Source organism: Thermobia domestica, chromosome 2, assembly GCF_964235325.1.
Source record: "Thermobia domestica chromosome 2, izTheDome1.hap1.1, whole genome shotgun sequence".
NCBI classification, from domain to species: domain Eukaryota; kingdom Metazoa; phylum Arthropoda; class Insecta; order Zygentoma; family Lepismatidae; genus Thermobia; species Thermobia domestica.
Genome location: NC_137455.1, coordinates 172,480,365 through 172,768,722, shown reverse-complemented (window position 1 = coordinate 172,768,722; position 288,358 = coordinate 172,480,365). Strand labels below are relative to the sequence as shown.

The following is a 288,358-nucleotide window of genomic DNA, read 5'->3' as shown; positions in this document are numbered from 1 at the left end:
GGGAGTGTGAGAAAGAGCTGTTGTTGAAGTACATTATACAAGTTCATTTCAGAATGTTTCCAAATATACAAATAATATTTATTACCGTCTCATGAATACAAAAAACTGGAACATAACTCAAATCTTACCAGGCCACTATTATCATGTTGATGATATTCTATCTCAAATTAATCATAAAAGTGATATATTAAATTTACAATTAAAAGTCAAAGCATCAGTGAAACGAATTGTGGTTAATAGAGTAATAAAAGATCAAGAGAAGCATATACAAGTACGCCTATCTCCTGAACTAGCCAGAATACTAGGCTTTGATCATATTCAACAAGAAGATATTGCAGTTGTTCATCATGCTCGTTATCCACCTGATTTACAAAAAGCGCTACCTACACTTATGTATATTTACAGTGATATTGTAGAATCACAAATGGTGGGTGACACCGTAGCTCCATTGTTACGTATTATAAATACAAATATTACAGAGCATGGTATTAATAATGTACACTTTTTTGATAATCCTCATTATGTCACCGTGCAACGTAAACAATTTGATCAAATTATTATTGATTTAAGAGATAGTACAGGTAATCCACTTCCTTTCCAATATGGCAGTGTATGTGTAAAATTACATTTTCGTAGACGTAATATGGTATTGTAAATTTTACCATGTGTGAATATTAATAGTAAGAAAAGAGAAAAATGCAGTGTGAGTGTATGAAATCAGAATTAGATTTATTTGCTGGTTTACCCACTCAAACCAGTATTATAGATAATAAAATAGTTCCATATAAGCCTGTGGCTTCAATAGCTGATAATGCATCAATAGAATTTGTAGTCCCCGGTCATGGGGATGACTATATTGACTTACCGCACACAATGTTATATGTTAAAGGTAAAATTACTAAATCAGATGGTTCTAATTTAACTTCTGCCGATAAGAAAATCGGCCCTGTAAATGATTTTCTCAATGCAATGTTCAGTGAAGTGCAATTATATTTAAATAATCAACTTATTTCCTACTCTTCACATACATATCCATATCGATCGTATATTGAAAAACTACTAAATTATAATGCTGAAGCTAAAACAACGCATCTTCAAACATCAATGTGGTTTAAAGATACTGCAGGTCATATGGACAGTGTGGCCGATGCTAATGTAGGATTTAAACAACGTTTTCTTCTCACTGCTTTAAGTCAGTCATTTGAATTATTGGGTTATATTCATGCTGATATTTTCAATCAGGAGAAATTTTTACTGAATGGTGTACAATTGCGTAGTAAACTAATTCCAGCTAAACCTACATTTTGTCTAATGGGTGACGCAGATGCTGATGGAAAAGTTGTAATTACAGATGCAACATTGCTTGTGAAAAAGGTTGATGTATCACCAGCAGTTAAAATAGCACAAAATAAAGTATTACAAAATCCTAAATTTAGAATAAAATATCCTATAACAAAAGTGCAGGTGAAGACAGAAACTCTGCCACAAGGAATTATGGATAGTACACTTCCAGATCTGTTTTCAGGCCTAGTGCCTGAACGTATTATTATTGGTTTTGTTACTAATACTGCTTTCAATGGTACTTATCAAACAAATCCATTCAATTTTCAACATTTTAGTATGTCATTTTTTACACTGTATGTTGATGGAACTCCAATGCCATTCAAACCTTTACAACCAGATTTTGATAATAAGCTATATGTACAAGCATATTCTACGTTATTTACAGGTTCAGGTATTTATTATTCTAATCAAGGTAATAATATTTCACTCGCTGAATATCCTAATGGTTATACTCTACTGGTGTTTGATTTAACTCCTGATTCAAGCGCAAGTGCTGCATTTCACACTAGTCCACAACGGCAAGGAAGTGTACGTTTAGAGGTTCATTTTAAAGAAGCACTGCCATCTCCTGTAACAACAATTATTTATGGTGAATTCTCTTCAGAATTAGAAATTGATTTCCAGAGAAAAATATATATTAATTAAAGATGTTAAATACAATTGAACTTTATGAAGCATTACAACAAAATTTGCCTAAAGATCATTTTATTGGTGTATATGCTGCTGATGAGTTACCTTTGTTTATTCATACATTTCCAGCCGCCATAATTATAAACACTGATTCTAGTGATAAGCCTGGTGAACATTGGGTTGCTGTTTATATATCTAATATGTGTGTGGGAGAGTATTTCGATAGCTATGGTATACCTCCCTATATACAACATCATATAAGGTTTTTAAAACGAAACTGTTTGTATTATACATGGAATAATAGACATATTCAAGGTGATTTATCTCAATTTTGTGGACATTACTGTTTCCTATATCTAGCATGTCATGCATCTGGGTATTCACTGCACGATTTTTTAAACAAATTCTCACTCACTACTATTGATTCTAATGATATTATGCTTTATTCATTTATGAGAGTATGATGATGTTATTTTTTTAAACTCCGCCATTGCCGGTCCCAAGCCCTGGATGAGAAAGGAGGAGGGTTGGGGCTGTTGCTACCCCCGTAAAAGAAAATAATCTCTGTTAGTTATGTGTTCGTAAAAACAAGTTCACCCCTGTTATGTTTCGTAGTCTCTGTCTGATGCGCTATGTTCAAATAGGGGTTGGAAAATATACCATACTCTTTTACTAGTTCTGTTATGTTATGTAGTCTGATGCTAAAGGGTTGAAAACAAATACACCTCTGCTATGTGTTCGTAGGGGTTGGGGAATATGTTCATAAAAGAGAACGAGTTCACCCTTAAAATGGAGGTCGTAAAAGACCATGGGTTCACGTAAGCCATGCTATGTTCAAATAGGGGTTGGAAAATATACCATACTCTTTTATTAGTTCTGCTATGTTAAAATAAGGGTTGAAAACGAATACACCCTTGCTGTGTGTTCGTAATCGAGTCCACCCCTATTCTCTGCTATGTTCGTTATGTTCACCCCTGCTATGTTTCGTAGTCTCTGTCTGATGCGCTATGTAGTCTGATGCTAAGGGGTTGAAAAATGTGCTCATAAAAGAGAACGAGTTCACCCCTGAAAAGGTGTTCATAAAAAGGAACAAGTCTTATGTGTTATCTGCTCTTCTGTTATGTGTTCGTAGGGGTTGGAAAATATGCTCATAAAAGGGAACGAGTTCACCCCCTAAAAATTTGCTCGTAAAAGAGAGCGAATACACCCCCTAAAAAGTGCTCATAAAAGGGAATAAATTCACCCCTAAAATGGAGGTCGTAAAAGACCGTGGGCTCACGGTGTACGATGCTCAATTTCCCAGGGGCTCCTGAGTTGGCCTAGGTTGTCCTAGGTTCGCCCAGATCGATCCATCTTCTACTACTTATGACTCAAAATTTGACCCTCATAATTTGGTAAATAAAAGCCTGCCTATTTCACACGCTTCTTATATAGCAGATCAAACTCAATCAAGATGTCAACTTTCACCCTGATCGGATGAATTTTGTAAACATTTCTTTTTTTCTTTCTGAAAATCTGTCTCAAAATTTGAAAGCCCACAACTCGGAAACTGAAATTCTGCACAACATAATTTTCCAAATGATTATACAACAGATTAAATTCTATTACCATGCCAAGCTTGATCTCGAATGGATGATTTCCTCGGTATTTTTTTTCTTTAAATGCGACTCAAAATTTGACCACCCATAATTCGAGAGCCAGAAGTCTGTACATAACATTTCACAAGCGTATATAGCAGGTCAAAGTCTACCATTATGCCAAGTTTGATCCCAATCGAGTGAATTCTGTTGAACTCGTACGATGCACAATGCCCTTCCTTTTCCACGGAAAGATCAAATGAAGAACGAAAAATAAGTTAATTTTAAATTAAGTTTTCCACGTTCGTCATTGATTGATGAATGTTTTAATCCTTACAAGCCTATCCAATATTAGATTTTACCCTTATTAAAGTATAGGTAACTAGTCTAGTCACATTTATTAAAATTAAAAAAAAAGAACAGATATATCTCAAATATTTTGGTTTTTCAGCATATTAATTTGAAACTAGAATAATCATATATAGGTAGTGCATTCGTATTAAAATATCTTCTGTGAACCGTGGGGTCACGATGGCTCAGTGATAGAGTGTTTATCTTTGTGTGTAGGGTCTCTGGCTCGATCTCAGCTCGCGTCAAGTGGGCTTTGTGTGAACAAATACAATCTACATGAATTTTGTTAGAGTTCTCCCGTTTCCTCCCACTTTCCTTAAGTTTAACGTCCCACGATTATGCACGAAGGCTGAAGGAGACAGTGATGATGAGATAGATGATAATGGTGCAATGATGAAAATAAGAGGAAGCGGAAGAAAAACCGAGAAAATCCACGAACATGATGTATGTTCAGCACAAAGCTCATTGCACGAGAACTGAGATCGAACCAGAGACTCCATACGCCAGAAGCGAGAGCTCTACCACGACCTCACACTCACAATCTCATTTTGACCTTTATTTCATTATTTTTTTTACAGTATTAAGTATTCTCCAGAAAAGGAGATTTTTTAAATTTATTACTTTCATAATAATTATTCATCAATTCAACAAATTAAAGATGGCAACCAACGCGTTTTCGAATTTTCACATTAACAGACTACTCCTTTGTACTTTCAATCAAATGATATTTATAAGTTTCATAGCTGTGTTCCTCCAGCAAATCGGCATCGCCCGAAACCCATAATCTCAAGGTCGATCATCGCCCATTGCACATAATCTTATACAAGCTGTAAATTAAAGTCAAATGATAAATTATTTTGTTCTTGGGATATATATTTTAGAATAAATTTTGGTTCATTAGAATCTTATATATTTTTAAGGTTATCTTCTAAAACAATTTCTTTTAATAAAAGAAAAACACAAAAAAATAATTTTGGAGATAAAATGAGAGAAATAAGAGATATAAAATGCGATAGATCCATTTCTAGATGATTATGAAAACAATTGCATAATACGTACTTAAAGAACTTGAATACAGACAATATCAATAATAAAAGTAATTAAGTACGAAAAATTTTAATAATTATAATAATAGAGGTGACATTAACACTCTTAATATCTTAATATCGATATTATTTTTATTCCAGATAATGAATTTGTGTTAGTCGGAGAGCTTGTACGTTTATAATGAGATTTGCGTCCATATAATAAAATTTATTCTTATTACCGAAACGATTTTACACCCTGCCCATTTGTGTTATCAACTCTATTGTAAACATAATTTAACGAGACAATGATATTCATTTAAAAGTTTGTCAGATTCTCATTATTAATACACAAAACTTATCTTTATTCCATGAGGATGTTTGATATTCCTCACGATAAAAATATGATTGACTTTTCCAAGGGGCACCCGGGTTTGAACCGGGGACCTCTCGATCTGCAGTCGAATGCTCCTCCACTGAGCTGTACACCCCTACATCCCATCTTTCATTCAATACAGTTTTGAAGTCGGTTTGCAGGATTTTTTTCCCCTTTAGAAAAATAAAGACGACCGTGAATCGAAGTCAGAATATGCATAAATATACACTTTTTGATCTTTTGCAGATATGAGTACGAAATGCATCCGTTTAGATAATTATGCTCTACTATTTTCAGATCGAGAGAACTGAGGGCAACAGTGAAAATTTGGCTTAGTCGAATTAAATTATTACTAAGAGTGTTTACAATACCAAATTGGTCTAAAATGAAAGTAACTAACCGACGTGTATACTGGAAGAAGTAAGTATTATTTTGGTAATCCTGTTGATGGAATTCATATTGATTAGTACGGCAACTTTGACATTAATCCTGAACGACTGCATGGCCTTCCTTTTTATGTTCAATAAGCATAATTCTGTCCTGTATGGGAGAACTACACAGGGAGAAGCAAAGAGTAAGAGAGATAATATATTTGTCAGGAAATTAAATGTACTATATGACTAAAGGCTATATGAGACATGGACCTACAGTTTAATGTCGAATGCGAACTACATGAGCACCTGCTAGGAATCGAATCCGGCTCTCCCACACTCAAGGTGCGTACTCTAACCGCTTAGCCACGAGGGAACTCTACTATATGACTAAAATCATATATTTTTCATAAAGCTGGATTGTTCATTCTGCAGATAGAGTTGGGACACTCCCCTTCCACACACCCTGATGGTCCTGGAAGAGGGTTACGCATACTGAGTTGGTCTCTAAATGGAGTAAGCAGATAAAATATGTCCTGGAAAGAAGCAATACATATTTCAGTAATTTGATTGGTAGAATTATACCAAACAAATTTGACACTAGTTCTGAGCAATCTCAGAGTGATCTAAATGACTGGAATACTACGGTGAAAAGACAGCAACGAGAAACTACCACTACTACGGTGAAAAGACAGCAACGAGAAACTACCACCTTACTTAGTAATTACTTTACTTGAAAAAAAAAACATGTGAGTAGTACATATAAAATATTTGATTTTGTTTTCTAGCCATGAAAATGGAGGACTTATTTATACTTATCTTAGAATTTAAACAAAATCCCTTTAATTTTATAATCTAAAACAAAATCCCTTTAATTTTAGAAACTAATGTCATTTCTATCTCATCGATATATAACGGATATATAACGCTCAATTTTCTCTCGAAGCAGTGACAGAAAAATAGTTAGAGCCAAAGAGGGAAGGAGAAAGGAGGGAGAAAAGTGCAGAGAAATGTTGTCAGTGTACGAATAGTCGTGGATTCATGAATAGTGTACCTGCAAAACATTGAATCCATCATCGATGTTTCTGTTCACCTATTACCACTGACCTTTGTTAAGTCATTGCTCGGTATGACCTTTACGACTGTCAAGTCTAACGAAGTTAAGTATGACGTCATAAATAATCAAGTTATAAATGACTGTGCTTAAGGATTTTATATATACAGGGTGTTCGGAAACAGCACCAGAAACTTAGGGCTGTGAGTGTTCACACGAGAACACGTAAGTAGTCCTGTCGCTGAAAGTCGTAGACAATAGGGCTATTGTTTGCTTAATTGCTTTATTACCTAACGACTTTTGATGTCAGTATGGCCGTGCCGTCCTTGGGGAGGCTGCCCCTGCCTTGGGGGAGGTTTCTGGGGGAAGTGGTTTTATTAGTTGTGCAATAGAGGTTGTTTGGAAAAGTGGAATGACCTCTTTTCTTTTAGAAACATGCTCCTATACGATTCTTGAATCCAAATTTTAAAATTATAATTAAATTATAATTAAATTAAAATTAAAACTACGATTTAGATAATTAGAACTTTAGTATATGGGTTTGAACGCGATCCCTAGCTTTAAACATGAACCTATACGATTTTTGAATCGAAATTTTAAAAATTAATCAAATTAAAATTAAAACTACGATTTAGATAATTAGAACTTCGGTATACGGCTTAAAACGCGGTCTTTAGCTCCCACAAGCTTTTTCCCCATTAATTTAATTATGATCTGACTTGTAAAGCTCGTAACTAATTGAACAGTTTATTTGAACTAGAAAATTATGAATAATGAATATGATTACACCGTTGAAGGAGTCCCTGAAACATTACCCTTTACGCTCTTATGTTTAGTAATGATTTTTAATGGTGCTTTCTTTTACTACGTAAAGTATTAAGATGGAACTTTGGAAATAAGGAAATGGAAAAGGAAAGGGAAGGAAGAAATATTTATTTATTTATTTATTTTCATTTATTTTTGTTGCGAACTGCACTCCATTCGTTTAGCTTGCTTGGTTCTTAAATGACAGACTTAACTTTGCTATTTTTCGGCGCTGCTCAGTACAAAATTCGCAGATACGCAGACCGCTGTGTTTTCTGCAACTTCCATTGCATGACTGAGGGTGGAAGAATGAAACTCAGTTCTCTCACACTTTACGCAAACAACCTTGCGATATGATCGGCCAAAAAAGATCAGTTTATTTCACCTCCAATGTTTAACCAAGGCGAGATAGTTACCTGTCAATCATTGCCTCTAGTTTTGAGCGAGTGGGAAATTCCACCCCCTTCCTTTGCCTCATCAATGTTCAGAGTTTCTTGTGTGAACACGCTCATACCCTCTTTCCCCACCCCGCGACAAGTGACATACATTCCTTGTCACAAAGGATGTTTAGTTCTTTTTTCCCCCTCAACTTTCTAACCACTTTTGATGGTTGGTTCCGGGCGCGACCTTTCCCCTCCATTACGCTGTTCGGACAAACAAACAAGGTGGTGGTTGGCAGACTTTGTCCTTGGATTAAATTCCAATAACCTGATGAATAAACGGATTGCCAACGTATTGAGTTCTGCAAAACAACAAACAAAGACCTGTAGAATGGTTTCTGTGTATTGACACATAAAATAATTGTGCTATTCTTTTCGGCAAAAATACAAGTTATTGAAACAGATGTTGAAAATTATAACTATATAGTTTCACTGAATAAAGCCGACATTGGCCTTCATTTTACGTTTACAATCTAGGAACATTGCCTCTTGAACCCAGCTTAACGAACTTTATTTCTTTATTGTTTGGTAAACAACTATATGACGTGAAAATACGACAATTTGGCGCCTTTGAGACATGAATTCAGACATACTGACGACTTTTTTTCAAACTTTAGGCATTGTGTGAAAATTCCCATGTATTAGTTATTACCTCTATAGAAAAAGAAAGAAAGAAATATTTCCTTCGATTCGGGAAGATACCGACAAACGAAATACCCCAATTCTTTTTTTCTTCTTTTGTAGAGTGATGCAATGCTGTATTACAAGGCAAATTCATTTACTTTATTTTTTCTCCCCTATTCCATTCCCCTTATGTTAATAAATAAATAAAAAATTATATTATATAAATGCAGTACACATTCACTATATTGAGAATCTTTGTTGCGAGGACCTTGCGTTTGTTTCTTTAAAGTGTTTCTTTCTGGATTTTTGTGTCTTGTTCAAAGAAGATATCATATTCAAGTAAGTTTTATATTATTATAATTGATTCGATGTATTTGCATAATGATCGAATGGGGGACCCACCCTAAAAATTGACACATATTGTTTTTCTTATGAAAATAATTAACACAGTGTAGAAACGAAGCAAGAGCTTTTTGCCAATATGTTTCAAACTTGCGGGGGACCATAGCGAACCCCAAACCGGGGGGAACCGCGTTTGACTTATATCACCTTCCGTGTTTGCCAAAATCGGGGGAACCATGCATGGGCCATAGCGACCACCGTGTTTGCCAAAATTGGGGGAACCTCCCATGACTTATAACACCTTCCGTGTTTACCAAAATCGGGGGGAACTACGCATGGGCCATAACGCCCACCGTTTGCCAAAATCGGGGGAACCACCCATGACTTATAACGCCTTCCGTGTTTGCCAACACCGGGAAAAGCTAGCTTCCTGAACAGGCTGGCCCGCCCCCACGAAGGAACGAAATATTTGCTTTTAAAAGAGATTAGTTGAGGGTGTTAGCGTCCCATGAATTGTTTTACGATTAATTAAACTATTGTTTGAAGACTAAGCATTATTTTTTTCCTGTCTTGTGGTGAACTTATGCACCAAATCAATGTTTGAAGACTGTTTTTTTCACTTACGTTTTATTTCATAGGTAGTCCATACTTTATATTGTTTGAAGACTATGTTTGAGTTTCGATTCCGTTTCGGTTGCGTTTCTTGGACAACTTAACCAAAGGAAAGAGTGAAGGATGGAACTAGCATTATTATTATAGTTAAGAATATGTGGGGGAACTTTACACGAGAAAATATCTTGGCAGTGTTAATCTTTTTAGAGAAAAATGCGTGGTGACATCCCTTAAGAACCGTCAATAACGGACGGACTTATAGTTTACTGCAGAATTTTTGGAGTTTTTAGAAATGCGTGGCGACGTCCCTTAAGAGGCACCAATGACAGACTATAGTTTAATACATAATAGTTGGTGTTTTAGAAATGTTTGGCAATGTGACTTAAGAACCACCACTGATGGACTTTACGGCAAAAATCAAGTGTGCAATTTGTTTGAATCTTTATAACTGAAATTGCGATTAAACAGAATTACGTATTGATCAATATCTTTTGATTGTAGATACTACATTGTTTTAATATATTGTAGGCTTTATATAAATACATTGTGTTTGAATGATTTGTCGAGAATCTGTATTCATATTGGATTGTCTTTTCGGGAAATAAGCAATTTACACATAAAGAACACTTTTAGAACAGATACATATTCAATATTTACTACAGATAATGTTCAAAATATATTGTTTAGTGTAAAATAATTAAGTTCAACAGAAAGATAGACTTTTGTCTTGCTTGTATGACAAGAAGATTTAAAAGATTCCCTAATATTTAGAAAATCAGTCAATATTAAGTGTTTTATAGTGAAAAATGTACTTATATAAAGAGTTCTCAGTTGTAGTGGATGCAATTTAACGAGATACATGCGAATATTGCAATTTTACGTAAATGTGTAGGCTTTTCCTTTAAATGTATGACACTTTCCCACAGTTAGACTCGAAAGAAAAGAACTACGTTCATTTATTCATTTTTGATCATAGAACTGTACGGTGGACTTCCCCCTTTGAATTTGCGCTAGAATATTATGTCCATCGCAAATCTTGCGAAACGTAGTGAATACTCAAATGTTTCTTTTTCCAAGACATGACGAATAAAAGAATGTAATTGAGTGAGAGAAATTTAAGTTAGATGTTCTTTATTTCTGAATAAGTGTTGGGAATATAATTGAAAAACGTAAGAAATATGAAGTTGCGTATTTTAAACATGTGTTGCAGTATTCAGAATCTTAATCATATGCTAGCTACATGCTTTTTGTACATACAAACTCTATATTAAGCAAGGTAATGAGTGAGAAAAATAAATATTGGAAGTACAGAAAACTAAATGATCGCAACGTGCTTTGTAAAATGAAATACAAAATATCTTGTTAGGGGTGCAAAAAGAGAATCCATTGCAATGTGAACGCTCTCTTTTGCGTGGAGAAGAGAAGACTGAATTCCCGCATAACTTTTCAATTAGCGAACCCTCTCTTTTGCATGGAGAAGAGGAGACTATACCCGTGTTTAAGAGTAGTGCCCCCCATTACTGAACGTTACTTGTTTTATACATGGATTTTGCAGTGAGAGATGGCGGGTTTACCCCGTCTTTTTGGTATTAGGATTTCAAAGTAAACGTATGCCGCAATACTGGTAGAGGGGTCATCCCCCTGAAATGAGGAGGTAGGGGGCTCCTAACGAAATATGCATTCCATTACTGAAAGACTGGGATTCATGCCACAGAAATGATGCGGTACGGCACCACTTAACTAAATACTCGTTCTGTTACTGAAAGACTTGGGTTTATATTCCTTATTTAACGCAATAGTTTTACTTATACTTGCTTGATCTTCAATACTTTCATAGAATATTAAGACCAACAGAATATAAAAGCATATGTATTTGAGTGAAGTGAATATGTGCTATGGTTTATTGCACAATGAAAACATATATACTATACTCACCTTAAAATATATAGAAATATACGGAACTCAGTCACACACACGCGTCAGCAGTGCTGAACTTTCAACGCACAACTAATCTTTAATTTTGAATTTTGCCGATAGGTGTCACTAGTAGTTTTATTAAAATAGTATTAAATCACTATTGCTAGTGTACTGTTTCTGAATTTTTTCTTGGAAACATATTGGTAGTATTAGTATTAAAAAAGTATAAGGAATCCGCAGACATAGTGCTTGTTCAGTTGGCATGACCTAGGATTGAACTACAGATCCCCCCAAACATATGAAATGAACACCTTACCACTTTTTAAATAAATAAATAATTTTGTATGAATTCCGTTTTATAGCATCAAAATTTTGTTTGTTATGTTGTTGGAGTGGACCCATATAAGTTTTTATTGGGATTGAGACATAGGATTTTACAAGTGCAAGAGTTTTTGTGGGCGAATTAGATTTATCTTTTATACTTTGGTGAAAGATTGACTTGATTTTATATTTCCGCCCTCTAAACATTTTAACCTGTGACGTTATGAGGGCTGACAACTCTCAGCGAGCACACTATTCGGGAAAAGAGGGAAATTAGGTATCACGTAAGGCATTTGTTTGGTGTAAATGAGAAAAACATTATTCAGAATATCCTAAAAATTATATTTTTTGACTGAATGCCCCGCCGGTAATTGGACCAGAACCGTTTGCTTCGCATGCCTTTTCGGGTACGTCCGCGTCGCGACACATTTCTACCGGGAATCGGTCCCGGGACCGCTTACGCTGAACGCAAAAGCGAGAGCGAGTACGCTACGCGGAACCACCCGCATTAAAGCCAAACGCGTTAGCGAGTACGCTGTGAGGGAACACTAGTTCCCCCTACCGGGAATTGAACCCGGGGGTGCTCGCACTGAATGCAGGAACGTTACCGATTACATTGTGAAGGAACACTAGATTTGATCTTAAGTTTAACGACACGTTTAGCTTTGGATCTTACACAGCACAAATAGTTTGCTTGTACAGATTTATTGAGAATTCGAAAAATGTATGAAGTACTGTCCCAGAATCATACATAGCTCTTGCAAACTAAAGATAGTTTTTATAGGTTTTGTACGCTAAAAGAAACTGATTTTCGTACGTGGATAGAATAACAGAATTTTTATTTCTATTTCTATTAAGTATATATTGTGCACTATTTTGGTGAAATTATGTTATACTAATAACATTTTTATTTTTTTTATTTTGCAGAAAAGATGGAAGGGTACCCACAATCATCATCATCCTCCCTTAACCACATCGATTGGTTTGAAAAAATACACAATTTATTAGATGTAGCAGAGCAAAAGAAAAGGAGAAGAGATGAGGAGACATTACAAACGAAGAAAAAAAGCGTTACTCACCAGTGGTAGAAGTAGTTCAAAAAAGAAAAGAAGCTACAACAGTGGAAGAAGTAGCAGTGCCACTAGCTCAAGAAAGAAAAGAACTTCGGCCAGTGGAAGAAGTAGCAGTGGAAATAGTGGGGGAGCGGGGTAATAGCGGGAGAGCAGATGAACTTCAAATATTCTTGAACGATGGGGAAGATTGGGCTATAGTGAAGGCAGGGGAAAAATGGAATAGATTAGAGAAGGCGAGAAAATTAAAATAAAAATTTTTGAAATAAAATAAGTTGTGTATATTTTGTAAATAAATCGTGTGTTGTTGGATGGGTGCTGAGAAATTTGTTTTCTTTCCTCTGAATTTTTAAAACCTTTCTAACTTTTTTTAACAGTGCTGAGGTATTTTGATAATAGTCTCAATAACTAATGTGTAATGAAAATTCATTTTGTGCAAACATAAAAGGTTTCTTCTTTTATATATACTTGAAATTAATGCAGGTTCTATTTTCTTGATGAATGGTTGACTTTTGAGTTTATTCTTTTCAGCAAGAAGTCTCCATTTTTTCTAAATTCTTAGGATAACATTTCCTGTAAGATTTAATCTGTTGCCATATGACCTATTTCCGGGAATCGAAGCCTCAATGAGTGTGAACAATAGGAAGTGATATTAGAAAATGTTTTCGTACAAATCAAAAATATTAAATGTCCAACACTGATGTACTATTCAGTTAGCCAAGACGATCATACTAACCACTTAGCCATGAAACAATTTTAATTGGTACTTACATGATTTTTTCAGTAAAAAACAAACTATACACGGAACTATACTGTACAAACTTTGAAGATTTCAAAACAATTGAAAAGAGAGAGAGAATTGAAGTAGTATTTTCTTATTGGTAATTGCTTATTTGATTTTTTCACCAGTAATATTTCTCTTTGTCTTGTGGTAAACTAATCAAAGTTTAAACTTGGTTAGGCTAAAGGAGACAGTAATTATGAGAAATGAATGATTTAATGTTGTTTCGTCTTGAAAAAGTGAGTGGAAAACTCCAAGAAAGTTCACGGACACGATGTTGTTCACTACAAGTCTAACTGGTGGTACTCCCACCGACGGGAAAAACTACCACTGACCCACTGCTGTCTTATATTGAAATTTGAAATCAGATTCTTTACTAGTTAAATAAATAATTAGTGGTCTCTCTTCGCTATGTATTGAAATGATTTCTCTTGACTGGCACCCCACAATTATTTTGGTTAGGATAAAGCAAATGGTGAAATGAAGAAACTGTGAGAGGAACGCTTGGAAATGTTCAAGAAAAAAAGTTACGGACACAATATGTTCAGCCATAATTTTCGTTGGTCAAAGATTGAATCCGGGATCTCAAACATCTAAGGTGAAGTTTGGTTCAACAATTAGTTTGAAAATATGTATTCGTGAGGACAGAACAGTAAGCTACAAGTTGCATGTCAAGTGTCATTCTAACATTTAATTATGTAAACCTCCCTTGGTTTTGAATTTGTGAGCGTAATGTGAAAACAATCTTATTTTATTTGACATCACATTTGCGTGGCAGGATTAAGGAAAACTTCACGTAATATAGTCATTGATATGTATGAATTTGTTTGGAGTTCACCACCATCAAAGCTATTTTCTTTGTAGTCCTTACACAGTAAACTGATAGACTTTGAAATTCTTTTAAACATTCCACTTGGGAATCGAATCCTCTTATTACTTATTTCTTCTTCTTTTTGAGTATTTTTTATTGGATTATCTGCTTTTGAAGCACGTATTTTCACTTACCGATTTCAGTTTTTAAGAGTTCAAGCTCTGCTTTTGTGTTATTTCGTTTTTATTAAAACTCAGCTTTTGAATTTTTTCATGTTATTTATTTTAAATTGGATCATTTGCTTTTTGCAAATTCAGAACACTCTTTGAGTGTGAACGTTTAAAAAATAGTTGTTAAATGTTTCGAACCACTAAAGTCTATGAACATATTAAGAGCTACTTGTGAAATAAATGGAAAATTATATTAGAAAATATAAGTACGAATAAAATTTAGATGTCAAAGACATGTACGCTATCCGCTTAACCATACATACTTTTGTTTCATCTCGTCTCGACACGTCTCATAGGCAAGCTTGACATTAGAGAGAAACTATTCTTATTACTTTTAGTAGTGAGGTTATATGAGACGTGAAATCTCATATTTTACCAGGAACTAAGCCAGGTTTATCATGGTTCGCTAAGCGGTTAGCTATAGAGTTTGGAATTATTTTGACTGCCTTATCATTTAAGTTACATGGATCATTTAGTTTAATCTCCTTTCCTTATGCTCTGTAAGCTAAGAGAAATTAATAATGCTGACAATCAAAACAAACCAAATTGTACATTTAGAGGAAGAGAGAGATGTACAGAGAGAGATAGATGGATAGAGAGAGGTACATAGAGAGAGGGATATAGAGAGGTACAGAGAGAGAGGGATAGAGAGGGGTACAGAGAGAGAGGGAGAGAGAGAGGTACACTACCACTGAGCCAATGCAGTCTACAAAAAGTTTGTATTCAATAATCTTCATGGTTTGGCGAAATATGTTCCTATCTTTCTCTACAACAATTTGATAGTTCACATCATTTTATTTCTTCCCAACATTACGATCTTCAGATTCAATTGGATTCCTCATAAGCTATACGAAGCTATAGCAAACCTAATGATAGATTTCTCAAGAATTTCATAGTTCTCACTGTAATTTTTCGTATTATTTTAGAGTGCATATGCGTAGCAGACTCCTTGTTAAAATTGTTTGAACACTAAATAATGATAAGTAAGCATTTCAAAGTTAGACCTGATACACAATATACATTATATATAGCTAAAGCTATTAAATACCAACAAGCTGAATGGGCTGAAAAACTTGAGGTCAGAAAGTATACTTGAACTGAAATCTATGTTTCTAGGGAGTATGAAGAACTCCACTTAAGACAAGTGGGTGAATAAATGAAGGAAAACATGAGTGTTGGGAATCGAATCACAAACTAGCACATCGGAGATGTGTACCCTATTACTAGACTTCGGATTTTTGCATATTTGCATGTTTTTTTCCTGACGTGATATTGATATGCTCTTTACACAGAAATCCGTTTCAGGTGTTTTCGGGTAAAATAGCAGAGTTTTATAGTGCATATATTTGCATATTTCGGAGGTTAGTGCATGTTTATGTCGTTACTGCATATAAATGCATATCTAAAGAACGGTCAAATTGATAATTTTTAACGTCCAACAACTTTCCTCATAAATGGAATTTCAAGTTTCTAATATAAATTAGACTCAAGGGCCCTTATGCAGAGTCGTTCTGATATATGATTAGCGTCATACTAAAGGCCTGACTACTGCAGGAAGCATATGTTAGTACAACTCTTTAGTATGGCACTAATCACGCGTCAGAACGACTCTGCATAAGGCCTAAGATCTTAAAATGGTTGATTGTTGTCGGTTAAGAATATCTTTCAAGATCGTGTGAATGGAGAATAACAGAAGGGTGAGCATTGATGCGTGACTGTCACCTTTTTGGATGAAGATATAAATAACAGTGTCAAATCACCTACAACAAAATTTCCACGTCATCATCCATCTCAGAAGTTAAAGTTGCTATTGTTGTGTGTGTGTGTGGATTTGAAATTGTGTGGTCTTGTGGCAGTATAAGAATGCCGAAAGAAAAATCTAGGTCCATTTAGTTGTAGTGCTACATCTTCAAATTCGAATTTTAACTAGCTCAGAATTTTGTCCAATTTTTGTTCACCCACGAAAGAAATTTGTACCATTCAAATAAACGAGGGATTGCCATTTCAAAATTTGTCCTCATCGATCACCTGTAGTGCGGCATCTTAAAACTTGAATTTTAACTACCTCAGAATTTTGTCCAATTTTTTATTCATCCAAGAAAAATAATTGTACCATTCAAATAAACGAGGGAGGACCATTTCAAAATTTCGGCCACTTCAATCACCTGTAGTGCGACATCTTAAAATTCGAATTATTATTAGCTCAGACTTATGTCGAATTTTTAAACATTTTTGTACCACCAAGAATAAATTCTGTACCATTGAAATAAACCAGGACCGGTCATTTAAAATTTGGCCACTGAAATTACCTGTAGTGAGACATTTTCAAATTCGAATCTTGATGCTATCGATGGAATCTTGATGGTACAAAAATCTACAAAAAATAGGGAAAAGTCTAAACTAGTTAGAATTCGAATTTAAAGATCACACTACTGGTAATTGAAGTAGCCAAAGTTTTGAAATGGTCCTCTTTTGTTAATTTGAATGGTACATTTTTTTATGGTACAAAAATGTAAGGAAATTGGGCAAAATTCTGAGGTAATTAACATTAAAATTTGAAAATGTCGCACTACGGGTGATCGAAGTAGCTGAAATTTTGAAATGGCCCTCCCTCGTTTATTTGAATGGTACTATTTTTTTTTTCTTGGGTGGACAAACATGGAAAAAGTTCTGAGCTAGTTAAAGTTTAAATTTGAAAATGTCGCACTTCATGTGATCGAAGTATACAGGTATAACAATACACACTTCTTCTTCATATCTATTCAGTCTATCAATACAAAACTTTGTACATACATTTCTTATCCCCTATACTATTTTTCGAGATACATGTCGATTGTCTACTTTTACCGGGGCCACTCCAGAGGTCCAAAGTTGATGGGATGGATTTCTGGAGGGAATTTTCCTAACATTCTCTCACATGTTCAAATGCATTATGGGCCCCAATACATAACACCTCTGGAAAGCTTGTTTCATGCTGAAGAGAATGAACTATACACCATGGTTTTCCAATGAACAGTGTTGATGCAATACCTATTTCACTGCGATTTTCTTTATACCAACAGTGTTAATGGGCCACAGGGACTTACTCCGTTGTCCATGGCACCTAATTTTTTGTGCAAGAACATATCTTTATGTTTATAGAATAGACTAGGTTTGATTAGGATATCCGGATGGCACGTTCATGTCCGTTCCTTGTTAGCTAGTTAAAATTCAATTTTGAAGATGTCTCACTACAGGTGATCGAAACTTTTAAATGTCCTTCCTTTGTTAATTTAAATGGTACAATTGTTTTCTTGGGTGGACAAAATTTCTGAGCTAGTTAAAATTCAAATTTGATGATGTCGCAGTACCAGTGATCGAAATTTGTAAATGACCCTCCTTTAATAATTTGAATGGTATATTTTTTTTTCTTGGGTGGACAAAAATTGACAAAAATTGAACAAAGGTGTCGCACTGCAACTAAATCGGCAGGAAAAATTTTCTAGAAGTTATCTTCTGAAGCAATGGATTGAAGTTGAGAAACGTTAACAATTCAAGATGAAAATATATTTTGTAAAGTGTATGCTAAACAAGTAATACTTTCTAAGTAAGAAGCTTTTCAAAAAGAACATTTCTATTTTGTTCGACAGCAAAAGCACAAACTTCAGCAACACATTTTTTTCTTTCTTTTTCTTTTTCTTTTCTTTTTCTTTTTCTTTTTTTGGCCTTCTTATATTTTCATAACAGTTTCAAGTCTACAACAGCTTAGATGTAGCTTTCTTTTTGCGTACTTGACAGAGTTCATCCCAAAGAAACCGTTGAAAAATATATTTCGAGAAGAAATGAACAACATTTTTAAAAATGAGTTCTAATTATGAGAGTATTTAAATATAAGTTTATGTTGCTTTCATATACCTCTATCTCTCGAAACGTAAATTCTTTACTAAATCTTCAGTTATGTTTTCGATAACTTTACCTTCTTCCCATTTATTCTTTGCTTAAATCACTTGATTCCATTTAAAGTATCAATATTATACATTGTAAATTATGGCTGTTTAAGATGGATAATGTTGCGGTAGAAGAAAATTGAATACAAAAAGTAATTTCAAGTGGATTTATTTTCTTTTAAACAAGAACATAAGGGTTTTTAATATAGGCTTTTAATACAGTAAAAATTCCCTTCAACAGGCCCCGTATTAAACGGAAATTTATTTTAAACGGAAATATTTCACGATCCCATGAATTTAAAGGTAAATAAAATGTGTTAAATTCTCTTGATTAGGCGGAACCTGTATTGCGAACAACGGATGTTAAAATACACTTTTTAACGGAAATTTTCAAGTTCCGTAATGCAGTGTTTAAAAATTTTTTAGACATCCTGTGAGAGGTTAGGTATATGAACTACATTGTTTGTAAAGGTCTTCGTTTACTTGTTACCCTACACATTTACTCTTTAGTCCACCACCATGTAAGGCCCTACATACCGTGCGAGTTTTTGAATGAAGTGCAATTTACATAGTTATCTCCAAATACAAATAACGCGTTCTCTAGCTGCTCTAGAGACAGGAACAAGGAGCATAATATACACAATAGATCTGAAGGGAGCCAAAAGTAGAGGGAGGAGCTCTGAAAAAGGCATAGCATCTACTTTTTGTCTTGGCCTTTGAAACCGTATGTAGGCTTTTTTTTGTTTATTGTAAGTTTTATGTGTATTAATTCGTAACTAGCATAAATAAATAATATAATTGAATACGTTAGGCCTATATAAAACATTTTATTTTATCTCACTATGTCCATTATGTGACGCACTATCTCTCTATGTATCTTTTATTTATTTTTCTACGCATAGAGCTATCTTGGTTAACTTTGACACCTTTAACGGAAATATTTGGGAGTCCTGTTCAATTTCGCTAGGCAGTTTTTATTATGTGCTTATGCCATAAATGTTTATTTACTTCTCTGAGTATATTTATTCTTTATTCAAAGATACTTGGCGCATTATTTGTAAAACAATTGCGGATCCAGGATATGATCAAAAGAGGGGCTAAACCATAGTTTCAGCTTTATCCGGTGTAAAGCAGGATTGAAATACATTTTATCCAGTTTATACCTGAGCGCCAAGAGGGGGCCCGCCTGTGCATATATATATATATATATATATATATATATATATATATATATATATATATATATATATATATATAGAGAGAGAGAGAGAGAGAGAGAGAGAGAGAGAGAGAGTTTCGAAGCAACACCGACAACGTTTGGGAGGTGATTCCTGACACCAAGATAAGCCAAAAAGTATAGACCAACCTGGGTACACAAATGCTTCCTTTCGGAGTTATAAGCTGCCGAAAACGTGAAAAAATGAACTTTAAAGGTCCATAGCTCCAAAATTATGGGGCCTACCGTAGTCGGGTCAAGACTTTACTAAGGAACTAATATGTGCTCTATCCAAAAAATAACATGCTTCAGAATCCTGCAGTACTTCCGCAACAATTTTTATAGAGGTAGTTAGTGAGTACTTCAGATTATATGCCCGTAACCAAACTGCCTGTACAAAAATGGTTGCGTGAATACCTTAGGATTCTGAAACATGTATTTTTGAATAGCACACATATTAGTTCCTAAACAAAGTCTTGACCCGACTACGATAGGTACCATAGTTTTGGAGCTATGGACCTTTAAAGTTCACTTTTTCATGTTTTCGGCAATCTATAATTCCGAAAGGAAGCATTTGTGCACCCAGGTTGGTCTATACTTTTCGCCTTATTTTGGTGTCAGGAATAACCTCCGAAACGTTGTCGGTGTTATTTTGAAACACCTGTATAAGTAGATGTATTTTAATTTCACATGCCGACTGTGAGCTGGAGCTCCCTCGTGGCTAAGCGGTTAGCGTACGCGCCTTTGGCGTGGGAGACCTGGGTTCGATTCCCGGCGGGAGCTCATGTGGTTCGGATTCCACGTTAATCAGTAGGTCCACGTCTCATATAGCCTCGCTGCTGAACGGGACGCTAAACTAAAATCAACTCAACTCAACCGACTGTGAGCTGTTTGAACCCGAAGAAACCAAAATTATTTAAGAAGCCTTGGACGCTTGCGGAGCTGAAAATATTAAAAGCGACCTTGCGTTTATCAATACTCATTTCAGTTCATAACGAGATTAGTAGAAGAGCGATGATTAGGACTTTGCAGTGCATTTGAGCTGTTTGATTCAATAACGAAGCAGACGCCCCCAAGACCAATCGGACAGGCATTTCTTCGAAACGCACATTCAATAGACGCAAAAAATTCTGGCATAAAATTCTTTTATAATGTGAATAAAGTGTTCCTGGGAACAACGACGCACGAACTTCAGATTTGACAGCAAGTAACATTGCTTCTTTGAAATACTGTCTCTTAATGACCCGTGACACGGAAGGAACATTTTCAATGTACAGTAATGCAAGTTTTCGCTAGAATATACCGAAAACTACATAATTGTATATTGTAGCATGAATGCATCATAGTTATAGACAAATATATGTAGTTCAAGTAATACAGCTTTCTTCTCTAAAGATAAAATTCCTCATTTAACTTTAGCTTTTGATTGTTGCATATTTACAATTTTAGTGCATATTTGCATATTTTCAGTGCATATTTTCGTGTTTTTTAGCGCATATTTGCATGCATATTTTGCCGGTTTTTAGTGCATATCGATCCGAAGTCTACCTATTACATATAAAGCTATTTGATTGTACAACATATATGTTTGAGAAAACAGATAAATAGGCGATATACTACACTTTACCCGTAAAAATAAATTCCAATTTCATGAAACAAATATTTGGACGTAAGAAGGATAGGGAGCAGAGGGTGATGTTGGAAACTTTTATAATTTGCTCAGTTTACTATAAATATTATTAGGAATTAGATTTTTTCTTTCCTTGTTTGAGCTTATCAGTATTTATGGACATGTTAGCTATGAAAGTCTCAGTAGCTATTTATCTATAAAAAGTGTACTGCAACGTGATCAATATCAGCATTCGGAGATTTATCAACTGAATATGAGAATTTGTATAAGTTTGTAGCAGAATAGCTGATTTGGACAGCAAGTACAACTGCAACATATATTCGCAACCTACACTAACCAATGCGGACAAACATTCTCGTTCTCCTTAAACAATGAAATAAATGAAATCTTTGAGTATTACGTCCCACATTTATGTCGGTTAGGCTAAAGGAAATGGTGAAATGAAGAAAACTATGAGGGAAAGCGGGGAAAATTCCCAAGAAAAGTTACGAACACAATATTGTCCGGCACAAAGTTCACTTCTCAGATCCTTAAACAATTTATTATTCCCATTCGATCTTGCCTATGACCAGTATTATTTTCAGGTATTGTTTGTTGTGGTTATCTGTACACATACTTTTCTGCATTAGTAGAACAACTACCCCCATCCGGTTGACAACTCTGTTGAATTTTACGCGGGAACCAAATAAAAGCAATACCAAAAGCAAATAGAAAGGGGAGTAAACCGCTAAGGCTTAAATGGCTATTAGGATGGGACGAGTGTGGACAAAGTAGGAAACTCAGCATGAGAGAAAGACTTAAATATGGTCAAAAGTAAGAAAAAGATAATTAGGTACAGCTTAAGATAATCAATATTGGAAAATGACAAGAGCAAAGACTACTTAAGAATAGGAGAATCTAGTAGATATTGTTAAAATCTCTCCTTTAACTTTTTAAAAGGATTATTTATCGATCAAGTCAAACTGTCACAATGCGTTGGAATCCAATAGTCTAATTTAAACAAACAAATGCAAAGGACCTATTGATGTTCAGGTATCGTGATTTCTAATTATTAATCTAAATGTCAGTATATAGAAATACAAGCAAGCGCGGGTAAACGGTATGGGTGACGACAAGGGACAACTTGCATTTTTAATTTTGAAAGTTACATTTTCATTTTCGTAAGTTACATTATTATTTTGACAACTTGCATTTTTAATTTTGAAAGTTGCATTTTTAATTTGACAAGTTGTATTTTCATTTTTGACAAGTTACATTTTATTTTTGACAACTTGCATTTTTTAATTTTGAAAGTTGCATTTTCATTTTGACAACTTGCATTTTTAATTTTAAAAGTTGCATTTTCATTTTGACAAGTTGCATTTTTAATTTTGAAAGTTACATTTTCATTTTTGACAAGTTACATTTTAGTTTTGACAACTTGCATTTTTTAATTTTGAAAATTACATTTTCATTTTTGACAACTGGCATGTTTAATTTTGAAAGTTGCATTTTCATTTTGACAAGTTGCATTTTTAATTTTGAAAGTTACATTTTCATTTTTGACAAGTTGCATTTTCATTTTTGACAAGTTACATTTTAGTTTTGACAAATTGCATTTTTTAATTTTGAAAGTGGCATTTTCATTTTGACAACTTACATTTTTAATTTTGAAAGTTGCATTCATTTTGACAACTTGCATTTTTAATTTTGAAAGTTGCATTTTTAATTTTGAAAGTTGCATTTTCATTTTGACAAGTTGCATTTTTAATTTTGAAAGTTACATTTTCATTTTTGACAAGTTGCATTTTCATTTTCGTAAGTTGCATTTTGTTTTAAACTTGCATTTTTAATTTTGAAAATTACATTTTCATTTTGACAACTTGCATTTTTAATTTTGAAAGTTACATTTTTATTTTCGTAAGTTACATTTTTATTTTGACAACTTGCATTTTTTAATTTTGAAAATTGCATTTTTAATTTGACAAGTTGCATTTTCATTTTTGACAAGTTACATTTTATTTTTGACAACTTGCATTTTTTAATATTGAAAGTTGCATTTTCATTTTGACAACTTGCATTTTTAATTTTGAAAGTTGCATTTTCATTTTGACAAGTTGCATTTCTAATTTTGAAAGTTACATTTTCATTTTTGACAAGTTACATTTTAGTTTTGACAACTTGCATTTTTTAATTTTGAAAGTTACATTTTCATTTTTGACAACTTGCATTTTTAATTTTGAAAGTTGCATTTTCGTTTTAACAAGTTGCATTTTTAATTTTGAAAGTTACATTTTCATTTTTGACAACTTGCATTTTTATTTTCGTAAGTTGCATTTTGTTTTAACTTGCATTTTTAATTTTGAAAATTACATTTTCATTTTGACAACTTGCATTTTTAATTTTGAAAACTGCATTTTTCATTTGACAGGTTGCATTTTTAATTTTGAAAGTTACATTTTTAATTTGACAAGTTGCATTTTAATTTTGAAATTTACATTTTTAATTTCGTAAGTTGCAGTTTGTTTTTAAACTCGCATTTAAGTTTACGTTTCTGTATTTTGTTTTTGAAAAAACTTTTCGACATTTATACCACATGTATGTGAAAACCTTTCTGCATATTATGATGCTTGTATGTAAAACACTTTCTACATGTTATGATTCGCGTTTGTAAAAACAGTTTCTGCATGTTATGATGGTTGTATGTAAAACACTTTCTGCATGTTATGATACTTGTATGTAAAACACTTTCTGCATTTTATATTGCATGCCTGTGAAAACTTTCTGCATGTTATGATTCGCGTTTGTAAAACAGTTTCTGCATGTTATATTACATGTATGTGAAAACTTTCTTCATGTTATGATTCGCGTTTGTAAAATCAGTCTCTGCATGTTATATTACATGTAGGTAAAACTTGTTGCATTTTGTAAGGTAAGTATATAAATCACACTATAATATTACTGAGTTTTTTAAATTCATTATTAGATCAGTTTCTGTTTATATATATATTCTCCTTTGCCATTGCAAAGTCGGTGTTAATTTTTTTGTTGTTGTGAATATTTTATTCTCTTGTAAAATTTACTCGATGAACAATCTTCTTATTTTATTATTTCGTTTTAATTACCGTAATACTCTTACATCAATATAGTAATGTAGTGTTAAATAATTACTATGTAAAATACTAAAGAAACTTAAGTGTGAACTTAGAAAATCCTTTCTCATTACAAAGTCGGTGTTAATTTTTTATTGCGAATATATATTAAAAAAGTTTCTGTGGAACTCTGAACAATCTATGATTGTGAATATAATAAAAATTCTTGCAGAAACTTTGCTTACTTTTCTTAACAAAATACTCATAGAGTGTAATCCATCAAATAATTGTTGCACAAATTCTTTCTTATTTATTTATGTGGATCTTTCGTTACATAAACTCTTCTTATTCAACGTGTTTGTTTGTTACACAAACTTTGAGGAACTATGTTTCGAAAATCGCAAACTTGTAAATAATTCAATGTAAAATACTCATCAAACTTTTAAATACTTCAATGTATTAGTAAAAATATAAAACAATCATCAAATACCAATTTTAAACGAGTTTCCAAAAGTAAACAATAGAAAGCATAAATGAGTTTTACCTTGTAAAATGCCAATGATACATTTTATTTAGGAAAGTTTTTTATTAAATAAAAATCAAGAAATGAAATTCGTATATATTTATTTGGATATAAAGATATATACAAGCAAACAAGTATAGAAAATAATATATATATATATATATATATATATATATATATATATATATATATGTACAAACACAATAACTCACACACACAACTATAGAAAATAATATATACAGATTATATTACATACAAAAAGAAATCACTTTGCAGCCTTTCTATCTTTTTCTAATAAAATGTTCACTAGTCCTTCTATATAATTTGGGTTCTTTAATAAGTTGTCATAGTTTTCATTAAATAAATGTTCATTTCTTTTGTTAGCAGAATGGGATTTGACATAATTTTCACTTTGTCTCTCACATTTTTGCTCACCATAATTTTCCATGCTTCTGCTTCAAGAGTTAATATATTCACAAGAAGGCACCTGTGCCCGAACTGATTGAAATAATTTAGGGTACAATCCACGGAAAGTAAAACTGTATTCGGTTCCCACTTTAAAATACTATCTTTAACACATGCTTCACTTACAAAGTCACTACTACAGTTGCACTGGCACTCTTTCGTTTGCACACGCAAGTCCAGTGGGTCCTTTTAGAGTGAAGATGGACAGTCCAACGGTGAAACACTTGGTGATGGCGTGCTGGGTTTGCACACTTCTATCTCACTGAATAACTTACAAATTTCTTCCTCCTCTTCATCATTAAATAAATCAGGAGATGTTGATCTTTCTTCTTCTTCTTCTTCTTCAGCAAGTGTCCACTTTATCGATGGAATTTGAAACTTTTGCTCCGGTGTTCCTGCTACTGGTACTGGTGAAGTTGTTCTTGATCCAACAGGCGAAGTTGGAATTAGTATTGGGTCTTCTCTTAAATCAATGATTTCTTCCTCTATAATAACATCTGGGGAAGCCGGAGAAAAATAGCAAGTTTCTTCCTCTATAATAACATCTGGAGAAGCCGGAGAAAAATAGCAAGTTCCTTCATCAATAAACAAGTCCGGAGATTCTCTATTCGATTTGAACTTTTTGTTGGGAGATTCAACATAGTCAAATGAAGAATCCCAATCTACTTCGTTGCAAAGTTGAATTTCTTGTTGTACTATACTGGGAGACGAGTCCATGATGATACTATGCCAGTCTTCTCATCATACCTCATATATAAGGAAAACTTATGTCGACGTCATATCACGTGGTACTTTAAAACACTCCCCTTACATCATTTAAAATATTTTCAGATGTACTTTCCCAACTCTCTATACAACTTTCAATAGGTATAAGGGACGGAGAAAACATATACTTACATTTCATTTATGTTCTCATGTATCATTTATTGATCAAACATTCTTTTGAAACAACATCATCAATTATTATTTATATTGTGCCACGATCATTCACATCTTACAACGGTATTCCCTCAATAATGTTATTGATATCCTGTACTAATCAATTAGATGATATCTACGTACAAAGAAAAGTGTTAACACAGTTCATACTGCAAAACTTCTTTTGTATTTTCATTCGGTATCATATCAATGTGACAATCTTCTATTGTATTCGCATTCAGTACCGCTTCATGTTTCAACAGGATCAACAGTTCTTTTGTATTTCCGTTCAGTGTCACGTCATGTACCACCATTCGTGGTGTCAAACTTCTTTTGTATTCTTCGTCAACAATGTTTTATTTTCATTTCCCATACCATTAAACTTGTTTTTATTACTCTGTCGGCATTCTGTGATGTTTATCTACCGCAACCTTAATCTTCTTTGTATTTACCATCGACAATGTGTTGTGTTCCCCTAACGCGGCGCCAAATTTCTTTTCCATTACCAATTAGCATAGGGGCATGATTCAACATGTTTACCTGCCACGACCTCAATCTTCTTTGTATTCTTTGCTGACAATGACTTGTGTTCACCTACCCTGACGCCAAACTTGTTTTTATTACTCTGTCGGCACTCTGTGATGTATACTCGACGCGGCGTCGGTTTTCCTTTGTATTTGTCTTCATGTTTTAACATGCACCTGTTACCCGACAACGCCATCTTTCACTCTCGCCCAACCAGTTTCCAAAAAGCGCGCGAAAAGTTCAGTTCATGTCTTGAGTTCACCAGCGAAAGACGTACGAGAACCACGCTCTGTATATGTACCAATATGGCGTATCGTACCGGAGTATACATATTCCGTACACGACGTCTTTCAGACGGAAAATCCACAATGTGTACCGCATGAATAAAGTTTATTCCCTCCAATTTATAACAACGAGTTTGCACAGCAAACAATTCATCAAAATACAAGTTGCTATGCAAATGATCAAATTAAATAATACGAAATAATTAATATGATCACAATCAAATTTAACAACGAGCTTTTCTTTAGTACACTCACATTCTTCATAGGATCGCAAATACAATTTGCTCCTACTAGTTTATAAGGAGAATACAAATAAGAATGAGCTTCTAATAAAGCGAAAGAATGAAAGAAACAATCCATGAAAATACAAGTTGCTATGCAAATGATCGAATTAATTAATATGATCACAATCAAATTTAACAACGAGCTTTTCTTTAGTACACTCACATATTGTTCGAACATAATATTTTTACAATGATCTTCTAATGAAGCGAAAAAATGAAAAAAGATACAATCCAATAAATAAGGAGTTTGCACGGCAAGCGATCCAATACAATTTGCTCCGAGTAATTTATTAGTAAAATACAAATAAAAATGAGCTTCTAATGAAGCGAAAAAATGACAAAAAATAATAAAAAAGATAAGAAAAAAGATCCAATAAATAAGAATAAAAATAATTAATTTGATCATAGCATAGCTGTTAGAAACAACCCTATCAAAATCAAGTAATACAGGTCATTCAACCTTTTTCTAGAAACTACTCCATCCCTCCTAACACTCAACCTTTTCCAGGAACCCATCTAACCACCTAACAAACAGGGTAATAAAACCACTTCCCCCAAAAACCTCCCCCAAGGCCGGGGCAGCCTCCCCAAGGACGGCACGGCCATACTGACATGAAAAGTCGTTAGGTAATAAAGCAATTAAGCAAACAATAGCCCTATTGTCTACGACTTTCAGCGACAGGACTACTCACGTAAAACTAATATATAGGTCAAAATGGGTGCAGAAATGCATCATTTCCGAGCTATATCCCCTTGAAAATTAGTAGGAAGGATAGTTATAGTAAAGGGTTCTAACTTGAGAACAGTATGTCGGATCAAGGTCGGGTAAAATAACATAGCCTAGTGGTTATTTTGAACGTAAATTCAAGTAACGCAACAGTATATTTAGAACAGTGGCGATGATAAGAGTTAGGCTCGAAATTTATGAAGTCATCTGGAAACGAAAAGTGATAGATCAGGAAATGAATATTTACCCACATTTTATATCTACTGGTATAAAAATGGATTTTAAGTTTGAAATAATCACAATACTCTTTTACTGCAAGTTAATCCGACATTTTGCTCAAGAGTTACGACCCTTTTCCATATCGTTCCGATCATCTTTAGCGGACTAAAACTCTGAAATGTTATATTTGTGCACCCATGTTTGTATATAATAGTTTTCGTGTTAGCATTCATTGGTTGCACGATTTTTTAAAAGAAAAATGTGTATGTTGAAAATTATCTAGTATTCGCTTTAGAAAGTAATAATAATAATAATAATAATAATAATAATAATAATAATAATAATAATAATAATAATAATAATAATAATAAATACATTGTGAAGATCAACCTTCTTCACTGTGTCATAGTAAATTAAACAATCAGAAAGATTATATATTCATTTTTTTATATATAAAGCCAGATTTTTTTTGTTTAATGCATAGCGTATAGATAATGTTCTCAGTAAATTTCGCTTTAAGATTGCACAAAGAGAGGGGCTAATGTAATAAAAGAAATGTTCTGTTCGAAAGCACTGAAGTAACATACACAAAACTTTGTAACAAAACAAGGAGATTAAATAACTTCAGTTGCTAAAGTTTCCAAACGGAAACATTGATGGCACAAGATTTTTCAAAGTTTTTTTTTCTTTTCAAAAAAGTATCTGATGTTTTTCAGAGCATGAATAAAAGCGACTATTAGGTATAATATCTTTCACCATAATTTGATGCAGTGTCAACCTCTGTTACAAGAAAAGGAAAATATTTCAAGAGTGGCTTTTTTTTTTCTATTCTTTTCTTTCTGTCCCTACCTCGTATTCCCCCCTCTTTCTGCTAAGTAACAAAAATAATATTAATGTTCAAACTTGCTCTCAGAAGAAGCTATTTGTAAAACGCAAAGTTAGACTTCGTATGTTATGTTTCCGACTAAAACCCTCTTCTCTATGAAACTCATCAACTGTAAAATAGTGTTGCCAACCAATAGACTTCAATGTTCTACTGTCGTAGTAAACCGTTTCTTTTTACATCAAAACACAAGATCAGCTTTAGACATCATATATGCAAATGAGTCAGTAATATTTTATGTATTTTCGCGAATAAAGTATCAAGAAATTGTATTTGTTTCTTTCATTTCAGCTCCATCGAGTAGGGGCAAACGTAAATTGTTAATACCGTACTTGTCTTGCATTCATGTTTCACGGCTGCAAGGACAACTTCATTAAAGTTTTCTTATAGTTTATTCTCAGAATAATCAGATGACTGTTGGGATAACGCTGTCGGAATATAGGCATATATATAAAGGACGTGATCAAATTCCCTTCAAAATTCTTTCTCACTCCTCGCTTGGGTATAAAATTATCTTATACCGGCTGTGTCTGAAACTTCATTAACACAAAAATAAAGGAAAAAGAGAATTCCACCATCCGTTAATTATTTTCGTTCATGACAGGCTTATGTCTAATAATAATGATTTTGAATAAAAAGCTTTTACATATTTCGAGCGAGTGTCCCCGCATGCCTGTTGTATGGTTGCAAAAATGGTCGCTTACTCTGAGGGAAGAACGCAGACTGAAAGTATTTGACAACATTATCCTGAGACGAATATTCAGACCCAAGAGGAACTGGAATGAGGAATGGCGGAAAACGAGTAACGAATTCATAACGAGGGACTGAATCATTTAAACCGTTCACCAAACATTGTTAGGGTGGTCATCAAGTCTAGGAGGGGGCAGGTCATGTACCCACAATGGAAGAAAGTAGGAACACTTTCGAAGTATTTACTGGAAATCCAATCGGAAAACTACCATTAGGAAAACTTAGACCGAGATGGGAGGACAATATTAAGATGGATCTCGCTGAAATAGGAGTACAAAGTAGAAACTGGATGTAGTTGGTTAAGGACAGAAGTCAATGGAGAGCTTTTTTCTTTTTGTGTGTGAACGTAGGGCGCAAGACCCGGACTATAGGCAGGATGAGACAGAATGTCAACAACACTTTGCCAGCAGATGGGACAACTTTGAATTTTTTTGATGGAGGAGAGGGAGTGTGGCAGTACTCCATCGACTGACGCCGGATAATAATGGGTATTCGACCCGTCGCCTTGGGGGCACGTTCTTGGGCGCTCAACCTACAGAAATTCAGTTGCAGTCCGCTGTTCCAACCGGACGTCACCAGTGGATGAAATGGATTGCTCCATTACTCTGGAAGAGATAGGAAAGTGAAACAAATGACATTATATAGCTTAAATATCACTGCATTAATGATAAACAGTTCAGAATGTTTGCAGTTCTATTGGGCAAGTATAGTGCTACCAAGATGTCTTGATCCGTGGCAAAAATTCGAACTAAGACTTACACCCTCTACATACCCATGCGTTCAGCCAATAAGGGTTCAGCTGTTGCTAAGCGAGAGAGCCTTAGCGAAACAGAGTGGAATTCCTTCAGCCGATGGCAGCGCTTGGAACAGAAGACTAGGTGTCAAGTCAATGTGGTATATCTATATTAAGATTGGAGGCATTTCTTTTTTTAATCATCCTCGTATTTCTACTGGAAGTAGCCATCGCCCCATTTTATAGCGCTGAGAGTACATGTTTGAGGGGACTTGGTATAGTATGGTTACCCTGTCTGTACCAATGTTGAAAATGAGACGAGAATTTCTCGTCTCGTTTCCCAGAGAACATTTTTAAATTCTAGACGAGACGAGAAATTTCAAGAGTCTCGTAATCAAGACTAATACACTGAAGTCTTACATCTCAAATAGTGCTTTGGTGTCTCATGATTATCACAGTATAAAAACTATAAAGTGATAAAGTGGCTGTACGAACACAATAAAGGATAGTTATCAACGTTTTAACATACGCAACTCATTACACAATAAACTCCAATAATTATGGTTTAAATGTTCTTGTATTACACCCTTCGTAGGCTTTTCGTGACGCAGAAGAGTTATGATCATGTCTAAATAAATTTAAAGAACGGAAACATGGAATAAGTTTACAAAACGAGGCGAGACGATAAAAGTTTCTCGAGAATCGAGACGAGACAAGACTTCTCGCAACATCTACAAGACAAGGCAAGGATGTTACTTATCGTTTCGTCTCATCACGTGGGTAACACTAGTGTTATTACCAGGAAATGTCTGCTAAATGTTTATGCTAAATGTTTATTCACAGTAAGAAGCCGCATCTCTATGTAGATTTCTTCCATTTGGTATCACTGCAATTTGATGTAAAAGATTATTTGTATCTTAACTTAATAATGTTCCAATCTCCTTTATTCTCAGGACTCGTTACCCGTTTTTATTTTGACAGTTAACAAACCTAGGAAGGGGAGGGAAGCGAGAGAAATATAAAAATGAGAAGAGTTCGTATTACATCCCACATCTTTACTTCCCAAAAAAGAAATCCCCAAGCCCTGGCTCTAAAAATCTTTTGTTCTGATTTTCTTTACTAGTTTTGTATATGTGACGTTATTGGGAGGGGAGATCCAAAAGGCAAAGAAATTTATATGTAGAAGAAAGCGAATGAATCACAGTTGCATATTTGTCCCCCAATTTTCTCTCTTCTTTTTCTGATTCTAATAATCTTCATTTAGAAAAAAAAAAGTTTCCCCTTTTTCTTTGTAGTTGTTTTGAAAAATAAAGAGGGTAAGAAAAATAGGATTAAAAAACATTTTTAGTGTTATTCACTGTCTCCTTAGTGCACGGAACATTGACCGAGTTAGTATGATAAACGGTACAGTTTCACTGACGTACTCTATATATATATGCTTTTTCACCTTTTTTTGGTGATTTTTTCTGAACTACAGTATAACTGAGAGGGAAGGAGGAGGGAAAAGAAATCACCGCGAATAATGGGACCACACGAGAAGATTTCAAAAAGCAGACAAGAAGTTTTTATTTTATTTTTTATTTAATAATAATAATAAAATAACGAATGAACAATAATATTTTAAGAACTTGTTATTGCCTTTATAAGACTTCCTTTCTTGAACAAAAAGGGACAATATAAATCGTGTTGCCTGCTGAAACAAGGAAAAAAGGGTAATTTCTTTTTCCTCTTTATATTTCAGCCCCTGCACTTTGCTTCTTCTTCTTCGTTTTTGTCTTCTTTTCTACTGTTAGGAATATATCTAATAAAATATTACATAATACTTTTGGAAGAATCAAGCGAAGAGAAACTTTTTTTATTAAAAAAACTTCTTTTAAGGATTCATGAAATTCTACATTATTAGCGTAAAACAAAAATGTCCTGAAGTTATATATATATATATATATATATATATATATATATATATATATATATATATATATATATATATATATATATATATATATATATATATATGTAATAGAGAGAGAGAGAGTCCGGCGAAAAGACCTCCCGTATTTGGAGAGGGCGTTGTGTGAGTTGTGGTGGAAATACGGCGGCAGTCGGCAGAGGGGATATTAATTGATAGCTGTATACGCACCAATTTCTGTAGTCGCAATGGCATGGCGCGGTGAGCATCGTACGTTTGTTGTGAAGGAGTAGGCCTATATTCGCAATGGTAGTTCCATGATTGCGGGCATTTCGCAATTGGTTCATACTTGGTCGACATGATTCTGTTCCATATAGTAAAACTATTGAAGCTTGGATATCAAAGTTTAGAGGAAGAGGTTATGCATTCAGAAAAAAAATCGCCTGGCCGACCTCGGACTGTAGCAACGTCGGAATATGTGACACGTGTGAGAGTGTCCTCCAATAATCTCCAAAGCCGTAAAAATGCTGAAAATGGCACGCATATCACTATCGATCGATACACCCTCCGCCGCCGTATCCCCACCACAACTCACAAAGTGCCCTCTCCAAACACTGGAGGTCTTTTTGCCGGACCCTGTATATTCCTATACCGATCGATAAATCACATTAAGTTAAACAAAATGCTATAGGTGAGTGTAAATTCTGATGCGTAGTTTCCGAGAAAATCAACAAAAAATCTAGATTTTATGGTGCAAAACAAAAGTATGTCCTTCGTCGCGAACAATAATATCATTAACTAGCAGATTGAAGTATATATACATTGTTTCACTTCTCTTAACAGTGGCACGCATATATTTTACAGTGATGCATATACTCATAATAGAGACAAATATACTCCAAAAATGGCGCCCATACTACTTGTAATTTTTAAATATAAATTTAGGGTGATTCAATAGGAAAAGCAAACATTATGAGACGATGATAGAATTTAGATCATGTTAAGCAAAGATATTCCAACACGTCGTAGCAATCTGAAATTGGTATGTGAAAAACTGATCCAAAAGTATGAGTTTATTGTCTCTGCGCATTGAATGCTTGAATTATGGAAAGAACAAATAATTCACAAATATATCATTTTTAACAGATTAAAAAAAAAACGAGGAGGCCGCGGTAGCTCAGTGGTAGAGCATTCACCTATGGTGTTTGGGGTCCCGAATTCGATCCCGGTGGTGGACAAATACCGTGTGCGTGGGTTTCCTCGGGGTACTCCCGTTTCCTCCCACTTTCTTCATTCCACCATTTCATTCATTTCTCATCATCGTCTTCTCCTCTAGCCTAGCCAGCATAAACGTGGGACGTAAAACTCAAAGATATACTGTATATAAAAAAGAGGATTTCAGTTCTATCTGTTTGTGTATGTGTGTGTGTGTGTGTGTGTGTGTTTGTATATATGTATGTTTGTATGAATGTGTGCTATTATATCGAAATCCGTTCGTCATATTTCGATGCGGTTTTCACTAATTGAATAAATTATTAGTAAGAAAGATTTATACGAATACAAAATTGAGGGAAAAAAACAATTATTTTTTTTTTTTTATTTCATGCAACACCTTATGAATTTCTAGCCTAAAATATGCTGCAAACAGAAATTCAAGACGGTAAGGTGGGTTGCATACAATCAATGGCTAAGCGTAATTTTTAGTCAGTTTTCTTCAAGTTAATTAACACTGTTGATTGATGTTTAGGTCATTGGTGATATTTACTTATGACCGTTTATGTGCCAATCTTTCTCGGCTTTTGCTAGAATATGATTCACTTTTTCTGTGATTGGTGGTCCACTGAGAAGAACCTCTTTTACGTTGAAATTTTCAGAACGAAAATGGCTGTTTTACTGAATTTTATGTCTATGTTTCCTGTTTGAAGTGTCCAAATATCCGCAGCCTACTAACAACAAGCCCTTAGGGAGTCACGATGGCCCATTGGTAGTACGCTTACATCTGGTTACAAGAATCACATCTTTGATCCTAGGCCATGTGAGTTCAGACGGATGACATTGAGAGAGAGAGAAAGAAAGAAGAGAGAGAGAGATTCAAATGTGGAGACAGAGAGAGATACATTCACATACGCAAGGTTAGAATTAAAGGAGCAAGTGATGAGATAGGATTCATATTGAGAAAAATTAGTGATTTTGTTAAGCGTAAGGACTAACATTTCTCAATTAAACCTACGACTATAACATCCGCATCTGTCGAATAAAGGTGGAGAACTCTCTTTGAAGCATTAGATTATTACGCAGGTGGAGAAAGATATGTACATTTGAAGAATGAAAAATTTTAAAAAGGTTCACAGCTTTCGGAGACAGATATTGAACCAAGAACCTCTCGGTTGTGAAGCCGCAATGATAACCACCTACCTACCGAAAACGCTCCTTGACAAAACATACTGTTCTCCCATATCCCAAGAATGCCAATACTTTCGAGGCATGAAAATTGAAAATATACTCTTATTTCTATTAGGAATAACTATTTATTACAAATAATAATAACGGTCATTGCAATGTATCGAACAAACAATGTTTAAGAGTCTTCATCCCGGCGAAATTAAAATACTGCTAATTTTACAGTAATTATGTGATATCTTCAAATAGATAAAAGATAATCGAAATGTGGAACAAGAGCGCCCTAGACAATATTATTTTACATGGGAAACCGTTATCACGACTCACTTATCTGCTTTCGATTTCGAGCCATTTTGAAAATCGACATTTATTTTCACGTTTCTAGCTGAAAACGGAAAGCCACTAGGTGACTTGTGATAACGGAAAGCCACTAGGTGTATGCTAGGCAAGAAAGTTCAACATCAGAAGTACTGCAAGGTATCACAAGGAAACGTTCTCACATAACAATCTAGACATGGTTCGTAATGTACTAACTGAGGTTAGTAAAAATACGAAGTCTAAGAGGCAGACATCAAGTGGTATAGGAGTCAGAAGGGTCTAAACTTAACATTGTAATATACGGAGAACATTATTTGACTTTAGTGTCGAACTGCTACAAATTCTGATCACTAGTCTAGTGGCTATCCGCGTGTCTTTGTCCCACAAGGTATCCGGTTCGATTTCCTTTGAGAAAGCACCAAAAATTAATTTCACAATCACTCACTTTTATTGAACATCCATCTCGTTTAGCATATAAGGCATAACTATGGGAAGAAAAACTAAAAACTTTCATTTTTTCGAACTTTTACTATATAAAATGTTTATATGCAGACATATTGCATAGAAATAAGAGTAGCTTATATTTTCAATTCTCACCCCTCAAAAGTGCTAACACTCTTGAGATATGCGAGCACAGTATACTTTGTCAAGAAGCATTCTCGGTAAGTGAGTGGTTAACACTGTAGCTTCATAACAGAGAGGTTCTTGGTTTGATATGTGTCTCCAAAAGCTGTGATTTTTTTTTTTTAAATCTTCATTCTCCAAATGTTAAGGTCTTTCTCCTCCTGGTAATTATGTGATACTTCAAAGAGTTTTCCATCTTTATTCGACAACAGCGGGTGTGATGCTTGTAGGTTCGACTGGGAAATTTTAATTCTTGGCTTCACAAAATCACAATCATTTTTCAGAATATGGATGCTGTCCGATCCTTTGTTTCTCAAATTCCAACTTTGTATACAGGAATGTGTCCCTCTCTGTCCACATATTAGAATCTCTCTCCCTCTCACTCTCTGAATGTCATCAGTCACGAACCCACATGGTCTGGAATCAAAGCTCTGATTCTTGAAACCAAATGTAAGCGCTCTATCAATGGGCCATAGTGACTCCCTAAGGATTTGTTGTTAGTAATTGTGTACGTGTGTGTATATTTAGGCCCTTCAAACAGGAAGCATAAATACAAAAATCTGTAAAACAGGAACTAAAAATAAGCTTAAAAAATAGTCAAAATAGAATCAATATGCATTAAAAGTACTCAAGAACTATATGAACATTTGCATGTAGTTACTGAGAAAGAAACGAAATTAATCACTAATTTCTTTCAGCAGTTTGTAGGTAAATGAGTCCAGATCAATTTCTCGCTGAATGGAAAGAGTATATTACGTAACAGCAGCAATGAAATGACAAATACCGTTTTAGACAAGGGAAGAGGGCGGAAGAAATTGAAAACCAGAATTAACTAATAACTCGAGGATGTGAGTTGGGTTGCCTATACATTTGCAAAATTGGAGGGGGTTGTCACAGTGGCTCAGTGGTAGAGCGCTTACCTCTGATACGTGTAATTCCTGGTTCGATCCCCGGCCAAGTAAGTCTATAGTGCCCTTGAATTTTCTCGGGGGTACTTCCGTTTCCTTTCACTTTCTCATTCCACCAAGTCTTCCATCATCATTCAACATGGGCCGTGGTATTATCGTACGATGTTCAACTCCGTTCAGATTTCATTTTTCCACCTGCAAAATTATATAGCAATTTCAACGGTAAAGTATTATATCAATTTCTTTTGAGAGGTCTGCATAAAATTTTTCAAAGATCTATGCGACATTTGCGCCTTTATTGAAATAAAATTATAAAATATAGTGCAGTTTTGTGGAAGGTTTACTGATCTTCATGACGCAATACCTTCCGTCTGATTTTAACATATTTACAAGCTTCAACTGTCATCTCTCAAACGACTTGAGGCTGGACTCACTGCGACTGATATACCTTGCGATTTGGGACACTTATCACCATTTCGTGTGCAAAAGACTAACTACGCTTTAGACTACGTAATATTTTGTTGCGGTTTTCACTAATGTAATTGGTTATTCCAAGAAAGGTTGTTACCTATATCTAGGCACGTAGCCAAGGAAGGGGGGTCCGGGGGGTCCGGACCACCCCTTCGAGACCAGAAATGAAAAAAATTAAAAAAGGATGAAACGAAATGAGAAAAAGGATCAGCGTTAAAAATTAAAAAAAAAAAAACTACAGGAAGTTTTTGATTACTCTTTCTTATGAGGAGATTTGTATTACTTGCAATACATGGTGGCGAGGTGAGCGAGATATCCTGGAAGAGTCAGGGAATTTGAAATTTCTAGAAAAGTTACAGAATTCTCAGAATTTCTGCTACTAGTCAGGGTGATTTCAAGCTTCCGAAAGCATAGTGCCGTTGAGTAACAGCGTGGACATTTTTTATCATAATTTTTCGTCATGGCATCCTTGCAGAATCAAACATGTTATTTCAAAAACAATTTTCTACTGCTCCTTTAACCTGTCATTTGGAACCGACAGTAGTTGACGGAATAATAAAAATAAAAATTTATATGGAAAAGGAGTTCTATTAGCATTTGATTCAACAGAAAAAGGAATGCAGATATTGTAAAATATTTTACAGTCAATATGTACTTTTCATAATAGTTGAGATCATAATGAAAGGAAAATTGTTATATTTGAATGAACAAAGAAAGGAACGTAAATATTGTAAAAATCTTTTTCAATACTTTTTTTATTCTTTTATTACTCGAGATTTCTTCGTAGTTTGTTATTAAAATACTTACCAACATATCCTCATTTTATTGTCATAACAAACCAATATATGTTGATAGTAAAGTAGTTTACATTGATCAAACTCCTGAGCCTTCAGAATTTCATATCACGCCCCCCTCCCCGTTGCGAAATCCTGGCTAAACGAACCAATATATGTTCCAGTAAAATAGTTTAGAATGATCGAGCCCCTGGTGTGATGATCACAGTAGGTCTATTTCATGTCACGGACCCCCACTTCACGAAATCCTGGCTACGTGCCTGCTATATCCAGAAAAATATTTCAATAATTTACTACGCATTTTTTTCAATCATGTTTCATAGAGAGACGCATTTTATAGGAATTAAATGTCCTATCTTTAATTTAAGTATATAACTAAATTACTGGGAAAGGAAAAAATTGTAAATTAAAAAAAAAAGAAAAGAAAAACAACTGATTTCGAAAACGCACTAAAGGCAGAAAATAAAAAAAAAAACTTTAAAAAATAACCGACTTCAAAAATACACTAAAAGGCAAAAAATAAAACATTTTTTAAAAGAATATGAACTTACTTCAAAAAAAGTCACTAAAAGCAGAAAATAAAAGCGCTAATATCCAGATAATAATAATAATAATAATAATAATAATAATAATAATAATAATAATAATAATAATAATAATAATAATAATAATAATAATAATAATAATGTGCTTAAAATCAGAAAATAATTTATTACTTATATATAAGCGAATATTGAAGTCGGGCCAAGCCGATCACATTAATATCTCATAAAATTACAGTTGAAATAATTTTATATTATGCATTAATTTGTATTGCCTAATAGATATAGCTCCACGTCTCATATAACCTCACTGCTAAAAAGGATGCTAAACTCAAAATCAAATCAATATTATTGAAACACGTGTTCCGCACTTCACCTACATGTAGCTATTTGGACTAATGTTACGGAAAGAAAATGTAGGATGATAAAGGTGATAGGCGATCACTTTTGGTGTCAGTCTTCAAATTCTGTTAAAAAGTTTATAATCATATTGCATTAAATTTGTTTGTACATAAAAGTTAATGCAATAAAATTCATGTGATAGTTGTATAAAACTCATTCTCACTGGTCTGGTTGCTAGTGCGTGCATCATTGGAACATCGGGTCCCGGGTTCGATTACCAGTGGAACAGCCTTGAAATTTGAACACATTATGTTCGGATTCCCCGTTAACCTCTAGCTCCACGTCTCACATAACCTCAGTGCTGGAAAGGAATGTTAAAGTCCGACTAAATAGTAAATTATAATGACAGTTAACATTATAAAATTCCTACGATAATTGTATAAAATACATTTATATTGAGAGCTTCTTCAGAAAATACCAGCGATAGAACAAAAAAAAAAAAAAAAAAAAAAAACTTTCTTATTCAGAGAAAAGCTTAAAGTTTCACAGCTGATATTTGTTTTGTGGTGAGAGAGAGAGAAAAAAAAATGCCATCCATCTAAATAGATGAAGAGGGGAGGAAAGAATCAGTGTAACTATTAAGTACTAAATAAACGAAAATCCATTTGGAGAACCACAGTGGTCACGGTCATGGCTGTGTTGCTGGGACAACCTCTCGTGCTGACAGAATACTATTGGACATGGGAAACTCCCTGTCACCCTGCTGGGACTCTCCCATGAACGCTAATCATCCCGCAAACAAAAGAGAGGGACTTCTTGATTGCCCAGCAGCTTGGAACACAAAAGAAATCGTGTCGCTTAAGAATTGAGAAGCACAGGGAGGGGGAAATAGCCACATTAATGCCTCGTCATCCCTTTTAAATCACTGAAATAAAAAAAAAAACTCAGATACTAAGAGTGTGAGAGAAAGTGTTGTAATATTTATGTCATAGTGTAATATAATGAACTTAATCGAAAGTAACAGCTGTGACGTTTTCAAATCAAAATTACAGGGAACTTGCTGTGTTCACAATATTTTTGACGAACAGTAGTCACTCTCACGAGGTTTAACTTCAATTTTACTCACTCTCACTACATGAGGTTGAAGGAATAGTATATATTTAAATCAAGAGTACCTAAAATAGGATTGTTAACGGTAAAGGACCGAAAATGTTTTGGGTTCCGATTTTGTAATCTAACTTAACTTTTTAATTAGGGATACTTCGGTTAGAAATGGGCACGAGCGAGTTTTCTTTGAAACTCGACTCGACCCGAAACAGACATCTTCGAGGTCGACTCGAAAAATTTCATCCAACTCGACTCGAATTCTCCTCGAGTTTCGAGTCGATTCGAGTTTTAGCTCGACTCGTATCCATCCCTAACTTCGGTAAGAAAACCAAAATACATTTTCACATCATAATTTAGAAATATCGTTGGCTGAACACCGTTATAAGCTTCAAATGAGGTTAATAATTTGAGGGAACCACCTACAGCAGTTTAGTTACAAAACCTAATTTCTCTTTCCTCTGTAATTTATATATCACTTTAATCTGGATTTAAATTCAGCGCTCGGAACATATTTTTTCGGAAAATCGGTTTCGGTACTGAGTGCGAAACTATTTTTTATCAGAAAATAATCACCCGGAATTCTTTTTCGGGAAAATCGATTCCGAAACCGAAACCCAGTAGAATGTATTTACATGTATCAGTCTCCTATTACCGTTAACAACGTTGCACCAATTTTCATTCTCAAGTACGATCAAAGTTCAACAACTATAATTTTATCTAGTATACTCGAACTCATAGGAGTTTATAACCCCTGCAGCACCCGTTTATACATGTGAAAATGAAATGAAGTGTCCTCAAGGATAACGATTATGATCAGAATTGATGGAATGAAATATGGGAGGAAACGGAAGAATCTCCACAAAGCTTACTGACCATGATCTTATCCATCACAAACTAACATTTGTGTGACCGAACCAGGGATTCCCCACATCAGAGGTGAGGGTTCCACGATGAATCACCGTGTTGTATGTGTATATAAAGTATACAATAGGTAAAAATTCTAGATAACGTGAGGTTAACTTGAGGGTTGTTTGTAACTATTCACCTTTAATCTCAATATCTAAAATATTACATTGTATACGAGGGGTGACTGGAAAGTTTTGAGCCTTGAGGAAACTATACAAAAGTACAGATTTGGTAATATCTTTATTTTTCAACATAATCCCCTTGGACAGCAACACACTTGCTAAAACGGTGCTGCAGTGCTCTTATCCCAGTAGAAAAAAATCCTTAGGTTGTGACCACAGAAACTGCTCCACGGCTGTCATGACGCCATTATCGCTTACAAAATGTCGTCCTGCTAGAGCTTTTTTCAGATTAGGGAACAAGTGGAAGTGTGGAGGGGGCAGATGTGGAGAATAGGTTGGATGAGAAACGAGTCCAAAGCCGCATTCAGGAATACTAGCCATGGCAACTGCTGATGTGTGGCCGGGAGCATTGTCATGATGGTAGAGAACGCCTCTGGATATCATTTGTGGCCTTTTTTCTTGAATTTGCACTCGAAGTTCTTCGAAAGATCGCTATAGTATTGTCCTGTGATGGTATGGCTCCTTTTGAGGTAACCAATGAATAGCACACCTTGGAAATCATAAAAACAAAGGCCATCAGTTTGTCAGCGGAGGGGATCCCCTTTACCTTCTCTGTGGTAGGGGAGGAGGGGTGTTTCCATTGTTTGGATTGTTGTTTTGTTTCTGGCTGGTAATGGTGCACCCAACGCTCATCCATAGTGATGAATTGACAGAAAAAATCGTCCACATCACCTTCTAACAGTTTAAAATTGTCCATGGATAGGAGGTACCGAGTGCGTTTTTGTTCGGGAGTCAGAAATCGTGGGACCCATCGAGAAGAAACTTTTGATAAACCAAGCTCATTCTTCAGAATATTATCTGCTCTCTCCTGCAATATGACCAGCCTGTCTGCTATCTGTCGAGTTGATAAACGGCGATCTTCTATGATCATGTCAAGTACCAGCTCAATATTTTCCGTTGTGGTAGCACTTGATGGTCTCCCAGCTCATCTTCAACACTCTGCTTACCACGCTTGAATTCCTGCACCCATCTTTTGATGGTGGCATATGAAGGGGCAGATTCACCTACTGTATTGACCATATCCTGGTGGATCTCAGATGTAGACATTCCTTTTAATTGAAGATACTTGATGACTGACCTGTACTCGATTTTTCCATTTTCCCAACTTCTGCCATCTCACTCATTTCAAAAGCCTGTAAAAGACAAAAGAAATTACTTAGAACCAAGAGCTTGATACACATTAATACCAAAAGTTGTACTATTCTAATACATATAATTATTCCATTCTAGATTCTCACTTTCTATGTCAGGCTCAAAAAGTTTTCAGTCAGCCCTCGTAAATGAGCGAATGTAGTAATCTAAAGAAATCATTGTAACGGTAGGAGCTCGAGAATTATCTCCTTCGGCTTCTTGTAGAATTTTCAAGTGAAACTGATTTTCACTACAATCTGTATCTTCTTCTTGTTGTTGTTCTTCTCCTTCTTTCTCTGTCTCTTCCGATTTATGTGGGATCGACGTTTCTGATGAGTCCTTTTTTCTACAAAGCCCTACCCCGGAATTCTTTCTCTGTTATACCTTTCTTTCTGAAGTCATTCTTAAACTTGTCCACGCACAGGGGTCGAACCCGCAACCATGCACTAGTCATTTAAGTACAAGTAGGTATTAGAAATGTTAATATTCATTTATCAAAAGATCCTAGTTTATTGATTAATTTTAAAAACTAATCATCTTCCAACATAAATCACACGCTTAGTACTACTGAAATTTAGATGAGAAATCCGATGGTAATTAGTTAATAAATCTCCTTAACCCTTTCGGATCCAGGTCATTTTTGGCGTTTTCCTACATTTTCAGTTAGTAACTTATTGCTCGAAAACTATTTACCCGATTGATATGGTTAAGGCCTTGCTTTTTAAAAGAGGGAAAACTTTTATGTGGCTACTTTTTTGTGTAAGTTACATTGCAGTGTTTACAACGGGAGGGAAATAATTGAGGGAAATGTAGGGATGAAAATTTACAAAAAAAATCTCTAACGGAATTTTAAGATTTTTTGTAGCTGGCACCACTGTAGCCACATAGATCCAAGTCACTTAAAAAATTCTTTGCGTGTTGGCAAGGGTACAGTGAAAACCTGGAGTTGCTGGCTGTCATACAAAGAGAGAAAGAAAAAAATCTCTGTCATCATACACATGAAATTTTGACACTTTTTACGCCTCAGAAGCAAAAATAAACAGATATACCGGGGTTACAGCTTCCCTAATTATCCTATTGAAACTTTTTATGGTGCGTTCTGTAGACCAAAGAGAAGATTTTCAGATAGGAGTACGTTTGTTCCAAAGTAGTCAGCAAGGAGGAAATAATAGAGAAGAACTAGGAATAGGGATGCGCACGAGACAAGATTTGTGGCTGCCTCGTTTCGAAAATGTGCTGTAAAAGTGATGTCTCGACTCGAGTAATGTCAGATAAATTCTGTCTCGACTCGTCTTGTTCGCATCCCTAACTAGGGAAATTTTCCGAATTTTTCACCTAAAATCGGGAATTATTTTTTGGCTGGAAACACTGCCATCAGACAGACACAATCTATATGAAAATAAACCTTGGTAATCTACTAATATATCTGACAAGTATCATGGCGATATCTAAGCATGAAATTAAAAAAAAAAAAAACATTTTATCTCAGAAATTCACCATTTTCTTACCATTTACAGAACATGCTTTATTATAAACCAACTGTACTTCTCCTAACTGTCCTACTGAAACTTTTTATGGTGCATTGTGTAGGTAAGGACGAGGCTTTTAGACAGTGATACATTTGTTCGAATCTAGCCAACAAGAGGGAAATAGAGACAAAAAGTGAATTTTTCGAAAATCTACCCCTAAAATCGGAAATTAAAATTTTCTGTAGCTGGCAACACTGCTACCAGACAGACGAAAACTATCTTAAGATAAACATTGGTACACCACTAATATATCCTACACGTATCATGCCGATATTCAAAGTTTCTAATTACAAAAGAAATAGATTACGCTAAACAGTAAAGTAAGGAAAAAACTAGAAAAATCTAGGGTTAGAACCTAAATACGAATTTTTCGTGCGCCCCTAATTATCCCATTGTAACGATATGTACCTGGTTTTGTTCAGTAATGACCAATGTTTGACTGGCGTAAGTTGACATGCACTCGGAACTGTAGGTACGGATTTATAAACAAAATTTCGAATTTTTGCCCAAATTTAGGGAAATTTTAATTTCCCTAGTTGGCAACACTGCGCGCGGGCCGGTTCAATTGATTGGTTAATTACGATCCATCCTAGGTATCTACCTGACAAGTCTTAAGGAGATCTCTCTACAGCGAAGGAAGCTACAGGAAAAAAGGAAAAAATCGAAAATTCTCGATTTTTTAATTTTGGACAGAAATTTGAGAAGGAAATTCGACACCCAGAAGAAAAAGAAATTAATATGATAAACTATGGTCCAACCATATTTTGCCAAAAAAAAATCCCGATGTCTTAATTAGTGTCCACACAGGAGTGGATTAAAAAAGGCGACACACCCGTGTATGCCACTTTGGCCACTTGGGTTCCGAAAGGGTTAATCAAAACTTTTAATGCAGGGATGCAAATAACCACTCGCCCACTTGGCCGGGGTGAGTGCTTCATCGGTGCGGGCGAGTACGCACCAAAGCTAAGTAAATGATTTCTATTGTGAGATGTGGGCTAGTAGCTCTTTTCTTGGGCTAGTAAAATTGTGTTGCTTATTTGCATTCCTGTTTTAATGTATTAATCATCTTAAAAATAGGAAAGAGTCAAATAAAATAAATCTTTTTGCTCAGAAAATTAAGTGAATGTTATTGTGAACTATTCCAATACAGGCAGTTACAACGTATCTGTTTTTATTCTTAATTATTCAAACTTGCAAAACAGGAATCTTGCGATATCCTTACAGACGTTTATCGATTGCCACCTCTGCTCACAAACAAACAAAACCAAAGCCAACAACATTAAGTTCCTACTTCAACAGTGGTCCCTAGTTTCACTGATTATAATAATTAACGTTAATTAATTAATGTTCATTAACAGCTATTATTAGATACGAACATCAAACTTCATAATATCTTTTCTCAAAACTTTGGAATATCAATGGAATACATTGCCATGTAACTGAAAGAAAACTAGAAAGGACGTACTTAAGCATGGGGTTCTCAGGTGAAAGCAGCTTCTTGTTCGATTCCGCTATCTAACACATTTTCATTCCACCAATATTTAAATAATTACTTTCATTAACACTTGTCTCTCGTAATTTAAAGGGTACAATCGACGTTAACAAGAGGGTTCTTTTCATTTCGTTTAGAGGAAGTTACAAAATTACGAGTTACAAAATTACGAGTTACAAAACAATATATAGAAAATCTTTAATGTTCATTTTGAAGACTTTATGGAAAGGAAAATACCCACTTCTGACGGCAATTGTCTTATTTTAATTTAAGTTAAAGTTTGCTAACCGTTCGTCAGACACTGCAAAATATAATTTACAAACACGATCACCTCAAAAGAAGTTGCAGATTTAAAATATCATGAATCACAACGTGTCAATATGTGTATATGCTTCAATACAGAACAACGCAACTGTATGTGAAGAACAACGCAACTTTAACTTTTGTAAGATAATTCATCTAAGGTATCAGGTATACACTTCTTTACGAAATATAAGAAAACATATCCTGAATATATTACAAGCAAAGTATGAACTTAATCATACTAAATCGCATTCGTTTAGCAAAACAGATAACAAACTACAGTATACTTTTACTATAGTCTTTTAATTAGTATTTAATTTCATTTCGAAATCAGTATACCCACTTAAAATAACAAAACTGTGAGCTTTTCTCAACAGAATGTGATATTTACCCAAGAAGACAAGACCTAATGTGGATTACTACTCTGCAAGCAGTGCCGGATTTACGTATAAGCTAAACAAGCTATAGCTTAGGGCCCCACTCTCTTGGGGGGGAGGGAGGACAAAAATTTTAAAGACAAAAACTGGCTGTAATCAAATAAGATAAAACACACATACAACAACGGTATTTTGTATTGTTATGTACTAGGCTCCTATAAAGCAAGTAATGAGGCCACCCTTATAGTGCGGCCCTATTTCCCAAACCTGCTTGTAATAGGGCCAGTGTTACCTAGCCTTGCTTATAATGTGGCCCCATTTCCCAGCACTGCTTGAAATGATGTCCTTGTTTCCCAGCCCCGCTTGTAATAGAGCCACTGTTTCAGAGCTCCGCTTGTGACGGGGGCCTTGTTTTCCAGTTCCGCTTATAATGAGACATCTGTTTCACAGCCCTACATGTAATGGGCCCTATTTTCAAGCCCTACTTGTAATGGAACTCCTGTTTCAAAGCTCTCTTTGTAATGGGTACCCTGTTTCCCAGCAATTACATTTAGCTACTTGAATAAAACTTCACAGTATACACTGTTAAAAATGGTTTCTTAAATTCGAGAAAAAAAATCCTCGTATTTGAGAACATCCGTTTCTTACCTGTGCACCGAGTAATACATTCTTAAAAGTGAGATTTCGATTTTCTCAAATCATTTTGAGAAATAATGACTCAAATGTGAGGAATTGTGTCTCATTTCTGAGGATGCAAATGCTTTCTCAAATTTGAGAAAAAATATATTCTTTCTTAAAATTGAGAAATGATCATCTGAGCAAATGAGGCACATAACACCCCTTTTGAGAAACACATTTCTCAAAAAAAAATTGAGACATGTCTTTCTCCAAAGCGAGAAACGGAGTTCTCAAATACGATAAGGGGAAAGGGCATAAACAAAATATAAACATGCAAAAAAAAAAAAAAATTAATTATTAGTACATACAGAATTTATATTAAATAAACATCTATATAGTTATATTATTTAAAATATAACATATTTAAACCTTCATTTCAAGGAAATTAGATTCCTTAATAACGAAATATTTGTTTTACAACAAACCAAAAAATTAAGCAGATAAATTCTCTAAAAACTGCCAAGCAACGAACGTCCACATTTTCACTACACCAGTATTATCCATTTCTATCACTGTCTTCCTTAGCCTTGGAGCACAATCTTGGGAGGTTATTTTTTTTAAAAAAATGAAATCTTTGATTTTTACGTCACACAGCTATGGCGGGTAGGCTAAAGGAGACGATGATGATGAGAATGAATGAGATAGTAGAATGAAGAAAATGGGAAGAAACGGAAGAATCTCGAGAAAACCCACGCACGCAAAGCCCACTTGCCTCGAGGTGGCATCGAACTAAGAACCTCATGCACCAGAAGTGAATGCTATACCACTTAGCTATCGCGGTCCCTACGTTAAATTAAGAACAAATGGGTATATTGCTCCATGCAGTGTGCGAATTGTCGGGGGATGCCAGGGATTTCCCCTCAAAAAAGTTACTCCCTTGGTGAAGAAAATTTTCATCCCTGGTAGGGATAAAATTTTCAAATTCTCTCTATGTAGATAGTGTATGTGTGTGACGACAGGATACGTATACGGGTGAAATTCATCCCTCCCCCCAGATAAAAATATTCGGTGCAGATTGATTGTACGAATCCACATATTTGTAAAATTTACAGAAAAATTTTGTAATAATATTTTAATGAACTAGTGTGTAAGTAATCAAAATGTGGTATGCTCTTACCTGTGAGATGCGTATTTACGTGAAAATATATTTATGAAGGTCGAACCTGGTATGCACGTATTCGCCCATAAGATATGTAGTGGTACATTAATAAAGGACGATATGACGAGCGTCGAATGTAACGAGCAAATAACATTAACAAAAACATATCTTTGTATCGTGAAAGCAGTGGTTTTCCATAATCGTTGTGTACGAGTATACCCAATATCGCTGACAAGCCTTCCACCTACGGACGCAACCCCTGCGCGTGTCCCCTTGGTGCACTCCCGCCGTGACCCCGTTAAATGGCATTCGTGCTATTTAGTGACTGCCTAGCCCAGGTTGGTTGGTGCTTTTAGCACAAGACCTCTTAAAGTGAATGTGCACCGGGGAATGCAAGTCCACACCTCAATGTAACAAGCAAATGACTTTAACAAAAACATATATTTGCATCGTAAAAACAGTGGTTTTCCAGAATCCCCCTTTTCTCGTATACCTACCATCGCTTACGCGCCTGCTTCCTACGGATGCACCTCCGCACAGGCCCCCTTGCTGCACTTCTGCTCTGACTCGGTTAGATAGCATTCGTACTTTTCAGTGGACACCCAGCACAGGTTGGTTGGTGTTTTAGCACGAGACCTCTTAAAGCGAACCGGTCCCGGGGAATGTAAGTGCACACCTCAATGTAACAAGCAAATGACTTTAACAAAAATACATTTTTGCATCGTAAAAACATTGGGTTTTCATAATACTCCTTTACGCGTATAACCATGGTTGTTGACGCGCCTGCTTCCTACGGACGCATCCCCACGCTAACGAGCGGCACCCTACTGCACTCCTGCCCTTACTCTGTTATATAGCATTCGTGATTTTCATTGGCCATCTAGCACAGGTTGATTGGTGTTTTTGAACAAAACCCCTTAAAGTAAACCTGCACATGGGAATGAAAGTACACACCTGAAAAATGATTGCCGAAGGCAGCGGCGCAAATCTGTCTTCAACATTGGGAGGGACAAGTAAGACAGTTGCCTTTTTTTTTTTTTTTTTCTTAAGCAATGCTCAAAATATTTGTGAATAACAATCCTGCGGGGAATCAGGGAACAGAGTTCTATTCAACAATGTGAGGCGGGCAGATTTGAGGCTTATTCTGGGGGATATCAGTTTCATCTCATTTTCCTTTGTGGCAATCGGACACAAATCATCACATTTCCCCCTCCCAAAAAGAAAAACACATTTCAAATCGGATTATTGGGGGACATTCCCCCCGGTTCCAAGATTGAAGGGGATATTTCCCCTTTATTCCCACCGGGATATGCACCAGTGGCTGAAGTTATAGAATTCAGAAAGAAGTATATATTTCATGAATTTTTGTATGGATTCGTATAATCAATCTGCACGAAATGTTAAATGCGCGCAGTGACTATATACCACAAATAACCTGCAAACGTATGTCATTTGAAAGATTATTGGTGAAGTAGAAAGAAGGCGCCAATCTATGCCCGGTGATCAGTACAAAGTATCTTTGCATTACAATTCCATAATAATAAATCACACTTTTTTGAACGCTGTTTCTAACTACACAGGTGACTTTGTGTTTTTTGTTTCTATATATAACTTATTTTGCACCTTACAACGAATGGGAAAGGGTGTAAAAAATTGGCATGCCTCCCCATTCTACTTATTGTTACATAACAAAAAGGGTATTTACAGTAATTGATCCATTAATTCTTTACCTTTGCTCTTACTGTAAACTTCGTTCAATTACTACAAGTGTTGCGCCATTAAACTACATGAACTTACATTACAATATTAATTTTAATAGAACACAGGTAAAACTTCCATGAATCTTGTCTTCAAATCAATGTTTACTTTCACATACTGTTTACTTTCTCGACTCTCGTAATGATATGATGTATTCATACGCCACCTCAACCGCATCATCGTATTGCGTACTCATATTCATTCGCACTCTGCTACAACTGAAATCTTTTATCTCGTTTCCTGTATAGTAATTAAGCACTAGCAATATTACACCCTAGTACAACATAGTAATATTATTTCGGTAAGATCGTTACCGTTATTTTTCAGTCATCTATTATATTACAAATCACCCACTATTTCATTCTCATTTTTAAGAAATGAGAATATCTCACAAATGGGAACCAGAAAATTTGCCTTGAGCTCACAAATGAAAACACGTTTGAAAATAATGAGACATTTTGCCTCAAATATGAGCAAAAATTACTTATTTTGTTTTGAACATGCATTTTTCTCATTACTGAGCAAGGAAATTTTTAAGAGTGTAAGTGTTACGGTACCTTGTACTTGTATGCAGATAGAACTCTAGTGCTACTTTTTCTCGTACTCTTTGAAATACGACATGAAATCGGAAATACGTAGTTGTCAGGTGGAAAGACATGACAAGCTCGCGAAATAATAGTAAAATATCAAGAAATTACAGCCGTAAGCGGCAATACTTTTTATATCGCGGAATTATAGATATTTCGCTGTACATATTAGAAGTAGAGTCAAGAAGTATTTTGATAATATTCAGAGTTACTATCCTTGCCACTCATTTTCATAGTGATCTATAGATATGTATACAGAGTATCAATAATGGTTCACTAAAGGAAAAAAGAGGAGCATGAATCATTTGTTTTAGGCATCTGAGTCGTTCATTTTTATATAATTGACAGCGCACTGTATTTTGTTGTGTATTGTGTTCAGAACTGCACAACTAAATTTGTCTTGTGTAAGTTAATATGCAGCAGTCTGAATGTGTTAGGCCTATCAGCACTAGTTACTACATAGCAAGGTAAAGTACCTAAATATTTTCACGTCGCAGTAAAAAATAAGCTACGTGTAATATTTACCTAGGTATAGGTCTTATAATCATTTTAGTCTAAAAATAACATTTTCAGCGACATTTTGATGATTTTCAGCGAGTTTACGTCTTACAACACCTCGTGTAATTACCTCCGGCAGCTGCATTCCATTTTGCCTGGAGTTACTCTAGTAACTTAACCTGAAGAAACTCACACGATTGGTTGAAAGTGGAGTTGAGATTCAGGCAATACTTACTAACCCTGTATAATATTCAGACTGTATTTATCTACATTGAATCTCTGGAAACCTTTGAAACTTTACCGAAAAACCTGAATAGAAACTACTAGAAATTAGAAATGGTGAGACCTCCATGTATAGAAGCATGGAGAGGAGCTTTGATCACAGTTGGCGCAGAAAAAAGCGGAGATCTGCAAGAGGCTTAATTGGGACGAAATTAATCTTCAGCTAATTTTACACTTTTCTTGTAATGTCTTCAACATAGACAAAAGTAATCGAAAAGTGGACGTGCAGTGGGCTAGACAATATTATCTTGCGTAATATACCGTTACTATGACTCACCAATCTGCTTTCGCTTTGCAACTATTCATAGATTCGGCATTTATTTGTGGCTCTATAAAAGTCTGCTGTCCCAATGAACAGTATGGACTACTATGATGATATTGATATTATGTAACTACATGCTATTAACTACAACTGTATTGTGAGTAGGTTATAACATAATGTCATATTAATAATGCTGTATACAAGGAAAGTCAAAATGATAGACCCGATTTCAGAAATTTATTGTATGAAATCTAAGAAACATATGTTATTATGAAACGTGTACTAAGAAAGGTAAACTGTCAAAGTTTTCTTGGAACATATTCACAAATGCTCTATGTGAGCACTTCGAGTAACACGGCACACATCAAGCCGATAGTCTATCTCCTGCCAAATCTTTTCCAGTATGATGCGGTCAACATCAGCAATGGCTGCTGTGATGCGGGGACACAGGTCATCCAATGTTCCTGGAAGCAGGGGTACGTAAACATGACCCTTTACAAAACCCCACATGAAGGAATTACATGGAGTCATGTCATGTGTACCAGAGGTAAAAGTGCAGGGAAACGCGGGGGGACGTCGTCTTCCCACTACCAGAAAATATCTGTAGCGTTCCCTCACTTTTTAATAAAATTACAATGGGCAATGCTAGGCAAGGAGGACGCTGTGACGTCATGCGTCCCCCCACCTTTCAAGATCTACTTTTACCCCTGATGTGTACACTAATCACAGATTTGTTTACATGATAATGAAGCACACAGAAAGATTTCCTTACCTTCCATTCAATGCCATTTTCCTTAACTGCTCGCTGCTGACTTCTAGCGGTAGAAAGTGGAAAGATTGGGTGGAAACTGAACTTTGCAAGTTAACCTTTCGGAACGCATGTCTCACAGTAACATTTGTTAAACAGATTTCACAGATAGGGATGCGCATGAGTCGAGTCGAGTCGAGATGTAGGTGTCGTCCCACTTGCGACATTCCTATTAGCGACAGGAACTATTAACCATTGTTGGGTAAGTTACTTGTAAAAATGTAACGCGTTACAAGTTACTTTACTTTCTCTTAAAATATAACGCGTTACTTGCCCCCAAAAAGTAACTGTTACTTTACTTCGAAAGTAACGCGTTACTAACACGTTACTAACACGTTACTTTTAGGTCCGATACTTTAAAAATGTGAAAAAAATTATGACTTCAAATTTCCGTACTACTATTGCTACCGTTATTATTATTATTATTATTATTATTATTATTATTATTATTATTATTATTATTATTATTATTATTATTATTATTATTGCACGTTTTGAATCGCTTTATGTAAATGCAAGGACAAATTTTTACTTGATATGTGAACATTTTCATATAATGCCATACTGCGTTACTCGTAGGGATGAGCACGAGCGAGTTGGAGCGGGTTTTCTTTGACAGTCGACTCGACTACAAACACATCTTTGAGCACGACCCGAGAACCCGACTCGAAAAATTTCCACCAACTCGACTCCAATTGGGGTCGAGTTCCGAGTCGACTCGAGCCAAATCCGGTGTGTAGTTTCGAGGATATTCTTCAAGTATATTACTAGACAGTATAATTATTATCAATGACACTACTACTACTACAACTTGTATTATTATTATTATTATTATTATTATTATTATTATTATTATTATTATTATTATTATTATTATTATTATTATTATTATTATAAGAACACTGTATATAAAAAGAAAGATACGCGTTTGTATTTGAATACTAAAAAACTAGTTGATTGTCAACCTCGGTACTCGTGAAGTCTAGGAGTCAAGGACATTGTTCACGAGCTTCTGAATTTAGGCTGGGGGTCTAGGTTGAGTATTCGAGCTCGATCCAAACACTGTTAAAAGTTATAGGGCACTGGCCAAATGTCTTCAAAACTGCTCGGCCCGGGTTTAGAATTGTCAACGACTCGAGTAGCTCGGCTCACAGCTCATTCACTATCGACCTGAACCGAGAAGTGAGCCGAGCCAACAGCTCACCAACCGACTCGGCTAGAGCCCTCGGCTCAGTTGAGCCGAACCGAGCAAATGGCTCATCCCTACCAAGCCAGCTAGAGCCGATGGTTCACCCGGGCTCGAACCATCTTCTCAGTTGAGCCAAGCCGAGCTGAGCTTGTTATTTAAAAATCTCTTTTGTTCTCGTTGTCGAGACGAGATGAGATGCGAGCAGTGTCCCCTCTCATGAGCAACACTAAAAGTATTCCATGGCTTTCGTTTTCCAGTGTAATCAGGCCATGATTTCAAGACGACTTAAAACGAACGAGTCATTTATCAAACTAGACTGGACTCGAAACTTGACGCGAAAAACTGAACCGGCTCGGAACTCGACTCGAGGATATTATCCTTGACTTGACTTGAAACTAGACTTGAATTCTAGTCGAGTCGAGTTTTAGCTTGACTCATGTTCATCCCTATGCGTTAGAAAAAACTGGTTGCTTATTATTATTCTGCTAAACTAATTAGGCCTATATAATAATAACAATGTTGTTATGTAAAATTAAAAATAAAGAATATAGAGAAGCATTACACTACTCTATAATCAACGGGACTCTAGGATAAGCAAACTGATCTGAAAGAACTCCAATATTACACACCATCAGCAAACCATTTTCTAGTAATAAATTAGCCCTGCTCATCAAAACACAGTTTATTCATATTAACCCCTTACTGTATATCGTAAATTATGGCACCCTAGTTGTTCAAAATATTTTCCGCGGGGCACCTCAGACACTTTACTTTTAAATTCTGTCTACCATCATCCTCAGCTCTTAAGAAAAAAGTATTCTTTCAAATGTTCGAAGGGTAAAATATTTTCGTTCTTCATCTTTATAAAAACAACACCAATCAAAGTAAAATAGACTACCGGTATCATTGCACTCCTAGTTCACTCACTGAATGTAGGCTATTTATTTGGAGCTATCAAAATTTACGACAAAATCTTCCAGGTGCTTGCAATCAGTACACGTGATTTTCTTAAGGCTGTCCTCATCTTCCAAAAACAGCAAGTGGCACTACGAACTTATCTGTTTCTCTGTGTGCTGTGACTGTCGGTCACTGAAATACGTAGTTCATGCTCGATTGTTTCATTCTGAGAAATTCACTTACAGGAAAGAAATGTTTCCGAAAAAAAAAAAATACATATATTGTAGTTACTCATCCGAAATGTAACGCGAAAAAAGTAACGCAAACTAGGTACGTTACTTAAAAATTTGTAACGCGTTACCGTTACAGTTACTTTGGAAAAAATGTAACGCGTTACTAGGAAACGTTACTTAAAAAGTAACGCGTTACTTGCGTTACGTTACTTCCCAACACTGCTATTAACTGTCCTATGAGCGACCGATTCGATCTGTTAACTGCTCTATGAGTCACCGATTCGTTCATACTAAGATAATGGAAGAAGACAAGGTTCTCTCTTCTTTAACTTGTTTCATGCTAATGCGATTTAGAACCTAACAAAATGTACTATGAAAAATTTCGCTCTACCTGAATTTAATACGTGAGACTACTCTCATTACACTAACAATATTTTATACGCTTTTCCTAATATTATATTTTTTAATTACTTTCTATGAATACACTGACTATATCAAGGGGAAAACTAACTAAATATTTAGAGTAGCTCCGCCTTTGTCTTTGAATCTAAATAATTAAAAATTTCATGTTAAAATGATGCGGAGCATAAGTTTAGATTGAATATGTTTATGGCATAAGAAAGAAATCAGAAAGAGGTAGGGGCGCCCGAAGAAAATTTTCTAGGGAGGGGCATCTTCATGGTTGCTGTACCATGTCTGGTATATCTGATATTTAATATACGTGGTTTGCTATATTACGTATACATTTTCGTGAGCCAGGGGGGTGATCCCTGCCTTCCCATCGGGAGCCCATGGAAAGAGGGTGTTCACCACTTGAGGATATCAAAGAAATCTAAAAAAAAAAAATGTATTCGAAGAAATTATTACACAAATTACAAATCTCTCGCAGGACTTAACAGTTCGTCTAGTTATAAGGGATTATTTCAGACAAGCTTTTATCTATAAATCAAAACAACGAAGGAAGGCAAATTAAGCAATTAGTTTGCGTTTTAGTAGCTTACAATAGGGAGGAAGGTAGTTTAAAGAGTTTGTTTACCTTTTGGATTGTTTAGAGTGAACTGCATTGTAATTGGTGAGATTGGTTGAGAATAGCCAATCAGATGTAAAGGATCTCAAAATCTGTCTTTTATCATTGACTTTTTTTTTCTTCATTTTATTCAGTGCCTTTGGAAGTCTAAAGAGTAGATAGTTGGCGAAACTATTACACGTTTAAGTTTTTCAAAATAAAATATATTACTGTGCTTAGTGAGTAATTAGATTTGAATCAAATTAAGTACAGAAAACAGAGCTTTTGAAGAAAGGGGATATTACAACTGGATTTTCAATAATTACATAAGAATATACTTTTCATGGAAATGTCCCTGTTGTCTCGCTATGTTTTGTGTCAAATGATATGTTTTATGTCAAATCTAACTCAAAATTAAAATAAGCTTTACGGTATTTGCACTCACTGTAGAGGGAAAATATATTTGATGAACTGTATTACTGGCACGTACATTTTTCGTAGCAAGGTTGTTCGGGCGCTAATAACGCCAGAGGCAAACATATTTCAGGAGAGGGAATCATATCATCTTCCATCATCTCAATGTAAATGAATCGGCCGCTCATAGGACAGATAACAGTTCCTGTCGCTAATAGGACTATCGCTTCTGGGACTAATTCGAGATGTAAGCCTGTCTCGACTCGTCTCGAGAAAATGTCTCGACTCGAAAATGTTTCTATCTCGACTAGACTCGAAAAAGTGGGAGGAAATGGGGAACCCCGAGGTAACCCACACAATTGGTGTTTGTCCACCACAAAATTCACTTGACGGGAGCTAGGATCGAATCCGGAACCCCATGCACCAGAGGTGAACGCTCTACTAAGTTTGCGTAATATATTGACATCTCTTATTATTTCATGGCAGAGGTGGATCCAGGACCGACTTCTGGGGGGGGGGGGCGGTGGGTTGTTATACTGCTACTTTTAAGGGCTCTAAACTTTGCGATGGGTTTTATTTATATATAAAAAATAAGAAAGTTTCCTCTTCTGTGAGAGCGATCGCCCCCCCCCCTGGATCCGCCCCTGTTTCATGGTATAGCAACCTTCCAGAGACTAGAATATGAGTCTGTAAGTTGTATTTCTAAAAAAAATTTGCAATGTGTTGTAAATGTTGTAAAATTATAAAATGTTGTAAATTGATCAATATTTACGTTAAGAAAATACATATTTTATGTGTAAACGCACGTATTTATATATATTAGGAAAATAAATTACAATATAGTGTACATTCAAACCCCAAAAGTGGCAACATTTTGTCGCTGAGAAAGAAAGCAAAACATATAAAGGACCTCATTACTTTCAATAGCTTAGGACGACATCAAACCTAAATCCGGCACTGTCCACAAGTTAAGGTATTTTCATATTTAACATTCTTAACTATTTTCCTTCTTTTCCTGACAAACCCTGAAATTCCTGAAACTTCCTGAAATCAATATCCTGGTTTTTCATCTCACGTAGAACTATAGTCTTCCACAAAGCTTCTAGTTGGGGAATACGTCCCCCACTTATCAGCTTCTATAGCTACTGTTTCTAGCTTTGCATATAGAATATTGCTACTTCTTAGTCCAAATGTAGCTCCCTAATGAAGTTAACCAGATACGAAATGAAACAATTAGAGCTACAACTTTTGATGTCATAACGTTACGTAGCAGGGTTTGTATTTCCAAGCTGAAAGTAAGTTTGCATTAGCTGAAAGTAACTATTTTATAGTAGATGACTAGCCTTTGCCTAGCTGGGAGCTCCGCCCCCAGACAGCCGCGTTTGCTCGGCCTACGGCCTCGCATCTTTTATGTATCAGCTTTTCCATCAGCAGTGAATATCGTGCATTTGCTCTTAATATTTCCTTAATTTGGTCAGCTGGGGGCTTCACCCCCGACACCCCATTTGCTCGGCCTACGACTTCACACCTTTTACACCAACAATTCTACCGAATTTCAAGTTTCTTTTCCTATTTCATCTATCTAAACGGTAAGATTTTGTGTCCCAAGAAAACGCCCATTTTAAATAACATGGGATATTCTTCATTCCCCCTTTAGACCCCTTAAAAACTAAAAATATTCACTTTTGGTAATTTTCCTGTGGATTAGTCCTAGAAGGCTATAATCACACCAAATTTCATCATTGTAATCCTGCCAGAAATGGCTATATATTTTGAAGTGTAGATATCATATATAACACGGGAAAGATTTTTCAGTTCCCTATAAAAGCACTCTAAAGTTGGAAATTTTTGTTTTTGGTGATTTACAAGATAACGCTTATGAAAATGTACTATACCGAAGTTTAAGTTTTTATTCCAATTCTGAGTACCTAAAACGAGATTATAGGTTTAAAAAAACGCTTAAATATACATGGGGAATTTCTTCGTCGCTCCTTTAGACCTCCTAAAGATTAAAAATATTCACCTTTGGCAATTTTTCTGTGGGTTAGTCCCGGAAAGCTACAATCATGCCAAATTTCAACTTTCCACATCAACCGGAAGTACCCCTTTATTTTATGTCATTCAGTTCACGTAGTTTTATATATAGTTAGAATTAGGACTAGGATAGGATATTCTGTAGAGTGCTACGTTCTCTAAATGTTAATATTGCGTGTTGTTCATTTTTTGAATGGGAAAATAGTAAGAATATTGAGATTTTTTTACACTTATAGGACAAGGTGTTAGTATTGAAAAAAAAAAAACTAACGACGGTTACCGTATATCTCCGGAAATCACGGTTTCATTAGACTAGTTGAAATAAATTAGTCAATCTGTTTCATCGTATTTCCCCGAAAGTGAGACCTAACCCGATTTTTCTTTTAATTGCTCGTAAGCCCTACCCTCAAAAGTTCTCTTATTATTTACTAGTAGACAGACGACATATGTAGAGCAATTTTTAAATTCTGATGTCTGTTTACAACAGGCGCGCATCCAGAAAGCTTTGTTCCAACCTTTTGGGGTAGCGGAGTCCAATATTATAAGTCACTTTGTCTATGTAGTATTAAATGGGTATTATTTTGCACCCGAAAAGATACGTAATTGTAAAATACTTCCACTTCCACCTATATTTTCAGAAATAGATTGATTTTATAAGAGAAAGAGTACAGATGAAATGTAAGCATATTTTCATGTAACATCAATAATTTCTCTGTTAAACAATTATAGTTTTATTGAAAGTGTACAAATGTATGTTGAGTTAGGAAGTTTGGGGGGTCTGGACGCAGTGGACACCCCGTGGGTAAGCCAATAGTCTACAATATTTCCTGAAAACAAACTCTAGGGCCTAGTACATCTATAAGACCCAATCTAATTTTCGAGGAAATGTGATAGTATTATTAACAAACTAACGCTGGAAATATACGTAATTCTGCAATAATCGGTACAGAAGTCAATAAATTCCATGTACCATGTTTGTCGTAGAAAACTTGAAACTTACAATTCTATTAATTGCCACTATAAAAATTTATATGCACTTCAGGCTAGACTTTGATTCCTCCTCAGAAAAGAAGAACGGAGTTTTTTGTAAAACGGTATTAATGTTAGAAAGGATACGAACATTATGTTGATTAGATGTAATTTCGCTAATGTAAGTTCATACTAATTAGTTCATTAATTAATTCATACATTTATCAATAGATTCAGTTAAATTCTAAATCCAAATCCCTGTTCTTGTTTCTCTGACCACGTAGTTCAAAGAACGTTTACCAGAGGGCAGCATCGTACATGCGAAAATTGGTGGAGAGTTTCAGCCAAATTGTGAGATGTTCGGAAATATTCCGTAACAGTTTGCGTCGGCGCAACGCAAATTTTACAATTTAATATGCAATATAATTGATACAGTGGTGTAACTAACAAACCTGAATGGCCCGCAATGCGAGGGACCTACGACAAAAAGGGTCCCATTTAAATTTCGAAGATTATGGTGCTACGATAATCCACTTTTCAGGTCTCATATTATTTCACAATTTTTCCTCTATTTTGTAGTCTTCTATATTTTTAGGTTAGTGCTTAGAAAGTCATTTAATTTACCGAGAACACTCTGAATAAAGAATGGAATAATAGACAGAAAGGACTTGGAAATCTATTATGTAAAAGCGAATGTGACTTTCTGTCTGATTGTATCGCGTAATAACTACTGAACCAATTAAGATAATACTTGGTATGCAGGGCCAGATCCAGGATTGTCTCCTCAACTAACACATATACTCAAGGAAACACTTTTCCTGTTCAGGTATATGTAATTATATAGCCGTGTTACTGAAATGAAATTAATTAGCTACACTGCAGATCACAAATATGATGGATATTTTGTCCGAAGGTCTCTGAGCAAGGCGAATCCATGGTGGTTTGCCATTATCTTACATGGGATAATGGAAGAGACCTACTGCAGTTTAATTTGGGATCCGAACCATTTGTATCCTCACCGGGAATCGAACCTGGGACGATGAGCGTATAACCACTCATATATCCACCGGGGACACTCAAAATATGAAGCAAAACTAAACGAGTACTGTACAGCATTACAGAAGCACCTGAAATGCATGGCAAAAGACCGAGAGGAGACGGGGTGGGTGAGTGTGAGGGGCATTTAATGATCGTTGGCCCATTGTAGTGTCCTGATTGTTGGCCAACTGTGCCTTGCGCATTGGCATATTGTTGGCGCTTTGTTTTGCAAACTGTTGGGCCATCATTGTAGTATAACAACGGTTGTCCAGCCGTGATTTTCACGTTGGCATTTCGTAGGTACTTCGTTGGGCCAACTTATTATATCGTTGTAGATTGTAGGATAATGATCGTTGGCCAACTATTTTTTCACGTTGGTGTTTTGTTGGCATTGCATTGGCCCAACCACACCATAGTTAGTAGATTGTAGGATAATGATCATTGGCCAACTGTGATTTTCTCGTTGGCATTTTGTTGGAATTTCGTTGGGCCAACTCCATGGTTGGCACACTGTCGTCTATTGGTTGGTTGGCCAACTGTACACAATCTACTGTTGGCCCAACGTTGCAAATAATTGTTGGCATAACAATTTGCAGTACCGCCAAAATCAACGTTGGCCAACCATGGTCGGTTGGCCCAACCATTTGCCAACCCAAAATGCTACTTGGGTAGTTAAAATGAAATTCAATCTTTTAGTTTTATGTCGCATAGTTACGTTGTATGGTCGAAACTAGGCGGTAACGATGAGAATGAATGAAATGGTGGGATAAAGAAAGTGCGAGGAAACAAGGAATGCCAAGAAAACCCAATTACACGCTGTTTATCAAGCTGCAATCTAACCAGGGACCCCACGCACTAAAGGTGAATGCTCTACCACTAAGGTTGTAATTAATTTCTTGATTTCACCACTGTCATCCAAAGTGTTTATTCTAAGAATAGCTTCAAAAGTTACACAAGTATTTTTCATTTCAGGAAACCACATCAAGAATCCGTCTGAGATACGATTTTGTGTACGATTCCTTCGGGGAAAAAAAATAACAATTTAAATTGTTTTTCTTCAGTTTCTTCTGGGAATGTTTCAGTATCAATAAGTTATATTTCCACTGTAACCTCTTACATTTATCTGGTCTAAAATTTCCCTAAAACATCCATGCGAATCAATGGTTCAAGCTTGGAGAAATATAATTTGCCCGTTTACTTCTGCTATCCCATCGCAGAACATTTGTAGACCTAATACACACAATCGCTTGAGGAGCAGCATGGTTATTGATAAATTGAACTGTTAATAAAATTTGGGCACTGTTAGAAAATGTGTCAATCAGAACGGGAGCAATTAGAATGCAACATTGAGGGAATATCGGCGTCTGAAAGGAATGAGAAGAGGATCATTATTAAGAAATGGCTTACAGAAGATGGTGCTGACATTCGAGACATCGGGCGGGTTGTGTATGGCTGCAGGAAGAGCAGCATGACCCATTCCAAAGAAGGTTGTTGACTAGGTTGCTGTGGTTGTTGCGGACCATGCAGCACGTGGTTAATATTCCACTACCAGTGCTCGGGGGTGTCACGGGATTTTCCATCCCATGGTCTATAGTGAGAAAAGTGCTTAGGGACATTTTACACTGGTATCCTTACAGGATTCACACAGTACAGCAACTGAAACCTCAAGATCTGGCTCAACGCTTTGAATTTGCCTTTCGGTTTTTGGCACTGATGGGAGTGGATGACATGACCGTGGTGTGTCCTATGGACAGATGAGACAATTTTTACACTAAAAGAAACAGTGAACACGCAAAACTGTCGGATATGGGGCTCGGATAATCCGCATGTTGTGCAGGAACAGCCATTACACTCTGCGTACGTAACTATGTGCTGTGGATTGACAGAAACGTTCATTACTGACCGCTTTTCTTTCAGAAGATGACACCCCAAGAAGATGTCACCTGTGCCGTGACTTCAGCACGTTATAGGGACCTTCTAGAGTGACATATGATTCCTATGTTAAGTCACGAAAATGTTTGGGGACGACTGTTTTCATGCAAGACAGGGCCCCGTGAAAGATCTGCTTCGTGAAACCTTCACTGCTGATTGCATCATTTCCCAAGGTTTTCCAGCTGTGTGGCCAGTAAGACCTCCCGATCGAAATCTGTGACTTCTAGCTGTGTGGATAACTGAAATCTCGGGTCTACCACGAAAATGTCCAGTTGCTGGCAGATCTCAAGGACTGTATAAGACAGGTTGCAACAATTCCGCCGGAACTACTGCGAGCAACAGTTGCGCACGACATTTTTCGGATTCAACATGTCGTCGATGTTTCTGGTGGTCATATGGAGCATGTTATGTAAATTGGTCACTGTAACCTCAAAAATTAGTAAAGTTATTTCCATTGCACCTTTTGTTCCATTAAATAGAAATAAAGTTTCACATTTTGTTACCCTCACTTTGTTCTTACGGTTATTCTCTTAGCACCACTTGTTACAACCACTTGCCCTTCACCATGTCTACATTTATTTAACATATTTGACTTCTTCAACCTAGATAATCGTCTTATCTATACATTCAGGACCATTTCTACATTCGTATTACCTGCACAGCGCCACATTTTCCCCTGGTGGCAGAAAGTGGAACTAATATTTGTTCCATCGTAATTCGCTTCCGCATGGTCTTATTAGCATATTTACAATATTTGAATGTAATACGTTGATTATAGCCCGCGCTGGACTGTCATGAATAGCGGCACTTTAATTGTAAATACCCTGTATGTTTAATAGTAAAGTTTCGATCTTTCTCCATAGTGAAATCATGTTAACAAAGAAGTTGAGTTGAGTTGATTTTGAGTTTAACGTTCCGTTCAGCAGCGAGGATATTTGAGACGTGGACCTACTGATTAACGTGGAAACCAAACCACATGAGCTCCTGCCGGGAGTACGCTAACCGCTTAGCCACGAATGAGTTCATGTTAACAAAGAAGTAAAAAGAAAAATATAGGCCTATAATTGAAATAGTATGAATGGAGGGCAGAAATACGAGGTAAGGAAGGTTAATTAGTAATTAATAAGTTATTATTATTATTATTATTATTATTATTATTATTATTATTAGAGGAGGAGGAAGTGCAAATATCGGCTATGGTGTAAATACTGTCAATCCAAATTAAAGCTGTGTTAAGTGCTGCACGCTTCTGAGAATGCGACAAGTTATTGGTACAAAGGCTACTCAGGTAGAGGATGCAGTTGTGAGTGAAACAGCCCGTGTAGAACAGATAGTGCGTTTTTGTTGTTTCTTGAGGGGACGAAAACTTTCGCAGGTATGTTTGTTTCATATTTTTACTTGAAAATGGGTGTATGGGGCGTCCTTTTCGCAGTGTGTCTGTTGAGTTCAAATATTAGAATTGTTGGTATTGTGTATGTTAGGTGCAGATAACACCAATAATGGTATATGGAGTATAAAATTCAGATGTGGCGTGGTGGTGTAAATATGGGCTACCGTGACTGGTGCAAATATTGGCTACCAGCCCATATTTGCACCATGTTGATCCAAGCTTCTAATTAATCTTTACGATTTATTTTACAGCATGCCAAGGAGCAAGCAGCGATATGTGCCACAGAATGAACGGAAACAATGGAACAAAGAAGACATGGCGAAAGCAATTGCTGCTGTCAGAGAAAAGAAAATGGGGACACTAAAAGCTGTACAAGTATTTAACGTTCCTTGGACAACTTTACAATCTCTTAGCAAGGACACATCTCTCTCTCCTGAAGTAGCAGCGTCGAAAACACCGGAAGACGGACTGTCTTAGGGGCGCAGCTTGAGAAGATGTTGGATGAATATTTACTGTTTATGGAGTCTCATTTTTTTGGTTTCACGGTGACAGATTTGAGACGTCTTGCGTATCAATTAGCAGTAGTAAATGGTTTGCCTCATCCTTTCACATCAGAAGAAGCCGATAGAGCATGGGCAGATTTATTTCTAAATCGACATAAAGAAGTTCTGTCTGTTTGCAAACCCACCGGGACCTCTTACGCGAGGGCTATGGAATTTACTAAAGACAATGTAGAAAAATTCTTTGATATTTTGGAAGCAGCATATGCGGAACATCACTACGTGGCTGACCGTGTCTTCAACGTAGACGAGACAGGCCTTCCTGCCGTGCAGAGCAAGATACCAAGTGTCATTGCGAGGAAAGGAAAGAAACAGATAGGAACGCTAACATCATCCGAAAGAGGAGCAACTATGACGGTGGTAGTTTGTATGAACGCTCAAGGAGAGTTTATCCCACCTATGTTCATATTTCCCAGGAAAAACATGACGGACCAACTTATGAAAGGTAAAGCAATCGGTTCTATTGGTAGAGCTCATCCGTCAGGGTTGATTCAATCACACCTCTGTAAAATGGCTACAGCACTTCATTGAGAAGACTCATCCGACAAAAGAATCACCAGTGTTGAAAATGAAATGAAATTTTTGAGTTTTACGTCCCACGGTTATGCCGGTTAGGCTAAAGGAGACGGTGATGATGAGAGATGAGTGAAATGGTGGAATGAAGAAAGTGGGAGGAAATGGGAGAACCCCGAGAAAACCCACGAGCACGGTGTTTGTCCACCACAAAGTTCACTTGGCGGGGGCTGGGATCGAACCCGGGACCCCAAGCACCAGAGGTGAACGCTCTACCACTGAGCCACCGCGCCCCCCGAATCACCAGTGTTGCTGATACTGGATGGCCATTACACTCGTGTTAGAAGTCTGGCCGTTATTGACCTGCGCGGGAAAACCATATCCAAATCATATCATTGCCGCCCCATTGTACTCACAAGTTACAACAGTTGGACAAAACTTTCATGGGTCCTCTCAAGCATCATTACAGTAATGAGATCAGATCTGCCCTTCTTCATTCCAATAGTCCTCTTAGTCCTTATGACATCATGGAGCCTTTCGGAATAGCCTATTTGAAAGTGCAGAGAGCAGACATAGCAATAAATGATTTTCGTGTTACAGGAATCATGTCGTTTGACAGGAGCATCTTCACTGACGACGATTTTGTTGTTGTGGAAACTGATGCAGGGACAACAAGCAGCGCGCCATCTACAGAAAGTCAATCCTCTTCACCAAGCAGTACTTCAGATTTACAGTCTCAAGCAGGTCCATCACAGCTCGTCAGTCCAGTTCATATTGCACCTCCTCCCACCATCAAGAAGACAAGCCAAAGAGGTCGCAAGAGTAGCGCTGCCTCACTCATAACTGGATCCCCCTATAGGCAGTCCCTGTATGAATACACGACATCAACTGCAAAACACGCAAAGAAAAGACAGGAAACAGTAATGATAGGCTCTGCAACAAAGCAATCAACTCCTGCTAGAAGACTGGACTATGGGGAATCATCCACAAAGTCTGAAGCAACTTTCTTCGACGACAGTGATAGTGACGTGGAGTTAGATCTACCTGTTGGCGTGCAGAAACCTACAGATGAAGGTGTGCCATGCATTTTCTGTCGCAGCAACTTTTCAGCGTATACACACGGGGAACTCTGGGTTCAGTGCATAAAGTGTCACATGTGGGCACATAATAAATGGGCAGGTGCTGAATACGACGAGTATGTGTGTGACTATTGTCACTAAGTGTATAGACTTATACTTGGTAGTATTGTGATATTCTGTACCACATTTTTTCATATTAGTATGTTTTTGTACTGGTAGGCCATATTTGCACCACCATTTCTTGAAACGTGATTTCGTAGAGTGTCAGAAAAATATAAATGTACAATACTAGTGATTTGTTATTTTCAATTTTCTTTATATCATGTGTAGGAAATGTCTCATAGTCTTTAATGCAGTAATTAAATTTTCTCGACTTCCATGTATCTACGAATTATTTGCTATCAAAAAGTGGTAGCCCATATTTGCACCTTTTCCTTTATTATTATTATTATTATTATTATTATTATTATTTGAAATTGTTGAGTTTCCTTTATGCAGTGAAGCATAATCTCTCATGATCTTAGTTGCATAAGAGTTGTCAGTTCTCATTCCCATTTACATCCCTTTTTTTTTTTTTTTTTTTTTTGAGTTATTTCGTGATAATTCGTAGTAATTTGTAAGTCAATTTCTAAGCTAATTGAACTGATGTACCACACCAATACAATAGAATTCCAAAATTGTTTTTAACGATAACAAACTGCAAGATTATTTATATTTCTCGAGATTCAACAATATATATTTAATTATTTTCACGTTAGTAACAAATTGACACTAATATATTGAATATTACTTTACTCAAAAAAACAATGAATAACAAAGCACTCAACTTTGTGAATAAGAAATTTTATGAGCATACAATTTATGAACAGTAATCTTATGAAAAGCAATGTTATGAATAAGCAATTTGGAAAATGAGAATGTCAGAGTAATACAATTTTAATATCTTTACGAATCTCCCAATTAGTAAATTTTTTATTTGGGAATTATAGTTTTAGAATTTGAGTATTTTCTTAACCACGAAGGAATATGGTTGCGGTTACTGCATAACACAAGCTAAAATTACCACTAATTAAACAATGTACTCACCAGATTTGCATAAATAGATGCTACAATCTTTGTGAATCTTTTTAATTGCATTGCTTGATCTTCTAACTGCTATCACCAGTGATGTAATGCAAAAATTTTTGGTAGGTATACGTTCGACCGTTTTTAAAAATATAACGTATACCCACCAGCGTACACGCTCATTCTTCGCAAATTTATGAGTGGACGCTGGGGTATAATCCCTGGCTAGTACCATTTCATGTGACCGAGCTCTTGTGTAAGTTATTATTTAAATCACTCTTTATTTCTATATTCTAATGCAGGGCCTGAACAATTAAAATAAAAGTGCAATTTTACGAATTATTTAAGTGACGTCTTATGTTAAGTTTAAACCAAGCTTAATCTTAGCCTCAATGGATCAATCAATGCTCGTCAAAGCCAATAAATTCGTCGAACGTATCAGTTTTCTCAAAGAAAGTTCTGCTACGTTTATGATTTTCAAAAAAAAAAAAAAAAAAAAAAAGGTTTAATGAAGTGAAATTCCATTGTGCTTGGATACTAGTAGCAGTTTGAATCTGGTGTCATTGTATTTGTTAGAAGATTAAGGTCTAGTGTTCTTTTGTGAAAAACATAGATGCTGTTGCACTTAACTGTATTCAGTATTCGAAAATTAACTGAGCCGTACAAAGACCAAGTGAACTTACAAGGAAATTTATGGAAGTGTCACTCAACGACTTGAATGAAACTTTGCACACTTGTAGAACATCGAAAATGAATCGACACGTATTTTTTTTTATTTCGGCAATGGTACGGGTTTAAGGATAGAAACCACTCTTTGAACGTTAGGGATGGTATCTAAGCATAGACAGAGAAAATCATTTAATGTAGAAGAAAACATACCACCATGGTTTTTTTAGGACAGTTGATTCAGAATCTGATATCAAAATTACAAAATTCAAAATGACGGATCCAATATGGCGATTGCAATTACAAAAAGTCTTCAAGTTTGAATTGCTGTACATTTAACCAAGAACAATCATAGTTGGCAGTGATTACTGCGAGGAGGTTGCACACCGATTTGAAACCCTTTCTGTACTTATTTTAACGAGATGTGTGTCTGCACTTTCACTATTCTGGGTGCACATTTAAAGTGAGTTCCCTTGCCTACCACTATTCGGGGTGGTTATTGAAAGAGAGTCCCCTCTCCTATCACTATTCAGGGTGCTTATATGGTTAGTCCCTCCTCCTCTTACTATTCCGGGTGCTTATTCCAGGGCCTAATGCTAAGTCGATTTTGTTATTAGATACATGATCACAATTCATCAACTTTTGAACCTATTTTAAGAACTAACGAGTACCTCAAAATAGAAATTATTCCTACAGGAATAACTAGTTCTTGAGACACTTTTCTGACATGGTCCTTTTCTACAACTATAGCATTAATTTACATCTCCGTAATAATATAACTAAGATACAATCACTGATTGATAAGCAGTATTCTTCTCCCAGGTTGCAAATCTTATTAGGTATGCGTAGTACAAACGCGGTTTTTTGGAAGACAAAACACCTGTATTTGAAAATTACATAACATTTTGTTTCAAAGATTGTGCAGCATTTGCGATTTGAGTACAGTTATTGCCGTAATAATGTGTGTGTGTGGTGTAAACAATGTTTTTTTTACCGGAATATCATTACTGCAAAACGTTTTCTCAATAAATTTATAATTATAACAATTGAGGATAGACTATAAAGTTCTGACAGTGACAGGCGAGGGGACTCACTATAATAAACACCCCGAATAGTGAGAGGTGCAGAGTTTCACTTCAATCAAGTATCATGTTAAAATAAGTACAGAAAGGAGTTTCAAATCGGTCTGCAACCTCCTCGCAGAAATCCCTGCCAACTATGATTGTTCTTGGCTAACTGCACAGTATTTCGAACCAGAAAACTTTTTGCAATTGTAATCGCCATATTGAATCCGCCATTTTGTATTTTGTAAATTTGACGTCAGATTGTGAATTAGCTGTTCTAACAACCCCTGGCATTATGTTTTCTTCTACACTAAATGATTGTTTTTTGTATATGCTTCGAGATGACCCCTAACGTTCAATGGATGGTTTCTACCCTTAAACCCGCACCATTGCCGAAATAAAAAAAAAAAAAAAAAAATGCGTGTCAATTATTTTTCGATGTTCCACAAGTTTCATTCAAATCGGTGAGTGACATTTCCGTGTGTCTTCTTGTTAGTTAATCGCTTCAACAGACGTGCCTGAAAATTATATTTCAAGAACTATAGAAAAGCTATACCTTTAATGATGATGATGCAAGGAGATGGAAATTGTGATCAAGTTGGAGTGAAGATTTCATCATCTTATAGAGAGTTAAGTGATTTACTTAATAGAACCTTATCGTTCTTACTGAATTCATCTTTCCTTTTAAGACACATTTTAATATAATTTAACCAGAACAAATAATCCAATTTACAGGCGATTTACGATTTATTTATATTTTGATTATATTTTTTTTTTACGTGATAAAAAGTATGACATATTTTCTTAAACATTAGTTATAGCATATTTGTTCCAAAATAAACATCGGACAGCTTGACAACAATATCTTTCGGGTCTTTAACGGTTTTGAGCAACAAAGTAAAATCTGTAGATAATGTTGCTACCACTCCCAAATTTACCGGTATTAGCCATGACTTCCAAGAATTTATATTTATCCAAACTGTATTCAAAACATTCTTCATGAACATAGTCAAAGTGGTTGTCAGCCTCCTAGGATGTCTCTACTTCCGTCTTATTGTGTGTTATAGAAGAAAAATCTCATCCAGTTCTTTACCAGGAGGTAATGTGCCTAAGATCGATGACACATTCCCGCGCTGGATGGCGATGCTGATACGTTGGAAAAGGAATACGATAAAATTTATTGTTATTAAAAGCCCATGAAAAGACCTGAGTTCGATCCTCAAGAAATTATTGTAATTAAATCCCTTTTAGAAAACTGGTCTACATATTAATAATTGATCACTCTATGGAATTAATTATTACTGTAACATACAAATTTACGTTCTTTTTTTTTCACTTTGTTATTACTAATTCATTCTAGTATTTATTAACCTTATTTTAACGACATTCATTGAACTTCCAAGCAAGTTCAATACATGTCTTTACAACAGCTTACGCTCTTCACTCTTACCAATCAATTTGTCGGAATGATGTTTTGGTTTAAAGCTAGGTGTTTCATTCGTAGATCACCATTTCTATCTCAATATGTATTTTAGAATTAGGATTAGGAACTACATTTCTGGGCTTTCGGCATCTATGGCCATATTAGCCCGTCACATACGAGGGATAACGTCCCTCGGCGATCACATTATACGAGGAAAGGGAAGGAAGTGGCCTGGTACTTGTATATTAGGTACTATCCCGGCATTTGCCTGGTGTGAATGAGGAAAATCCCGGAAAAACTCACTCAGGATGACTGGCCTGAAAAAGTTTTTACACTTTTTCGACCGAATGTTCCCACCGGAAATTGAACCCGGGACCGCTCGCAATATGTATTTTGTATTTGCCTGTTGTTACTGAGTAATTTCATTTAAGTAAAAAAAAAAAAAAAAAAATGTTTCTAGGCTAGTCCGAACTACCATTTCTGAAATTCTGAATATCCTAAAATAAATGTTTCAATGTATATAGACACAAATATTGGAATTCTGTAGGCAATATCTTTAATCAATTTCATGACAGAAAAGACTTGATGTTTTGTACGTATATTTAAAGTTTTGATTTCGGAGTGAAGTCAATGTTCAGCGATTAATAAATTTAGCAGGGCACTCCGTTTCCCAGTGTTTGCTGTAGGAGAAAATTTCATATATTTTTTTCTTGTAATTTCATTTTACGCTATGAAAAAAAAAAATAATGAATAGTAGTATTTTTTAAAAAATTTAACGGTAATATAAAGAATATAAGTAACTGACATTTTGAAATGTCTTTGATAAAACTTCAATTATACTCAATGTTGTTGTTATTATTATTATTTTTGGCACAGGCTGCATAGTTGATTTCACGAATGAAACAAGTATAACTTTTAGAAAGAACATTCACCTAATTACGCGTACTTTCAAAAGTATTATGGTAGACAAAAGGTGAGCTCGAATTCTTTGGCTTAAAATGTTACATTTTCTGCAGTGTATACGGCTGACAGAATGTGCTACCTTTACGTATTTCACTTACTTAGCCAAAAGGTGTACTGTTAGTTTGAGACTGTACATTAGATTAAAGAGGAATAATAATAAATAGAAGTTAAGAATCTCTTCGTTTAACAGCCAGAGGCAATAAACGAATCGCCAAAACTTATTCGAAAAGCTGTAGCCTGAAAACAAACGACTGGTTAATAGCGCTAAATGTAGGAAAATTGCATCTGTAGCAGTCGTTCGCTTAATGGGCACATCTGTTACAAATCTTGGTATTTTTCTCTTTTCTTACGAAGGGCTAATGACTCCGTCTCCTTTTATCAATCGGTAGCATAGTCCTATGAAAAATTTACCGTAACGACTGTACCGGCATATATGTAATATCCCTTCATATACACTGTGTCCGTACGAAAATATACCAATAAGAAATTTTGAATAACTACAGAACCAATAGTGATAGAATTGTCCGGTTTTGTTTCTCGGAAAGAGAAAAGAATATAATTTTATATCAAGCGCAAACTATCACTCAACTCACCTCCATACACCTTTACGTGTGCCTCTTTTGTTGCTCGGCAAACATCAAAGTGGTATTCAACCTCCATCCATGTCTTGCATAACATTTGAGGTATCACGGATCCACAAGCATCGATAATCCTGTCTTAGATCATCAAAAATTCTGAACTTGGGTCTAGTATATAAACGTCTTCACCGGGTGATCTCGAGGGTTATTGATGCTAGCCAAAATGTCTCCACTTCTGCATTTACGGTTTTTTTTTACCACTGCCTTTATTCTTCAACACAGAGTCAGTTTACAACAATTGTTTGTGTCTTCTAATACAGGGTTCCTACTGATCTGGAGAAATCTATTTCCCTGACTTTCCCTGACCTTTGGCAGGATGGCAGGTGTCGGATGACATTGACATATAAATAAGGAATAAATAAGGGTGAATATGTATATATATATTTGAGAACATTTATTCTATAGAGACAAATAATAATCAATTGCTCATACGTACATTTCACTTACCGCTCATAAGAATCTGATTAACGTTCCATTCTGTGATCGTTAATGGCTTGCTAAGCTGAAATTGGAGAACAAATAATGTTAGAAAAAATATATTTTATAAAATTTCCCTGATTTCCAGTCTTTTTCTCTGGATTTCCCTGACCTGCACCATATTCCCTGAGTTTCCCTGACTTCCCTGACCCGTAGGAGCCCTGTAATAATGCAATGACAGTCTGATAGTTCCTTTCCGTACTGTTGTCTAAATGTTGTCTTTACGGTTACAGAGGACTAGAATTCGGCAAACCAAACACAGCACTCCACTTTCTGCCGAACAGTAAAGAAACCATTTTACTCACAAGTAATACGCATGCGTGAAGTCTTCTTGCGTTCAATTGTCTGTTAAGCATACAATTCTATTCTTTCCTCTTTCCGAAAAACACAATCGGACGATTCTATCACTATTCGTTCTCCAGTTATTCAAATTTCTTATTAGTATATTTTCATCCGGATACACTGTACTTGTACGTTTAAACAAGTTTAGCACATCTATTTCACTGTTAGTTTTTCTACGCCATTAATTCTAAAACGAAGCGTTTGTGAACCATGTTAATTAGTACTTCTTTGATATGTCTAATACAGAATTATCTTCTAAAAGTAGCGGGTTGCACCGGTTCGAACGAAATCCATACTGAGAGAAAGTTATGTCTAGCGAACTCTGATGTAATGTCTGTAGAAGACAGGCTGGTTGTCACCGAACAAGACAAGCGTAACTGTGACTGAATCAGTCTCTGCGAGAGTCAAAGTCGTCCGCAGAACTGTCGTTCGCCTGACGTGTCAGTGGTCCGGTAGTGATATATATATAATGGGAGAACGAGGTTTTCCACAGCACACGTGACTTCTGTACCTCGCAACTTATGTAAGTGTGTAATGTGTTGGGATATCGGGAGAGAATGCAGATGAAATGGATGGAAGGCAGAGGTATTCAGCGATGAAAGTCGTTTCTGTCTCAAATAAGTGACAGTCGCATGATGCTCCTAGAGGTGCAAGTGAGTAGAAAAATCCCAGTGCATGTTCGCATTCATCAAACATAACTCCCATTTTGGTATGAGAAACAATAGGCTTCATACTCTGTTTACCTCTGGCCTTGATTTGGGGTAGCACGCCTGTCCTCAGGCTTTCCCTGGACACTTTGTGAGGACCCCATTTTCAAACAGAATAACATATTTTCCCATAACATCAAACCATCTGCTTGGTATATGCTTTTTACCTGGTTTGGTAGGTCTCTGAGGTCTCTGAGCTTAACTCTATAGAGTACATGTGGAATATGGTGAGACGGTGTTTGACCATCCATACCCCAGTTACGACAAGATCTACGAGTGTGGGATACCATCTCCCACCCCAACACATTCAGCGACTCTAAAACCACTACCTACTGTTTCTATGACAATTCAAGGAGAGACCTCCATGTTTTGAACACACTATATAACTCGTTTGGAACGTCCTACCAGCGTGATATTGGGATCACTATCAGATAGCCCTTCCTTCTTACACCAAGTTTGGGCTATATCCGTGAATTCTTACTGGGTGTTATTTTTAAATATAAATTCATATTCTTAATGTTTTTTCAATAAAACTTCGTTTATTAATTTTGTATTCATTTATTTTATATCTTTTTCAAGTGTTATGCCTTGGGCGGTTTCATAATTTACATGTTGTACTAACATTGTTGAAAATTAGTTAAATAAAGGATACCAAGATGAAAGACATTATTTATGTGTTGTAAAAAGACAAAGAGACAGTGTTGCAAGAAGTTACTTTAAGAACCATAAATACATTACAAAACTAACCAAACCTAACCACAGTGGATAAATTATTATTTTAATTAGAGGCTCACTACATAATATTCAATTACGGATTACAATTCCATCCTTTAACGTTACTTTCACATCTGTACAATGATTTTCACTGATTTGATTTGCTTAACCTCTGTCTTCTACCTTCCATTACATATACACTGTAAATATACCATTATATATTAATCTTGCCTTCTCTCTTTCATTATATATGAACTACAAATATATCACCATATATTAATCCATCTTTTCATATCTCAATATATATATAATATACTACAAAGTATAGCATTCTGATAAAATAACAGATAACACTCGGAAAATGTGAGCAATAAAATACGTAATAGAATGTGCTTACATTTCGTTTCTCACATATGAAGTGAAACAGATTGTTACATCTTTGAAAAGCATTGCACATGTTCGAATGCTTAAACCATAACAAAACCATACACAAAAAGAGGACTAATGGGTCCTGAAAGTTTTGATGTAAGTTAACTCATAACTGGCATTTGTATCACTGAAAGTAAATAATGAGTTAGCAATCAAACTAGCAATGCCCCCCCTCCAAAAAAAAAAAAAAAAAAAAGCTGTATAGATAGAGAATATATTAAGAAATGATAGCTGAACTTAGAAAAATAAATTATGAAGACAGTTTAGACAAAGATCATGACCAAGTTTTGAACTGAAATCTAGAAAACAAGCTTCTTTCGAGAGCCAGAAAGCTTCAATCATGAACTGACAGGTTGAATAAGAGGAAGTTTTAAAGAATTATCGAAACTGCATTGCACGACTGATTCAATAATGTCCGGTGTTATGGAATGATAACTGAAATTATCATGTTAGTTGAATGTTCTACACTTTGGAAGCTAACAGTGGCTTCAGGGAAATCTCTGGAAACCATTGAAAATCACATGTACAGAACAGTAAGCTAAATATTTGGTACTGGAGAGCCCAAACACTTAGTATATTGTGATGTGCCTTATAAATATTTGAAATCTGAAAATGTTGACACATACATTGCCACACATAAATTTAAATTTGTTTCGGAGTCGTGAAATCAATGACCTGGTCGACCATTAATTTCAGACAACTTGAATCTCGTTCAGAAGTACTAGTCATTTACACTAAAACATATAAGACAAATCCTTAGCTCACTGAGTGATTTGTGCAAGTGTAATATGTAAGATAAAGCGGAAAGTTTAGAACAAGTGTAATCGACTCCAGTAATACTGAAAGAGCTACGTTGTTCCAGGTGAACATAAAAAGCACTGATTGAATTTTCATACAATTTACTGAATTTAACTGAGTACTTTACAAAACACAACGGCAAAAATTCACTGTGTAAAAATATTCATTTATTTAGAAGTAAATATTTTTTGAACTGCACTCTACTATGAAACAAATCAATGAGTGATTTTTGGTTGTTACAGAAAAACAACCTGATCTGACAAATTACTTAATAGTAACCCACACCACACTTTTACAAAAAGTTGTAAAAAACTTATGTTCTTTATTTCTTCCGTTATTTTGAGAAGAAAGAAATTAAGGAAAGAAAGAAAAAAACAGCGAATCTTCTATTGCTATTTGCTTTTCTAATCAAGACCTTTTAAAAATCTACACTCAACTCAATCATATGCATTACTATGTTAGCAGATTAATCTTTCGATAGCGAATTGAAACAAACTATGCTGTAATTTTGGACAGTGCCAGCAACCTACTTATCACGTATGTATCAAAACTCTGATGAATTATACACTGTTACCAAATCCATTATCAGAGTTCAATCAGTTATGTCTTCTTTCCCAATGTTTCAGCATATTTAAATCCACCTTTGATTGCGAAGTCAATCGTGGGTTAAAGAACTTAAAATTAACAAAACACCAATAATTAGTGTGTGTGTGTCTGCACACAACGCTGATCTATAAACCCCAATGGGCATCTACGGTTTAAATAAAGAAACTTAAACTAGGCGGTAATGGAAACAAATGGAAGTACAGAACGGGCCAGGTACAGATTTATAGGTCTACAAAGGTGTAGAAGGTCTAATGGCCAATCCTCAACTCAACGGAAGAATTTATTCGCCGTGAAAAGCATATAACAAAAGTTATATTGCAAAATTCTGCCCACTTGATCTATTTCTAAGGTGTAAAATGATACAAATTCTTTGATATAAATTCACTACATTTCTTACAAAAAATCTCACTTAAAGCTGAAAATTTACGATTCGTTGCCATCTTTCAACACACTGACAATCTCTGTGGTCGAAGTCCTATCCTATCGATGACATACTGTGGCATACAAAATGTTGGGTTAATTGTTTTCACCGACGAATCTCCTAATAAGGAAAGTGCAGCTAAGCCAAACAAAGTATGGAATGGATCGGGTAAATCTCCAGGTCTATCACTAAAACCGCCATCCGGGTCTTGACATGCTAGAATAAATGTCACTAAATGATTCTTATCTATCCAGTGCAGACGTCCTAAAATACTAAGCGATGCAAGAACCCACCAAGAGTAACAAACATCTGGTAACTTTTCTGGTCGACCGTTCAAACCACCAGATGGAAGTTGTCTTTCACAAAGCCACCAACCTAAAAGGTCTGCGTTAACGTGATGCAAATGTCCTGAAAAAGAATAATAACATTTTATTATATCAAAGAATACAGCTCAGTTTATGCTGAACAATATTGTATATATAATTTTTCTTTTAAATTTTAATTTACATCGTTTTGGTTTCCACCAATGGGACATATGTCAGATTTACTGGATTGCCCGAGTCAGACAATAAATGGGAAATGTTGCAAAACTGAAATATCAGTATATTTATAAGTAGTGTCCATCAGTTTTGATGGCACGCTGCTAGCGTTCTGGAAGCATGCTGACTCCCTGAACTAGGACACGGAGAAGCCCATCACCACAGATGAGTTCAATACTAACTTTCAGCTCATCAAAGTTAGCAAAATTCATAACATGACAGGGCGTCTATCGGTCATGAAAGTCCTGGAAAGATCACGAAATTAGAAAACGGTCATGAAAGTCAAGAAAAAGTCACGAAATTTAGCTTTTGGGTCACGATTTTTTTAAATCTGTACAAATATAAGTCCAGACTGGAAAATTTTATTCTATAAAACATCAAAATTCACCACCAAATGTGTCTTTGGTCGGCTTTAGACGCTACCAAATGGAAGCAAAGCACGCTTCTATCGCATGCATGGGAATTCTGCCTAATTCGCACCCAAATTCACTCTTGAGAATGTAAAGAAATTTTATGGTTGGTAAAGAAAAGGTCACAAAAAAAAAGTCACGAAATTTTATTTTAGAAGCTTAGTAGACACCCTGCATGAAACCGTCGATGTACATGGCTATTGATCAACATTTTCTTCCACAGATGTCAGTCCTCCTACCCAAAGCACATCGAAATTTGGCATGGAATTTGGCTTAGATTGGGTGTACAGACTCACCTGACTTCCATCAACGATCAACATTCTGTTTACTAGTCGTGGATAATGATGGTAATGAGAGAGAATGTTGTGGAATGTCTTTTATAGGAATTTAATTCGATCTTCTGTAAGTTCACAAGGGACTCATTTGAGGAAAAATTTTCTTATTCTCAATTCTTTCTTCAGTATCTTTAGTGGTAACCTTTGGGAGTTCGCACTCCGGGGCAAGTTCAATAGTACCCCCAAACTTTTGATTGTAATGTTCCCATATGTCGTCATATTTTTCAGACCTATGATGGTCCATAGTGTGAGCACCTCCAAGACCATCTCCAATGTTCACTCTGTTTTCACTGGATTTCTTAACCCGATCTTGAATCGTCCACCGTATATAGGAACGGTCTCCCAAATGTTTTCTCAACTTCAACGATATTTACATCTTTTCCTTCCAAATTGTATATATATATATATATATATATATATATATATATATAAAAAAAAAAAAATCGGTACCTGTTACAGAGTTTAGAAGACACTGCCAGTTCGTTTTGCCTAAACTAACAACAACAATAGAGAGGTGGTGATTATGAGCGCGCCCACATGAAGTTTCATTTTGTTCTGTTGTGTAGTATTTATAAAACTCTGATAGAAGTCTGCGCATGTTTGACTCGGACACCTAGATAGGTTGAAGTGATATAGGAAATTTTCCATAAAGTGAAACTCTATTTTTATTTAACTTGATATATGATGGTTTTCTAAGATATGTTGCATACAGGCCCAAAGAACTAACAATGAGAGGAACCAAACAGGAAATATAAACAAGGTGTAAACTCTATTTCTCCTCATTTGAGCTATCAAGATGAAAAGAGAAGTTACAAAACATGCGACAACTTACCAGCATTCATCGACATCGCGACACAATTACTAGATATGTTATTAAAATAAATTGTAATATTGTAAAACTATGCTGGTAATATAAATTCTGTACAAGGTTATACGTTTCTATATAGTATTATCTACGTACCGGCAAGCAGAATTGAGAATTCATGCTGACGCTATTACAAAATTATTTAAGTCTTCATGCTAAAAATCAAATATGTCATATAAAGCCTAAACATCTGGATGGTATAAATTTATTTTTAAATTCTAAAATTCGCGACATACTTTATGAAGCTATGCGACGCATCAGTGGGTCATGACACACCGGTTGGGAAAGCCCGATCTAGGGTAGTGATGGTCAATGTATAATGCGCCGCGATTCCAGACAATACAGGACAACTATATTTGGAGGAGAATAAAATTAAAAATAGATAAATGAAAATTAACATAGAACGATGGTAATTTCAGAACATATTTTATTCCTATTTTACTCTGTAAATCTGTTCTATTTTGCGTATTCTCTTTCTTTGCCATATGTCTACATACATTAGGCCATGAACTATGAAAACATTCGAAATGAATTCTATGAAACCTGAGTTTTTTTTTTTTTTTTTTTTTTTTTTTTTTTTTTTTTTTTTTTTAAATTCGGCCTTATCTTGCAGGATGGGCTTGGTAGCCAAAAGATTAAAGAAAATATTTTCACAGTTAAAGACCACGTCTCGATTCATGTATAGCATGATGGCCATTTACAGTGTTCCTGCACCATCTTCTTTTCTTCATTGGCCTATCACGAAGCGAAGAAATGGAATAGGTGGAACAAAAAGGTTGTTTACGCAGTCAAATTACATTTAGGCCTTTAGTTCATCCCTAATTACAAACCTAAATTCAAACTCACACTTTCCTACCTCAGAGAACGGTATCAGTGACGAGAATTCAATTGAAATGAAATAAAATGAAATCTTTATAAAGTTTTAATAAATACTTAGTTTTTATGAAGTTTTACGTCCTACGTTATGCCGGCTAAAGGAGACGGTGGTGAGGAACGAATGAAAACTGTGGAATGAGGGAAGTGGGACGAAACGGGAGAACCCCGAGAAAACCCACGCACACGGTGTTTGTCCACCACAAAGCTCACTTGGCGTGAGCTGGGATCCAATCAAGGACCTCATGCAACACTGAGACAACGCGGTCCCACGAAAATTCAATTATAAAACGCAGGAATTAGGGGCTTAGAAGAGAAAAGGTAAATATACCGGGTGCACTATTTATAATGTCCAACATTGATAATGCAGAAACCAAAAGAGGGAGAGAAGCGAAACTTTGCACGAAGCAACTATAAGAACGGGGACATCTATTCACTTATTGGCTAACATCACCAGATGAACCATGTTGCCAACTTAATATAAAGTTGTTGTTTAAAAAAAATAGAATGATCTAAATTTGATTTCATAATTCGAATCAGCAATGAAAACAAATACAAAAGAGATGACACTCGCAGATCAGTGTTGCATACTTTTTGAGAACTAACGTTAAACATATATCAAATTAAAATGCCTTTTACACACACAAGAAATGTAGTAGTAACTACTATTTGTGCACATTAAATTAAATACTGATAAGAACTCTTTAAGATGACTTCAAGTTTAGAATGGTCAGTTAAACAGTGTTGTCACAAGAGAAGAGAGAAAAGTTCAGTTTGGAAATGGTGCAATAACTTGGAAAAGGTCACTAGTACAGTAGGTTTAAATTTTATAGAGCAAATCAGTATGTCATAAGGAGCATTGTCACGTTTATTTGAGAATGATAAGTCAAGTACTTACAGAGAAATTCGGGATCTTGTAAAAGGTGAGAATTTTGTGCTGTACAAGATGGCAAGGCTGTCTCAAACTTCCCTGTTTTCCCTCAGCGATGGAGAAATCATAATGAAATGGTTAAATCGAAATGAAACATTGATGAATAGATATACAACGAAATAAAACCCTTTTGAGTTTTTGAAAGGACTAATTAAGAGTAATGTGGATATAAATGGTTCTTCAGTAAGTAATACGAATTCACATTACAACAAGATGATACAAAGACTTTGGCGAGAGTTATCTAAGATCTGCATTTGTGCTGTGAATATACTTATTCTTTTGCAACTTGAGGGGAGCAATATCGAAACAATATTATCTGTAAATATTACCAACTTGTTACCAATTCTTGTTTAAAACACGAATGAATGAAATACAGATGGTGATCAGAAAAATGGAAACACCTGAACGAAATTGCAACTTACCAGATTAATATGGTGTCGAGCCACCTTTCGCCTTCAGAACAGCCTTGATGCGACGTGGGATGGAGGCATAGAGGTCGTGAATGGTAGCAAGTGGAATTTTACACCATTCCTCGTGCAGGGCATCGGCCATTTCTGTGAGAGTGGATGAAAGCGGAAATCGTCGCCGGAGTCGTGTTTCCAAGACGGACCACAGATGTTCAATTATGTTGAGATCTGGGGATTGGGCGAGCCAGGGGAGGTGTTGAACTTCATCCCGATGTTCCTCAAACCACGCTGCAACAACGCCAGCTGTATGAATGGGTGCATTATCATCCTGGAAGATGGCGTCATTGTCCGGAACAACATCCGGACCATAGGATGCAAGTGGTCTCCTAAAATCGTTGGCAGTGATTCGTCCACTAAGTGTGACCACAGGACCCAATAAAAACCATGATATTGCGGCCCACAGCATCACCGAGCCGCCGCCATGTTTCACAGTTGGGCGGAGACACTGCAGTTCATAAGCTTCTTTGGGCGTTCTCCACACATAAACACGGCCCGTGGTTGGGAATAGGGTGAAGGATGACTCATCCGACCATATTACACGTTTCCAGTTCTCAACGGTCCAAGTTGCATGGTCGCGGCACCATTTGCGGAGTGCGAAAGCGTTATGGTCCCTGATGAGCGGTTTGACCCGTGCAATACGACCCCGTAAGTTCATGTCATGTAATTCGCGGCGGACTGTGATTGTCGAAATAGGGTGGGGGAGGTGCTGATTGAGTTCCTCCGTCACTTGCTCCGCAGTGGCACGACGGTTCTGCGTGACAATGCGCTTTAATACCCGGCGTGACCTGTCACTCATGATTTTCTTCCGCCCACTGTTCCGCTTTCCCGATGTGGTTTTCCCGTGTATTGTGTAGGCCGTCATCACCTTCAACACTGTCCCACGCGACACACTTAACCAGTAGCCACTGCCGTCACACTCACTCCACATAACCGCGCACCAACAATTTGACCTCTTTGAAAATCTGAGGTCTCCCATTTTACACTACCTCCGTCTGCTGCAGTCACTGGACACTGCTGTTCCACTGCGCCTGACGTAGTATGGAGACCGACCTAACACACCACCACCAACGGTCCGGCGCTGCGGGCGCCACGTCACCCCTGCCAACCCATACATCTGACGTGTTGCCAACTACAGGTGATTCCATTTTTCTGATCACCATCTGTAAGTAAGAGTGAGTTGCAACAGAAGCAATACAAGAGGGTGGTTTACAAGCACAATTTGTTTGGCTGAGTGGTAGCTGTTGGGTATAGCCTAGAGGGGTGTAACCAAGAAAATTACTCACTTCCTTCGCTTTCTAACACACGTCTAAGTGGCGCATTCGGAAGTAATGTTCAAGAAATTCTACATAGAAGAAAGAACACAAAAAATGCAATAAGTGATTATAACTGCTATGCCGTTTATTGCTAACAAAATGGTAAATATTGCATTGCGTTGACGCAAACCATTACTCAATGTAACCACAAGTCTCTCGCATTAGCTGGTAGGTCAGGAAACATTTCTTTGTGTGACATACTTGGTACAGATGAACTCTCACTTAGGAACTTACGAATTTTAAAGTCATTGGCTCTAACTGAGTAATTTTTTTATTTCTTATCATTTTGCTACCATATTATAAATCTCTGCAAAGGTTAGGTGTGAGAGTTGTAAATGCACCAATGAAATGGGCACTATTCTGGAAATACATAATTATGTTCACCATAAAATAAAGTGCTTTGTACATTTCTACTTTGCCGCAGCTTGTCAAACCACACGTTACCTTCTTCTGTATTTGTCAGCTCATTTATTGAATGTGTAGTTACAATTTATAGAATAAATTTGAAATGTGCAGCTTGAAATAATGTTTCTTATGAATTCAAAGATAAATAAATTTACCAAAATGCAAGTAGTAATAAACAATTGTAAGACTGACGTAATGTACTATACACAGGCTTACGCACAACAACGCGTCATACGTTTAACTTATGTAATATAGTGTTGATAGGGTTCGGTAAAATTTTACTTTTTTATATTTTTTGTTGTTGTTGTTGTTGTACTTGAAAACAAAATATGTTTTTGTACTTGAAAATAAAATATATTTTAAGTTAGGATAGGTAAGTTGGGTTTAGTTAGCTTAGCAAAGTATAAATTTCGTAGACTCCTTCTATGATACAGTACTTCATCAAGCGTAAACAAAATACGTCAATTATGTATTAATATCACAATAGTCATAGGTTAAAGGTTTCTTTACATACGCAGTAGCTAAGTCGTAATTAATGAATGTCTTAAAATATTTTATAGGACTTCATTCTGCAGTGGACTGCGTTAACGAAATGTAAATTTTCACGTTTTAGTTTGCGATATTTGATACTCAATTATAATTATTTATTGCATTATTTGCGTTTCTCTGCGATTCGCAAATTTTACGAAGACTTTTACGAAATTTGGCCCATATACTGTTATTTAGCGAGGCTCATAGACTTATTTGTTATAGTACCAATAGATTTTAATGTTTGCATTTAGCGTTTACATGTGCCCTTACGTACAAAGTTGTATCCTTGTGACTGTTCGGAATATATTTTGCAATTTGTTGTCCTATATTCACTTCAAAAGTTCTGCACACTGAATGATATTATGGAAGTAAATAATTTATTGTAAAAAATACTTTTACAAACCTTCAATATAATCTCCACTCTTGCTTATGACAGCTTCTCAACGTTTTGGTAAATTCTGTGTTCCGGATAAGGCAACTTCATTTTTGAGCTGTCTGATTACACGGGTCACCTCCCTGGAAGCTTCGTCAATTGTATCGAAACGTTTTCCACGGAGCAATTCCTTCAATTTGGGAAACAAATCAAAGTCTGGTGTGCTCAAATCAGAAATATATGATGGGTGGGGAAGTATTTCCCATCCATACTTCTCGAGTGTTTCCCTCACTTGTGGGGCAATATGCGGTCTTGCATTATCGTGCAAAATGAGGACACCAGCTGCAAACATGTCAGGCCTTGTTTGACTAATTTTCGGACGCAAAACATTTTCCAGAAACAGCTTGTTCTATCCGCCTGTTACAGACGTCTCACTAGCACTCTACTTGTAGCTATCACTCCATTCATATCATACGCGATCATCATGAATTTTACCTTGGATTGTTGGCGGCGGAATTTCTTCGGACGTGGAGAGTCAGGACTTTTCTATTATGACGACTGAGATTTCAGTTCTCGTTCAAAATCTTGTATCCACGTTTCATCAACTGCAACAATCCTTCGTAGAAACTGATCTCATCCCCGATGAATACAAAGTTAAATCGGAAAATTAAAATTTTACAGGAGACTAGTTTGAAAGTTACAGAACATCAAATCAATGAGACATAACTGGTCATCATATGCTATAGCTATCTCAGTTATAAGAATTCATATCCTCTTCTATCAACGTAAAGGTCACCAGAAGCAGTGTATACCTGTGAAACATCAGATTTTAAGAAAAGTCCATTTATCTGGTTATTCACTGGAACCGGCCAGTTTATTCTAAGCAATATACTACATAAGGAATTTATCTTTATTCTTTATCAAGTGAAGAATATACTGAAAGTATGAAAAGTTTCAGATGAATGCTTTAGACCTGTGATAGTTTATGAGATATTTAAACGCAAATGAAACAGGACGGATGAAATGATGCAACAAAAAGTAGATGTGAAACAAATCATAGAATGATGGGAGGAATCAATTGATCTTCCACAGAAACTTATTCCTTATTTCTTTCTTTTTTTTTTTTTTTTAATCATCTTCTTTTGATCCTATAGTAACGAGATCGTTACAATGTGAAACAAATCATAAAATGATGGGAGGAATCAATTGATCTTCCATTGTATTCTCTACAAGTGCGGATTTAGTGAAAAACTGCAGTTCTGAGGCAGATAACAGCATTAGCTGGAAGAGTGAATGCTACGTGGTTGTTCAGGGAACAGACTGGTACCCACCGTGGTTCGAGTTCCAATGAAGACGGTGGGCGTTTCAAAATTTACTCTGTTTCAGTGTTCGTGGCCTTGTCGAGTTTAGTAGTAACTGAAAATGTACAAAAAAATTAAGAGGAGTCCAACAGAAACTGAAGATTTTCGTCGGTTCCGTTTTTAGTTTTAAAATGTAACAAGTAGTTAGGACCAGCACGGAAGTAGAAATCCGAGTGTAACCCCCGGCTCTGTTACTGAATTTTCACAGCAATAAAGAGCCTATATTTAGTTTTGATCTATTTCATTTTCTGCTATGTGATATATATGTGTGTGTAATTGTTGCAAGAAATTCGCTACTATGCAAGCAAAATAGTTTTAGTTACAAATGTATTTTTGATTCGAGAGCAATCCTAATTTCTGAGTTGAAGCATGTATATTACATCGTAGTTTAATATGCCAAGTGTTTCAGACAAAACGTTGAGTGATTATAAATTACAAAGCAAACTGTTGGATATAAAAGAAAAAAACAGACAGGAAATATAATTGCACATAATGGAATGGAGCCTGCAATCTGCACCATTGGGCTTTGGGTAGTTACCTAGAATTTTTTTTATTTGAAGGAGCCAAACACGAAAGACTATTTTCAATGATATATTAGATGGAACGCATTTTCATTTTAAAGTTCCGGGCGACGCCAGGGTTCTATGGGGTAAGAAGAACGTTCCATTTGATATGACTGGCATCTCGCTTTTATTTTGTCTTTTATAAGCACTAACATTTTATTTAAAATACTCGCTATATAAGTAACGAATCAGTAAATATTACTTGGAGAGCTCAGTTTTATTTTTCAGAATAATTATCCGATCTACCTAACAATAAGGAAGTCCCTCAAGTTTCCTAACGTAACACGTTTCAATCCCTTAGCAAGCTGTCTTAAGGTTTAACGGTTTTGCTGAAAGTTGGAATAATACTTTCAAAATAACCTCTTTCTCTTCAAAAAGTCTATTCAAATTTTCAATTGTTACAGTAATTGTTGCAGCGAACAACTAGGCAACGATGAAGAATATGGTCCGTGTATTTGCTATAATTACTGGAGATAGGTGTTGTATCCTAACAAAACAGCATTGCATAAGCAGCATGAGCGGAGTTAGGAATTGTCTGCTGGGAGCAAACCATTTGGTCGGTCTTGGATCTGCGGAGTATCTCCTAGACGAATGTAGAGTTTTTCAAAAAGTTGGCGGGCAATGCCCCCCCATAGCTCCGCCCATGATAAGCAGTTAACTTATGCAGTGACATACCTGTATGATAATTAATACTCAAGAAATAACATAAACGAAGAACTGTGCAATACAAACTTCCATAAGGAAAGCATTGTAGATTTTTTTTTACATCATTCTTTTCACATTTGTTTTAAATTTACAAGTACCAAGTACAGCATGACAATTAAAGGAAGAGTAATGTTGCCGGAGGTTGTTTATAAAGTAATATAACATGCTCATATATAAACATACAAATACTGTTAAAAAAGGGCAATTCTAACAAAAGAGACACTGACCAAAGCTTAAAACCCACTTTATTTTAAATTATAATTTGTAACTGTTTCGGATATCTAGCATATCCTTCTTCAGACACTGTTTCTGATATGTAACTGTTTCGATAGTGTCTGAAGAAGGATATGCTAGATATCCGAAACAGTTACAAATTATAATTTAGAATAAAGTGGGTTTTAAGCTTTGGTCAGTGTCTCTTTTGTTAAAACAATCAATCCAAAGCCATGAATAGTCTTACTATCGAAGGGCAATCCTACTACAAACCTAGATTTTAATGTTCACCTCCCGCTACTTATTGCGTATTTTCTCACTTCTCTCAATTTACACGCATACTCATCGTCCCTAACGTGCTTGCAGACGAAAAGGTCGACACCTTCACTTTGCCCCGAATCTGTATACAATAAAATAGTAACTGGTAGTAATTAGATAACAGGTATGAAGGGCGTTTCGCGAAATTACTTTCACATACATTCCATAATCATAATCGCTGACGCGTATGTTTCTTCCGGACGTAATCCCACGTTAGCTTATTCTGAACTACATGAATATATTACATCGTAGTGACCACGTAGCACAAGTTGGTTTCTCGCCCTTGTCTTCCTTCATGCGCATACACACTGTCGCTGACACTCCTCCTCCGTACAGACACAACCTCGTGTGAGCTTCCAACTTCGTTCTATTTAAATGGATGAAATGTTAGCTGGTAGTGACCACCTTGCAGAGGTTTATATGTATTCTTCCAACAATAATTGCTTTTGCGAAATATCATTTTTGCAGCATATCATAAATCTGTATTCAATTATTGTGAAGCATTGTAGAAAAAGCAAAAGATGTATAACAATTTTTTGGTGGTTTTGATTGAATTATAATAGGAAAATTCTGTGGTTATGCCTTCCTAAAGTTAAGCTGCAAGGGCATGGTGGCTCAGTGGTAGAGAGCTCACTTCTGGTGCGTGTGGTCCCTGGTACGATCCCTGGTCAAGTAAATTTGTGGCGGATAATATTGTGCCAGTGAATTTTTCGTGTTCTCTTGCTTCCACTCACATTCTCATTCCACCAATCCTTCCATAATTAGTCACATGCCTTAATCATTGTCCCCCTTTGGCTAAATGGCATAATCCTGGGACGTTATACCGAAAGTAAAGCTGCGCTAAGGAATACAATGTCGCATATAATGTACAGAAGAACTGTGGAATATTCTTTCACAAAGTATGTATATACTACTTGTTTACGAGTATACCCACCTTTGCTAAAGAGCTTGCTTCCTACAGACACCGAGGTTCCATTAGTTTCACCCTGCCCTGACTTGGTTAAATACTTTCTTGCTCTTTCTTGCCATTCAGCACAGATTTGACCGTGGTTTTAACACTATACTCAGTTACGCGCTAGCTCATTATGGATGCACCCCTTAATTGACCCATCAGGTTCCCCGTTCCTTGACCGTTCTTGCTTTTAAGGCCACCTAACACACGTTGTTTGGTGTTTGTTCCATTGTAGCTCTTATGGCATATATCTCCACGCTGTATTTATACCCACAATGTTTGAGTTCTCATAAGGGAATCTGCTCCTATGAATCTATGAATGCAACTCGCTTCTTAAAAAGCTTACTAATGCTTATGCTAAAAAGCTGATGGAGCTTACTTTGAGGGTGACCTTAGGAATTTCTAACAAAATCGAATAATATTTACGAAAGTATTAAATAATATCTGAGTTTTTACCTCCTTCGATTATGTCTTGTACGTTAAAGGAGACGTAGATGATCAGGATGAAGGAAATGATAGAATGAAGAAAGTGAGGAAGCGGGAATACCCTGAGAAAGCCCACGCACACGATATTTTGTATCATCTTCTTCTTTTATTATTATTATTATTATTATTATTATTATTATTATTATTATTATTTGTAATATGGAATTGCATATTAAGAAACATTGGGTAAATTTTAAGGAAAGGTTTTATTCTGCAAGGTTTTGTCCAAGCGAGATTTCGGGCCGCGAGGTTTGTGGACAGCGAGGTTTTGACCAGGCAAGATTTTGGTCACATGAGATTTTGGCGCGGTGGCTCAGTGGTAGAGCGTTCACCTCCGGTGCTTGGGATCCCTGGTTCGATCCCAGCTCGCGCCGTGTGGACTTTGTTGTAGACAAACACGTGCTCATGGGTTTTCTCGGGGTTCTCCCGTTTCCTACCACTTTCTTCATTTCATTCATTTCTCATCATCACCGTCTCCTTTAGCCTAACCGGCATAACCATGGGACGTAAAACTAACTAAAGATTTCATTTCATTTGTGGTATCCAGTAAAAAATTTGCTTTTGTCTACCTTGAATGGTTTGTTTCCTAAGAGAATTATATCTATTTATCTACCTATCCATCTACTCCTTCTCTCTCTCTCTACACACACACACACACACACACACACACACACACACACATATATATATATATATACGTTTACGTTTAAAATCAGGTTGAAAACTGTTCAAAATGTTTAAAACATGTTTTTTTTTTTCGTGTGTGTTTTAAAACATGTTTAAAACATTTTAAACACCTTTTTCAAGTTTTAAACACGTTTTGTTCTTTTTCAAGAAAAACTGCATTTTTTTCCAACCCTGATATATATATATATATATACATTTTACGTATCCAGAATGTATTTCTGGGGATACGGACAAAATCTCGCGGCCGAAACATCGCCGCCCAAAATCTCGCCGGCCAAAACCTCGCGGGACAAAATCTCGCCGGGCCAAAACTTCGCGTGGCCACAACCTCGCCGCCCAAAACCTCGCGGGACAAAAGTCTCGCCGGGCCAAAACCTCGCCGCCCAAAATCTCGCCACCCAAAACATCGCGTGGCCAAAACCTTTTCTTTAAAATTTACCCAATGGGTTTCTTAATATGCAATTCCACATTACAAATAATAATAATAATAAGAAGAAGAAGAAGAAGAAGAAGATACAAAACATCGTGTGCGTGGGCTTTCTCGGGTTATTCCCGTTTCCTCCCACTTTCTTTATTCGATCATTTCCTTCATCCTGGTCATCTACGTCTCCTTTAACCTACAGGACATAATCAAGGGACGTCGTAAAAACTCATATATTATTTCATACTTTCATAAATATTATTAGATTTTTGTTGAATATTAAGTTTTTGGATTTTCCGAAGTTCACGAAACCCCGTTAGTTATCATTACTTTCCTTATGCAGACTTTCTTTCTCTATAACCTGTTTAAAAGCATCCTATCGCCCTATCTTCACACTGAAATCCTCTAATACAGAAATAGAATTTTCATATGGTATCGCGGGACTTGGTCAAATACCCGTGATACTTTTTCTGAAACAGCTTTTTTTATACCGTCATCCTTATCATCTGTTGGAAATTTACATTTTTGTCAGGCGAGATTTTGGGTATGGCGATATTTTGGGGCGCGAGGTTTTGGCCCCGCGAGATTTTGGCCCGCGACGTTTTGGGCGGCGAGGTTTTTGCCAGGCGGGGTTTTGGCCCCGCGAGGTTTTGGGCGGCGAGGTTTTGGCCAGGCGAGGTTTCGGCCCGGCGAGATTTTGGGCCGCGAGGTTTTGGGAGGCGAGGTTTTGGCCAGGCGAGGTTTTGTACCCAAACCGTATTTCTGTACATGGAGCTGAAAACTGTCTTTAAATTGTCAATCAATTCCGAAGTTATTGACAAAACAACATGTAGAAGAAACGAATGGACCTTTGCTGCTGATTGTATAAGAATTTGTTTGTATGGAATTTAATGTACCTTTTCAGAACCCTGGATCGGAATGAAATATCTCGCACAAAAAGTGAGTGGGCTAACCATTTAGCCATGAGAAAGATGCCTTGATTTTACATATATATATATATATAAGCGTTTGTTAAACAAGTGGTGTTGTGCATTGAGGAAGCGATGAAATAGGGAAGAATGGCTCATTCCAACTTCAAGCAACTGAGATGGTTGAAAATCCTCAGAACGCTTTAATCAATCGAAATCGATTTCTTTTTACCAAAGTTATCACATAGCACTTATTTTGAATAATGGAGGAAGAATTAGTTGAGTACTAATATATTTGAATGACTCCAACTGCACCCAGTGAGGATTATATAAAAGCCTTAATAAATACATACATTATATTACATGTATATATCAAAATTGAACGTAAGTTATCAAACACACATTTTATTACACTCGGGGAGGGGAGGAAGATAAATTCACTAACGGAGGAGTAATGCAACCCACATTACGGGAATAAATTCACCGCTCATTTTTGATTGATTTTCATCCCAAGCACTGAGTAATATGGAAAATATTCAAGGAATATATATAAGCCACGTGAAAAAATATTCGATTATGACAAAACATGGTGAATAGTTTATTTAGGACATTATAATAATCATCTAAGAATGAAAGAGTTCTTACCCCCTCTCCTATTTTAAAAACGTGTTCCAAGATAACTTTGGTAAAACTCATTCGGTTTTTATAGTCATGTAATTATATATATATATACTGTAAAATGCACGAAAAGATTTATTGCGAGCCAAAATACGATATACCGAAGTGAATCAATTATACTGTTCTATCATACAAGCTACAACAACTCCAACAGTCAAGGCCATTTCGAAACATGAATTCCTCCGCATCGACTGGATATGTCGAGCAATATTCGTACTTAAATGGCACATTACAGTGTCAACTTCATGTAAATAAATGCACCATATTAATAATAGTATTATAATATGAGCAATGATCAGAAACCAAAAGAAAATCAAGATCTGACCAAACGCCCTAGAACTGAAATGAGCATATCTTACATTTCAATTAATAATTTCGACAATATTTCTATACATTAGAGGCAGACTTGATACGAATAATGTACCAAAATGGAAAGCTTTTCATCTTCAACACCTTGAAGGGTCACGTTGTTCATACAATTTTCTAATCCTGCCCAAATCAAACAAAAGCTGGACTTGTCAAGTTGTACTTAAAAAAGCTTTTAGCTATATTTTAATTGCTTGATTCCACTACTGAAGTTAATATTTTAAAACGTAATACAAAATTACCTGTAATAGACAACATTCCTACACAACAATATATCAGTCCTGCGTGACTCTCCGCGCCAGGCCGGGAACCAAAACCTCCATCAAAATTCATACACGATACAACGAATTTCACTGCTTTCTCTACATTAATCGCCTCAAGTTTTCCCTAAAAATAAAGAAAAGATTTTATTAAACACACAAGCTTGTCTTTAGAGAAAATAAAGAACTAGTTTTTCATTTGCTGAAGAAAATTTACTGGTCAAAATTACTATTAACTTTAGATAAAATATTTTCGTATTAAGATAAAAAAAAAGGGGGGGTTGTAAACACAGATTATTGCTTTAACGTGCAGTTTAACATCATGTTATCAGTTACTGAAATAAATTAACTATGAAAAAAACCCAATGACGTAATTTACTCACAAAAATTATACGCTAAGTCAGGGCGCAAAATTTCGAAGTCAGACGCACATGCCAATCCAAAAATGATGGTTACCAATATCTCACGTACAAACTATGAGAGCCCCTCCTCCACGGCGTTTGGTTTGACAAAGAAAAAAATTACATCAGATCATAAAAAATCAAAACCAGACAATTAGATTCAGGATAATCAATTTTAAATTGGACAATTCATATACATGTTAAAAAAATATCTTACCTTAAGACTTCATGCTTGTGTAACGCTCTCTCTCTCTCTGCACTGAAAATACCAGTTGTCGATTGCAAATTTCGGATAAAAGTCCTTAAGTCCTTAAGGAAAGGAGGGGCGAATTACAACGTTGTGAAGACTTCACTTTCCATGTTCGTTGTTCAGACTTCACATCCGTGTTTTCTCTCACTTAGTGACAATTATTTTCGTATAAAACAGACACTGCGCATCCCTGCGAGTTTCGCCAGAAAGCATTCCTACTGAACAGTCGTCGCCAGCTCTAAATTTCTAGTCGCCAATGGCGACCTGGCGACCGGAAATTTTGCGCCCTGCGCTAAGTGGTGGGGACTCAAATTAAGACCTTCCGTCTAGATTTCTCTGTGTAGTAGCATCGTTGAACTGTATTCAAAGTAAACAGCTATTCATATGTTTAGTATTTTCTATATTGTCTAAATAGAAACTAGACAAAATGAAACCTCACCAGCAGAGACAAGCACGCAACAGCACAAAAAGAGAACCTCGTATCCACCTCTCCCCATTTATCTCCGAAAAAACTGCCATCTTCTTGTTGCAAAGACTTCACATAATTTACCAATTTATCTACATTAATAACTTCTACGGCATCATACATTGTGAGAATCTGAAATTAAATCAAACTTCTTATGAAATACGCATTTTTCTAAAATTACAATATTCAAGGAAAATGTGTAGGGCACGTATTTTTTAAATTATTACATCCTTTCTTTCATCATATTCTCTATTTAATATGCAAATTACATAATACTTAATCAATATGTCTGTTGGAAAAATGCCTCACCGGAATGCTCTTGAGGTTTTCCATATTTCGATTTAGAAACCCACAGATGTATTAAAAACACAATAGCTTTTAAGTATATATGAGTCATTAAAAATAAATTAATGTAATGTATTAGTAATACTACATACCAGTAATTGAAGATATGGCTTTAACAAAGAAATTCCGCAGCGAGGACGAAAGGAAAATTATTTTAAAATACTATCACTAAACAGAAGGAAAATAAAACTCGAGCAAGCGATTTTACTGACATTGCATCAGAGAGGCACCAAAATAAATAAATAAATAAATTAATTAATTAATTAATTTAATTAAATAAAAAAGAAGTAACTGAGAAACGTTAAGTTCAGCATCCAGACTTACGCAAAGTAAAAATAGGTTAGTGGAAGAGAATAACCCACGGAATAGTTGATGAGTGAAAATAGAGGAGAAACAGGAATATCAAATACAGAAATTATACATAATACGTGTAAGTATTAAATAAGAATAGGAATGAACGAAACATACATAAAAATATAGAACATAAGGAACAGTTTTAAACACTAATAAATAATAGTAATAAAAATAAGAGACAAAATAAAAATACTAAAGTAGAAACTAAGACTATGGAGTCGTTACAGATGACAAGTACGCGGTCCACAGATACGATAGTAATAGAAATAACAGGATAGTGTCTTCCCATCTCCTTCTGAGGACATAGAAGAATTTGAAAAGAAGATTCTGAGAATATTTATGCGGAAGGTATGGTCGAATGTACTGTGGTGGTGGGCTGTGTGTTCTTGCACAGTCGGGGTAAACTAAGCATTGCAGGTATTCTGATGATTGTTGATGCAGATTGATAGACAGCTGGACAGTGAAGCATTTCAGAATGTAAGAAAGATTGGAAAATTGCAACTATCAGAATCGTGGAGTGGGTGTGTTATCTTTCTGGTGGGATATAGGAAAACCAGACTCATGTCGAAATACCTCTTACAACTTTTACATCTAAGTCCTGTGATTTCTTTAGTAAGGCGTACAGAGTGTCTCAAAGAATCAGTTTTTGCCATGAGCGGTAAACTTGAGAACCCTCTTTTTTCTATTATTTATTTATTTCCGTTGAGTTGGAGAGTACAGGATAGAAAAGATGCGTAAGCTTCTACGGAACGGACGCTGGGATGTACTGAGTAGGGACATTTGAAGTAGAGAATTTGTGGTACGGTACTCCTGGTTTCGGTGTTTTTTCTTCTTCTTCTTCCTTTTTCTCGTATGAGCGAGGGTACGCCCGGTTGGAGTGCACTGACGAAAGGATACTACGATAATTGAGAGACGATGTGGTGGAGCAAATATACGGGCTTCCCGTATAATCAGATCATTTGACAGAAAGTGTGTGTTATGGTAAGAGTAGAAGGCCTTGAAGAGAAGGTTGCATACTGTTGGTAGATTTAATGCAGAAAGTGGCCAAACTTTTTGATTAGCTGATCTACTCCAGTCTGTAAAAATAATTTAACTTTCTACCACAACTCTTTGGTGGCGATCTACCTATGTGGAAATGCTACTGGCACTGCACTTTCATTTTCCTTAATTCACTTTTAGAGGGAAGTCGGAGTTATATCACTTTTTCTTTTGCAAAGTGAAGAAAATGACTTTTCGAATTGCCGTTCTTTGTCAAAGCAACACAAGTGTTGCTCAACCAACATATGCATTTACCTTATGACACAAGGAAAGAAAATTAGTGTTCCTATTCTTCACGGAAATGGAAATTTTTTCTGCCATTTTTTTTTTTTTTCGAAATCATTTTACTTTGACTGAAACTCAGTATAAAAGAAAAAAGTATAAGATTTCTTTTCAGATAATACAAAAAAAAACTGCGATCTATGCGATACTTAGCAGTGATCGACTAGTCGATCACGATCGGTTGATTGGCAAGCCCTGATTAAATGTATTCCACAGTCTCAAGAAATTTGTCCTCGAGTATGACGCCTCCATCACAGAAAATGACGGTTTGTTTAAACAGGACTAGTTGAATTTAATAGAGATACAATATTTGGGAACTACTCAAATAATTATAGTGATGGTCGTTGGTCTTTTTTTTTCTTTCTTTCTTTAGGTTAAGGCTGGAAATGTTTTTTTCCCACATTTCTCGATCTTCAGTTTTTTTCTTTTAACTCCAAATATTTTCTTCTATTTTTCAAATTCCGATCAGCTGTGTTCTTCTTACTGCTCCTCGCTTTCCTTCCATTTTTCTCTCTATGATATTATGAAGACAATTTCTTCGCAAGATATAGCCATTCCAATTGGCCTTCTACGAAGGATGATTGCTAAAAGTGTCTTCTTTTCTCCCATCCCTTTTAAAACATCTTCGTTCGTTACTCTTTCCGTTCATTTTATTTTCATCTTCTTCCAACACCACATTTCGAAACTCTAAACATTTCTTCTCTAACTTCCTTAATGTCCAAGTCCCCAAATCATACAATCCATCAGTACTTGCCAGCTTCTTCCTTACAGTAATTCAATGTTAAGCTTGCTAGTTAGGAACGATCTTTTCTTGTTGAGTGCCTCTTTGGTTATGGTAGTTCTTAACCTAATCTCTTTCGGGTAGTGCGCGTCTTTCGTTAAAATACTTCGTAGATATTTGAAATAATCTATCTCTTCAAGCTCTCTCTGTCCTCCTCAGATTCGTAAGGGCGTATTTCCACGGAATATTCTCATAATTTTCTGCTTTCTATGCTGAAATGTTAACTCACTTGTCTGTTCGAATTAAAGGCATCATATCACATTTTTAAAAAGTTTTCAGATATCTCAAGTCTTACAAATGACTGACGTTAAATACTACTGTCTGAGAATAAGTGAAATTTTTCAATTTCGGAGAACACTGCACACACAATAATAAAAAAAACAGACATTTTTCAAAGCATACCCAAAGAAAAATTTTGTGTATGTTACTGCTGATGCCATTTCTATGCATACATATTAATCATTTTATTCTCCTTCTATATTTTGATCCTAACTATTTTCAACTCAACAAATATTTGTGTATATAACCAGCATAATCCTCAGTTTGTTATTTTGCTTACTCGCACGTTTACCAATTCACAATTACATCAATTGCTCAATTAGCACTTATTTGCATCTATAATAACCATCAAGAGTATACATTTCCATAAATTAAACGGTAAACGGGGAATGACATGTTATGAAGTGTGGTACAGTGAAACATAACAAACTATTAAATTTAGTTCCAAGATCCAGATTTGTAAATATGAGCATGATCTTCAAAATAAATACAGTTTCCGTACACATATATAACCACACCAATCACGACAAGACTATGTATATTTCTAAAAATCAGTAACACAAGAAATGTACAAAACTTTATTCAACTTAGAGGCATAACGAAATTATTACCTGCACAGCACTTAAAGTATACAGTAGATGTGGATCATGTCCAACACTCGCTGCAATACCTCCAGATTCGTCCTGGCATTCTTTAATGAAATTGATAATTTCCTGCTTGTTCATTCTGTCCAATTGACCCATCAAATCAATGGCGGTTAAACCCCAATAAATTCCAGACATTCTAAGATATTCTGTCATACAGTATTCCTGTGGAGAAAAAAATAATATACACTTTATTTTTCTTCGACAGTATAATCACTACCAAAAGAGAATACTCACCTATACACTTTTATTGTTAATTATTTTCCAAGCAGGAAACGGCTACTGTATTTAAGTATGTTCATCAGTATGCTATTCCCCATATTTTTCAAGATTTCACGGAAATACAGAAGATCAATTCACCTAAGGTGGACAATTTTATGGAGCTGATGACGAGCACAGCGTAGAAGGAACCAGAAGTCAGTAGCCCGTGAATCCAATAGTGAGTCACGTACAACGCTATGTGGAAGTTGAAATGAAATGAAATCTTTAAGTTTAACGTCCCACGGTTATGTCGGTTAGGCTAAAGGAGACGGTGATAATGAGAGATGAGTGAAATGGTGGAATGAAGAAAGTGGGAGGAAACGGGAGAACCCCGAGAAAACCCACGAGCACGGTGTTTGTCCACCACAAAGTCCACACGGCGCGAGCTGGGATCGAACCAGAGACCCCAAGCACCGGAAGTGAACGCACTACCACTGAGCCACCGCGCCCCCCGCTGTGTAGAAGTTGTTATGGTGAACAGCTATTATGTCTCTTAAAGTGACATCTTATTGAAAAGGATACATATACGCACTTTCCGATGCACAATTCAGTGCGTCAGTGATTGTGAAAATGTGTGCGGCAAGAGGCAACAATATCAACAGAAGTATTTATTATAAACAAAAAGGAACTAGAAACATTGCATATCAAGCACTTTCATTATTTGTTTAATTACTGGAACATACAGATTCTCAAAACTGATTCATTACCTTTGAAATACTATATCCTAGTATGTAATTAGCCAAACATCCAACACAATTTAAGCTTAAAAGCCACCCCGAAAAAAGGAGGTTTGAGTATACGAACAGTGGTAATAAGGAGTGCGATTTGAGTTAAGAGAACTTTGAATTTTTGTAGTAACTTTTTTTTACTTCTTGAGAAATCACAACAGATTGTATTATAATAAATAAATGATAACTGAAAAAAGAAGTAGTTTACTGTTTGACGCTGTAGACAACTTTGCTGCCGATTTCTGGAAGCTTGAACCGGAACTTCCTGAAAAGCGCTTGTTCACTATTTTTACCACTTCTTTTGATATTTCCGACCACTTTGTTTTTGCATATCTATCACGTCTTGATGAAAGTATGCTTTTTAGCCATTTTCCGATTAAGTAGAGACCAAAAATGCTCAATTGTTCTAGCCTGAGGAACTTTTGGCGAGTTCTCGTTTTTGCCGACAAACTCGATACCAGCGTCAGTAAGCGCGTCGCGCACTTTATTCACAAAATGGATGATGCCATATCAGACCGAAACACAATGCCATATCCCGTGCCATATCTTTAAGTTTACGAACTTGATAGGACTAACTTGACGTTTATCAATGTATGATAATACTTGGAAACAGGCGCGAACGCTAAGTTTTGGTAACAGTAAGTTTCATCATCAATGATCACAATCTTGTTCGAGAACTTCTTGTCGGAGAGTTTGCGGCAGTTGATCTTCGCGCGCTTCTTCTGTTCGTCTGTATAACATAGTGCACTTTTACATGTTTCAACCTTGAATCTGTGTTCTTTCTTGATTTTCCTTACACTGAATTTAAAAATTTGATATTTTCGTCCTAAAAAATTGTTTGATAGGTTAGGGTTCTTCAAGAATTCTCGTCTAATCGCACTTTTCACTTTTTGTGTAAATTTTTAAATTGGGCGACCAGATTTCTTCTCTATCTTGATGCTTCAGCAGGTCTCCAAATATTTTTCAACATTCTATGCACTGTAGTATAAGAACATTCACATTTAAAATAGTTTAAAGCAGCTGTAAAATCATGCGAGCACTGGTTCTTGAGAATTTGATAAACAGCTCGTGGAGAGCTTTGGCCTGTTCGGCTGTTATTCGCTTCCCGTTCATGTTTACTACCTCATACTCAGCCTACACCCGTGAGATACTACGACGAACAAAGAGTAAAACCGTTATTAAGATTGAACGAGTTGTTTTCATTTCATGCATCCTTTTTGCCAGTAACCTTACCTTAAATTGCACTCCTTAGAAGAACTGTTTCAGGTTATTACACTGTGACTTTTTCAACAAATGAATCATTCTGGTGCATTATTTCGGTGCTCCCTAACGCCTTCCTTAGCAGATTAAGAAACTCATTGGAAAAACATCTCACTATTATTTTTCCTAAAATATCGGTGAGCCTTTAAAGAAAAATATTGATCATCACAGAAACACATCCAGATTAGTATCGATTTCGATTTTTTTTTTAAACCTCTCTCTCTTTCCTTTCTGTTACTCTTTTGTATTATTTACTGATTTATTGCTCGATAAAGATTCTTGAAAACTGAAAACTTTATATTCCTTTTACAGATGAGCAAGAATATATTTTCGGAAAAACGACTCGCTCAGCCATACATACCGCCAGCCAACAATGAGGATGAGCAACTTCAGGTAAGCGATGATGATTTAGAAGGAGTTCTAGATTCAGAAGTCCTAAATCTGAAACTTCAAAAGGATCTGAAGATATGTTCAAAACTAATGTACTCGAGTACTTTGCTTTGATTTCATTGAAATCGATACTTTCAGATTAGTAAATTGATTGAATCGTTTGCTTTTTTTTTTTTTTTTTTTTTTTTTTTTCTTCATAGATGAAACAGTAAATGCCAATTCCAGTCATTCTACAGCTACTGCCAGTCATCAGCCCCAATGGAATAGGATAACAAGAGATGATCCACCTCTTCAGACACCACAATAGAAATCGCATTTGTCTTCTCCAAATGAAGTAAAATCTCCAATTCAATATTTTCGAATGTTTTTAGTGTTGATATTCTGGAGTTGATCGTTCATGAAAGCAATTTATATTCTAACCAGAAGGACCCCTATAAACCTTTGGAACTAACTAAGTTAGAATTAGAAATATTTATAGGAACTGTAATGGGGTTCATGTCCATTATTCGTATACCAAGAACAAGATTATATTGCAGTTCTTCCTGTAGAATTCGCCAAGTTGCTGATAACGTGTCACGGCATTGTGTTTCACTAAAACAAATGTTTCCTGTAATTCATACACAATAGGTGTGACTTCAATGTATCCATGAAAGGTATGTTAGCAAGTTCAGATTAAATGTACCGTGTTTCAGCATACATTAAAGTACGTATTGTTTACTAAAGCGTTATGAACATCTGCACAGTACTATATGTGTTAAGAAAGTTTATAACGTCTAGAAGAAATTTTATATTGTACATAAATGAAAAATTAAACAAATAAGGTTCATAATTGCGCAATGTTAATTCAAATACACAATACTCCTGACGTCATATTTTAAATATGTGAGTCAAAATTTGTTATTAGTTCGTTTTAGATTCGCGAATGCAGTAAGAAAAACATCAAAATATTTATATAATAAATAAATTGCGCAATATAGGGTTAACAAAATAAACGCACACAATCATAGTCAACGTCTTGCGAATAAAATCAGAAAAATAAACACACTGCTGAACAAGACTGCACTTATTTAATATAAAAACACATTTACACGTGACGTTTCGATCTTCTAGCCAAAATCCTCATCAGACGTACACTGAGTGATACAAAAAACTACTCAAGTATATATACACAATTCATCTCCCTATCCGCTCTCTCATTGGCCCGTTCACACAGCCAATCAGAAGCGTGGAAATCTATCTGAACTGACCAATGGGACAACATAACATTCGAACAGAAAGAAACAACAAGGAGCAAGCAATCATTGAAAACATTAATTCATATACATTTTTCTGTATTTGGCCTGTATGGAGACAATGGGGAGGACAATCAGGAGCTATGGAAAGGCATTGTAGGGTTAGAAGAAGATACCGAGATTTTAAAAAAGATGTTAAGAAAGCAAGGGGTCAAGGTGTATAGAAATAGTAGCAGAATGTTGTTGGACATGGTCAAAAGCAAAGGGAAGAAAAAAGAAAAGAGAGATCAGAAAGGTGTCATTTATTGTTGAGCTGAGCGAAGCGAAGCTCTTATACTCGGGTTAGCCGTTTGGTTGTCCGCGAACTCCTCCTAGACCGTTTGGCCGATCTCAACCAAACTTAGCACGCTGATAGAGTATGTCGTGCTGAGTGACAACATAGGTCGAAATCAAAAATCCGATGTACCATCGAGGAATAATCACCGAAAAAACGCTTCCTCCTAGACCGTTTGGCCGATCTCAACCAAACTTAGCACGCTGATAGAGTATGTCGTGCTGAGTGACAACATAGGTCGAAATCAAAAATCCGATGTACCATCGAGGAAAAACCGAAAAACCGAAAAACGCTTCCTGATTACGTAGTTTAAGCTCGCTCAGCTCATTTCATTGCAATCGGGTATATCCATTGCATTCCTAGTATAAATTGTAAGGATTGTGGTATGAAGTATATTGGTGAGACGGGGAAATTATTGAAAGAATTAAACATAAAAGTGATGTGAAATATGGCAGAGAAACTATAGCAATCTTTAAACATGTAAAAGAAAAGGCACATGATGTGAACTGGGAAGAAGTTATTGTACTGGAACGGAAAAAAAGAGAAAGTGGAAAGAGGCCTGGTGGATAGAAAAGGAAGGGGATGTAATCTTAATGAATTGGACCAAAGGTATCAGCATTAATAAAGAATGGAGAAATATTATTGATAAATACAGAAAAATGTATATGAATTAATGTATTCAATGGTTGCTTGCTCCTTGTTGTTTCTTTCTGTTAGAATGTTATGTTGTCCCATTGGTCAGTTCAGATAGATTTCCACGCTTCTGATTGGCTGTTTGAACGGGCCAATGAGAGAGCGGATAGGGAGATGAATTGTGTATATATACTTGAGTAGTTTTTTGTATCACTCAGTGTACGTCTAATGAGGATTTTGGCTAGAAGATCGAAACGTCACGTGTAAATGTGTTTTTATATTAAATAAATGCAGTCTTGTTCAGCAGTGTGTTTATTTTTTTTAAAAAATAAACGCAATTGATGCATTTTTAATTCTATTTAAGAAGTGGTAGTATCGATTTACATTGTTTATTGCGTTTTTAAGAATTTGTCTGAACGGTTTCAGTCTCTATCACATTGTGACTTTTCTCAACAGGTGAAATAATTCACATCAAGACCAAGTCACTTAGTGAAAACATCTAGCTCCTTAGGTGCAAGGATTCTCAAATTGAAAATAAAATAACTGATCTCTTGATAATTTTGTTGTTTCTGCAGAAAAGAATTATTGCAGAGATTGCTTGGTGAAAGACTGGAAATTTTATATATCTTCTAAAAACACGAGCTAAGCGTGAGTCTCACTTGAACAATACTGCTTCTATTCTTGAAGATAATTTTACAAATAACATATAACATATAACATCTACAAATTTAAGATAAAATAGTAATTCAATGTAACTGGCAGCATTACCAAATATTTTATACACTAAAAATCCATGCCAATTTCCTTTTGACGCTGACAAATATATATGTGTGTGCTATTTTGAACTTTTGATGTTAAATTTAGTACTGTGAAAATGGAAGGAAACATCTTATCGATTGTTAAAAGTTACTTCCTTCCTATTTTCTGAATTATATAATTTGTAGCCTTATTGTATCTTCACGCATCTGATAAAGGCAGTAATGTCCAAATTGTAGCAAAGATCAGTAATAACAAGAGTTTGCTTTAGTCAGATTTTATTTTCCTTTATATGTAATACCAAAGCTAGAATAGACAACATTAAGATTTTCAAGAGGCAGAAGCTAACTTAAGAGAGGAACTGAAGAAAACACGTAATATTGTAATAAACAAGGAAACGAAAATCCTCACATGAATGAAGAAAGAAGAAAAAAAAAGAAGCAAAAATTTCCGTGATGATTACACAATTGAAGTGCAAACTTTTTAAAATTTAGGTACCATGATATCTCTTGATAGGTGAAGAAACGAAAGAAAAAACGACGAAAAGCAAAAGAAAGATGTGAGAGTTAGAAGAGAAGCAAAGAACAAACAGGACTCCCGACATCGAAGAAAGTATCAACAGTGATGAGGAAAACATCATAAATTTCGTGTGGACACAAGGATAACCAATATCCATGGACAATTCGGAAATCGGTAAGATGAAAACTACAGAAATCAAAACGTGATGTTGGAGAAGAATGATGAATACATCTCATGGAGAGAAAAAAGAAATATTAAAAACGAAAGAAGACAAAATATAAATGCAGTTTGGCCAAAACACAAAACACGATTGGCCATTTAATTAGTTATAATGAATCAACTATCATACTGCTCGAAGAAAAAAAACTGAAGAAAAAACCGAATGTGTGTGACCAAGAATTAGGCACCTTGACACTAAGAAATGACTATCAATATAAGCAGAAAAAATAAATGACATTCAATAGACAGAAAAGTTAATTTCTCCATGCTGTCTGTGGTTGAAATGATATGTTAACGATTATAATCACTATTATTATAATTGTTCGTGTTGACTAGTTTTATCTCTGAGTGCAACTTTCTTCCTATATATCTTCGTAATAGTAATACATACGTTACTCTTACTACTTGACTTTGATTTTTAATCACAGCTTTGCGCGTAATAACGTATATTTCTTCGTAAAGCCATTGAATGTGTCATCGCTTAGATGTAAACTTGAAATTGTGACACTTAGGCTTCTTCCACATTCATGCAGCGATTTGCAGTCGCCGTTCGTGGCAGTTTGCCAGGTGAGAAGCAGGTTAAACCAGTTGTTTTTTTTTTTTTTTTCATAAAAACCAACTGGTTTAAACCAAAAACGAAAAATGTTCGTAAAAGTGTAAGGGTTCGTAAAATCTTGATGAACATACATTTGTTGGTTATCACGTATCACTCCCGTATATTATTCGTATTATATTCAGACCTAAATTCCCCATTCAGTACTCAAAGAGATTATGCTTCATAAGCAACTGCAAAAGCAACTTTTGTTCTTTTTATAAGTTTATGAATGTTTCTTTTGTGTTTTTTTATAGTTATTATTGTTATGCAATTGCAATCAAAGAAAAATTCTAAATATTGTTTCGTTTTGATAATGATTACTGTTGGTAAAATACATCGAAGTGCTGTACTTTTTTGGGGAGCGGGGAGGCACCACGACAGGCATTTAATCAGAAGTATCTTTGGCATCTATTTATGTATAAATGGGTCAGAACCAAAGTGGACTCAAATAATTAATATTTTTATTCACTTTCTTACTAATATGTATTTTTTTTTTTTTTTTTTTTTTTTTTTTTTTTTTTTTTACTTGGACTAATAAGAGTTGTAGTAAACTAACTTGGACTAAATTAGTTATTCTGTACTCTGCAGTATTTTGAAATTGTCTATATGTAATTCTGTATAATGGTTTCACTTGTGCAACTGTTTATCTTTTTGTCCTTCTGAAATGAGTCTTGACGATTATATTAACAAGTATGTAAAGATCAGTACAACGCATTTTTATCAAGAGTCCTTCGTGAGTGAGTCGGCAGACGTATCGCCAGTTAATCTCGGTTTCGAGTTCAGATGGAGGACAATTTCTCTCGGATGTAAGCCGATAAGCGGTTTGGGTTTTGCTTTGAGCTTATGTAACTCCTTCCGGGATAACCCGGTTGTTGTATAATAACATCAAGGCGAAACAAACTTATTTCTGTCCATATGTGATATAAACACATGGAGCAAATTATTTAAACCAAAAAACTTGGTTTAAACAAAAAAAAAAAAAAAAAAAAACTGGTTTAAACCATAAAACCTGGTTCTTTGGTTTTTTCAATAAAAACCATGGTTTTTGCCAACCCTGGTGAGAAGTGTACCCTTTCATATTACCCTACATTTTGCCGTGGATGAAAAATATGCGAGCAGGGTTGCTGTGCAACTGAAGAAACAAAACCTTGTGACTCTTGTTGTGTTGTGGTGGTTGCAATGGACAGATGCAAAAAGTGTCTTCTACTCGCCTTGTTAAGGCAAATAGAAGAAAAAAGTCAGAGACACATATGGGTTCACTCTTTTTATTATTATTATTATTATTATTATTATTATTATTATTATTATTATTATTATTATTATTATTATTATTATTATTATTATTATTATTATTATTATTATAGAGAAGTGGTATCTTGAATGAGATTTTTCTATACGTTTCACAATTGATAGACTTGAACAAAATATCGGCCAGGTTCTGGATATTTAAAATACCACCCCCGTATTCACCTGTTGTGACTGGGAAAACCAAGATAAAGTCCTTTCAGGATAGTCAGTGGTTAAGATCTATCCCAGAATCCCAAGTCAACACTTAACCACTGAGCCCAAGTCTGATCTGTAGGTATTATTATTATTATTATTATTATTATAGTATTTCGGTTTATTCTTTTGTTTCAAGCGTTCCGATTATTGCCTCAAGTCTCTTTAGAGCACTGCTCAAAGGATTATTCAAGAAATTACAACCATAGAAGTGTTAAAGATAATTATAAAATATATAAAATACGGTATTTATCAAATATCACATCATGAATTCTCTCTTGCTTTGCGAAAGTACATTAACGTATTATTACTAAATACAGGGTGCGGCACGTAAAACCGGCCCGTAAAGTTAACACATAAAATGAAATGTAATGTATTGAATATGACTACTCACCTTCACAGCAGCCTTCACAGCAGGTGCTGAAAGTGTCCTCCGCCCACTTCAACACACATGGAAGCACGATTGAGGAAATTCATATATACCCTTGTCAGTTCTTGTGTTGTAATGCTATTGGTGACATCCTGGATCCTGGTCTTGAGTTCTTCAATTGTGTGTGGATTTGTTTCGTATACTCTTCCCTTTAACAGTTCCCATAAGTAAAAGTCACACGTGGACAAGTCTGGTGACCGAGGAGGCCACAAGCCTTTGCTGATTGTCCTCTCTGGTGTAAACATCTCATACACAAGGGACAATGATGCAGCTGATATCTGCAACTTCTCTCACTCGCATGAACCTGTTGACTCAATCTCCTGGTTGACTTTCGAGGGCTTCTTGTCATTATCTCCTCCACCTGCATCTTTAATTCAGGTGTACAGACAGATGGTCGTCTGTTCCTGGGAGCATTTTGAACCGATCTTGTACGCCGCCATTTTTCAATCAATTCCTGAGTGGTGCTTTTTGCTGGCACAGAACGTCCTGGAAATTTCTCCCGAAACAAATTCTTTGTTTTCACAAAAGATCCAGTGAGAATGAACCCTTCAACAATGGCAACACGCTCGGGTATCGAATACGGCATTATCACACACTGACACTCACCCGGCTTAACACAACGAGGCCTTTTTCTCAACTGGTTTCGACAAGTTTCACTGGCTGCGGCTGCACGTGACTGCTGCAGGTCACGTAAGTCGACCCGACCTCGACACGCCATCTCTTGGTAGGAAGGTAGATTATTTAAGTGTTGCCAAAAACACAATATACCAGAATATTACGACGGGCCGGTTTTACGTGTCGCACCCTGTATATAATATTGCTGAAATATTTGATAGTGTATATTTCAATTATGGGGCACCACAAATATATAGAATTACAAGCTCATTTGTCCAATGCTACCCGGACATTTATTTCTTCCAATCTTCTATTGCATAGAAAAAAATAATTTATATTGATTTGGACTCTTTTTAATCAACGCCCTATGGATTCGACACTTCGGTAGTATCGGTCATTTTCGATAATTTTTACATGTCATCTTTTCCCATATATTGTATGTAACAAGTTTGGTTAAAATTACTCCAGGTGTCCTGGGCTACAACATAACCACATACACGAACACACTCTACACTCTACACACACATACACATATACATAGGGGAAAAGCACCAAAAGCGACATAGGTCCGTAAACCGACATACCGCCCTTTTTTGAGCTGGAACACGCTGTACTCTGGCGGAGACATTATCAGTAGTTTCTACTTTCACCCCTAGACGGAGCAAGTGAAGTTTAAAAGTTGTGAGGGTGAATTAGTGTGTGAGGAGCACTGTTTTGTTTTTCGTTGTGCTAAAATTTCTGTTGATATTTCATCATCATCAGAAATCGAGAATTATTTAGAGGTAGATGATTTACTCATTACACACTTTTATTCTTTAAGTTATTAAGTTTGCAAATGACCGTGGTTATTGTGCCAACTGATACTCTTTGGTAGTGAAACACGTACAAACATGTAGGAGTAAGGTGTTCTATAAACCGACTCTTTCGTTTACAAGTTTCCAAACCTATCAGAGGACGTAAAGCTACTCAAGCGGCAGTAATCATCTCGTCACCGTATAAGAAGGAACTATTACTACGATGAAAAAGAAGGTACAGAGAGAAACTAAACGGAACGCAGGTAGAAAAGGAGACTCAAAAAGAAATGCGAGTAGCATTATGTCCCAATCTACGTCCAGGTCAAGGAAAATGCTAAGGTATGAACAAGCAGAGAACGACTCATCAACAGATTAAGATTTAGTGACCAGTGTACCAGAGAATAATGATGCATTCTGTATCCCCCTTCCCCCCAAAGACTCTTTTCGGAAGACACTAGCTGAAAAGAATGGGTTCAGTGTGTATCCTGTGAGGTCTGGGCACTTACAGAATGTGTCGGAGTGGTAGGGGACCTTTACATCTGCGATTATTGTCAATGATTTAGGCTGAATGTGTAATTCCATAACGATATACCCTCTGGGTAGACTATTTAGAACTGTGAATTGTGCCTAATACCACGATAAGACTATTTCTATCAACACTTATTTCTACTTTTAATAAATGAAGTATGGTGCAGATCTAATAGTATCTTACAAGTAAATCTACTTTTGTGTGTAACAGAACTTAAACAAGGATATCAAAATACAAATTTAAAAAGATATCTTCTTTTCATTTTGCAACATCATAATTTTCTGAAGTTATGTCGGTTTTGGGGCCTGGTTTCTAAAAATATAATTTCGGAGACAATTAAATAAATCATCATAATCGTGGCAATATATGGCAATTTTTAAAACTGGTTACATAATTTAATTGAGTCTGGATGCTAGTTTAAAGAAATATATTTACTTCATAATCGCGGTCCTTCAGTTCAGCTTTGTGAGTCCAAAACAAAATGGTATGTCGGTTTTGGTGCTTTTACTCTACGTAAAACAAACATATCCATATTATCGCAGCTACTCTCTACTCTTTCCTGGCAATATTTGCTCCCTCCCCCAACACCCATCCGGCAGATCGCCGCGTATATGTGAAGAGCTCCATTGCTTGTAATGTCACGCTTGGCTATACACGGCAACCTGTCACGCCGGATTTTAGCACAGAGATCCGGCTTTTTTTGCTCGCCGTGTAGATGGACGGCGAATGCCGCGCATATGTGAACAGCTCCATTGCTTGCAATGTCTTTCTACCCTGTCCGGCAATTCGCCGTCGCTGTTCACGGCAGTTCGCCGCATAATGAGAAAGCTCTTATAACTAAAATATCTTTTCCATTTTGTTTTTCTTTTTCAAACTTCATACTGAATTTACTACTCACGCAAACACAATACTTACATAGCTATCTTTCTTGTTATCGTAGGCTGCAATATAATCTGCATGCTTCTGAAGCATTAATGTCTTGGGATGATCGTCTGACAAAACAACATCTTTCAACAAGGTTGTCTGAAAAGAAAGAAAAAAAAAACACTCGTTTATATTTAGGGAAAATAAAACTATGAATATCATATAATCACTAAATACGGATGACATGACTGCCTGAGATCTCTCGTAGCTATATGGTCAGCGTACGCGGCTTCAGTGGAAAAGTCGAGTTCGATTACCAGTTAAAACTCATCTGGTTCGGATTGCGCGTTCAGTTGTATGTCCACGTCTCATACAGCCTAGGTACTGACAGAAACACTAAACTCCTATTTAACCATAATTGATTGCTTGTGGCATATTGTGGAGACGGCAACGTGTTTAGTAAATGATTTACTTAACTAGCCAGTATCTTGTGTAGTAAAATGAATTGGTAATAATGAAAACAGCCATCGCCTTTTCTCCTAAATTTATAAATATCTCCTAACAATTTCAAGAACTTTATGGATACCGTTTAAAATTTTCTGAAGTCTGTCGATGTCAAAATATATGAATTTGTAGTTGGTGTTTAAATAATACTGTTGATGATGACAAAGAAGCCTGTCGAAAACATTTGGGTAATTAAATATGACATACAAGTATATAAGGAAAATTACAGTTAATGTTTAATCATGTATCAATTTATTTCCACAAGCAATTACAAACTGGCACTTTTTCGTCTTGAAATGTGATCTATATTTAATATTAGAATTTCAAAGCCGCCGAGAATAAGAGAACTTGCTGAAATACATGAGGAATTCAAATCTAAAAGGCATCCAAAGCGTTATTATTATTATTATTGAGTTGATTTTGAGTTTAACGTCCCTAAGGCTATATGAGACGTGGAATCCGAACCACATTAACTCCCACTGGGAATCGAACCCGGGTCTCCCGCGCCAAAGGCGCGTACTCTAACCGCTTAGCCACGGAGGAGCTATTATTATTATTATTATTATTATTATTATTATTATTATTATTATTATTATTATTATTATTATTATTATTATTATTAGCCACTTGTCTGGGACCATCACATAAGTTTTTACAAGAAAAGTCTCCTAACAATTTCTAAACTTATTCTGTTAGAGACTCGAAATTTCTGTTCATGAAAATCGGGAATATCCCAGCAAATGTATAATGGTTAATAAAAATAAAATTAATTCCACGTATTTTTACTTATTATAATTTTTAGAATTCTTATAATTTCAATATCTCATATAATCCTGGTATTTTCATCACAGCCAATGTTATCTTATGAGTAATAGATCGAGTGGATAATTACAGGTCATTTATTAATATCTTCATCACAAATATCAAATTTATCAACTTCATAGAGACATTACTAAATTTCCAAGAACTCATACATTATTAGAAAAATATTACAGCTAAACTGATCAAGAAAATAATAGACATGTTTTTCAACAAATCCCGTATATACAAAATCATCTCGTCATTATAATTCAAAGTAGCCACCCATTATATTAATACTAATACATTTCTTGGAATGATGAAAAGTTGCTGAAAAAGCATTCTCGAAGATTATGAAAAATTAAAGAGTATACTCAAGCTATTGCCTTGTGCAAAATCAAACTGTAAATACTTGTTAATTCTTTTCATTATTATTGTTACATTTTTCATGCTGATGTTTTGTTTTCCGTTGTTACACGTTTCACTGCAAAATGGGCAACATACTATACATGAAATTATACTTGAGGTATAAAATCCCCCGCAAAGGAGATGAATAGAATAGAATAGAATTATCCTTATAAATAAATAAACTTTGACGTTCATCTTTGGAAACGTTTGGCATTTATGTTTTTATTGTTGAAATCTAGTTCTGCTGATTAGACAAGATTATAAAGGTCCGATCGACTGTCTAAATGATATCCTGAATTACCTAATTATATTGCACTGAGATGACTCAACAAGATAAGTTCTCTCTTTGTCAGTTTACAGAGTGATTTACACCACATTTCCAAGACTTCGGTTAACAGAAACTGCTGAGGTGGGAAAAGATTTCGAATTCTAGCGGGTAGTCTGACCCTTATAGATACTGTGAAATTCAAGTTAGTTTTATATGATTATTTTAAAAAAAATACAAAATAGGCCTAGCTTCTTAAGAATAAGAAACCTCTCACAGACATTGTTATTCCAACGTTACTGCTAATTCAGAAACTGAGTATAGTGAAAAGTAAACGAAGGACAATATCACTGACGTAAGTTTTTCATTGAAACTTGATTCGGTCGTTAATCACACCAGACGAAACGAAGTGGGCACGGTAGCTCAGTGGTAGGGTCTGGAAAGGTAAAGTCTGGTTAAAGAAAAACAAATCATGTCATGTCCTGATCCTTAGTCTTGTAAAACTTTAAATTCTGAAACAGTAGAAAAAAATAAGTGGTCTGTATGAGAGTGAGGGAATAAGTCGAAGGATGTCTACAAAAATATATTTCATTTCTCTTAAGAAAAGATAACGAGAGCATGTTCAAAATAAATAAATAAATTTGTGTAACCTCCGTGAAGCTTTTGCATTGTTTAAACAGAGACACCCACTGCTTAAAGTATAATTTTCCAAGTTTATGAACTCAGACTTAAATACTGTATTCTTGTGGGTGCAAGTGAAACCCACACTGTCTGCGTATGTTCAATACACCAAAATGCAATACTTACGGTTATTCATTGTAGGATGAAAGAACTGATGGAAGGTGATAGACCAGTTTAAGTCTTACAAAGACATTACGATGTATGTAGTGTGTGCTAATCCAAATGAAGCTTGATACTTCGAAAACTGAAGAAATTATCTTGGGTTTGAATAAGTCAAGGGAAGGATTGAAGAAGCTTTAGAGATCAAGTCTATTGATAACATCACCTACAAACAATGGATACAAGTTGGGAAAAAAGATCTCTCGAGACAATAGTCAAATCAATTGAAGAATTGATTAGTATACTTTTTAAATAACTTCCGAAACTTTTCAACACTCATTTACTCTTAGTCAAGAGTCCAATTACCTTGGCCATCTGGAACGATCTCTCAAACAAGGTGAATATTCTGTAATCTGAAACTTCGCTGAGAAACATTCATTCATACTTCAGGATGCAGCCCAAGGTTTTCACTACACAATGCACAGAAAACAGTTAATACCTTCACAATCTACAAGGTCCATTCAATAAATAATCGGAAAAGTTGTATAAAAAATACAAAACTTCGACAAAGTTTCTGCTTCTTTTGTTATTTTTTGTGGTATCCTAGAATTATTATCAGACGGGCCTGGCACGCCTGCCTCGCAAATAGGATGCTGAGAATCAGTGAAACAAGATGGCGGCATTCTTGCCGGTTTGAAACAAAGTGAAGGAGCGGAGCGCCATTAGATTTCTGTAAGAGTAATGGTTGAAACCAATCTTGAACATCAGTATGTCATGAATAATATGGTGGGCTGATATGATACTAATGTTCACCTTTGTTGCAATATTACTCACCGTAATACGCTTTGTTTCCCATATCAACTCATCAATTCTCGCAATGTTCTTCTCCGTGACTGCGAAGATAGAGCGTCCTGGGCATGGCGAATCTTCAACACTTGTTACACCCTGTTTGACTGCCCACTCGTACGCTTGTGTTCGACTCAAACAACTTCCACCATATTGCACTATCATCTGACGGTTAATTTCGATAGGTTTCAACCCTTCAGATAACAGAAATCTAACGACACTCCGCTGTTTCAAATTTGGTGTAAACCTGCAAGGGTGCCGCCATCTTGTTTCACTGATTCCCAGCATCTCGTTCGCGAGGCAGGCGTGCCAGTCCCATCTGATAATAGTTCTAGGACACCACCAAAAAATAACAAAGAAGCACAAACTTTATCGAAGTCTTGTACTTTTTATACAAAATTTCCACTTATTTACTGAATGAGCCTCGTATTTCCAAGATTCAACAGTAAACACGTTGATGCATATATATCTTGTCATAATTTCTGACTGCCTCACACATGCACCTTTTCCAGAAATGCCTACTTGGTTTCATACAGTTTCATTTTACCACGAAACCAAGCCTGATTTATTACTACAGGGATGATGCTGCTTCTCAGTATAAAAACAGGCTAAATTTTCTAAATTTCTGTTACCATGAATCAGAGATTGGGATCAAAGCAGAGTGGCACTTTTTTCACATCACATGGCAAAAGTGCATATGATGGTGCGGGTGGAACTGTTGAAAGACTTGCAGCAACAGGTCTTCAAATAGCCTACGATGATCACATCATGACTCCACGACAGTTGTAGGACTGGGACAATGATGAGTAAATACATTTTCAATACAGCAACTAAACAGCAAGAAAAAGAAAAGGCTTTGAAATTCAGGACAATGCCTGCAACAACTACTCAAAGACTCCACTCACCTGTTCCACTTAACAAGAATAAGTTCTAAGTAACGACATTTTCATTTTCTAACTACCCAAGAGTAGAAAGCACAACGTGGGTGTTCTTGAATTCACAGAAATGGTTCAGTTCTTGAGCTGCAGATATGGTGGTCCTGGATTTAGATTATGTACTAGACTCAGATGAAGAAAATCAAACAGTAAAGATGAAGTTCTTTTATCCACATGAACCTTACGATCCTTTCGCTACTCAGACTTTGAAGATATTCTTAATGTACTTAAGAGTAATGTTCTTTCAAAATTACATCCCAGATTAAATCTAGTCTACAACCTTCCACAGCAAGAGGTGAACAATGATAACCGGAAGTTGTACAAGAAAATATGTAATCATTCTGTAAATATCTTGGAAAATGAAATGAAATCTTTGAGTTTTACGTCCCACGGTTATGCCGACTAGGCTAAAGGAGACGGTAATAATGAGTAATGAATGAAATGGTGGAATGAAGAAAGTGGGAGGAAACGGGAGAACCCCGAGAAAACCCACGCACACGGCATTTGTCCACCACAAAGTTCACTTGGCGGGGGCTGGGATCGAACCCGGGACCCCAAGCACCAGAGGTGAACGCTCTACCACTGAGCCACCGCGTCCCGTCTGTAAATATCTTGGGAAACAATTAAAATAAAGTGGTGAGTAAGTAAAACTTCATTATTTAACTTTACCATGACCCCATTGCAGTGGACCATATGAGTAACACACAGGGTTTGCCCAAGTGGGCCCAGCCCGAAAAAACCCGGTGGGTTTTTTCGGGTTGGACCCACCTGAAAAAACCCACTTTAAAACCCACCTGGGTTTTTGACCTATTTGTTAGTATATTATTGGTACAACTAAGGTGATCACATTGTAAGTGATTTTCATCAGATTTTAGACTTTCCTTGGGCGAATTAGAGGCTTTCACGTTAAGGTAGACAACAACATTCAACACACGACCTTTATAAAGTTCTAAATGCACTGAATGAATTAAAAAAAAAAAAAACCCTTAGCTTGAGATAGTTATGGAACAAATTAATGTATGGATTATGCTGATAGCCTATTTGAAGTAAAATAAACAATTTTGTACTTTAGAAAATATTTTCCGTTCCGTGAATAGCGTGCTCGTCGACTCGGCGACACCGAGGGACGTTATCACTCATACGTTTGACGGGTTTAAGGTCATAGGTGCCGGTACTAATAGTACATATATAAATTCATTAGTAAAAGTATTAGTATTATTTCTTACCTTTGACGTAAAACACAAGCTTCTTCAACTAAAATTTGGTTTTCCAACAATAACAGTTTAGTTCAGTCATTTGTAGCTACTTTTTAAATAATTATTCTGTAGAATCAACACCAGCAATAGCGTAAAAATTCTTGTCAAATTTACGAAGCTTAATGCTCGGGGTTCCGAAGACTATGTAACGCTTACTATTTCAAGTGCTGAGTTCAAATTTGTACTAGTGGAAGTTTTAATGTACATGCCGTGAAAGAAGTGCTCGGAAAATTAAAAGCAGAAGGATCGGAAATGAATACTTTAACAATAAAACTATTTATTTTACGCTTAAGCCTGCCATACGTCCCGTAAAAAAACGGGATAGTCCCGTGTTTGGGAACGAGTGTCCCGCGTCCCCGTAAATTTAGTCGGGATAGGGAAATGTCCCGTATTTTAACTCCGTTCCATTTCTGCTATCAATATCAGCTTATTCGAAAAGTGGAAAACAAAACAAACAAAAAATCTGATATTGGCTGGAAATCCTGTAAATAGTGAATGAACAGTACGCTGTTGCATGTAACAGTTTCGAGGAAGTTATTACACCACCCTGTTCGACTTGATAGCGAGCGAAATTTGCAATGCTACTTTTTCCATTGCACTTTATGGAAACTCGGATACTCTCCGGAATATATTTTTAAAAAACGGTTTTGAGTGTTTCTACATTTGCAGACACAGGGAAGATGACTGACCTCTTCTCCAGCAACACATTAGATAAGTTAACAAGAATTATAATCTCTTTCAGAGGCTAGGGCACAGAATTGTGCTTTGGTCAAGATCTTAGAAAAATGTAAATCTGGTCCTGACAATTACACACGACACAACGAGAAAAATCAGCTTTTCATCAGATTAAACTGACGAACGTAACAGGGACGTACGCAGGGGGGGGACCTGGGGTCCGTACCCCCCCCCCGACATTTCGACTTTTTTTAAAATTTAGCCTAATTTTAGGGGCAATTTTAGGAATTTTAATATAAAATATCTTCATATTTAGTTTGGACCCCCCCGAAATAAATTCCTGGGTACGCTACTGGAACGTAATTTTGGCAAATACAGTCATATAAATAAATATTGCTAAACGCGCAAAGAACATTGAAGGTAGATTGTACCACTGATTTAAATAATTTGCATATTGCTTTCCTGTAAAGCATTTTTATAGCACATCTTAAGTTTTTAGGCATCTTCAGTCTGTACAATTAATTGCAGGGTACGAAAAGAGAAAAGCAGCTGCTGCTTAGTGAACTTTCACCTATTATATTCTTGAAAAAAAAAAATAAATAAAATGAAATCTTTTAGTTTTAGTCTCACGGTTATGCCTGCTATGTTCAAGGTGACGGTGATAATGATAAATGAATGAAATGACGGAATGAAGAAAGTGGAAGGAAACGTAAGAATCCCGAGAAAACCCACGCACAAGGTGTTTGTCCACCACACAGCTCACGTGGCGCGAGCTGGGATCGAACTAAGGACCCCATGCACCGGAGGTGAACGCTCTACCACTGAGCCGCCGCGGCCTATTATACTTAATTGTTCATAACCAGACTACAGTTCATTGCATTGTGTTGGGAAGTTGAGGGGGGGATCTGAGGTGTCCCGTATTCTCATGGAGAAAATATGGGAGGTTTATTTACGCTGGAAGATGTTAATTTCATATAAGACATTTTGAAACATCTATTTATTTCATATAACATGAACTGTATCTTTGTTTTAAATTAATAGACCCGTTTTGGTATTCATATTTGGCGAACTTCAGTCAGGCTTCTGAATGACGATCTACATTTATTCGTTTGTCTGCCGAGCTCCTCCATGGCTAAGCGGTTAGTGTACGCGACTGCGGCGTGGGAGACCCGGGTCTTCTTCTCAGAAGGAGCTAATGTGTTTTGGATTCCAAGTTAATCAGTAGGTTCCGTCTCATATAGCCTCGCTGCTGAAAGGGACGTTAAACACAAAATCAACTCAATTCGTTTGTCTGCTTTTACCACTCTCACTACAGGGTACAACTTTCGGCCTTTTAAGTTAAAATTTTGAGAGTACAAGCACGAGACACACTAAATTTCCTGTATAGATTTTGACGGCATACCAACGTAAAATATCAAAATGGCGGCCATTTTTTCAAAACAGGGAGAATCCACGCTACGAAGCGCAATTTTCAGTCTTTTAAGTTGAAATTTCGACGGTGGATGCACGGGATATGCTAAATTTGCTGTATAGATTTTCTCGGCAATCGAATGTAAAATTTCAAAATGGCGGCCATTTTTTTGAAACAGCAGTGAGTAGAAAATTGTTGTAAGTTGTGACAATGACAATCTTGAAATATAAATCACATTTTAACACTTTTACCCCAAAGACATTGAAATATTTCGAAAAAAAAACGATTAAACCCGAAAAAAATCAATTAAACCCGAAAATACCCGAAGAAACCCATATGGGCCCAGGTGGTTGGGCTTTTTCAAACCCTGGTAACACATCAGTAAACAAAAAATATTTCTTCCTAATTAAAAAAGGCTAGACTTTTGAATATATTCCAAGGCAAAATAAAATTTTGGTGACTTTGAAATATTAATCTCTTGCCAAGTGACATATGATATGAAACCCAATTCCAAGACATTTAAAATGAAATAAAATTGAACACTTTAGTCCTTATACGAGCTGATAAAAATGATTTCTTGCAATTACTCGAACTTTTTTTTTTTTTTATTTTTCGACTTTTTACGGAATTCTGCACAAAAAACCCGACTAACTAAAAAAGGTCTAAGAAAAAAAATACTTTTTACATTACTTCACTTCTCAAACCCGTTGTTGAAATATGAGATGGTCAAGTTCTGACGCTTATTAACTTCACATGGACTGACCCAGGAGTAAGATACTGAAGAGACAGGATCGGGCACTATTTGAAGTAAATTGGGACATTAAATACCTCGAGAAAGTGTATGTAAGATGTTCAGAGTATCTATAGTGTCCAGCGCTTCTCTTATGGAGAATTACAAGATGGTTACACTTACATTACATATCATATTTATACCTCATGGCGTCAGTTAAAGACATAAGAATTTCATAGATAACATACTTGATATAACTTTAGTTTGTCAGGTAAAAGATTGTATACGTTATTTATTATTTTTCTGCTGGTATGTTCTCAATCTCTAAATCCTAGTACACATGTATGAGGTTTAAGGTTATTTTCTTTATGTAGTCATTAACATCTGACACTAAACTAAGGCAAGAAACGTAACATCGTTACGGTAACACGACCTTTTCATTTTCACCAATAATAATTATTGTTGTTGTTCTCTGGTAAAATACGTACTTTGCATGAACGGACATATTTATTAAGAACAAATTTCTCCAGGCGATATTATTATGTAGAAAGTAATACAGCTGTATTTTAGATTTACAGGTATACGGTTACTAATGTAAAATCGTTACAAGTGTTTTACGACGAATAAGTGAGTGCATATGAAAGATGACTGGGTAAGTCTTTACTTTCGCCATTGCATTCATTTTTTCGACTCTTCGATTCAGTGATTTGATCTTTCGGTTCCGGTTTTGAGACGTTACCTGTTCCGCTAACTTGATTGCTGGTATCAAGTCAGGTGGTACGTGACGCTGCTATGTTCATGCTCTTTTGTTTGAAGTGAGAATTATGGATATAATGTGATGTAATCTTGTGTCATTCTCTTGAGTTGAGTTGATTTTCAGTTTATCGTCCCGCTCAGCAGCGAGGCTATATGAGACGTGGACCTACTGATTAACGTGGAATCCGAACCACATGAGCTCCCACCGGGAATCGAACCCGGGTCTCCCGCGCCAAAGGCGCTGTGTCATTCACTGTAGTCTCACGTGGTACTGTGGTCTTCCCATGTCACATGCCACAGAGGTTCTATTCGATAAAACAGTGGTGCGAGGTGGTTTGTTGTATGGATTTTTCGTTTGTATCACTGTGGTTTTTGTGTCATGACAAATGCTATAGAGGTTTCTTTTGATGAAGATGTCATAGGAAATGTAAATTGTCAAAAGGAGCAGAAGGTATTGAGCACAGTTCGACATCAGCAGTTGAAAGTGTACTTTGCATGTTACAACCATTAGTGTCCATGTTACTTGAAGCAGTCCTGTGCGAACTGGCAGCTTGATTAGTAGATCTAGGTTGGAAGTACGTGAGTTTGATGTTGCAGTTTGGAATTTATGGAATAGAAAATTCTGTTCTGGTTACAGCATTGGGCAAAAATATTATTTATGAGGCATGCTATGGAATTGTACACGCAGCATTGAAATATCAGGTATTTACTTTTTTATTTCCGTAGTTGTAAAATATTTATTTTTGATTTCGTTTACTGTTGTTTCATTTTAAGTATATAGTTGTGTGAAATTTCCACTGTACGTTAATTGTAAGTTTTCTTTTTTTTTTTTTTTTTTTTAACTGTAACAGGGTTAGGAGGGCGTGCTCCTCTCGTATGTATAATTTATTTTCCCTTTCTAAGAGGGAGGCTTGCCCCCTCATGTGCTTTTTTATTATTATTATGAAAGTGTGGTGGTTCTTGCTGTAGTTTACTATACGGATCCATAGTATAAGTAGTAGTAGTAACGAGTTAGAAGCCCAGCAGGGTTTAGTTGGGTTCTGTTCTCGACAAAATGGGCATGCTGCTGAATCATCGAAACCTCCGCGTCTTGCAAATAGTACCCATTCCGACATATCTTTTCTCGTATTAAATATAAGTTCCCTACCAAACTTACAAACTTGAACACCACATAAGAACTCCAAATCATCATTTCTTCTGTAAATTTTCCTAATTTTTATAAAACACGGAGGAGCAACTTTTGAACTTAAACCGAAATTCGTATCTTTGTTAAAACCACTTGTTTTCACTATATTCACTTACGTGTACATCCATCGTCGCAGACGCGCCTGCCTCCTTCGGATGCACTCTAGCACACCCTCCTCAGCCTCAAATTGCCCTAACTCAGTTATATAACATTCATGTTGTTTAGTGGCCACCTAGCACAAATTGGTTTTTTTCTACTGTAGTTTTTGTCATACATTCGGGCGCCGTATTTATACGCAAATCGTAAAAGGATTGATTTTGTTAACAATTACTTCTGATGGCCCCTTCAATGTTACCTATACCAAGTAAAATTTTCATGTCGCCAAACGCAAATCATTTAGAAGACAATGGGAAGGAACTCGGTGAAAGAATCATATATTTTCATAAATTATTTCCAATGGGTGCCAAAAATAAAACTGAATGTAAGTCTGTACAGGTTTACTGGAACAGAATTTCGCTATTGAAAGTTTATTTGAAGTATCTAGTGCATGGTACTGCATTACAAGAAAGCGCTGAATTCCTATTCACCGATAATCATGTACTACAACTCATTTATTATACATTACGGTACCACAGCACAATTTAAGATTTTTAGTCACATTACACTAATAGACTTCTAATTACAACTATCTTTATGATTTGATAGAACCGAATATTTTCTCACCATTATTTCCAATCACTTTGTAGTCTCCTGTTAAAAAAAATTCTATGTTATATATACCCTCAATTCTCAGCTCATAAAATAGGCATAATTATGCAGGAAATAACTACAAAAACAAATAATTCATGTAACCTTCGATAGCCATAAATGAGTCTCTCGTTTTGCTACTTTTCCCTCTATAACGAAACGCTTGGCGATGTTCCATTATTAGAAAAACAATATAATAACGTATTTTCTATCATGTATGGAAACTATAGACAAATTATAGTCGATTCCTAAATTACCAGAGCAAATTTTGATTGGTGCTAAACGGACTTATTCCGTTACGGATTGCGTCAATGCAATGCATAATTTGCGATCTCAGCTTGCAATGATAGTCATAAAAGTTCTGTTAACATCTTTTTGCGTTTCGTGCTGCACACAGAATTTTGTGAAGACTGGAAAAGCGGATTATCGCAAAGAAAATGAAATTTTACGTTGCGTATATGCCAGTGGCGGCTAATGTTAGTGTTGCAGCGTTGCGCAACGACCAAAGTATTTCAAGAAAAAAATATTATTAGCAATAGTAGTAAAGAACAGAAAAAATGCTTTCTAATACTCCCATATATACTTTAAATAACATTTTTTTTTACTTCTGTAACTGTCCGTTTCGTTAATACGTTTTAAAAAGCGAAAAACAATCCGTCACAGAGTCTCTAATTTATATTGTGTTGCAGCGAGCATACAACGACCAGATTCTTTCAGCGCGGGAATTGCAGCGAATGTTAAGTCTCCTTTCCCCTATCTCAGAAGTTAAAGGCTCTGGTCGTTGCAGTGCTTCTGCAACACAGCACAGTTTCCAGTGAATGAGAAGGTTTTTCGCGCTGGAAATTGTTTTTATGCATTAATATTTTTAAATTACGGGACTATACTGAAGCAAATCAATATAATGATAATTAAAAAAGTGATTGCAGAATTACAAAATAAGAAAGAAAATATGTAGTAGAGCAGGAAACAAATGAAAGTAGATCCGCATTTACAAGTTAATTGTTAGCTTATATAGATAATGAAGGTTTCTTCTACAATAATTTGTGAACCAAATGTTAATAAGTCAATATGTAGAATCCCTCCCCCCTCTGTGAATAGTATTTTAGTATATACATATTTCTTTTATAAAATAAGTATATTTTATACTCTTGATAAAACTGTATGGTGAGGAACGCCACACTGAATTTGGGAGTAGTTAGCAATGCTCAGAGGCGTAGCCACGAGGAGGGTCCACCGGGTCCGGACCTCCCTAAAATTTTCGAAACTTGACTAACATTTGTAGACTTTCCTAACGAACGATATTTGTTTAGCAGAGAAATGATTGATTTACGCTAAATATTTTATTTGACGCCTCATCATGACCTCTTTCTTTTCTTATAAAAACAATCGTTTTATCATTTTTTCTAAAAATATAGGTGACAGTAATTAAGGATTAATTATCTTTTCGGGTACAGTATAAGACAGGTTCGATATTACTTAGACATATTGAACCTCCCTCAAATACTTTGGATCACTCCCAGCTAAGATGCTGTTCCTATGTCTGGCGGGTTTCAAGGTTGTTTCCAGAACGTATGACATTGATAAACATTGTTTCTCCTCATGTGGAAGTATATTGTGTTCATCGTGCATTGCGTAACAACCAAGACGGATGATTTGGAATGTAGTTTTTTTCTTTTACGCACATGTGTGTGTGTGTGGTGTGTTGATGTATGAATAGGGTTGCCAACTCTGTAAAATAAAAAAAGGCACTTCCTCAATATTCCCTATGATATAGGTCTCAGCGTGAAGTATCTCTGTTCGGACCTATCCATGGAAAGGAAATGCACTACCCTGAACAAAAGTGCATTAACACATATATTCTGTATGTCCTTAGAACATTCACTAATAAGCTTAATAGATACATTGTGCTATAAATGAGAAACTGAAATTGATCAATCGGCATTGATCAATTTATTGCATTTACCAGTAACTACCATTTCTTTAAAATTATCGAAGCAGATGAACAAAAGTATAATAATCTTTACGTGACAATTTTGGATTTGGAAAATTAAATTCTCTCTTTGAACATCTAAGACCTTATGCAGAGTTGTTTTAACGTATCATTAGCGTCACACAAAAGATCTTTCTACTGCAAGAACCATATGTAAGTCGAACTCTTTTGTATGGTACTAATCATGCGTCAAGTCTCTACTTCAACTATAGGAAATTGCTTTAAGAAGTCCTTTTCTACTCTTAACAAATGTATAAAATTCATTGAAAGTAAATTTCAAATCTTAACTGATACAGTCCCTGTCATCTCTCTAAAATTATCTAAACAGGTGAACAAACTATATTAATCGTTGATTGATGGTGAAAGGTAACAGTTTTGGGTTTACAGAATGACAGGTACTTTTCATTATCTATACTTCGAACTAGATACAAATTTGAAAAAAAAACGGTCGTAAAGGGGCTGGTGAGAAGTTTGTACCCGTCACCGGTTTTAATCAAAGTAATAGCAATTTTTCCAACCAGTTCGATGAAAAGCCGACCAGTTGGCAGCCCTATGTGTGAATATGTGACATTCGCAATTCATATACCAGTACCTCTTTTGTATCAGCTGTTTTGGTTATTAGTTATTAGATTTAATTTTATTGTGTGTACTTTAATTTTGTATATAACCTACAAATTTTGAATGAAGTGCATACCATGGCTTCTGTAAATAACTTGCAAAAAACTGAGGCTTTCAACTGAGGAAAAACTTGCAGTTAAGGCTTAGACAAAACAAGCAAAGTGCAATTCAGGAGATTGTTCGAAAAAAAAAACGATTTAAATTTACAGGACATCTTATTGCAGTAATGTTGTATGCACTAGATATATTCCCACAGTTTATTTTAAATTTTCCTAGATAAATTGTGAATAAAGCGTGTTCAATGTACATTTTATATAACACTAATCTCTGCTACGAACTCTCTTCAGTCTACACTGAAGAGGAATTCGGATCACTGTCAGGGACTGAGTTTGCTAGAATGAATTGTTCGCAATAATCTAGAAAAAATATTTAGTGAATCTACAAAGCTTCTGCAATTAATATTAACTGTACCTATAGCGTCAGCAAAAGAAGAACAGTTTTTTTTTTTTACATCAAAAAGAATTGACACTTTCAAGAAATTAAGGGCCTTATGCAGAGTCGTTTGAAGTGTGATTAGTGACATACTAAAGAGTTCGACTAACATATGTTTCCTGCAGTAGTCAGCCCTATAGTATGACTCTAATCATATGCCAAAACGACTCTGCATAAGGCGGAAAATGTCCAAAGAAAGTTTATCACCATTGGTTATGCTTTCCATCGAAAAAGACCTGACAATAAGAATACTAGAGTTCAACCAGCATGTATTAGGCAGATTTGTTCCAATCAAAGAGAGAAGAATGAACTTTCTAATTAAATTAGGTGATTAATCGGATTAAATGTTCTGCATTTTTTTATTTTTTAAAAACAGAATTTTATTTAATGTAACATGTCACATAGCATTTGCATCTAAAGTTATGCTGATTAGTCAATAAGTCCACTTTATATCTTCTGTCTCCGATCGTTCGTACTGCAGCACCCGAAACCACAATCCACCGGTCGCCACTGCTTTATGCAAGTCAGTTAGAAAGCCCCAAGAGGATCACCATCACAACTATTCTTCCATTATTGACAGGTTACTTGCTGCAGTACCTCGAACTCTCGTTCCATCTGCTTCATTCACAACTAACGTTTACTTTTTCCTGTTATATATTTAACCATCACCAAGTTATATAAGTAATTTTGTGGACGCTCTGTATAGTTTGAAAAAACAGAACCCATTGTTCAATTTATACTTTATTTTTACGACGCAAATAACTTCTTTTCTTCGATGAGAACTGCAAGTAATTAAATTTCTTTCCCACGGATCAAGAACAAAAGTGTCTTTCATCGTTCACTCATACATATATGTGAAACGCTATTTTGCCGTGAGAGAATTTTAGTGAATAACATAGATCACGTTCATTATCTGAACTACGTATATGATAATCGTCTTTTACTACTTGGTTACTCAGTGTTTCTTCCTTACTCATTAATATGCAAATACTACGTTCTATAGTTATTTGGAACTAAATTAAGTGCTTTCTTCAATTGTTTATGGAAATACTGCGGCAGGCGAGAGCAGACGAGCTGCAATCTCACCAGAGTGTCGCCTAGCAATATTGCTCAGCCAGTTTTATCTAGAAGTTTCCACAATAAGGTTATCGCAGTTTCCTTCTACATTGTGGCCAGTGAACTGTAAATTAACGCAAATTCTTTCTACATTTAATTTGCATATCCATACAGGTGGCTTAATCTAATTACATTTTAAAATGAACTGCCAACATTGACCAGTTGGTGACCCCAGCTCACAACCAGAACACCTGAACTCAGGGAGCTTTTCTGCATGTATCAAGATAGCGAACACGTTCGTTTAAGTCGATACAAAATTAAGAAAAAGTTCTGATTGTCTCATAGCCGATCACGGACTGGTATCACAACTAGCCCCCACTTAGTGAAGTCCCGAATTCACAGACCCTGTGCGTATAAGTAGAAACGGGTCCTCCAGTGTCCTAATTCTATACGACTGCCTATGTTTATCCTGTTGGATATGGATTTTTCTCGCACCAGCCAGGAACTTACATCGTGGGATTACTTCAGTGTTACCCCACAGTGTTAAACCCCACGTCCATTACTGAGCGGTGTGAGAAAAGTGTTTGTGGTGAACCCCCAAATATGTGATACAAAAGTAAAGGACTATTATCTTGCGAAATAGGAAGCGTAATTTTGTTTGTGAAAATAGTCAAGTGTCTATACCCATATCAGTGTTTAGTGTTGTGATTGTTTTCTTCTATACTTTTATTTTTTACACATATTGCTTTTAACAAATAAGCATAGTATTATTCTATTTAATGTGTTTTCGTTGTATGTGTGAATTATATTTTGTCTGTCGCGGTCTGAGCGATCATCTGGATGTCCGTTTATATTTCGAGACGAGACATCCGAACCTCTAGGTGCTTGATGCTCATTTCAGTGTTGAGACTTGAGGGCAATACGGGAAAAGTTCTGTAATTCCTTTTTGCAAATGTTCTTTGATGTCTTAACAAGGTAAGTTCAGATCTCCTGAAAGTACTCGTTGGTGGGTCAGTGGAGGGCAGATCCGGAAAGCGGTTACATCTCGATCATGTATTTCCAAATCCTTTTCTCTCATTACCACAATACTGTGCTCTCCATCTTACTATTTCCATCTCCTACTAACATTACTTCCACTCATCTATTCCTCATCTCCCACTGAACACTGTATACTTGTATTGCAATGATTCTAGTCAAAGCTTATATTCGAGTTCAACTTTCTATGACTTCTCTTTTCACCAATTTTTGAGCTTTAAATCACCCAGTTATGTTTCCGCTCTTCTCACTGAAATTCACACCATCTTTGAAACTCTTCTTCACTCTCTTCAACATCAGTATCCGTCCATCTGCATAGTGACGGATTTTAAATCTTTACTTCAATCCTTAAAATCTCCCCTTGGATTTCCTGGATCCTCTCTGAAATCTCCCAGTTCTTTATAGTCATATCTCCCTAAGTTGTAGTACTTATTTAATGTGGTCGAAAGAGCACGTAGCTATCCTTAGGAACTCTATCGCTGATGGCATTGCAGGATATAGAACCCTTCATAAAAATTACATTGATCTCTCAGTATCCCTAATATATTTTTCCCACTTCTCATTTCACTTCCTTTTCAAAGCTTGACTTTTCATAACGCAGCCTATATAATGGCGCGTTGATACTTGCACCACCCTTAAACTCTCCGTTTCCTATCTTGGATCAATCGACACGACTTCCCTCCTTCATACCTTTAATTTCTCATCCGTAATAGACTTCATGTTCTTTCTATCCCTAACTGTTTCTACTTAGGAAACGCGCTACTCCTATTTGTAATTGTGCTCAAAACGCTGGCATGGTCAACCATCTCATTTTCTCCTGTCGTCTTTACCGGAAACACTGCCTCCATTTTCACTCAATGTTCTTAAAAATTTTTGGTTCTGGTCCTTTTAATATAGATTCCCAGATTGTTTTCCTTACCTCTAACTATTCTTAAAGCTTACCGTCTATATTTACAACAGTCTGCTTTATTTCGCATCTTATAACATCTCTAAAATTTACCTCGTTCAGTCAATCTTCTTTTGAAATTACCCAAGGTCGTCTCCAAAAGATACAAGTGCGCATTCGAAGTACGCTTATTTGCGAAAGTGACGTCACCTAATGTGCGTTAAAAGGTTCAAGTTCGCAAGTCTGCGAGTGCATAGTGAATAGTATGCCAAGATGGAAATTACGTTAGTACACTTGTGTGCTTACGATAGCTGTTCCTCGTAGTAGGAACAACAATTCTGTCAAAATGACCTAATAACATTTTAATAGGCATAATTTCAATATTTTTGTTGAGGTCAATATTTTGGTAATTTAGTTTACAATACTTTACACATAGTTTGTACATTACACATAGTGCATTTAACAAATAAGCATAGTATTATTCTATTTAATAGGTTTTCGTTGTATGTGCCAATAATATTTTTGTGTGTCGTGGTCTGAGCGATCATCTGGATGTCCGCTTGGATTTCGAGACGAGACATCCGAACCTCTAGGTGCTTGATGCTCATCTCATTTTAAGACCTGAGGGCGATTCGGGAAAAGTTCTGTAATCCCTTTTTGGTAATGTTCTTTAATGTCTTAACCAGGTAAGTTCAGATCTCCTGAAAGTAGTCGTTGGTGTGACAGCAGGGGGGCAGATCCGGAAAGCGGTTACAGAATAACGAATACCTAGGTTATTCATTGCTCTATGGCTACAGCTACAAATGTTAATTCGTAGGTAGATAGGCCTAATTTTCTAGTCTCGATTCTAAACAAACAAATTCCTTTCTAAGCTACGATATTTCCTAGCGCTTGGTTTGTGTAAGGAACTAAAATGCCAATTAACATAAATTTTGCATTTTTAAAAGCTGACCAAAAGTGAAATACAGATCAAAAATGTCTTTCTAGATTTCAGTAATTCCTCTTAATTGATATAATCCCATCACAGTACGCACACTTATGAACAAATAATTATTTCTGTGTAATTGAACATTGAGAACCATTACATAACACACATATTGTAATTTTTATAATGCAGTCTCTTAATTTTCAAAAAATTCTTATTATATTTGTAGCGTTTTATGGTTATACGTGAACGAGAGGATTTGTTTCATAAGTGAGTAACTATTTTTGCAGTGGGAAGCATGTGGGGGAGAGAGCGGGTGCATATCAAGAGAGATGTAGGGCGCCAAAAGTTTAGTGAAGGGCATGCAACTGTTGGAGTGTATACAATGTACAGGACTTCATTTAAGCGTACTTATAATATAGTAATCTTACATTATTTGTTATTTTTACCACATTACTTTAATTAGAGTTATCTACCTTGAGTATAGGTGATTCTTATACATTGGTATTTCAAAGTGACATAATATCTTTCTCCTGTAAATTTTGATCCTCATGCTGTTCTACTGCACCACTTTCTTCTTTGTCATCCTTGTAAGTATTAACTTTTGGTGAAAATTAAGAACATAAAGACACTACTTCGAAGATTTACGGATAAAATCTATATTCACAAAGAAAGAGTACATCTAAGGAAATTAATTATTAATACACTATGGTAGAAATAATGCAATCAATATGCCTGTAACTGAAGCAATACGATAGAAATACCACAACTACAGTGCCATTGTTGTGTAATCTACCGTACAGAAAGCAATTATACACAATATGAACTCTCTCCCAAAGAAGTTTTCCGCCATATTATCGTAAATAGCGCTACCCTCAGTACCTTCGATGTCGTTACGCTCTTGCAAGTTGCCTCTTTTCGCTCGCAATGAAATTCCTAAGTTACTTCGCAACAGTGTCATCAGCACCCTAATCACCAGTGCTACTCGGCTCCCCGTAAATTAATAAATATTTCCTTACGCAAGTATGCCTAATAAAATAGAACATTGCCAATAATTTAGTTTCTTTATAATATTACGAGTTTATTGTGCACATAACACACACACACACACACACACACACATATATATATATATATATATATATATATATATATATATATATATATATATATATATATATATATAGATATAGATAGATAGATAGATAGATATATTAGGGTGGTCCTTAATTTTCGATTTCCGAATTTCTTTTCTCCCAACCCCTAAATTGGTTCCATGTCGGACCAAATTAATCTGTGAAAAAAATGGGCTCAATCGAAGAATATTTAACCGACCCCCAATCGACCTAAACATCTGAATGCATTTACAATGCATAGTATCTGGCAAAAGTTTGTAATAAACTCTTGTAACTTAAAAATGGCTGAGGGAAATAAATCATATTTTGGATAGAGGTTGTAGAAGTAGATCCATACCTGATACTGAGTAGTGATCGAGATGATGCATATCTTTACGTCCACCATCTTGGATTCGGGCACAAAATTTTAAATAGAAATGACCTCGTATGATATATCATTTTGAGGTCGCTTTTGACGACAAACAGAGGTCTGCCTTTGTTTTCCACTTATCTCTGAACATGTAATAATTATCAACTATGGAAAATAAAAGCTCCGAAGTAATAAAACTTAATATTCTGTGAGTTTATATCTCTGTACGGGCTGCAGATTTATAAGATTGTTGAATAGTTTTCCTTACTTGATTTAAATCATAAAGTAAAGAAAGAAATGCACAGTGCAAGAAAAAGTAAATATGATTCTTTCCTAATCAATAATTTAAACAATATGTTCCAATTTATCATTGAAAAAAATATTCAGAATGGTTATTTATCTCTTAGAAAGGGGACTAGTAAAATGCATATCTGGCAACACTGAAACGATAACAGCAATGCTCAACTCAGTCAGTTTATTTGAAGGCTTCGAGAAAGTACGATTGTTTTCCTATGCGATTGTTTGTTTTAGTTTCTTCGCACACAGTGCTGTTAAATTTGTGGTTTTTTACGAAGTGTAAACAATTTATGCAATGCAATGGCATTATCCCCGAAGTCAGCTTCGCACTGTTTACGCAAAGACTACGAATGTGCCATCATTTCCATTTTAAATTTTGGGTCCGAATACAAAATTGCGAACTTCAAAATGGCCGCCACCATGCTATTTCTCAGGGGCAGATGTGGATTACTTCCAACGCCTGTATCCAAGATTTGGTCCCTTTCCCTTCAGCCGCTTTAAAGTAAGAAGGGTTTATTCCAGACTTTTCCTATATATTAACATATTGGATATGCATTCAAACTTAGGTCGCTTGGGGGTTGGTTAAATATTCTTCGATTGAGCCCATTTTTTTCATGGATAAATTGGGTCCGACATGGAACTAATTTAGGGGTTGGGAGCAAAGAAATTCGAAAAAAATACACGAAATGACAAATATTTGCAGTTGTGGGAAAGCTGAAGCTGTTAGCATACATGAAAGAAACTCTAAAGTCGTTTTATGGTTGCCCCATATTACCATACTGTATATTTATCTTTAATGTAACTGGGAAGTTATTCATCTAAAAAAAAAAAGAATTAGTTTATTTTTTGTAGCACGCGAAATTATCTCTTCTTTTGGTATCAATGTTCCACGTTTTACCACGATGAGACCCTGGAACGAAGTACGGATCAAAAGTTAATTTGACGAAGTATACACTATTTAGTGTGCACTCCATTTGTAGACTTTGATCGTGGATTCTCGAAGTGTATACTTCACACTTTTGGACACAGCTATAATTGACCGCAGAGCGATCTTCACTGAGAAGGTATCAAAGAAGAAGGAGAGAGAAAAATCTACGCGTACGCAGCCGAAAACAGAAAATTATAGCCAATGGGCCCAAGGATCTTGAATGGGCCTCATTCAGTGATGCCAACCCGTAGGAAAAATCCCATATTATGGGATTTTTTGGCAATGATTTCTCGAAATGGCATAACGGGAATTTTTGTTAAAATTTGCAGGATTTATGGGATTTTTCGTATCTATTCCACTGACGCCAATAAAATTGTCTGTGAGCGAGGAGTAGATAAATGAGAATTCAATAAACTTGAAATTACTGCTATTTCTTAAATGTTGTTACTATAAAATGCATGTTAGTGTTAACGTGATTTATGCATTGAGTTGTAAATCTCTAAAACAAATACCAAAGAACGTTAATTGTACTCTGGTATTGAGAAAAAGAGAGAAATGAAAGAAAGAACATAACTAACGGAAGAAAATAAAACGAGAAACGTCCACCTTTCAAATCCTTCCATATGAAATGACTGAACAATGAAGTTTATCTAGTTTATTACGTTCAGTACAAAGCGTGATGGAAATACTAAACACACAACAAAATGTATTTATTTTCATCAACATTTTCAATTGTCTCTTTCAATTAAGGAAAATACTTATTCATAAACTGTTTGGTTAACGTTGACAATCGGAATTTTTTAATAATTCACTCATATATTGAAAAAAAATTACTGATATATACACTGACTTCAGTGTTCATGTTTCCCAATTTTTTTTTTTTTAATATTATTAGAAAATTCAAGTGCAAAATGGGAATTTCTGCTTCTCGAGATGGGATTTTACAACGCTTCATGTTGGCATTAATGGCCTTATTCCGTTGTGGACTTTGCTAAATTTACGGATAGCAACGCGATGCTAACAATTCAAGGGAGTTCGTCAGTGGCCGTTCCGGGGAGTGCATCGTGTTTTGTCTGGTCTATGAGGACGAGAGTTGAGTGGGCCTTTCTCTACCTATACACTACACTTACACTCTTTTTTCCATTTACACGTTCATACATTCCCTCCCTTTTTCAACACTTCTTTCCATTCATTGTACACTCCCACTTTTCTCTACCTTTTGCCCTGTCCATCTTAGCCTTCAGTCCTCTTTAACTGTTCGAACTTCTCTCCCGATTTTGATCTTTATCCGATTGTGTCATACTTCTCTCCTGATTTGACTTTTCCCGATTGTGACTTTACTTTTTTCACGTATTTTTTACTTCATCATTCTTATTATTTTGTACATGTCATATACCTTTGTACTCATTTTATTACTTTTTATCATTTTTCCACTAATCACATCATTACATTTTACACGTTTAATTACCTTTGTAAATTGCCGATAAGTCTTTTTCGAGATAGTGGCAACGTTATTTTGCGCCACTTATGTGACGCTTCTACAAACAAACAATTCAAGAAGTAGATAAAATGATACATTGACTATCGTAAAGCGTAAACTGCAACTGAATGTGGTAACACGTGTCAGGTGCTGAGAAGGAACTTTAAACTGGAAAGAAACCGAACCATGTTTGGATATAGTATACGTAAGACCGTCTGAGTTCCAGAAGAAGCTGGACGCTCATACTTTTAGGGATTATTCATTGAGTATCTACGAACTTAGAAAGGGGGTAACAAACCCACTTTCATTTACTTATCCACTGATACGAAAATAAAAAAGAACGTACCTATTTGCCCTTGTACTTTATATGCTATAGCGCATTACCTTATATGCAACAAGAATTTTGGTCTGCATCATGATATAAATTTAAAAATATTTAACATTTTTCGAATCGAAATCAACAAAATTTATTCTAGAAAGTAAAAATAGAATGTTAAGCACATATAATGAAGACAACGCAGTGATTTAATTTGGTAACGTATAAATATATAATATGAAGTATCCTCGCGCACGGAAGACAGGGGGTTCTCATGTATACTATTACCCTATGTTTAATTCTTAACATTTTTTTTTTTTTTTTTTTTTTTGTCATTATCGCAATATTAATGGCAAAAAGAATTTCTGACCCTGGAGAGGCATGGAAGAAAACAAAACAGAAGACAAATGCGTATGTATTTGTTAGAGCGGAAGTTGTTTTCTGTAGCAAACAAAAGTTATAGCCGATTGAGAGAAGTTTGCGACTTGTTTGTGTGTGTGGTGCTCAAGATATTATAGTGTTCTGTGTTTATAATCACTTACGTCTGAGGAACCTATTACGTGATAATTAAATATAAGCTTGCGCTTGCTTTGTGTGACGGTGCTTGAAAATGAACAGGCCTAAGGAAATAACGGTAAAGATGGGTGCAGGTTATTTGTATGCTAAGAGGATATAGTTATTCAATTCTGTAAGGGCAGTTATATAAATTGTATGATTGTTCATATTTCAGTAGTAACAAACACCATGAGAAAGATTAAAGTCGGTCCCGTTGTAGACATTCTGGGAGACGAAATGACTAGGATTATCTGGGAGCTAATCAAAGAGAAGTTAGTTCTCCCATTTCTTGACATAGAACTCCATACGTATGATTTAGGGATAGAGTCAAGAGACAAGACAGAGGACAGAATTACGATTGAATGTGCGGAAGCGATAAAGAAATACAATGTGGGTATTAAGTGTGCCACAATCACACCTGATGAGAAGAGAATGGAAGAATTCAAATTAAAGCAGATGTGGAAATCGCCAAATGGAACTATCCGTAATATATTAGGAGGTACAGTGTTCCGTGAAGCCATAATCTGCAAAAACATCCCAAGGCTTGTCACTACCTGGAAGAAACCCATCATCATAGGACGTCATGCACACGCTGATCAGTATAAAGCAATAGATTTTGTTATTCCGGGACCAGGTAAACTAGAAATTACTTTTAAGCCGACCGATGGAACCCAACCTATCTCTCACGTGGTTCATGATTTCAAGGGAACTGGTGTGGCATTAGGCATGTTCAATACTGATGAATCTATTAGAGCTTTTGCTCATTCATCCTTCCAGTATGCTCTGCAAAGAGAATATCCCCTTTACTTAAGTACAAAAAACACTATTTTGAAGAAATATGATGGCAGATTTAAGGATATTTTCGATGAGATTTATAAGCTTCATTACAAATGGAAATTCGAAGCCAAAAACTTGTGGTATGAACACCGATTGATAGATGACATGGTGGCTTATGCTATGAAGTCTGAAGGAGGATTTGTATGGGCATGCAAGAATTACGATGGTGATGTGCAATCGGATTCAGTTGCTCAGGGTTATGGATCGTTGGGCTTGATGACGTCTGTTTTGTTGTGTCCAGATGGAAAGACTGTGGAAGCTGAAGCAGCCCATGGTACTGTCACGCGGCACTATCGAATGTATCAGCAAGGAAAAGAGACTTCTACAAACCCGATAGCTTCAATTTTTGCTTGGACCCGAGGACTACTCCATCGTGCCAAATTGGATAATAACTCGGAGCTTCAAAACTTTTGCAAAACATTGGAGCAAGTTTGCATCGAGACGGTGGAATCTGGGTTTATGACCAAGGATCTTGCCATTTGCATCAAAGGAATTGACCATGTTCAACGTTCTGACTATTTGGACACGTTCGCATTCATGGACAAGTTAGCTGAAAATCTGACACAAAAGTTACAGCATGCCGTTATAGTGGCGTAAATTCTTGTTCAAAATTAATTTATGTATTTAGTTGTAGTGTTGGCGGGTTTGTTATTTTCTCTGTTGAAACCTGCGCTAATGTTACTTTCTTATTTTATATGTTTAGAAAAGTGAACAGAGCGTGAATGAAAAATACTTTTGTAAGGTCTGAGAACAGATAACTTTGCATATGGGTAGAGATAGCTTATGACAATAAATTTTTCTTAAAAAGTTTTTTTTCTTCTTAACTACCACAGATGGCGTACCGAAATACGAAATTTACGGAGAAATAAACAGAATCAGAGAAAATATCAACAAGAGAGTGACAAAAAGTAAAGATCATCAGCGTATAACGATTAATTAAGGAGGAAAAGGAAGTTAAATTCTGGACTATATGAGTTAGCGTATTGATGCGATATTAGGTAAACAAGCAATAGAGCAAATTATGGTTGTGTTTCAAATTCACTGTCTTATTATCTACCGTATCCATGACGTGTGTAGTACAGTAATGAAGGGAAATATAGAAATGTAGGCTAAAAATTAATAAGAGGAGAATTGCATCTAAACAAAATGGGCCAATATTCTCGTTGCTATTCCGTTTTATGGGGGCAAACATCTGTAAAATCTACGGAAGAAATTAATGTTACTTGATTTCACAATAGAATTGTACAAGTTATTAAAATATATCTGGATCTTACCTTTTACATGTTAAGTTAGAAATACAAAATGGAAAATACTCTCTTTACTATGTAATACTTCATAAGAAAGACATGATGAAGCAAGGTGGTGTGTGAAAGCAGTGTATAAGGTAATCATGGAAGTGTCGCAAAGCTGAACCACACACAAGGCATATGTTTGATCATATAGGGCTACATTGTGTTTCCATTATCCTCCTTTATGTGTGTACCCACTGTTGTTGACGCACCCACTCCCGACGGACGTATTCTCTCACTACTAAGCTCCTGCACCCATTCAATTAGATAGCAGTCATACTTTCTGGTGGCCGCCTAACAAGTTGGTCTGTTTTCAATTTGCTTCGGGTTTTATGCCCTATGAGCACACACTGTAGCCATACCCAGGTTTCTTAGTCAATCTGTTTCCATTAATGCAATTCCTCCCTTAAAAAACGCATTCTACGGCAGTAAGAGCGCATTCCCTGCTGAGAAGTTCATGAATACAAGTGTTCCTAAATGTCAGAAAACAAGTATTTTCGTTTACGTTGTGTAATTTTTGATGTCCTAGGGACATGTACTTGATAGGAACCTCCTACCCCAAATCCTCCTCTAGAAGTTTATTATCGTATCACTCGCGAAGTAAATCAAAGTGGGTTTGTTACCCCCTTTTTAAGTTCGTAGATACTCAATGAATAATTACTAAAAGTATGAGCGTCCACCTCCTCCTGGAACTACTGCGGTCTTACGGGTCCTATTTCCATTTCAAGTAGTTACTGTCTTAGTAATTAACCTAAGAGGTGTGTGTGTGTGTGTGTGGCAATAGGAGATAGAGAAAGGTACTAATTGCTTCTAGTAACACTCACTAGTGCCCCACATTATTTCGCCCCTTCGGTGCTCGGTACTATCCTATTTTAGGGGGGACATAAATTTGTAAAACCTACAGAAGAAATATGTGCATTCATTTCACAATAGAATTGTGTAAGTAATCATAATATATCAGGATCTACCCTCTCATATGTATATTAACGTAGCAATACGAAATGCAAAGTGTGTTTCTTACCACCAAATACTCAATACGGCAGGCATGATGAAGTGAGGTGCTGTGTGGGGTATTTCATAAAGTGATCATGGAAGTGCTGTAAAGCTGTGCGCATGCAAGACGTGCTTCTACGAAGTGTTTTTCCACTATCTCCATTTATGCATATAGCTACTATCGCTAACGCGGCTGTTCCCTACGGACGCAACCTCTCCCTTTACTGCGTTCCTGCTCTGTCTCTGTTAGATATCATTCGTCATTTTTAGTGGCTACCTAGCACAAGTTGGTTAAAGGTTGGTTGTATTTGTAAACTGATTGGTGTTTTATGCACTGTAGTTTTTATCCCAGCTTATATCCTCCCTCACTGTGGTAAGCTAAGGAATAAGTTTATAAATCCGTTGAATCATTGTTTTTATTTCTGAATATGACACAGTTTGCAGTACTGAACAATTAAAAGGTACTACTTTCTCACAGTAATACAATATGGATACATACGCAGCTAGTGAAGAATAAAGCAAACTTCAAATGTTTGCGAAATACAATTAGAACTGATGTAGGGAAATGAAACAGGAGTAATAGTGAGTAAAGTGTATTAACATAACTATAAGTAACTACGAAAATAACGTCTAAAACGGCTTTATGTTTCCCTGATTGCGGGAGGGAACATCAGCGGGACTTTAGCCAAACATATATTTTATTACCCAAGAGTACCGTACACGGGTCGCAGTGGCTTAGTAGTAGAGTCCTCACTACTCGTGCGTAGGGTCCCGGGTTCGGTCCCAGTCCGCACCAAGTAGGCTTTGTGGTAAGCAAACAGCATGTGCGTAAGTTTCCTCCCATTTTTCGTCATTCTACATTATCTTCCGTCTCATCACCGACTCCCGCACTCTTGATGCATACCCGTGGGGCGTTAAACTACAAAAAATAATCGTGAGTATTAAACAAAGAAGGCAACATCCAATGGACGGTTAAATTAACTTCCCACATAGTCATTTAGGCCAGATGTTGTTCACTCACAATCTGCTCAAAGCATCATTATATGAATTATTAAAAAAAAAATACACGTACCTTCGCGTATTTCTATTTTTAGAATCCTTATAATTTCGACATCTCATACAATCCTACAATCTCATCAGGGAAATTATAAGGATTCTAAACATGAAAATTCAAGATGCGTGGAATTTATTAAGCTTTTATTACACTAAATTAATTAGTGGATTGAAAAATTTAATTTACTGTATTATCATCATATTAAATTAGTTGGGCTGTTACAAATCAATTGCCTCAGAAATATTATTGACATTATAATAATCGGACTCTATACTCTCACGATTAGTCCTATAAAGTAACAGCTGGATTAATATGTGCATGTTTCCTAAGGTGTAACAGTTTCTATTGCATATGTGATGTTTATCGTTGTGGTCAGATCTCCCTTTCCAGATGCCTTTTGCCCTTTAGGAGATCTACAGTGCGTCTTCGGATGACCGTACTGGGACTCTGGCAGTCACCTTTGATGTAAAAATTAAGACGGAAGACAAATATTTCTGCGTAGTCACAGCTCCCGTTTATTGTACTTCTTTTGTTACTTTAATGTTCTGTCTAACCTGACAGGCGATCAAGACAAACTTCCTTCCATCACATGCTTGCACATGATTTGATAAACGTGAATTTTCAGGTTGCTCTTACCACAATCAACCCCTGCACAGGGAAATTTAGCCTTATATAAAGAATTAATTAAACTTTTACAATAATAAGCTCATTAATTTGTATTATTGAGATAAATATTTTCAGTATACTTGTAAATTTAATTCGATATTTACCATGACGAATGGAGCTAATAGTGCTAACCTTTAGAAAAGTTAGTACTATTTTATTTGACATTTTCCATTTATTTCACAGTCGAGGACTGTGGCAAGATGTTGAAATGGCAAACAACAACAGGGTTCAATATTCAAATAATGCTTGCAGTATTCATATGGTAATTTCATATGAATATTTTTATACAGCAAATACAAGCGATATGGGCAGAGTATCAGAGTACTAACATGACAAGAGCGAAAGTTCAGAGATTAAGAAGAAAGAAAAACTACCTTGTCCTACTCTAATAAAACCGACTTCTTAATTCCAGCTTTACTAAGCACCAAATAAGCAGTGTGCTGCCAGTGAATATACACAGTTTATTATAAATATACATGAATATACAAAGTTCGTCTCTTTTTGTTGATCCATTAAATAAATCAGGTGTTAATCGTCCCCAATGCGAATGCGATTCCTCATATATAGGTCAGACAAAACGCAATATTAACACTCGAATTAAAGAACATATTAGACAATCAAAAAAGTCACAAGAAGAGTGCATGTCGGGATTGGCGCTTCACTCAAAACAAGATACAGTCAATATAAAGCAGGTCAATGTGATATTTTCAGCAAAAACAAAAGAAACAACGAGAGATTAAAGAATCATTCTTTATTCACAAATATAAACCAGCTTTAAATCTGGATTTTGGCAACATCGATATAATCTGGTTACCTACCTTTGATGCATATTTTGAAACTGGCAATTGTGACGTGGTATAGACATCGCGCTTTTTCAACTTGCCTCATTCTTTCGCACTGTGCTCTGCTCTGCTCGTGGTATTTTGGCATCCTTCACGTTATATTCGTCTCTTCAGAGGTATGTATTCCTTCTTCCAAACTTTTTTTTTCTTTCATCCGTTTTTATCCTTGTTACCATACCACTGAAGACGGAACTAACTTCACTAACTAAAAGAGACTGTTCCGATACATGTGGAGGGTGCTTAGTTTCCTTACGGGAGGATTTACTGGTAAGTAACCAATTTTTTGCTAAGTTGAGTTATCCTTTCATGCACCAGAATAATAATTTTAAGTTTATACGCGTTTAAGAATAGATTCTTGAATGGCATAACATATAATACTATCTGACAGTTCTCTCGTTTACCCATTGTGATATATTGTGGAATTCGCTATAGAAGCTCATTTTCTCTGCAGAAGGCTGTAATAGCACAAATCTAACAATACTAGAATCTGTTGTAGCAATTATTAAGTCATATATACGCATTTCCAGTCTTAGCTACATATATTTAAGAGAAATTATTTAACTTCCCTGTTAAAACTTCACACTTGTATATTTCGGCTAGCGCTGGGATCATGGTCGCGAACACTCCCACCGCAAACTGGAAGAAATTGCTGAGACATAATGTAGATTTTAGTCTTGTAAGGTGGGGACAAACTTGGAAAACCGGAAAGTCAGGGACTTAAGAAGACCAGGAATAGTCAGGGAATTTCGATTTGTCAAGAACGAGAGTTTAGATATATTCGAAATTAAAATTTGAAGATGATTTCAGGTGTGGTTTAGTACTTGCTTTTTAATTGGGAACTTCAAACTTAAAAGCTTATCTGTGTTTTCCACTAACGATGTGTATCAAACTTATATTCTGTAATTCGCGCATTATCTTTTGCTTTCGCTTGTAGTGAAATATCATATTGATCAGTGTTCAAAGTGAAAAAGAAGCAGAGGCGGTATGTTTTATTACGATTTTGACTCGACATACTGGCTATCTAAATGTTGAAATACAGTGACGGTATGTTGCCTAAAAGATTGCATTTCTACTTATATAATGACTGGAAACCAGTGGCGAGGCTTGAGGGGAGACAGGGTCTACTCTTTAGAATTTTATATGTATTAAGCCTAAATTACTAACTTAAAATTTTGTAATTTAAAGATTCTGAACTTAAAATTCCCTATAATTTATTCTGAGCTTTTATTTATTTATTATGCTTCCATATAAAAGAGTAAGCAAAGCGTCTCGCGAAACCTTGAACATTATTCCTCTGCTACATCCATTTAACTTGCATCAACCTGTAGGAGAAACAGCCACGTGAGAAGTTAAAGTCCAAAGACTCGTGCTGTGTAGTAGTACCTGCGAAAAGACGTTTCTTGTTCGTCTACGTTTACAGGGCTGGCTATCTTGTTTATTTTAAGCTGGATTTGTGAAAGAAACAGACCGCTATTTCTTCTTATTTGTTTTTATTTTAAACCATCTTCCGAGCTCCCTCTATAAAATGTTAAATTGTTATAACGTACCCTTAAAGAACATTAGTATATACATTTTGTCCCTATGTGTCTCCAACATCAGAATAAAAAAAAAAAAAGACCCCCCTAACGAAAAGTTGAGATGTATTGACAATTCTATCCTTTTATATTTTTCGCGAGAGTGACAAGTACTTTTACATTTCCCGGTAAACAACCCTCTGAGACCCCCTAGTTCGAATTAAAAAAAAAAACTTTGTCTTGGTCTGGGGTCTAGACCAACGTACCCGTGATCAAATTTTGGTAACTCGATTCACTCGTCTAGCCCCAAACCGCACACAGGCACAAAGGCAAACACACAAACAAACTATTTTATTTATATTAGATTCTTCGCTCAATAACTGTGCAGATGAAAGATTTGAAAAATACAAAAATCTGGTCATTGTAGAACTAATAAATTATAGAAAATTTAGTATGTATCAACAAATTCTTCAATTCGGCAAACTGAATGACTTGATATCCACCTTTCGTAATACTTTTTGCCCAGATCAACTTAAGAATGAACTTATGTTCCGATAGTAACGAACACATTTCTCTTCCCGAATACTTGAAATATATTCTCAGTAATGAACTTCAAAGCGTATATCAGGAAACAACAAAGCTGCTAAATATGGTATTGAGCATTCCATCAACTTCAGTTTTTTGAAAACATTCAATGAGTGCCCTGAAAAGAGTGAAAACTTACTTAACGAACATCATGACAAATTACGGACACTTTCTGAATTACGAACACTTACAATAAAGAACTTGGCGTGAAAGCTTTGTAGGATACCTGAATCCAAAGAAAGAGCTATTAATGTTGTCTCCGAAATGAAAAACAGAGTATGGAGCTCATTTACAAGATTGTAAGGTATTTGGTATTAGGTAACGTGTTGTAAGGTTTTTTATTTTATTTATTTATTTATTTTTTACTTTACAGCTCATTTCTAAGGTATTTAGACATGACTATCCCTAAAGAGGGTATGGGGAAGTAATGCCCCCATTTCTAGCAAATGTGGTACCATTCAGAAATCTATACTTCGGAAGAAATACTATACACCAAATTTCACTAATTATAAAATTTTATACTTAAAGGAACAGTAAACATATTGCAAAGAATTTTGAAAACTCAGATATTAATACTATATTTATAAATTATCAGGGATCATCTTACTTGGAATAGTGATTAGTGTATATCAGCATCCTTTATCAGTACGAATTATCAGAACTAAAAATAGAAGTAGAAAACAAATACCCTACAAATACTATATATATATATATATATATATATATATATAATGTGTGTGTTCGTTTGTGTCTATCTACCCAGTTTTTTACAGCACGCTTCGCCACTGCTGAAAACCACTGGAGAGCGTCTCTTTAGTTACGGAGGAGACATGGAAACACTTTGATCCCTCGCCATCTGATCAACTTTCTGAAACAATTTCTTTAAAATCCCCTTATGTTGTTTTATAGAGAAACATACACAAAATTGATCAGAAACGTTTTTATATTAACAATTTCCTGCAGGAAAACTCCCAGACCCCACTCGAATGAGAGGTATTCTAAATCCCCGAAACATCCGCCCCCCACAGCTGAACCCTTAAATCTGCCCATGATCAAAACACGACGCTTATATGAATTAAGACAAAAAGACATGCACATACATGCGAAAGAAACAATTGAATTTATAGCACATCAAAATATAAACTAGATGAACTTCGAAGACACCTCATTTTAAAAACAAAATGTAGGAAAAAGATCACAAAAATGTCTGTGTTGTCAATTTAGAAATTATTTCTACATAGGAAATAAAATGTTTTTACGTGCAAAGCTATTCGTCAATTCCTGTGTATAAAAATGGATATATTAAAAGTGTTTAGCATCTACTCTTCAGTGACGGTATGTCGTGATCACCGAAAAACCAGAGGCAGTATGGCATACCACCGCATACCGTCTCACTTCGACCACTGATATTGATGAATCATCCAAAAAATGCAGTTGGATCAACGATGCAATGAGAAATTCTTTCGACACACGTAATTCCAACATTTTTTCTTTTTCATTTCCACGAGTTTCGATTTTATCAGAGCTTCCTGTCGTGCATTAAGTCTGTGTAACTTATCACAAATGAAAGGATTTTGGAATACTGTTACTCGTATTTTTGCTTTTGTGTTTTCATTGTAATATTTTAATTCGCAAAGAGATTTATTTCCAGTTTACGAAAATAGCTGATAAAGTTTCACATCCTCGTATGCATTGGGTCAATACTTAGTGGATAGCGGGACTACGGACTCTTCATCTTTCAATATAGGATACGCCTATAGGACTAAAATGTATTTTCTACTTTGTGCTTCTAATGCAGTATTTATTGTTATATATTTATAGCTGCATATTTAATAATTTTTCATTAGTGATTATACATGTGTAATTATTTAATTATGATGATTCGTCTCCTAAGTTTAAAAGAATATTGTTCATTCTTATTTTAAAATTTTTCTGACATTAAAAATGATGCAGCAATTTGCAATCAGTATTTATGGTACATGAGTTGAAATAGAGTCTCTCTCTTTAGTCGTTCTTTGAGTCGTTTTTTGCATGGTTTTTCACTGTCAGTGCGAAATGTCAATGTTCAGTAAAAGAAGATTTTTTAAGACAAGACGTGAAAAAATATTTTGTAACTGGAATGTAATTTTTTTGAGAGAGGAGCGTAAAATCTGTTCTGGGGTTAGAGGGTGTGCCCTGTGCCCCATAAGGAGACCCTTGCTAACACCCGTCTCCAAAAATACGTAACAAAGACGGGATTTCTTAACTTATCAATTCGCAGTGAAATGAAAGACAGGGAAGAAAGATGGCCGGAAATTGCGACTGAAATTATCGTAAAATAATAGAGTGAGACCGCGCTAAGAAGAGCTCTGACAACTCTCACGTACGATCTAGCGCGGTTGCCACATTTACCTTCCGTAACCATAGAATTTCTTTGCCCAACAGAAATTTCTTTTTTCCCCCATAATAATATCAAATCTCTTTCCCTACTATAGGGTGTAGCCCTCGCAATGGGTGCTAGCTACACCATAAACTAACTAACTTTTAAAAAAATCAATACAAAGGAATTTTTTGGGGAGAAAAACACCTATGTGTTACAGCAAAAATGTTGTTTAGCATCATAACTGACGAAACTATCAGCCAAAAGAAACAAACAGAAAGTATTGTGTTAAGATTGTTTACAAAATCATAAATAAACTTATCACTACTTCTAAACACACAATGTTATATCTTTAAAAAAAAAACTGAAAGCTACTTACGTTATAGAACGACATTCAATTGTAGACAGTTTAATGCCATTTACTGTAGAAATCCTACTTCGCAGTATTCCATCAAAGCCTGTACATCAGATCTTCCGTACGATGTCTCTGAATTATCACTCATAGTTTCATCATCTGTTGCGTCTTCGTCACTGCAGTTATCGCTGTCTTGCAACGAGATCACCAGTTCTTCTACAGTGTTTTCAAGTAAACCTTCTTCCTCCTTGGAGTTCAAAATTATTTGCCAAGTATGATCCAGGACCTTTTTCCACTTTGCTGGAGTAATTTCTTTAATCGCTTCCAATATTAAACCGCGAACACTTTGCATGGTGAATGTCTTCCGCAACGTAACCTTTTAATTGTGCCCAAATCAACTCAATTGGGTTGTAATGGCAATGATAAGAGGGCAGCCTGATAACTTTATGTCCTGCTGTCTTGGCTAATTCGTCGATCTCAAAATGTTCTACCGTGTCTTTGTAACGTTGAACAATCTGAAGTAATTCAGCTTTGTTCATTGAAGAACAAAAACCAGGAATTCGATTTTCTTCAAGCCATTTAAACACTGCTTCTTTCCTTGTAGACGTGATAGGCGCTTTATTTACCTTTGTATTGTGAAACGATGCATTGTCCAAAATAATAGTGGAGTGAGGAGGAATATTCGCCAGAAGAGAGTCTTGAAACCACGACTTAAATTTTTCGGATGTCATTTCCTCGTGGTAGTCCACTGTTTTTTTTTTTTTTTTTTTTTTTTTTCGACTGGAAAAGAAGCATGCAATGTGGAACAAACCCATTTATTGACCCTGCATGTAAAAGAATGAGACGACCGCCTTTTCCTATTGGGGTTTTAGAAGTACCACGAATATAGTTGTCTGTCCAACCTATAGACCTAGCGTGTCCTGCATTCACCCACGTTTCATCAACCCACACTATTTCCTCAACAGGAATACGAGTTATTTCCCGTAAAAACCGGGCACGATGCGCCACTACATCTTCCCTCTCAAGAAGAACAGTTCTTCCGGAAATTTTTTTCCAAATGAAGCCTAAGTTGTGCAAAATTTTACTCAAACTACTTTTCCCTCCCTTGAACAATCCACTTTCCTTCAAAGACACCAGAAGTTTTTTTCTTGTTGGGTATTCTTTCCTCTTATAATAATCGTGGATATCACGTCGAATAGAATCTATGTCAAAATCATCCAAATTTGTGACTGTACATGGCCTATTACGCTTTTTTCCTGGGGTAGATAAAGTTTCTGTCGGTTCAGCGAGGTCTTTCGGACACTTCTCTTTTGTGATTCTTTTTACAGTTGCAGGGCTAATGTGTAAAGCTGAAGCTACTCTTTCAATCACTTTATTCAATGGCAATAAAGGACCGTCGTTGTCACGTTCTTTTTCGAAATATTCCCTAAGATTAAACACAAATTCCTGTGCCTGACTTGTTAAGGGCACCTCCTTTCCACGCTTCTTACGCACTTCAGCCATTGTGTTCATAAACACAAACACACAGACATACACACACTAAATTTATACGTTAAGTCTATATGAATAATACGAAAACAAACTATGTTCCACTGACGAATGAAAATAACAATTATACTATATTCACATCAATGCACTGAGATAATAGCACACATTACATAGCACTAAAAGACAAAACAATCTGACAACAGAAAAACTTTCACAGTACTGAGTAGGTATAAATCCGACAACACTGTCCTGTTACCATGGAGATAACCTAGTGTTTCCAAATATATTTTTGTGGATCTAAACCTATCTTGCCCTTCACATAATGATTTTTTTAAAAAGTATTCTACGAAAATACAAACATAGCTGGATCATGTTCATTACTTTCCTACTATTCAATTTCTAAATCAGTCCTTATGAAAAGCTCTTTATAACGGTTTCTATAGTATATAGACTATGTGTATTTTTTTCGGATGTCAACAAATTGCCTACAAAGACCATTAGAAATTCTACAAATTTCAGCTTGACATTCCAAATCACGGATCATTGCCCTTGAACTATAAAAGAGCCGTATACAGACACACTCGCTACCCTCTTCGCTTTCAATTCCACGAAAACCTACTCCCTGCGGCGACAGGGAGGTGGACAGGTTGTTGTTCCATGTAACCCTCCTTCTATTTCCGTAGCATTCTTGTCAAAAGGACAGAGTTGTATAAATACAAGTGGAAAAAGGGAAAAAAATGTAATCATTACTGTAGCCAGAACGTCAGGCCTAGTGGAACTACGTTGTGCTGGAACGCTGAGAAGTAAAGTAGGATTATTATTATTATTATTTCTTTTTAAAAGAAAATCTACTTTGTAAATATTTCAACTTATAATCAGATTCAATCACTGATAAAGCAATTCGATTCCCTTCTCGTGATGTCAAGTGTTCGCTTTGATTCTTGTTACTATGACAGTTCGCAACAACGTTGTCAGCTTACACGATGTTAGACCTGTCAGAGCTCAGGTTATGGTGGCTTTAGTCTAATAATAATCTGTTTACATTATACTGTGGTAATAACCCTGTTTCATGATGTGCAATTCGTGATTTCGTGTTAACATCTTTATATCTTTATTGTAGGAAAAAATCGCAAATGAGATCTCAATCATGCTTCTATGTTGGTGTTCTATACCAAATCCTTAGCTTCTGGAACTAGGTTCCAGACATGTTCCTTCTTACTGACGGTTCATTAGTTAACACTGAGTGAAGGAAACTGATCCAAGCGATCGATTATATTTCAGATCGCGGATTTGAAATTGTTCATGTTTGATGTTAATTTAAACACCAATTTGGTGGCGTAGTGGGTAGATCGTTCAGTTTTGGTCCTAAGCATCCGTGTTCAAACCATGGGTGCGTGATATGAAATGTGTGGTAAATAAACACAGAGGGGGCAGGTTTTCACGGGGTTGTTTTGTTTCTCCCGATATTCATATTCTTTTCGTTCTTACATTGTTAACTCAGTAATTACTATCTTCTTTGTGGAACATTATACTAATTCTTCAATGTTAAGCAATTAGTTTTCGTCTGTGAGACGCTTTCGGGATTTGTGAAACTACGAATTTGCAGTGATTGACTTCTTTCACCCGTGTAAATAATGTTCCGGGACAATTCTAGTTTTCTCATGAATAAGCTGCTTTCTGCTTGCATTCTGGCATGGGAATTTAAGATTATTTTATTTTCATGATAATATTCTTACTGAATAATAGAAGTTTGTAAATACCCAAATATGCCAACCTAAGTTAATATAAAGTAATAAAGATATTCACATTAACGTACAAAGAGTGAAAAACTGATCTGACTGGACCGGGAATCGAACCCAGGACCTCCGGCATACCGTGCCGATGCGTTAACCACTACGCCACCCAGTCCGCTTCCCAGAACAGCCACTCATTCTCGAGGTCGGTGTTCTAAATGCCTAGATTAAACGCAAAAACGGGATGTTTCCAAAAAAGGAATAGAAGTAGGAAATGCAAGTTGATTTATGCAATGAATCGAGGTGGGACAAGCAATAGAAGAAAACTGTTTTATACAACCATGTACAACAGGCTTTTATTTACGACAGTTTATTGTTGTATAGAAAGGCGGTCGAGAAGCGGAGAGCGAAGTTCACAGTTACAGCTTTCTGCTGCATCAGCGGGATTGTTCGAGTTGCAGAGGCAGATTCGAAAGTGATGAGGTGTTGTAGTGTTCGGTGTATCCAGTATTCCTGTGTAGATAACAAGCATGTTAGTTTACAAATATTCCAAGACCACATTTAACCTTTCCTGATTGCTAGATAATTCTTTATCATGATTTTAGGAAGTATCAAGTGATAAATATTTTGGGCTCGCTGCAACATGTGCCAAGGCGTCTTTTCGTGAGTAACTTCGCTGAATATATATCGGGTGTTGCAAAATAAGTGTTACAACTCTTGAGAGGTGACTCCTGCCACTGAGACAAGAAAAAAAGTTCTCTTGAATTTTCGGCTATCGGACATAGTTTCGGATCTACAAGGTGCCGAAAGCGTGGGAAAATGACTTTCGGATCCCAATAGTTCGGAAACTATCCAACGTAAAGAGGGCGGGTAAAAAATTCACTAAAGAAGTCATACCTGCTGTATTGAATTTTGCATGTTCCACAATCCTACCATGCATGCGCAAGGGATTCCCCAAAGGAACGTAGGGAGTCCCGGATAATCTGCCAAATGAAAATTGGTCTAAATAGATATGAATTGATAGGGTTTCTATCAGGTAACAATAATTCGTTTGTATTAAGTCGATATCTGGAACAAATACAAAATGGCGGACACCTTCATAAGGATGCAATGGCGGACACCAATAAGGATGCAACAACTGAGGCCAAGTTGAAGTTGTGCAAGGGGACTCACTAAGAAACTGGGTAAACTAAATGAATGTCACTAGTGGGATCGCATGATCGATATTGAAATGTGGCCAATGTGTGTGTTGATATCAACATATAGCTAATGGACAAATGTCAACATGTCCTACCACTGCTGGGATACCGTCCCAAGTGCGAAAACTAGGAAAATAACGTTGTACATTCTGCTATTACATCTGGTGCAATTTTTGGTAGAACGTAACTAGAAACGATTGTATCAATGTCCCTCTTTGTTTGGGACATTGTCCTACAGTCGACACGTATGAAAAGATATCTCTTAATCAATGGTTCAAATTCTAATAGAGCGAGAAAATAACAAACTTGTATCATGTCCCACGTCTTCTGGGACATATGACGTACTCGAAATATAGGAAAATACCTCCAGAAATTCGTATCTTACACACAGTGCTCATGCCAAGACAAAGACGAAAATGAACCAATTTGGCACATGTAACACTACTGCTGGAACACCATACATATGGAAAACAAAACGACATGAGAAATAGGAAGAAATGTCTTAAAGCTCTGATTGTTTACAACTGTGCGGTAGGAGTAACAAAATGAAACACACAAGCATGTCGGGAGGCTATACAAGAGCGCATGCCAAACAAAGTAGGTACTCCTCAAAGAATTGAATACAGAGAAACTGAGGCTCCCTCGAAGCCTCAGGGCTAGAGCGCTCGCTTTCGCTCGAGTGGTCGCAGTTTCCAATCCTACTGGGAGCCCAAGGCCTCAGATTCAAGACCTGAGTAGTTATTTTCCTATTTTTCGCACGTGGGACGGTGTCTCAGCAATAGTGGGACATGTTGACATTTGCTCATTAGCTACATGTCGATATCAACACACACATTGGCCACATTTCAATATCGATCATGCGATCCACTAGTGACATTCATTTAGTTTACCCAGTTTCTTAGTGAGTCCCCTTGCACAACTTCAACTTGACCTCAGTTGTTGCATCCTTATTGGTATGCAACCGTGTACATCATATTGCATCGGTTTGAGGGAATAGTATTGGTGAATTGGCAATGGTTTTCATGTTCTTGATGCTATTCCTTACATTTCCAACGCTTTGAACTAACGTTCACTGAGTATGAGTGCATTTCTGGGAATTTTTCTTTACGTGTTTCCATACATGTGAATCACCCTGCTTCATCTGTTGTGCTCTACCAATACTCCAGATGTCTTTCTAGAGCATTTGAGTACAAATTCGCTACATTAAATACTCAGAACGTCACTGTTGGCCAGCATCCGTACTTGGCGATTATGCAACCACACACAACAGGCATGAAGGTGTCCGCCATTTTGTATTTGTTCCAGATATCGACTTAATACAAACGAATTATTGTTACCTGATAGAAACCCTATCAATTCATATCTATTTAGACCAATTTTCATTTGGCAGATTATCCGGGACTCCCTACGTTCCTTTGGGGAATCCCTTGCGCATGCATGGTAGGATTGTGAAACATGCAAAATTCAATACAGCAGGTATGACTTCTTCAGTGAATTTTTTACCCGCCCTCTTTACGTTGGATAGTTTCCGAACTATTGGCATCCGAAAATCATTTTCTCACGCTTTCGGCACCTTGTAGATCCGAAACTATGTCCGATAGCCGAAAATTCAAGAGACCTTTTTTTTCTTGTCTCAGTGGCAGGAGTCACCTCCCAAGAGTTGTAACACTTATTTTGCAACACCCGATATATATTTCAATATTTGGAACAGTTATACCTTTGTGAATCAAGAAAACAAGCCTTGTCCTTCTGATGTGAAGTGTCATCGTATTTATACGTCATCTGTACAAAACTGAAAGATTTCTAATGATATTGCGTGTTCAAATGTCGATTCTACGATGAGGACAGGGACGAAACAGAGTAGTTTACAAGAATTCTTAGTAAAAGATAGCATTATAAAAGAATTATTATGATGTATTCAAAATGTAATGACATACATCAATGCACACTGCTTTTGAAGATGTGAAAGTACCACTTACGTTCACAGACAGTGAGATTGTCGGTAAAATGCAGGTTCAGTGTGACAAAATAGGTACACTTTAATTTTATAAGTTATTACCATACTTTAGAAGTGAACTAATTCAGTTGTTGAAGGAGACATAAGTATACGATTCTGGACTACCGAAAAAGAGCAAGTGTGCACGCATTATTTGACATAGATATTTTTAGGGAATTCTACAGCTTGTGACTTTTTAATTACTTTCAAAGAGACGCTTTCATTCTTGAACTTCAAAAAGATTATTCAAATTTCAGTGGAAGACTCTATTGTTATTTTACATTTCTGTATGTCTTCAAGTCAGTTGTCATGACGTCGCCAGTCAGATATGTTGGAAGAAGATAAACATGCTTATTTCTAAACTTACATTTTATTTTAAGCACTTAATTCAAAAGTAGAATCTTTCCTTACTGAATTTTAGACTGCTTCCTCTTAATCCATTCCTTTAGCTTTTATAGGACGTGATTAAAAAAAAAAAAAAAAAAAAATGTGATGCAAAATTAGTTTGTAAAACCAAAAATTTTTAGAGTTAGTGTATACGAGTTGATGTGGAAAATGAAGTAAATCTTCTTCCTGTGAAAAATTTTGACATTGGTTTTGTTACTCATACTGCCTTTAAGAAATGTCAACCAATAACGGATTTGGACATTTTGGATTTTCGACGAACCTGCAGAAATTTGTTCTTCAGCTTCTGAAGAAGTCACTCTTAAATTACAAATTGGCCTGAGTTCTTTCGCATTTGGATCTTAATGTTTCTGCATTGTCTTATGTTGGAAGGAATCGCATGAAGTATCTTTCGGCTGAACTGGTTGAAAAAACTGGTTAGATGGCAGAAGAGCAGATAGAGTTGTGAGGCACTTCAAAGATGATTTTTTTTTTTTCGAATCCAAATTCTAAAACAATTATAAGTCTGTATTCTAAAACTGATCAGTGTCGGCTGAAAAATTTGCATACTTAAGAGAAAAATGGTTTAAAGATGTTAAAATGATCTTGATTTTTTTTCTCATTGAAAATCAAAACTAGAAAAGGATTTTCAATCAGTGTCCAGTGTGTAGCAGATATAGTTTAAAAGAACAAATTTAGTAGTGCTCAGACTTGTGTATGACTCAATAGCTTCTTCAGGTGGTCTTCATTATGCACTAGATGCTCGTACTCGTTTTTGCAGAAGCAACAAATCCACGACGAAAGAAAGAGGAAATGAAAAAAAGAGCTAAAGATAGGAAAATAAAGATCATTCTGAACGAGCTTGAAACTGAGAAGACTAAAATGATGGAAAATATGCACAATATTGATATGGAAATAAAGAACTTAGAGATGTGAAACGAATTATATAATAATATTTTTTTTTCTAAGATACGTTAGTAATATACTGCAGCTAATTTTATGTGCATACATCCATCCTTTTTCGGTAAGTGTCTCATTGTAACGTTTTCCTTTCATACGTGATAAAACTTTCATCATGTGACTAAAGTTACAGATTTAAATTTCAAGGAAAATGTTTAATTTCTTGCTTTTATTAGGTAAATGTTTTGTAGTCTCATAATAAAATAGGTTGTATTTTTTTTTTTTTTACATCATTCATTGTTCTAGTTGATTAGAAAAAAATATATATATTTCCTGTATCATCACTGTCATATTTTCTTGTTTCTTTCTTGGTTTTGTTTTTCCATGAACATGAGAAAGTCTGTGTGGCTAATTACATGTCAGGGAAATTTTCAGAAAATGTTCTGGAAAACCGGGAAAAGTCAGGAAATTCTTTCTCGTGATTTTTGTCGCCACCCTGGTCCTGTAATAACGAAACACTTCCAAGTGTTCAAGAAGCACTAAAATATTTAACCTTACAGTTCAAACACTCTCTATTCATATAGATATTAATGACAGAGGAAACAATCGTTAGTTTAACACGCCAGATCCACTGTAGATGTGAATTCAACAACGCACAAAGAGTGAAAATGCGATTTAACTACTGGGTGGTGTAATGGTTAACGCATCGACACGGTGTGCCGGAAGTCCCGAGTTCGAGTCCCGGTCACACCTCGTGCGTTATTGAATTCACATCTACAGAGGATCTGGTGTGTTTAAAAAAATCGGTTGTTTCCTCTTTTATTAATATCTACATGACATTGCAAACCGTCATAAGTGCTAAATATATGCACATAGAAATTATTGAAGCACAGAGGAGTCTGTGGTACAACCCACGTGGTCCGAGCGGAGAGCACCTACTTCAACAGTGAGAGAGTGAGTGGTTGTTCTGGGAAGCGGACTGGGTGGCGTAGGGATTAACGCATCGGCACGGTATATCAGAGGTCCCGGTTTAGAGTCCCGGTCCAGTCAGTCGCTTTTTCACTCTGTGCATTACTGTCTATTCATTTGTAAGGTAGATTTGTTTTCTTTAAGATATTTCCACTTGTCGTTAAAATCTGCGTAATTACTCTTTAAAAATCAATGGACATAGTTCGAACTGTTGCATATATATATATATATATGTGTGTGTGTGTGTGTGTGTGTGTATGTGTAGTAGGGAAAAAATTAGTTGCAGACCTAGGAATTCGTGCTCGTCAAATAACTGGAAACCCTGTTACTGCATTTGCCACTTTCTCGTCTTGGTATTCCGCAGCTGCGAAAAACATTACCTGGGATAAGTCATCGTTTATTGTTTTAGATGTAAATGCTTCATTCTTATTTCTTTCTTGTAGTATGAAGACATTACTCGCTCTTTTCTGTAAAATACAAGTATTGGGGTCTTGATTTGGATGCTTTGTTACGCTGGTCCACCCACTGCCAAACTTTATAGTTGAAATATCGTGCATTCGCTTCGAATTATTGAACGGATTTCCGTATATATTTTTTCTCATAAGCGGCTTATTTTCTCATCTTAGTCTTTTCTTCATTTATATTTTTCATAATACATCAATCTTCGTTGTAACTCAACTTTATTTTTATTATTTTAAATTTTATTTATTTATCATAGTATTGCGAGCGGTGATATTATCAAAAAGGCTAATACTCACCGCAAAAGACATATAGTAGAGTTTTCTTCAACATGTAACAAGTAGCGCTTTCGGAAGTAACCTCTTCCTTCATCGGCTTCTTTAAAATTCAAAAAGGATTTAAAACGTGAAGGAGAATTTGGAACGGTAAAAAACAGGTTAAAAAATGTAAAAGCAAATCTTCTGTCAAAAAATTAAACACATGGGAATGGCACTCACTGTCATTGCACACTACTGTTCACTGTTTTCTTGCTTTCCAGATGGCGAAAGTGTGTAGCGAAAAGACTACTTTAAATAATATTTATTTCTCTTCTGTCTAAATTAAGTATAGGTCTGGTCTCTCTTTATGGATGTAATATGATTCTTTGATATTTCGTTCCGTTGCTGTTTTTGCTTTTTCGATTAAATATGATTTCTTGATGTGATGGTTATATCTAAGATGCGTTACTAGACCAGACAACTGTTGCGGGTTCCGATACTTCGAAGTACGGACATGTTCAGTTATTCTAGTGCAAATATTCCTTTTTGTTTGATCTATATACACTTTATCACATTGACGTTTCACCCGATAGACACCACTGCTTTGTAGAAGGTCAGTAAAAAATGCCTTGAAATTTGTTAAGTATGTTCGTATGTAGGAATTTCTGAAATTTTGATGTTGTGTCTTTGCAGAATCATCTTGATTTTTGCCGAGATATGTGGAACTAAAGGAACACCAATCCATTTGTCAGTTGCGGCATTTGCTGTTGGTTGATGGTGGGTGCCGACAATCTCCTGTTGTACCTGCTTGTACCATTTTAATAATAAAGACTTTTGGAAACCAGTTTCCTGTCCAATTTCAATAAATATTGTATTTCCTTATTGAGATCCTCAGGGAGGTCTGAAAGTAAAAGAACTCTCCTAAAGAAGTTTTCCTGACATTTAATTTCTGAAGCCATGAATGTGATGATTTGAAGTTGATATATCTTGTATCAGCAGAAGGTTTGCGATATACCGAAGTAACAAACCTATTGTTATGTATCTTGATGATAATGTCAAGAAAGTTTAGAGCACCATTTTCTTCAAGTTCCATCGTAAATTTTATTCTAGGATGAATCTGATTAAATTCGTCAAACAATTTATTTAATTCCTAGGGGTCCTTGTACAAAATCAAATTATCATCAGCATATCGAAAATATCTAATACAAGGAAATTTTGGAAGAATGTTGTTTCAAACATGTCCAGTACCAGGTTAGAAAGTATTGGAGAAAGAGTATTACCCATAGTCAATCCATTTCCTGTCGAAAGATGGTCTTCAAATTGAAAAATATTGTTTCTTAGGCAAAAGAGCTATTAGTTGAGAGATTAATTTTGACTTTGCCCTAGGACTCAAATTTAGTGTTCAACCTACACACTTACTTACCAATTCATGACTTAGTTTATTTAGTTGAGAAAGCTATACATTTTATTCCTGACAAAGAGGACACATAAGGTGAGAAAAGAATGTGCTTCGGTACTATCTCACCATCTTTCGGCAGGACAGTGGATTGGCTATGGGTAATACTCTTTCTCCAATACTTTCTAACCTGGTACTGGACATGTTTGAAACAACATTCTTCCAAAATTTCCTTGTATTAGATATATTCGATATGCTGATGATACTTTGATTTTGTACAAGGACCCCTAGGAATTAAATAAATTGTTTGACGAATTTAATCGGATTCATCCTAGAATAAAATTTACGATGGAACTTGAAGAAAATGGTGCTCTAAACTTTCTTGACATTATCATCAAGATACATAACAATAGGTTTGTTACTTCGGTATATCACAAACCTTCTGCTGATACAAGATATATCAACTTCAAATCATCACATTCATGGCTTCAGAAATTAAATGTCAGGAAAACTTCTTTAGGAGAGTTCTTTTACTTTCAGACCTCCCTGACGATCTCAATAAAGAAATACAATATTTATTAGAAATTGGACAGGAAACTGGTTTCCAAAAATCTTTATTATTAAAATGGTACAAACGGGTACAACAGGAGATCGTCGGCACCCACCATCAACCAACAGCAAATGCCGCAACTGACAAATGGATTGGTGTTCCTTTAGTTCCACATATCTCGGCAAAAATCAAGATGATTCTGCAAAGACACAACATCAAAATTTCAGAAATTCCTACATACGAACATACTTAACAAATTTCAAGGCATTTTTTACTGATCTTCTACAAAGCAGTGGTGTCTATCGGGTGAAATGTCAATGTGATAAAGTGTATATAGATCAAACAAAAAGGAACATTTGCACTAGAATAATTGAACATGTCCGTATTTCGAAGTATCGGAACCCGCAACAGTTGTCTGGTCTAGTAACGCATCTTAGATATAACCATCACATCAAGGAATCATATTTAATCGAAAAAGCAAAAACAGCAACGGAACGAAATATCAAAGAATCATATTACATCCATAAAGAGAGACCAGACCTACTTAATTTAGACAGAAGAGAAATAAATATTATTTGGAGTAACCTTTTCGCTACATACTTTCGCCATCTGGAAAGCAAAAAAAGAAAGCAGTGTGCAATGGCAGTGAGTGCCATTCCCATGTGTTTAATTTTTTGACAGAAGATTTGTTTTTACATGTCTTAACCTTGTTTTACCCTCCCAAATTCTCCTTCATGTTTTAAATCCTTTTTGAATTTTAAACAAGCCAAAGAAGGAAGAGGATACCTCCGAAAGCGCTACTTGTTACATGTAGAAGAAAACTCTACTATATATCTTTTGGGTGAGTATTAGCCTTTTTGCTTTTTTCATTTATTTATTTGTTTTTATTTAACGGAGGCCCGAGCGTCTTTCTTTCCTATTCTTCTACAGTGCAGTAGATAACCGAAAATTTTATGTAACAGAATGGTAATGATAGTTGAAAAGATAATTATAAATATATCTGACATATTTTGTTTACATCGATTCCAGGTTACTTACTAATCTTTCTTACCTAAACTAACTCGTCCTTCGCATATAAATCCACAATCAGTGTTTACACAACTCACTGTCTGCATTATCATAGTTATTTAGAACTATCCCGCACCGGCTTCATTTGTACCGTTAGTACATTTATCCTTGTTGTCTGCATAATTATATAACACATTTTCTCAATCGTTATCGATTATCTACTCACCATATATTCATTTTTAGCTCCTTCCTACTCTTAATCAACATTTTTTTTTTTCAACCATCTCTCCCTGTATGCCTTCGAACATTGTTCAGTCGTATTGCTACAGATCTAGTCAGGGATTGCAATGGATCTAGGTATATGATTTCTCTCTTTACTATTGTTTTAAACTCCACATCTGTCTTCGTCTTTTTTATTATTATTATTATTTTTATAGAAGTGTAGACTATATTCGTTGTTTTTGTAGACTCTATCAAAACAGCATCTTACAATATTTCAAAGCATCACATACTTTTTCACTTTAAAAATATGCTGTTTCAACATCCAAACAATGTAAATTGAATGAAGTCAACGTACTTTGCGTATTTAGTGTTACTCCAAAGGGTATGATTGTCACAAGCCAACTGGTAGGCCCTAGCCTTCTCAGGTCTTTGCACTGTGTTAAAGGTGGGTAGACACATACATGAAATTTATTTTGTTTCCTAAGAACAGTAACACCTAAAAGAATTAATTTAACTATGGTTAAATTAATTTTTTGATGTGTCTTTAATCTTTTTAATAAAATGTCCAGATCTTTATCCTTTCTATTGATAAGTAACGTATCATCTGCATACCTATAATATTTAACATATTTTAGATCTCCCTTCTTTAATATGCTTATTCCAAAATAACTCTAAATACATTAGCAAGTAAAGGAGAAAAGATCACAAAAAACTAGAGCTATTTGCATAAACTATTTCCAGTTTGAACATAGATATGAATTAATATAAAATAAAAATATTAAAAAGAGATTTAAAAGGTATGCAGATGATATGTTACTTATTTATAGAGAAGACCTTTTATTAGTACACTTAAGGAAGATATATCACAAAATTAAATACAGCGTGAAAACCGAGGAATAATTATATATATATATATATATATATATATATATATATATATATATATATATATATATATATTTTAGTACTTCTTAAAAAGGAAATAATTTCCATACATACATTTCCAGAAAACTGTATGCCTGTAATTTCTACATTCACAATTTCTACAATCTACATTTAAAATGAAAGCTAACGTTTAACTCAACCTTTTCTTTACAATATATATATTAGTTTCTTTACAAGGAAAGTTAGAACAACAAACTAAATCAAGCCTACAATTTGTACTTCCTAAATGAATTTTCTAAATTCACATTAGAAAAATGGAAATCATAGGAGTTAAAAATTTATAAACAACAGAATAAAGATCATGAAAAGGATTACACTAGTATCGAGAAGTGGATTTCTTTCCCATTGTGATTTAAACATTCATATACTGCAGAAAGTTGCATATAAATATTTTTTCAAAGTAGCACTTAAACCTCCGATGAAAATAGGAAGTCACTTTATGGAATACAAAAATTACTATGTAAACAATTTCAGCTCTTCAATGATTATTTAGTGATTTGCCAATGCCAGCAAATTTACATGGGAGTGACTAAAAGGAATGTAATAATTAGGATTAAAGAACATCTGAGAGACTTTCCGGCATCAGGATTATCTAATTTGACTATCTCTAAGCACTTTATTAATAATATACAATTACACAATAGGACAACTTAACAAATAGAAAGATCTACTTTTGAACCCTACTTTATTAGGACTAGAGAGCCGGAACTTAATATCGATCAAGGCTCAATAGATATAACTTGGAATTATGTTATCAGTCTACGTAACACTACAAAACATAACCAATTTCAGTTAGTGTCTTCTTTACTCAATAACTTTTCATACTTACAAAAGATGTACATATATAATGATTGGCAACTCTGAATTACTACGGTGACGTCATTTTGGAATATGCAGTTTTTAAGCAACACTTTTATTGTTTCTGATTAGTTTTTACCAGTGTATTTTCCAATGAAAGTTGAGTTTCCACGAATTTTTGAAGCGTTTTCAAGAAGCTGTTTAGTTCCACATTTCGAATGAAGATATCGACGCACTAATATATAATTCATCAACGCGATTTACTACTATAAGGTTACGAGGCCAAGACGAAGATACTAATGGATGAAAAAGGTATCAAAATCATCACTTCTAAATAAATAACACCAAGTACGCAAGGTATGCTGGCTTTATTCATTTTTATTACACATAATTTCGTATTATACAAAATGAAAACTTATCACTCAAACAAAATGTTTTTACTCTGAAAAATCATAAAAATTTGTGTGTACAGAAGGAGTTACGTTTTAAAAATGAAACCTTTGATGTATCATCAGCAGATATACAGTATGGCACTAAATTCATTGTACAGAAGCAGAGGGGTGATTTCTGACAGAAACAAAAAAATTCTAATAAACATAGGGCGAAAATCGCGTCATTTACGTGTTATAAGCTGCCGAAAGCGTGGAAAAACAAACTTTAGAGTTAAATATTGCACAAACCACTGAGCGTAGACGTGATGCGGCATGATAATCATCAAAGGATCCTAACCTGCTCTATCCAAATTTGGTTTTCAGATTGGTGCAATGGCGGCGCAAGGGATTCGCCAAAGAACGTTAGGAATTCCTGGACATTTTATAACGTAAATTGAGTTGACAAGAGTATGTAAAAGACGTCTCACTACCTAGAAATAATACCACGTAACAGGTCAATACACATACACGCAGATAAAAGATGGCGGATAAGGTAATGTGTGGTTGCATATTTCCTTAAAAAGTACTAGTAAAGACGTTGTGCAAGATTTCACTGGAAACGTCACATCGCCACAATGTAAAAATACGTACAACACAAGCCGATAGGTAACAGAAAATGAAACTTACACTGCGTACAAGTACAGTAGAGATTATTTGTTATGAAACCAGTATTGCAGTAGTGACGAAACATTCATTTTGTAACATCGTAAGCCCAAAAATATATATATTAACTGTTAAGATGTCATTATATTAACAATGAATATATATATATATATATATATATATATATATATATATATATATATATATATATATATATATCCCCTCTCCTCCCCATGTTACGGGCCACGGCATCGAAAGTGTCATTGTTCATCTCATTGACCCCGAAAAGTATGAATTCGACACTGATGCTGGTAATTTTGATTTATATATATATATATATATATATATATATATATATATATATATCCTCTCCCCTCCCACAATTTTTGCGGGGCTCAATTTGGATTTAAATGGCATCAGAAGTGTCACTGTTCATCTCAGCGACCTCAAAAACTATAGATTCGACACTAATATCGGTCATTTTCGATCATTTGTAAATGTCTTTCACCTCCTTTAAGTAACATCGTCAAAGTGATATGACAAAAATCATCGCATGTTCGAACTTAATCTAGGTTGAAAATTTGATCGAGATCTGTCCGGTGGTGCAAGAGTTATTAAGTTTTATTTATTTTTATATATTTGTCCCCTCCCCTAAGGTCTACCGTCAAAGTGAAATGATAAAAACCACCCCAGGTCCGAAGTTCATCCATATTGAAAATTTGATTAAGATCGGTCCTGTGGTTAAAGCGTGATGAAGTCACAATGACAGTCTTATATTTTTTTTTACTTTTTTTTTTTTTTTTTTTTTTTTACATATATCTCCCCCTCCCCTTCGTTGCATTGTAAAAGTGAAATGAAGAAAACATTCCAGGTCCGAACCTTATGTATGTTGAAAGTTTGATCGAGATTATTCGGGTGGTTCAAGAGTGACTAAGTTTTATTTATTTTTCATATATTTCCCCTCCCCTAAGATCTACTGTCAAAATGAAATGATAAAAAACTTCCCAGGTTTGAACTTCATATATGTTGAAAATTTGATTGAGATCGATCGGGTGGTTCAAAAGTAATTAATTCACGAACATAGTCACTTTTATTTTTATAGTTATTGATTTTTGTACATCTCCCCCTCCATCCCACGTTGCTCCGTCAATGTGAAATGATAAAAATCATCCCAGTCCCGAACCTCATCTACATTGAAAATTTGATCAAGATCGGTCGGGTTGTTCGAGAGTTATTAAGTTCTATTTATTTTTTCTATGTCTCTCTCCCCTAAGTTGTACCGTCAAAGTAAATAGTTAAAAACACTCCCAGGCCAGAACCGCATCTACGTTGAAAATTTGATCGAGAGCGGTCGGGCGGTTCAAGAGATTAAGAGTCACAAACATAGTCACTTTCAATTTTATAATATAGATTGTATATAAAGCGATTGGGTGGAGAGAGTGTTAGATCAAGGTGTTCAAGCACATAGCAGGCTTTGTATATCAAACAATATTTTTCTCCTTTAGATATTCTCTTTTACAGATTTGGACATATAGCTATGAATAATCTTGTAATATTACATCTGTGGTATTATTTTCCTTAATTATTTTAGAATGTTACCTGGATAGTTAGTATCTGCGCATTCAGTTTCTTTGATGGAAACTAATATTTGATTTTTTTCTTTTTCTTTTTTTTTCAGTAGGACTGAAAATTATGTCAATTGTGTAAAACAATGAATTTCGGTATGAATGTAGCTGCTGATTGGCATAAAACTGCTGAGGGAGAAACTATTCTGCAGTATTTTTACAATCCACAGACTACTGGACGAAAATCATTTGGTAAGTTGCTAACCACTCAATCAGCCTCAGTTAAACAATCGCTTCTCTCACATTCGTCCGTTTGAATGATCGATCTGTAACAAGACTCTTGAGAAATTCCACAGTAAAGTGACCTGTGTTGTACATTAGGGTACTCAGTATTCTAAATAATTCGAAATTGTGTTTATCACATCGAAAATGAATGGGAATTATGTTTAAATTCGTCGTCTAAGTTCTGTAGGTAATGTGTACTTCGAACGAATAGTCATTCATAAAGTAGAGTTACATCTCAATGTCTCTCGTATTCGAAATTTCAGTAAACGAAGCATATAGAAGCAACAATTTATTTTAGTAATAAATATATGTTGTATTATTGTTAAAAATGAGTTCAACTGCATGATTATTTTTAATGGATTACTACCTACTTATGTTCCTCAGACAATTTTTCTTCTAATATTTCGAATGATACATTCGAATATTTATCTTCAGGGACACATAATGGCTTAACTCTTTTTTCACAATAAGATTTTCACATTACTTCGTTCACAAAACATCTGGACGTTCGTAACAGGTTAAAGCTAACATTTGAGTAACATGTATATTAGAGAGTGTAGATTAGTAACTTTTGATGAAGATCTCATAGATGGACTTCTTTTACTAACTTAGGTCCCGCTAATGGGTGTTGTCTAGTGACTCTGAAAATGTAAAAACACATGCCTTTAATGAGGTTTAAAAAAAAAAAAAAAAAAATACTTCCAATGTTGTTCTTTCCCACTGTTTCAAAATTTACCGCTTAGACACAGAAAAGTAGCAAAAAAGCAAATAGCAAACTAGTTTGCATAAAACCTCCTAGAAATCTGGAAAGGCGATTAACCCAATATAAGAATTATTTTGTGAAGAAAAATGCATTAAACGGCATTTGCGAGATTTATTGCACATGTAAGGCTACGTATATAGAAATGACTAAAAAGATATATTAGCACGAGGATAAAAGAACACATAAGGAAGTCATGAGAGGACAAAGATGCTATGTCAGTGTTATCAAAGCATCTTCAACTGACCAAACACTCGGTACAGAGTATGAAAGTTCTTCACCGTACTACCTCAAATGTTGAAAGATAAATATTTGAAGCATATTACATTAGGACAAAAATCCAAAACTGAATACCGATAAAGGAAATCTGCATAGAGATTGAAACGATATTATCATGAATTACAGCAACAAAAACAAATATTAGTTTAAAATCTTTATTATTACTCAAATATTTTTGATATAGCCTACATAATACATTCTGAATACATGGGGAAAAAATTGTAGTATGGATGTGGATACGAAGTGAGCTGGTTACATTATGCACACTTCGATTCAAATAAGTTGCCTGGTGAGTGATAGGGCTACGATCCGAATAAAGAATAATCTATTAGGTGAAAGAAACCTGGAATAAGTATACATTAAATAAGGGTCTTAGTACGATTAGTGAACTAATATTATGATATATATTTATATATTGTATATACTGTGTAATTGTTTTAAAGGAATCTGCAATATACTGGAAACAATGAGTACTGATAAAATTTCCCTAACATTTTTAAGTTGCTACTGTTGATACAAAAAACGACGTGAAGATCTTGTGAAAAATAATTTACGCCATTGTGTGTCACTGAAGATGAGTGTCCGAGTGTAACACTCAAAATCTTGGGAGAAAAATGTCTGAAGGACAAGTAGGTGAATAACCCCTTATATTATGTGTTTCATACACTTAATAGGTAAATTGCATTGTTAATGTTCATTAAGATGTATATATATACAAGTAGTTATTACATTTATGGAAGCGAGAAACAACTTACTTAATTAATACGGCGTAGAACTATCTCTGATTAGTTGTGTAATGGAGAAATCATTAATAGCTTCCAGAAGAATATTTTACTATTCCTCATACAGCACAACACTCAGTTCTATCAGCGAGACTGGAAGGGGATATCTGCTTGGGAGTCGAGCTCCAAAATGGACCACATGTGCTCAATAATGTTGAGGTCTGGAAATTGGGCAAGACCAGGAGAGATGTTGCAGTTCGTTGCAATGTTTCATGAAACCACCCCTCAAAAACTGTAGCAGTCATGATGTACTAAGACGGACAAAGTCGCGTATGTAACGTTCGGCATAAATAGTCTCTTCTGATTCCGTGAAGTCAAGCATAGTTGGTCTAAGGCAATCCAAGGAAATAGTAACCATGTCGTTCCTTACAGATGCTTATGACTTGAATTTCTTGCGGCGTTAAGATTAGGGGTGTTTCTATTGCGTACGGGAAGATTTTGAACTCGGTTCAAAATGATGGCACCAGGGTTCATTCGCAGCAACAATGCGCAACAAGTCACCCCTTCCAACTCATATATCCTTCCACAGAGGATATATGTTCAACAGAATACACCATTCGTAATAATTTGTATCCCACCATCAACATAACTCGTGTTTAATGGCTCCGCTATGGATCGAACGCTCAGGCGTCTATTCTCACCAATAGCTTTCGACATCTCTGCACATTTGTCCTCGGTAGCAACAATATGGGCTTGATCAAGACGGAAATAATCACTTGTTTCTCCACGTCCTTCCCGAAACATTTTTGACCAATCGACCACTTGTTTTCGATATGCATGTGTCTCCGTACACATCCGACCAAACACTGGTTGGCATCTTTCAATAGTGAGGAACTGTACTGGTTGTGGATGCCGAACGCCATATTTCAATGGTTATTTCTGCAAGGACAGAAAACATTACTTTAGAAGAAAATGAAAATGGAAATTTTCAGTTTAACGTCCCACGATTATGCCTTTTTGGCTAAGGAAGCGATGATTAAGGCATATGAATGATGATGGACGAATTGGTGAAATGAGAAAGTTGGAGGAAACGGGAGTGTCTCGAGAAAACTCTCAGACACGATGTTGTCCACCATAAACTTACTTGGCCGGGGATCTAACCAGAGAGCCCACTATCAAGCGCGCTACCACTGAGCTACCGTGCCATTACTTTAGAAGAACAAGACATGTGCCATGTTATACCAGTACAGCTACACATTCCTTTCATTACACTGTATTGTGTGATGAGCGAGCAGTTTCAGTTAATTTACCCTTATATTCTTCATGTTGAAATAGAACTTCCTACTACATATCTATTTATATGTCAGTTTCGTGTTAAAACAAATATTGGAGGATTTCTCTCATTTAGCACTTAGAACGTGTCAAAATTTGGAGTATGAGCTCATAGAGAGTATAAATCGATGTTATAATGCTATACTTTGATCTGTACATACTTTCATTCAGTAAGTCTTCAAATGTACTCTTTGATGTATAAAATCCTCTTACACTTGTTATATTTACTTCCTTTCTCTGAACATAGTGAATCACAGTATATTTAATACTGTAATTTATTTATCATGCTGATAGAAACGCTAAGAATCAGTCAATTACAATAAAATGCCACCACACGGTCCATTTGTTGATTCTCAGCAACAAACTTAAATTGATATGTTATTTCGTGAAGTTTTCGAAGCTGAAAAACTTCGCAACTTCGAAAGTACTTCGAAGGTACTAAGAGGAAGTCGTATTTCATAAAAGATAATAGTAATATAGCACCGATAAAAGTGGAATTATTTTTTACAATTGTTTGTTTCATAAAGTTAAAATTGCAGATTTCGAATTCAATATAAAGAGCACTTATACATTAAAATAACTTCTGGTATTATTCTGATGCTTTTATTTTGTATTTTTTTTATTTTTTTTATTTTATTTTATTTTATTTTTATTTATTTATTTATTTATTTATTTTTTACATGTAAAAGCACGCTTATATTTGTAACGGATAGATCTTTCTCTTGGTTATATGGTTAGCTTATGGGTTAGGAGACCTTGGTCCGATTTCCGGAGGGAGCTCATATGATTCGAATCTGACGTTAACTTATTGATCAACGTCTCGTATAGTCTCTGTGCTGAAAAGGGAGGACGTTAAGACTTCAAATCAATCATTTGGAACGAGTCCTCATTTCATCGAATAATATTTAAATAATACAGTTTTATTTAGCATGAAGTCTGTTGGTAAAGAAAATATGGACTTATCGTAATACTTTTCGTCTATAGTTTTACAAAAAGTCAGACTTCAGCTGATTTTCGTAAGTAATTGAAGAAACTGGAAGTAAATCTAGTGTCATTTTTCTGCTCTCTCATTCTTAAACGATTTCTTTCTATCTGAAATTCAGTAAATGCTAAATCCAAATAATAGCTAAGACCAAATAGTAAATTACGTTACATACTTGAAAAATATGACATTTCTTTTATTGTTTTCTGTAAGAAATCATTTTCTTTCTTTCTGCGTAGGAGTTCTTGAGAAGCCTAACATTCCCACAAACATAGAAGAAGTATCTTATAAATTATTTGTTACTGGTAAAGCTGGAATTGGAAAATCAGCAACTATTGCCCGATTAGCAGGTCAGAAATGTTCTTCGAATTACATTGAGACAGTTGGGATTCGTAAAACAAATGTATACTGGCCAGTTAAGATTTGGGACAAGATCATTCTTTTCAAGTTACAGTTTTGGGATGCTGGAGATGCAAGTATCAAGAAGTACAGCCATATACTCCCGGTAAGTAATTTTATATTGATTTAAGTAAAAATACCAGTCTCCAAACCACATTGACTAAGTGTAACATTTCTTATGGTCCGAAAAAAATTACAGAAAATAATTGCCAATATTTAGAAACATCTCTGTAATTTATATGTAAGATTTGACAAAGTGGCATTCTTGAACATGCTGTAGTTTTCACAAGTAATTAGAAATTCCCCAAAGTTTCCAAAATTCGTCTTTGTTTCCAAACATTACATGATTTTTCTACAGAAAGCACAAGAAGTGAAAATGGTTAAAATGTTAGAAGAAAAAGGATAAAATGAAACATTAATTAGTAGTGTATATACATAATCCTGTTAAGCGAGCAAATTTTAAGTGCAGAGATTATGTTACACCTGTCCAGCGCTCTCTGCCCTTAACTCATATCATTACTGCGTGTTGGGTAACACTTCATTCCCGTCTCACAATAAGTTGGTCGGTAGCGTTGATCTGTTGTGAGTAACATTTATTTTATTTGTAGACGGAAGGCATTGGAAAATTAGCCAAAACCATACCAAACGTCAGGTGAGAGCCGAATGATTATATATATAAAGTAAGCTGGTAATACAAGATAAAGTGTTTTCTGCGCTAAATACGCATGAGCTGAGAATGAGTGGTGTCTCTTATTAAGGAATTACAAAAACATTTGGCGGAAAGAAGACTGTCCAGGTCCGTATCTGAAGAGTCTTTATAAGAGGGAGGATTTTCTCCCATAGTAATACCTATATTTTTGCTGAAAAAAAAAAACTTTCCATATTATGGAAGTATATGCCATTGAAAGATCTCTCTTGACGAAAATTTCGTTGTATAAAGCACAAAATTGAAGAAAGAGAAAAAAAGAAGAAAGAAAAGATAGGAAATCATGAAATGAAATAAAATTCCCACAGTTATACCCTGTAGCCTAAGGGAGATTAATGACAGCAAAACATTATGGAAGAATTGATGAAATCAGAATGTGAAGAAAACGGGAGAGCCACAAAAAAACTTACGGACACAATGTTCTCCACCACAAACGACCGGGAATCGATCAAGGGACTCCTTATACCGGAGGTGAGCAGTTTTCGAAACTAAGATACACAAAGACAATAGAATATTGTGCAATGTGCAACGTAAATATCATAACGTAGATTAAAAAAATGTATAGACATACAAATATTGCTAGATATTGATTACGTATTTTACGAATTAGAACGTATAAAGGTATGTGCATTTTATGAATTATTCCTTTTAATTTCGTATGGAATAATTCAAGTATTCATCATTCACATAGAATTACATTAATAATTAAATTAATTAGATTTGTATATATCCACTTATTCATCTTATCTCATAAATGTACGTATCGCAGAAAAACAACTTTTTGTTCATTATCCATTGTCGGACTATCATCCAGGTGAAGATATTGACATCCGACATTTCGAATGCAGACATTACATTCATCTTCACGGATTATGATGAAGAGACCTGAGATATAGGCATGTATGTATGGTGACTATTTAGGGACCGAGCTATGAATGCGGGCATATGATTGAGGAAAATGCTGGCTTCTGATGGCTGAGAGATGCTAGCTCCTGATTGGCTGTTGTTGTGGCTACGAGGAATGGCTTTGTTGAATGTGTTTTTTGTTCCTGAAAGGGCCGACCAGATAGGCTGAGTTAAAACCCATCGTCTTTATTGAGGCTGTTCCTTTCTCGTGAGACAGCTATGACTTCCTTTATTATTGTCTCAAAATTGCTTCACTTGACTACTATATTGGTATTTGTAAAATCAATCCTGTGTCCAAACTCTAAGCTATGCTCTGCTAGTCCTGACTTTTTAGGTTCCTGAAATTGTATGTAGCTCTTGTGTTCTTTGCATCGTTGTTCTATTGTACGTCCAGTTTGTTGTAAGTATGATCTGTCACATTCACATGGTATATGATATACACCAGAAGTGCGCAAGTGAAAGTCGTCTTTCACTGGTTTGAGTAATGATCTGATGTTGGAACTTTTTATACCATGTCTGGCAAGTATTCTGCTGAGTTTGCCAGAGGTGCGGCCGAGAAATGCAATAGGATAGTACAGAAATAACCCTAACAATTTTTTTTTTCAATCATTTTGTAAAAGAAGAATCTACATTTGCTCATTACCCAAATCTGAATCGTTGAAGTAGTTTGGATGTACTCACGGTTATCTAGAAGACAATTTTACACCATTTAGACAAAAGAAAAATAATTAAATTTAACAAATTGTAATGTGTATATATGTTACATATCTCAATTTCGGTCCAACTGACGACCGACGTCAGTTAATCCCTGGTTTCCATTACAGGTTCAAAAACATCCAACCCTAATCAAGTAATCAAGTATAGAAATCACGAGGTCGTCTTCATATTACACAACCAACTGGTACCAGATCATTCAATATAATTTCGTATATATATATATATATATATATATATATATATATATGGGTGTAGCAAAATAGTACGGCAACATTTCAAAAGTAGATTTCTTATGGGTAGACAAACAAAAAAGTTTATACGACCATATGTCAGGAAATGCATCGTTACAGAGTTATTGAGCTGTCCGATGCTGTGAAATAGTCACATTCTGGTCGTCTCTTAATGTGACTCAATTTAAATCTCAATAGCTCACCTCCTAATTATGCTAGGAAGGTAATTTTGGTATCAATGTGTTTCTGAAGGATGAAGCTTTCGGCTAATACATTTTTCATGTATGAGTGGTATCGCGGTGGACGGGGGAGGGTAAATTTTGTTTTTTTTCATCAGAATTTTGGGGCTGGCATTTCTTTCCCCTTGGTGTACACTCATAAAATTTGGTATGTGAAGCAATGAAGTAGTTCACTATATGGTACCTTCAAAGGTATGGCTTGTTGATACCAACTTGCATTCTTGGTTCTGAAGATGCATAACATTTTGTGATCGTCGTTGTAGCAATTTGAACGAAATCGTAGATTCTCATGTTTGGGGCCCTGGTGACACCCCTAAGTATCACAGGGTTATGATTCATACATCGTTGGAAAGCTTATGGAACACAGATTCCAACGAAGTAACATTTGTGCAATTCCCTAAATATTCGTAGGAGAAGTCCTATATGGAGCCCCCCTGAAAATAAAATAATTTACGTCAAAAACTGAGACTCAAAAACTTGTCCAAATTTGCCCTCCACCCTCTTCCCCATATAAGCAACAAGTACACATACAGGGGTATTAGCATATAGTGGACTACTTCGTTGCTTCACACACCAATTTTTATGAGTGTACCCCCAAGGAGGATCCCAAAATCCTGATGCAAATGAACTATTGAGGTTTAAATTGAGTCACATTAATGGGCGATCAGAATGTGACAATTTCACAGCATGAAATGACTCAATGGCCGTAATTCAGTAACGATGCATTTCCCGACATATGGTCTTAAGAACTTTTTTGCTTGTCTACCCATAAGGAATCCACCCCTGAAATATAACCGTATCTTTTTGTTATACCCTATATCTATCTATCTATCTATCTATCTACCTATATATATATATAATATCTAGGGTTTAGGACCGAAAAGGTAAGGAAGAAAGGAAAATATTCAGACCGTAAGTCAAAATAGAAGTAAAAGGTGGCACCACTTAACTGTGATATCATATTCTATCCACACTGTAATGGCGGGATACAAGATAATTGGTACTTATTCACCTGCGACAAAAGAACGAGTACAACAAGCTGCATTGATTCAAGAAAAAGTCAAGATCATTCTACAATGAAAAAGATTGTTATTGATTTCTGTGATTTATTGAGGAATTGTTACCTAAAGAAAATAGGCAATGATGCCTGTGGTTAAGCTCATTTTCGATAATTGTAACACATAATCACAAAGTTAAATTTCTGTCTGTGGTGTTTTTGTATATCTTTCTGTAAAATAATATCTCAAAACCTGCTTGTTTTAAAACATGCGATCTTGGTTGAAGATATCCCTGCCTGAATTTTGTACTTCCTTAGCTTACGAAATAACGTTCTTTTTATCACGCAGGTGCTCTTTAATGAAAAATAACTTCAGACATAATTTCTTATAAATCTAAAATATACCTCATAAATTTTGATTTCGTTTTCTAATTGTCCCCAAGTTTTTTCTATTTTTCTCAAGTTCGTGTCATACTTTCCTGTCATTATCCTCACAAACTGTAATCAAATGAGCGCATTATGAGCGTACTGGCGAAGACTTGCTTCATGAACATGGAGTCGAATCAGCCGACGGAACACTTACCGGTCATGTTTTCCTAGATCCTAGTAGATCCTAGATCCGGTTGTGAAATTGATACATTTTCATCTCTAGAAACCATGAAAGAGCCGTGAATTCGATTATTTAGTTTGAGTGGGAACCCGGCAATATTAACAAAAGAAGATTCTTCATACTCATCGCAGTAATTACAAACTAAGGAACGTTTTCGAGGATCACAGCCCTCATCATCAGCTTCTATAAGTTTAAGAAAAAGTTTAGAAAATGATAGAAAACATGTGGAAAAGTGAAGGAGTAAAAAGATAACTCAAAGCAGTTACGAGGGAGGACCCAAAAGAAACCGGACTTTCGTTCTAAAAAAATAATTTATTACATTTTTTTACAAAACTCTTTCAGTCTCCTTCAAAGTACTCTCCATTAATTGCGATTCATTTCTCCCATCTTCTTTCCCACTGTTTGAAGCCCCTCTGGAACTCTGGAACTTCTATATCGTCCAATGCGCTCTGCGAATTTCTTTTTACAGCCTCTACACCATCAAAACATTTTCCTTTTAGATTTTGTTTAATTCTCGGAAAATGTCATCATGTTGGTCAAAAAGTTTGGATCACTTTCAATCTGATTTTTCAAGTCCTGGCTTAAATTCAGACGAATGATTTGATCCTGTGTGAAGAGGCGAGAAACAAACTTATCGGCAACATGTCTCATTTGCAAAACCTTACGCTGGCACGAGCTCCAACTCACTCCTGCCTGTTTTGAAATATCATCGATCATGAAACGACGATCCTCGCTGATTTTGGGGCAGATTTGTTCGATGTTTTCGTCGTTTCGAAATGATGAAGAGCACCCAAAACGAGCACGATCTTCAACTCATCTCACCACACTTAAAGCGCCCAAATCACTCAAAAAATTGTGTGCCGTTCATAGTATCCTTCTTGAAAGCCTGTTGAAGCATTTGGTAAGTTTTCGCTTCCGATTTTCCAAGTAGGAAGCAAACACACTCCTTGTTCCTTTGAATCTGCCATAACAATTTCGCATCGGCAAACGAGAACAGTTGAGAAAAACATTAATACGATCAAACGTTAACCTCCTACGCAGACGCCGCTTGGCCAACTGATCTGGGAAGGTCTCTACTAGACCCACCTAGCAGGAGAACTCTTTACTACGCCTAGGAACGGCAGCGCTCTTTCAATCCGGTTTCTTTTGGGCCCCCCTCGTACACAATGTCGCATCTCCGAACGCTGTAGATTGCTTCAAATTACCTTTTTAACACAATCTTTTCCATATGTTTATACATTTTTTTATAATCTTTTTCAAACTTACAGAAGCTGGATGTGATCATCTAAAACGTTTTTTGGTTTACATAATTATTGCGGTGAGCATGAAGCATTTTTTAAATACTAGTATATGTTATCTTTATGATGTGCTATTAGAAGGCTAAACTGGTATCGAATATAGGACATGTTTTACATTTGTTCAATGGGCTTTTTCAAGAGACCATTTCTTGCATGAGGATATAGAAGTTGGGAGCTTTTTGGTTAACTATTTTAGGATGGGTCAGGAAAGCATTTTGAGCTTCAGGTAAGGTGGTAAGTATGGAATGAGCAAGATTCATTAGTTTCTGTAGGGAAAGTAGATGATATTTTTGTGTAAGGAAGTTCATAGTAGAAGATATTTGCAGTAGCAGTTTCATTGTATTTTATTTTTTGAAATCTACAGTTTAATATTCAACTGTTGTAGCCATGTAGTCTATAGAAGAAAGCAAGGGAATGATCATGGAAGAGTTGATGGAGTGTAAATACGGGAGAATCGGAGAAAATCTACGGGTCGACATTGTCCACCATAAACTCATATGGATTGGGATCGAGTAAAGGAACCCTTTCACCATAGATGAACACTCTAACACTGAGCCACTGAGCCCCCTGAGAAAAATCAAAAAGGTCCGATATTATGTTGTTGTCTAGTACTTTGATTATTTTGACAGAAAGACTAGTAGCTAGGTAAACATCGGAGTAGTATTTCAGCGAGGTCATCATCAATGACAGGAAAAGTACGAATTTCGTCTGGTGGAAGAGTCAATCTCTTCTGTTCTACTTAGGTTGAATACTAAATATTTTAGGTAACTAATCAAAGTAGCTCTTACAATTTTATATTTTAAAGAACTTTTTTGTTGAAGTTTCGCAGTCAATCAAATTAGAATGCAGCGGCAGTACCTCCTATTGTGCTGTTTTTTGATCTGGGTCCTGTTTTCCCAGATAACCTTAATCTAAAAATCCAATATCAACATTCATGGTAGTCAAATTATCTGGTCATGTTACATCAGCACTCTGTAATGCTGAATTTATGCAGTTTGATATGTCTAGTTTCACGCATTAAATCATGAGGTCTCATGAAAAGATGTTTTTTCTATATCTACAAATAGAATGCGTGTAGGGCCATTAATCGTGTTTCTTAAATCTCTTCAGAGAAAGCTGGCATTTAATAGTTTACTCTTTATAAAAGAATTAATTTCTGCCTTGTTGAGAATGTCTTTGAAAGATTTTCGTGTGTTTTACAGATTTTATCCTGATCCCTAGCTCTCCCTAATTTCGTTTCCCTGACATTCTGACTTTCTAGTTTGTAGGAAACCTCCCAGTATCACGTGACAATACACTATCTGTATTTATTTATAATCCTTATCATAAAATTACAAAGTTCATATTTTTAACTTTTATATTTTTCTATTCCAGGCTTGCAAGGAGAATGCTGATGCCTTAATATTCGTCTTCTCGTTTGCAGACGAGTCCAGCTTTAATGAACTTCCACAGCAAATGAGTAAAATGATACAGTCCGGTGAAAACCCAGCTGCATTGGTAGTAGGAACACGGTAGGTATTCGGTTTGTTCCTTTTTGTAATGGACTATGCATCAGTTAATATTAATTATCACCGAACCACAGCCACTAGAGCCTTATCTGAAATTTGACATCCAAGGATTTTACTATTTTAACTAAAAATTAGTTCGTACAAAATAACTCCATACCTGGAAAATACTGGAATGTCCAAAATTCAACAGGATTTTCAATTATTGTATATAAGTCGACGTATAATAATAGAGAGTTCGTAAAACGTATGAACGTTTTTATTTACTATTAGATGATGTATATTTTCAGAGTGGAATGGTTGTGATTACCCAGTCAAGATTCACGAAAACGAGAAAACAACTTCGGTAACATTGTCATTCAATAATAACACTTTTTTTTTTTTTTTTTTTTTTAAATAAAGGAACGGGAACTTGTTTCTTGCACGTATAACACTTTACATCCTTTTCTAAGGTGGACACTTCAACGTCAATATCTTAGTCCAGAATAACCAGTGCAGCTGTACACACACTCTAGAAAACCAACTGCATTAACTCGCCTTATTTCCGCGCTTCTACGAACCCATCACAATTTCACTTTTTATACAAATAACAGTAGAATTGAACATCTTTGTATTTATGTGTACATACAGTAGTCGGAGTGCAAGTTGATCCTATTACAAATAAGAAAAAGACGGACAAAATTGAACCTTTCCCATACAACAGCGTCCGAGAATCTTCTGTGTCAATCACCAGATCTCTAATATACTGTATAATAACATCCATTCCTTTCAGATTCAGTTTTGTCGTCTAATAGAGGTACGTTCCCTTAGAAAACTATATTTAGTACTTGACACCAGAGCCGGGCCTTTTTAGATGGACTTAACTCATGTAAATGGAATTAATGTTCTCCAAGGGAACCTCTAGTAATGCAACTGCTCTCAAGTCAATTATTTTTTTTTTTATCTGTAAGGTAACCGAAAAAGTTCTCGAAATTTTTGACGTGCTTTTAATCTTGCGCGCACAGAGAGGAAACGAAATTATGCACATATCTGCCAAGCAATTGGGACTTAGTCGGACCATCGACCTTCAGTAATACAGGCACGTTGCGCACATACAGAAGCCATAGCTCGCTCAGTGTCGATGAGAAATGAAGGTATCGAAGCAGCTTATTTCCTATATGAATTTAAAGTGGGCCTAACAGCTGCCGCATCAAGTCGTCGCATATGCCAGGCATTTAGGGAGAATGCCGTGATTGAACGCATCGCCAGGCATTCGTTCCAGAAATTCCGTTCGCGAGTTGTAACTCTTTCGAATGAAGGTCGCAGTGGACTACCACATGTGTTGGATGACGAGGCCCAGAAAATAGGCATCGAGGAGGACAGTGGTGTAATTTGTGATGAATTTCCAGAAAGGTTCCATGGTTTCTGCTTAAACAGTCAGACTGAACCTGAATGGGATAGGGATAAGTCATACAAGGTAAGCAAGTGAGTATTCCACACATTGTCGGTAGCCAACAAGGAACAGCGAGTGATAGCTTGTTCGTTTTTGGTCACTCGACACCGAAACAATCCATTTTCGATCGCTTGCTCACTGCGAAAAGTTGGTCTTCTACGACACGCCAAAGCGTACCAGACATTGGTTGTCGTCACGTGACACTATTCCTCACACTTCAAGACCATCTCTGTACTCACGGAAGGTTATGCTGTCTGTGTGGTGAAACTGTTACGAGCATGGTGCATTACGAGCTCCTTCCATCTGGCCACACAATCACAACTGACCTCTCAGCAGTTGCAGAGCGTGCACCATGCATTGCGGCAGAAGAACTCGGCATTGGTGAATCGCAAGGGCGTGCTATTCCTGCACGACAATGCCAAGCCACATATGGCAAAGAAGACCCAGCAAATCGTTCAACAACTTGGCTGGGAGACACTGTGCCACCGGACCTTGCGCCAACAGATTACCATCTGTTTCATTCCCTCAACTACCATTTCTGTGGGAGATCCTTCGCAAATGATGGACTTGCTTGCATCTACGATTGCCGAGTTTTATCACCAGGGTATTATGCAGCTGCAAGAATGTTGGCAAAATTGGTATCATGACATAGGCGCTAATTCAAATAACAATGTTATAGTGAGTTTAATTGCCATTAAAAACTCAATAATAGCAAGAGGGATTATCTCTACCGAGTTCGTTAATGGAATCAATCCGTTAACATTAACAGATAACAGCGACTGTAACGATGGCTATCTGTAACCCATGTCCCAGGTAGTGTAAACGAATTATTTAATTCTAATTTCTGCTTTAGATAGGTGGAACAATTATCTCCATGTAGTTCGGCAATTAAGGCAATCCGTTAATATCTTAACAGGTAACGACGACTTTAATGGTAGCTATTTATAGCCCATATCCCATATGTGTAAGCGAATTACTAAATTCTGTTTTAGCAATACATAACTAGAGCGATTATCTCGGCCGAGTTCGTTAAAGGAGTCAGTCCATTAACATCTTCACGGGTAACGCTGGCTATCCATATCCTATATTCCATACATGAAAATGTGTGTTGAGGTTAGTTTTTAAATCATATAAATTTATTATTTCTAAATTTTTATTTTATTTTATTTTTGATTAAAATAATAAAATATGCTGTAAGGTTATAAGCAGTGGCGTGCGGTGACTTTTCTCACAGGGGACTAGGTTCGAAGAGAATGTGTGCTGTGCAGTGGAGGTCCTGACTAGTATTGTTGACACCAAACAACATAATTTATATGTTTCTGTAAACGCTTCTTCTACCAAGCCTCTTTCTTTCAAGAAATGGATAATTTCAATTACAGTTTTATTTAAAAAATCTAAGAATCTGTAAACATATATTAATTCACTCCGCAAATTGTTAAAAAAAAACTCCTGTAACTTGATTTAAGGGTCAAAAACAAACAATCAGGAAATCGAGATTTGAAGCACTGAAAATTCTTTAAATCTAACAGCTCAAGAAATTGTAACTAAATGAGATCTTGAAATCTCACCTCCATTTGTTCAATCACAGTATCAATAATGTCATTGAAGAGACGCACATATATTTAATTTTTGGGTCTGTTGAGTATTGTACTTTAGTCTACGTCTTTTATTAGAAGGTTCCCGTTGTCATCTAATTCTACTTTTCTATAAGTCTTTTCAAAATCGTTTCTTGCATTTCTAAGTTGAGATACCATCTTTTGTACTTTTTGAATGCAATATTTCACATCCAAGGTTTTACTTTAAAGAACGGTGAATAGTGTATTCGTGCGCGAAAAAAAAAATGACTGAAAACTTTTAGTAGAAATGCAAAATCGAAATCCTTCAATGGTAACTCTCACTTTTTTTTTTTTTTTTTTTTTTTTTTTTTTTTGTAGTCATGAAAGCTTCGGTTTTGCAATTATCTGAATCCTCTACAATGTTCTCAGAACACCGTAAGAGTTGTATTTGATTTTCATTTACTGCATGCACAATTCTGGAATTGTAATTCCATCTTATATTGGCAACTGTTGGAAATCGCTTAGTTACTTCTGATTCAGCAAGCGCGTTACAGCGTTTCGATGAATATGAAAAGAAATTTGGAATGCCACTTATTCTAATATATATATATATATATATATATATATATATATATATATTACATTCCTTGATGTGATTAACAGACTGTGGATCAACGACATTGAGTCTGTGAGCATAGCAGTGTATGGTGAGTGCACTTAAACACCTTTTCACAAAAGATTGTAAACCGTTCAAATGTCCAGAAAATGTGGCAGCTCCATCCATAGCCTAGTGCTACAAGCTTTTGCTTACAATTAAAGTGAGAGAGGACTTGGGAAGCATGCTCATTTAGACAGGGGCAGATCCAGGACCGATTTCTGGGAGGGGGGCGATTGGTTGTTGTACTACCACTTTTAAGAGCTCCAAACTTTGGGATGGGTTATATATATATAAAATAAGAAAGTTTCCTCTTCTGCGGGGGGCAATCGCCCTGCTCGCCCCGCCTGGATTCACCCCTGCACTTAGAGCAGTCACAGTGCAATCACTAGTAACATCCGCAAAACAAATAAATCTTTCATGAATATTGCCGTCTTTCACGTACCGATTGAATGTTGAGAGATCTTTGCAATGTCCGTAGTTTTGTCCAACACTATTGCTGTAAAAAGTGTATTGTTTATTTCTGACTTAATATTATCCAGAATTACGTCACCAACACATTTAATAATATAATTCTGAATCATGTTTGATGTTCCTTTAAACACTCCTGTGCTGTGAAGATGACAAGTCAACATGGACCTTCCTCTGGCTCACGAAAATGTATACGTAATATAGCAAACCACGTATATTAAATACCAGAAATACCAGACGCAACATAGCATCCATGGAGATGGGGCCCTCCCTAGAACATTTTCTTCGGGCGCCCCTGCAAGTCCATTTAGTATCTTACTTAAAAAGTAACTGAATTATTTCAATATAGTTTCCCTAATTGACAGAATCTTCCTGTTCGTTATGACCTCTAAATGATAGCTCTTGTTTAGCCATAAAACAAGAGGCATAAATCAATCGGTTCGTTAGTTCTCGGTTTGAATCAACTTCTGCATTGCTCGCTCAATTGAAAATCAATTCTGGTTTCCCGAAAGTTTTCAATTTAGTTATTGTGGACAGGTGTGAATAACAGTTTTCGTGGCGCAACTTGGGTTTATGAAAATTGTTCATGTCACAAAAGCCATCATTATTCCACACGTCCTTTTTCTATGTGGAACAGAATACAAGGCCAGCAATACAGTTTGTTTCTTGTTTTACATGCAGTTAATTATTTTGAAGAAGCAAAATAATCCGTTTTGATATTATGTATATAATCTTTTAGTTTTGTCTGAATGGAAATGCTTAAAGTTGTTCTACCACTGGTTATTATTTGTTGCTTTTCTTGAAAATTAAGGAATCCAAATGATACCATGAATAATTGGTCCAGAATACAACACTGAAACGGCCGATCTTCACGCCTACTGTCTCCTGTATCAATTGAAGTAATATCACTGCTTGCGCCATCGCTTTGCTGCAAGGGACTCGGTTTCTCAAACGAGTCCCCTTCCATACTTTATTCTTTGAGTCATTTTCAAAATATATTGATAATCTAAAAAGTTCACACTTCACTAGATCTCTTAAAGTGTCAAGATTAATACTGTAAGTTTAATTGCGTTAAAACTATTAACTGTAAAAAGCAAACAAGCATTAAATTCGCTTACGACAGAACGCCCGTGCTTAGAGCTTACACAACATAATATGAGGACTAGCTGGCTCGACCCTGTTCTCTTCCCCGAGAAAAGCCGATTAAAACCCGATCGTTTCCGATCTGCACCTTGCTGTCGCGTCCAGCACACGGGCGCTGACTAAAGTTGTCAGAACAATTGAACTAGTGTTATTTTACGAAAATAGAGAAATACAAACAATGTTTTCGTTTTCTTTGATATATATTTATCACAATATGCTTTAATTAAAATGCCAGGGGACTAGCCTAGTCCCCTAGTCCCCTTGACGGCACGCCGCTGGTTATAAGTTTTTTGAGGCTAACAGATTTTTTGGTTAAACCTCAGAAAATATTAGGGAGTTGAAACCTTACATACTTGGGGAGGAGAGGGCATATAAAACCTAGAGTATTGTTGTCGTTTAGTATCAGTTTAACTTGAAATAAGGCTTTTGGGTTAAATCTCGAAAAATATTGGTGAGGTTAAAACAAACATATTTCGGGGTTTGAGAGGGTATATAATGCTGACCGCTTCAACTGGCAGCGTAGATTCATTCATAAATTAAGTTTCCCGTGATCCTCTATATTATCTTTACAGAATTTATTTTTGTCTAAAATTTTATAAATTTTAAACTACCATGGGTAGAAATGTGCTCAGATATAAAATATGGCATCTGTATGCATGTCTACAATATTTGTCTACGTGTGCAGATAACAGCCTTGTTGTTTCATGACAGAGTCAATCAAGCTTGTGCCGCTCGACCATCTCCAAAAAATATAATTTTTTCATGAATGTTTATCCTATATAACAGTACTTCAAAACCACAATTAATTATTTGTACAACATCCCATGGGGACGCAGCGGCTGCCGCCATTTTGCGTTTTCTCGATTTCTGGAGTTTACGTTGTTTTGAATATCTAAGCATGTATTTGTCCTACCAAATTGAAAATTGCTGGGCGTCTCTAATTTGTGCAGAGCTAAAACTTTGATCTCTTAACATTTTTACCTAAAACCACTTGAAAGGAGTGATATCAGGGCCTACAGTAGCAACATTTTTGGACATTGAAGACATGTTTGGGAAGAGGAAGCAACTGACGTAGTGGTCTGAATTTGTGTGTGCATGGAGTCCGAGGTCATAATAGTCCAGTCAGAAACTTGAGACCCGTGAATAGGTAATGCGGGACCTTTTTTTTATTTTTGAAACTTAATTTGTAGGCCCTTGAGAAGAAATTTAGAGGGGAAATCCTTTTTTAATGGTGGCTTTTGGACGCCATTTTGGAAAATGGCGGCCACAGATATAACATGAAAACGAACAGTGACAGACAAATATTTTCAAAGAAAAAATATTTGAAAAAGTAATTAAAATTCCTAACTGACATTTTATCCACTTCCGTACGAATCAGTTGCGCCAACATTTCATTTTGTTAAAAAATGGCCGCCATATTAAAGTTATAGCTACAACTTATAAACGAAAATAGGCATGAAAATATTTTCAAAGAAAGAAATGTTTAAATAAAGAAATTAAAATTGTTTCTGTCCCAATTGCCATTTTATCCACCTCCATACGAATCAGTGTTGCCAACATACATAACTTTTTTCTTCATCTGGGGATTTTACTATATTACAACTCTTGACTAATAATTGTTTAATTTTTATATTTTTTGTTCAATTTTATTGACTTGTTTACTAATTTTAGGGTTTCTCGTTTTATAGGACAAATGAGAGTGAATGTCAAATAGTAGTTGACTTATAAAAATGGATCCACAGACCTCCTGTCATAGAACCAGACTAAAAGCGTTAGTAAGGAGCTCAAAGCCTGAAAAGAAAAAACTGAGACATGATAAAGCCTGTGTCGTTTGTGTGAGTTTGTCTACATCTAAACAAAATCCTCTGCAACAACCAAATGAAGAAACATGGACGAAACTGAAAGAAACAGCGGCAGAGTGGGAAAACATTGAATCGTCATATGTAAATGTTCATGAACGTTTTGAAAATGAAAGTTTCCTCGTAGAATCACAAAATATGCAGATTAAACCTCACAGGCAAAAGGCTAGAAACTGCGAAGAAACAAAAATCTGCAGTTGCAAAAGAAGATTCCTCTAAAGTCCAACAATCTGAAGAAGAACGTATCATCAACAAAAGAAATAGTTGCGCTCATTGTTCTACTGAAAACATGCGTATACTTTGTTTGGAGCCACTGATAGGTAAGAAGGCTAGAAATGAGGAGTAGAGTAAAAGTTCCGTATCACAGAATAGAGACTGAGTGGGCATGGAATACCTTTTCAAAAGCAGTCGAATTTGTTGAAGACCAAAATACAAAGGAACGTCTACAAGCATTAGTGACATTTTGTGAAAATGAAGGGGGATATCTAAATCAGCTGCATTAGACATTAGATACCACAAAGACTGCTGGAAAGTTTATTGTCGGCCTGTATACAATGTTCCAGCAACCGAAAATAATCAGAACGAATCGAAGAAAGGCAGAAATGAGTTTGTGAGATGAAAATGGAGGCTTTCTCTCAACTTTGTTACTGAATACATGGACATAAAGAAGGACTTTAATACCCTGAGAGATCTACTATCTGAAAATGAACAGTTACAGCGGAAGTTAATGCTTACTGATGCTGAAATAAGAGACACGTGCGATGACAAATCTGCCCTTCATGCTTTACGTATCAATCTTGAGAAGCACTTCGGAGAGGAAATTGGATTTCAGTCAAGATACCGAAGAAATGAATCATCAATAGTATTCTTTAAAAAACATGAAGGATCGTATGTAGAAAGTGCCGTAAATGGCTGGGGTACCGACAGCTTAAATTTAATTCAAAATACTGCGAAAATCAACAACGATAAACATAAGAGCCACATTGCAATGAGTTGACCTTGAAGCGTGAATGATTTGGAACGTGAATGCATATCTGATGATGTTTACAACCTTGTAGCATTGCTGGCTAATCCGCAAGCAGTAATTAGAGAAAGCAGAGTTGTAGTTTCTGATAAACTTGAACCTGCAGTTCGTTTTCTGAGCCAAGCATCTATGTACCTCGGAACTAACAAACGACAGCCACTCCAAGTAATGTTATCCATGACTGTGCACGATGTTACTGGAAGCAAAGAAATTCTTCAAACCCTTAAAAAATTTGGAATTGGAATTTCATACAATGATGTATTAGATGAATTATCAGTCATGGCATTTGAAGAATTTAAGCGAGCGGAAATTACAAAAGAATTACCTGATGATGAAGGATTACTGTGTCCATTCCGAATCGTATCGGGAGTACCAGCTACTATGATTATCGACAATGACGATTTTAGAGAAGATGGTTTAACAGGTTCAGAAACAAATCATTTCACAAACATTATAATGGCTCAACCTATAGCACTCCGCTCTTCGACGGGAACGTCTAAATATTCCAAACAAGGATGAGAAGAAAAGATTCAACACGTCTATCTCTAAAAGAAACTGGAAGAAGACCTCAACACAAATTCAACCACAGCCTGAGAAGACAAACAATAAACAAGGAGTCAAATCATATCGGGTCACTGCTCATGTACTTATTCGTAAATTATCTGATGTACCTGTGGCTTCATTTACGGGATTTCATAGTTCCCTTCATAGCAATATTGATAAATGGGAGACTTTTAACGCCAAGTGTTATCTTCAACCATCTACTGAAGAAGATGTAAATGATATGCTAGATTGATGTCAAAAAGTTGCAGATGTGAAGGACATGCCATTTATCCAGTTAATTTCAGACCAAGCAATATACAGGATCATCGAAGAGTTTCTATAAACACAACCTTGTAAATGGACCAAACTTGTTGCCGTATTAAGAGGTTTTCATAATGAATTGTCATATTTGAATGCATTGGGGAAAAGGTATGCAAGAAGTGGGATTGAAGAACTGGCTGTAGCATCCGGTCTCATAGCTCCAGGAAATATACAAAAGGCAATGACTGGGAAACATTACTGCTGTGATTCTGCGAGATTACCACCAGATGATGACTCATTCAAACAATATTGCTTAAGAGCTTACTTACAAGCATTTGAGTTCAAAAATGCAAGAACAGGGAGAAAATTTGGAACAGCTGATGGTTGGAAATTTGACGAAAGCATGCTTGTCCCAATCACTCACACGAGAGAAGAATTACCTGATATACCGTTTCAGGTTCCCGAAGACAAGGATGAAGATGAGCCAGAAGAAGTAGAAGTTGATGGCAACTCAGAAAAAGGAGATGAAACCGATGAAGAAGAGACAGATGATGAATTTTCATTGTAATTTTGTTAGAAGCTGTTTCTGGTAGAATTATTGTTTTTACCTCGTATTTACGTCCTAAAGTATGTTAGACGTTTATATTATTTTATTCCATTAACTTCTAATAAAACTTAAGAACAAAATTAAGGACAACGAAAAAGGTTATCCACCAAAGTAAGTACCCTGATAAACTGAAATCGCAAAAAAAGGAATGTTTAAAAAAGTCAAATAAATTATATAAAACAAGTTAATTACTCAAGTTATATGCTACATAAAAATGATATAGATGTGCATGTACTGGTAGATTCAAAACTCACTGATATAATTTCTTAGAAAACATCAACAAAAATAAGGTAAATTTAAAGAAAAAATTACAGGTCGACAGAAAAATGTGTATGTGATATGTTAATTAAAAGGAAAACAGATAAAATAGTAGCCATTTTTTTCAAGATGGCGGATAAAATTCAGGAAACAAAAGTTTCTAGGTTGTTTAGCATCAAGGAACATAGTTTTTTTTTTTTTTTTTTTTAAAATTTTAGCAATAAACTAAAGAAAACTCTCTCCGAATTACCTAGAGGTCCACAGTTTCTGAATGAACTAATAGTAGAATTTCCAAGTAGCCGCCATTTTTCCAAGATGGCGTCCAAAGGCCACCAAAAATAAAAGGACTCCCAGGCTAAATTTTCTAATAAGGACCTAAACTTTCAATTTCAGCAATAAAAAAAGGTCTTCTTTAATTATGCACGGGCGTCTAGTTTCTGACCGGACTATAAGTTTATACTCAAAAATTTCCAGACCTGTAGCTGCTCTCAAAGGCCTGAGGAAAAATCGTAAAATTGGGGAATTATGCCAATTTGATATATTTCTCTGTCCAATATCTCCAATGGGCCTAGATAAAAAATCTAAAATTTTGAGAATAGTTACTCCTTTAGTATACCATAACACACAACAAAGCACGTTTTATGTTTTTGAGCGGAAGGGGGTCAAAGTATTAAGGAATGATGTCACTCTAGGAGGTGCTTTGTTCACAAATTCAATTGGAAATTCGTTGTTGTGACGTAAAATAAAATAGGATGAATGGTTAGTCAAGTCAAGGTTCTCCAGCTCGTTTCTTTCCTCTAGTTGTGACTCACTGTCTTATCACACCCACTGTTATTCTTTCTTCTGATCTACATTCTCCAGTCAGTGTTTACAGCGAGTTAGTGTCTACTGACTAGGGAATACAGATCAAACGAAAGAGCAACAGTCTCCTGCATGAGTTGACAGTTAAAACAAGTGTTTACACCGAGTGAGTGTCCACTGACTAGGGATACAGATCAAACGAAAGAGCAACAGTCTCTTGCATGAGTTGACAGTTAAAACAAGAATAAACATGATTGAATATCATTGATATACCAAGCAGCAACAAGAGCAATGAGTACTTACGAACTGTTTGTCATGTGTACGTTTTGACTTTGCTCGCCTTCTGCTGATAGTGGCATTCTTCACTAGTGCCGCTGTGGGTGTGATAAGACAGTGAGTCACAACTAGAGGAAAGAAACGAGCTGGAGAACCTTGACTGGACTAACCATTCATCCTACTTTATTTTATGTCACAAAAACGAGTTTCCAGTTGAATTTGTGAACAAAACAACTCCTAGAGTATGACATCATTCCTTTATACTTTGACCCCCTTCTGCTCAAAAGCACAAAACGCGCTTTGTTGTGTGTTATGGTATACTAAAGGAGTAACTGTTCTCAAAATTTCAGATTTTTAAATCCTGGACCATTGGAGATATTGGACAGAGAAATATACCAAATTGGCATAATTCCCCAATTTACGATTTTTTCAGGCCTTTGGGAGCAGCTACAGGTCTGCAAATTTTTTAGTATAAACTTATGACCCCGGATTACATGCACACACAAATTCAGACCTCTACGTCAGTTGCTTCCTCTTTCCAAACATGTCTTCAATGTCCAAAAATGTTGCTATTATAGGCCCTAATTTTCATCCCTTTCAAGTGGTTTTAGGCCAAAAATGTTAAGAAATCAAAGTTTTAGCTCTGCATAAGTTGGAGGCGTCCAGCAATTTTCAGTTTGGTAGGACAAATACATGCTGAGGTATTCAAAACAACGTAAGCGCCTGAAATCGAGAAAACGCAAAATGGCGGCAGCCGCTGCGTCGCCATGCGATGTTGTTAAAAAATTGTGGTTTTGAAGTACAAATATATCGACTTAACATTTCTGAAAAAATTATATTTTTTTGAAAAGGTCGAACGGCAATTTTCCTTTTTTCTCGATCACTTAGCATGGATTGACCCGACAGTTATAATTTCAAAAAAGATTTTCTAACATAATTGTAAATGTCTTCTTTGTAGTTTTGTGAATCCTAGTATGTGATATCAATCAAATTTAAATTGAATATAAAATACAATTCATTTTGGTTTAAGTCTACTACCTAAAATAAAATGCAAGAAAATTCTTGCAGACACAGATTCCGAATTTAAGAGAAAAATATGTATTCACTTGAGGTTCTCCCACATACAGATTTTTGACAAGAAAATTATTAAGTTCATAACAATGTATGTGTCAAATAATTTCAAATAACGTCGCTTTTTTTTTCTTACTCTACATAAGACATGAGTGAGCACAGATGAAATTAAGATTTTCTTTTTAAAAAAAAGAAAAAAGAAAAGAAAAGAAAAGAAAAAAAGAAAGTCCTCAATAATCAATACTACACTTCACACACACACACACATTAACACTTCATGTTTAATATAGAATGTTAAAAAATAGGGAAAAAAGTAATAAACTGGTTGGTTCTGACTGTTATTTGTCCCCAAAGGGTAATCGCGATTTATTACAAAATAATCAGTAACTAATAGTGCTTCGCAGAATGATAGCGAAAATTATCGTGTTTTTACGAACATACATAATTTTATCTCCTAATCTCTGCGGATATATCCGCATTTACAGATCCCTAGCTATGAGTATACGAGTACGTCAATGAAACATTACGAGAAAATGGGTAAAAAAAAAAAAAAAAAAAATCTGAGACAGATTAAAAGAAAGATGTGCATCATGCTTTAATTTAAATCCCGTTAGTAATTTTTATTGTTGTTATTATTATCATATTTGGATGGTCTCATTCCAAAGTGAACCAACCGCCAAAAACAGCTTTTCGAGAAATCGAGGCTTAAAGTTTTAGTTGTTTCAAAAAATCTACATAACACTTGAAAATATAGCTTTATTTCTATCTTTTGTTACAAATATTGATCTTTTAACTACGATGAATATTAAGTGGGTAACAACAAAATAATAGTGCAAAATACAATAATATTAATACAAATTGTAACTTAGTTCACTATGGCATAAGACTTTGGTATTTGATTTGCCATTGATACGAAGAGAGAACGCTGACAGTATTCTAGTTTGTGCGAGTTATATTTTCAAAAGTCTGTTGTAACTCGCAGAAAGTAATGGGGGCGCGGTGGCTCAGTGGTAGAGCGTTCACCTCCGGTGCTTGCGGTCCCTGGTTCGAACCCAGGTCGCACCGTGTGGACTTTGTGGTGGACAAACACCGTGCTCGTGGGTTTTCTCGGGGTTCTCTCGTTTCCTCCCACTTTCTTCATTCACTCATTTCTCATTATCACCGTCTCCTTTAGCCTAACCGGCATAACCGTGGGACGTTAAACTTAAAGATTTCATTTCATTTTCATTTTCGCAGAAAGTAGAATACTGTCAGCGTTCCCTGTGTACTGTTAGTGCTTTCAAACGGGTCGAATCGGGTGAAGGAAACTCGGGTCACGGATCTGGTCTTTCTAACTCGGATCACGGGTTGGGTCACAGTAACTCGGGTTACGGGTCGGGTTGGGTCAGATGTACTCGTGTTACGGGTCAGGTCAAGCTTTTAAGCTCGAGTCGGGTCATGGGTTGGGTTCAGCCTTGTAATACTCTTATTGTTTCGTCAGTTGCTCATACATCAGGATTCTGAGAGTTCTATTTATTGGTATGATCCATCTCTTTTCGTTCGAACTTATGAAAAGTGATAATACTCTTGACATGCCAAAATGAACTAAATACAAATCGCTCTGGAAATAAGTATATTATTCCGTATTTGGTCACTAATACTCAATAATTTTAACATTTAGTGTGTAATATACTTGCGAGATTTGCCATACTGTTATACATCTAATATGTCACTCACACGAGCGTTCGCAAACTGTTTTTTAAAGTTAGTTCACTTTGGCATATGAAGAGTTTAACTCGAATTCATAACACAGGATAAGAAACACAATATTACTCTGTTGATCTAATTTGACCAATAAACAAAATATGCCTGCCCGTCTCAGACGTCCCCGCATTAGAATCTGGTTTATAGACATCTGAGGATCCACAACTTATGTCAGAACCGTCTTCATCTACATAATTAACGCGAACACTTCTCAGCGTTCGTTTTGAACTAACTCCCGGAGAAGCCATCTTGTTTGTGTAGATAGTTCGTTCTGTCGCCCTAAACCCAGTGTTGTTAACCTCATGCCAAACAAAAATCCTATCGTAAAAAAATATCATTTTACAAAATAGCTTGGTTCATTTTGGCATAAGAAAGACTACATAATTTGCAACTTATTCCCATGTGTAACTCAAAAAATAGAAATTTGGAGTTAGTTCACTTTGGCGTGAGACCATCCATTTTAAATTAGATTTGTCAGAAAAAGATAGATTTGCATCAATGGAGTAATTACTGAGGAACAATGTTTATATTCGTAGCTTTCCGCTTTATAGAATAAACCGTTCGTAGTGTTACTCAGCGTATTGAATATATCCAGAGAATTTCTTTCTATTGTTATGGTTTCGAGGTGCTCTGTAATAACTGTATTACTTTATGTATTGCGATAATTTTTTTCACACACAGAAAAACTCAAAAAGTTTTTGTTAACAATTACAAATGTTCGATATGAGCCCCCTTTGTGATTCGACAGACATCAAACGCTTTCTCGGCATCATGACATGAAATGCTTTCTCGGCGCCTATCGCCATCTTGTTTCACTGCTCACTGCTGCGCTCTCATGAAAGAAATCTGAAGTACACCTGCAACAAACAAAACTTTTTGAGTTTTTCTACGTTACTATTGAGTTTTGTTACAATATCTCAATTACTAGAGCTACAGTGAATTTATGAAATCGCTTCAATCATTTATAATAACCCTGTAGTATGCAATACATAGAGAAAGTCCTAAATTCCAAATTCAACAAAATTTAACCTCCGTTACTTGGAAAATGAACAACTTTAATCCAAAAATTAGTTTTTTAAGTTAATTTAGTTACACGTAAGAAACATTCGTAATGGTTACTTACTTCTATATATATTTTTCGTAGGTACAATGTAATGACTGGATTGGAAGTAATGTCGTCAGAGATCTGTGAATTTGAGAGAAAGTGGAGAGTACCTGTATTGAAGATAGATAACTTGTACGTTTCCGAAAGGAATGAGGTCCACCAGTTGGCTCCGCATTTGAATATCATATGCGAAAGATTGTGGATGAGAGATCAAGATTATTTGTTGAAACAAGGCATTGTGAAATGATATGATACGTGTAAAAGAATAATTTCTCAGAAGATAGAAGTTAATGTTTAGAACAAGGGTTTGTATGGTATCAATAATAAAGAGTGTAGAAGGTTGTATTCATTTCTAAATTTGCGATGAAATAATTCAAAATTAATAGCAAGCTAACACATTTTAAACATAATCTTTTTGTGTTCCTGATTTTTAAATTTTAACTCAGTAGTTTGAATTTCTGTTGCAGTCTTTGTTGGAAAATTATTATAAAAAACTTTTTTATGTTTCAAACTTTTTTCAAGTGAGTGACCATTTCATTACTCGATTTTCATAAACAGTTTGAAGAATTTGGGAATTATAATTCTACCTGGTAGAAGCAACTTTTGAAAATCGTTTCTTTACTTCCTTGTCCAAAACAAGGTCTTCTCGATGATTTAAAAAAAAATCTGCTAATCCAGTCAGTTTTGAAAAAATATCTTACATTCCAGTATATTGTTCATTGCTTGGGAAAGAATAAGATTAAATCTGTGCGCGAAACAATGCACAAAAAGAGCATCGTCATATTTTTCTCATGCTCGAGTAAGCTTCTTAGTATTTCTCCTGACATTACCGCAGCGCCATCATAAGTTCGAGCAACAAGTTTGTTTGGCCTAATATCGTACTTGACAAGACATTTAAAAACGTGCTTGGCCAATGGTGTAGCAGACATCACTCTACACTGCCACTGTCATCTGAAAATCCCAGAAATTGTTGTTCCACCTTATCATCCATAGTCACGTAGCGTAACATTGTTGAAAGTTGCGACTTATTTGTTGTATCTGTTGTTTCATCCAGTAATATTGCAATAAAAGGAGAATTACAAATTTCACTTTCTAGTTCATCAAGCATTTCGTCTGCTATAGAGTTGATTACATTCAGTGGTACTTTTAACAAAACACACACATACACAAATACTATAAGTGAAAAAGAAAGCATACACATACAAACATGAAAACGAACACAAACCAATGTATAACACAGAGACAAAATAAGATATCCTTGCGATTGACAATGCGGGGAGGTCGGGGAAGAGGAGTTGATGAAATATTTCTACAATGCATGATTATTTAATAATAATAATAATGTAGCAAGTCAAGTGTGATTTCATCTACGTGGTGAAGTGATAGAATACAAATCATGGGTACTTGAACTTAAATTTTATTGGCTGAGTAAATACATTTTTAACATTTTCTTGAAGGAATTAAATGTTTTAGCTTTTTCTGTTACATTTGGTAGACTATTCCATGACCTTGGAGCTAATGCAGAAAATGGTGCAGTGGTTTGCTTGAGTCTATGATGTGGAATATCAGGAGTAGTTTTGTATCTTTGGACAGATAGTCTCATGTTTTGTACAAGTTTCTTAATATTCCCAGAGCTTTTGAACACTGAGTAGAGACGTGATTATTCGTAGAAAGCTTATCATCGATTTGTACTGTAGAGTTTTTACACAAGGTGAATAGTCTTTTTTGAGTCCACTATTTGTACCTCTAATTTACCTGGAACAATTTTATTCATTTGATTAACGGAACCTAGAACAGTATAAGTACATTTTAAGGGATTAATAACAAGGCCGTTATCAGTGCACCACCAGTTACTGATAGTATTAAGATCTTGGTTGAGGAGTCGAACAACTTGTGGTAAGTCGTGAGGCAAGGCTTTTATAAACAATTGAGTGTCGTCCGCGTAACAGTACATCTTTGAATGCTATACGACAGATACCAGATCTTCAGTATATAAGGTAAACAAAACTGGTCCTAAAATTCAGCCTTGTGGAACACCTCTATCAAGACAGCAGCTTCAGAAATTTTGTAATGAGAGGAACTACATAAAGGAACTTGCTGTTTTCTCTTATGTAGATATGATTCGAACCATTTTATGGTATTTACTGTAAGGTTACAGTATTTCATTTTTGCTAAGAGAACATCGTGCTGGACATTATCGAATGCCTTTGAGAGGTCTAATAAAACTAGCATGACCACATATTTGTCATTTAGTGCATGAAGTACATTGTCTTTAATGTTCGACAAAGCAGTAGAAGTGCTGTGAAATTTACGAAAATCAGATTGTTCACATGGAAGTATGCCAGAGCTATCAGTATATGAGATAATTTATTGGAGCACTAACTTTTCAATTACTTTTGAAAGAACTGGCAATATCTTATTTGCTTAAGGTCACTAATTGATTTAATACAAGGCTTTTTTTGGTAATGGCAGAACTTTAGCTAGTTTCTAGGGATTAGGGAGTTTACCTTTCGATAAAGAGTAATTCACAATATTAGTTAAGGGAGTTATGATAGCAGGTAAAGCTATTTTAAGACATGTAGGGTTATTCCATCAAAGCCCGCGACATTGGATTTAATGTAAACAATTGCTCTTCTAACTTCATGTTCATGATCAGGTCTTAACATGAAAGGAGTTCCACAATCAGTGTGTTTCAGTGAACTGTACTGATTCATTTGTTTATCAAATGTATCGTTGCTTGTTACTGAGATTTCGGAAACCCTAGCAAAATGACGGTTTATGACGTCAGAACAATTTAGTTCTTCAGGAAGGTTCAACGATGACTTTTTCCACCTATTCCCAAATTATGTAACGTCTGGTCTTTATTAACGTTACATTATAGCATTATTTACACGAAAGAAAAATACACAATCTTTTCTTGTGGAATAACTACCGTAATAAAATTACGAAGTTCTTTGTACTCATTCCAGTGTTGCTGCAATTTAGTGTGTTTGAACCTACGGAGCGCACGATCGAGTATTTTCTTTAGCAGCTTCGTATTACCAGACACATAAGGCAATTTGTTATTTGAAACTTTAACCGTTTCCATTGGCATCGAACAGATGTCTTAAAGAAGTCTGAAAAAATCAACTTTAGCATCTATAGATTCCTGGAATTCAATTTGTTTCCAGTTCAAGGCTTCGGCATTTTGTAGTAATGCATCGTGATTAAATGTATTGAAGTTGCGATAACGAGTAATGTCAAATGACTTTCTTGGCGCTTTTTTAATGTTCAGGATATCACGTGTTACACAGTGATGGGATAATCCAATGGGTGGATTAACGCCACTTGATGCTGCCATGTCAGTTTTATCGGTAATAATGAGATCAAGTAATGATTCACCGAACTCTGTTATTCTGTTTGGTTCTTTAATGAGTTGGACAAGACCAAACGTATCAAGGATACGGTACAAATATTTTGTTTCGGCTTTGTCAGGCAGGACAGAGCTTATCACAATTAAAGTCACCTGCTATATCAAGACAATCAACTTGTGGATATACGTGTGTAATCAGGTCCTCAAGAATAGACAATTTGCTGTAAAGGGTACTTGGTAGTGTATACATTCCACCTATGCGTCGCGAATTTATTTTGTCCATTACCGTGAGGCATTCTGCTTAAACTGAGGTATTTCAACTAGTTTTACATCAAAATTTTCAAAGTAATACATTAAAATTCTCCCGGCATGATATTCTCTGTCTTATCGAAGAACGGAGTAACCAGGTATATTAATGAGCTTTGTATCACTTAAATTGTCAAGCCACGTTTCACTAACTATAAAAACAGCACACTGAGATTCTAACATTAGTAAACGTATTTCATCTATTTTAGGTGAAATGGAACAAACATTAGCATACATCATTAAAAACTGAGACTGTTGTCCTGCTGTACACTCAAACTTTTCCTGAAAATTTTTGTTGATACCGGTATTTAAATGCTCCCTTGTACTATGCCTATGTTACTTATAACTATTGTTAGACAATTTCCATATAATACAACTACAATGTAACGATAATATACCAACTAGTAAACCCTTTAAAGCCAGAGTGGTACCGCACTTTGTCTCAGGCTTTGAAAAACAGTAACATAAATCTGATTCATTATCTTCATAAAGAATAAGTGACCTACTTTGTGCAAAAACAGAAATTTTACTACAAATATACCCCTGAATACTGACATATACAAAAACACAATAGACACTAACAAAAATATCGTAAGACTGAATTGTACAAAGCATAATGAGGCAGTCACTAACAGAAGTGGTCAGTACACTGATCAACATAAATATATATATATATATATTTTTTTAAAAAAAGTATCTATCTCCACTTTCACAACAGACAAAACTCAGCCCACATTTGCTGTTGAGAGAGTGCATTACGTTGAATTTAAATTGCTTCTAGCTCACTTACAGTGGTTATGAAGTGCTTTTGCTTCCCTTTCACAAAAACTATTTTACCATCTTTAGTAAAAACGTTCCTTGTACCAAACTTCTGTGTCGCGTTTTTGGGTAGTTGAAGTCGAGACTTACAAAGATCTTCTCTTGATTGTGATACCTGAATTCTTTAACTTTCTTTTGCTTTTAAATACCAATGATCTGATCTTGTAATTAGTAAATTTCACTATGATAGGTCTGTTCTTATCGGAAACCACTGGGCCAATTCTGTGTGTTCGGCACAGGTCAGAGTACTGTAGTTTGATTCCTTGGCGAACTTCAAATAGGGACAAAGCAATTACATCCGTATCTTCTCCTTTACGTTTTGGTAAACCGAAAATTCGAATGCTATTCCTGTGTTGGTACTGCTCTAGTTCTACAATTTTTTCAGTTAGATCAGCAATTGTTTTGTCACGTGTTTTAAGTTCACTCTTGATGTCGTGGGTTGCTAACCTGATCACAGTTAAATTTCATGGTTTCTCCAAACGATCAATCACCACCTGTATTACAGTTTCAATAATAATATCCATTATAACCTTCGTTACTCCTGGAGACTGAACGGCCGATTTCACTTCACTGCATATCTGTTTCACAAGTTTATCGTTTAGATTTTGGAATGCCGGTGTTCTCGCTTCTTGTATTCTTCGGTATATTTTACTATTAACACAGAAAAACAATAGATATTTTACTTCAAAGCAAGTTTAGTGGTTTATGAACAATAAATACATACGCTTAGCACTATCTTGATGAAAATTGCTTCATAAACAGCAACAAAGTGGGAGAATTCTTATGCACTCCTACACGCTTGCGGCCATCTTAACTTTGACTCAGAACTCACATCGTGCCCTGTGAATGCCAACTCCTGCTTTGCTATTTTTTTTAAGACATTAATCACACGTTCCAGTATTTGTCTTTTTTTTTTCACTAATTTTTATTGTGCATGATTACGTCATGGCGAAGTTGCCCATCCAGTAAAGTGTCGATTCTTGTGAAACCTAATGTATTTAAGGCAGTAAAGTCGAGAGTTCCATTTCAAGTTTTTATCCACGCTACTTAATCATAACTTTCATCTAGTAGTCGTTGAACACTCGTAGCACTTCCCATTTTCGTGTCTAAAAACCAAGATTTTCCAGCAAGCTTTTATGGTTGCAGTCCGTCGCCCATCTCTCAGTGGATGTACTCTCACATACAGAATTTTCTCTGCTTCGGGTTTTGGGTTCTCTATGGGCCTTCGATCATAGCTTCAGTAGTAACCTTCAACATCTGCATTCTTCCTCGTATCTGGATGAAGAGACACCCAGACTGTCTAGAAAATATATTTCTCGTAGTCCAGCTTTGCCTTCTACTAGTTGATACAGAAATTGAGTGGGTCACCACAAAATGTACTCAAACCAATTCACAATATGTGCAGTATATTGTCTATTTATGGCTACGTTGCATTCGACAAATAAGTTAATAATGTTAATGGCTTATACAAGCAACAAAGAATTAAGTTTCGTACTTCGTTCAGAAAAGAATAAAATAGATACTAATTAAATCAAGCTAGTGCAATAAATAAGCTCGCCGCAGCAGTATAATGAAGAGTTTATTAACACGTTTCAACAAAACAAGGTCTGGGCAAAAGTGTGGAGATGCACCACTCTCTTGTGGTGTGTTAGGTGCGACAGTAAACTCAAACTGTATACCGGACTTGGCTTTTGCGAAACTCCTTACCTTATCATTCTCAAACCATATGTTGATTTACTATCGTACTTATATTTAAAATTTGAATTCTGATTTGTTGTTGCTGCGTACTGGCCTAGATTTCTTCAAAAGGCGTTGGTAGGTGTAGCGTGGGTAATTGTTTCGGTTCTGGGACAAGCATAATAACTTCAGAGATCGTATTAATAGATTTCCTATGTGCAGTTCATAGATTTTCGTAGGTTCCCTCTGCAGACTTTTCACTGCTTTTCAAAATGAAGTCTATTAGTACTTGAGTTGAAGAATTCATTTTTCTGGCTGTGAGAGATCCATGAAAAAAAAAAAAGAGGGGGGGGGGCTTTGAGCTGTATTCTTGTAGAACAGGTGGTATGTTTTTCTTTTAGTGTAAAGCAAATGCTCTATGTCGTTTAAAACGAATTATATACTATATGTCCATTAAATAAATATTATATTTAAAATTATGTTTTAAGAATGATAAAATTAATAATTAATTTGAAATAAAAAAGACTGTCACTCTACTTGATTAGTTCTCATAAAAATGCCTTCTTTTTTCATGCTTAATATTGTAAACTAAGTAAATTTTCTTAACTCATAATCTAATAATCATCTTCCAACAAAACTGTCACAAAACAGTTGAAATTATTATTGAATAATTTTTAAAAAATCAACACAAAAACAGATTTATAACAAAATAATTATATCAGTGTTCGAAGTGAGAGAAAAGCAGAAGGAAATTGCTTGTACAAGATTTTGCTTAGTAGTACCAGTGGTCAGTTTTTTTTAATACTATTTTTCAATGTTTATACGTTATTTTCTAATAAAGCGTACTTTTGAACCCTTTTAAAAAATGAAATATCAGTCTGCAAATTGACACACTGTCTCACTTCAACCACTGGTTATTTTCGGAGTACAAGTACAATTTTGGTGTGAATGAAGTGTCTGTAAGAAGGTGTTTCTTTAAAAAAAAAAAAAAAAAGAAAGAAAAAAGAAAAGAAACAGACTTTTCTGTCTTTCTTCTGGATTTTCTTTCCGTCCATTGTTGTCATGTTCGAAAACGAACAAATCGGTTGAAACGTTTATATATATGTATTGTAATATTTGTGTAGTTTTTTCTTCCATTTATTTTTACATTTTTATATGAAGTAATATTTTATGTATTGTTTAGATTAAAATAATAAATTATTTTTACAAATTTTATTTATTTATTACCTGAAACATTTTAATAATGAGTATTTGAATTTAAATTATATCTTTTAAGTTCATTCTGGGTCTCGGTTACGAAAGAATGACAATATAGTTATCTGAGAATAATGGATACTTGTAGAATATAGTTATCACCTACCTGATATATGTTTAACAGGATGGTCAGGACACTTAGGTTCCAAATTTCCGTTGGGAAGTGTCCAATTTTACCAAGGATGCAATAGTGATTAAAATTTTCTAAAAAGTTGGGCACGCGGGATGAGAGATAGTTGAAAACAAACAAACTAAATTAATGTATGTCACTTTATATTCTCGTTTATATTAGTGTATGACAGTCGTATTAAGTTACCTTTTCGTCCTGGATAATGGTGAAAATTTGGAACCTAGATAGATATGGGACATTCATTTTTTCAGAAGTTGCAAGATACTTCATGTAAGCGATAAATACACTACAGTTCGAAAACACTTTTGTGCGATGTCAGCATGTTGAAGAATGTGAGTTGATCGATTGATTGAAGCTGAATGTCCATTTTTAGCACTGTGAGACAGAACCTAATGTTTAAATTAGATCAGAACCATTACTCGTGCTTGTATCCGAAGCAAATATCCCACCGAAAATTGAACCCGCAATCACACGCACAGAAAGCACGAGTGTTACCTGTTTATCTACGAGGAGTCGCTAGAATGTGAATTGAATTAACTTAACAGTTTTAACTCAAAAGTGAGTGTAGTGAATTTCGTGAACATATAGGGCAAAGTTGGCCAATTTTGGATAGATCGCGAAACTTCTCAGAAAAAAAAAAAATCTGATTTACAATGAAGTCAGCAGTTATTTTTCTCATTGCATTACTCACTCTTCTAGGAGACATAGGCAGATGAACTTACTTTCAACAATTTCGACTGTCTATCGCTAACTTTAAACTAATAGTTAATTATGAGATAACGGAATTTATAGCTTACAGATTACACCTTGACATCAAAAATGAATCTTGTTCTGGCAATGAATAACTTAATTTCTGTGTTACATGAAAAATAAATATTTATCAGTAAAGTTAAGCACATTATACCGTACGATTGTCAGGCAGAGTGCCGCAAAAGACCGCAACGTATGATTTTCAATTTGTTACTTGGATTGGCGAATTTGGTTTAAAGAGATACAGCTTTTGTGAGATTCACAAATTAAAAACAATTATTAACCAAATGTAGACGCAAAATGAATACCTAAACAGGAAATTAAAAAGAAAAGTAACTTCGAACTAATACACTTGGTTACAAATTTCTCGATAACAGTTGAAAAATCGGTAACTCAAATTCACTATAAGATCCTTCAACTAATCTGTACTATGGCAGTCAACGAACGGTTTTTGATTACTCTTCTAAATTTGCAAATAATTGAACAATAATTCGACATTATTATTCAAAGTTTATTGCAGAATAACGTAAATGATATTTTAATAAAACCTTCACTCGCACGGACAACAATACAGAATAAACCTAACCTATGCGGTTCACTCGTAGAAAAAAAATCTCGGATTATTTTTCCAATGCTCCAAAATATATATAATTTCCTTTAACTCTTTATTAGCAAATATTGATATCATCATACAAACATATATTATACGCAACAAAGCGTATCGTTTCTTGTATAAAAATTTCAATAATGACTTGTTAACGGAAACACACATTTTCATCTTGAGATGTCCGAATATGCATATTGGACCAGCGCTGGAATTTACGAACTGAACTTGGTCGATATATCAAGACGCACCAAATGTTTTCTATGTGTAACATACAAGCATAGGTACGCTCACAAAAAACAGATTGTTTATATAATCTTGCATGTAGGCATATGACTACAGGTTGCCAGATAAAACCAACTTAATCAATAACTGAAGAATTTTATTTAAATTCCCCTACATCTAACAGGAAAAGCTGTAAAAGTTACCAGACAACGAAATCATATTCTAGGGGCAGATGGCGTAAACTCATGTTTAACATTTTTTTTTTTTTTTTTTTTTTTTTCGAATATGAAGATTTTGAGTGAATAATAACCAATTCCTTCAATTTGCTAACACATCATTCGGCGAATTTTCCAGTTGAATACGAGTGACTGCGCGCCAAACACGATCTTAATTTTACCTTCCATCTGCAAAACCTCCAAAGAATTATTACTTCTATGCAGATACTTCTAAGGGTAAAGACACATCGAAGATACCTCGCGGTCGAGGTTCAGGTTTAAATCGCGGTCGCTGCTTTAATGATGGCACAAACCCATGGATTTAAATGGGTAAGCGCATGCCGAAGATATACGCTACATCATGAACTAGAGGTCGACCGCGATGGTGAATTAGTGGTTGCGATGATAAATAATCAAGTGTGTTTTTACATCGATGTTCAGTGGAAGCATCGCTGTGACTCGTGTTTTCATTGATTCTTCCTGAAGCGCTGAACGGAATAAAATCATTTGTTCAGAGTTTCGTCTGCAGAAGGTTGTGTGTGTCTATGTTAGAGAGGTGTTGCTGCACTGTTAAATTCGATTATGAAATACATATTAATAGAAGTAATGAGAAATATTCCAGCAATAAGGGATAAGAGTCACAAACAACATCATAATAGAGAACGTTTTAAATAGAAAATGGAAGAAAATAGAAACACAAATGGGAATGTCAAATGAGCTATTCATATTTATTTGAGAATTATACTGTAGCTTATTATTATGTAAGCTAGTGGCGGTTATGGTTAGGTGGGCTTTCGTGCTGAAGCCCACAAGTTCAGGAATTTCTAAAGAAAAGAAGGTAAATAAATAGCTGTAAAGACAGGCACGTATCTATAGGGAGGCAATGTCGAATAATGGAATTGCAGTAACGAAATTTCACTTGGTGAAATTCATATCCCCTCCGCCCGAAACCTAAAGACATACCGCTTTTGATTTTACTGGGAAATGATTTTCTCGGCCAGGTGCTTAAAGAGGACGTTTGTAATTGCAATTGAAATTGAAAATTGAAAAAAGGTAAAAGTTTTTGGTTTATTGATAGGGATAGATAAAGAGATAAGACTCAAATATTTTTGCGAGACACGAGACGAGACTTCGGTATTTTTCATGTCTCGTCTCGTGTCCATCCCCATTTATAAACTGGTCGTTTTAATTTCAAAATGTGGTTTCACAGTGATTTTTATACATTGACGGAATAATTGCACACGCATCACAGCAATGTGTCTCCTCAAATTGAGAACTTACATCGGGGAGACGACCTCTTCGCTATGTGCGCCCTTCATCCATCGCAACTTAAACATCGAGGTAGCGATCGCGACTTAAACCTCGACCTCGACTGCGAAGTGTCTTCGGCATGTCGTAACCCTAAGACACGACGAGACCCTCTTATTTGTCCGCTTTTCAGATATCACTTGATTTCAGCATTCCCTTGGACTGGATTGCAATTGCTGCTAACCGGAATTGGTATCTTTCTGTACTCTACACAAACGTGTTATTAGCAATAGTGCCTAAAGAGTGACTTCATCTCTTCCAGTATGAACAAACTGATCATATCCATCGCTTTAGCGGTCCTCATCGTTATTTATTCATTTTCGTCATGTATCATCCAAACCTCACGACCGGCGGCATATTTGCGGATCCCAAACGTTTCAGCATATCCTCTGATCTGATTGGTCGATACAGATGTGATATCACAAGACATGATCTACATATAGCACAAAGTAACCGAGAATTGTTGTTGGCTCTGATAGCCGAGTGGTCTAGCGTAACATGCTAGTATCGAAAATGTTTTTGGCGAGGGTTCGAATCCTGCCTACGGACAGTTTTTTTTACTACTTTTAAAAATGTTTATAACACTTCTTTCGTTAAAATAATATTCAAAAAGTGATTTAACGATCATTTCTTAAAAATTTTCATTAAAATAAGTTTGCCCTTGTACTATATAGATCCACAGCAAATGTAGTAGTAGTAGTAGTACGTTTGCCCTTGTACTATATAGATCCACAGCTAATGTAGTAGTCGTAGTAGTAGTAGTAGGAACGGGTTAGAAGCCCCGCAGGGGTTGTTTGGATTATGTTCTCGACATCAAATTGGCAAGAATGCTGAAACGTTTGGGATCGGCAAAAATGCCGACCGGCGAAACGTCTCAAACTTGATATACTTAGACCAATCCAACTGCAACTGTTTCAGAGCTCCCTCGTGGCTAAGCGGTTAGCGTACGCGCCTTTAGTGTGAGAGGCCAGGGTTCGATTCCCGGCGGGAGATCATGTGGTTCGGATTTTAAGTTAAACTGTAGGTGTACGTCTCAAATGGCCTCGCTCCTGAAAGGGACGCAAAACTCAAATCAAATGGAATTGTTTCCAATACCTCCACTAAATTCCAAACTTTACCTCGTTGTACTAAAACCGTCACCGTCAGTGGTTTGCTATATAAATATTAATTATATACCCCCTTGAGCGTCTCCCTTGAGGGAGATCATGTAGTAATACTGATCTTCCCTTGGACAGAGGAACAATTATCAGTAGCTCACTTAATCTCCATGTCCCTTATAACTATCCAGTATCACGGTGTACGTTGCCATTGTTGCAATCGTATAGTGTTATTACAGTGCTTAGCGTTCCGTTAACCTCTTCGTCTTCACGCATGATTTTTCTGTTTTGATATGTTCCATTAATTGTAGTCTCCTTCGCCCTCTCCCCTCTTTCCTGTCACCATACCCTCTAGCACGTCCCTCGTGATACAGTTCCTTCTTAGCCAATGTCCCAACCAGATTCTCTTCCTTTTAATAATATTTAAAATTGTTCTTTTTTCCTCCATCATTTCTAACATCTTTTCATTCGTTTTCCAATCGACCCAGTTAATTCTCCATTCTTCTCCATATCCACATTTCTAAAGCTTCCAGTCGTATTTCATCATTTTTACGTAATGTCCATGTTTCTGTCCCATACAGTACAATACTCCATATGAAGCATTTTATGAGTCTTTTTCTTAACTCTATTCAAGATCCCACAAAATAGTATTTTCTTTCTCCTAAAGACTTCTTTCACCATTCCTATACTTGCTTTTATTTCACGTTCACATTTCATATTATTACTAATAATACTTCCCAAGTATCGAAAGCCATAGTCACCTACTCTATTTTCTCCCCTCCTAATTCTATATTTGGCATTCGTTCCAATCACCATGTCTTTTGTCTTTCTAACATTTATTTCCATCCCATAATCTTCACAGCCCTTCCTTAAGTTTTCTAACATCGTATTGATTTTCTTTTCAGATCCTGCAACAAGTGCCATATTATCTGCAAACCGTATACACCTAATTCCCCCCTAATCATTCTACTTCCTACTGAAATGTCGTCTCCATTTTGTAGTTTGTTTTTCATTATCTGTTCTAGGTAGATATTAAATAATGTAGGCAGGCGTGTAGCCAGCAGGTTTGTGTAGGGGGAGCCCGTCGTGTTTGAGGGGGGCCAGCTACAATGTACAAAGCAAAAACAAAAAAAAAGTGTTGCTGTTAGTGTTTTGGAGACCTGAAAGAAAGGAAAACACTATTTGAGATTATTATTATTATTATTATTATTATTATTATTATTATTATTATTATTATTATTATTATTATTATTATTATTATTATTATCCATAAATTATATTCAAGATAGTTTTTATTATGCTTAATCAAGAACTATTCCCCGGGACCAAACGCTATACTTTGTGCATAACTATAAAGGTAACCAAGAAAGTTCTGTCCCTTTTCGTAGAGGTCTGTGTTCAATTGGACCTCACACCGTGAGTTGAATGCGAGTGGAGATAAGGCGAACGTCAGTTGTTGGCGTGGGTATATCCAACATACTACCTGGTTGTGGCAATTCAGACACGCCGTGAACTTGCGTAAAGACAGAGGGAACATGGAACATCCACAGAGCGTCATAAGAGCATGTATGATGAACGAGTTCAAATGGAGGTCAAACGCCGCTGTAGCGGGACAGAAGATATGGTGAGAGTGTCGTGATGACGCAGACATTGCAGCGATGGTTTAACAAGTTTAAGGACGATGACGAAACACCCGAAAACACCACGTGCCAGAAGACCAACACATGTACAAAGAGGAACTGGGACTACATTTCAGTGTGTGGAGAAACCATTCGGCAGCACATCCATCAACTTGTAAAGCACTACAAGTTGGGTCGATGGGTCTAGCACTACAAGTTGGGTCGATGGGTCTCTCATATTTTGACTCCGGGCCAGAAGGCAATGCGGCAGTCGCCTGTGTTTATTTACTGTTTCGGAGCCATTTCTGGACAGGGCGTTGACATGTGATAAAAAGTGTGTCCTATACGAAGCTCCACGGCGCCGTCATCATTGGTTAGCATCCCATGAACCGATTTTAAAACAGCCGAAACCAGCACTGTACCAGAAGAAGGTCCTTCTGTGTGTTTGGGGCACCGTGGATCGGGAACTGCTACCAGCTGGTCAGAGTATCAATGCAACTGTGTAGTGTCAGCAGTTGAGCTGTGCTCAACAAAAACTCAAAAAACTCTGGAGCCATCACTTCTGAATTTCAAATGGGTCCTCGTTTACGGAACAACGCTAAGTTCCACGTGGCTAGGATGACTCAGGACACCATTTTTCGCCTTGGATGGGAAACAATATTGCAACCACTATATTCCCCGGATATTGCACCGTCCGATTATCACCTGTTCCTTTCGTTGGACAATCACCTTAGCGGACGCCAGTTCAAATCCCTAGTAAAAGTCCAAAATGCACCTGATACTTTCTTCGTTTCACGGCCCACCGAGTTCTACCGCGATGGATTGCATGGCCTTCCAGAACTTTTTCAGAAGGTCGTCGATGCTGATGGGGACTATTTTTGATCTTCCAGGTTAGGTGACATATCGATGTTCGAAGGTGGTGGGTGAAAAAGCAACAAAACTTTTCTTGGTTACCTTTATATTTAAATTTAAGACCTTGTATACAGAACCTATCTACACAAGATTGCTTTTCTTTGAAATTTCACTTAATTTCTTTATGGTTTCCTGACAAAAATAGTTATTTATTATTCGTGACTAAAAAAAAAAACATAATTATTTTATTAAACTAAGTAGAAATAAAAGAGAGAGCGAATGAAATCCAAATTGAATAAAAGCATTGTTTCTCACCAAATTTTCCATCCTCTATGTCTTTTGAAACACTTGTTAAAGCATATAAAATATACTGTACTTACAAATCAGTTTAGTACCTTTGTTTTATGGCTGTATTTGTAGTACCTTGTTAAAACGTTTGTCTTCAAACTGTCAAATATAAAGCGCAGTAAATTGTGTAATCTGCTGTCACAAAAATATCCTATTTTTCGATCGGTATAAGGAAGAGATACTATACTATTTTTCGATCGGTATGGAAAAACAATATTTCTCCATACTATTTTAACATAAATTATTAATTTCAATAAACTTTGTTACTTTTAAATGAATGAAGCGATGTTTTAAAACCTGGTCTTTTAGGAAGGGGCAGGAAACTATTTGGGGGGCCTGGCCCCGATGGGCTCCCCCTTGGCTACACCCCTGAATGTAGGCGAGTGACAACATCCCTGTCGAACTTCCCTTCCAATCAGGTTCGGACTGGCCAGGGCAGGAGGGCAGAAATCCTTGCCAAGGCCCCTTCTCTCTCATATTAAGAGAGAAGGTATTAAGACGTACAGGCAAGGAGGAATGAAGATAATAGATATCATCAAGAAAAAGAAGATGAGAACGTCAGCGGAATTATGTAAGAAAGGAGTGATATATGAAGTACCGTGTGGGATGTGTGATAAGGTGTATATAGGAGAAACCAAGAAGAGAATGCAAGAACGTTTAAAACAGCATAAAGATGATGTAAGATTGAAGAGAGACACGAATGCCATTTACAAGCACGTAGAAGAAACAGGTCACGAAGTAAACTGGGAAGGAGCGAAAATATTGGAATATGAAGGGAGACAACTGGTTAGGAAGTGGAAAGAAGCGAAGAGGATAAAAGAAGTGTACGTTAAAGCTATGAACTTGAATAGTGGTTTGAATATTAATGAAGAATGGGAGGATATTTTGAAAAGGGAAGAAAGAAGAAAGAAGAAAAGTAGAATATAAGGACAATATAGGGTTAAAAATTTTATTTATATGTTTTCAATATTCACGTTGTTAAGTAGTAATCAATATTCAGGTAGAAAATTTAGTTCAATATTAGGTAGAAAATTTAAATGTTTAGATAGTTAATTAGTATTTAATTTAGTTAATATATGTTAAAAGAAATATAAAGATTAATTAACAATGTGTTATTTCAGTTAAGAGTTTAAAATTGTCACAACAATGGGCATATATTTTGAATTTTAATGAAAAATTAAAAAAAAATGATTCATGATTGGTAGATATAACAAATTATGTTATCTATGATTTCAGTTGGAATAGTAGTCTGAAGAAGGAAGTGATATACTTCCGAAACTGTAATATTTCTCGTTAATTTATAATAAAGAATTAGACAGCCTTGTAAGAAAGCTATGTTTAATTTGTGTTTAAGATGGACACAAGGCCTTTTTATAAAAATATCAATAATGAATATTGATTAACATGGAAAGTAAGATAAAACATGTCTACTGTGTTGGAGCATACTCGTTGTAGTTCGTTCCGTTCCCAGAATTCGGTGGACTCTGCACTAAATGTAGTCTTGGGGTCCCATTATTGGGATAAAACTAACAGTATTGTAAACTCCTGTTTGGGGCCCTTTGTTTGTGATCTAGTAAGAATATATTTCAACAATATGAAGAATAGGGCCCCAGCAAATATTATCTAAATGTGTATTGGGGCCGCATGAATTACGAAATGAGAGTGACATAAAGTCCTGCTAGGACCCTTTGTAAGTCATTTGACAAGTTATTGCAACACCATAAGAAACAGAACAGGTCCCCACGCTGGAACCCCATTACCACGCGTAAAAGAAGTTATGAAGAAAAGCCATCCCTCCATCACAAAGGGTTTTCCAAGACTGTTAAATTTGTATTATTATTATTATTATTATTATTATTATTATTATTATTATTATTATTATTATTATTATTATTATTGCTATCACTAATAATAATAATGAGGGTTCCTCGAAGTGAGGCTCCTGCCGGGGCCCTATACCCCCCATTCCGAGACTGCTTCCAATTGCACTCTCCTCTGTTATTTCCTCCCCTATTCTACCATTTACATGTTGGTTCATATTTATTTATTTTCCTATTCATATTCCAAAGCGCTGTATTATAGTGAAGTTTTATAATAAACGGTTTGGAGAGAAAGTCCAAATTTCGTGGACCATAATTTGTCTCTAGCAGCCTGCTTCTGGCAGAATATTACAGTATTATACTAATGAGCACCTTTTCCACCTAAGGAATGGAATTTTTCAAAATGCTGAAACACGTGTTCCATGATTTGTATTTAAGAGTTTATATGCCGAATTTTACGTCTCTAACTTAAACGAATCCACACACACAGTACTTTGAGAATAAATAAAGAGAAATTTCAATATTATAGAAATATAATATATTTTCCCTTAGGAGTAGAATTTTCAAAACTGATGAAACACGTATTCTCTTATATTTAGTTAAGACTTTACACAGTATATTAAATTTCTTTAATTTAAGTGAATCCTCAGATTGGATACTTTCTCAATAAAGAAAGGGAAATTTGAATGTTATAAAAATGACCTAACTTTTCTCCCTTAGGTGCAAAATTTTCGAAAAGTTACACATGTATTCCCCTTTTTCATTTAAGAGTTTATATACCGAATTTTACAATCTCCAAGATAATACAAATTTATCTCCATATTTGGTTGGGAATACACAAAGGGAATCTCAATATTGTTGAAAATGCTTTCTTTTCCTCCTTGGAACGGAATTCAGAAACAGTGAAACACATGTTTCGTTATTTTTTAACTAAAATTCTATATGCCGGATTTCAGATCTACAACTTAAACGAATCCACCCTGGTTACCCTAGCAGACATCTGCTACCTTAAATACAAAATGTTAACAGGGTTGCCAGCAACATACGAAATTTCATACCATACAGTGTTCAGTTTCATACCATACATACATAATAATCTACATCGATCCAACTATAATTTATACCCACCTAGAATCTAGGGACGGTACTACAAAAGACCGAAAATACGAGGTGTTTTAAAGAATAATTTTTAACTTTCAAGTCCAGCTCCCATACCAATCAAGACATAAAAACCGGAAGTGACCTTACAGAAATCGAAACCCAAGTTATGCAGTAATGATCTACATCGATCCAACTATAATTTATACACATCTAGAATCTAGGGACGGTACTACAACAGACCGAAAATACGAGGTGTTTTAAATAATAATTTTTAACTTTCAAGTCCAGCTCCATACCAATGAAGACACAAAAACCGGAAGTGACCTTACAGAAATCGAAATCCAAGTTATGCAGTAATGATCTACATCGATCCAACTATAATTGATACCCACCTAGAATCTAGGGACGGTACTACAAAAGACCGAAAATACGAGGTGTTTTAAATAATAATTTTTAACTTTCAAGTCCAGCTCCCATACCAATGAAGACACAAAAACCGGAAGTGACCTTATAAAAATCGAAATCCAAGTTATGCAATAATAATCTACATCGATCCAACTATAATTTATGCCCACCTAGAATCTAGGGACGGTACTACAAAAGACCGAAAATACGAGGTGTTTTAAAGAATAATTTTTAACTTTCAAGTCCAGCTCCCATACCAATCAAGACACAAAAACCGGAAGTGACCTTATAAAAATCGAAATCCAAGTTATGCAATAATAATCTGAATCGATCCAACTATATTTTATGCCCACCTAGAATCTAGGGACGGTACTACAAAAGACCGAAAATACGAGGTGTTTTAAAGAATAATTTTTAACTTTCAAGTCCAGCTCCCATACCAATCAAGACATAAAAACCGGAAGTGACCTTACAGAAATCGAAATCCAAGTTATGCAGTAATGATCTGCATCGATCCAACTATAATTTATGCCCACCTAGAATCTAGGGACGGTACTACAACAGACCGAAAATACGAGGTGTTTTAAAGAATAATTTTTAACTTTCAAGTCCAGCTCCATACCAATGAAGACACAAAAACCGGAAGTGACCTTATAAAAATCGAAATCCAAGTTATGCAAGAATAATCTACATCTATCCAACTATACTTTATGCCCACCTAGAATCTAGGGACGGTACTACAAAAGACCGAAAATACGAGGTGTTTTAAATAATAATTTTTAACTTTCAAGTCCAGCTCCCATACCAATGAAGACACAAAAACCGGAAGTGACCTTATAAAAATCGAAATCCAAGTTATGCAATAATAATCTGCATCGATCCAACTATATTTTATGCCCACCTAGAATCTAGGGACGGTACTACAAAAGACCGAAAATACGAGGTGTTTTAAAGAATAATTTTTAACTTTCAAGTCCAGCTCCCATACCAATCAAGACATAAAAACCGGAAGTGACCTTACAGAAATCGAAATCCAAGTTATGCAGTAATTATCTACATCGATCCACCTATATTTTATGCCCACCTAGAATCTAGGGACGGTACTACAAAAGACCGAAAATACGAGGTGTTTTAAATAATAATTTTTCAAATTCAAGTCCAGCTCCCATACCAATCAAGACATAAAAACCGGAAGTGACCTTACAGAAATCGAAACCCAAGTTATGCAGTAATGATCTACATCGATCCAACTATAATTTATACACATCTAGAATCTAGGGACGGTACTACAACAGACCGAAAATACGGGGTGTTTTAAAAAATAATTTTTCAAATTCAAGTCCAGCTCCCATATTACTGAAGACACAAAAACCGGAAGTGACCTTATAAAAATCGAAATCCAAGTTATGCAATAATAATCTACATCGATCCAACTATATTTCACGCCCACCTAGAATCTAGGGACGGTACTACAAAGGACCGAAAATACGAGGTGTTTTAAAGAATAATTTTTAACTTTCAAGTCCAGCTCCCATACCAATCAAGACATAAAAACCGGAAGTGACCTTACAGAAATCGAAATCCAACTTATGCAGTAATGATCTACATCGATCCAACTATAATTTATACACATCTAGAATCTAGGGACGGTACTACAACAGACCGAAAATACGAGGTGTTTTAAAGAATAATTTTTAACTTTCAAGTCCAGCTCCATACCAATGAAGACACAAAAACCGGAAGTGACCTTATAATAGTCGAAATCCAAGTTATGCAAGAATAATCTACATCGATCCAACTATACTTTATGCCCACCTAGAATCTAGGGACGGTACTACAAAAGTCCGAAAATACGAGGTGTATTAAATAATAATTTTTAACTTTCAAGTCCAGCTCCCATACCAATGAAGACACAAAAACCGGAAGTGACCTTATAAAAATCGAAATCCAAGTTATGCAATAATAATCTGCATCGATCCAACTATATTTTATGCCCACCTAGAATCTAGGGACGGTACTACAAAAGACCTAAAATACGAGGTGTTTTAAAGAATAATATTTAACTTTCAAGTCCAGCTCCCATACCAATCAAGACATAAAAACCGGAAGTGACCTTACAGAAATCGAAATCCAAGCTATCCAGTAATGATCTACATCGATCCACCTATATTTTATGCCCACCTAGAATCTAGGGACGGTACTACAAAAGACCGAAAATACGAGGTGTTTTAAAGAATATTTTTTAACTTTCAAGTCTAGCTCCCATATCAATCAAGACATAAAAACCGGAAGTGACCTTATAAAAATCGAAATCCAAGTTATGCAGTAATGATCTACATCGATCCAACTATAATTTATACCCACCTAGAATCTAGGGACGGTACTACAAAAGACCGAAAATACGAGGTGTTTTAAAAAATAATTTAGTACATTTAGGTCCAGCTCCCATACCAATGAAGACAGAAAAAACCGGAAGTGACCTTATAAAAGTCGAAATCCAAGTTATGCAATAATAATCTACATCGATTCAACTATAGTTTATACCCACCTAGAATTTAGGGACTGTACTACAACAGACCGAAAATACGAGGTGTTTTAAAGATTAAGTTTGCACTTTCAAGTCCAGCCCCCATTCCAATTAAAACACAAAAAGCGGAAGTGACCTTACAGAAATCGAAATCCAAGTTATGCAATAATCATCTACATCGATCCAACTATAATCAATGAGTAACAAGTTTCTGCCTTTTTCCATTTGTTTTTATATTTTTCTTAGAAAACTGCCAATGCAAAACATAAATCACACAAAAATTCACTTTATCTCTCAAAAAGTAACTTTTAGTGACAAATTTTTAAAAAAAGTAACTTCTAGTGGCCAAGTTGGAAAAAAGTAAATTTTACTTAAACAAAAAATGACTCGCTATGAGCCCTGATCTACTCAATGAATTTACGTGAATAAAAATATACTTTACAAAAATTAAGCTAGCGCCAAATGCGTTCCTGCATAACACTAAACTCAGTCTAAAATATATATATAATTCTTAATTCAACCGATCTCTTCATTTCTAAACACGTTTTGACTACACCCTTCTAACGTCCGTCCGTTGATACACCAGTTGCAGAGCAGGCTCGAAACCAGCCTCACATCTTTGGGGGGTCATGATGAGGGTCCAAGTCATTAAAAATTCTCTTACAAATATCTATATTGTGCATTTTGTATTGCGGTCTGGATGGGACATGAAAAATTTAGGGAGGGCCAGGTCCCCCTAGCCCCCCTCTGATTGCGATCTGTTGCAGAGTAGCACTTACCAACTGAATCTGGTATAGGCATATTACTATATTGTCACATTTTTCCTTATTGAGGAGGAGGTAGGTGAGTGACCCCTCAAGACGTTGCCAATTTCAGTCATCTGCATATGTCCATCAAACTTCTCGGAAACGACCGCGGAGCTCAGAAGGGTAGATATCAGCGGTCTGTTTTGTCAATTGTTTCGATCGAAACACTGCCCGAAACAATGAGGTCATGTGGTTCTCAAAGCCGTACAGGAGAACGAGGTCGCTTCGTATTTTGAAATGAAATAAATAAATAAGAATATTGCCTTCTTTCCTAAATGCTAAACCTTTTTTAACTTGATGTAATAAATAAGATATGTGATACTGATTGATACAATTGGATTTGGAGGAGCATTCCTTTTCCATCCAGGGGTGTGTGTAAAGAAATTTGGAGGGGTGTTATGGGGGTGTAGTTTACTACCTGCAACCTGTTATATCCGCATCTGCAAATAGCGGTTATACTTCATCTGTGTTCCTGAGTCTTTTACAGTTGGGAGGGAAAAAATAAACATTTTCTCTGGAGACCTACTGGATTTACAACATGCTGTTTGGAACAATGTATTTACTCATATGTTTCGTATTTTGTGAATCTACCGTCGGCAAATCGAACAAAATGTTCTTTCTTTTTTGTGTCCTGTACGTTTGTTTGAAGCGGTAAAACCTCCAAACTTCTAGATAGTGAGAGACTTGGGCCACAAAAAGTCAACAAAAAGATGCGGGAGAAAATACTTATAAGCTTGTCTAAATAGCGGCCTAGTTGATTTGAAAGAAAATGAAATTAAATATTTAAGTTTTACGTTCCTCGATTATGCCAACTAGGCTAAAGAAGACGGTGTTAATGAGGAATGAAAGAAATCGTGGAATGAAGAAATTGGGAGGAAACGGGAGAAAACCAAGAAAACTCACGTACACAGTGTTTGTACACCACAAAGTTTACTTGGCACGAGCTGGGATCGATCCAAGGACCCCATGCACCAGAGGTGGACGCTCTGCCACTGAGCCACTGCGGTCCACCTAGGTGATTTGTCCAAAGGACATGCCTATAATATTTTTGTGGTAATAATACGTTGCGTTTGCCACGAACATTAAAATATTGAATATTTCAATAGATCCTGTGGAGTGAGTGAGCTAATCTTTTTCAGAACTAAGGATGTAAGAATATCTAGAATAATATGGGAAAAAAATATTCTTTATGACACAAAAGGACACTAGAAGTGTATTTCATTTCAGTTTCCCAAATTTTGCCCCGAAATAGTGGTTGCCCTAAGTGACTCTTCGTATCCCCAGTTTTTTCGAGGGAGATACCATTGAAGTTATAAATTAAGTGAAGATCAAAAGCATCACAAATTATAGTTCTGAAATTAGAAGGTAACTTCCAATTGTCTTACGCAAAGAAATCTCGTCTAACAGATTTGTCGTGATCTAGACCTATCAGCCTTTTGAATGCTTCTCGATGAAATTTCAATCAGTGCGTGTTGTGGAAGTAGGGAGGGGAGCGCAGAACAACAGTCCACATGACATTAGGTCTCTTTAAACAATAAAACGTTCTTTTATTGAAAGTGTGTTCTGCTATCTAAGCTATTAGGATAAGGGAGAGGGAACAGTTAGGAACAGAAAAGGTGCTATAATTTTCATTGTGGGTGGATTTTAAATTTCTGCGCTTTCGCCATCTATGGCCATTTAGCCCATCACGTTTGAGGGATGACATGCCCCGACGAGCACAGTCTCCGGGGAAAGGGAAGAAAGAAAGGATTGGGGAAGGAAGGAAGGAAGCGTCCTGGGACCTATATATTAGGTACAACACCGGCATTGGGCTGCTGTAAATGAGAAAAACCTAATTCAGGATGATTGGCCTAAAAAAGCTTCTTACACATTTTCGACCGAGTGCACCAAGCGGGAAGCAAACCCGGAACCGCTAGCACCGAAGAGAATTTTCATTGTGTAATACTATACTGTTTTCAATCATTACGCAGGAAATTAAGCTGATCCGAGGTCTACCAGCTTCTGGTAGAGATGCCAAGGAATGCACTTTCCCTGGTAATGTACTTTATGTCTTAGGGCAATTAATTTGGAAGGTCCTATAAACGTATGACTGCATGCCTACCATCACCCTCCTCCGAAATATAAACCCGGAACCTTGTGAACGAAGTCCTTGCCTCTTAGACATCACGACTACCGAGATTGGCAGTCAACTAGTTTTTAGTATTCAGATACAAACCACTTCATATTTTTACATGATGTTATTATAATAATAATAATAATAATAATAATAATAATAATAATAATAATAATAATAATAATAATAATAATAATAATAATAATAATAATAATAATAACAATAATAATAATAATAATAATAATAATAATAATAATAATAATAATGTGTTGTAGTAGTATCATTGATTGAGCTGAACGAGCGAAGCTCTAATACTCGGGTTAGCCGTTTGGTTGTCCGCGAACTCCTCCTAGACCGTTTGGCCGATCTCAACCAAACTTAGCACGCTGATAGAGTATGTCGTGCTGAGTGACAACATAGGTCGAAATCAAAAATCCGATGTACCATCGAGGAATAATCACCGAAAAACGCTTCCATAGACTTAACATGGGGAAAAAGTTTTCACGTGATTTTTTTGTCAACAATTAAAATCTGACTTGATTTGCTTAAGCTCGCTCAGCTCATTTCATTGCAATCGAGTATATCCATTGCATTCCTAGTAATAATTATTGTCTATGTAGGATACTTGAAGAGAGTATTTAGAACTACACACAGGAACTGGCTTGATTTGGCTCGTTTTGGCTCGACTCGACTCGAAACAAATTCGAGTCGAGTTGGAGGAAAGTTTTCGAGTCGAGCTGAAAGATGTATGTTTCGAGTCGAGTCGAGTTTCAAAGAAAACTCGCTCGAATCGCTCGTACCCATCCCTAGTATTTTTTCAACTTTGTACCTAATTTTTAATAAGTCTCTTCTTTCCTTTTCATAAAGTAGAAGGTAAAGTACTTTGAATAAATATTCATAATAATTGCAATTATGCATATTTGTAACTTAAATTTAACGTGATGTTTTAGTGATTACACAAATTACAATTATGAGCATACTTTATGGAGATGCTCTTACAGACAGTACCCGAGCACAGTGTTGGGCAAATTTCAATTGAATTAACAATTAACAATTAAATTTACAGATTAATTGTTAATTGCAATTAACAATTGAAATAAGTAATGGTTAATTGTTAATTGCAATTGGCCATTAAAAAAAGGAGAATCAATTGCAATTGATCAATTGATTGAAAGTAATTGCAGTGGAAAGTAATTGCAATTGAATTCTGTAATTCAATTGCAATTGAAATTAATTGGCAATTGATTCAATTGCAATTGATTTCCACAGCAATTACTTTCAATTGATTGATCAATTGCAATTGATTTTCACTGATTAATTTTCAACACTGTAGTTCAGAGAGGGCATGGGGCAATGAAAACTTTAGCCACGACCAATTGACTCACCACCCGTCGTGACCCACGACCCACCGTGACCCACTCTGACCCACCACCCACCATAAACCACTCTTACCCACTGTGACCCACAGACCCACCAAAACCCATTGTCATCAACTCTGACCCATGATTCACGCCCTCTTCTCTACTGACTAAAGAGTTTAAACTTGTAATAAAACAAGCCTATAAAATTATCACTCATCGGAGTTTGAATTTTTACGATCAATAGTTTAAGCACCGCACTAATACAATAACGGCGGATCTGACCTTTCTAATATAAATAAAAAAGAGTTTGTTCGTGTGTCTATCTGTCTATCTTTGTGCGGCCTGTGGACGAGACGAGTGGACCGAAACTTTTCAAAATTTGGTCACGGGTAGCTTGGTCTAGGCCCCAGACCAAGACGAAGAGGTTTTTTTTTTAATTCTTTACTAGGGGTCTCCAGGGGACGTTTACCGGGACCGGCCTGGGGACCAGACAAGTCGACCGAGAGTTACCAAATTTTGGTCAAAGATACCTTGGTCCAGGTCCCACACCAAGGCAAAGCTTTTTCGAAAAAATTCGAACCGGGGGGTCTCAGGGGGGCGTTTACCGGGACATGTAAAAGTAGTAGAAAATGACCGATATCAGTGTCGATTTCATAGTTTTCGCGGTCGCTGAGATCAATGGTGAAACTCCGATCGCATTAACTTCCAAATTCACCGTATTCGGCTACGGGCTGTGGGTCAACGGAAGGGGGGGGGGAATGCCGAAACGTACAAGTAATCCAAAATGCCGATATTAGTGTCAAATCCATAGTTTTCGCGGTTGCTGATATCAATGGTGACACTACCATTAGCGATGACTTTCAAATTCATCCACCGTTGTATGTGGGCCTTGGGTCACCAGAGGGGAGAATTCCGAGACATGTAAAAAAAATAATCGAAAATGACCGATATTAATGACAAATCCATAGTTTTCGGGATAGCTGAGCTCAATGGTGAACTCAAGACCACGTTTACTTTCATATTTAGCCCCCATCAGCTAAGAAAGGGGGGCATTATAAAGGGGATCATGAGACATGTAAAAATAATCCACAATGACCGATGTCAAACCCGTAGTTTTCGCGGTGGCTGAGATCAATGGTGATACTTTCATTAGCGATGATTTTCAAATTTAGCCACCATTGTATGCGGGCCGGGAGTCACCGGGGGTGGGGAATTGCGAGACATGTAAAAATAATGGAAAGTGACCGATATTAGTGTCAAATCCATAGTTTTGGCTGTCGCTGAGATGAATGGTGATACTTCCACAGGCGTTGACTTCCAAATACAGCCCCCATCGGCTGCGGGCCAGAGGCATTGTTTTTTTTTTTTTTTTTTTTTTCAAAATTGGAACCAGAGGATTATAGGGACATTTACCGGCATATGTAAAAAGTAGTAGAAAATGGCAGATGTTAGTGTCACATTCATAGTTTTCGCGGTATTGGTTGGGGGTTGGTGGGGGCCAGAGGAGATTTTTTCACAATACGAACCAAGGGGATCTGAGGGGGCGTTCACCGGGACATGTAAAGGTAGTAGAATTTGTGTCGAATCCATATTTATCGGGGTTGCTCAGACCTATAGTGACACCCCCGATAGTGTTTACGTTCAAATTCAGCCCCCATCAGCCTTCCCAATGAAAACATATATACGTTGTTGGATATATATTCACACAAAATATATCCAATGTTAGAAATGTTTCTTAATTGTTCTCCCGTTGTTCAGTTTGTTTACATTGATATTTTATCTGATCCGTTCGAAGAACGGGCATAACAGCTAGTATGAAATGGTAAAGTGTTTGTTATGGACCAAATTACAATGAATTCAATTATATAGATAATTATTATAATTATAACTAATAATTATTTCGTTGTTGAATTATAGAGCTCCTCCGTGGCTAAGCGGTTAGCGTACGCGCCTTTGGCGTGGAAGACCTGGGTTCGATTCCCGGCGGGAGCTCATGTGGTTCGGATTCCACGTGAATCAGTAGGTCCATGTCTCATATAGCCTCGCTGCTGACCGGGACGTTAAACCCCAAAATCAACTCAAAATCAAATCAACTTGTTGAATTATACATACTTTTCAGTGGAAAAATGATTAAAGTTAAAAGTCTCAAATCAACGTAAAGTAGACCAACGTAAAGGAAAAATGTATAAAATTTTCCATATAATTAAGCTTACAAACTTAAAATTTCCATGTAATTAAGCTAAATTTCCATTTTTGTGTCGTTTTGTGCGCCTATTTCCTCGTTTTCTGCGTCACCGGAAATGGGTCAATGTTATCCTACAAATATGGCGGAACAAGTTAATGCTGTTCCGTCAGGAACGATTTCGAGGTCGTTTCCTTCACATCGCCTTGTGCGTGTTTTCTACCGTTTTGTAAGCCTATTTCCACGTTTTGTGATTCAATGGTAGTGGGTCAAAATGGGCATTCAATGTGGGAAGAAAACTGATCCACTCTCCCACCAGTATCGAATTTCAAGGTCGCTTTTTTCGCATTGTTTAGTGCATATTTATACCGTTTCTGCGCATACTTTCACGTTTTGTAGGCCAACGAAAGTGGGTCAAAGGTGACCTACAAATATGGCAGAGAAAGACATATTCATTCCACTTTCAAGGTTCATTTTGACCTCTCCCACTGATGCACAAAGCGACACAAATCATGTATAAAAAATGTGAAGGAAACGACCTCATTTGATGGTGACGGAACAGCATTAAGTTATTCCGCTATACTTGTAGGCCATTTTGACCCATTTTTGTTGTCGCACTAAAGTGGAAATAGAAGCACTAAAGTGGAAATAGGAGCACAAAACGGTACAAAGCAGGCACTGTACGATGCGAAAGATACGACCCCCCAAATTCGATAGTGGCGGAACAATGGCTCTATTTTCTCACACATTGATGGACCATTTTGACGCATTTCTGGTGATGCTCAAAACGTGGAAGTAGGCGAACAGAACGGTACAAAATACACACTAAATGATGCGAAAGAACCAACCCCGAAATTCGATAGTGGCGGAATAGTGAGCCATTTAACTCCCACTTTAAAGGCCCGTTTAACTCACTTCCGGTGACGCACAAGACGAGGAAGTAGGCACAGAAAACTTTTTAAAAAATAATCACTAAACGATGCGAAAGAAACGACCTAGAAATTCGACAGTGTCGGAACAATGGGTCATTTTGGTCACACTTTGGAGGTCCATTTTCACACACTTCTGGTGACGCGCAAAACGTGAAAATAAGGGCACGAAACGGCACGAAACATTCACTAGTCGACGCGAAAGGAAGGACCACGAAATTCGGTACGTATAGTGGCGGAGCAGTGGGTTATTTTCGTCCCACCTTCGAGGCCCATTTTGACCGTCTTCCAGTGACGCACAAAACGTCGAAATACGCGCACAAAAGTTTATGCAATGTGAAATTAACGACCTCGAAAATCGATAGTAGCGGAACTCTTGGTCATTTTCGTCCCATCTTGGAAGCCCATTTTGACCCACTTCAGGTGACGCATAAAACGTGGAAATAAGGGCACGAAACGGCACGAAAATCCACTAGTCGATGCAAAAGGAAGGATATCGAAATTCAGTAGTGGCGGAACTCTTGGTCATTTTCATCCCACCTTCGAGGCCCATTTTGACCGTCTTCCAGTGACGCACAAAACGTCGAAATAGGCGCACAAAAGGGTACGCGATGTGAAATTAACGACCTCGAAATTCGATAGTGGCGGAACAGTGGGTCATTTTCGTCCCATCTTGGAAGCCCATTTTGACCCACTTCCGGTGACGCACGAAACGTGGAAATGGGGGCACGAAACAGCACGAAAATTCAGTAGTCGATACGAAAGGAAGGACCTCGAAATTCGGTACGTATAGTGGCGGAGCAGTCGGTCATTTTCGTCCCACCTTCGAGGCCCATTTTGACCATCTTCCAGTGACGCACAAAACATCGAAATAGGCGCACAAAAGGGTACGCGATGTGAAATTAACGACCTCGAAATTCGATAGTAGCGGAATTCTCGGTCATTTTCGTCCCATCTTGGAAGCCCATTTTGACCCACTTCCGGTGACGCACTAAACGTGGAAATAAGGGCACGAAACGGCACGAAACATTCACTAGTTGATGCGAAAGGAAGAACCTCGAAATTCGGTAGTGGCGGAGCAGTGGGCCATTTTCGTCCCACCTTTGAGGCCCATTTTGACCGTCTTCCAGTGACGCACAAAACGTCGAAATAGACGTACAAAAGGGTACGCGATGTGAAATTAACCTCGAGATTTAATAGTGGCGGAACTCTTGGTCGTTTTCGTCCCACCTTGGGGACTCATTTTAACCCACATCCCACGACGTACAAAACGGAAGTAGACGCACAAAACGGCACAAAACGATGTGAAGGAAACGATTTCGAAATTCATTGGTGGCGGAAGAGCAATAACTTGTTCCGCCATATTTGTAGGCCCATTTTGACCCACTTCCGGTGATCCACAAAATGTGGGAATAGGCGCATAAAGCGACACAAAACACGCACAAAAGATGCAAAACAAAGTACCTTGAAATTCGTTGGTGGCGGAACAAGTTAATGACGCCGTGAGCACCAATATAAGTATATACTGTAGTTCTTACCAGTTGGCGCGGTGGGTCAGAGCGTTCACCTCCGGTGCTTGAGGTCCCTGGTTCGATCCCAGCTCGCGCAGTTTGTACTTTGTGGTGGACAAACACCGTGCTCGTGGATTTTCTCGGGGTTCCCCCGTTTCCTCCCACTTTCTTCATTTCATTCATTTCATATCATCACCGTCTCCTTTAGCCTAACCAGCATAATCGTGGGACGTAAAACTAAAGATTTCACATCATTTTTTGTAATTCTTACCATCAAGGCTGAGAACTGCACGGTCCAATTTTTTAGCCAAAGTAGAAGCCCAACCGGAATAGTGATGTCAACCGACTCGGATCGGTTCAACTGAGCGTACAGCTTGAACTGGCTTGGTTGGGATTACCCATCGACTGAGTTCAATTGAGCCAATGGCTTGAACCGGCTCCGTTGAAACGAGTCCATAGGCTGGATTCGAGTCAGCTTAACTGAGCCGATGGCTCGAACCGGCTCGGTTGGGGTAAGCAATCAGCTCGGTTCGGTTCGGCTTGTGTGAGCCATCGGCTCGAGCTGGCTCGGTTGGATGAGCTGTTGGCTCGGCTCACTTCTCGGTTCGACTCGATAAGTGAATAAGCTGTGAGCGATCCGCTTGAGCTGTTGACAACCCTAAACCCGGGTCGAGCAGTTTTGAACATGTTTGGCTGGAGTCCCATAACTTTTAATAATTTTTGGCTCGAGCTCGAATACTTGCTCCTCCTGAACTCAAACCAAGAACCTCGTGACCGATGTCCTTGCCTCCTGAAGATTTCTTGACGACCGAGATCGACAGTCAACTAATTTTTAGTATTCCGATACAAACCGCCTATATTCCATGTTTATACAGGTACACGGTGTTATAATGATAATTAATTATAGTAGTAGTAGTAGTATCATTGATAATTATATTGTCTATGTAGGATACTTGAAGATAGTAGTACTTGGAACTACACAAAGAATTTAGCTCGAATTGGCTCGACTCGACTGGAAACTCGATCCCAATTCGAGTCGAGTTGGGGGAAATTTTTCGAGCCGAGATCTCAAGTCGAGCTCAAAGATGTCTGCTTCGAGTCGAGTCGAGTTTTTAAAAAAAAAACTCGCTCGAACTCGTTGGTACCCATTCCTATTGTATGCATGACGGGCATATAGAGTTCTTTCGAGGGGGATAGTAACCACAAACATAATATATTTTAAAAAATACTTAGTTTCCCGGCTTTCTTCCCATGGGGGGGGGGAAGGGATGATAGGTATCCAGCATTTCTTATAAGTACCTTATTTGAAATATGTAAAACAGTAACAAGTGGACAACACAATACACATACATTTTCTTATCTTCAGTTTTAATTGCTGATTTCAATTGCAATTAACAATTACAATTAACAATTACAAGTTTCAATTGTCAATTGCAATTAACAATTAAATGTTTCAATTGCACCCTTTGCAATTGACAATTAACAATTAAAAGTTTCAATTGCCTGGTGACCAATTAACAATTAACAATTGACGAAAATTTAATTGCAAATTTTATGATTGAATTCAATTGCAATTGAAATTAATTGTCAATTACAAATTGAAATCAATTGCAATTGAAATCAATTGCAATTGATTTTCAGAGCAATTACTTTCAATTGATTGATCAATTGCAATTGATTTCAATTGATTTTGCCCAACACTGCCCGAGCACCTTTATACGCTATGGAAAACTGATTTTTCAAGTCTTTTGGAGAAAAATACAGTGAACTGAGAAATCATAACCTTTTCCATATTGTACAGAAGTATTTTTCTGCGAATAGAAGTTTCGTTCGCAATGCATTTGGAAATTAACACTCGCAAGAATACTATCTTAGTACAAGTATATGTTAGGCACACACTAATTTCTCCCCACCTCGAAGTGCTTCAATTTCCTCATTGACAAACACTTTACCATTTTATATCGTAAAGGTCAGATCCACCTTTATTGTAACAGAGTGGTGCTTGAGCGATTGACCGTAAAAATTCAAACTCCGATTAGTGACAATTTCAGTCTTCTTTTGTTACAAGTGTAAACTCTTTAGTCAGTAGAAGGCCCATGGATTATACTGTATGTAAAAGTTGATGACTAGATTTTGGTGAGTCAGAGTAGGTCACAGTGGATGAGAGTGGTTGATGCCGGGTGGTGGGTCAGAGTGGGTCACGATGGGTGGTGGTTCAGTGGGTCGTGGGTCAAGTTTTCATTGACCCACGCCAACTCTGTAAGTGGAATCTCTGTCGTTCATTACTGCATAATTTGAATTTCCATTTCTATAAGGTCACTTCCAGTGGTTGTGTCTTAATTGGTATGGAAGCAGTACCTAAAAGTACAAAATTATTTTTTAAAACACCTCGTATTTTCGGTCTTTTGTTGTACCGTCCCTAGATTCTCAGTGGGTGTCAATTATAGCGGGATCGATGTAGATCATTATTGCATAACTTTGATTTCGATTTCTATAAGGTCACTTCCGGTTTTTGTGTCCTAATTGGTATGGGAGCTGGACCTAAAGGTACAAAATTATTTTTTAGAACATCTCGTATTTTCGGTCTTTTGTAGTACCGTCCCTAGATTCTAGGTGGGTATAAATTATAGTTTGATCGATGTAGATCATTATTGCATAACTTGGATTTCGATTTCTATAAGGTCACTTCCGGTTTTTGTGTCCTAATTGGTATGGGAGCTGGACCTAAAGGTACAAAATTATTTTTTAGAACACCTCGTATTTTCGGTCTTTTGTAGTACCGTCCCTAGATTCTAGGTGGGTATAAATTATAGTTTGATCGATGTAGATCATTATTGCATAAGTTGGATTTCGATTTCTGTAAGGTCACTTCCGGTTTTTATGTCTTGATTGGTATGGGAGCTGGACTTGAAAGTTAAAAATTATTCTTTAAAACACCTCGTATTTTCGGTCTTTTGTAGTACCGTCCCTAGATTCTAGGTGGGTATAAATTATAGTTTGATCGATGTAGATCACTATTGCATAACTTGGATTTCGATTTCTATAAGGTCACTTCCGGTTTTTGTGTCCTAATCGGTATGGGAGCTGGACCTAAAGGTACAAAATTATTTTTTAAAACACCTCGTATTTTCGGTCCTTTGTAGTACCGTCCCTAGATTCTAGGTGGGTATAAATTATAGTTTGATCGATGTAGATCATTATTGCATAACTTGGATTTCGATTTCTATAAGGTCACTTCCGGTTTTTGTGTCCTAATTGGTATGGAAGCTGGACCTAAAGGTACAAAATTATTTTTTAGAACACCTCGTATTTTCGGTCTTTTGTAGTACCGTCCCTAGATTCTAGGCGGGTATAAATTATAGTTGGATTGATATAGATCATTATTGCATAACTTGGATTTCGATTTCTATAAGGTCACTTCCGGTTCTTTTGTCCTAATTGGAATGGGAGCTGGACCTAAATGTACTAAATTACTTTTTAGAACACCTCGTATTTTCGGTCTTTTGTAGTACCATCCCTAGATTCTAAGTGGGTATAAATTATAGTTTGATCGATGTAGATCATTATTGCATAACTTGGATTTCGATTTCTATAAGGTCACTTCCGGTTTTTGTGTCCTAATCGGTATGGGAGCTGGACCTAAAGGTACAAAATTATTTTTTAGAACACCTCGTATTTTCGGTCTTTTGTAGTACCGTCCCGAGATCTAGGTGGGTATAAATTATAGTTTGATCGATGTAGATCATTATTGCATAACTTGGATTTCGATCTCTATAAGGTCACTTCCGGTTTTTGTGTCCTAATTGGTATGGGAGCTGGACCTAAAGGTACAAAATTATTTTTTAGAACACCTCGTATTTTCGGTCTTTTGTAGTACCGTCCCGAGATCTAGGTGGGTATAAATTATAGTTTGATCGATGTAGATCATTATTGCATAACTTGGATTTCGATTTCTATAAGGTCACTTCCGGTTTTTGTGTCCTAATTGGTATGGAAGCTGGACCTAAAGGTACAAAATTATTTTTTAGAACACCTCGTATTTTCGGTCTTTTGTAGTACCGTCCCTAGATTCTAGGCGGGTATAAATTATAGTTGGATTGATATAGATCATTATTGCATAACTTGGATTTCGATTTCTATAAGGTCACTTCCGGTTCTTTTGTCCTAATTGGAATGGGAGCTGGACCTAAATGTACTAAATTACTTTTTAGAACACCTCGTATTTTCGGTCTTTTGTAGTACCATCCCTAGATTCTAAGTGGGTATAAATTATAGTTTGATCGATGTAGATCATTATTGCGTAACTTGGATTTCGATTTCTATAAGGTCACTTCCGGTTTTTGTGTCCTAATCGGTATGGGAGCTGGACCTAAAGGTACAAAATTATTTTTTAGAACACCTCGTATTTTCGGTCTTTTGTAGTACCGTCCCGAGATCTAGGTGGGTATAAATTATAGTTTGATCGATGTAGATCATTATTGCATAACTTGGATTTCGATCTCTATAAGGTCACTTCCGGTTTTTGTGTCCTAATTGGTATGGGAGCTGGACCTAAAGGTACAAAATTATTTTTTAGAACACCTCGTATTTTCGGTCTTTTGTAGTACCGTCCCGAGATCTAGGTGGGTATAAATTATAGTTTGATCGATGTAGATCATTATTGCATAACTTGGATTTCGATTTCTATAAGGCCACTTCCGGTTTTTGTGTCCTAATTGGTATGGGAGCTGGACCTATAATAAAAAATTATTTTTTAAAACATCTCGTATCTTCGGTCTTTTGTAGTACCGTCCCTAGATTCTAGGTGGGTATAAATTATAGTGGGATCGATGTAGATCGTTATTACATAACTTGGATTTCGATTTCTATAAGGTCACTTCCGGTTTTTGTGTCCTAATTGGTATGGGAGCTGGACCTAAAGGTACAAAATTATTTTTTAAAACACCTCGTATTTTCGGTCCTTTGTAGTACCGTCCCTAGATTCTAGGTGGGTATAAATTATAGTTTGATCGATGTAGATCATTATTGCATAACTTGGATTTCGATTTCTATAAGGTCACTTCCGGTTTTTATGTCCTAATTGGTATGGGAGCTGGACCTAAAGGTACAAAATTATTTTTTAGAACACCTCGTATTTTCGGTCTTTTGTAGTACCGTCCCTAGATTCTAGGCGGGTATAAATTATAGTTGGATTGATATAGATCATTATTGCATAACTTGGATTTCGATTTCTATAAGGTCACTTCCGGTTCTTTTGTCCTAATTGGAATGGGAGCTGGACCTAAATGTACTAAATTACTTTTTAGAACACCTCGTATTTTCGGTCTTTTGTAGTACCATCCCTAGATTCTAAGTGGGTATAAATTATAGTTTGATCGATGTAGATCATTATTGCATAACTTGGATTTCGATTTCTGTAAGGTCACTTCCGGTTTTTGTGTCCTAATTGGTATGGAAGCTGGACCTAAAGGTACAAAATTATTTTTTAGAACATCTCGTATTTTCGGTCTTTTGTAGTACCGTCCCTAGATTCTAGGTGGGTATAAATTATAGTTGGATCGATGTAGATCATTATTGCATAACTTGGATTTCGATTTCTATAAGGTCACTTCCGGTTTTTGTGTCCTAATTGGTATGGGAGCTGGACCTAAAGGTACAAACTTATTTTTTAAAACACCTCGTATTTTCGGTCTTTTGTAGTACCGTCTCTAGATTCTAGGTGGGTACAAATTATAGTTGGATTGATGTAGATCATTATTGCATAACTTGGATTTCCTTTTCTGTAAGGTCACTTCCGGTTTTTATGTCCTAATTGGTATGGGAGCTGGACCTAAAAGTACAAAATTATTATTTAAAATACCGCGTATTTTCGGTCTTTTGTTGGACCATCCCTAGATTCTAAGTGGGTGTCAATTATAGCGGGATCGATGTAGGTCATTATTGCGTAACTTGGATTTCGATTTTTATAAGGTCACTTCCGGTTTTTGTGTCCTAATTGTTATTGGTGCTGGACCTAAAATAAAAAAAATATTTTTTTAAAACATCTCGTATTTTCGGTCTTTTGTAGTACCGTCCCTAGATTCTAGGTGGGTATAAATTATAGTTGGATCGATGTAGATCATTATTGCAAAACTTGGATTTCGATTTCTATAAGGTCACTTCCGGTTCTTTTGTCCTAATTGGAATGGGAGCTGGACCTAAATGTACTAAATTATTTTTTAGAACACCTCGTATTTTCGGTCTTTTGTAGTACCATCCCTAGATTCTAAGTGGGTATAAATTATAGTTTGATCGATGTAGATCATTATTGCATAACTTGGATTTCGATTTCTATAAGGTCACTTCCGGTTTTTGTGTCCTAATTGGTATGGGAGCTGGACCTAAAATAAAAAAATATTTTTTAAAACACCTCGTATTTTCGGTCTTTTGTAGTACCGTCCCTAGATTCTAGGTGGGTATAAATTATAGTGGGATCGATGTAGATCATTATTGCATAACCTGGATTTCGATTTCTCGAATAATGTGTAGAACTCCTTATGGTATTAAATTTCAGATGTTGCTGGCAACCCTGTTAACAATTTGTATTTCACGTAGCAGATGTCTGCTAGGGTAACCGGGGTAACGAATCCTCACATTCGCGATTTTCTGACTAATCAAAGGGAAATTTGAATGTTTTATAAGTTGTTCCACCTACTCTCTTTCCTCTCTTTGGAGCAGAATTTTTCGAAAACGCTGAAATATGGATTCCCTTGTTTCAGTGAAGAATTCTTATTTATTTATTTATTTAAAGATCACCAGATACAGCTCAGACGTCAGTTTATACGTCAGTTTAATAATAATAATAATAATAATAATAATAATAATAATAATAATAATAATAATAATAATAATAATAATAATAATAATAATAATAATAATAATTTTAGAAGGTATCGGCCAGGGCCTGTTTAGTAGGTACCATCCGGGCATTTGCCTAGTAGGACTGAGAAAAACCCTGGAAAACCCCAGTCAGGAAGGTCTGTAGTGGGAATTGAACCCACGATCTCCCAACGCTCTGCCACTTGAGCTACTTCGCTTGTTTCATCTGTCTAACACTATGGATTCGGAAATACGCTATTCGTGGAGAAAATTCTGAATCCTCCTTAGGAGGGACATTTCCAAAGACCCTTCCTTATCTCTTGCTTTCGTGACTAGAGACGTATTCTCTCCGAATTTCACCTGAATACCTGTAGTATGGCCTGCGCGATGATGAATCATTCACTTTTGCTATTTTATATTATGTTTTCTTTCCGACTTAAATGCATATTTACTTTTCTTTTATTTAAAGTTAATATGGATCATAACTCTATCGCTTTGCATATTTCTTAATCATTTATTTCAATTTTCTATAATTTACTTTTTTTTTTTTTTTTTTTTTTGAGAATGTTGTGCTAATGCTTATGGAGAATACATTCAGTAGCTTTTTTTCTTTTTCTTTTAGTCCTTCCTTGAGAAAGAAAATGAAACTTCTTCAACTCTAAACATCTAACTAATCCTACTGGTATCTGAATTACTACGTTAGTCGTTCTGAATTTCCCATATACTGTATGTAGAAAGAAGAAACTAATTTGTATCTAATTTTCCATCGTATACGACGGTTATGATTGTAGTGGGTTGAAATAGGAGTAGAAAAATGAACTAAGAATGAGGTTCGATTGCATGTATTGGGAATCTTTGGGCCAATCCAAGAGTTTTGTGCGGGACTTAAACGGCTAAGGGGCGTCTATAAGAGAAGGTGCTTTGTGGCGCACGCAAAGTGATTAATTGCCTGTCATACTCCGACCTGCTGTTATCGCATCTCCTGCCAAGAGTTGATCGATCTTTTTTTTTTTCTTCTTTCATTTTTGTATTTTTATTATTGCTCTGTCAGATATGGAACATTGTTATGTACGTTTTTCTAATAATCCACTCGCATTCATTTTTCTCCCTTATTTGAACCATGAAAGGCATTATGTACTTCAAAGGAAGTTGAAGATTGATAAATCAGAAATCATTCTTCAAAAACGTTCGTCTGTATGTCTTTCACGTTTATAGTTATTCAACTTTGTAAAAGAATAAAGAATTGTAGAAAGTCAATAGTTTTTCTAATATTCACATACAAAAAGAAATTTATTTTCTGCTCCTTTTGCTCTGCTCCTTATACAAGAGATAGATTGTATTTGAGACCAAATCCACAACCATCCAGAAAAGTTCGAGGGGCCATAAATATGTTTGGAGACACAATTTATTAAAATTTTTAAACCGCTTAGCATCAATAATTACTGAGATTTTGTAACCATAATTTCGCAACCATAATTTTAATTATATAACTCCACTCAACCTACCTACTATAATAATAATAATAATAATAATAATAATAATAATAATAATAATAATAATAATAATAATAATAATAATAATAATAATAATAATAATAATAATAATAAATATTTTTTAAAAAAAACTTTTATTAACCCGTACAGAAACTAGCACTCCTGTTATGTGTAGATTCCTGAGAGACTTTCTATACTGAAATTCTATCTACTGAAGTACGTTGTAAGGAGTTCGAGATTTTAGTAGCGTAATGAAACTAATTTTTTTTTTTTTTTCCACAATCTCTTTCACCCGAAATATCAATAAGTTGCCTTATCCTCACTAGAGGTAAAGTAAGTGTAGGAGTCTCTTAATACTACTCTTACTAACTTAGCAACTTAAAATGAAAAAAAAAAAAAAAACTTTCAGTTTAATGTCTCACGATTATGCTCATTAGACTAAGGAAGACTGATGATTAAGGGAAATCAATAATGATGAAAGACTTGATGATTAAGTGAAATCAATAATAATGGAAGACTTGATGATTAAGGGAAATCAATAGTGATGGAAGACTTGATGATTAAGGGAAATCAATAGTGATGGAAGACTTGATGATTAAGGGAAATCAATAATGATGGAAGACTTGATGATTAAGGGAAATCAATAATGATGGAAGACTGATGATTAAGGGAAATCAATAATGATGAAAGACTTGATGAAATTAGACTGTGGGAGGAAAAGGGAGTACCACTAAAAACCACACGGCTAACTTACTTGGGGATCGAACCAGAGACCACACACACTAGATATAAGCGCTCTGCCACTGAGCCACCATGTCTCCTAACTTTAATGGAGATAGATTAGATTAAGTAGCCACAATATTCTTTATTATTTTAAACTATTCAGTTCATGATATCGGATAAATCTATTTAAAATGAATATTTAAAGAGAAATAAATGATACGGACCACCACACTAAACTTTGTCCTTTCCATTTATTAACTTAAATCAAGTTATTTATTTATTTATTTATTTATTTCAATGCCCTTGATAAAGTATATGCTTCATTTATCAAGAATATTCTTTTCAAAGTTTTATTTAGAAGTCATTTTGACAGTGTTGTTGTGCCTATTACAAGTAGTCTACATCTTCGCATACTACGCACTATGAATTCGATAACTTGTAAACATAAAGTTTAAGTTTACAAGCGTTCTACAAGTGTGCAAAGTTTTTGATGCACACTTAAACTTACGTGATGTCAGTTCCGGAAATAAGCGCACTTGAATATTTCGGACACGGCTAAAAGATAGATGAAAATGCTCCATTATTTAATATTATTCCGTGGCGATGCCTTATGCAGTTCACACGAGCACGTGAACCACCTAATATTTTGCGTTGTTTATGAGTCCTTTTCATGTTTCTTTCGTTTATTGTCTTTCCTGTAACATTACAGTAACCAGAAGTTTCCCTTAAATTTTGAATAGACTCTCCCCTTGCGTATATGTATTCCATCATCACATCACGTTTACAGCAGCGCTGCGAGCGTGATGGACTTCTCTGTGTGTAGTACAGAAGGGAAAACGAGGAGAACGGAGCGGGATAACTGCGATCACCCGATGTTCAAAACAAGATTTGAACGTGCAATGTTAGGTGTTGTTGACTAATTACCAGTGATGTGACGTTTTAAACAGAATCGAAGAATAAGCTTTTGAAATGGAAAATAGAATATAGTAGTACATAACTCATTCCTTCAATCAGTTCTCTACATTTCTTTTTATCTCATTTTTAATAATAAAAATAAACTAATGGAACAACCAAAATTACTGCTTTCCAAAGTCGTACCGAAGGGGATGGGAGATTTAGAAGTCTTCCCCAGAGACCCTTAAGTTAACGCTGAATAAAATTGCATTTCAATTTATTTTGAAGTCGTTTCATTTAATACGTATAATCTCCAGTTTTTCTTTCGGGTGCGGTTTTCCTGCCTAAATAAAGTGAATATTTGTAAGAAAAACGAATAGCTTACGGCACCATTAGAATAGTAAGATCTTACCTGCTGTATTATGAGAACTTGAAGAAAATTTTGAAACTGATTTTACCTACTTCAACATTCTTCTTTAACGCATGCGAAATAGAAATACACGGGTAGTGTTATTTGCAGTAATGTAGTTCAACCACAACACTTCCGAACCCTTTTGTGTATATATATATATATAGCTTACTTCAGTTCGGAGAATTAACAGTGAACCTAAAAGGTGTAATATACTAGGGACATCTGATTGAAAAAATAAAAGGTGCAAACTGTAAGAAATACTAACACTATGCTGAATTTAATATTATGAGCACCAGGGCGCTTCCACGCGGGAGATCCACCGGGTTGGATCCCCCTCTGAAAACTTCGTGGCTCGAAACACATCTGTACACTTCCATAATAAAATTATAATTGTTTGGTACTGAAAGGTTTGATGTAGCCTAAATATTTGATCGTACACTTCATCTGTACTCTTTCTTTTCTTATAAAGACTTTTTTTTTTTTTTTTTTTGAGAATATAGGTGACATAACTTAACTACTTATCGTTTTTCAGGTGTAGAATACATTGCTTTAATGGTACATAGAAGTAGTGCATGTAGTACTGGACTCCGTCGCGTCGTTCTAAACTTTGGACTCATCCCAACAAAACTTTCTGTGGTGTTCGTCTGGTAAGCACGCCAAACATTATATCAGAACTCGTTCGTATGATTATTTTTACGAATAAGGCTAACAATAATCTTGTTTTTATTTCAATTTTATGATATTTTATTTAATTTTATATTTTGTCGTTTTTAATTGATTATTTTTCAAGCTAATTTTAATTTTAACCGTTATTATTTTCTGACTTATTTGATAATTTAATCAAATTATTTTTCTCTTCCTTAATTTTTAATTTTAACCCATTACATTTTCATTACTTTCTCAACTATGGATTCTTTATTGTATTAATATTATTATTACTAAAATTTACACTTGCGTTAGATATTTTGTATTACTCTATACCATAATATAATAAAATATATAATTCAATCTAATGCCGTAATTACTACAAATTTAGTTTGTAGTTGTGTTTTTACCATCAAAATGCCGGCGTTCAATTTAGGAATACTTTTTCTTGCTTTCACCGGTATGGAATACTTAGGCTTCTCCCTCAAGCAAAACCTGAAATGGCGCTCTTTATATATCTAGAATATGTACTTAATATATTACCTAGGTAGGATTATGTAGGAAATATATATATAGTCTAGCTCAATGCTTCCCAACCGATATGTCGCGACACACTGGTGTGTCACGCAATCCCCTAAGGTGTGTCGCGAAATTTTAAACTTTAAAAATCATGAAGAATTTAATATCAAGCCAGACTGTACAGTCCGCAGCAAAAAAAAAAAAAAAAACTGCAACATGAGCATGTAAGTTTATTGTGAAACTATGCCTAACAGGGAATAACGTCTAAGTGGCACGAATCATGCAGGAGAAACCTCGGCGTCCTCACCTGCACACTTATTTTGGAGCAAGAGATTTTGTCGTTACACAATAAACTTACATGCTCATGTTTCAGGTTTTTTTGTAGCGGACTGTACAAGTCAACTCCTCCAGCGGTGGCAATATTGCTCAGTGCTATATAGATTCAAAAACTAATTGGTTTCACTATAATAATAATAATAATAATAATAATAATAATAATAATAATAATAATAATAATAATAATAATAATAATAATAATAATAATAATAATAATAATAATAAATATCAAACAAGTGTGTCCCGGACGTTCAGTAAAGTGTATCGTCAGTTAAAAAGGTTGTGAACCACTGATCTATCTACTAACTATGTGAAACCATAACAGCAGAGCGAGTGGCCCCAGCAATGGGAAACGGTAGCTAGCCAATTGCCAACGTTGGCCCTACATTGCACTTTGTCATTTTGCCGAGCATTTGCCAACAAATTTAACTTAGCCCCTACAAAAGATCTCAAATTGGTATTTGGGGTACACGGTCGAAATTGTTGGATAAATGGCGGCAAATTATTGATTAGCGAACATCTCTAAACTACTTTGGACGAACGTATTCCACAGCTTCATTTTTGAAATTACCATGAAGACCTTAAACTAACTAGGGCCTACCAAGTGTGCTGCTAGGGAAGGAACTATTCTCGAGAATAGATTCAAATTGGCTGAAAAGGAAGAAATTTGAGACTGCGTTTTAAACTTCTTCAAGAAGGCAAGTTTACTCCCACTGAAATAAAAGGAGTTATATTGCCAGTGCAGCTTCAAATATTTCTGCTGTGGATCAACAGATGGCAGACACGTCAATTTAAGAGGGTCATAAAAAGAGAGCTCATGCAATTTGGGAAGTGTGCCAGCTAATCCAGCCAGCAAACTTTTTTTTTCCTAAAGGGAAATAAAACGTTTTTATATTCGTATTTAATTCATGTGAGAGGTACCTCTGCTGAAATTTTGTGCATGCCTTGTAAATCGTCTTATCCTGCAGGCTGTGCCCTCGTCATGCTCCAACGGAAGGAAGAAAAAGAAGTTTATCCCTTTAAATAACCTTTAGTGTCTTTTTTATTATTATTTATTTGGTTTTGTAGTTCTTTTTTTTTCTGGAATCATTTTGTTGCTAAGCTTCATCCTACTTTTGTTATTTTAGGAAAACCTTTGGTTTCTTATAACACTACCTTTGAGGCATAGACAGTTTGCAAAAGAATGCAGTTTCTCTCGATTTCAGTGCTTGATACCTGGAGTCCTGTTCCATCTGCACTGCATTCACCACAATTCTTTCAACCTTAATGTGAATTACTTAAAAGTGATCTCGTCAGATGACTAGCTGACCATGTACGTAATGTTATTTTCTTCTTTAAGATGTCAAGCAAGAACATTTATTTTAATAATAATAATAATAATAATAATAATAATAATAATAATAATAATAATAATAATAATAATAATAATAATAATAATAATAATAAACACCGTTTTCAAAGATGTATGACAGCAGGGTCCCTTTTAGGAACTTGTTGACCTACTGTAGGTACATTTATCGTTGCCGCCTTAAAACATTTCCATCTCATCCTCTTCTCTCCTTCTCCACCCCCTTTGTCCCTAAATAAAAAAGAGTAAATCATAATAAATGAAGTTGAATTAGCGAATCAATAAATAATTTATTACAGTTAAATATTTGCATGGCGCATTTTTCAAACTTAAAAGATTCTTTATTTTACTCTTGGGTTTTTAAAGTTTTTAAGTTTTTTTTTTTTAATTTTTAAATTTTGCGCCCTTAAAAAATTGCGTTCTAGGCACGGGCTTAATCGGCCTAATGGAAAATACGGGCCTGCATGAAATGGCTATAATATCCAAGTGAACCTCTATTAGAATATGCGTGAATAGTCATTAACAGAAACTAAGACGTCCATTCGACCTCCTGTTGAAATTATATTACAACCAATAAGCATACTTATCACTAACATAGCTTTCGATGGTTAAGTCTTTTTCAATATTTAAAGATGGATTTTTATGTATCTTGGTGTACTTAATCTAAACTAGGAATGCAATGGATGTACCCGATTGCAATGAAATGAGCTGAGCGAGCTTAAACTACGTAATCATTCCTGGCCATTATGCAATAATAAATGCCATTTTTAATTGTTGACAAAAAAATCGCGTGAAAACTTTTTCCCCATGTTAAGTCTATGCAAGCGTTTTTCGGTGATTATTCCTCGATGGTACATCGGATTTTTGATTTCGACCTATGTTGTCACTCAGCACGACATACTCTATCAGCGTGCTAAGTTTGGTTGAGATCGGCCAAACGGTCTAGGAGGAAGCGTTTTTCGGTGATTATTCCTCGATGGTACATCGGATTTTTCATTTCGACCTATGTTGTCACTCAGCACGACATACTCTATCAGCGTGCTAAGTTTGGTTGAGATCGGCCAAACGGTCTAGGAGGAAGCGTTTTTCGGTGATTATTCCTCGATGGTACATCGGATTTTTCATTTCGACCTATGTTGTCACTCAGCACGACATACTCTATCAGCGTGCTAAGTTTGGTTGAGATCGGCCAAACGGTCTAGGAGGAGTTCGCGGACAACCAAACGGCTAACCCGAGTATAAGAGCTTCGCTTCGCTCAGCTCAAAAAGATCTTAGTTTGTTTCCATCACGTCTGACTTGTTTACAAATGGCAAATGTAGTATATGTCTAAAACTATGACAAATATGCGACCTAATGACAGTTTGACTATCGATATTACCTTAAGATCACCATACATGGCCCAGTTATGATTGTCATACTTAATCTTCTGGAGCAAAAGTGGTAAATTTTCGTAACGTTCTTGTAAGTATACAGGGTGTTCTACGGGGTTTGATGCATACGTTGTGAAGCACGCCAACTGTCGGGCTTCGACGAATCGATTAATAGTCTCCAATCAGTGTTTTCGTATGGAATGTTAAACATCTGAAACAATCCACACATATTATTGCAGAATACTAAGTCTCCTTCTTTCGACAAGTCTGGAAGACACTGTTCTCCTCTCTGCTTGAACCTGGACAACGAAGCGCCAGTTGCGAGCAAATTCTTTCCTTTCAGCCTGGAACCAAGCAATTCTATCGCCTCTTTGGTGATATGTGCGTAACGAATCGGATCGTTCAGTTGTGTAAATAGTTGTGTATTCACTGCGTAAATAGTTGTGGTTGCAGACGTGCCAGGTTTGTAAGCCTTGTCGTTCTCGTCGGTGTGTTCACGTTCTTCACTATCGAATCATCCGCGTCAGGGCCGGCGCGAGGGGGGGTCGAGCCGTGCTACTGCCCAGGGCGGCAAGTCTAATGGGCGGCAAAATTTGAAAAAGAAAGGAATACTATCAAAATATAATGTTTCGTAATCGGCCCAAAAATGGGAAAAATAAACTTTTCACCTGAGGATGTCATTGAACTTACTTCACTCACATTCAGGAAAATACTCACTTAGGAAATTCAGAGCATACCCTCTCATTTTCAATTATCAAACTATTAGCCACAGGTATCTCACGTTCAATATTTTGCTTGCAGCAGCGTAGATAAGATTTTCAAATAGAATGGATAAGATGATCAAGGTGTCTTTTATATTTTTGTTCTATTCAGCAATGTCCTAACGTTCCACTCCAAGTATGCAAAAAGTACGCTCCCAATTGAGACCTACAGCATCTACAACGTCTAGAGACATTTAAGTTCTAACAGCGAGTTTTTAACCAATTTACAAATTGTTCATTCCGAATATAGGAAATTGTGCAGCATATTTTTTTTCTTGAGGTACCCAGAAGAGAATTTAGAAATAAATTTCCGAGCCTTCTATGTTGTTTGCAGTAGTCATTCACTAACCCTCATCGTTAATGGTGCAGTCAGAGCATAGTAGTCCTATGCGCTTATCGGACCCCATGTTATCCTTATGGGAAAAAAGGAGAGGTAATCAAACAAAAGTTAGATAATAGTGGCTATAAAGATGAATGCAGAGTAGTGGGGGAATACTTCCGGTAATATAATGTAACTTGAGGTGAAAAACAAGTCCAGGTGGACTAAATTCAATGGGATGATTGAATTGAAGAGGAAATGTGGGATGTGGGTGTGTATTGAAAATTGAGAAAAAAAACACAGGTGATGTGGTAAGAGAGAGATGTAGGGAGAGGGAGAGAACGATTATACTCTGTGTGATTGATAATTGCTGTTTAGTGAACCATGTATGAGATGTTTGGGTCTAAGAGAGTTCTAATTATATTCTTATATATTAACCTATAGAAAGATGTAATGAAGCATAAAAAGACATCTCGTGTTTCCAAGACCCAAGAGAGTATATATATATATATATATATATATATATATATATATATATATATATATATATATATATATATATATATATATATATACATGTGTGTTGAAAAACCATGAGAAAAAAAATAGACTACCCGTGTTTACATGAATGAGAGGCAAAATATGAATGAATGCATGCTATATTTTTTTCTACTTTTAGAAGAGACAATTCTTTTTTCTTTTTGCTTTTTAATATGTTGTTGTTATTGTAAAAGTTGACGTAACTTGACCATGGGAACGATTTGTAGCAGCTGGGGATTACTCCGCCCACAGTGCTTTAACTTGAAAAAAAAAATGAGGGAAGAGAGATGATGGAACTTCCGTGTTTAAAAACGCGTGGTTATGGAGAACTTACATGTAAATTGTAATGTTGCATTTAGTTATTATTAAATTAATCTAGAAAAAAAGAGAATATGAATAAACTATATTGACGAAGTCAGGAATCGAACTAACGTATTGTAGCTGAACGGAGTGAATGTATTTTGTTTGTTATGAAGGTAAACCTATAACGATTTAAATGTTGTGAATGGAATACAAATTATATGCTAGCAAAACGAAACATGGAACCTTTATATTAGAGTTACATAAATGAAAATGAATTTTATTGTATAAGAAGTTTATCCTATGAAAAGATAAACAAACCCGAATGGATAATGACTATTCATAGATTTGTGAAACAAGAGAGATAATTACTTTCATTAACATATGTAAAAATAGATTGCGTGAAACTTGTACTCATTTAATAAATGAAAATGAAATATTACAATTTTTGAGGCATGTTAGGTTAGGATTTAGATTTTTTTTTGGGCTTTTAATATTTAAGGCCATTTAACACTGCACGTTTGAGGACTCCTCGGCGAGCACACAATCCGTGGAAAGGGAAGGAAAAAAAAAATGATTGGGGAAACGGTTAGGTACAACCCAAGGCATTTACATGGTGTGAATGAGAAAAAACCCTCTATTAGAACAACTGTTATGAGAAAGATTTTACATCTTTTCGATCGTGTGTTGTCCCCACCGGGAATCGAACCTGTGAATTATACGTGAGTACACACAATAATGATAAGATGCATGATATGGTGGTATTATGAAAATGGGAGCCATAAGAAGAACCAACGCATATGGATTATGTTCAGCACGAAGTTTAATTGGCGGGAGCTGGAATCGAACCAGGGAACGTTCGCACTGAAGCAAAAGCGATAGTAATTATACTTTTTTCGAGCGAATGCCCCACAGCTTGCACCAACATCAAGAGCGTTAGCGATTACCCTTTTTCGAGCGAATGCCCCACCAGGAATTGAATCAGAGACCGCTCACACAGACGTGAAGAGCGTTAACGATTACACTTTTTTTGACCGAGTGCCCCACTGTGAATTGAAGCAATGACCGCTTGCACCGAAGGCAAGAGCGTTACCGATTATGCTATGTGGTCTCAATTATGTATAGGCAAACGAAAATCATGGAGTGAATCTTGTTTGTTATCGGGAATCGAAGTATGGATCTCATGCTTGATAGTTAAGTGTTGTTGTATGAATCATGTAAGGTATAGAGATATTTTTTGTACAAGTTCTAAATTGAAAACTTACTTGAAAAAAAAATCCAAGCTTGTGAACAGATGGTATAGACATGCCTTGTTTACAACGGACGAACGAAGGTTGTTGACACATCCACTAACAGATTGCAACTGTGAATTGTGTTATTGTGAATGGAAGGAAGACCTTTGTTTACTCATATGTGCGGTAATGTATTTAGAGAAAAATCAGGTTTTCTGCTTGGTTTGACACTGGTATGGATTTAGAGGAAAAGGTATCAGATGATATTTTTTCTTTTATTGTGTGCAGTTGGATGGGATTTAACAATTACTGTGTTTTAAAGGAACAGGTATGGTTATTTGCACGAACTAAAGATGATATTTTTGTACTTAATTTTGAGACGATTTTAAGAAGAAAAAAAAGAAGAGAAGAATATAATTTATCCTCAAAGTTAGCGTGGGTTATGTTATTTATATATATATATATATATATATATATATATATATATATATATATATATATATATATATATATATATAAACAAGGTTTAAAGAAGTGACGCATTCTGCTTCTGAGTGTTGGTGTTGAAACTGTGTGCTTTATTCGTGTGCTGGAGTTTGATAAGAAAATTTTTTCAACATTACCTATATTGAAAGGTACGTTGATTTCTGTTTTTCTTAATTATATACATATGGAAATAAAACTCTGCTTGTCTTTTTAAATGTTTAATATTCATTTTAATAAGATGAGATTTAACTAAATTAATGAGAAAATGATACATATTCATTTTAATAAGATAAGATTTAACTAAATTATCGAGAAAATTGATAAATATTCATATTAGTAATATGAGAAAATGATAAATATTCATTTTAATAAGATAAGATTTAACTAAATTATCGAGAAAATTGATAAATATACATATTAGTAATATTATCGAGAAAATGTTGATTATTTATTTTAATAAGATGAGATTTAATTTATTTTTTTCGAAATGACAACTTTAATCTGAGAATTATTAATAGTTGAGTTTTAAGAGAAAAAGTATTGCCTACAAAATATGAATATTAGCATCACAGTGTAACATTTTCTTTTGTTATTATTCAATATTTTTATTCAAATATAATAATAAATTGTGTTTCTTTTTTTTAGCCTAATTTCCACGGCGGACTATTTCAAGTGTTTGGGTGGACTATCATAATTGTTTCACTGAAGATTGAAAAAGTATCAGGTAATGAAATATTTACTCTTTCGATCAATTTATTAACACAATAAAAATAATATGCAGATGAACAAATCATTTAGTTGGAATGTTTGTTTCGTTTCGTTAATTTATGGATATTTGAAGATAAATATCGTTGAAACGATATATAAATTTATCAAATGTAGCAGCTTGAACAGTGGAGTTACGCGAAACATGGTTTTAAAACGGAATTTAAATTTGTTTGCTTGTTTAACAACTAGTCCAAATGAGACGGGGACCTCAGTATATTTGAAACTTCCTACCAAGAATTGAATTATCGGTTTACAATCATATTTATTTGACGGATCACAGCATTGCTGTTCTGATGAGATTCCAAACAGGAAAAATAAATAAATAAGGAGTATACACAACAAACCGCGAACTTACGATTATAACTGAGCGAAAGTTATTGTTGGATAGGGTTAGGGAAATTAGATTTCGTAAAGTATAGTGTTTGTTTTAGTAAACGATGGAAAAGATACAAAGTGAAATATGCATGTTGCGGGTGTCGATGTCCAAACTTTAATATTGGAGATTTATTTGTCACGTACACGAAAATTTTTTTAAATATTCGTCTTATTAGAATAGATAAGGGATCTTAGAAACAATGGTGTTACATAGAAAGTATTTCTGTTTTCTTGGATACTACAAGAAACGATTAGGAATGGTGTAGCAAGACATGTTTTATGGGAATTGATATATTTGTAGCAGACTAAAGAACGCTTTGAAGATAGTTTCTTATTCTGTATAAGGTTTGAAAATATATAACCGATCAGCTCAGGGGTACATACGTATATGATTGGATTTATTTTTGTATGTAATTGTGAACGTATTTTGGGCGTACAGCTCTTATACGTGTTATGTCAGAACTTTTAAGATGAGTAAAATCGGTAGATTAAATATGTGAGAAAAGATAGGGGAGGGGAACTTACCACATTTTATAAAATAATCTAAAACTGAGGTTTCTTATAAATCTGTTTAAATAATTGTCGCGAGCTAGGATTGAACCTGGGACCCCATCCAGTAGAGCTTCATGAAATCTTTTACAATTTTCGTTACGATATGCCATATATAGATGCTTTTTTTTATAGTTTTAAAAAGTATGAGGAACATTAGAAAATTTATGTCCATGATATGGATTATCAGTAAAATAGTACGGTATCGAAAAACATATACAGTTGATAGCTAGAGAGAGATGTTAATGCCGAACTTTGTGACATGTAACTTGAAGAGAAATACTTTATACATTTTTTACGAAATTTTTATTAATATATGTAGAAATTAATTTTGGTGGGGTCCATGAAAAGCTTTAAGAATTATTTATGATTGAATGAATATACATATCAGGACTTGAACAAGAGATCGTTCACAGAAAAGACGAGAACCTTATTGAATACATCAAGTAATTTACTCAAAATACAATAATTTTGCTAAATTTCTTTGGAAGAATTGTTTCTTCTATTAACATAATGATTTAGTTAGAGTAATAAGTAACTTGATTAAACATATGACTTGAAAAGTACTATGCTGTGATATTAACAATTGTCCTATGATATTGTCAAGTTTTAAATAGAAGTGTTGGTCAGACATACGTTTGGGTTAATTTTTTGGAATATACTTTGAATTTTTTGTAAAAGCGATTTTCTACTATTGATACATATGTAGCTTAAACTATTATTATTATTATTATTTATATTTTTTAGTATTGAAATAAAGGGTATAGGAACAAAACTTGTGAAAGACTGACAGACACACTGAGAAATTTTTTTGTCGGGGGAGCATAATAAATGTGTATATATGGAGAAATTAGATTACAGAAAAGAATAGAAATTACATCATTTTATTTTGGTTAGGATACTGAAGATTGGAGTTTTTTATCGATGGGAAATATTATTATTGTATTCTGGCTGTTAAAATCAATTTCTTATTAATGTAAATTGTAACACAGTTAAACGAAATTTAAGATATACGGTTTGACCACACAGAATTGGGAAAAAGCAGAGAAAAGGTTGAAATCTGCATAGTCCCTAAGTGGTAGGCAACCCAATATGCTCCAGTGCGTTGTTGTAGTATCTAATCTGAAGGAGAACATTCACTAGAAAGAAATCAATTGAATACACTATAAATAAAAATGTTTATTATTACTCTAACATAAGCTTTGATATCTGAAAAGCTGATGATATTTTTAAATTGTTTCATTTGAGTTAGAAAAACATATACGTTTTCGTTGACGAGTGTATGAAAGACATATACGTTATTTGGTTAGGTGTGAACTAGATTTATATTACAGCAGTGCTAATATATATTGTAAAAAATAAACCTTGGATATATATTTTAAGTTTAGGCTATCCATCGCGTTCATAAAAGCTGAAAAATTCACGAGCAAAATGATTCTTGATTTTTATTTAACGTCCCTTTGAACAGGGAGACGTGGTCCTATGTTGAATACGTACCGTCCCCGCAGAAATCGAACCCAGGTCTCCCACGCCAAAGACTACGAGCAAAATGTTTGTATACCACACAACGCTAGCGGGGATTAAACTCAGACATCGGAGGTGAACAATGTACCATTGAACGATTATATAATTATTACTATTTGTAAAAAGTTCGATTATAATATAAGAAAACGAAAAAACTGTGTTTTGATTTTTAGGCTGGATTAAATCTTAGATTAAATCTTAGATTATACTACTGTTGAGAATCGGATTTACTTTATTTTAATAATTGTTTAGTCATAAGGATACTTAACTTAGATTCTATAGACTTGTAAAATTTCAAGTAGTAATAATTTTCTTCTTTTTTTCCCTATAGGATGGCCGGTTCAATGAATATCGTTAACACACTGGAGGACATAGATAATATCCTTATCGATATCACAAGAGAAGAAGAAGAAGAACAAAAAAGCAGAAATGAAAGAGGGAAAGAATTAGAAGAAGAAGAAATAGAGAGGAAAAAAAGGAAAAGGCAAGAGGAAGAGGACGAACAAGCCTTGTGGGCCCTCTTCCCCTTAGAAGAAGATGAGGCTGAAAGAATCGTTATAGTTGTGAAAAGAGTCGAGGCGCTGGAGCGCCGCCTTCGATTAAAAAAACGAAGAGTGTAATTTTGTAAAATGTAATATATATATATATATATTCATATATACAAATATAGATATATAATTAAAGTTGTATCAAGAAATTAAAAGCAAAGTGTATTTTTTCTCCTTTTTTATTCAAATTGTGATTTTTTAGCAGGAGCATTGGTATTTTGAGACATGAACTTATATGTGCAATATTATTATTATTATTATTATTATTATTATTATTATTATTATTATTATTATTATTATTATTATTCTCTGATCGTGAATCACTTACAATGTACATTGAAAAAAACTAGTAGTTTGTTTGACACAGACATTAAAAGTGAGAAGAAAATATTTTTATTTACAGCCTCTAATAGATCTTAAAGGTAAGTAATTTTGAAAATCCTGTAATAGAATCAACAGACATACGCAAAAGAACAGGATGATCAATTATAATGATTGAACTATATAACATGTTGCCTTACAGCTAACATAGAATTTGAACCGTTGAAGTTACATTTATTTCATTCCAAAATTATTATTATTATTATTATTATTATTATTATTATTATTGCTGTTTTGATTTGTATACATATGAAACCTAAGTCGAATTATAGGTAACTCAACACAGAGAATTGTTTGCTAATATACATTAAATGTCTAGTTAATGATATGTAGAACAAGACACACTGATTTCAGTTAGAAGTTTAATACTGACATATTAAATTCAGACATAAGATAGGATTATGATTTATCAACTAAAATGAATATCATTTTAAAGGCGATGAAAAATGTAGAATTTGGATAACGATTGATCATCTTACGTAAAAGTATAATCTATTTCTTTTGTGGTGAGTTTGAAACAGGTTTTCATGTTCTTTTACAAAGAGAGAGCGCACGCACAAGTTGTTGTTGTTGTTGTACAGATGGCACAATTTCCTCCATTCCCCACTCACTTGGGTTCCAGCAAAATGAGAAAGATTTTCGTTTTCCCTATCCACCAGTTAACAACAAATATACATGTTTGAACTATGAAAGAATCCAAGGAATACAGGCAACATTGGTTTCTACCTGAACTTTTACCCCACACCGTGCATAGTGGTCAACGGAGAGTGGGGGTGGACAAGGTTTTTAGAACTCTGTAAGTATATATGAATGGATCATTCATTCATTCTTGTTTGAGTAGGGGAACTTATGAGATTAGGGCTCTGAAATTTAGCATTCAACACGAAAAAATTACACTGGTTTTTATAGATAGTTTGGTGTACAAAGAAAGCAAATGGAACATAAGCTGTCTTATTAGAAAAATAAGGTCTATTTCTTGTTAAAAGAACACGGAAAGATATGAATAATGAAAAAAAAGCCATAATCTTCGTGTTTCATAAATACAAATTTTGATTAGTACAAGTTGATCCACACAGTGGAGCTGTTTTTTTTTCAATAATAATAACAAGTATGTAAATGTATATATTAGATATCTATTTTATGACTTGGGTTTGTCATTGAGAAACTTACCATCCTTTTGAGCAGCGAAACGAAGACCTAGTTATTGTTATGGAATCCAAACCGTTCTGCCGGGAAATGAACCCGGGTCTCCCACGCTAACTGCTTAGCGATGGTGGAACTCTTTTTAAAGTCGTTTAAAAATGCAAGACACATCAATTATAAGCGCACACACAGAAAAAATAATGACTGATGAATTAGAGTGTAGCGTAGCGTCCCTTTCAGCACCACGATACTATGAGACGTGGACCTACATACATACATAAAGTAATTAATTAGTAGTGTTCGAGTAATTAATTACGAGAGGTTAAAAGAATCGATCCAACTAAAATTCAACCTCGGAGTTTGAGTAACAAACGATCCAACTAAAATTCCAAACGAAACGATAGAATAAAAGATACGAGAGGTTATATTGTTGAATTGCATATATAACACGTATGGATTATTTTATGGGCCCCATGTTACAGTTTTTTACTACATAGCATTTCCTTCCTCTGAGTCGTGTTCCTACTGGATGCTCTTGAAATGAACTGAAATATTTTTGTTTAACGTCCAACGCTTTTGCCCTGTAATCTAAGGAACACAGATGATTAAGGCAAATGAATGTTTTATATTGCGTTGCTTTCAACAGAAAACTCTTGAAAGAGTATATAGAAAGTGGGAGGAAACGAAATCTTTGAGTTTTGCATGCCACGAATATGTTGGCTAGGGTAAAGGAGAGACGTTGCTCTCATGAAATGGCGGAATAAAGAAAGTGGGAGGAAACATGATATCAACGAGGAAGCTCACGTACATATTGATTGGTGGGGGGTCGAGATCGATTCCGGGACCTGAAACAGTAAAACTAAAATGAAATCTTTGAGTTTTACGTCCCACGATTATGTTGACTAGGGTAAATGAGAGTTTTACGTCCCACAATTATGCTTAATAGGGTAAATGAGAGACGTTGCTCTCATGAAATGGCGGAATAAAGAAAGTAAGAGGCATCTTACATATATTTTGATTTGTGGGGGACCGTGATCGACCTCAAATAGTAAAATTACAATGAAATCATAAGTTTTACGTCCTATGTTTATACTGGCTAGGTTAAAGGAGAGACGTTGCTCTCATGAAATGGTGTAACATTACAATGTTTTGTTTATTACATTTTATATAATAATTTAAACATACGTTTGTCATGAAATATTTGGTTGGGGTGTTGGAATAGAAATGAGCGGTTTGACATTGAGCAAGCATCACCAAAACTGAAAGTTCTAGCAAAGCTGTAGTACAATGTAACTTTAAAATAATTTTAAATGGATGGCTTGTAAATCATAAAGAAATATTTTATTAAAGAGTGAACGGAAACAGTGTAGCACTGACTTATTGCTGTGAAAAAATTCATAGAGGGACCAAATCATCACAGGGTCACCATAGCGCTATAATGAGCCTTAACTACTAGAACTAAACACTCTTTCATTGCAATCATACATCAAAGAGAAATTTCTTATTGTTTGTCATGGAATTTGAAATTTAAAATCGTATCTATTGTGTTCAAATGTGTGAAAAGGTATCAAGGATTAAAACAAAATAAATTTTAGATGTCCTAGACATAAATGAGATGTCCATATTAAATTGAGTTTCATTAGGGACACCAATAAATTTCAGATAGAGCTTTTGAAATTTTAGGGACAGTCAATGTAAATAAGAAAGGAAAATAATGATTAGATATTCATATAGAACAAACAAACACACACACACACACACAGAGAGAGAGAGAGAGAGAGAGAGAGAGAGAAAATGTATGTTAGATGGAGAGAAACAGAGATAAAACTGACTCTATCATTAGGGTTGTGTGCTCATGGTGTAACATTAGAATATTTTACAAGTGTTCTCTTGAAAAAACACAACAGTTAGCTCATATTGTTGCTATCCAGAGATATGTATGTATGTATGTAAAATTACTTATTCATCAGACTGCTATGAAGGAGGTAAATTGTACTAGTAGTGCAATAATTGGATATACCTATAGAGGTCAAAATGATGTCTACGGGAAAAAGATTTCAAAACTGAAAATTTACTTTTAGTATAAAACCCTGAAATGTATGAACAGGACACATAATACTTTAAAATATACACATTTAAATGTACAAATGATATTACTACTACCAACTAAAAATAAGATATATGATTAGAATTTTCAAGTACAGGATATATGCATAAACATTTATCGATAGACATTTGTCTTCATTTATATATATATATATATATATATATATATATATATATATATATATATATATATATATATATATATATATATATATATTGTTCTCTATAATTCTTATAAAGTTGGACTTACCAAATGTCGTTTCAGGAAACATCTGAATATCAATGTGCGAAAATTAAATATGGCGGGGAAATGACAAAATATTTCTGTCGGTAAGCGTATAAGGCACTAGCGGTTGTAGAAATAACACTAGATCAATACGGTGTGATGTTAACCGCACAAAAGCATGCATGGTACTGACATGTGTTGGTATATAGCTGGCGTTGATGCAAAAAGATGAAGATTTTTCGTATATTAACTTTAAATGCTCATAAATCGTAAACGGTTGATCGTAGGTGAAAATGGACTACAGAAATCGATTTATCAGGTCAAAATCTATATAGAAAGACACCCTACATGATACATTTGAACAATTTTTATTTTTTCGATTTTATACAGGATGTTCCAAAAGTATAGTTTTTTATTTTTTCGCTTTTTTGGTCAAACTATTGGTCATAGAAACAAAAGAAAAGTAGTATTTTCTTAATCGTTAGGACCTAAGGAACACTACTATACAGATTAGAACACTGTAACTTGAAAATAATATTAAATGGGCGTAGCTCCTAAACGGTTTATCGTAGGTGAAAATGGACAACAGAAATCGATTTGTCAGGTCAAAATCTATATAGAAAGACACCCTACATGATACATTTGAACAATTTTTATTTTTTTCGATTTTATACAGGGTGTTCCAAAAGTACAGTTTTTTTTATTTTTTCGCTTTTTTGGCCAAACTAATGGTCATAGAAACAAAAGAAAGGTATTTTCTTAATCGTTAGGACCTAAGGAACACTACTATACAGATTAGAACACTGTAACTTGAAAATAATTTTAAATGGGCGTAGCTCCTAAACCATTGATCGTAGGTGAAAATGGATTACAGAAATCGATTTATCAGGTCAAAATCTATATAGAAAGACACCCTACACGATAAACTTGAACAATTTTTTGGAAGGCTAACAGTGGCGGCTCGTTATGTAAGGGGTGGCACATTACATTTTTAGCTTTTTAAGGCAAACTATTGGTCGTAGAAAGAAAAGAAAGGTATTTTCTTAATCGTTAGGACCTAAGGAACACTACTATATAGCTTACAACATTGTAAATTGAAAATTAAAATTTAATGAATTTGCATAAACAATATGGCATCGATTTTTTTGAAACTTTGGAAATATGTTTATTAGAGGTTGTATTTTTATATGAATAGGTAAAATGAATGATATTACTAAAATAAATACCATTTTCGCGCCTTTTTACCGCGTCCGGTGCGCGCCGCGCGGTATTTGCGCCCGGAAAAAGGTTTCGCGACGCGGGACGCGTAAAATATTGCCGGCCGGAAACTGCGCGGGGTATTGCCGGCTATAAAAACAAACAACACTCGGTAACTTGCTATGGTACATCTACACACACGCACAGTCTTATACACACTAATGTCAATGTTATGTGTACAGATGGCGTTGTTTAAAAGAAACAAACATGGCGGTTGGATTTTAATGTGTTTTCCATGCAATAATGATATACAGTATATGTATGACGGGTAGCAATTAGTATATGTTAAATAAGGGTGCATGGTGAACGGAATAGGTAGTAGATAAGAGTTAATCAATGTAAACATTTCCTACTGGACATTTTGGTAAACACAAACAATAGGCAGAACATAAAATTTTGCCGCTTTTTTTTCATATTTTTCTAGACTTGGTATATTGATTTGCAGTATAGTATTGAGGTACACATGCATGTCTTGATTGTTCTCTTTTCTGTTTTTTTTTCCTATCTTTCTGTGCTTGCTATGCTGATTTATAGTATACTCTTTGAATATCCATAGTACAAATGTATGGTTCATTTCTGGTTTTTCGTATCTTTCTGTGCTTCCTTTGCTGATTTGCAATATAGTCTTTGAATATCCTTAGTATAGATGCATGTCTTGACTGTTTTCATTTTTGGTTTTTCGTATCTTTCTATGCTTGCTATGTTGATTTTCAGTATAATTTTTGAATATCCTTAGTATAATTTCAGTGTTCTCTTTGATAATTTGTTTTTTTTTCGTATCTTTCTATGCTTGCTATGCTGATTTTCAGTATAGTCTTTGAATATCCTTAGTATGGTTTCAGTGTTCTCATTTCTCTTTTTTTTCGTATCTTTCTGTGCTTGCTATGCTGGTTTTCAGTATACTCTTTGAATATACTTACTATAGATGTATGCCTTCACGATTCTGTTTTTTTTCTTATCTTTCTATGCTTGCTATATTGATTTTCAGTATAGTCTTAGCATTGAAGTATAAATGTTCAACATCCTCTAATTTTAATGCTCTTGCGACTAATTTATTTGGAGAATATAAATAATTAACATTTTCGGAATTATTTGTAGGCTCACATTTTTAACAAAGAGTTTCCAAAGGAAACGAATTATTTGTAGGCTCACATGAAATGTTCGAGTAATTAATTAATTAATTACGATAGAATATATAATTTTATAAGTTCGAAATATCATTGGTATGCTCACATGAAATGTTCGAGTAATTAATTAGGAGAGGTTAAATAAATAAGGAGCATGCTTAGCAAACAATCCGTAAAAATAAGTTGATCTTGCGACTAATTTATTAGGACAATGGTCTTGTGATAAAATGTTGCAAGGGTAACATTTGAAAATTTTCTATGCTACATTACAATAAGATGTTGCTCTCCAATGGGTAATACAGTTTGTACCTCATATTGTGAGATCTATGGGTAACTTAAAAATTTTTTTCTGGAGTATCAACACTTACAGAATGCGTGAAATCTGTTAGCTGTCCCCATATAACGATTTCAGGAACCAGGGTTCAATTAAATAATATTTTTCCCGTTCATATACATAATACTACACAATATATTTCTCTTTGTCTTATTTAGTTTTACACCAGCTGAGAAATCCTGAAGACTCCTGTTTCATTTTTTAAGAATGAATTCACATAATCTTTAAACAGAGTAATCGGATAATTTGAATTCCAAAATTTGCAAAATCTTGTATCCAAGCTAGATGTGGATCAAGGGTTACTAGTGATGACACGTTCGGAATCGCAGTGCATGCAATTGTTCCATACACGAACGCCATAACCCAAACATAAACCGTCCATTACACGTATATGGTAAAATTGGAAAATATAAGTCTTTTGGAGGCAAGATGGTTCATTTGACTATTGTCTAAATACTTTCCACTTGTTGAAAGTTAGCTCGCCCTATAAATTTATGGTTTACCTATAGGCAATGTTTTACGTGCCATTATCAATGGATATAATGATGTTACATCATAATATGCAACAAACTCTTTGATGGTACACCATGCCTTAGGTATCAGGTGATCAACAAGATCAAAACAGTGTGATTGAATAATTTACTGGATTTTTATCGTTTTCTCACCATATGGTTACATTTCAACAACATTAAAATTTAATTTTTTCGAGAAATGCTATTTTCATGGTCATACCGTTCTTGTAGTAATGTGCATTGCTTAGACGTAAAATTCAACAATAAGTCTCGCATAGTAGGATAAGAGTTCAAGCACCCGTGATACATGAAATTCGTAAACTGTATTTGTTTTCATCCAAAATCGTTTTTCCAATCCATTTCCGGAATGACGGATTTCATTAGCAGTAGTACGTTCTAACCAGTACATTACCTTTAGGTTTTGACGATTACAATGGTCGAACCCAAAGGGTGAAATAATTTCTCTGGGAGGTACGATACGTCAGTATTGTCAAACTAGCAATAGTTGGTGTTATAATAAATCAATAACTACAAATTGTTTTGTCCATAATTAAGTTTGAAAATTTAATAACATCATTTCCTTTTAGAAATCATACTCCTCCCCACTTGCAGCACGTTTTTTTTTCGTATTAGGTGATGAATTGGTTTTTGATCTTTGATGCTTCGTGAATCAGGATTAGCTCAGGAATTTTGCTTACATAATTTTCATTGTTTAATGTATTAAACAAAATATAGGAAATCTCGCTTTTGCAAAAAGACCTAATGTGTTTGGTAGTTTTAATAATAATAATAATTTAACGCACATATACAACTACATGTCACGGAATTAAATCTTTTATCCTTTATCAATTTTTTGTCCCGATATTATTACTTCAAGTGTAAAGTTTTAACATAAAATTACATACCATAATTACTGTTATTATGTGAAAGTAGAATATTTTTTCTTAAAACAATGCTCGAGTCCATCAATGTTGTAGACAAACGGAATCCGTTTTTATCTCCACATACAAAGCATGTCCTTACACTTGTAAATACAAATAAGTTGATGTTCTTGTTCATTTTACAACACAAAAAGATATCTACATGGTAACCGTTCAACGAAATAAATATACCCAACGTTTACATGTGTATAACATGTATTAGCCGCAATCAATTTAAAACTTATGTGACCGTATAAACTCTTTTCGCAAACAAATACTGTTTTATGATTGGTAAAGCAATCATCCCTAGAAAACAGTCTATGACAATCAGAGCATTCGAGTTTAATAATAATATTATTATTACAAACATTGTGATACTATTCATACATTGTGCATTTTGAAAATACACTCATGATTTTCTGTGTGATGTCCAAACAATACTGATAATAAGTTTTTCATAACGCTCATGGAATATAATTAACACATTTCGTGATATTACAATTACTATTTTCTTTTTTTTCAAACTGTCTGAGTATGAACTTAAATGTATCTGCGTAAGTTTTGAAAAGTGAAAACAAAAATATTTTAAAATATGTAAAGAATAAGAATAAGAAGAAGAAATACTTTTAACGAATAATATTTTATTTACAAAAGAACGTTTTGCATATCATATAAAATTTTAAAAATCATATTTATAAATATAAAAAAAAGTTGAATATGAATCATAAATAAAGTATATCATATACAATGTTATATTTTTTTCAGCAAACGTAAAAGAAATCATAATTTAAAAAAAAATTCAATGAGCAATATAAATTGTGTTTACAATTTATACCTTTTTTGTACATGTACAAAATTAAAAATTATAAAAGAAATCCTTCTCAAGGAGTAATTCTAAAATTAACTCAATATATTTTCTGTTTAATAAAATATTATATAGCGCATAATTAAATGACCATTTATCAATTTCAATATCACTATGCATTGATACAAATTCTTCATATAAATCATCAAAAGTCTGTATATTCACCATAGCACGCCATGCATTATAGCATAACATATCATAGTCTAACGTAACGCATTCATGTTCATCGAAAACACTTCGATTTTGAAAACATCCGTAACACAAAACTCGACGTTGCGGGTTCCATCTTGAAATACATTCAAACACACAATGTTCATTTACATTAAAAGAAGTACAATTGTACACGCAAATTTTATTTTCTATATGCATTCTTGTCTTTCTTTAAAAACAGTTCCACTAACTGTGAAATATAAAAATCAGAAAACGATAGGCCTTCGTATGATAAATTGAATCTGTTTAAAAACGTTTTATTTTTTCTATAAGTACTGTTTAAGCAATGTTTCTTGCAATAAAGTTCAAATACAATGTCACGAGTTTTCTTCTTAATGACAAATTCCCACACAGCACGTTTCAAACTATTATCACACGCTAGTGTACATGAATGAAGTCTTTCATCTGGTATTCTTATTGAGCAAGCAAAGCAAAGTAATGGTTCATTCAATTGATAATTTTCAAAAAGTTCTTTTACGCACAATTCACTTATGTTAAATCGATTGCACTTACAGTTCACAATATCTAATTCATGAATTTCAATACGTGAATTCGGATACACTTTTTCACATCGAATTTCATCATCATATCTATAAAATCTTCTAAACGAATCAATATTTTTTTCCTTACGTAATAATATTTTCAGTTTATCTTGTTCTTCAGAAATATCACCATCTAGATAAGTAACTTTATGTCTATTAGCAGATTTAATTTCCTGTTCTCTTGGAGAAATATACTCGGAAGCAAATACACGCTTACTACACATCTTTGCAAAAACTGTTTTACTTAAACATTCTTCTTAGAAATATATAAACAAATGCGCAAGCGCACAAAACTTTCAACGAATGCGCATGCGTCCTACAAAAGTTAGCAATATTTTTTTCTCCAATCATATTCATACCATGTAAAAAATCTTTGTGCCAAAAATATGTCTTGGAAAATCAAAATTGGATAATATCAAATGAAATAGAACGTTTTCATAATGTTTGTTAAAAATATATTTAATAAGAATATAATCCTTCTTACTATGAATATTATGTGATTTCATATATATTTTCAAAATTTCCTTGTACGTAGCGTATTCTGATAAAATACTAAAAGCTTCCAAGTTCAACACATGTTTACTTTTTAAGATACAGTTATGTATATTATTATTATCTTTCAAACCAATATAACATTCATTGCAGAAAAAAAAATTGTTTGGTATCCATTTAATTAAAGCGGACGTAATACAATTAATGTCAATAAGTGATTTCTTGCATACGCAATTCATACTTTTGCTAATGCAGAAACGCGTCTTCTAACAAGAAAATAAACTCAACAACTAACAAATAATACCGAAAGTTTGTTTTTTTCCCTACATGTGTTACCATTTCATGTTATATTCTCTAAAGCATGAAATATTTATATTTCAAGTTGTAATACTTAGTTGGTTTTCTCTTCAAGATTATTTTTATTCAATTTTAAAATAGTTTCTTAAAGTGTATAACGAAAAATTAAAATAATGCAGACACGTGCAATAATACTAAACATCAAATAATAAATGTAAATGAAAAAGAATATAAATATAATACAAGTATTACTTTCCAATATTTTCCTTCGTAAAGTTTTTTTCTATTTATTTCATTGTTATTTTTTTTGTAAAATAAAACACAACACTTTTTTTTAGTATCATGAAAAGTTTATTTGATTCTATTTTCGTTTTATCATACATTTACAACAAACACATTGTAATAGTTACTGTTATTAAACATGATCTTTGTTCATACTACACGTTCTTTATTTTGCAAATTAATAATATTAGTTATTGAAAAAAAATATTTTTAATTCAATTTGTTTTTAACCCAAATAAATTGTATTCTACAAATGAAGTAATTAAACAATGCAAATGTAGTGTATAAAGTTAAAATTCACAAATAATAAATTCAATATCATATGTTGGAATTTCACGGTTACGTTCCAATAAAAACATGGATCAACAAATTCAATATTCATACACTTTTCGTATAAAGTTTTCAACATGTAATGTTCACAGTAAATATTGTTTAAACAAAAGTATAAACTTCACTAATGTCTTAAGTAAAACACAAGTTCATGATTAATCATAATCATTTTTTCTTATTGTAGTTCAAAGTAATTACACAATCACATATCACTTTCTGGATACACAAACACATACACAATTCACGAATGTTTAGTTTAGTTTATTTTAACATTGGTAAAAAAAACACTCACTTGGAATATGCTTTCTGTCTGTCCTTATTTTGGAAAATTTCAACCACTTCGGTTAAAAATTGATTATCCCGTTCTTCGATTAGTTCGTAATATGTATCATAAAAAATTTCTTGAGTACATATTCCGATAATGTGCGAATTTGCGTATGTATAAAATAGATCATCAATATCTATTTCAATTAAATTTTGCACTGCCCTTTCAACCAGTTCTTCTTCGGACATAAATAAACAATCGTCTCCGTTTTGATTGTCAACCCCTTCAGAACAAGCCTCACAGATTAAAATTTTACTTGTTTCCCAGTCTTTAATTGATTTTAAAATACACTTTGGGTCCACTTTTACGTTTTCACATGTGCAGTCCATTCTACAAAATCTTCGTTTTCTTGTTAATAACGCTGGGGAAAAAACTGGTGACGACGAAAGTGTTGGTAGTGGAATTTGCCGCTCTTCTTCTTCCAAATCAGTTTCATCATCCGAAGATGACGATAAATACATAACTTCAACACCGTCCGGGGAATTCGGTCTCTGTTTTGACTGCGTTCTTTTACTCGTTAATAACGATGGTGATGGAGTTTGGCGCTCTTCTTCTTCCAAATCAGTTTCATCATCATCCGAAGATGACGATAAATACACCACTTCAACACATTCCGGGGAATCCGGTCTGTGCTTTGACTGTTTCCTCGGTAAATCGCTATGTCCTGTCTTCATCTTCTTTCTCGGTGGTGATGGTGGACACAGTAATGTGTCTTCGTCCTCCTCAAAAACTAGCTGACGTACGTGAGCCATAGCAGCTAATACATACAACAATTTACTAACACTCAGTATTTAAACGTTTACGTCAAACAAAATGGAGTTCTAACCACACCACAACTCCCATATCGCGTTCAAAAACAAAATTATTATTTTTATTTTTTTCATACCAACCATCAACAAAACAAATCATACTACCCATTTACAAAAACAAAAACACTCTCCCCCAAAATTCTTTTCATATGTTCCTTACGTTTTCTTTTCTTGGAAAATTCAATGTGTAAGTAAGCATCATCATCATTTATTTTCTTTTATTCATATGTTGACATGAATAAACTCAAGGTTAATACTTTTCTCTTTTTTTCAATATACTCTCATTTCATCTTTAGTCGTGCTCGCGTTCGCACACGCGGTTGTTTTCCGGTCGCGCACGCCTCCGCCCACCTTCCCGCGCCCGCCCCGCGCCGCGCCGCGGTTCCGCCCTCGGTTACAAGGCTCTAATATTTTTCTTAAAATTATTATTATTTTTTCAAAAACATCCCAACTGCAAAACCGTCGTATACATATTATGTTCCCACGCTATCAACATCTGGTACTATTCTTTCTTTCTTTCTTGTTTACAACTCATCTTTCGCAACAAACTTTTTCCCACACCACCATACAAAATCTTTTTAAAAACATACAGCTGCATAGCCTTGTATATACAATTTCTCTTTTGTTTACTATTTAACATATGTACATTAACAACAAACCTTTTTCACACACCACACCACCAAAATCTTTTTAAACGCAAACAAGTGTATAGCATTGTATGCTTCATTTCTCTTTTATCCTTCTCACCAATTATTCTTTTTAAAAACATACACCTGCATAGCGTTGTATGCTTGATTTCTTTTTATCCTCTATTATCCTTTTTGTATTCTTTAAACATGTTGTATGCTTCATTTCTCTTTTATCCTTCTCACCAATTATTCTTTTTTAAAAAACATACAGCTGCATAGCGTTGTATATACAATTTCTCTTTTATCCTCTATTAACCTTTTGTTTTCTTTTGTATTTCTTTAAACATGTTGTATGCTTCATTTCTCTTTTATCCTTTTGTTTACATGCCGTCAAAGAATTCTATACACCTCACCCCACCTCCAAACCATGTTTTTCTATCGTCTCATATTGTATCCCCTCCCCCTACTACCACCATTCTCATTTGTTCTCTTTTGTTTACGTTCTATTATGTTTACCTCCCCTTTTCTCCTATAAGTTTAACATGGGGTCCGATATGCGCATAGGACTACTGAGCATCTCAGTACGTCGTTTCATTTTATTATTTTTTTGTGTGTGTAGTTAAAAAAAATGACTTTTTGCGTCAGTTCAACGTTGGACCACGCTAAAGGAACATATTGGCAGTCTCACTTTAAAACCATTAAGCACCACAAGGTGGGAGAGCCGAATTGATGCTCTGACTCCAGTTAGATATCAAGTTGGGGAAGTTTAGGGTGCCTTACTTCAAATAAGTAACTACAATAGAAGAGATAGAATGGTCACCCACAATGCTCTGTGTATAGCAAATCAGCTGCGTGATTTTACTTTCCTTTATTCATTCGTTGTCTAGTATGACTTTTTACTCCACATAAACATAGTAAGCAAAAATCTCCAAAGCATTGATTCTCATGTGTTGGACACAGCCGGGTTTCTTAAAAATATATCTGAGTACTTTAAATGGAGCAGAAACGATGCAAAGTTTCACTCTTACTTAGTTGATGCGATGGAGTTGGTTTTAGTATTAGTATAGGTGATCCACGAATAGATAATACAGTGCAAGCTCGAAGTCGAAAGAAGAGACAGTTTCAGTACGAGGCAGAGAATGAAGCTACTGAAAGTCCACAAACAAGATACAAGATCGATTTTTATTACAAAGTTCTAGACGCGATTGTGTTAGCTTTAAGAAAAAGGTTTGAGCAACTTAAACATCACAGCGAGTATTTCGGTTTTCTTTGCGACATAAGTAATCCTAAAGATATGCCACTTGAACATTTGTCTGACAAGTATACTAAACTTGCCAGCCTTTCAACACACGAAGAATCGAAAGATATTAACCACAGTGATTTGAAAGACGAACTGAAAGTGTTATCCGCTATAATTAAGCCTAAAAGTTCACCAAAAAGGGAATTTAAAATGAACTAAGGAACATGACTTTGCTCGCAATGTCAGTGTTGCTCTTAGGATTTTTTTTAACCTTACCGGTAAGAGTGGCAAGTAGAGAAAGAAGTTTTTCGAAACTTAAACTTATTAAAAACTACCTGCGTTCTTCCATGTTTGAAACACGCTAGAGCGATGTGGTCTAGCGATGATATCAATAGAACACGAATTGGCAGAAACATTGGACTACGCGAATGTGATACAGGAATTTGCTCACATCAAAGCAAGAAAAATTTCTTTCAACTAAGATATGTTGAATTAATGTATATCTATTGTGTTTTAGTACATTATACGGCTTAAGCTAATCACTTAGTTTTGCCGTAATATCTGATTCACTATATTATCTTCATGCACAGTACTCTATTGGAAACACCTTTCGATATATAATAAGCTTAAAAAGTAATATTCTTGGTCATGACTAAAACATATTTTTATTTTATTTTCTGCATGCGCTACTGTATATCACAGATATAGAGCGAAATCGAGCATACTGAATATTGTGTCATATATTGGGTCGTTTAAATATTACGTAAGCATTCGAGAGAGGCAGTTCAATTTTGTTTATTTTATTTTATTTATTTTATTTCATATGTGTTTTTAAATGGAGTGTCTTACTTTTTCGTGACACTTCAACGTTTTTGTCTAAAATAAGGTTTGCGGATTAAAAGGGCGGCATATGAAAGTACGGCCCAGGGCGGCAAAACTGCTAGCGCCGGCCCTGATCCGCGTCATATGTTTCATAGGCTCGAGCACGTCTGGACTATGAGGAACAATACGTGACGCCGATGGCACGTTTGGATAGACGATGTTATATTTGTCTTGATATTGAAACTGGAAACACTGGTTGAACAAAAGTTACAATCAGCACTGTGAATTTGTGACTCGCGCCAGACCATCGGAACGCCAAATCTGAAAGCCTGTTATTCCCCCGTTGACCACTGTCTTAATCATTCAACGCATGTATAGCAAACATAGGGGGATGCCCAAGTTTTGTCTTGATGCCCTACTTGTACACCGAAATTCGCAAGATACACCTGCCGCAGGAGTGTCGTTTTTTCATTGCCAACATGAACACACTACAAATGTACAAAAAGGAATCTGCAGATGTTTTACAGCCATTGACGCCATGTCAAACACTATGTTTACTCAGGGTGCGAAAACCCGGGGGAAGGAGGGGATTTCACCCCATCAAAAATTTTATTCTTGCAATTTTCCCCCACCAAAATCTGTAGGGGATGACACCTTATTATTAGACTACAAGGCCAGATGAAAAGCAAATGCCATAAATAAATAACAATGAAGAAAATAATGGTCACAGCTTCTAGGGACTTTAACATAAACGAAAAACAAAGGTTTGCCGTTTTTTTTTTTTTTTTTTGTTAAGTTGAAGAATGCAGAATGTAAAATAAAATTCTACTAAGATGTTAATGAGGTTCTTTTCATAAATCTCATATAACTATGAAACGAGCAAAAAGTGGTGTATCCGGGAAATCGGGCTTAATTATTATTTTTTTAAAAACGAATCCGAATATTGAGGAATAATTCGCCAGATATGACGATAATCGGACTGTGAGTGAAAATCATGGAACAAGTGACAGCAAGGTACGTAAAATAACTTCGAACATTGTGAAGGTAGATACACCCTTTCCTCTAGAGCAATTACGAAGTCAATATCATTTTAATGATTATGCAGCGCCTATATTAACATCAAAATGAATAAGCCTGAAATTGTATGGACAAATTTTTCATCATCTTGGAAAAAGGACTGCTAATGGTTGATATTCATGAATCATGAAGACAGTGGTGAAGAAGTTATGTTATGTTATGGGTTTGTGTGCAGCATTCCCATGGATTTCGTCTGGCCATCACATTTAATATACAACTCTCGTTACACACGGAAAGAAAGTGAAGAGAAGTTTAATCTTTAAAAAAATTCTCTAAGATAAGGCACGTTATTGCAAACTATATTTTAGGTCTATAAATACACCTAATACAACACTCGTATTATTGTGGCTTTTCCTGCTGGTATACTGGTAAGCACGCGTGCACCGTCTTTGGTACACGGGGTTCCGAGTTCGATTCCCGGTGGAAGCGTCTTACAAAAATTTGAACGATAGCCAGCGCCGTAACTTAGATTTTTTTCTGAGAGGGCGAGCATTAATATTTGTGCCTCCTAGAAAAAGTTGTTGTGGGCCCTTCCGCAAAATTCGAAAATAGGTCAGTTCTTTCCATCTTTCTTTGTGGGTCCCCGGAGCCTGCAGGCCCTCCCGCGCACCCCTGGGCCAGTTCTGTACATGACAAATTAATTAAGGGGACAATATTGACAAATCGCAAAGCCATACGAATAAATATTATTTGTAGGGTCCCTAACATTAGACTTTTTTTTTTTTTTACCGAAATGGGTCCACGTTTCATTTTTGTTTTATTTACCTTTTGTGTGCTGTTTTGTTTATGTAATGTAATGGGCCTGTTTGATGCCTCATTTATAATTTCATGTTCATATTGTATATGGAGTAAGAAAATTTTGTTTTAAAGTGGGACCCCCTCGAACGGCGGGAGCTTCCCGGAGGGGGAAGACAGTTGCCCCCCGCACCCCACTAGTTACGACCCTGACGATAGCGGATTCCACCTTAAACTGTAAGACCATATCTCATAGCCTCGCTCCTGAAAAGGGACGCTAAACTAAAATAAAATCAATTGTACTATTGTGCTTGTGCTTTCATTTTTAAAAGTTTAGCGTCCTACGAATATCCACCAAGGCTAAGGAAGACGGTTGTGATGAGATAGATAATAATGGTGTATTAAGAAAGTGGAACGAAACGGGAGGACCTCGAGGAAACCCACATACACAGTGTTTGTATATCACAAGCAGAATTTTCCAAGCCAGGGATCCAACACACCTGAGATGAGCGCTCTACAACTGAGGCAACGCGGCTTATCGTTGTGCTTTCAAGTATTTGTATTGAAATCATATATAATAGTAGCAATATATTCTTGCTAATAATACAATATAGATGCATAGTATTATTTAGACCTTACATACGTGACTGGATATCTGAGCGACCAAGCTGTAACACTAAATATTTAGTGAAGAATTTCATAAATAATAATAAAAACTATGGTGTCCCGACAAAACGTACCAGCGACAAAACGTACCACTTGAATTTTCGCGACAAAACGTACCACTTTTGACGACCTGTCATAAATGACAACCTGTCATGAATTAATTAAAGCATTTCTGATATTTATTCCACGACAAAACGTACCACTTATATAAATTACAACCTGTCTTGGACTAATTAAAACATTTCGGATATTTAATCCGCGACACAACGTACCACTTCAAGCTTTTTTTTTTCAGCGTGTTCACAGATTATTCTCCAGATCGAACAAACTTCTCTTAAAGGTTCTGTACGTGACAAACGTAACATTAAACACGTTTATCAGCGAGTAAGAGAACACGAGTCTTCCAAAATACATTAGATCAATGTGGGTGCTTACATATCTAACAAAAGAGAACATAATGTTAAGAAACTACTTCCTCATGAACAGGTAAAACAACGGCAGTATAAGGTTGAGAAGAACAGACAGGTAATGTATCGAGTTGTTAAAGTGTAGAAACTCATTGGTAAAAGAGGGCTCATTTACAGAGGAAATGTAGCAGCGTATAAACTGAAAGACACAGCTATAGATCATGGAAACTTTTTGGATATTATTCCTTTCTTAAGCAAATTTGATCTTCCGTTTAAAAGTAATTTAGATAAGGTCACCGAGAAGAGTCATATACGAGGAAGTAAGCAGGATAGTGGTCGCATAACTTTTACTAAACACGGTGAATTATGTTTTGAATATCAGCACACTTATCAGAGAAGATTTTCGAAAGAAGTCTCTCAAGCTTCAATATTTTCTGTTCTATTAGACACTACTCAAGATATAGTAGTTTCAGGCCAGTGCTCTGTTGTTTTACGGTATGTTGTTAAAATGGTTATTAAACAAAGTATTGTTGTCATTGTAAAATGCATATCTACCATAGGCCAGTGTCCTTGCGGTTTACTGCTGGAAATTCTGCAGAAGTTGAACCTTGATATTAAGAAGTGTATTTGAAATTCAACCGATGGCTCAGTAGGATAGGGGCATCTAGTACACTAACCTTGAATTTGCTTAGTGTACTTTTCTGACATGGTAGCACTTGGTAATACACAGTTGGTTGACAGTTTAAAAAATGGATACACCCTTTTTTTCCGCATACTAATGACACATAATGTATGCAGGTGCGGCCGGAGGTAACATGACATATAATAAATGGTTTCCGGTCAAAAGAAATGTTAATTGGACAAGCAGAATACAGAAAAGACCTTTCGGAAATAAAATATGCAGATCACACACGTAGAACAAGGTAATTCATTAATATGCAGCACATGTAACGCGACAGCTGCTGCTGGAGAATATGCTAGAAATTTTGATTGTCGGAATGAGTGAAAGAAAGCAGTGGAAACTTCCAGATCTTTTTTAAATTTATTATTGTTGGAATAGGGGGAAGAACACACTCGAAACTTCTGGAAAGATTGAAGGGTATAAAAAATACTGATGCATTTGCATGATGTGTATATTTAGAAAGAATACAGCAGGAACATCAAGTGTTAAGTTTGCGAAGAAGATATTTTACTACTAGGAGAGATTGGAAGATTGGTAAGTAATAATGTTGTAGTTTTCTTGTAGTATATTTGTTCATTTTTTATATGGGAAAGGAACATATTGTAATTGTAATTGGGGGACGGAACTGTTTGGTTTTATCGGGAATTGATTGCGGATTTTCCGGCATTGAAAATGATATGACTCGGTGTACTTTTATGGAATTATAACGTGACTAAGATATAGTATAATGTAATATGGAGGGTAGAGGGAATCATCATTAATGATTGCACCGGGAATTGAACCAGAGCTTTTCCACGTGAAAAGCCGTACGACAAACATTTTGTTTAGCAGATGTTGTTACTTATATGTAGCTATGAATTGTGTAAGACATAACAGGTATATAAAAATATATTGTACAGAAAGTTAGCAGAATGCGCCCCGGGACTCAAATTACTATTCTCCCACGTGGAGAACCGTACGACAATCATTTTGCTTGCAGTGCGAACTTGTTACTTATATATAGTTATGAATTGTGTAAGACATAACAGGTATATATAAATTATATTGTACAGGAAGTTAGCAGAATGCGCCCCGGGAATCGAATGAGTATTCTCCCAGGTGGAGAACCGTACGCTAAATTTTATGCTTGAAGTGTGAACTTATTACTTATATGTGGCTATGAATTGTGTATGACATAACAGGTATATATAAATTATATTGTACAGAAAGTTAGCAGAATGCGCCCCGGGAATCGAATTACTATTCTCCCACGTGGAGAACCGTACGACAAACATTTTGATTGCAGTGCGAACTTGTTACTTATATATAGTTATGAATTGTGTAAGACATAACAGGTATATATAAATTATATTGTACAGGAAGTTAGCAGAATGCGCCCCCGGGAATCGAACCAGGGCTATCCTACGTGGAGAACCGCACGCTTGCTTGCACTGTAGACTTTTCTCAGTTATAAATGGTATATTTTACAAACTTATATTGGATAGGTAGTTAACAGAATCTGCACCGCGAATGGAACCATGGCTCTCTTACATGCAAAGCCAATATATTTGTAATTTGAAAAGTCGTAATACGGTAACTAATTGCATTTTTTCTTTTCTGTTTTAGGTGCTGAAGCAAATAAGTGATAGAATCGAGAAAAGCAGAGAGCACGAAAGACGTGGATTGTAATTGGATCATCACTTAAACAGAGATAAACTAATATTTGGTAAGTATTATTATTATTATTATTATTATTATTATTATTATTATTATTATTATTGTAAACTTTTGTGTTTTGTTTCATAAACGCTAGTGTAACAATGAGGTTATATGGCGACAGAACGTTTAACGTTACCGCAGATTGAACTTAAGGGTTTTTCATGTTGAAAGCTAATGCAATAAAAAGAGACCCGAGATTGTTTGAACATATTACCCAGGGCGAAATGTAGTAGTGAAGTTGAAAGGGAACTTATATTTTGTAATTGGAAGTCGTAATACAGCAAGTAACTAATTCTTAATTTCTTTTATTGTTTTAGGTGGTGAAGGAAATAAAAAATCTTAATAGAAATACTGGAGAATAAACCTTATTTTCCTGAATTGTTTGCTGTTGAAATATAGCGGTGTTTTTAGTGAAAAGGAGTTATAGATTGGTTTTAAAACATGGATTCAATGAAACCGTTGGATCTTAGTACAAGAGGTGAAAGTGATTTTACAGAATTGTCATCTTTGCAGGGAACAGAGGTTTTATTCCAACCGGTGGTGATTTCGCACTTTCCACCACTGGAAACAGAAGTTACCCCGGCCAACTTGGATGTATTACCGGAAACAGAAGTTTTACCCAACCGGTGGTGAGCCCGCAACCTCCACCACTGGAAACAGAAGTTACTCCGTCTAAAGTGGATGTATTACCGGGAACAGAAGTTTCATCCCAACCGGTGGTGAGCCCACAACCTCCGCCATTGGAAACAGAAGTTTTCCCGTTACTTGATGTTGAAAACGAAATAGAAGAATATCCCCCTACACCTTCACCAACAGTGAGTAATTCCCCGGTGCAGAATTGGGAGTTGGAAGAATTTTTGAAGTTACTATGTGAGTGTACTGTGGAACGTACATCATTGGATTGTATAAATGAGTGTATAATATATTGGAAACCAGACGATATTTGTATTTGTATTGCATGCGGTTTTTTGGAAGGTGGACAGTTAAAGCATGATTGTTTGATGTTGGATACGGAATGTCTTGAACGGAAAGCTATAGAAACCATAACAAAAGTTGAGGTTCGTAAAGAATTATTATCAATTTACAGAAAAAAGCATGGACATTTGTTTTTGATTACATGGAATTTTATTGAACGTTTCCGAGATCTTGTGTGTGACTTTGAATACAGGCCCACTCTATTAAAAATTTTACTAGAAAAAGATTTTGGGAAAGATTTATTTTGTATTGCCTTGAAACATATTATTAAACAGAGAATTTGAATAAAATATTATTTGATTGTAATATAAGACACAGAATGCATAGAACACTTTATTAAATGTAAGGAAAAAAATGTGTTTTACACATGCGCAGAAGCTTTTATTGTAGGTATATAAATAGATGTATCACACTTGAAAAAGTATTTATTTGATTTGTTTTTGCTGAAGAGCAGAAAAATGAGTAACATGGAGACTGTTTATGTTTCACCTAGAGAAAAAGAAATTCAGCGTGAAAACGAAAAACCTATACTGTTAATTCAGCCGTCTGACCCCGATTTGCCAGATGAATTACGTGATAAAGTGAGAATCATATATCCAACACAGGAAATAGAAGAAGTGTATTATTTTAGACGTTATAATAGATATAATGATGAAATACTCCCGGAAAGTGATGATGATGACAGTGTTTTAAATATTAACTGTTTTGAACTGAAAGCTAATGACTGCGAGTGTACTAGTGAAACTATTAGTCATACATGTGTTATACAATTATTTAATGAGTACACACCAAATTCAGTATTATTATGTGAAGCATGTGTTGAACATAATGAAAATGAAAAAGATCACAACTGTTTGCTGCAGTATGATTACGAATTATTACAAAAGGTGTGGACGATCTTAATTAAACGTGAAATGAGAGAGAAAATCTATAAACTTTATTTAAAGAAGCATTTTAAAGGTTATAATATTAAGAACACTTATACTTTGGAGAAAAAATTTAATCTGGTATATGAATACATTACAGAGTGTGATTGTTATATCAAAGAAATAGTAGAAATGTTTTTAGAGAAAGATAAACAATTATTTAATTCTGTAAATGAACACTGAGACACTGTAGCATATGCATTTGATTGTGTATGAATAGAAGAACATATTTAACCTCATATATATATATATATATTAGGGCTAAATACTTTGATGTAAGTTAAGAAATTACAAATTGTTACATAGAATTGAACTGTTATCTATATTATTTTATAAATGGATCAATTTGTAGTATTGTAATATTAAGAATTTAATAGATTACAAACATTGCACTAACACATGTAAATAATAGTTAGAGCTAAAATACTGAATTACTGGCAACTGAATTGTCAGTGAGAGTAATGTATTTTAAAGAAATAAACTGATATTAGAAAAAAATAATCTTAGTTGTTTGTATGCTATATGAAGAAACTAGTGTTTAAGAAGAATATGGTAGGAAACTGAAACTATTTAATACTTTATTTTAGATTTTTAGAGACATTACCAACGTAAGTAAATGATGAACTATTGTCGATTGAACGGGAATCACTGAGGTTGATACCTTGTGTTTAGTTTATGATATGAAGACTTTAACATTCTTGTTTACACAGTTACTTTTAAATGAATACTACATATAATCTTGTATGCAGAATGGATTGAATTAAGGGCATACTTACGCGAGGGATTCATTGGATGCGGACCACATTTAAAACTTTATAACCCAACAAACATTTCAACACTTTCTTAAGAGAATTATGGTTGCAGTAGGAGAGAAATGTGTGATATACTGTAGAGAAAACTCGATGTTACAGTACGCTTGTACTCTTTATGTCTTATAAAAAGAAGATAGTGTACTCTTTTGCTGAGAATATAGATGACAATATTGTAAAATTACGTGTCGTTTTATTGCAACTAGAATAATGTTACTTCAATAATGCTTAAACGCAGTCACTGTTAGTGCAGAATCCACCCTCCAACAATTTTCAGGATGTGCAGACCCTTACTTGGTATATGATTTTAAAAAGAATAAACATTGTACGGTAACCTCTTGAAACTTGTAGACCCACAGTGAAGTATAGTCGGATATGGGGGAGGGCACGGTGACTCAGTGGTAGAAGAGATTTTGATGTTTGTGATTTAAAAACCGAGCAAGTGAACTTTGTGGTGGACATCTCTTTTCTCCTGGTACTTCCATTTCCTACATTTATTTATTGGCTTAAATAGCTTCTCCGATCTTTCTCTTTTGTAATAGAATCATTGCAAGGCTATGATCATACCTTATAATTATTATTAAATAATCCTTATTGAAGGTTTAATTTACTTCATGATTTCTTTGGAACAATAAAAATTTTTTGCTTGAGATGGATTGTTTTCTCAGGGAGGAAATGTTAGAATCATGAGAACTTGCTTACATGCTGTGTGCCAAACATAATAAGCCCTTGGCGGGCTAAGATCGAACCATGGACCCATCACGCGCCAGAGGTGAACGATTTGAAGACGATGAAGAATATTTTATAATCCCACAGTAGTATTAATAATTGTTTGAGATTCTTAGTATACTATGTGATACACAGGTTACACGAATTTTATTTTGTTCTTTTTGAACTAATGTTTAAGAGGACCAGAAGGATAGATTTCAAGAACCACCTATGGTTCAAGGATTACAGTTTTAAATTTTACAGCTTTATACACATGCATTCAAAATTATATGGCCATTAGATGGTTGTATAAGATTCTTGTTGGACTTGATTTGATTTGAGTTTAACGTTTCTTTTCATCAGCGAAGCTATATGAGACGTGGACCTACTGATTAACGTGGAATCCGAACCACATGAGCTCCCGCCGGGAATCGAACCTGGGTAGACTTTTGTTGGAATAAATGTTTTCGCTGGAACCTTTTTTAAAATTTAATGTAAAACTTTAAACATAATGAAGAAAATAAGAACATACTGAGGTGAAATAAACTTGAAAACTCCCACCGTGCAAAAGAATTAAGGAAAACAGCCTCTGTTTTCAAGCTGAGACTATCCATGGTTGAGATTGACCACCAAATATAACGATTATTTTTCTCAGATGATGAGTTTGTATGCTTATGCCAGTAGCTAAAACTGGAAAAAGTGAACCAGGTAGTGTTTGCAAAATGTATCTCCTCACGTCCAAGTCTATCAATTCGCTGACGACACAGCATTTCTAACAACGGCTCGTACTATCCAACGTATCAACAGACTAATGCAGCCAGCCATCAACACATTTGTCCACTGGTGTGACTTAATCTCAGAACATGTACAATTGTGATGGACAAAAAATTCCATGGGTAGTGGGGCTGGTGGACAACAACAACTTCACGAAACATCTGTTGGTATTAAAATTAACGATACATGAACTTTCAAAAGACGAAATGTTTCTTTATCTGGACTGTTAATACTTTTTTGAAATTTCATCGGAACAAGCATTCAACTTAAACTATAATAAACGAACGAACTATCTAGTTGCATTATAGGAGGGCAATACAGGTGTGGATGAAAAGTTTATGTATTGATTTTTGAATACGAGTTGTGTGCGAGTAATTCAATTTTATTTAACTTTTAATATTAGAGATTATTTTATACGACCATTTAATATTTTATTATTTCTTATACATATTCGCTTTCATCATTTGTCCATTGTAATGTTAGTAGAAAAAATGTTTTATTTAACAACATGAGCACGAAAACCTACAAGAAAAATATTAGACAACATTCATAATTATCACTGTACGGAATACTTCTTTAAATGGAAACAGTTTGATCCATTGGTAGAGTGCACCCATCTGGCACGAAGATCCCTAGTTCAATCCCAAGACCGTGACAATTTGTGATGGACAACACTCTGTGGATATTCTCGGGGTTCTCCATTTCCTACCACTTTCTTCATATTCAACATTTTTACAATCATTAACCATTCAACGTTGCCTACTTGTAAAATGTCTCGAGTAGATGAGTATATAAGACTCATACCAGAACAAAATGTTTTCTCTTTGCTCTCAAGCCAGAAAAGAAGAAACTCGTATCCACGAAGTGAAATTTCTCGAGTTGCTACTCGCCAAATTTCACAAGTTTCGTGGATAGTTTTCGTGGTGGGAGTTTTCAAGTTTATTTCACCTCAGTATGTTCTTATTTTCTTCATTATGTTTAAAGTTTTACATTAAATTTTAAAAAAGGTTCCAGCGAAAACATTTATTCCAACAAAAGTCTACCCAGGTTCGATTCCCGGCGGGAGCTCATGTGGTTCGGATTCCACGTTAATCAGTAGGTCCACGTCTCATATAGCTTCGCTGATGAAAAGAAACGTTAAACTCAAATCAAATCAAGTCCAACAAGAATCTTATACAACCATCTAATGGCCATATAATTTTGAATGCATGTGTATAAAGCTGTAAAATTTAAAACTGTAATCCTTGAACCATAGGTGGTTCTTGAAATCTATCCTTCTGGTCCTCTTAAACATTAGTTCAAAAAGAACAAAATAAAATTCGTGTAACCTGTGTATCACATAGTATACTAAGAATCTCAAACAATTATTAATACTACTGTGGGATTATAAAATATTCTTCATCGTCTTCAAATCGTTCACCTCTGGCGCGTGATGGGTCCATGGTTCGATCTTAGCCCGCCAAGGGCTTATTATGTTTGGCACACAGCATGTAAGCAAGTTCTCATGATTCTAACATTTCCTCCCTGAGAAAACAATCCATCTCAAGCAAAAAATTTTTATTGTTCCAAAGAAATCATGAAGTAAATTAAACCTTCAATAAGGATTATTTAATAATAATTATAAGGTATGATCATAGCCTTGCAATGATTCTATTACAAAAGAGAAAGATCGGAGAAGCTATTTAAGCCAATAAATAAATGTAGGAAATGGAAGTACCAGGAGAAAAGAGATGTCCACCACAAAGTTCACTTGCTCGGTTTTTAAATCACAAACATCAAAATCTCTTCTACCACTGAGTCACCGTGCCCTCCCCCATATCCGACTATACTTCACTGTGGGTCTACAAGTTTCAAGAGGTTACCGTACAATGTTTATTCTTTTTAAAATCATATACCAAGTAAGGGTCTGCACATCCTGAAAATTGTTGGAGGGTGGATTCTGCACTAACAGTGACTGCGTTTAAGCATTATTGAAGTAACATTATTCTAGTTGCAATAAAACGACACGTAATTTTACAATATTGTCATCTATATTCTCAGCAAAAGAGTACACTATCTTCTTTTTATAAGACATAAAGAGTACAAGCGTACTGTAACATCGAGTTTTCTCTACAGTATATCACACATTTCTCTCCTACTGCAACCATAATTCTCTTAAGAAAGTGTTGAAATGTTTGTTGGGTTATAAAGTTTTAAATGTGGTCCGCATCCAATGAATCCCTCGCGTAAGTATGCCCTTAATTCAATCCATTCTGCATACAAGATTATATGTAGTATTCATTTAAAAGTAACTGTGTAAACAAGAATGTTAAAGTCTTCATATCATAAACTAAACACAAGGTATCAACCTCAGTGATTCCCGTTCAATCGACAATAGTTCATCATTTACTTACGTTGGTAATGTCTCTAAAAATCTAAAATAAAGTATTAAATAGTTTCAGTTTCCTACCATATTCTTCTTAAACACTAGTTTCTTCATATAGCATACAAACAACTAAGATTATTTTTTCTAATATCAGTTTATTTCTTTAAAATACATTACTCTCACTGACAATTCAGTTGCCAGTAATTCAGTATTTTAGCTCTAACTATTATTTACATGTGTTAGTGCAATGTTTGTAATCTATTAAATTCTTAATATTACAATACTACAAATTGATCCATTTATAAAATAATATAGATAACAGTTCAATTCTATGTAACAATTTGTAATTTCTTAACTTACATCAAAGTATTTAGCCCTAATATATATATATATATATGAGGTTAAATATGTTCTTCTATTCATACACAATCAAATGCATATGCTACAGTGTCTCAGTGTTCATTTACAGAATTAAATAATTGTTTATCTTTCTCTAAAAACATTTCTACTATTTCTTTGATATAACAATCACACTCTGTAATGTATTCATATACCAGATTAAATTTTTTCTCCAAAGTATAAGTGTTCTTAATATTATAACCTTTAAAATGCTTCTTTAAATAAAGTTTATAGATTTTCTCTCTCATTTCACGTTTAATTAAGATCGTCCACACCTTTTGTAATAATTCGTAATCATACTGCAGCAAACAGTTGTGATCTTTTTCATTTTCATTATGTTCAACACATGCTTCACATAATAATACTGAATTTGGTGTGTACTCATTAAATAATTGTATAACACATGTATGACTAATAGTTTCACTAGTACACTCGCAGTCATTAGCTTTCAGTTCAAAACAGTTAATATTTAAAACACTGTCATCATCATCACTTTCCGGGAGTATTTCATCATTATATCTATTATAACGTCTAAAATAATACACTTCTTCTATTTCCTGTGTTGGATATATGATTCTCACTTTATCACGTAATTCATCTGGCAAATCGGGGTCAGACGGCTGAATTAACAGTATAGGTTTTTCGTTTTCACGCTGAATTTCTTTTTCTCTAGGTGAAACATAAACAGTCTCCATGTTACTCATTTTTCTGCTCTTCAGCAAAAACAAATCAAATAAATACTTTTTCAAGTGTGATACATCTATTTATATACCTACAATAAAAGCTTCTGCGCATGTGTAAAACACATTTTTTTCCTTACATTTAATAAAGTGTTCTATGCATTCTGTGTCTTATATTACAATCAAATAATATTTTATTCAAATTCTCTGTTTAATAATATGTTTCAAGGCAATACAAAATAAATCTTTCCCAAAATCTTTTTCTAGTAAAATTTTTAATAGAGTGGGCCTGTATTCAAAGTCACACACAAGATCTCGGAAACGTTCAATAAAATTCCATGTAATCAAAAACAAATGTCCATGCTTTTTTCTGTAAATTGATAATAATTCTTTACGAACCTCAACTTTTGTTATGGTTTCTATAGCTTTCCGTTCAAGACATTCCGTATCCAACATCAAACAATCATGCTTTAACTGTCCACCTTCCAAAAAACCGCATGCAATACAAATACAAATATCGTCTGGTTTCCAATATATTATACACTCATTTATACAATCCAATGATGTACGTTCCACAGTACACTCACATAGTAACTTCAAAAATTCTTCCAACTCCCAATTCTGCACCGGGGAATTACTCACTGTTGGTGAAGGTGTAGGGGGATATTCTTCTATTTCGTTTTCAACATCAAGTAACGGGAAAACTTCTGTTTCCAATGGCGGAGGTTGTGGGCTCACCACCGGTTGGGATGAAACTTCTGTTCCCGGTAATACATCCACTTTAGACGGAGTAACTTCTGTTTCCAGTGGTGGAGGTTGCGGGCTCACCACCGGTTGGGTAAAACTTCTGTTTCCGGTAATACATCCAAGTTGGCCGGGGTAACTTCTGTTTCCAGTGGTGGAAAGTGCGAAATCACCACCGGTTGGAATAAAACCTCTGTTCCCTGCAAAGATGACAATTCTGTAAAATCACTTTCACCTCTTGTACTAAGATCCAACGGTTTCATTGAATCCATGTTTTAAAACCAATCTATAACTCCTTTTCACTAAAAACACCGCTATATTTCAACAGCAAACAATTCAGGAAAATAAGGTTTATTCTCCAGTATTTCTATTAAGATTTTTTATTTCCTTCACCACCTAAAACAATAAAAGAAATTAAGAATTAGTTACTTGCTGTATTACGACTTCCAATTACAAAATATAAGTTCCCTTTCAACTTCACTACTACATTTCGCCCTGGGTAATATGTTCAAACAATCTCGGGTCTCTTTTTATTGCATTAGCTTTCAACATGAAAAACCCTTAAGTTCAATCTGCGGTAACGTTAAACGTTCTGTCGCCATATAACCTCATTGTTACACTAGCGTTTATGAAACAAAACACAAAAGTTTACAATAATAATAATAATAATAATAATAATAATAATAATAATAATACTTACCAAATATTAGTTTATCTCTGTTTAAGTGATGATCCAATTACAATCCACGTCTTTCGTGCTCTCTGCTTTTCTCGATTCTATCACTTATTTGCTTCAGCACCTAAAACAGAAAAGAAAAAATGCAATTAGTTACCGTATTACGACTTTTCAAATTACAAATATATTGGCTTTGCATGTAAGAGAGCCATGGTTCCATTCGCGGTGCAGATTCTGTTAACTACCTATCCAATATAAGTTTGTAAAATATACCATTTATAACTGAGAAAAGTCTACAGTGCAAGCAAGCGTGCGGTTCTCCACGTAGGATAGCCCTGGTTCGATTCCCGGGGGCGCATTCTGCTAACTTCCTGTACAATATAATTTATATATACCTGTTATGTCTTACACAATTCATAACTATATATAAGTAACAAGTTCGCACTGCAATCAAAATGTTTGTCGTACGGTTCTCCACGTGGGAGAATAGTAATTCGATTCCCGGGGCGCATTCTGCTAACTTTCTGTACAATATAATTTATATATACCTGTTATGTCATACACAATTCATAGCCACATATAAGTAATAAGTTCACACTTCAAGCATAAAATTTAGCGTACGGTTCTCCACCTGGGAGAATACTCATTCGATTCCCGGGGCGCATTCTGCTAACTTCCTGTACAATATAATTTATATATACCTGTTATGTCTTACACAATTCATAACTATATATAAGTAACAAGTTCGCACTGCAAGCAAAATGATTGTCGTACGGTTCTCCACGTGGGAGAATAGTAATTTGAGTCCCGGGGCGCATTCTGCTAACTTTCTGTACAATATATTTTTATATACCTGTTATGTCTTACACAATTCATAGCTACATATAAGTAACAACATCTGCTAAGCAAAATGTTTGCCGTACGGCTTTTCACGTGGAAAAGCTCTGGTTCGATTCCCGGTGCAATCATTAATGATGATTCCCTCTACCCTCCATATTACATTATACTATATCTTAGTCACGTTATAATTCCATAAAAGTACACCGAGTCATATCATTTTCAATGCCGGAAAATCCGCAATCAATTCCCGATAAAACCAAACAGTTCCGTCCCCCAATTACAATTACAATATGTCCCTTTCCCATATAAAAAATGAACAAATATACTACAAGAAAACTACAACATTATTACTTACCAATCTTCCAATCTCTCCTAGTAGTAAAATATCTTCTTCGCAAACTTAACACTTGATGTTCCTGCTGTATTCTTTCTAAATATACACATCATGCAAATGCATCAGTATTTTTTATACCCTTCAATCTTTCCAGAAGTTTCGAGTGTGTTCTTCCCCCTATTCCAACAATAATAAATTTAAAAAAGATCTGGAAGTTTCCACTGCTTTCTTTCACTCATTCCGACAATCAAAATTTCTAGCATATTCTCCAGCAGCAGCTGTCGCGTTACATGTGCTGCATATTAATGAATTACCTTGTTCTACGTGTGTGATCTGCATATTTTATTTCCGAAAGGTCTTTTCTGTATTCTGCTTGTCCAATTAACATTTCTTTTGACCGGAAACCATTTATTATATGTCATGTTACCTCCGGCCGCACCTGCATACATTATGTGTCATTAGTATGCGGAAAAAAAGGGTGTATCCATTTTTTAAACTGTCAACCAACTGTGTATTACCAAGTGCTACCATGTCAGAAAAGTACACTAAGCAAATTCAAGGTTAGTGTACTAGATGCCCCTATCCTACTTGGCTCAAGTAACATGCAAGGACAATATTCGGATTTTTTCAATTCACCTATGATCAGTTACACGTGTGATTCAGTTGATTTTGAGTTTAACGGCCCTTTTAGCAGCGAGGTTAAATGAGACTGGACATACTGATTTACGGGAAATCCAAAGCACATGAGCTCCCGCCAGGAATCGAACCTAGGTCTACCACGTCAAAGGCGCATACGCTAACCGCTTAACCACTAAGGAACTCAGTTACACGTGTGGTGTTACGCTCATATACTCAATCATGTCATATGTGATCTGACAAAAAATTGCATTGATTCTGTGTCATTGTTCTGCTGGACATTTGGAAGATCAAATGTCAACAAAGGCGTCTTACAGTTATTGCGGAAACAAGATGGTAGAAAACACACTGTTTTTCAGAAAAAGTTTGGTCATTTTTCGAACCCAGAAAGTGCTTTGTATATAGAGTTAACCATAATAATTAAGAAAATTGCTTCTACAGAAAATATCAAACCAAAAGCTAGGTGTAAAGCGAAAGGATATATAAAAGATCTTCTCAAGTTCAAAACAACTCGGACAGCACAAATATTCCTTAAGATATTTCAAGTGATGACCTCTACGTCAAACTATCTTCAAATAGAGGGTGCTGCTAGTGTAGTCCTATCGGATGGTGCAGACTACTCTGTTCCAAGTGAAAGAGTAGAGAGATGATTTTGAATCGGTTAAGAATGCAGCATTTAGCTTTGCACAATGGGCCAATAACAAATTTGAAGACTTAGAACGTGATTTCTTTCTTTTTTTTTTCTATTGGCCTGTCGACAATTCGCCTTCAGAGGTGGACAAAGATTTTCCTGTGAATATTAATATGAAGCTGCTTCTATCCAATGACCAGGTACTGCATCGAAGCATTCAACACAATATTGGACATGGTAGTTTCGAGTATTTCTTCAAGATTCAAGAAGCAATGTACTTTATGGATTATTTGGACCCTAGACACTTCAACCAAGTAACATAACTTCCAGACGTGCCTTTCGATAAACTTACATATTTTCTGAAAAACTTCAGTAAAGAAGTTTCCAAGGATAATATAAATGTATTCTCTTGGACTTTTGAAGGACGTGGATATCCTTGAAAGTCAGTCTTGATGACGAGCACAACTGAGAAAAAATGACTGTCCTGATGGTGCAAGTGATTCAGAATTAGGAGCAAATACATTTGTTTACAAGGAAAGCGAATGCAAGACGTGTTGCAAAATTGTCCAATGTGCTGCTTTTTAATTTGGCAGAATTGTAAATTTTGCAGTAATACTTATTCAGGTTTCCAGCATACAAATTTTTATTGACTTTGCCCGTAACTCAGGTAACATGTGAAAGAAATTTTTCAGAACTTAAATAAACTGAAATACATTAAAAATAGGCTAACTAGTACCATGTCTCAGGAACATTTGAAAACATTTATGTTGATGTCTATTGAAAAAGATTTATTAAAAAATATTTCGAATGCAAAAGTGCTAGATAGAGTAGCATCAAAAACTAGTACACTAAAACATCTGCTAATTTTGTAATATAGTATACGTTCTCCTTGAACTTCATATAATATTTTGAACAATTCAGATAATATACTGATGAAAGAATATCATGTTTTAATTGTCAATTGTTAATACTATTGACTTACTGTAGAAAGAAAACTGTGCAACTTGATTTGTGACATTGAGATGCTGGTGGCCCTTGTGGGAGAAAGCGCCCGCGCCCCTCTAATAATACCTATCCGTCCCTGGTCCAAAGCCTGGATAAAGTGTGATGGAAATCAGCAAATATTAAAATATTGCATATGCAAGATTCTTGCTGGTATTGGTCTGGCGAGAATCTTGCAGGTATGGTCTTGGTGTTGCGAGAATCTTGAAGGCATGGTCTTAGTCTTAGCCTTAGTCTTAGTCTTGGTCTTGCATCGGTACTTTTCTCACCACCAATCTGTTCAACTTTTAACCTTATTTTGGCCGATATATATATACTTATATGCTGTCCTATCAAGTGGTACGTTTTGTCGCCTGTCATTATTTGATGGCTGATTGGAAGACTCTTCGCAAGTAGCCCTCCAGGCAAGTGGTACGTTTTGTCGCTTGTCATTATTTAAAGTGTTTTTAGAAAACCCTTCACAAGCATCCCTCAGGGTAAGTGGTACGTTTTGTCGCTAGTACGTTTTGTCGCGTATTCAAAAACTATAGTCTGATTGTGAGTCTACGGCTCATGGGGATCTATGGCTGGCCAGGTGGAGCACTTCAACTTCGTAGGTCTAATGCTTGGTTAGCACATCGGTTCTCACGCGCTATTGTTTCTCACTTCTAGATCTCATACCGCTATTTTTGTGAATGCAGACTTCAATGTGATGGTAAAGACAAGGGCTCTGTGCTCCCATGATAGTCTAACCGTGGATCATACGCGCCGAAGTGTATATTAAATGCAGTAGATAAGTGTACCAATTTAGGTTAAATGAATAAATAACATTATTAAAGTATTTTAAATAACAATGACGACTAGTTTGAACACTTATAACAATAACAATAACAATAACAATAATAATAATAATAATAATAATAATAATAATAATAATAATAATAATAATAATAATAATAATTGTAAATCATGAATATTTCAACTTTCTGGAGCCCCCACTTCATGTGTGAAGCACAGTGAGGCATTAGTGTGAATCGCTGAACTTCCCCCCACCATTTCCAAACGATTTCGCACCCTGTGTTTACTGCTCCGCCGACACAGACATGATCCTGAAGGATACGTGCGAAAGGTTGCACCAGCTCTTACAGTTTCAGTGTACACCCACCACGTTTAATGCCGCAAGTACTTACATCTACCGGTTTATGTTGTGAACGATTCGTTTTCATTGTAAATAAACAGATGTCAGCATTTCCTGTGTCCTGACCTGTCCGTACATCTCATATTTGTAATGTTTTTAAACATATAACACATTCTGACAGATTGCGATTTGCAACAAATTCTGACGTGATGAACACAAATTATGGTCATTTTTGGATTAAGCACACCAAGATACATAGGAATTCATCATCCAATGTCGAAAAACATGACACAACCGAAATAATGCAGGTTTGTGTAATCTGTCATTACAAGTACCAGTTTATCTAATCTATATATATAAAAGAGAACGTACAAATCCTTTGTTCCCTCATCACGCTAATACGGCTGAACCAATTTCTTTTATTTTTGGGGGGTTATTAGGATTTGGACCCTAGATGGTTTTTATCATATCACTTTAATTTTTAATTACCAGTGTCTTGAGATAATTGACCATTCAAGTGTCCATAACGTACAAATCCTTTGTTAGTTCATCATAGGTAAAAATAAACGTATTTATATGCAACCCGCATGACCGTGTCACTCGGCGGGTTAACATAAATGACAGGCGATATAATATCACTTGAAAGCGAAAAAGTAAAAATTATCTAAGTAACAAAGTTTATTGCGTTCCGGGGTGACCGCAGCGAAGCGGGGCGGGTTAACATAAATGACAGGCGATATAATGTTAAGATTTACTGCAATCTTCTATGGTTTTTATCATATCACTTGAAAGCGAAAAAGTAAAAATTATCTAAGTAACAAAGTTTATTGCGTTCCGGGGTGACCGCAGCGAAGCGGGGTGAACGCTGCTAGTAATAAATATGAAGCCCAAAAATAATGGAGCATCGACGAATTTGATTAGCTTTTCGGTTTCTCGATACTTGTATGGTCTCGAAGTGATTTTCTATACATATCGTATATGGTTAGCGTACGCGTCTTTGGTGTAGTTCCAATTTTCGGTGGGAATTCGGATCCCACGTAAAGCTGCAAGTCAACGTCTACGTCTCATATAGCCTCGGCGCTGAAACAGACGCTAAACCCCAATCCAATGTTTTTATACATAGATATATGATATTTTGGTCTTTATTAGTTTGTGTGCATTTAAATATCGTTAAAGGGTAGACAGGCGGTGGCGTTTAGCTAATGAAGTAGAGTCGTAGCGAGAGGCTGCAGAAATGGATGGCCACCAGAGGAAAAATAAAATAAAATAAAAAAAAAACGGCTGGTTTCACACGATTTTCGTGCATGTATAGGGCTGACGCCCTAGAACAGTCATTTCCACTAAATGCTCGCCTTCTCAGAAGAAGGAAAGAAGCTCGCAGGTACAATGTGACTGATAAAAGACTAGTGACAGGCAAACAGGGACATAAACAGCGTAGTCGATGATTTTGCAGGCGTGCTATACTTGTGAATCGATTGCTGCGCTTTCACTATGAACACGTGCTCTTCTGGGTGTGATGGAACGTTTGAGGAACTGAGCAAGTATACAACGATTATTTGTATTGACTAAAAATGGCAAAAATTTCGAAACCAAACAGAAAGAAAACATATTGTTAGACAAAATAACAGTTGTGTAACCGAGGAGATATTAAATCATAGATTTAGTTGAAATTAATAGACTTAGGATAGAATGTTTGTTAATGTTTATCCTGTATGTGATAAGAAATAAAATGTTTATTTATGAAAATGAAATGGTCTTTTAATTTTATGTACCACAATCATTTCCTATGCCCTCTAGCCTAAAGGAGACGGATAATTTATGAAAGTGAATTATTATGGAATAAAATTGTAGAATAAAAACAGAGGAGAACCCCCAAGGAAGTCTACGAACACATGTAGTCCACTACAAACTCACATGGCATAGAATCAAACCAGAGACTTCTCGCCTCGCACCAGAGGTCAGCACTCTTAACGCTGAGCCATGATACAACAGGAAACAGGATTGTGTGTTGTAAATAAATTATAGTTGTTTTAATTTTTGTATTAAAGTAATGTGCAGTGCAGTTCACCAGGTCTCTGATTGGTTCTAGCCCAAATATTTCTAAGTAGTTGATATATGCAGTGATGCTTCAGTGGATGGCCCGGGAGGGAATCAGCCGTAGCTGCGAGATTACCCACCCCGCGTCAAATCTCCGATCGTACTTAACAAGGTTTACCACTATTTTCGCAGTACTACTATAACCCCCTTTGTATTGAAAGCTCTCCCTGCCCTCCAGAAGAAATTGTCACTAAACGTATGATGCCGAAACACGATTTTACTTTCGGTGCAGCGACAGTGAGGAGCAGATAGAGCAAAAAGAGAAAGAGTGAGGGGAAAGAATGGTATAGGAAAGTACACAAGTAGTCACAGATGCATTAGTGGCATTTCTGCAAAACCATCAATGTTATTTTCATCTGGCACTGGTGTCATAGTGTATTTATCAGCAAAATAGGTTTTTCGTCAGCATTGTATTCTTTTGGTTTACTGAGAAAGGTTAAAACCAAAAGACCATACCATCTAATTTTCATTTCATGTCATTTATTTTCTATATGAGTTTCTAGAGATGTGATTGGCAAATTATTATTTTTTTTAATCCCATACGTGTTGTAGAGATTATTCGTACAGAAAAATATGGCAGGAACAAGTTTGAATTTATGCAGTATATGTATATTAATAATATGAAACATAGTTCAAGCCTAGAAGTGATAGTTATCAGAATAACTCACTCTTTGTGCAGAAACTTCATGCGATAAATGCGTTTTTCTTTTTTCCCGTCCCTCAGATAATAACGTGCTATATACAGATTACAGGATACTAGTTACTAGAGAATCGCCAAACATCAACGTATGAAGTTTAGTGCAATATGGGTTGCCTCATGCACTATATCATGCAAGCACAAACTGATGATTCATTTGCTTTTTTTTCTTCTTCGTTGTAATGGTTGTTTCGTTTCCCCATTGCTGCCGTCCCACTTCATAAATGCAATTATTACACTTGATATGGTGCAACGGGTTTCACAAGAAATTATAACAGGGGGATCCTGTCGCCAGGCTCTTGTTAAGCAGGGAGATTAAGCCTACTAATCAGGTTTAAAGCTCTCTAATCATTAGTAAGGCAGATGTAATGAATCGAATTAATAAGTATTAAGCACACCGTACAATCGCCAATTTTACATCCAATTCTGATGGATTAAGTTGGTAATTCGTCTCTGGTTAAATAAAATATACTCACTCTGATCATGAATACAGTGTTCGTGATCTCGGTGGAAGCACATAGTTTTTTGACGTTGGTCCGCCATCGTGAGGTTACTAGTGTAAATCCCACTAGCCACATAAATAATGGAATACACTAACTATGGATCACTAGAGTTGCCACCTTTTCAAAACAAATGAAATGAAATGAAATATTTAAGTTTAACGTCCCACTCTAAGGGAAACAATGATTAAAGGAAGTGACTGATGACGGAAGAATTGATGGAATGAGAAAGTAGGAGGAAACAGGAGGAAACCCACGATACGGATCGAACCAGGGACGCCACACACAAGTGCTCTACCACTGAGCCACCGTTCCTGTCATCTTTCCAAAGAAAAATATCGGGACAATTCAGGCCTTTTGCCTTCTCTCCAAAGCAAAATGTAGGAATATTTCATGAAGCATTCAGGGGGAACGGATATAAACGGTATAAAATATAAATTAATATACGAGGGTCGTTCCAAAAGTAATGCCTCCAAATTTTTTTTTTTCATGGAAACTAATGGAGACATAAATAACAACAGCACAGCTAAACAGAGCAATATTTCAGATACAGACTGTCATTTTCCCACATAGTTCTCACCATTCGTTATGCACTTTTGCCAACGATAAACCAGAGCCTGCATGCCGCGCTTGTAAAAAAATTCGGAACCAACTGAGGCTAACCTCTTTCTTACAGCTTTGACAGCAGCTTCCGAGTCTTGAAAATGTTCGCCACATTCAGCTTTGTACACAATTCTCTGGTCGTTATCCGGCGATCAGCACGGATGAGTTGATCAAGACGCTCTTCATTGTGAGGAATGACAGCTGTGCAGGATCGATCGGGCCGTGGCTTGTCATGAACACCCTTTTCACCACCTTGAAAATGCCGTTCCAATCGCCTCACATTGCTCACGTCTATTGTATTGTCTCCATAAACGTTTACCGATGGATTTCAATCGGCAATGAGGAATTCAATCACACATCGTTGTTTTATACGCACGTCCATATCAGGCTCCATTTTGGAACATTCCTATGCTGGTGCCAACTACCCCAACAACGGGAACAGCTGCAAATATAAGAGGAAGGTTCAAGCATTAACACTACACCAACGACATCTGGCACGGACATACAAAGTCAACACAAAAAATAGGAGGCATGAATTTCGGAACGATCCTCGTATAATAAAAAATATGGCGAATTTGAATAGTATGTAGCCTATATATAGACTTACATGTCATGTACCTAACTACATTGAAAGTAAACTATACCAATACTTTAAATAATTTTTGTTGTACCAACATTGCCATTCATTGTTATTATTGCTTCAGCTGCTGCTGCTCTCATTTAAATATTCATTCTAATTAGTTATTGCTTCTTGAGAAGTCGATCTTCACCAATTACAAAGCCTAAACTTTCTGTTGTCAGGTACGTTGCTATCTGTCTGCCACTGTTGTGAGGTTTCATCTTATTTTGAAGGCTATGTAATGTGGAAGTTAAGTTCCAATAATAAGAGCAATACTTACCAACTTAAAAGTTGACTCATTTTGAAGTCCCGATAAAGTCATGTTGGGACGCGGGACATTTTCTCCAAAATCGGGACAGGTGTCAAGTGTCAACCCGCTTCACCTAATAAAAAATGTGCCATAAGATGAATTTGTAGCTTCGTACCTTCTTGTCAAGTAAACATAACGAATATTTTATATTTATCATTCATCATTTTGTCAATGGTTTTTACCAGTGTATATTTTGTAGGGGTTAAAATTAGAATTTCTCCTTTTTGGAATGTTATAATTACTTACATAGGCTTTAAATGTAGAAATAACGCACGTTTTCTGAGCAGACAAATTTGTCTTCTATGAACTTTGGCATTAGAACTACCTACTACACTACCAAAAACAAGTTATCACATTTCTGAAGAATCAGCGTAAATTAGACAGAAATATCTATGACAATTAATGTGAACACAGCACACACTAGAGTATCCAATGGATATCCAATGCAACCCATATGTCAATTCAACTCGATATCAATATCTTGAGATTAAACACATCCGTTGGTATCCACATAGGATATAATGGAAAGTTTTGTTTTGCTTGAGCATCTATAGATCTCAAATTGTGGTCTTCCACGCAATGTTCTAAACACTCATGTAGGCCTATGTACGTAAAGAATACGTTACTCGTGCTGTTAGGAACACCGAAGAAAAATTATACTACTATTAGTAATTTTTAAATTACATAGATGGTTTTTTTGTGTTGTGTTTTTTAAAAAAAGATAACCACGAAGTCTACATTGATGTAAAATTTCATTTATACTTATCATCACATGTATACAGCTGGACCTTGAATTCAAAACTTATGCTTCTTGGACACCGTTTCGTGGACATCTGGTTCTAGCAATAACTTTCATCTAACGAAAACATTAACTAAAATTAAGAAAGGACAAAAATATAGTATTATGTCTAGACAGCATATGGATAAGTAGTAAACAACGCCATTAGCATAAATATTTGAGTTTTTCTTTCTGTAAAATTACTTTAAAAAGATCTATTTATTAGTAACAATTGATAAAGTTTCAAGTTCTTGGTATAGCGTACTCAGTTATTGCACATTCGTTTTGTGTTGGAGAAGTTATAGCACAAATTGAACATCTTGTATGAGTTATATTCATATAAAAGAAGAAAAAGGCAGGAATTTTCGTCGCATAACAACAGTGATAAATAGTCCTGTTTCACAGAGGGTCACCGACTCTTTTGTATATTCTTTTTCTTCTTCTTCTTATGTATACGTATATTCCTTTGCCATACAAAGCACATCATCTAAGTAAAAGAGAAAAAGATTTCGTTGTCAAAAGCATTTTTCGTGAGATATCTTTTGCGTGGTTTATCCTATCTGGGCATTACAAAATAATAATAATGATAAGAAGAAGAAGAAAAGGGTCTTTTCTCTATTCTAAAGAGGCAGACAGAGTTCTTTTGTTAAGGACTGTGGGTGTAGTAAGGAGAGATGATGATGAAGAAGAAGAAGAAGAGAAAGAAATTAAACCGCACCTATATCCTCCATATACCGTATACACCATGTATTGCAAGACAAGCAAAGCCTCCATCCATCCACACACATACATACAAAATACAACACACTACCATACCACACATTAGAAAAAAAAAGTAGTCGTTCCCCCCGCGCCCTCTCTACAGCTATACAAAATGGTCTAAGTGCCAAGTAGACCTTGAGATGTCAAGCACCAGCGGGCGGTCAAACAGACAGTTTCGTTTGTTCGGAATGACTGCAAACACATGGCGAACCGATCCCATGCCATAGTGTAAAATATTTCCACCCGCATTCTGTTCCTCTTCTATATGTCACCCTTGTACATACCCCCCCCCGTCAACTATTATACTTCATAAATTAATGATCATGCACGGTTAAATAACAATATGTGTTATTATTATCATTATTATTATTATCGATCCCTTCTCCTCAAAGAATACGTCTCTTCTCAAAAAAAGAAAGAAATTTCAACAAAGGCAAGAAGCAAAGGCAACGAATGAGTGGATGGAGATTGAGAGAAGAAAGGAGAGAAAAGAAGGGATCCAAATTCTCAAAAGAAAAGAGGGTCAACCTACAACTTGTGAAAGATCAAAGTTTTCGTTTCTTAGTGTCAATGTGAAAGAAATCATTCCTGTATATATTTTTTTTCCGCTCCTGTCGTAGATTCCAGAATGTCCCTCTAAACGCGACAGCAACGTTTGTCCAATACTACACATTAAATTTGTGTAGCTAGTGTAAGTATGGGAAATCTACAGTGTTCGATTAAATTTTTCGTTACTTTGAATCTCATATGAATAATTCACACGAATTCCGACACTTTTATTATATGAATATAGTATCAGAATCGTATGTATTAGTGCTGTTAAATTTATTCGTTATTTGAATATTTTTTCTACTGTTATTCGAATATTCCAATATCTGAATATGCTTTTTCGACATTCGAATAATCGAAAGAATAAATTATTCATTATCCGAATTTTCGAATCGAAAAATCCATTATCGAATTTCAAAACCACTATTATGTAATTTTGTAACTGTTATATTAATGTAAGCTTAAGCGTAATTCTTGCCTATAAATACTTTTAAATTTTCAACGAAGTCTTGTTAGTGATGGCGAAGTAACTATGATGATAAGATTATTTTAAAAATAAATAAATATATAGTAAAACTCGAATTACGGATCCATCATTCTATCTGTAACAATGCAGTGCGCTAAATCCATGATGCAGTCTGACTACTTCCTTATATATATATATATATATAAAAAAAATACGTCTCACGATTATACTCTTTAGATAAAGGAGACGAATAATTAATGAAAGTGAAGATTATGAAAGAATGGACGGAATGTGAATGTGGGAGGAAACAGAAGAATTCATAGAAAATCCATGGACACAACGTTGTCCATCACGAACTACAGTTGTTGAAACTTTAGTAGCAAGAATAAAGATTGCTTTTTGTTATCTAGAAAAAGGCTTGTGACCGTATGAATTGGGAATTGTTGTTGGAAGTTCTAAAGAAAGTTGGATTTGAATGGAAAGATCGAAGACTCATAAGAAACTTATATATGAACCAACAAGTAACTGTTAGAATAGTAGAAGAAATGATAGAAGAGAGTGTAGTTGGAAGAGTTCGACATGGATGCCGTCTCTTGCCAACATTATTTAATATCTATTTAGAAGAGATAGTGGAAAAGAGCCTACGTAATCAAGACACATTTCGGTAGGAGGTAGAAATGATAAGATGTACAGTACGGTTTGCAGATGTTGTGGCACTTGTGGCATGGTAATCTGAAAAGAGGCATGGTAATTGGAACGAAACGGTCTGTGTCAAATATAGAAGTAGGAGGGGAGAAAATAAAACAGGCGACTAGGTTTCGATACCTAGGTAGTATTATTAGTAATGATATGAAGTGCAAATGTGAAATAAATACAAGGATAGGAATTAGGGATGGCCACATTTTTTCGAAAAATACTTTTTCGAAAAATGGCTTTTTCGAAAACGAAAAACGAAAAATTTTTCGAAAAACGAAAAACGAAAAATTTTTCGAAAAACGAAAAACGAAATTTTTTTCGAAAAACAAATTTTTTTTCGAAAAAACGAAAAACGAAAAACGAATTTTTTCGAAAAACGAAAAGAAAATTTTTCGAAAAAACGAAAAACGAAAAATTTTTCGAAAAAGCGAAAAACGAAAAAACGAAAAATGAAATTTCCGAAAATCGAAAAACAGATTTTTCGAAAAAGGCCATCCCTAATAGGAATTGCGAAAGAAGCCTTTAGGAGGAAGAAAATGCTATTTTGTGAGACCTTGAATAAAGAGCTGAGAAAAGGACTCAAAATGTTTTGTGTGGAGTATTGTACTGTAAGGGGGCAGAAACATGGATATTACGCGAAAATGATTAAAAACAACTGGAAGCTTTCGAAGTGTGGCTGTGGAGAAGACTGAAGAGAATTAGTTGGGTCGAGCGGAAAGCGAATGAGAGTATCTTGGAAATGGCTGAAGAGAAAACACAATTATAGATATTACTGAGAACAGGAAGAGAAACTGATTGGGACATTGGTTAAGAAGGAACTGTATCATAAGGGATGTGCTAGAGGGTATGGTAGCACGAAAGAGAGGGAGGCGGTGAAGGAGGATACAATAGAAGGATGATATCAAAACAGAAAAATCATATGTGAAGACGAAGAGGTTAGCGGAAGATTAGGGAGCATGAAAGCTTCTCAGTTGCAACAAGTGACGTGCCAATAATGGCAGAATATCTATGATGATGATGATAAACATGAAAAGGGTTCAGAGGAAGGGGTTACTTTTCCTGTTTCCACGAGATATAGTTCTAAGTTTCAAAACTCGCTACACATTATTGTGGGTTCTTGTACTTTCGCATTACAACAACAAAGTGTAATGGAATAGAACAACTCAAATCTTCAAAATGTGAAGTTTTAAAATACCTAGTATACAGAAGAAAATTGAAGGGTATAAGGCAAGAACATGGTAACCCACAATTGTACTATTTTAAGAAATTAGAGGTTTTCTGCTGCACAATTCATTTTCAAAGTCGGAAATTTGATTTTTCACATAAGACTATACATGAAGGATTAAACGTACAAGGTTAAACGAAGTAGTATGCGTTGTTCTCTATCGGGTGCTGCAAAACGCAGCAATTGCAAAATCGTGCGTTATCATGTTCTTGCCTCACACCCTTCAATTGTAACAAATAATAGGAAAGCTGGGGAACAATTTGATAAGTCAGCAAAATAGAGGGTTGGCAAATGGTTTCATGGTTTTCATTGAAAAAGAAAACAACAAAAAAACAGTTTTTTTGTTTAAACCCGGATTTTTTGGTTTAAACCAGGTTTTTTTGGTTTAAATAATTTGCTCTGTGTATTTATATCACATATGGACAGAAGTAAGCTTGTTTCGCTTTAGTGTTAGTATGCAACTACCGGGTTATGTTGGAAGGGGTCATATAAACTTAAAGCGGAATCCAAACCGCTTCTCGGCTTACATACAAGAGAAATTGTCCTCTATTTGAACTCGAAACCGGGACTAATTGGCCACAAATGCAATATGTCTGCCGATTCACTCACGAAAGACTCCTGGTAAAAATACGTTGACTGATCTTTACATATTTGTTAATATAATCGTCAAGAGTCATTAGTACAGAAGGACAAAAAGATAAACAATTGCACAAGTGGATCCATTATACAGAATTGCATATGGACAATTTCGAAGTACTACAGAGTACAGAAGAACTAATTTAGTCCATATCAGTTCACTACGACTTTTATTAGTCCAAGTTAAAGAAATATAACGACTTACTTTGCATATCAGTAAGAAAAGTGAATAAAGATACGAATTATTTGAGTCCACTTTAGCTCTGACCCATTTCTACATAAATAGTTACCAAAGATTCTTGTTATTTCAATAATTGCCTCTCGTGGGGTTTGTATGACCCCCTCCCCCAAAAAGTATGGCATTTCGATGTATTTTATCAATAGTAAACATTATTAAAACGAAACAATATTTATAATTTTCCTTTGGTTGCATAACAATAATAACAAACTATTAAAAAAATCACAAAAGAAACATCCATAAAGTTACATAAAAAAAAAGTTGCTTTATAATATAATATCTTTGAGTAAAGAATGGGGAATTTAGGTCTGAATATAGTACAAATAATATATGGGAGTGAAACGTGATAACCTAGAAATGTGTGTTCATCAAGATTTTACGAATAGTTACACTTTTACGGACATTTTTCGTTTTTTGGTTTTTAAACCAGTTTTTTTTTCTTTTGAAAAAAACAGCTGGTTGAAACCACCTTGGTTTAAACCAGCCAACCCTGGAAGAATATAAGGGGAAATTCATATTTTAGAAATCCTGGTTGGTGGGTACAAAACAAAGTTAATTTCAGAATCATTTACTCTCATTCATCATCTATTTTCTTTAAGCTAAAGGGCATAACAGTGAAACATTAAACTTTAAAAAGTCGTGTTTTACGTAAGGCGTACTTTACTCTGTATTCTTGACGTTTTCCAAAACAATTTAACATGTGATAAGCTTGTTCTATCCACAATTCGGCATCCAATAAAATTGAATTAAATTGACTATTGAGCTCCCTAGTGGATAAGCAGTTAACGTACTCGCCTTTGACGTGGGAGACTTGGGTTTGATTCCCGGTGGGAGTTAATGTGGTTCGGATTCGACGTTAAGTTGTAGATCCACGTCTTATATAGCCTCGGTGCTGAATGGGACGTTAAACTCAAAATCAAATTAAATCAAAATAGATTCTTACTTTGTTCATTATTTAAACCATGTGCAAAAGATTATGCTGCACTAACTATGCTTACATTATGTACTTAATGTATATGGACTAAACTATACTAGAAAGGCAATATCAAGGAAATAACATCCTTATCACATATTAGAGTACACACGAACTTACCAGAACTTTTAAAAGATTTACCAAATTTAATTAAATAGAGATATCTTATTTTATCAATTTTGATAATATATAACAGACTTTTTGTTTTCAAAATCGTATTTCATATAATAGACATCTACAAAAAATAAAAATAAAGACCTAGACTAGAAGTAAGCGAAGTTTCCAGATGAAAAATAAATTCCCAACCCAATCACGACGAAATTTACTGAAAATATGAGTAAAGGGACTTAAGTCCTGCAACTAGACTGCCACTTTTCCAAAGTATACAGCGTTCCATTTAAGTATAAAGAAAGAAAATGAACCATTTACCAACTAATGACGTACCGTTAAAGGATATTGAGACCTTAAATCTCCGAAATTTCGAAATTTTTACTGAATAAATTGGCATTTAAACAGTAGCGTAGCCAGGATGTGTGTTTGGGGGGGGGGGGCAAGTGCTGTTATAGGTACATAAAGAAAAATTACAAACAAAAAGATATATAAACATAAAATATATAAAAAATTACAAACATCAAAGTACCAAAGTACATTGTCGGACCTCTTTGGGGGGGGCTCGGCCCTTCCACCCCCCTCCCTATGCCACTGCATTTAAATAATTTCCAACTTTCTCTAATAAGGATTCCTTTATTTTAGACAATTAATCCATCACTACCACTAATCCATCAACTGAAACTCACTTTTCATTTGAGCTATGCTCAATGTGATACTCACCGTCGCAAAAAAATATGTTTCATAATTTGAAATGATAACATTTATGTACAAGGCAATACGAGTATAATTTACTGTATTTACCATTCACAATTCACGATCGTCTACTGCAACTAGAAAACGCTTTAACTGATGCAGCATTGAAGTTTTTTTTTTCTTTGTCTGCTTAGTCTTATACGTGGTTGTTACGTTACATGAATCTTGTAGCTGTCATGAAAAAAAACCTTGCAACCCTACTATATTTCTCCATGTAAACGTAATCTTGAAAGGGACATACAACATTATTTTTTTCATTTTGCAAGGAGGAGTTTCATTATTTATCCACTACAGTGCAGTGCTGCATATGTGGAGATACCCTTCTTGCTTTCAGGAAGTTGTAACATGTAAACAGTAAATAGAAAGATCGGGTTGCAAGGTTTTTTTTTATGACAGCTGCAAGATTCATGCAACGTGACAACCACGCTTATAAGCTGTATGATACATTGATATAATTGTCCAGACGCGTATCCAAAGGGGGGCTATAGGTGCTATAGCCCCCCTTGACGCTCAGGTATACACTGGATAAAATGGGCTTCAATCCTTCTTTAGACTGGATAAAGCTGCAACCTATGGTTTAGCCCCTCCCTTGATCAAATTCTGGATCCGCCACTGTAATCGTCCTAACTTGATATCGTCATATTATATCCTTGATCATCCTTGTTTACTTCTCTTTTCTACTTTTCCTTCTAGAAGTATTCTAGTCCATTCTGAGCGGTGAATCAAATGAGTAAACATTTTTTTTTTTTTTAACTCTATATCATGACCATTAATTTTAGTTTACTGTCTTAGTATCATACATTTCTGTTACTTCTTTCTGTTCATTATCTCTGCAGGACTTCAACAGACATCACATTACATCTTCTACAGCATATCATCTCTCGAACATTTCTAATTTCGAGCTTCTGGTACATTTACATACATAGTTACACTCTATCCAAAGTTCACAATAACTCTTTCCCTTGTTGCTGTCTTCTTGTGATGTCTCTGTTTACGTGAAATGTTCACCTTTTCTGTGTTAATCTTAGTTCCTGTCTTTTCCCCTTCTTGAATACGACGATACTATGCTATGTAATTATTTAAGTGCCTCAATTTTCTCACCATAGAAAAGGTTTTTATTTGTTTATGCTCCTTTTTTTCGTGCACTTGAGGATTTTCGTCTTATTCTTGTTGATTTTCACATTATACGTAAATTAGTGCTTCTGGTAAGATTTCTTCCTTTTCTCCACCAGTACGGTTTCACCTGCGAAAATTATTTCAGTGGACAACTTCTAGTTTGCCTTGTTTGTTTTCGTTGTGGATAATTCTCTACTTGTTTCTTCCATATACAAATAATATCTCGTCCATTTTCTTCCATAGATTTCTGTCAGTTGCTTATTGTTATTATTATTATTACACATAATTCCTTATCTTATCTATTCATGTTATATTGTCATTTTCTAGGTCTCTTCTTGATGGATTGTTTACTATTGAAATTTATTGTCAACAGCAACGTTATATAGGACAATACCTACAATTTTAACTTTTAAACCACTGTAGTGAGTTCGATGGGAGTCAAACTCGTGTACTAAAGACAGATGCGCTTACCATTAGACTAACAGGGATAATTAGGTCGCTTCCTTATCTCTGGGAATTTAATGTAAAACATTTGTTGCTCATCTTCCATTTGTTTGTTTCTAGTTATGTAATCATCCCATATCCTCCTTTGTTTCTTCACAACTTCGATCTTGTCTTTATCTTTGAGTGAGATTATTTTTCTCTTGTATTCTTGTTTGTTCTAAGTATTACATTTCCAAATTTATTTTGGATAAAATTGTACTTATGGCATTTAATCATATTTTGCAATGGACAAAATCACACAGATGCCCCATCCTCTAATCGAATCTTGGACCCATTCCAGCATATCTGTATATTTGAGAGGATCCGGCGAACAAAATATAAGCGCTACCTCCAGTGAAATTGAGTTATGTGGAATGGCTTGTGCTCGAACCACAGAAAAGTATGTAGGTAATTTTATTCCGGAAACGTACCTACAGAGGGCAAGTAAAGCTTGTTTGGTATTTGTCATTGCATTGAATTGCTTGTAAATGTTGAACCCTCCTTTCCAGTTTACTCGAAAAGTTAGTAAATGTGACATACCATTATATTCGTCCGAGCCGCTCATTTACGTATTTAACTTGAACAATAGCAAGTAATCATTCTGAAACAGAAGCAATTTAGAAGGTGTCTATCTAGCATTGATCTGATGTTATCCAGCATCTGAATCGCTTCACTTTTGACCGAAATACAATTATCTTCTAGGAGTTCGAAAAATCAATAACCTGTAAGGATAATCATATCTTTTTCTTAGAAAATACGCAACCATATAAAGTACAATTTTAGTGTTATAAAAAATTGTAAAGTTGACTCTAGTATCATATAAATATCCGTATAAGTACGTATATTATTAAAAGCCCAACTGTGTAGAGATCCGAAGTTTAATCTTGCATCCTCCCTGTATGCACATTTACCATCTTTATTTCTACTAGACACGCCATGAAACGTAGTCTAGGACCATATACCGGTATAATCCATGGTATGTGATTGTTCGGTCCTCTACTAGACGATCAGGAGAGTAGTGATTGATTCTATGAATTAAGAATTTGATAGACTCTAGAATATAACAAGAAAATTTTAATCTCATATACAATACTTGGATGCTCCTACCATCTGTTCATTCAATACTTACTACCTACTATTAAATCCTTGGCTGTAAACATCATCATTCATACGGTAACATGTATAAGTGTCTCAACCCTAAATTTAAAAGTTTTAAATGTCGAGCTGAAAAAAAAATCCAAGGGTAAGTCATTACATACTTAACATTACGCAATGTATTACATAATAATAACACACTTACTTAACGTTAATAACTTTGGGGAAGGCGGGAGTTCGAAAACTGTGTAATAAATAATTGCGTGCTGGTTTAGGTAATAAATTTTCAGATTTCCTGTTTAATTTTCCAGGAAAGGTGATGCGTCAGATCCACTCCAAAGAAAATATTACATGAGTGTCAGGAAAGATAGTTTGAATACGTTAATTTTATTTTAAGTCGGCGATCTTACCTCATTTTATCACGCTACCATGACTTTAATATAGCTTGGGATTACTGGTAGTGAAAACATTTCTTCTGGATTTGCATTTATTAGTATATGCTGCCTAACTAGTAATTTCCTTAGATTAATTTAGTAGTAATAACGTTAATTAATTTAGTTTGATTAATTTAGATTATTTTTTATTAATACCTCAATACGAGGCAATTAGTTAAAGTTTTTCATTCGGATTGTTGATGAGGTTCCTTGTTCGAGCCAGAGGGAGTTTTGTAAGCTTTCGAGGCTATATTTCTTATCTTGAAATGAATCCTCTCGTTGAACTGCTAATGAACATCAACTAGCAAGCTTATCTTTGTTCTGAATGGAGAAGTATTGCCAGTTTGTACATATTACCAGAATGCATAGACCTACTATATTGTCATTTTTGTTCTCCATATAATGTGGTATTTAAAAACGTGTTTTCCAAGATAATTGCTGGCTAAAACTGTGCTGAGTAGTGTGAAGAGCAGCACTTTAGTATAAATCCTTTTCAAGAAGATGTAAGAGACTTGAAGTCATTGCTCCAATTATAGCAAGTAATGTATCAAATTAGCCAGTTTAAATACAGAATAGAAAGATTTTGATTCGAACAATAATGTTGAAAGTGTTCATTTACTCTCAAAGTATTTTGAACAAATTTATAAGCAAATACAAGCATGCAATGCTTAACGATGCTCGGTATGAGCCAAGAAGGCAAACAAAATCAAGAAAATGACTCGAAATGACCTAGTCTATATGGCCTAGAAATAAATAAAGCTAGCCTCCTTCGAAATCGTTTATCAATGTTAAGGCACAGAGATCATGCTTATATACTGTAAAACTCTTCCATGTTGTTTCTGTGATACAGAATATTAATCGGGGAATTTCATTTTGGATAATTACGAATTTTCAAGTATTTCCTTTCGTCTATTGAAAAGGGGATACAAAGTTTCATTCTCAATAGATATATTCCAAAATAATAGTTTTTGGATCAAAACATCCAATATATTTCAATCAAAAATTTTCCTGTACGCCTTATATCTGGAGAAGTGTAGCCAAATCCAAACTATTACTTAGCTCAGTATGACGTGATTATTCCGTAGAAAATACGAAAATTCGATTTAGGGGCCATTCAAAAATATGTGATCCCTGGCCCAAGATCCAATATATTTTAATAAAAAAATTCTTGTACGCCTTATATCTGGAGAACTACATACAGTGTAGCCAAATCCAAACTATCACTTAACTCAGTATAACGTGCTTATTTCGTAGACAAACGAAAATTCGATTTTGGGGGCCGTTCAAAAATTTGTGGTTCCTGACCCAAGATCCAATATATTTTAATAAAAAAAATTCTTGTACGCTTTATATCTGGAGAACTACATACAGTGTAGCCAAATCCAAACTATCACTTAACTCAGTATGATGTGCTTATTCCATAGAAAATGCGAAAACTCGATTTAGGGGTCATTCAAAAACTTTGTGGTCTCTAATCCAAAAACTAATTATTGGCCAAAATAGCAATTTTTTTATTCATTTTTTAAATATAATTCGTAAAATCCTTGGTCAAAATCGCAATATTTTGATCGATTTTTTTGATCATTGCTAAAATTCTTGTTAAAGATATCCTTCAGCTAAATTAAAGAACACAGAACTAAATAAAGAAAGGAAGTAACATAACGAAACAGCAAAAGAAGTCCATATGAAATTGATAGCACTTTTTCTTTAATTCAGTTGATAAATTCGTATCTCTCATCATGCGTCAGTAAATATAATTGTTTTGATTGCATTTTTTTAAAAAAATAAATTAAATTAAATTTGTAGTTTTACGTCGCAAGATTATGTACTTTAGGCTAAATGAGATGGATGACTAGTGATCGTGAATGATTATGAAAGAATTAGTGAATTAAAATGTGGATGTAGGAATCGGGAGAAACCCGAGAAAATGACGGATACATTGTCCATCAGAAACTCACATGGCCTGGGAACAAACCAGGTTCCGTCGTACCAGAGGTGAGCACTATACTATTCAGTCACCATATTTCAAATTGTTACAAAGTAGAGCTTCACTCTCAAGAATTTTCAACATTGTGTGCATTATATAGAGTCTGGTACTAACCACACTTTTATTCAGGATTGTATGTTAGAAAAATAAAATCATTAGTAGCCAAGGGCAGATCCAAGGGGGGGCTAAGGGGCTATATCCCCCCTTGACGCTCAGGTTTACAATGGATAAAATGAGCTCCAATTCTGACGGACTTCCCTCCTACATTGTGAAGGGTTGCGCTGATATATTTAAATATCCCCTATTAATTGCATTCAATTTATCACTAAGAACAAGCACTTTTCCAGACAAATGGAAAACAGCTTTAATTTGTCCAATTCCGAAGTCCAACAATAGTCAAGATATTACCAACTTTCGACCCATAGCAATATTACCTGCTTTTGCCAAAGTATTTGAGCATATCTTGTATCGACGAATCCTTAATCACGTCAAACCGGTTATCTCAATTAAACAACATGGCTTTATTTCACAAAGATCCACAATAACAAATCTTGCAATTATTACAGATTTTATAGATGTAGATGTAGGCAGCCAAGTAGATGTGATTTATATTGACTTTGAAAAAGCTTTTGATAAAGTTAATCATAACATATTACTAGAAAAATTAAAGCTTTTCCACTTTTCTCCGTCCCTGATTAAATTCTTCTCATCATACCTATCTAATCGTAAACAATCCGTTCTTTTTAATGCATACAAATCTAATGAATATATTGCATCCTCAGGGGTCCCTCAGGGTTCAAATTTAGGACCATTATTATTTCTCTTGTTTATTAATGATTTACCTGACTGTATTCCTGACCATGAAAAATTACTATATGCCGATGATCTAAAAATATATGCTAAAATCAATTCTGCGGACGACAACATAAAGCTGCAGCAAGGTCTAGATCATATTGGTAACTGGTGCTCTTCGAATCAACTTGGGGTCAATGAAAGCAAGTGCAAAGTATTATCATTCACTAGGAGCAAATCACCTCGTCACTTTAATTATGAAATTAATAAATATATAGTAAATAGGCATGAATCAGTTAAAGATCTGGGTGTTACGTTTGATTCTAAGTTAACGTTTGACAATCATATTGTAAATATAACAAGCGAAGCATTCAAGCTATTAGGATTCATAATTAGAACGGGAAAAGAATTTAAGAACTGTTCAACATTACAGAAGTTGTACAATGCATATGTTCGCTCAAAGTTAGAGTATGCCTCTACTATTTGGAATCCGACTCACATAAAACATCGCAAGCAATTAGAAAGAATACAAACAAAATTTTTTAAATTTCTAACATATAAAGAAACTCACATTTATCCTACATTTGACAGCTGTAAAACCATACTTGCTAACTTTAATCTTCCTACACTAGAACAAAGGCGACATATGATGGACTTATTATTCATTCAAAAAGTAACGCAAAATATTTTGGATTGTCCT

The 288,358-nt window shown here is 35.4% G+C and overlaps 2 protein-coding genes, 1 non-coding gene and 1 pseudogene across 11 annotated transcripts; 2 read left to right on the top strand and 2 right to left on the bottom strand.

Annotated features, from left to right (window-relative positions):
* Positions 1-73,278: 73,278 nt before the first annotated feature.
* Positions 73,279-118,706, bottom strand: RabGGTb (geranylgeranyl transferase type-2 subunit beta). 2 transcript variants are annotated; one of them, XM_081747892.1, is made up of 6 exons: positions 118,570-118,706; positions 107,219-107,326; positions 95,476-95,673; positions 91,759-91,917; positions 90,651-90,795; positions 73,279-76,116 (listed from the first exon to the last, which is right to left on the bottom strand). In XM_081747892.1, exons 2-6 carry the CDS (start codon positions 107,273-107,275, stop codon positions 75,731-75,733), a joined length of 945 nt encoding a protein of 314 aa, XP_081604018.1. In that variant the 5' UTR covers positions 107,276-107,326; positions 118,570-118,706; the 3' UTR covers positions 73,279-75,730. The 2 variants fall into 2 exon arrangements, with proteins under 2 accessions (XP_081604018.1, XP_081604012.1); XM_081747886.1 differs by having other exon boundaries at positions 118,441-118,649.
* An 11,659-nt stretch (positions 118,707-130,365) lies between these two features.
* LOC145677317 (ciliogenesis and planar polarity effector 2-like) lies at positions 130,366-191,860 on the top strand. Of its 8 annotated transcripts, none has more exons than XM_081747876.1 (5): positions 130,366-130,383; positions 158,038-158,176; positions 162,524-162,789; positions 169,761-169,897; positions 184,736-191,860. In XM_081747876.1, the coding sequence occupies exons 2-5, from the start codon at positions 158,071-158,073 to the stop codon at positions 184,941-184,943; spliced, it is 717 nt and encodes a 238-aa protein (XP_081604002.1). In that variant the 5' UTR covers positions 130,366-130,383; positions 158,038-158,070; the 3' UTR covers positions 184,944-191,860. The 8 variants fall into 8 exon arrangements, with proteins under 8 accessions (XP_081604002.1, XP_081603977.1, XP_081603985.1 ...); XM_081747851.1 differs by lacking the exon at positions 130,366-130,383 and adding an exon at positions 130,390-130,606 and having other exon boundaries at positions 158,041-158,176; XM_081747859.1 differs by lacking the exon at positions 130,366-130,383 and adding an exon at positions 130,390-130,606.
* LOC145677305 (isocitrate dehydrogenase [NADP] cytoplasmic pseudogene) lies at positions 130,601-132,174 on the top strand (annotated as a pseudogene).
* On the bottom strand, positions 144,345-144,417 carry TRNAT-GGU (transfer RNA threonine (anticodon GGU)). The gene has a single exon. It is a non-coding gene; the product is annotated as a tRNA-Thr (tRNA).
* Positions 191,861-288,358: the final 96,498 nt, after the last annotated feature.

Bases quoted from the DNA above. Each gene is read 5' to 3' on its own strand.
- RabGGTb (XM_081747886.1), bottom strand. The intron at 91,918-95,475 runs GTAATAATTTCG...ATTTAATTTCAG, and splicing joins ATACTTTAAGTGCTGTGCAG to ATTCTCACAATGTATGATGC. The intron at 76,117-90,650 runs GTAATTTTGTAT...ATTCTTTTTCAG, and splicing joins AGGAATGTTGTCTATTACAG to GACATTTGCATCACGTTAAC.
- LOC145677317 (XM_081747876.1), top strand. From the start codon at position 158,071: ATGAATTTCGGTATGAATGTAGCTGCTGATTGGCATAAAACTGCTGAG. The intron at 158,177-162,523 runs GTAAGTTGCTAA...CTTTCTGCGTAG, and splicing joins TACTGGACGAAAATCATTTG to GAGTTCTTGAGAAGCCTAAC. The intron at 162,790-169,760 runs GTAAGTAATTTT...TTTCTATTCCAG, and splicing joins AGTACAGCCATATACTCCCG to GCTTGCAAGGAGAATGCTGA.